The sequence below is a fragment of the Hemicordylus capensis genome, chromosome 1, assembly GCF_027244095.1.
Source record: "Hemicordylus capensis ecotype Gifberg chromosome 1, rHemCap1.1.pri, whole genome shotgun sequence".
In the NCBI taxonomy this organism is placed as follows: Eukaryota; Metazoa; Chordata; class Lepidosauria; order Squamata; family Cordylidae; genus Hemicordylus; species Hemicordylus capensis.
In genome coordinates, this window is record NC_069657.1 from 455,288,782 (window position 1) to 455,521,915 (window position 233,134).

Consider the following 233,134-nt stretch of genomic DNA (forward strand, 5'->3'; position numbering starts at 1 on the left):
TGACTGCTGCAGCGCTGCTGCACTGAGCAGGAAACATTTGTATTAACAAAAAATTAAAAAAAAAATTAAAAAATTGGTCATGGCGGCGCCCCCCACGTGACCAGAAAAGATGGCGCCCGGGGCATGTGCCCCCCCTGCCCCCCTATAGTTACGCCTCTGGCTCCCCGTCCCCAAAGGGTTCACATAAGGAACATAAGACAGACACCAGCAACAGCCACTGGAGGGATGCTGTGCTGGGAATGGAGAGGAGCCTGCTTATGAAATCCATCTGGGTAGCCGTGTTTGTGACGAGGGAGAGAACAGCGCGTTCCCTTTCCGCACGTGTCTCCTGGCCTCCTCTTTCTCTTTTAAACCAGATCTCTCTCTTGGTCAGTCATTAGCATTCCACAGAAGTTGAGTAAATTGAAAACACACACACACACACCACTCCAGCGCTGGGAAGGAAGCCGCTCTGCAGGCACTGAAGACCAGGCGTTCATCGGTGCCTCCTGCCCATCTGTCTGTGGTGCTTTCAGCTCACACAGACTTACTTAGTCCAGTGCCTGGTAGGAAAGGAATTTCAGAGCGGCTTTAGGAGAGGGTTTTAGGGCAGAAGAGTTTCAGAGTTCAAACTGCATGTTTTAATTTCACGGAGCTGTCTGTGGGGAAAGGCTGGATTTTACCCACTGCTGCTGGAGTTTTCACTGGCGCTTTGAGAAGGTATCGCCATGGTGAGTCAGAGACTTTTGGTTCACATGGTCAACTCTTAACTTTTTGGGAGTTCTAACAAATGGTTAAGAAAGGTTTACTTGGGTGTGTGTTGCTGCTTGGTGGGGTGGTGGTGGAGGGGATTCCCTCAGCCTTTTCGTGCCCTTGAATTATATATTTAGTAATGACTTTCACACTCTGTTTTCTGGGAAATCCCAGAATTCCTGAGAGTGAAGAAGCCTCAGAAACGTTGCCAGAACCCTTTGCATCCAGCAAGTACTTTGTAGCAGATATCCCAAAGTTTATTGGCAGGTAATTCAATTTTTTGGGGGGTGGGTGGGTGGGAAGTAGAAAATGCAAATACTGTTGGGGTTATGATTAAAAAACATAACCCACACACTTTCCTTCAGGAATAATTAATTCAGAATAAGTGTCACCTGTTGGTGCATGACTGACTCGAGGAGCTGCATTGCACATTTCCAGAAATGCTTCCCAGCGGGGGCATAGAAAGGTTGGAGTGGGCCCAGAGACAAGATTTTAAAATGCCCCCCCTCACTGAAGCTCAGCTCATGAAGTCAAGAAATCTTAAATGAGGTGGAATAGTGGTAACAAAAAGCAGAGTAAAATTTATTTGATAGATAGATAGATAGATAGATAGATATAGAACACCTATATGCCACAATAGAACATCATCCTAAATTATTTTTAAAAAGGTTTTGTAAATTGTGGCGATGCAAGTCATTGAATGGTACTAGAGAAAGACATGCTGTTCTGGTAACTCCAGGTCTTCACACTCACATCAGTTTGGGAGGAGGAATACAACTGAAGGAAGCCTGGGCAGGTGCGTGGCTGGGGGGAGTCAGTCATGTGACTTGCTTCTGGGGGAGCCCCCCAAGGCAGGGGGCCCCCAGACAACTGTCTACCTTTGCCCTGTTATAGTTACGCCCCTGCTTCCCAGAATCCCTTGTAGTGCTAGAAAAGATATCGGTACACATGTTTCAGATGGTGTCAGTACTTGCACAATGGTATCTTCACTGATGCTGCCGGGAACCACCCCCAGATGAGCCACTGCTGCTCCTGAGGTGTGGCTAAATTAGGTTATGGAAAGATGTAACGATGGCCTCTAGCTTAGATGGCTTTAAAAGGATAACATCATGGAGGAGGAAGAGAGGTCTGTCTCTGGCTGTCAGCCGTGACAGTTGTTGCCTCCAGGCCCTCCTTGTGGGCTTCCTGGAGGCGCCTGTTTGGCCACTGCAGAAAGCAGGATCCGAGACGAGATAGAATTGTGCTTTGATCCGGCAGAGCACTTCGCATGTTCTTGTCTTGCCGCTCCAAGGCCTGTATGTGCCCTTGCGCTGACCTCAGCTACTTGAGTCCTCCTCGCCATTGGGAATGCAAGCCGGACTCATAATTCTGCGCTTGGACTGAAAGAGAAAACATGATCGTAGCATGTTACAATAAACCACAAAGGCTGATCTGTGGGTTATGAAAGATCAGGGCATCAGGCATGCCCTGAAAGTTCACTGGCCACTCATAAATGTAGTGCATGCCATTTGGAAGGCCTCAATGCATTTCAGTGGTAATTCTCTGCCCTCCATTTTATTCCGTCCACTAGAGCCCACTCCAGATGCATGGCATGCGATCCTCAGTTGACGGGTATAAATTATACATTGGTGCAGAGAGAAAAGACAGCGGAGGTGGGGGATGGGAGGAGGAAACAATAAGGGTAAATGGCAATGAAATGCAAGTGGCACCACTTGTGACAATTCTCTGTAAATAAGAGATGCACGTTAACAGTTCACAACTGCAGAGTCCTTGCAGCATGGATGAAAGGCCAAAGCAGAAGGCCTGAGGATCAGGAAAGATCCTCAGAATGTTTACTCTTTCAACCTTGGACCAGAAGGAATCACAGGTTATTGGTGTGTGTGTGTGTGTGTGTGTGTGTGTGTGTGTGTGTGTGTGTGTGAGAAATGAAAAATCCAGAAATAAAAAGGAAAACTCAAATGCAACAAAAGTCTAAAAGGCCAAAAAAGGCTTCAATGGGTACTGAAAGGATGGCGAATGACTCCTTGGTGAGCCTCCTCCTGGGTACCACCGCTGACAAGACCTTACCTTGGGTCATCATCTGCCTCACCTCCAAGGGCAGGGGAGCTCAAAGAGGACATTTGGAGGGGAGATCTTAACATCCGGGTGGGAGGGTGGTTCATTATTGTAACAAAAGCAGAAAGCATCCTCCCTCCCATTTTGAAAGTACACATTTTTGGTGAGGAAATGTTCAGCTAGCAGCACCTCAAAAACCTTGGCAATCTGGTGGCTTTGAAAAGCTGAGACATTTCATCTCATCTCTAATACATGGTAGAAATAAGCCCCCCCCCCGGCCAGGAGCTGTTGCCTGGTTCTCACAAACTGCAGGTGGGGAGGTGAATTTTGGTCTTGGGAGCAGCACTAGGGGCAGTGAGAGTGGGAGGCGGACGGACCTCACATATGGGGTCTAATCCATGGAGCAGTTCTCTTGTGTGAGCTTCAGTGAAATGAGAAGGATCTGGTTAAGTTAGGTGAGTGTGTGAGAGAGAAATAAGGTTTTATCTCATACAGAGACATTTATTTATTTATTTATTTAATTTATATACTGCCCCATCCAAACGGCTCTGGGTGGTGCACAACAAAAATAAAACCCACAAATCCATCCTTTAAAAACAATCCTTACAGAACAATTTAAAAACAGCATAAACCCATTATCAATTTTTTAAAAATGTTAAGCAGTTTAAAAACCCTGGAAGGCCAAGCCAAACAGATAGCTTTTAAGGGCTCTCCTGAAGACAAGCCATGAACTCAAACTATGGATTTCTGCCGGGAGTGCAGAAATCCAATATTTGTTTGTTTGATTGTTTATTGAATTTCTATACCACCTAATCTAGAAATCTCTAGGCCGTGTACAGATTAAAAACATAATATAAAATATGAAACATTTAAATTCATACAACAGATACAAATCACAATAGATAAAAACACATTCAAAGTTTTAAAATTACGGTTTTCTTCCTTCCTTCCAATATACCTCGGAAAGAAGCCAGACCTTCTAGACAGGACTTTGGTCAGGGTACCAGCTGCAAGGAAGCAAGTAGCTTGCTCCATCTGCCTCCTCCTCACCAAGGACGCCTTCCAGGGGCAGCCCTTTCATGAGGCAAGGTGAGGAGATCGTCTCAGGTGGCAGATTACTGGAGCTCCAGCAGGGTGGTGACGAGGTGCCCTCCCTGCTGCCAATGGGTGTAGCTCTTTGGATTCTGATCCCACAGCCTACAAACTTGGTAAGGAGCACCTGAGCCTCTCCTCAATCTCCTTCCAAAGCTGGCAAGGAGCCAGAGGCGTAACTATAGGGGGGGCAGGGGGGGCACGTGCCCCGGGCGCCATCTTTTCTGGTCACGTGGGGGGCGCCGCCATGACAATTTTTTTTTTAATTTTTTGTTAATACAAATGTTTCCTGCTCAGTGCAGCAGTGCTGCAGCAGTCAAGGGAGCACGTAGGCGCCCCCTCCCCCACGAGCAGTCCCTTCCGCACCGCCCGCGGGCCCCCCCATTGCTTTGCTGGCACCTGGCGGCCAGTCAGTGGCCTGGCTTGGCAGCGGCGGCGGGCGCTTGTGAGGAAAAACCTAAGTATAATATAGTATGTTGGGGGGGCGCAGGCGCGGGGGGGGGCGCCATTTCAGTTCTTGCCCCGGGCGCTGTTTTCCCTAGTTACGCCTCTGCAAGAAGCACGAGGAGAGAGAGGAGAGGAGAGGAGGCTGCTGGCAACCTGCCCTTCTCCCTGCCCCTGTGCCATCTTCAAAGGTCGGTTTTGACAGACTCTACCAAGGGCGTAGGGAAACTGGCAGCATTTGGTGCCTCACCTCAAGTGCCAGAGTACCTAGAGCCAGCCGTGGTGTGTGCCTTCCGTCCCCTCTCTCCCAGTGGTTCTGAAGGTGCTCTCCATGACAGCCCCCCCCCCGGCCATGCCCACCTTGCCAGCCAGATTAGCTGAAAAGTACCGGCACTCCATCCCTGCTGCGTCCACACACCCACCTCCACCACACCCCTGCTCTCTCCCACACTCTCCAGCTCTGCCACCTTTCCTCGGCTTCTCCTCTCAGGCATTATGCATGGGCTCCTTACATGTGCAGATGCACCAGATGGCCCACACCTCGCCATTTCATAATATGATTTACAGACTTGGTGTTTTAGACTCTGTGTTTCTGATATTCCCTGTACAACGTGTTAGAGAGCGTGGAGGGGAGATTTCTTTCTCGACTCCAGCTGCAGCAGAAGAGCACAGATAAGAAGTGCACTGCTAAATAATATTGTCTGGAGACATGGAGTTAAAGTTCTCAATAAAGTGGTTTATTTAGGAAATCCATCGGGGAGATAGATTAAGGCCTACATGCCTTGCTGCTAGCTACATACAGGAAGAGGGGGAAGGGGGAAGTATCTCCAGGTAAGAGAATGAAACCTGGGACTACCTGTCTAACAAAGGGGGAGTAGAGGAGGCATACTCAGAGCAGGAATGCCCTTACTGGATGTCTCTGCCCCTGATGCCCCTAGTGGTCAATAGGGCTGCGTGTGAGTGCCAAGAGTCAATGCTGTCAGGAGCTGCGTCTCCAACACAGCAGACAATAAGCCCCTTTCAAAGCTGCTGGAGACTTGACCGCAGACAGCAGTTATGGGGTCACATGCTCAATCCTGGCTCTAAAATAGGACATTTTCTCCTGAAATGGGCACCAAATGTCTGGCCTGTATTTTGTTTTAGCATAACATTGTTATTAGCCATATACTATCGGGTTTCTGTGAACTTCCTTGTACTAGTCTGTTGGAATTCTTATTTCCCCCCCTACCTCATCTCTATAGAGAGCTTTGTTGTCTGTAGTAAAACAAAGAAATAAAAGTTTTGGAGGAACTCTGAGACTTTGAACTCCGATCTAGACGTAACCCTTCCCATGCCTGGCCTGTACCACTTCAGACTGAGGATGGAGTCTCACATCGCCGAATGCTTCTCCATACAAAAAGGATCCTTGCAGATGGAAAATTAACGTGTCAGGGAAAAAGCTTCTTGGCACGCTACTTTTCTATATGCAGGGGAAAGTAAGACTCGTCTTTCTCTGTGTGTGTGTGTGTGTGTGTGAAATTCAGATCATACTAAGTTTTCTACTAATTATGGAGAGAGCTCTCAAACGTTACATGAAAACTGGATCTTGAGGCACTACTGAACTCATCTATTGAGTTCACTGAGCAAAAGTCAGAAGCAGGGGTGTAGCTAAGGACCCCGTACCTATTATCAGGGGCACACCTAGCTAATTTTGGAGCACGTGCACAGAGGCCTGAAATGGGCTGAAAACGCCCATTTCACTCCACAATAAATTGGAGTTGCCAGATCCTGAGGGGTATACTCGTATGAAATAGGGGCCGTAACCCAGAACCTGAGGGGTATACTCGTGTGAAATAGGGGCCATAACCCAGAATTTGGCTTTTAAAAAGCCAAATCTGGCAACCACCTCCTGCAACTACCTAATTATTTCATATTATGCTCCTGGGCTGTATTTGTTAATACTGGATGTTCCTGGCACAACCATCTCTGACAATTTTTAAAAAGCACTTGAAAACCCACTTCTTCACCCCAGCTTTTTCAGCTTTTTAAAATTTTAAGTTTTAATCTGTGTTTGACTTTTAGATTGCATAAATTGTTTTAAGATTTTTGTGTGTGTTTTAACTTGTTTTATGTTATTGTTAACCACCCAGAGACGAAAGTTTGGGGCAGTGTACAAATTTGACTGACTGATTGATTGACTGATAAATAAATACACAAATAAATAAATGGTCTTGACTTCCCTCTCCTGAGTGCCCAAGTCTCCGCCACGTAGGGGTGCTTTAAAAAAAGTAAAAAATGAAAGATTTTACTTGCCCGGCAAGCATGAGGCAGTGGCGTGGCTCTGGGGAGGCCTCCCAGGAGACAGGAGGCCAGGGACCAAATCCCCCATCATCCATGACTAAGAGGGCCTCTGACTATGATCTGTATTCCAGACACAAATTTCATTTGCCATATGGGAACTTGACCTGGGCGACTGAGGTGTCTTCAAGGTCTATTGCCTGCTCTCTCTCCTCGGATGGTGAATCTACTTCAAAAAAACAAACACCTAAACCAGTCTGATACATGGCCGGTCATGGCTGGGCACTAAGAACGGAAGCAGCGGTGCTTAATTCCTAACATGAAAAATTATCATGTTGGCCTTCTGAAAATCAATTCACCCTTCCTTGGTGGAATCTCATACCCATAACCCTACATTTGGGTTGGTTGTGGTGAGAGAAGGGCATTCTGTACATGCTCAGAGGCATGGTCTCCATCACAGTTCTGTATCACTTAAAGAGCCTTGGCATTTACAGTGTTGCCAAGATGCAAAATGTTCAGCCCTGCAATACCCAGGATTGTGTATATGATGGTAAAACCAGGCGTCCATTTCTTGAGATGAACGACCTCGAAACGGTGGTACATTTGCTGTTAACCTCTAGGCTGGATTACTGCAATGCACTCTATCTGGGGCTGCCTTTGTACGTAGTGGGCCTTGTTGTGAGCCTTGCCTTGGGAGACTTCCATACTGGAGATGGGGGGGATAAAACATATATGTCCTCTCTCACACACTTCCTAGGGATAATCTAGGAGGAGCGCTGGGCGTGTGGTAGCCAGCATGAATTGTCCCCTTTGTTAAGATGGGTCTGTCCTGGTTTGCATTTGAATGGGAGACTACAGGCTCAGGTATGCAGTCTGGGGGTGACCGTGCTTCTGGATCCAAACCTCTCCCTGGTGTCCCAGGTTGAGGCAGTGGTGATTTTTGTCAGCTTTGGCTGATACGCCAGCTGCGTCCGTTTCTTGAGATGAACGACCTCAGAACTATCTCCAGGCTGGATTACTGCAATGCACTCTACAGTGTGTGGGGCTGTCTTTGTACATAGTCTGGAAACTGCAGTTGGTACAAAAAACAGTGGCCAGGTTGGTCTCTGGGTCATCTAGGAGAGACCATATTACTCCTGTGTTGAAAGAACTGCACTGGCTGCCGATACGTTTCTGGGCAAAAGACAAGGTGCTGGTCATTACCTATAAAGCTCTAAACAGCTTAGGCCCTGGGTCTTTAAGAGAACGTCTTCTTCACCATAGGCCCCACTGCCTATTAAGATCATCTGGAGAGATTCATCTGTGGGTGCTGCCAACTCATCTGGAGGCTACTCGGGGACGGGCCTTCTCCATTGCTGCCCCTGGACTTTGGAATGTGCTCCCTGTTGAAATAAGAGCCTCCCCATCTCCGGCAACTTTTAAAAAGGCCCTGAAGACACATTTATTCACCAAGGCTTTTAATTAGATTTATAGTTTTAATATTTTTAATATTAGGTTTTAAATGATTTTATTGTTAATTGATTTGATGTTTTAAATGATTTTAAGTGTAAACTGTCCAGAGATGCTAGAGAAGTCCAGAGAAGTGTAAACTGTCCAGAAGTTTTGGGTGGTATAGAAATATTTTAACCAAACAAACAAGCCCCTGCTAACTTGGCAAAGAGGCACCTTTTAACATGGTGAGTCTCTTTATTGAGCAGGGGGAGAGTAAGTGGCCCTATCCACCTCCAGCAGAGTACCTCCGGTGACTGTTGCTGGTGTATATCTGATGTTTCTTTTTAGATTGTGAGCCCTTCGTGTTGGAAATTCTCTGTGGTGAGAGAATCCCTTTCCCATTATAGCAGAGTGCACAGAGGCACAACATAGCGGATTTAGTTAGGCATGCGTGTATGCTGAGAGTAAAGTAACTTGGAGCCAATTCATAGTTTCAAATCAATATACAGTGGTCCCTCGACTTACGAACTACTCGACATAAGTATTTTTCGAGTTACAAATGGCAGTTTTAGATGCGGTTTTTTCGACTTACAAATTTTTAGATGGGGTTTCCTCGACTTACAAATTTTACATGCGGTTTCCTTGACTTGCCTGCCTGTTTACTGCCTGTTTATTCTTGAAAAGAAATGTTCCTGTGCAGTTTGCAAGCCTTACTGGGGGTCTGGGTCTTTTTTCTAGGCTCCGGAACGCATTAATCCGTTCCCAATGCATTCCTATGGGAAACCGCTTTTCGACTTACGAACTTTTCGACTTACAAATGTGCATTCGGAACGGATTAATTTCGTAAGTAGAGGGACCACTGTATAAGGCATTTATTAAGGAACTCCATTCTAGATAGGAAAGTGAGGAGTTAGGATCTCTAATCTATCTCTCTAGCTGGATGCAGATGGATCCTGCATCTTCTCTGCACACATGGTGCAGGGAGAGAGGCTTGCCATGTTGCAAGGTAGAAGGGCAGGTAGGGAAGAGAGAGAGAGGAAGTTGATCCCTGAGATTAGCAATCTATATATCAAAGGGATAGCATCAGAGCAGTGGAGAAGTGATGACAAATGTCTTGACCCTCTAGCCCTCTGACTTACTAGTCTGTCCTCCACTGTCTGAGGCAAAGAGACAACGCAAAGTCCTTTAACTTCCAACACCCCCTCTCGATGTCTCGTGACTCAGCTCACAAGATTCATTTTCTCTCTCAGCTTTTCAAAGCAGGGTCTTGGTAGTGGCTTAGTGAGTATGTCTGCAAGCATTTCATTTGTCGGGCAGTAGATCAGCTTGATTAGTCCATCTTTCTGCAGACTTCTCACTACATGGTACTTCACATCAATATGTTTGGTACGACTCTTTACATCTTCTTGTTTGGAGAGTTGAATGCAGCTTTGGTTGTCCTCATACACTGGTATGGGCTGTGGTACCTCTGTACCTAGGTCCTTCAGAAGTTGATACAGCCATTGTATCTCGTGACTGCCCTGTGCAGCCGATACATATTCCGCTTCAGTGGTTGATGATGCTACTATGTCTTGCTTTGTGCTTGACCAACTTATGGCTCCATCTCCATAGAAAATTATGTAACCACTGGTGGATTTCCTTTCTGTTAGGTCTCCACCCCAGTCTGCATCTACGTATGCTTCTAGTTTTGGTTGACTATTAGCTGGTAGCTTGAGCTTAAAGTGTGCAGTGCACATTAGGTACCTAACAAGTCTTTTAATTGCATTCCAGTCCTTGACTGTTGGTGATGCAGTCTTTCTGAATAGTAAGCCAACTGCTGTACTAATATCTGGCCTAGTGAGTGTACTAATGTATAAAAGCTTACCCAATGCTTCACGATATCTATGGTTGTCAGATAGTGGCTCAGTTTGATCTTCTTGCTTTATGTAGTTCATTTCCATTGGAGTTGGTGTAGGATTTGCATTTTCCAGTCTGAGCAGGTTTATCAAGTCTTTAATTTTCTGTTCGTGGTTGATGAGGAAACTTCCATCTTTCTCTCTTTGTACTTGAATGCCCAAGTAGTGTGCAATGTTGCCAAGTTGCTTGATTTCCACATCTCTGTTCAGATGATGCATTATTTCCTTGCTGTCATCTGGATTCTCATAGGCAAGAATCAAATCATCAACATACGCCAAAATGTAGGTCCACTTGCCATCTCTGCACCTCGTGTATAGACAGGGATCCACGTTGCTTCTCTTGAAGTTTGCTTGAAGCAGCATATCATTTAGTTTTAGGTTCCATGCTCTGGCAGCCTGTTTTAAACCGTAAATGCTCTTTTGCAGTTTGCATACATAGTCCTCTTTGCCTTTCTCTGAGAAACCTGGTGGTTGTTGCATGTAAATGTCCTCTTCTAATTCGCCATGCAAGAATGCAGTTTTCACATCTAGGTGTTCAACATGCATTCCTTTGCTAGCAGCAATACTTAACAGAGTCCTTACTGTGGTATGTTTAACCACTGGTGCAAAGGTTTCATCATAATCTTCTCCATATTTCTGTGAATATCCTTTTGCTACTAATCTGGCTTTGTAGCGCTGAATCTCACCATCAGCATCATGTTTGAGTTTGAAAACCCATTTGCAGCCTATAACTTTCCTTCCATGAGGTAAGTTAGCAAGAGTCCAGGTTTTGTTTTTCTGTAGAGCCTCAAGCTCTTCAATTGCAGCTTGTTTCCACTTCTGGGCTTCTGGTTGTGGTAGCTGGGATATTTCCTCCCATGATGAAGGTTCTGGTTGTTCCGCCATTCTTGCAAGGTAGGACAGTCTCAGAGCTGGAACACCTCTGTTTGAGTCCGTTGATCGCCTCACCTCACCCTCTGTGGTCCCTTCCATTACCTCGGATGCGTCTGGTGGATCGCTGGGGGTCTCTGTGTCGAGTGTGGTTGGATCTGGATCTGCTGTCTCCTCCTCCTCAATTCCTATGAGATCAGGAAGCATAATCCAGTCATCAGGGTGCTTGGTCTGGTTGCTTGCTTCGGTATACGCCCCCTCTGAAGGTGTAGCTCTTTCACTCTCATCAAAATACACCGCTCTGCTTATGGTTATCCTGTTGGTGTCAGGATCCAGAATTCTGTAGCCTTTGGACTGTGCTGAGTAGCCTACAAAAATCCCTTTTGTGGCCCTAGCCCCTAACTTAGTCCTTTTTTCCTTTGGGATATATGAGTAAGCCGTGCTTCCAAAGACACGCAGGTGCATCATGGACGGCTTATGACCATGCCAAAGTTCATATGGTGTTGTTCCTATAGGCTTTGTGTGCATTCTGTTTTGTATGTACAGTATGTAGCAGTCATGATGCCTTCTCCCCAGAATTTCTGTGGGAGGTGTGCTTGAGCAACCATGCATCTTACCATGTCCAGTAGACTTCTGTTCTTTCTTTCTGAGGTTCCATTTTGGGACGGGCAGTAAACTACCGTGGTTTGATGCACGATTCCATGTTCTCTCAGGAACTGCTGTGTGGCGTTGGACATATATTCTCCTCCATTGTCTGTGTGTAGGATCTTTGGCTTCCAGCCAAATTTGTTGCTTGCCATCGCCACATATTCTTTTAATTTCTCCAGTGTCTGTGATTTCTCCTTTAGTAGAAATATACACGTGTATCGTGAGAAATTATCTGTTATTGTTAGAAAATATTTTTTATTACCTATGGTTGCTGGTAGTGGTCCAGATATATCGCTGTGGATCAGCTCCAGGGGTCTTCCAGTCTTCCTTTCACTCTGCTTAGGAAATGGCTTGTTAACTGCTTTGGACTCAAGACAACAAACACAGTTAGTTAGAATGTCATATGGTACAAAATCAATGCCATTAGCTAATCCCTTTTCCTGCATGTTCTGGATTGACTCATAGCTCCTGTGTCCTAGGCGTCTATGCCACAGTTGCAAGCAGTTTTCATGCAGGCATGACTTAGCAAGGTTCACTTCATTAGGCTGGTATGCCTCAGGTTTGGACTGGGCTGGTCTTTCTCTGTCTGTAGATTGCTCCTCCACACTGTAAAGACCTTTGGATTTAGGGCCTACAAGGCAAACTTCTCCATTCTGGGTAACAACACATTGTCCATTTTTAATATACAGTTCACAGCCTTGTTTCTCTAGCTTGGATATTGAAATCAAGGAGCTTGAGAAGTCAGGGATATACAAAACATCTTTAAGAAAAAATGGTTTAACAGATCTATCCAGCAATTTGCAATACAAAATTCCTCCGCCTTTCTTCTTGGCTTTAATTGTAGTATTATTGCCCAAATAAACAGTCTCTTCAGGAATATCAAACAGTTCAGTATAGAAACCCAGATTATTTGGAATATGCACAGATGAACCAGAATCCAAATAAATGAACTTTTCATCGCTCTGCATCAAATTAATATTAAAATTCCTGTTTGAATATCTTTCTGTATTAAAATCCTTTGTCTGATTCTTGGGACAGTTCGCCACCTTGTGGCCAAATTGGTTACACAGAAAGCATCTAAAGGCATTAGTCTCAGTTGGCCTCATTTCAGGAGCAGTCTCTCTGCTGGTGGTCATGTGACCTCTCTCTCTGGACTGAGTTTCCTTGGCGGCAACGAAGCCAGATCTCTTTGTATGTAAATGTGGGGGCCCCATGCGGTTTCCTCTTGCAGCATTCCCTCCCCACCTTGGGTTTCCTCTGGAATGATCAATTGTTTCTTTAAGAGCAAAGTTACTTGCCAATTCACTTTCATAGTGAGAATTCAAAACTTTTCTCCTGCTTGCTTCTGAAGATAACGTTTGTACTGCTTTCTCAAAGCTTAGATTGGTGTGGGTTTCCAATTGGCCGATTATACTGCTATAGCTGGGGGGCATGCTTAGGAACAGAGCTTCCAGCTTCTGACTCTCTGTAAATTGTTCCCCTGCCTCTTTAAATTGAAAAAAGAAATCTTCCAAAAATCCCACAAATGTTGCAAAACAGTCCCCATCTTTATACTGGAGATCCTGCATATTCTTTCTCAAGTTAAAGGTGTATGCCCACCCCTTCTTGATATGCAAGGAATCTAGCTTGCTTAGCATTTTCTTTGAGGTTCCAAGATCACATATCGAATAAAGGAGATTTTTACTCACAGAAGCTGTGATCAACGCTTGAGATTTTGCATCCTTCATCAGCCAATTTTCTTTTGCAGTTTTCTCAGCAGTTGTGGTTCCATCTGCGGGGGGGGGGGTCCTCCTCAGTAACTTTTTGGAGTCCTCCTGCTTTCAGTGCAATCCTCAATCGAGTCTTCCATTCCAAATAATTGTCTGCATTCAGGATAGTCAGCCTGAGTTTTCCCTCTAGGTAAGTAGCCATCCTCACTGGCTCCAAAAGGCAGTTGCTGTAGATTAGCAATTCAAAGTGTCCACGCTAGATCTCACTGGATCTCCTGGAACAAACCTAACTCTCTAGTTGCAGTACACGCAGCTCAAAATACTGGGCTCTCATAACCTGTTGGAAATTCTCTGTGGTAAGAGAATCCCTTTCTCATTATAGCAGAGTGCACAGAGGCACAACACAGCGGATTTAGTTAGGCATGCGTGTATGCTGAGAGTAAAGTAACTTGGAGCCAATTCATAGTTTCAAATCAATATATAAGGCATTTATTAAGGAACTCCATTCTAGATAGGAATGGAGATAGGAAAGTGAGGAGTTAGGATCTCTAATCTATCTATCTAGCTGGATGCAGATGGATTCTGCATCTTCTCTGCACATATGGTGCAGGGAGAGAGGCTTGCCATGTTGCAAGGTAGAAGGGCAGGTAGGGAAGAGAGAGAGAGGAAGTTGATCCCTGAGATTAGCAATCTATATATCAAAGGGATAGCATCAGAGCAGTGGAGGAGTGATGACCAATGTCTTGACTCTCTAGCCCTCTGACTTACTTGTCTGTCCTCCACTGTCTGAGACAAAGAGACAGCGCAAAGTCCTTTAACTTCCAACACTTCAGGGACAGGAATCCATCTTATTTTTTTATTATTTCTCTGTGTAAACTGCCTGGAGCCATTTAAGAGCAAAAGTAGAAAAGTCAACAACAAATAGCAAGTGCCGCTTTTGTAAAGAAGCAGATGAAACAGTGGACCACCTAGTCAGCTGTTGTAGAAAGATCGCACAGACTGACTACAAACAAAGGCATGACAAGGTTGCGGGGGTGATACACTGGAACATCTGCAAAAAATCCCAGTGGTAATTGGCGCCCTGGGTGCAGTTCCAAAAGACCTTGAAGAGCACCTCAGCACCATCGGGGCCACAGGAGTCACCACCGGCCAATTACAAAAAGCAACTTTACTGGGAACAGCCTATATTCTGCAATGATATCTAGAATAATAACTGCAACAACACTGATAATAAAATTCAGCCATCCCAGGTCCTTGGGATGTCTGGATAAAACAAACCAGTCAATAACACCTGCCTGACTGTGTAAACAAGAAATAATAAATAATAAACATTTGCTGAAAGGCCTGTTTAGGGCATTTGATTTGACACATGCTACATTACAGTTTATTTGGTCCATAAGACCTTTCCACAAACAAAACAATAAGATAGAGAAAATTCATCTCTATTATCTCCATCCCAATTAATCTCTGAAATAGCATGGTTCGAGGAGGCTGATTTTAGCTTCTTCTCTTTGCTGCCTGAGCTGCCATCAGGCTCTGGAAACTGGCCTGACAGTGACTCAAGTGGAATGGGGTGGCGTGTGGGGGAGGCTGGAGGAAGAACAAAAGAACTCAGCCTCTGGAAAGCATCAACTACACAGCCTCTGGGGAGGCTGCCTGGGCTATTGAGCAGCTAGCAGGGCCCAGGAGTGGATGGACAGGTGGCTATTTCTGTGGTGCCACATAATTTAGAAGAGGCTGCCCAGGGACTCAGGGGGGAGTCTTGGAGGCAGAAGCTTGAAACAGAAGGGAAAGCGACATCATTTATTATTATTATTATTATTATTTTATTATTTATTCGATTTCTAGACCGTCCTTCCAAAAATGGCTCAGGGTGGTTTACACACAGAGAAATAATACATAAATAAGATGGACCCCTGTCCCCAAAGGGCTCACAATCTAAAAAGAAATATAAGATAGACACCAGCCACAGTCACTGGAGGTACTGGGCTGGGGGTGGAGAGGGCCAGTTACTGTCCCCCTGCTCAATAAAGAGAATCACCATGGTAAAAGTCTTCTCCGTTGGCACCACGTTAAAAAGTGCCTCTTTGCCAAGTTAGCAGAAAGACATTGTCCTTCCTTGGTGTTGTGCTCCTCTTGTGGTGGCCCTATTACTACTACTACTACATTCATTCATTCATTCATTCATTCATTCATTCATTCATTCATTCATGTGTCTTCCGCCCAATACCCAAGTCTAGGCAGTTTACAGTATAAAACAAACCAAGAATTTAATAGGTAAAACATATAAAAGATCAAATTAAAATACCCATAAAAGCACACCAACTAACGAAAACACTTGGCTGAAGAGATGCGTCTTTAGTCGTTTCCTAAAAGCCAACTGGAATGGAGCAGCCCTGATCTCGGCAGGAACGGAAGTGCCTTCCACAGTTCCGGGGCAACTACAGAAAAGGCTCGCCTTTGAATAATTGCCCTCAGATGAACCTCCTCTGAAGATCTTAAGAGGCGGTGGGGTTCCTAACGAAGAAGGCGTTCTCTGAAACACCATGGACCCAAGCCATGAAGGGTTTATAGGTAACAAGCTGAACCCTCACAGAGCACCTGTGCGCTAGTGCTAGTGTCAGTGCACTCAGCTTTTGCTGGGGCAACGGAAGGCTCCCTCACTCGGCCTCCCCTCCGGAGACTACGATCTGCCTTCGCCAGCAGTCCATTCCTCCCTCCCCACCCACCGCTCACCATCCGTCTGTCTGTCCGTTCCTCCCCCTTCTTTTGATTCAGGCATTTCTCATGCTGCCCCCAGCATCTCTCAACTGCCTGCCTGTAAAGAGCAGCCTGACTTTAGAAATAAAAGTTGGCCTTGCTTGGGGGTTTTTTGGGGGGCAGGGGGGTTGGTTGGTTTAAAGCCTTTAAAAGCATAGTCTCTGACTGCTGATAAAGAAGAGAGGTCCCTTTGAACTTCACAGTGGAGGGGGTGGTGGCATTTGTACTCCTGTGTTTATATGGCCCTTGGCCAATTGTTCATAGATGCCCTCTGATGATGCCTCTCTTCCCTGTTCAAAGCAACTCTGTAAACTCGTCGTCTGTCTGGCCCTCCTCCCTCTCATTCCTCCTTCCCCCACCCCCACTGGTTGCCACAACTGCCTGCAAACTCTCATGAGAGCTGCCGCACATGAGATTAGTGACGGGTACACCATAGATCGATCGATCGATCAATAGATAGATGACCAGCACTTTGTATTTTGCCCGGAAAAACCTATTGGTATCCAGCATAGATCTTTTAGAACTGGAGCAATATGCTCTATATGGGACGTCCCAGAGACCAATCTGGCAGCAGCATTCTGCATCCATCACAGCTTCTGGACTACATACAAAGGCAGCCCCACATAGAGTGCATTGCAGTAGTCAAGCCTGGAGGTCACCAGCATGTGAATGACTGTCTTAAGGTCACTCACTTCCAGGAAAGGGCGCAGTTGGTGAACTAGCCAGAGCTGATAGAAAGCACTCCTGGCCACCGCCTCCACCTGAGGTATCGGAGAAAGGGTTGGGTCCAGAAGTACTCCCAAACTGCCATCCTGTTCCTTCTGGGGGAGTGCGACCCCCTCCAGAACAGGCAGATCTATCCCATTTCCCGAACTGCAGCTTCCTACATTGAGCACCTCCTAAGGGGAGAGGAGGCAAGAGCATTCCCGCATAGGTGACATAGCAAGCCTAAGTCAGACCCTTTGCCCATCTGGCTCATTACTGTCTTCACTGATTGGCAGCAGTCTTCCAGGCAGATCTTTGCAGCCCTACCCAGAGATGCTGCCAGGGATAAAGAATATAGGAACGCCCTGCTGGATCAGGCCCCGGATCCATCCAGTCCAGCATCCTGTTTCTCACAGTGGCCCACCCTTCTACATGGAAAGCAAGCAGGGGCTCTTCTTCTGAGCTATGGTCCTTCCCCAATGATGCCAGAATGGCACACTTGAATTCAAAAGAAATTTTAAAAAACCAACAGCAGAATTTAAGTAAATAACTAGCACTGAATTTTACTTTAGTCTAGTAGTAGGCAGGTCCTTGGTTGAGAGAGCATTAGCCTCTGCAGCATCTTCCTTTCTGGACATCTGTTAGCAGATTTATTTATTTATTTATTTATTCGATTTCTATACCGCCCTTCCAAAAATGGCTCAGAGCGGTTCCATTTTTAATTTATTCATAAATGATCTAGAAGCAGGGGTAAGTAGCGAGGTGGCCAAATTTGCAGATGATACCAAACTCTTCCGGGTAGTGAAATCCGAAACAGATTATGAACAGCTCCAAAAGGATCTCTCCAAACTGGGGGAGTGGGCGACAAAATGGCAAATGCAGTTCAATGTTAGCAAGTGTAAAGTGATGCGTATTGGGACGAAAAACCCCAACTTCAAGTATATGCTGATGGGATCTGAGCTATCAGTGACTGACCAGGAAAGGGATCTTGGGGTCTTGGTGGACAGCTGGTTGAAAGTGTCGACTCAATGTGCGGCAGCTGTGAAAAAGGCCAATTCCATGCTAGGGATCATTAGGAAGGGGGTTGAAAATAAAATGGCTAATATTATAATGCCATTATACAGAGCAATGGTACGGCCACACTTGGGAGTACTACGTACAATTCTGGTCACCACATCTTAAAAAGGATATTGTAGAACTGGAAAAGGTGCAGAAGAGGGCAACCAAGATGATCAGGGGCCTAGAGCACCTTTCTTATGAGGCAAGACTACAACACCTGGGGCTTTTTAGCATAGAAAAAAGATGACTGCGGGGAGACCTGATAGAGGTCTATAAAATCATGCATGGTGTGGAGAAAGTGGAGAGAGAGAAATTTTTTTCCCTCTCACACAACACTAGAACCAGGGGTCACTCCATGAAATTGATTGCCAGGAGGTCTAGGACCAACAAATGGAAGTACTTTTTCACACAACGCGTGATCCACTTGTGGAACTCTCTGCCACAGGACGTAGTGACAGCCAGCAACCTGGATGGCTTTAAGAGGGGTTTGGATGACTTCATGGAGGAGAGGTCCATCAATGGCTACTAGTTGGAGGGCTGTGGGCCACCTCCAGTCTCAAAAGGCAGGATGGCTCTGAGAACCAGTTGCAGGGGAGTAACAGCAGGAGGGAGGGCATGCCCTCAACTCCTGCTTGTGGCTTCCAGCAGCATCTGGTGAGCCACTGTGAGAAATAGGATGCTGGACTAGATGGGCCTTGGGCCTGATCCAGCAGCGCTGTTCTTATGTTCATTTGGGAGCAGGTTCTCAGATGGGAAATGGTGAACCCTTGGCCAGACCCTAGCCCTCTGTTCTTACAGCCATTATGGAGGGAGAAAGCTGTCCTCCTCTCTTCCCAGGATAGACAGATTTTGGACCCAGTGAGAAGGCCTGGCACATTTCTAATGTCTGGATTTGAGATTTCTCCTCCAAATGTGATGTTCCTCCTCCTTAATGGACCAGAACGTATATGTCTAAAGTGTTGGGAATTCTCTCTGGTAAGAGAATCTCTTTTTCATTATAGCAGAGTGCGCAGAGGCACAACACAGCAGAATTTAGTTAGGCATGCGTGGATGCTGAGAGTAAAGTAACTTGGAGCCAGTTCATAGTTTCAAATCAATATAAATGGTATTTATTAGAGAACTCCATTCTGGATAGCAAAGTGAGGAGATAAGATCTCTAATCTATCTATCTAGCTGGATGCAGATGTATTCTGCATCTCTGCACGGTGCAGGGAGTGGAGCTTGCATGTTGCAAGGTAGAAGGAACAGGAAGAGAAGTCAGAGAGGAAGGAAGTGGCTGGAAGGAAGGAAGTCCCTAAGATTAGCAATCAACATTCCAAAGGGATAGTGTCAGAGCAGTAGAGAAGGGATGACCAATGTCTTGACCCTCTAGCCCAGGGATACTCAACGTGTGGGTCCCCGGATGTAATTGGACTTCAACTCCCATAATTCCCAACCAAAGGCCACTGGGGCTGGGGATTATGGGAGTTGAAGTCCAGTAACATCTGGGGACCCACACGTTGAGAAACCCTGCTGTAGCCCTCTGACTCACTAGTCTGTCCTTCTATGTCACTGAGACAAGAGACAGCGTAAAGTCCTTCCCTTCCAACATAAAAGTGAGTCTGGTTTGAGCTGGTCATCTATTGTGAAAAACGGTTGACAACTATAGATTGATGGCTCTGCCCTTCGATGACAGAAGCAGGGAGAGACAGTCCTCATTCAGTAACAAAAGGCAGGAATGCCCCCACTCGGGGTACTCAGGGTGGAGTGGAAGTATCAGGCATTCTTGAGCTAAGACGGAGATTGGTGTATTGTTGTCACAAGTGCATTGGATTTCCATAAACATAAAACCATAAACATCTGAAAACATCTCTGCAAAATATCAGGCTTATATCACTAATTGAATGACTCTGATGAGTTTTTTCAAAAATACTTTTTTTACATTTTCCATCACAACACCTCATTCATTCATTCACTCACTCACTTACTTATAGCCACCATATTGGACTTTTGGCTTGCAAAACCTTCATTTCTAAAAATAAAAAAAATCTGGCAATCTTTCTGCCAGATCTCATGCTTTTAGGATTACGTGAATGAATCCACTTATTTTGGGGACGTGGCTGTTCTGCTACAGGCACCAGCAAGTGGTGGTGGAGCGAGGAGTGCACATGTTCTTAGCTACTCTGCTGGTTAACTCTTAGCCACATTTTCTTAGCCAGTCTGCTGGTTAACAACCACGCTGCTGGTTAACTCCCTTGCTTGTCTCCAGGTGTTCTGCTCAGAGGAATGGTTCTTCCAGGGTCATGCTGATGCTCTGGTGATAAAGCAGAGATGGGGTCCAACCAGCCCAACCTGAGTTTGCCAAACTGCACTCCTTTGGACGGATTAGCAATTAAGACATTGTGCAGGCTGACAGCTGAAGGGAGAGCTGGCAGCTGTTTTAAGAAAATGGAGAGCTACTTCATGCTTGCCCTGCCTCTCCAGATTCCTACGGTTTGGCTCTTGTCTTCTCTTGTCCTCTTGTCTTCTCTTCTCTTCTCCCTTCCTCTTTATATTTACATATACCCATATATGTATGTATATCAGGCTGAAATCTTATACTCACTTACTGCAAGTCCCATGGAACTCAGTGGGGCCCAAAAATTGGCAAGCAGGGATTCTCAAACTTGGGTCCCCAGATGTTGTTGGACTACAACTTGCAGTCCAACCACATCTGGGGCGCAAGTTTGAGAATCCCAAACATACAAAGATCCAGTGAGGTTGGTATGGTGCACGAGCAGGCAGAAGACTGATTGAGATCCACTGACAGATCTTTGAGGGATTTGCAGTAGATTTGCAAGGGTTGCTGATGCCCAGGGGCATAACAATGGCCACTAAAACTGCAAATTAAATTGTTCTGTGCCATGGCTTATATGCAGGCTGCCCCCTCCAGTTCTCAGGGCGCAGTGGTTAACTGGCTCTGCTCCCAAGCCACTTCCCCTTGTTGACTGAGCAGAGGGAACTTCCAAAGTGGTGGTTCTCTTATATTTAGCAGGGGGAGAGCAACAGTCCCTGTTCAACTCAGGTCACATCCCTCCCAGTTGCTGCTGTTGGTGTCTACCTTCGTTTTAGATTGGGAGCACTTTCGAGACAGGGAACCACCTTATTTAATTTTTGCTTATTTTCCTCTGTAAACCACTTTGAGAACTGGTGTTGAAAAGCAGTAGAATAAATATCCATTGTAGCAGTCGTTGTAGCACCTGGCTCTGGTTGATGGACTTTGGGCTTCTGGTTAAAAATTAAGTAGATCCTGCAGATCTGCAAGCCAGAAGTCTGCCCACTTCTGGAATCATGGCTGAAGAAGCTCCAGCCAGCACAATTTCTTAGAGGGCCATATTGGGATGGTTCAGTGGTGGCGGTGCGTGTGTGGCCCAGTGGCCAGCGATCTCAGGGAGCAGAGCTGAGAAAGAGCCTCTGCCGGAGATCTTGGAGAGATGCTGCTGGTCGGAAGACATGAGACTGCCCTACAGGGGCCACATTTCTACAACAAACGAAGCTGCGTTGGGCTAAATCAGGTTATTGATCTATCTCGCTAAATCTTGAGGTCGTGCGCAGGACCGCGCCGGGGAAGGCAGGCGAGCTGCAGGGAACGTAAGATCTTGCCTGCCTTCCCCGACAGACAAAGAGCCGCCATCCTCCCCTCTCCTCTGCACCACGTGCCCACACAAGCTGTGGTGCGGCAGAGGGAGGTGCTGGGAGCTGGAGGATCGCCCCTCCTGCATCCCAGGGTGCCCCAGGGCATGGGCACGCCCACTCCTCCTTCCCCCCAAGCTTGCTGCCAGAAATGGTGGTGGGCCAGGGCTGGGGGGAGTTCTTGAATGCATCGGTGGTCACCCAGATGATAGGGATGTGCACAGAACCGCGGCGGGGCAGTTCAGAGGCGGCGGGGGTGCCGCATTAAGAGCGGGGGGAAGGTGCACTTACCCCCCCCTGCTGCTTTCCCCCCCACCGGCATCAGTTTTTTAAAAAGCCCATCGGGGCAGCAGCGTACCTCCCTGCTGCCCCGATGCCCTCGTCTTCCCCTCCGAACTGGATCTGTGCACATCCCTACCAGACGATTGCCAGCAAACCATAGGCTTGTGTCACCTCAGCTAAACGCTGGGTTAAAAACTTGGGCTTGGAGTGGGGGCAGTGCCAGGATCGGGCGGGATCCTAGTGCGTCACAGGCGCAGTCTAGCCCAGGCTGGGCAGCCCTAGCCGCGGTTAGGCTGTGCGTGTGGATATTATTCATTGATTTATTTTAGTTATTTGAGATATATATATATATATATATACCACCCTTCCAAAAATGGCTCAGAGCGGTTTACATCAACATACCCTTATTGTCTATTCAGATTGGCTGTGGCTCTCTGGGATTTTAGGCACAGACAGGTCTTTCCCTGTCTTCTCTTCCTCTTCCTCCTCCTCCTCCTCCTCCTCCTCCTTTTTTATATACTGCCTTTCAACAAAGAAGTTTTCAAAGGTGGTTTCCATCGGGGGGGGGGGAAGGATGAGAAGAGGGTTCCTTCCTTGGCTCCAATGGGCACAGAGTCTAAAAAGAAACACAAAGTTGTTTTTTTAGTATTTAATTTTTTTTAAGTAAACACAAAGTATTATTTAATAATAAATAATAAATATAAAGGGAGATACCAGCAACAGGGATGCTGGGGCTCAATACTAACAGTCGTCCTTCTTTCTGCTAAATATAAAGAGCATCACCACTCTGAAAGGTGCTTCTGTGCCCAGTTAGCACAGAACTTGTGGTATTAAGCCTGACTTGTCCCCTTAACTAAGCAGGATCTGCCCTGGTTGCATATGAATGGGAGACTAGAAGTGAGAGCTCTGTCAGATCTTCCCCTCAGGGGATGGAGCCACTCTGGGAAGAGCAGAAGGTTCCCAGTTCCCTCCCTGGCAGCATCTCCAAGACAGGGCTGAGAGAGATTCCTGCCTGCAACCTCGGAGAAGCCGCTGCCAGTCTGAGTAGACAATACTGAGCTAGATGGACCAATGGTCTGACTCAGTACAAGGCAGCTTCCTATGTTCCTATGATGTGTCCTTGGAGAGGAAGTACAACTCAGTGGCAGAGCATCTGCTTGGCTTGCAGAAGGTCCCAGGTCAGGGCCAATCCCTGATAGTATCTCCGGGGAGGACTGGGAATGATTCCTGCCTAAAACCTGGGAGGGCTGCTGCCAGTCAGTGTAGGGAACACTGAGCTAGATGGACCAATGGTGTGACTCAGTAGAAGGCAAGGCAGCCTCCTTTGTCACCCCCTGGGTATGTAGTTCAAAAGGGTGCATCCTGCTTTGTCCCTAAAAGCGGAAGAAACAAAAAGCTGTGCTTAAAAACCAGCCATCAAACAATGGTGGAGAGTCCCTTGATGCTGATGAATCGCTTTCTCCAGTTCTATCTGGTTTCATGGATTTAATTAATCTGGCTACCAGGAACTGCCTTGGAAGAGCTCTTCCAAAAAGCTGTGCTTAAAAACCAGCCATCAAACAATGGTGGAGAGCAGGGCAGGCTCCTTAGGAAGCCGTTCCAAGGCAGACAGTGCTCCAGAGGCCAGCCAGCCAGAGAGAAGAGCAAGTCCTCCGTCTCCTGGGATGAGCCACCATGAGGGTGAACTTTTGATGCCGTTGGAAAAGCAGAGCCCTGAGCGCAAGGCTCCTGGTCAGGAGCCCAACATGAGAAGTATTTCAACCTTCCTGGGATATAAGATTTGAGAGACTGCTGGGCTGAAGCAGCCACAGCCCTGCGGGGCCAGAGATGGCTGAGGGTGACTCGGAGATGGTTGCCAGGATAGTTTCTGCCCATGGAAGTGGGAATCGGACAACTATCATAGTAGTATTAGAGACATAACTGGGCGGGGCCAAGTTTCAGATTGGTCTGTGGTGATGTATGGGGGCGGAGCCAAAGTGGCAGTGATGTAATCTAGATGGTGTCACCTTTGTGGGAGGAGTCAGGGAGGGGGTGTGGTTTGGGGGATGATGTAACCATACTCTCCTGTTTGGAAATGGCTCTCCCCCTCCCGCAGAACACGACCACACATGTTCAGACACGCCCAGTGCAGGCACAGAACAGACCCAGAGTGGCCTGCCCTGATAGATTGTCCCCCAGACATACCTGGACAATAGGAATGGGTCCCACCTTCAGATCCTTCTGTATTGTTGAGTCACACAGTTTCTCATCTGTCTGCGGTGATGAGAAGTTACAGCCATCCAAGAGCGTAGAAGCAGAAGACAAAGAAGACGTTAATGAAATGTGGCAGGAGGTCCTGGTGGCCATTTCATCGGAGCCACAGTTAAATAGGTTTTACTGTGATGGCTGCAGTGTTCCCTCCAACAGGGATTCCCAGACATTGTTGACTACAACTCGCAGAATCCCCACACAAAAGCCCTTGCAGCTGGGGATTCTGGGAGCTGTAGCCAACTACTTCTGGGAATCCCTGTTGGAGGGAACACTGGGTGGCTGTATTATAGGTGCTGAGAGCCCAGACCAGTATACGGGTCTCTTAAAACTGTGCACTTTATTGTTTAGGAGACTGTTACAATCCAGGAGCCCTAGCTTGACACGCAGCCTCTAGCCCTGTGGAACCTAACAGAACCAGGAAACATGGACGTGTTAAGGGTTAGGGCTGAATCAGGGAGGAGGAGGGGGTTTTTTGGGTGGTGGTGGTGACATTATCATACACTCATGTTTGGAAATGGCCATACCCCACCCCAGCCCAGGCCCATGCTCTCTGGCCCATGCTCAGAGAGCAGGCACAGAACAGGCCCAGAGTAGCTTTTAAAATAAGATGTTCTTCAGATTAACTAAATAGGATCTGCTCTGGATCTGAAGTGCTCATATAGACATTCATGGTTTAACATGCTCACCAGCCTTTAAAAGAGCCCTTAAGACACTTTTTTTTAAAAGCCAGGCTTTTAGTAATCTTTGATTTTAAATTGTTTTAACAATTTTGTTTTTGTTGTGTTTATTTTTGTGAAACACCGAGCACCTTTGGAGTCAGGCGGTATATAAAACAAACAAACAAACAAATATGAATGAACGTTGTACTATGGTCAGAGGCGTATCTAGGGAAAATAGCACCTAGGGCAAACACTGAAATTGCGCCCCCTGTTCAAACATCCAACACCCAGCTTTCAGATAACTTTACCATAATATCAGCTGAAAAATACAAGTAAAGCTCATTAAACTTTTAAAATTTCAAAAACTATTTAGCAGCGGACGTAGCCAGACCAAAAATGCTGGGAAACTACAAATTTCAGTATGCTGGGGCTCATGAAATACCCAAATACTATGTGGAGGTGTACTTGGAAAACTAAACAGAAGTGCCTGTCTAATTCTCTACTGTGCATTGTAGCATCACTATTACATAAGTTTTAAAAATAAATGGAGAATTTGACTTTCCCCAGATACTCTGAAAATAATTAAAGGATATGCAGAGTAAAATGTGTCACTGCTTGGAATATATTCTAGTATTTCAGAAAGACAGTTAACATTAGAGAAAGAGAGCAAGAAACTCCCAGTGGCCTTAATATTAATTATTTCACACTGATTCAAAGACAAACTCAACATTAATGGCCATATTATTAAGACACCATATTTAACTCACTTATCACAAGAAGCAAAGTAAGAGCAAATGAATACAATCCTAGCTCATAAGCTTCAGCTCAGTATTCACAAGCCCTGATTCTCTGTACATAGTGCCAAACTGAATATGTTTACAGTGACTTATATTAATTTTAAAAAATATATTTTTACCTGTAGCCCCTTCGGGGGGCTTCCTAAAGGCGGGGGGGGGGATCTGCAAAGGTTCTCCCTCCCCCCGCTGGCCTCTTAATTTACCGCCGCAGCCCATCCCAGGCTGATTTTCGGGCCTGCAAAGATCGGTGTCATGGCCATTTTGGAGGCTGCCATGCATGCTCAAGTGGCCTCTGCGAAGCCTAGCAAGGCCTAGGGTCTCACAGGAACCATTTGAGCATGTGCGGTGGACATTTTTAAAAATAATTTTATTTTTAATAATGGCTGCTGAAAACAAAATGGCTGCTGTACATGCTCAAATTGCCTCTGCAAGGCCTGGAATGGCCTAGGGCCTCGCAGAGGCCATTTGAGCATGTGTGGCAGCCATTTTATTTTCGATGGCCATTTTAAAAAATTATTTTTTAAAAGGTGCGCCCCCTTCAAGTGGCACCCGGGGCTCATGCCCTGCCTGCCCTACCCTAGATACACCCCTGACTATGGATTTCTCCTTTTAAGACAACTGCGTAAAAAGTTGCCCTGATTAAGGCTGGGTCATATTTTCTTTGTCTCTGTGATAAAGCTAGCCTGGAGTTTTATGTTCTGAAATTCCACCCCACACCCCTGAAACATGGTGTGTGTGTGTGTGTGTGTGTGTGTGTGTGTGTGTGTGTGTGTGATGTATAAATAGGACAATTTTGGACATTCTGTCAAGGACAGCTTCTTAAAACACTAAAATCACAAGCTCTTTCGTTATGCGGGGACAATTGGTAATTTTTCAATTCTGTTCCACCTGGGAGTATTTTGAAGTTCATATTTTATAAATTTATATTCTGCATGGCAGATGACAAGAAATTGGACACATCATACTGTTTTCTGTATGTGTATGTGTGCACAGGCAGGCTGAAAGAACTTGGATGCATTACTAACCAAGACTAAGTCCTATTGAGGATAGAGGAAGAAAGAAACAAAGAAATAAGATTAAGAGCAGGTGCAAAACTGTGCCAGAGAAGGATTGGTGTTGTAATTGCATGTTGTAATTGCATTGGTGTTGTAATTGCATTGGTGTTGTAATTGTAATGTTGTTTTTTGTGTTGAGTTCTAGCATACAAGTTCCCTTGTGGTTGGGGTGTGTCTGTCAGTGTTTCAGCATGATAAGACCACTATAAGGTGGGGTGGGGAGCAAAAGGTGTGGCCACCCGATCAGAAAGTGCATCCAGCCCAACCCCAACAAGGCTTAAAGCCTTGGGGTACCCCAGAATTTTTTTCTCTCTGTGAAGACCACAAAAAATCAACAAGCTGTAAGTACAGGATTATTGTACTTACTTGTGGTTAGTAATTTAGATGCATTTAACTAGTGTGTGTGAGCTGATTGCTAAAGAACCAGAACTCTCCTTTCCAAGTGAATACATAAAATACAAACTTTCTCCAGAGCCCCAGTGTCAGATAAATACAAATTGCATCAATCTGTCAGCTTGTCTGTGCACACACTGATTGATTGATTAAGTGCCGTCAAGTCAGTGTTGACTCTTAGCGACCACATAGATAGATTCTCTCCAGGATGATCTGTCTTCAACTTGGCCTTTCAGGTCTCTCAGTGGTGCATTAATTGCTGTCGTCATCGAGTCCATCCACCTTGCTGCTGGTCGTCCTCTCCTTCTCTTTCCTTCCACTTTCCCCAGCATTATGGACTTCTCAAGGGAGCCAGGTCTTCGCATCATGTGTCCAAAGTATGATAGTTTGAGCCTCATCATTTGTGCCTCGAGTGAAGATTCTGGATTGATTTGTTCTATGCTCCATTTGTTTGTTTTCCTGGATGTCCATGGTCTCCTCAAAAGTCTTCTCCAGAACCAAAGTTCAAAAGCGTCAATGCTTTTTCTATCTTGCTTCTTCAAAGTCCAGCTTTCACATCCATAGAGTGTCACGGGGGAAACCATTGTCCGGACGATTCTAAATATTGTAGGTGTAGACACGTCACGGCATCGAAATATCCTTTCCAAGGCCTTCATTGCAACCCTACCAAGTGCTAGTCTGAGGCGTATTTCTTGACTGCTGGATCCTTTACTGTTGATGGTCGATCCTAAAAGGCAGAAGCTATCCACCACTTCAGTGTCTTCATTATCAATTCTAAGGTTGGTTGCTGTACCCGTTGCCATTAGTTTAGTCTTCTTTACATTTAGCCGTAGCCCCATTTTTTCACTGTGCTCCTTGACTTTCATTACTAGAGCTTGCTGATCATCCGCATTCTCAGCTATCAGAGTGGTGTCGTCAGCGTAGCGCAAGTTATTGATGTTTCTTCCTCCAACTTTAAAACCATGTCCACCTTCTTCCAATCCAGCTTCTCTCAGTATATGTTCAGGATATAAATGGAATAAAGAAGGAGAAAGTATATAGCCTTGTCTTACTCCTTTGCTGATCTGGAACCAGTCTGTTTCACCATGTTCCATCTGGACTGTGGTTTCCTGTCTTGTGCATAGGTCTCTCATGAGAACAATGAGGTGTTCTGGGATGCCCATTTTCCTAAGGATATTCGACAACTTGACATGGTCGACACAACTGAAGGCTTTTCTGCAGTCAATACTGACTTCTTTCTGGTATTCTTTGGCTTTCTCAATTATCCAGCGTGCATCAGCAATGTCTCCTGTTCCTCGGCCTTTCCTGAAACCAGCTTGGACATCCAGAATTTTTCTTTCCACGTAGGGCTCTAATCTGCATTAGGGGTGTGCATTTTGGAATTTTCTTGTTTCGATTTGTATCCGAATCGAAACACCCCCATTTTGTTTTGTACCCAAATTTTCTGAATCTGAATAGCCCTGTTTTGTTTTGTAGCCGAATTTTCCAAATCCGAATCGATTTGGATTTTTAAAAAGGGTACCAGGGCAAAAAGAGTGGGTGGTGCTGGTAGTGTCCAATGGGTGGAAGCTACCACCCAAATTTCAAAGGAATTAGGCAAAGGGCTGATTTTTTGTGAATTTTTTAAGTTTACACATCTTTAAGAATTTTCCCATAGGGAATAATGGGAATTCCAGCAAATGTATCACTTCAAATCAAAGGGAAAGGGATGACCCAGAGTGGAGTGTGGTAGGTGGTAGTGCCCAAAGGGGGCAAGGAAACTTCCAGAATTATCTCAAAAGAATTAGGAACATAGGAAACTGCCATATATTGAGTCAGACCATTGGTCTATCTAGCTCAGTATTGTCTTCACAGACTGGCAGCGGCTTCTCCAAGGTTGCAGGCAGGAATCTCTCTCAGCCCTATCTTGGAGAAGCCAGGGAGGAAACTTGAAACCTTCTGCTCTTCCCAGAGCGGCTTCATCCCCTGAGGGGAATATCTTGCAGTGCTCACACATCAAGTCGCCCATTCATATGCAACCAGGGCAGATCTTGCTTAGCTATGGAGACAAGTCATGCTCAACCACAAGACCAGTTCTCCTCTCCATTGGGCAAAGGGCTGATCTTTTGTGAATTGTTGAAGTTTACGTGTCTTTTAAGATTTCTCCCATAGGGAATAATGGAAGTTTCAGCAGCCCCATAATTCCACTTGGGGGGCACTGGGGTTTCCCAGAGTGAGGGGTTGTGTAGTGCACATAGGGTGCCAACCACCTCCATACCCACAAGCCCTTGGGGTACTGGGTTTTGTGTTTCTGAGGTGTTCATTGTAGATTCTCTGGTAGTATATGAGATTTTCAGTGAAAAACAAGAATCCACTCTCATATGCTACCAGAGAATCTATACTCAGAACACCACAGAAACAACATAACCCAGCACCCCATGGGTTAGCAACCCTTCCCCTGGCCAATTTTTAAAAGCCAGAAATACCATTTTTAAAAGCCAGAAATACCTTGAGATAAGCTAGAATTTGCAAGACAAAGCCTGATTTGTGTGTGTGGAGTGGGTCCAAGGATCTTGAAGGGACTTTGGGGTAGGTTTGACTGGTGTGTGAACATGCACACTATCTTCTGGAGGAGATTCGGGGTAGAAGTCCTGTCTGCAAAGCCTTCGGGAGCTTTCTTACACAGGGGCTGTATCCCATAGGAACATAGGAAGCTGCCATATACTGAGTCAGACCATTGGTCCATCTAGCTCAGTATTATCTACACAAACTGGCAGCGGCTTCTGCAAGGTTGCAGGCAGGAATCTCTCTCAGCCCTGTCTTGCAGAAGCCAGGGAGGGAACTTGAAAGCTTCTGCTGCTCTTCCCAAGTGGCGGCTCCATCCCCTGAGGGGAATGTCTTACAGTGATCACACTTCTGGTCTCCCATTCATATGCAACCAGGGCAGACCCTGCTTAGCTAAGGGGACAAGTCATGCTTGCTACCACAAGACCAGCTGTCTTCCCAAATCTCCTCTGGAAGGGATGGTGTTTGTTCTTATTGAATTCCTGCTGAAGTTTCCGGATTCCTGCTGAGGTCAGTTCGATCATGTCTTTGGAACCACAAATTGGGCTTTCTCTTCTGGATTTCACTTCATTCTGATTTATGTGCGAGTTTTAAAGAACCTGTTTTACCCTGGAGTTTTTGGAGATAAATTGAAGCAGGTGCTGACATAAGTCTTCACATTAACATAAGAGCAAGTCACACCTATGAAATGCAAGAACTGTAGGAAGCTGCCCAGAGGCAAACAGTGGATTTCTCTCTTTTCTGCTCTTTGAAAGTTTTTGGAGGGAGGGGAGAGAATTTGCAGTCTGCAGAGGGCTTTCCTTGCAGAAAAGGAGCATTTCCTTGCTACTGTAGAATCTCCTCAGTGAGACTGCAAGCTCTAAAAGGGAAGAAGGCTTCCTTCAGAAATCTGAAGTCCTGCCCCAGTGAAGAGAACAGAAAAAGGAACATCAACTCTGCCTAAGGAAATGCAAGGAGGAGACAAGAAGGAATGCAAAGTGAGAGTCTGAGGAGCAGACAGCTGGAAGCGGGGTGCCACGATGTGTGTCTGTGGTGGGGTCTTGGGGGGGCAGGGCTGTAACGATAGGGGGGCAGGCAGGGCACGTGCCCTGGGCGCCACTCTGGTGGGTCACATGGGGGGGCGCCAAAAAGTGGCATCCCCCCGACCCCCCCGGATCTCACGGCGGCGGCGGGCGGTGGCGGGAGAATGAACTGCGCATAGAATGAACTGCGCAGGCGTGCCTCGCAGTTGGGAAGCGAAGCCGAGCCAGAAGGCAGGCCTCGGCATTGCTCTGCTGCACTCGATCCGCTGCTGCCGCCCGCCACCCGCCACTGCCGCACTGGGCGATCCGCTGCCACCCGCCACCGCCGCACTGAGCGACGATCTGCTGCCGCCCACCACCGCCGCGCTCACTCGGGGCGGGGGGCGCACTCAGGTATGTGCGGGGGTGGGGGGCGCAATTTCAGGGGCAGAGCTTGCCCTGGGCGCCATTTCCCCCCGGTACACCACTGGGGGGTGGGGGTGGGGAGGTATAGAAAGCCAAGGCTGATGGCTAATGAAGCAGAAATGAGTGTGAGTGTGTTGACTTGGAGAGAGCCAGATCACAGAGGGTGTTTTAATTACAGTACGAAACCCTTGGGGGGAAAGCGAGGTGTGGTCATTGGCCACAAGCACAACATGGAGCCGAGCTGCGTGTGAACCTACACAAAAGAAAACGCGGAGCAGAGAGGGGAGGGGCTGCTTCCCTAATGCTAGTAGTGTGAGCCTCATTCCGAGCTGGGAGGCCTGTCCGTCGAGGCTCCTGGGGAAGACCTTTTTGTCCACCCCGGCCTTAGGGATTCTGGTTTTCAGATTTGATTTGATTTGATTATTAACTAACTTTAAAATGAGTTTTAAAACTGCTTTGTATGTATTTCATATTTTCTTTTCTCCCCTTTTGTCTGTTATGGTTTGAACAACCACAGTGTTGTGTGGTTTTATTGTATGTTTTAATCCTGTGTTGTGAACTGCTTAGAGAACAATTTGTTTGGGATGGCTAACAAATTAAGTTCTTTTTTATTATTATTTCTTGTTTACACAGTCAGACAGGTGTTATTGACTGGTTTGTTTTATCCAGACATCGAGTCCTTCCCAAGGACCTGGGATGGCTGAATTTTATTGTCAGTTATTGTTGTTGTTGTTGTTATTATTGCTTATGTGTATCCTTATGTGTGTACCCTCACCAACCACGGGTTTGCCAATCATGGATTTGAATATCCGCAACTGGCAAACTGCCTTCTCCCTCGCCAGCCGTGACTTGAGTATTCGCGGTTGGTGCCATTTAAAAAAATTTCAGACATTGAGGGGGGGCTGATTTCTGGGGTCACAGGGTCAGGGGGTCATTTATGGGGGTCAGGGCACTCGGTACTCGCAATTCCCCTAACCCCATTTTCCATTTATATCAATGCCTTGTCAATCGTGAATTCACCAACCGCAAGGGTTTCCAGGAACGGAACCCTCACGGTTGGCACGGGACAACTGTGTACAAAGATAACCCATGGAAATTCCTTTGTCCATTGTGGCTGAGGATGATGGGAGTTGTGGTCCAGCAACATCTGGGGAACCAAGGTTCAAAACTCCTGGCTTAGCTGGAGTGGGTTGGGTGGGGCGTTCTAGTCAAATGACCAGGTGGTGCTGTTTAGCTTACCCACCACAATTAGCATACCTATCATGATTAGCGTACCTCTCAAGTGAGCAATGGCGAGGCCAAACCAGACAATGATGATGACATCAGAGGTGTTGAAGACTGGCTTGGACCACTTGTTGTAGGCAGAGAACAGGTGCTTGAAGAGACGCTCTTCTGCTTGGGTCTGTGTCCAGCCCTGGACACGTGCTGAAGTGACAGGGAAGAGTCAGGCACAGGCCAGCTAGGCATAGGTGAAGGCTGATGACAACTTTCAGGGACTTTCCCACATTGCTACTTGAGATGTTTGGAGTGGAGATGCTGGGTATTAAAGCTGGGACTTTTTGCATGTCTGTGACGGGCAAATTGATGGAAAGCATACTTAGGGACAAAATGGTTAAACACAAAGAAGAACAGGCCTTGCTGAAGGAGAACCAGCATGGCTTCTGCAAGGGAAAGTCATGTGTGGATTGGTAACTGGTTGAAGGACAGGAAACAGAGCACAGGAATAAATTGACAGTTTTCGCAATGGAGGTAGGTAGGAAGTGGGGTTCCCCAGGGATCAGTACTGGGACCAGTGCTCTTTAACTTGTTCATAAATGATCTAGAAGTTGTGGTGACCAAATTTGCAGATGACACTAAACTATTTAGGGTAGTGAAATCCACAACAGATTGTGGGGAGCTCCAAAAGGACCTCTCCAAAGTAGGTGAGTGGGCAACGACAAAATGGCAAACGTGGTTCAATGTAAGCAAGTGTAAAGTGATTAATGTTGGGGCAAAAAAACCCAACTTCACATATACATTGATGGGGTTGGAGCTGTCGGTGACTGACCAGGAGAGAGATCTTGGGACCCTGGTGGGACAGCTTTTTGAAAGTGTTGACTTAGTATGCGGCAGCTGTGAAAAAGGCCAATTCCATGCTAGGGATCACGAGGAAGGGGATTGAAAAGAAAACTGCTAATTTTATAATGCTCTTGTACAAGTCTATGGTGTGGCCACATTTGGAGTACTGTGTTCAGTTCTGTCACCTTAACTTAAGAAGGACATTGTAGAACTGGAAAAGGTGCAGAAGAGGGCAACCAAGATGATCAGGGGCCTGGAGCACCTTCCTTAGGAGGCAAGGCTACAGCATCTGGGGCTTTTGGGTTGGAAAAGAGGGCATGCCTTCACCTCTTGCCTCTGGGTTTCCTGGTGGCACCTGGTGGGCCATTGTGTGAAACAGTGTGCTGGACCCCTTCCCTGTAAGCTTCTTGAAGGCATCTGGTGGACCAGTATGTGAAACAGGATGCTGGACTAGATGGGTCTTGGGCCTGATCCAGCAGGGCTGTTCTTATGATAGGTACTCAACCCGAGTCAACTGTTCCCAAGGTTGGGGCCCCAGATCTTGTTGGACTACAACTCCCATCATCCCCAACCACACTGGCCCAAATAATTTCAGTTGGTTCTCTTTGTATATGCCCATAAGGATGCTGAGCAAGCATTGGCCTCACAGGCCCAGCATAAGATGCATCAAAGGTTTAGAGGGAGAAAAGTCTTGAAAGAATGGAAGGAACTGAGAGTTGTCTAACTGTGCATGCTGTACAATATTTGCCAAGAGAAAACAGAACAATTCTTAATGCTCTAGTTCTGCTTCGGAAAGAGGAGCAATAAAGAACTCCAAGTTCCAGGGGGGAAATTCAGAGGAAGAGAATTTAAGAAGCGTCCCTATGCTTACCCCCCACTCCCCGCCCCACTCCAGCAGTTGTCAGGGGGGAGCCAGGATTGGAAAACACTCACCCCCAGATCTGAATTTGGGTGATCTAGCTGCCTACAAGCCCTCTAAAACTGCCCATACCTTTGTCTGGCCCAGACAGGCTCTAGAACAGCTATTGCTCTGAGAGTAACATGCATCTGCTTTCTTCTAGCTTGCAAGAAGGCAGCCCTGTTCCTGGAGTTTCATGCTAGGACTGTGTGTTTTCATGCCCTTCCACTTGGCTCAAACCAGGGGAAAGGAGATGGTGGAAGATGCTGCTGCAGAGCTTCGGCTGCACAATATGGAGCAAACTCCAGATGAAAATGGAGCTCCATCCCTGAACCCAAACTTCTGTGACTTCTCATTTCACATCCCTGGGTCTGTTAGCTTTTGCACGCCCAGTACCCAGGCGTCTCCACCAGCCACTCAGGAAGAGCTGGACCATCTCAAGATCTCGTTGGCGGACATTGGGAACATCCTCAAGACCCTTCAGGATGCTGCAGCTCTGGAGGATGGCAAGGCCAGGTACCAGGACATCATTTCTGAGGTGCTCCCGGGTGTCAGGGAGGCAAACGTGGAGTTCCAGGAGACCCTCGGGAAGTTCTTGAGGGAGTTGGAGGACCACATCCAAGAGGAGGACCATCCACATGTGGTGGACGAGAAAAAGAAGTAGGTGTCTTCGTGTGGGAATGCGGTTTGTGGAATTCAGTGTAGAAGGGGAACGTTAGGTGCTCCCATTAATGATTATGATGATAATTAATACTTAATAATAATTAATGAAGAATAATAATTAATAAAAATAAATAATAATAATTAATAATAAATAAATAATGATTAATAAAAATAAATAATAATAATAATCAATAAAATAAATAAATAATAATAATTAATAGAAATAAATAATACCAGTATATACCCAGATACAAGATGACTCTGAATTTAAGACAATCCCCTTAAAAATACAGGTTATATCCTTATTTACCCAAATGGAAGAGGACTCTGAATTTAAGATTAACCCAGTTTCTAACATCAAAAAACTGGGAAGAAACCTAGTCTTGGATTTACTGAAATCGATGAGAAATGGGAACTTATGAAGAATCTGCAGAAGGTTGGATGATGCACAGGGAAGCAGGAATTGTGCTTCTGAGGATGCATATTGAGGAGGGATTTATTTGTACACTGGCTTACATTATTTGCAAACTGCAAGAGGACAGGCCCCTGCCCTGAGGAGCTTACAATCTAAAAAATTGAGAAAGAGAAGATGGCAGAGTAATGGGGCAGGGGGGAGACAGAGGGGAAAGTAAACAAGAGAAGAAGATGCATTTGTTTCCACTACTTGGGCGTAGTTACAATAGAGCAGGTTCCATATGTGGTGGGAAGGACAGAGGTTTTGTCTGTTGAACTGAATGCCACTCAGTTCTGAACCCAAGTTCTAGAATTATTAAGTAGGGAATGGTACAGGGGTTTTCCGAAGCCATGGGGTGCAGGAGACCATGGATCAATGGGCAAAGGAGGAGGAGCAGTAGTCTTCTCTCTCCCTCTCCCCTCGGACGTGGCAACCCTCTCTCTCTCTCTCTTGCACACAGTTCGTGGCTGGGTTACACCAGCCAAATTCCTGCTCAGCAGTGAAATTGGACCGGAGCAATGTGATTTTCCCAGGAGAAGGCCTGAGAATCAGCAAAAATCCCACTCAGCTGATCCTGGCCACAGCACTGCAGGCTTAATGTACCATTTTCAATCCTCACAACACGTACAGTGGGTATAGGAAAGAATCACCCCCTTTGATAGACCTTAAATTCTGGTTCCCTTACATCCTGAAATGAAAACACAAAGAAAATTCCCTTCACCAGCTGTACTTATCCAATGCAACCTATAACATCCAACTGAAAAACATCACAATTACAGTCCAGAAAAAGTGTCAGAAATAAAAAACAAGAATTACTGAGATTGAAAAAGGATCACCCCCCCAATGTCAATATTTTGTTGAACCACCTTTTGCTTTAATAACAGCCTTGAGTCTGTTGGGATACTTCTCTATCAACCTTGCACATCTAGACGGAGCAATATTTGCCCACTCCTCCATACAGAACTGTTCAAGTTCGGTCACATTGGATGGTAGGTGTTGGTGGACTGCTATCTTCTGTATGGAGGAGTGGGCAAATATTGCTCCGTCTAGATGTGCAAGGTTGATAGATTTATGTCCAGGGGTTTAAAGATCCACTTTTTGCATCAGGTTTTGGTGATAACTTTGAGTTTGCTGTAAAGCCTTGCAGAAAACCTGCAGTAAAGCCTGCTGTGGGGAGAGCTCCCTGATGATAAACTCTAAAGAAAGGACAGGGAGGAGGCGCCTTGGAGGAGGGGTAGCACTGTATGTTAAAGAAGGGATAGAATCTAACAAGCTAGAAAACCTGGGTGGACTGGAGTCCTCCACAGAAACCCTGTGGGTGACCATACAAGGCCGGAAAGGGAATGTGCTACTGGGGACGTGCTATCGCCCTCCGGATCATAATGCCGACGGTGACTTGGGAGTTGCAGGAGGAAATCAGGGATGCGTCAAGGAGAAGCAGGGATGTAATAATGGGTGACTTCAATTACCCACACATAGACTGGGTAAGTTCACAGTCAGGTCAGGACAAAGAGGTCAAATTTCTAGATACGCTAAATGATGGTGCCCTAGAACAGTTGGTCATGGAACCAACCAGAGAGAAGGCGACCTTGGATCTAATTCTGAGTGACACCCAGGATCTGGTGTGGGATGTCAGTGTCATCCACCCTTTAGGGAACAGTGACCACAGTGCCATCAAATTCAGCATACATGCAGGGAGAGAATCACCAAGGAAGTCTAACACAGACATTTTGAATTTCAGAAGAGGAAACTTCTCCAAAATGAGGAGTATGGTGAAAAGAAAGCTGAAAGGGAAAATCAGGAAAGTCACTTCGCTCCAGAGTGCATGGCATTTACTCAAAACCACAATACTAGAAGCCCAGTTAGACTGTATACCCAAAAGGAGGAAATGTACCACTAAGTGCAGGAAGATGCCAGCATGGCTAACGGGTACCATCAAGGAAGCCATAAAAGGGAAGAAGACTTCCTTCTGAAATTGGAAGGCCTGTCCTCAAATGAAGAGAACAGAAAGGAACACAAACTCTGGCAAAAGAAATGCAAGGTGACAATAAGGGAGGCAAAAAGAGAGTTTGAGGAACATTTAGCCAAAAGTATCAAGAGGAATAACAAAAACTTCTTTAAGTACATCAGAAGCAGGAAACCTGCCAGGGAGGCAGTTGGACCATTAGACAATGAGGGAGTGGAAGAGATTATTAAGGAGGATATGGAGGTTGCAGAGAAGCTGAATGAGTTCTTTGCGTCTGTCTTCAAGGCAGAGGATACTGAGCATATACCTGTTCCTGAACCAGGCTTTTTAGGGATGGAGGCTAAAGAGCTGAGTCAGATAGAAGTGACAAGGGATGATGTTCTAAAAACTGAAACCTAACAAATCACCAGGGCCGGATGGCATCCATCCAAGAGTCCTCAAAGAACTCAAATGTGAAATTGCCAACCTCCTTGCTAAAATATTTAACTTATCCCTGCAATCGGGCTCTGTACCAGAGGACTGGAAAGTTGCAAATGTAACACCGATTTTCCAAAAGGGATCCAGGGGCGATCTGGGAAATTACAGGCCGGTTAGCCTAACGTCCGTTCCAGGCAAATTGATGGAAAGCATCCTCAAGGATAAAATTGTAAAGCACATAGAAGAACAGGCCCTGCTAGGAGTGAGCCAGCATGGCTTCCGCAAAGGTAAATCTTGCCTCACCAACCTTTTGGACTTCTTTGAGAGTGTCAACGAGTGTGTGGATCAAGGTGATCCAGTTGACATAGTCTACCTGGACTTCCAAAAAGCTTTTGACAAAGTTCCTCAGCAAAGACTCCTGAGGAAACTTAGCGGTCATGGGATAAGGGGACAAGTACATGTGTGGCTTGCTAACTGGTTGAAAGACAGGAAACAGAGCGTAGGTATAAATGGAGAGTTTTCACAATGGAGGGAAGTAAGAAGTGGGGTCCCCCAGGGATCTGTACTGGGACTGGTGCTTTTTAATTGATTCATAAATGATCTAGAAGCAGGGGTAAGCAGCGATGTGGCCAAATTTGCAGATGATACCAAACTCTTCCGAGTAGTGAAATCCAAAACGGATTGTGAGCAGCTCCAAAAGGATCTCTCCAAACTGGGGGAGTGGGCGACAAAATGGCAAATGGGGTTCAATGTTAGCAAGTGTAAAGTGATGCACATTGGGACGAAAAACCCCAACTTCAAGTATATGCTGATGGGATCCGAGCTGTCAGTGACGGACCAGGAGAGGGATCTTGGGGTCGTGGTGGACAGCTAGTTGAAAGTGTTGACTTTATGTGCGGCAGCTGTAAAAAAGGCCAGTTCCATGCTAGGGATCTTTAGGAAGGGGATTGAAAATAAAACGGCTTATATTATAATGCCATCATAGAAAAACAGTGGTGCAGCCACACTTGGAGTACTGCATACAATTCTGGTCACCACATCTTAAAAGGGACATTGTTGAACTGGAGAAGGTACAGAAGAGGGCAACCAAGATGATCAGGGGCGTAGAGCACCTTCCTTAGGAGGCAAGACTACAACAACTGGGGCTTTTTAGTTTAGAAAAAAGACGTCTGCGGGGATACATGATAGAGGTCTATAAAACCATGCATGGTATGGAGAAAGTGGAGAGAGAGAAATTCTTTTCCCTCTCACACAACACTAGAATCAGGGGTCACTCCATGAAATTGATTGCTAGGAGGTCTAGGACCAACAAACGGAAGTACTTTTTCACACAACGCGTGATCCACTTGTGGAACTCTCTGCCACAGGATGTGGTGACAGCCAACAACCTGGATGGCTTTAAGAGGGGTTTGGATAACTTCATGGAGGAGAGCTCCATCAATGGCTACTAGTCGGAGGGCTGTGGGCCACCTCCAGCCTCAAAGGCAGGATGCCTCTGAGTAGCAGTTGCAGGGGAGTAATGGCAGGAGAGAGGGCACGCCCTCACCTCCTGTCTGTGGCTTCCAGCAGCATCTGGTGGGCCACTCTGCGAAACAGGATGCTGGACTAGATGGGCTTCCTTGGGCCTGATCCAGCTGGGCTGTTCTTATGATATATTGAAAATCTGGACAAGGATTCACTCTTCATATTCAGTCATTTAAACTCTCCCGTCCACTCCTTCAGATTCCAACTCTTCTTCCCACTATTTTGACCACATCTATAATTGGGGATGTTGGAAACAAAACCATATTCAGAGACAAACGTTTATAATTCAGTGCGTATTAACAGACTGTTTTAGAACTTTCATTCTGACAGCCAGTGTCTGCTGCTGTCTTTTGCCCTTTTCTAAAGGCCCCCTAACGCTTCTCCCCTCTGTCCTGCGTAGGTTAAAGGAACACATGCGGAGCATGGAGCGCATGCTTCAGCGCACCGGCAGCCTTGCTGAACAGCTGGACCAAGTATCCGAACGCCTCCGGGTGATGCTGACCCAGCCCTTGGGGAAGGCGGCTTCCTTCGTGTATGGGAGTGCTCTGCAGCCTTCGTAGGCAGGAGGGCATTCTGTGGGGAAGGCATGCCAAAGATCTCAGCATGATGGACGCAGCTGCACAGCCATCACGAGCATTTCCAGGCCTGCCATTTGCTTGTGTCGCGGTAGCAATTTATCGTGCAAAGAAGCCTTGTTTATTTCCAAAGCGCTCTCTCGCTCTTTCGTTTTTGCGTATTGCAGAATTTCACCTGATATTCGGTCCCAGGCCAGACTCACGGCAGCTTAGAAGGAGGGTGAACGGAGGGCTTTGGGAAGTGTCAACGCTCCCCGCCATGTTCAGTGAATGTGGGAAGAGCAACAGCTGAAGGGGGGGGCGGGTGGTGGTCTCATGATCAACCCACTGCCCAACCAGGGCTGGATCAGGGCTGTTATTGTGAGGCCTTAGAAGCACCAGAATTTAGGCCAGGCAAGAGGACCAGGGGCATGGAGCCCACCTGTGTGACCTTTGTGAACCCCCAAACTCATTTTGCACCATGACTCACTCGCTGGGGAGGATGGAGCAGCCCCACATATGCACAAAGGCCTGCCTCTGGAACTGTTTTCTGTCCCTGGGGGAAAGGATGTAGCTATAATTGAGTGGCTGGGTTCAAAGAACATGAGCCCCCAGCTCCTGAAGGCCCCCCAGCTGGGGTTTTTTCTTCATTATCTCCCTCACTCCACATAGCCCCCCTCCCCCAGCTACGCCCCTGCCTGCGGGGGGGGGGGAGAAGGCAGGAGGGAAAGAGCTGAGGTCAGCTGAAAGAGCTGCATGTGTGTTTCAAAGCCCCTTTGGAATCCCTCGCCTATCCCTTTCAATCCCGCACAGAAAAACCAACCCCCTTTTCACACTTCTGAAAAATCAATTTTGGGGTTGTGGGTTTGCTCCCCCTAATTAATTCCCTGAGGACTCCGTGTATCATCTTTCCTTTCCAATTCATCGTACAGCCTCTCTTTGTGCTCCTGCAGAATGATAAAGATGAATCAATAACACCCAGCTTCAGAACATCAGGGGACGTCTGCACTCTCGCAGCCCTGAAGGGGATGTTTGGTTGGCTCCGGTGCCCCCTAGTGGCCACATTTTCTTGCTGGGCTGGCTTCTTCTAAATTTCTTTCTGTTTGCAGTAGTCAGAACAGCCTTTAAAACAGGGGGGTATCCAGCGCCCTGTGCCTTTTGTCCCTCACCCGTTGGTCTAAATCTCTTAACCTGGTGCTGGAATCCTAATGCAATAAAGTGAAGTGCTGACCATCCATGACCCGGTGTGTATGATCTGTCAGGAACTCTTCTTGCATGGAAAAACGGGGCAAAAGAATTAGGACTGGATGGGGCAAACTGGGGATTAAATTCACCTCTGCCTTGGGCTTGATAATACACAGCCATGTGTCAACCTCAGTTCACCTGTAAAATGGAACAAAAGGGTGGTCCGCCTTGCAGGGGTGTTTTGAGGCTGCACATGATAATTCAAAGCCCTTTGCAAATTAAAATTGTTCTCTAGCTGATCCAGGGCAGCAGCAGCAGTACGGAAAAGTTTGGACAAAAAGTTCCCAGCTCCTTGAATGCTGATTTAAACTAATCTCGCGGGTTGATATTTTTCCTTGTCCCTGCTCTTCTTTATACCTGGCTGGAGCTTTCCTCCTAGAACACCTTGATGCCCCCCTCCCTCCCCCTCCGGGTGTTCAAAGCTCCCCTTCCTCCCCCCACTAAGCTTTTGCTGTAAACCCTCAGTTGTCACCCCCAGCCACAATAAAAAAGTAAGCAGATGATGGACCTAGTTTCCAGTTCCCTGCTGCATCCCTTGTTACCTGGCCTCTCCCATCCCTCCACAGCAGATTGTGAATTCCTTGGGGCAGGAGCCTGTCTTTTGACCTTGTGCTATAAAGAGCCCATTGCTCCAAAACCACTGACTGTACCATTGTTGCATGTGTATACATACACACACACACATATACCCCACCACCACCACCACCACTCATCCTGCTAGGAGCACGAGCGCCATAAAGATAAGAAAGCAGCCTTCTGTACATGGAAGGAGGAGGAATAGCATTCCCATGGGATAGAAGGACCGCTAGCTAGCTGGGTGCTGCGCTTCCTTGAAAAGGGGCATGACAAAAGAGCCTGTGCGCTTCTGGGGAGTGGCCATAAGAGCGAGTCCAAGCACCCCTGTTCCTCTCCAAGGCAGATCTTGGGGGGCTGGCAGGCAGGAAAGGGAAGGGGCAGAGAGGGCACCATTTGCACGTCTGAAGCGGAAGTCAGCAGGGCATCATCACGGCACTCTGACTGGCTGCCTCACCTGACATCCCCAAGGAGGAACCTCCCCTCACAGGTCCTCCTCCCCGGAGCAGTTTTGCACTTTCTCAAAGTCCCTGCATTTGTTTTGTTGTGTTTGTTTATTTATTATTATTATTATTATTACATTTCTCTCCCGCTCTTCCTCCCAGGAGCCCAGAGCGGTGTGCTACACACTTGAGTTTCTCTCTCACAACAACCCTGTGAAGTAGGCTAGGCTGAGAGAGAAGTGACTGGCCCAGAGTCACCCAGCTAGTCTCATGGCTGAATGGGGAGTTGAACTCGGGTCTCCCCGGTCCTAGTCCAGCCCTCTAACCACGACACCACGCTGGCTTTTGAGGTGACCAAGGGAGGGAGGGAGGGAGGGGTGCATAAACGGATGTGTGGCCCTTTTAAATGTTGATATTTTTAAAAAGTGAACCGAAAGCAGAGGCAGAGCGGCAAGTAGGCCTGCCGACTTTGTGCTGGGGTTGCCGCTGGCCTGCAGGCCTGGGAAGCCGGGAGGAAGAAGCTGGCCACGACGGACGGCCACCCTGGTTCCCCCGCAGCCTGCAGGGCCAAGGCAGGGATGCCCCGGCCCGCCTCGGAGCTCGCTTGGGCCACCCCGCCCGCCCGCCGGCCTCCTGCTGATCTCTGCCCACGGAGAGCGCTTTTCAAGGGGCCGGATTCCTGACAGCCGGTGAATGCATCCTCCAAGGAAGCCTGCGAGGCCGGCCAGCCAGTCACGGCCCTGGGCGTCTCTTCCCCCGCCCGACCAAGCCGCCCCACACAGCAGCAGCAGCCGCCCCATAGGAGGGCCACCCGGGCTCCCTTCCAGACCCCGCTCCAGGAAGGCCCCCTCCTCTCAGGCTGCGCTCCTGCGCCCCCCCCGCCGCGCCCCTCACAAGGGGGGCAGTTTGTAGTGGAAAGCGACGTCTTCCAGCGCTGCCTGCCTGCTCCTTCCCCCTTGGGCGGGGAGGGGCGGCTGCTTTGGCCCCCGCGCGGCAGGCGCCAAGAGGTCTGCGAGATGACGTGCTTCTGGGGCGGGAGCGCAGCCCACGGCCAGCCCCCCCGGGCGCCCCGCGACCTGGGCATGGGGGGAGCGCCGCGGGCGGCCACCCCCCTGCCCTGCGAGAGAGGCTCCTTCTGTTGGGGGGGGCCCGAGGAAGGAAGCGTCTGCTCGGCAGCGGCGCAGCCCAGGCTACCCAAGGCGCCTGGCAGCAGCTCCCTGCAGCCCCCCCCCCCCCGCGGCTCCTTGCTCGTGGCCAGGCTGAGCTGCCTCCTCCCCTCCCTCCCCCCCGGAGCCTCGCGGGCTGCTGCTGCTGCTCCGCCTCCTCCTCTCGCGCAAGTTGCCGCGCTGCTGCTGCTGCTGCTTGGTGGAGCCCTTCGCTTTCCGCGCGGAAGGGACGGACAGAGGCGCCCGGCCGCTGCTGCTCACTTGGCAACTCCAGCCCAGCCCGCGGCCGGCAGCCAGCAGCAAGACAGAGCAGCCGCCGCCGGGGAAGGAGTGCAGAGCTCGCGGCGGCTGCCTTCCGGGCTGGCAGCTTTGCCTCGGAGGGCGTGCGCGCTCCTGGCCGGCCCCACGCCCGCGGAACTCCCTGCCACCAACGGCTCCAGGACAGGTCAGTGCCCGCACGCCTCTTCTTTCTGGCCCTTGCAGCTCCGCGTGGGCTGATCGAGAAGAAGAGCAGACGCGCGCGCTCAAGTTTGTGACTCCGGCCGGCGGGCGGGCGGGCGGGGCGCCACCGGGAAGCTGCAGCCGCCGCCGCCGCCGCCCCCGGGGAGATTTGGATGCCGCTTCCCCGCCAAAGTGCCCCAGGCGGCTTCCTCACCGAGAAGCCTGGACCAGCCGCCCGCTCCTCCCCTGCCCTGCCCCGAGGGCGATGCGCGAGGAGGGAGACCCCAGGCAGCCACCACCGCCCCGGCGCGGGAGGGACACGCCTGGCGGCTGCTGCTGCGGGAGCAGGGGGCCCGTTGCGCGCCTCCTCTCCCGCTAAAGGGGCCACTTTACTCGGATCGCCCTCGCAGCGGGGCAGAGTCGAGCTCCTCCGCAGCCGCACGTGGAGGGAGCAAACTTTCCCCGGCACGGTCCCTGGGAAGCCCGTTTGTAACGAATGGGAGCTCCGCTGGGCAAGAGCCTAGGCGCGTTGATCGCCGCACCGGGGTGAGGCGCTGCCTTTCACCGTGTCTCTGCACTGACTGGCAGCAGCTCTCCAAGGTTTCGGGCAGGAGATGCTGCCAGCAGGGAGCGAATCGGAGGAGACCTTCTGCATGCAAGGCAGGAGAACTTCCCAGGCTTGTGCTCCCTCTCAGTCATTTAAATAAGGAAGAAAATGCTTGTTGGTGCAGTGAGGGATAGGAGTTATTCCTGGTCAAGGAGCTGGAGGACTGGGACCCTCGGAAAACCACTGGAATGTGACCATCTTGGTGCCAATCGCCTCCCCCAGACTTTGCCTCACGCAAGTGCTATGCTGCTGCTTGTGTGAAAGCTTCTGTTGCCCAGATGTGTTCCTTCCAAGACAGCACCTCTGTTGCCCCTCCGTGGCATTTCCCCAGCATTTAAAATGCAATAAGCATGACCAATATTTCACCCTTTGAAGTGGCAACCAACTCTCGCTTCTGTTGGGCAGGAGGAGAGCAACTGGCCACCTCCAGCCCCAGCACAGCATCTCTCCCGGGGTCTCCCTCCTATTTCTCTCTCCAGGAGAGCTGGTCTTGTGGGAGCAAGCGTGACTTGTCCCCATAGCAAAGCAGGGTCTGCCCTGGTTGCATGTGAAAGGGAGACTAGACGTGTGAGCGCTGTGAGATATTCCCCTCAGGGGATGGAGCTGCTTTGGGAAGAGCAGAAGGTTCCGAGTTCCCTCCCTGGCAGCATCTCCAAGATAGGGCTGAGAGAGACTCCTGTCTGCAACCTTGGAGAAGCCGCTGCCAGTCTGTGAAGACAATACTGAGCTAGATAGACCAATGGTCTGACTCAGTAGATGGCAGTTTCCTATGTTCCTATGTTCTTTTTAAAGGGTGCCTCCTTTTGGAGCAGGGAAGGCATCTTATTTATTTATCCCTTTGTTTGCTTGTTTTTCATTTTTCTGCACTCTGGGATTTTTATCTTGATGTATTCATTTGGTTGAAAAGTGGTATATAAGCACCCCTTCTCTTCCTGAAATGCCATTTCTAAGCCTGGCAGGGTGGGAGTCTTGGGGGGGGGGAGGGTTAGGAGCTAGTCGCTGTGAGCGGGGCAAGTCTGTGGGAGCAGCGCCAGCACCAGCGGCAGCAGCAGCGGCAGCAGCATCGGCAGTGCTCCGGCTGCTGGCAAGCCACATGGCCCAGGTAGGCGGAGCTGCTTCCCTGAATGTGCTGCCAGTTTGCTCAACTTCTCCAGAAATGAGGATGCGGCGTATGCAGAGCACACCCTTAAAACGCTGCTCGTTGATAGATTATGCCCGTCGCACGGGGATGGAATCTGGAAAGGTCGCCTGAACCTGGCTCTGCCTGGAATCCCTCAGTTCCGTAAGTCAAGCCGTGGGTGCCCTGAGGGCTGGCCCCGCGATGGTGTACTTAGTGGGGCGGGCGGGCGGAGCGGCCTCTCTCAGGCGTGGGAAGCACGTGTGGCGTGGGCAGAAGGCCACCAGTTCGATTCTCCGTGTCTCGTCTCCCAGGACCATGGGCAGCAGCGAGGCCTGAGGGAAAGGCCCTGTTCAAGACCCTTGGGGGTGCCCCTTTTTGCTTTCTCCTGAAACACCGGGGGGTTAACCCCTGCCATTCAGCTGCCTGGGGGGGGGCGCAAAGCCCTGCGTGTGAGGAGTGTCTGGCCATGGAATCACAGAATGTCCGAGTTGGAAGGAACCTTAGAGGCTGTCTAGTCCACCCCCTGATCAGTGCAGGAAGTCGCTACAGCGTCCCTGACAGGTGGCCACTCACCTCTGTCTAAACATCTCTACAGAAGGAGATCCCAGGACTCAACGAAGCAGACTGTTCCACTGTCAAGCAGCCTTACTGTGAGGAAATTCTCCCTAACGTCTTGCCTAAATCTGCTTCTTCCTTCTAATTTCAGCCCCTTGGTTCTCGTCCTGCCCTCAGGAGCGAGCCACAGAGAACCAGCCCACTCCTCCTTCTGTGTGCCTCCTCCTATTAACAGAAGAAGGGCCTTCCACTAGGTGAGTTTCTGATCAGTTCTACTGCTTATCGGCTTATTGTGACAAATCCCTAGCTGCCGAACAGCAACAGAACATCAGAAGAGCTCTGTTCGATCAGACCCAAACGCCATCTAGTTCAACATCCTGTTGCCCACAGTGGCCAACCAGATGCCTCTAGGAAGCTCACAGGCAAGGCATTTCTCCCACTGTGTGTCTTCCAGCAACCAGTTCTCAGAGATAGACTGTCACTGATCATGGAGGTTCTGTCATGACTAATAGCCAGTGATAGGCTCCTCCTCCTCCTCCATCATCATTAATGTGTCTAATCCTCCTTTGAAGCCATCTAAGCCAGTGGGTCATCTCCACATCTTGTGGCATGGACTTCCATAGATGAACTGTGCATTTTGCAAAGGAGTGCTTTCTTTTGTCTGTCCTGAATTTACTGCCCATCAGCTCAGTTGGGTCACTCCCCAGTTCTGGGAAAGGGGAGAAAACCTCTCTATCCACTGTCCCCTCACCATAAATAATGTTATCACACACCCCGTTTTGTCCCCACTAGCTGCATTTATTCTAGACTCGAAAGCCCGAGGGGCTTTAAATTTCCTTGAAGTGAAGGCCCTTCATCCGCTTGGCCTTTGCTTCTCTAACGTCTAAAACCCTTCTCTTGTGAAAGACTTTGCAACTGTGCCTAAAGAGACGCAGCCGAAGCAGGCCACGTTCTGTGCTTACCTGACTCCCGGTATGCTTAGACTCTGCGTAGAGTTCTGCCCCACAGCTGGGGGTCTTTAACTGGCTTTCCAGTGTGAACTACAGCAGCGACTCCCTCTGGTCTCAGTGGCTGCCATCGACACTTTAAACAGCTCTGCAGTCAGCCATCAAATGTGTGAGTGCTTGTTGGGGTTTCTTGGCATTTGATACATGATCCCCATTCAAAATGAACACCAATAAATTGTCTTTACTTCAGGTGCTCATGCAGAGATCTATGCATTTTTTTTAAAAAAGGAATCATTTGGAAACTTCTGTTTTATTTGCAGGGAAAGGGCATCATATGGGAGCCATGTGGTCCTCGAAGGCTAGCGGAGGGTGGAGTGAAGATAAGCCAGTGGGGGGCAGCTGTGGTCCACAAGAGCCGGTCTTCTAGCTCAGCGGTTCCCAAACTTGGGTCCTGAGATGTTGTTGGACTACAACTCCCATCATCCCTAGCCACAATGGCCGAACGCCATGGGGAGTTATAGTTCAACAACGTCTGGGCACCCACGGTTGGGAACCCGTGTTCTAGGCATTCAGGCTAGTGAGCAGGGGTGGAGCTATAAGTGGGCAGATGGGTTCAAAGAACCCAGCCGCCAAGCTTCTAGAGGTGCTCTCACCTCTGGACTTCCAGGCCAAAGTTCAGGGCCTCCACGGCCCCTGGGGGCCCCCAAATCCTCTTTAGTCTGTCCCGCGTGGTGTGGTCACCCGGCCGAGCGTGACGATGCTTAATTTGCAGGGGAGGGTGCCCCTCCAAAGGCCTTGAGGTCCAGGCTGCAAAATTACCTGGGTGCACCTCTGTATTCCGGGAGCCACCTGTCTTGCTCCTTGCCCCTCCCCTGAGCTCTGGCTGGCTTCATTCCCAGCTGGCTTCCTTGTTGGTTGGGTATTTCCTTCATTTTCTCACTCAAGGTAGAGCATGACGAAAATACCCAGCTGAGAATGAAGCCGGTCCAGAAATTAGCTGCAGCCCTTCACGCCCCCTGAGTGTGGTGTCACATGCAGGGGGCGTGGCTGGTGTCCAGGAGGGGTCACGGGGAGAGGGGTGAACACAAGCCCACTTTTGCTAGTGGGAGACTAGTGAGCCTACTGGTCTCAGCGGATGGGTTTCAAGACAATAAGGCAACTCTCCATGAGGGTGAAGATGCTTCAGGAAGGTTGTTCTTTGTGTTACCTGTCTTCAACAGGTGCAGTGTGAGCCTAAGCATGCTCAGCTGGTTGTTCAGTGGGACTTGCTCCTTAGCAGGGGTGCTCAGGATTGCCAAACTCTGTTCATAATCAAATAATAAAGAATATACGCAGGGGCGTAACTAGGTTGGAGTGGGCCCTGAGACAAGATTCTTAAATGCCCCCCACAAGGAAATAGCGCCAGAAAAGGAGGAGAATTTTTTTAAAAATGACTTCAAAAGGAAGATCGGGTAGGAGCTGGGTGGGGAGAGCCTCTGAGGGGCCCCTCCAAGGGTGGACTCGCGGAGACAAACAACAAGGAAATAGCGCCAGAACAAGGAGGAGAAATTTTTTTTTAAATGACTTCAAAAGGAAGATCGGGTGGGGGAGAGCCTCTGAGGGCCCCCCCAAGGCGGGGGGCCCCGAGACAATGGCCTCCCCCTGCCTAATTGTAGTTACACCCCTGAATATACGAGCAGAGGAGAAATGGGGCAGCTAATCCTGAAAATGAGCCGTTCTATTGGACGCCCAGGGGGTGAGTCCTCTAGGTTTCTAGTGGTTCAAAAACTGCCTCTATTTTGGCAGGGGGTCTGGGCATCAAGAGGGCCGTTTGTGTTTTGCTGGCAAGGGGGACTGTTTTGCAGCAACCTCTGCAGATTTTTAGAAAATTTCAATGATTGCCCAACTCCAGGATTGGAGGAGTCTCTGGGCAAGAGCCTTTAACCCAGGGGTTCTCAGCCTTGGGTCCCCCTATGTTGCTGGACTACAACTCCCATTATCCTCATCGACAATGCCCAATGTCCTTTGTGGCTGAAGATGATGGGAGTTGTAGTCCAACAGCATCTGGGAGCCAAGGCTGGGAATCCCTGAAATGGGAAATGCGGCACGCAGAGTTCTGATCATCAGAAGAGGCCGTAACTGAGATGGCTTCTGTTTCATTTGGAGTCCAGGATCCAGGGGCTGCTCAAATTATGGGCTTGATCCTACATGAAGTTCTCCTGCACAAGCCCCATTTAAATGAACTGGGGGGGCATTGGGGGGGGTATCATCTTGCGCAGGAGTACCTCGTGCTCAGTTGTGGCCTGAGATGACAAAACAGAAGCAGAACCTTTTATCTCTGTCCAAGCCAGCCAAAAACTGCTGGGTGTGCCAAGAGGAAATATGCTGTCATTTCCCCATCCAGTGTCTGACGAGTGGCTACGTTTCCACGGGCAAAGGATTTATAGACTGGCAAGTGGGAGACCTGCATGCAAATGGTGTTTCTATGGCCTCGCCGCAGACGCTTGGATCAAATGACCCCATTTGAAAGGGAAACACTTTGTAGTGGAAAGCAGAGCCACTGAGGAGGGCTGCCGGCGTCTTCCTCCTGGTCTGAGGGCAGGGGCTGCTTTCCCCCAGAGGGTTCAGCTCTTAATGTCTGCAGGAAGATATGCGGGAGCTTGAACACACCCGACGCCATCCTGCCTTCACCTGCATCGGCACCTTGGTCCACCCAACCCAGGATGATCTGCTCTGACTGGCCGCAGATCTTGGGCAGAGGGTGGAGCTTTCCCAACATTGCTGCCTGAGACCCTTTAACTAGGACTCCCAGGGATCGAACCCGGGACCGTCTGTGTCCAAAGCATGTTTGCCAACAAATGGAAGTACTTTTTCACACAACACATAATCAACTTGTGGAATTCTCTGCCACAAGATGTGGTGTTGGCTACTAGTTTGGATGGCTTTAAGAGGGGTTTGGATAACTTCATGGAGGAGAGGTCTATCATCGGCTACTAGTCCGAGGGCTACAGGCCACCTCCAGCCCCAAAGGCAGGATGCCTCCGAGTACCAGTTGCAGGGGAGTAACAGCAGGAGGGAGGGCATGCCTCTTTCAGCTCCTGCCCGTGGCTTCCAGCAGCATCTGGTGGGCCACTGTGTGAAACAAGATAGTGGACTCGATGGGCTTCCTTGGGCCTGATCCAGCAGTGCCGTTCTTATGTTCTTAGGTTTCACTAGTGGCTCGTCATAACGAGTCGGGGGTGTGTCAAAAAGTCAGCTTGGGTTGCTCCTCTCACCCCCTGCCCCAACTGAGAGACATGCTGCCTGCAGGCTGATCATTCGTCAGGTAGAGCTGCATGGTTAACCACGCTGCTCTACTTGACAAATGGCCAGCCTACAAGTAGGGTGGCTATCAGGTGGAGCAGGAGGAGAGAGGAGCAACTGCCTCCGTTGGTGCCCCCCCACCCCCCATTTGATAGGATGAGCTGCGACTGGCCTGTGATCTAGTACTGAGTCATGGCTCCTTTCCCAGCATACCCAGAACTCTGCTCCACTGAGCCCAGATCTTTGGAGATGGGTTGTACAATGATGAGAAAAGGTGCAGAAGAGAGCAACCAAGATGATCAGGGGCCTGGAGCACCTTCCTTAGGAGGCAAGGCTACAACACCTGGGACCTTTTTAGTTTGAGGAAGTGGTGGCTGTAAGGGGTATACATGGGTTCAGGTATAGAACATAGGAAGCTGCCATATACTGAGTCAGACCATTGGTCTATCTTGTTCAATATTGTTTTCACAGACTGGCAGTGGCTTCTCCAAGGTTGCAGGCAGGAATCTCTCTCGGCCCTATCTTGGAGATGCTGCCAGGGAGGGAACTTGGAACCTTCTGATGCTCTTCCCAGAGCGGCTTCATCCCCTGAGGGGAATCTCTTGCAGTGCTCACACATCAAGTCTCCCATTCATATGCAACCAGTAAGGACCCTGCTTAGGTAAGGGGACCAGTCATGCTTGCTACCACCAGACCAGCACTCCTCTCGTCGGTGGAGAGAGAGGGCAACGGAGCATTCACTCTCTGGCCCTTCAGAAGCCAGGTGTGCACAGTGGAATGCACTGTGGTGTGTGTGTGTGTGTGGGGGGGGGGCAAATGTGTATGAACATGAGAGCGTATATGTACGTGCTTATTTTCTGCAAGGGTTCTCAAACTTGGGTCCCCAGATATTGTTGGACCAACTCTCATCATACATTCCCTATAACAGGGATTCCCAGATGATCCCCCGAACTCCCATAAACCCCCGCCAAAGGCCACTGCAGCTGGGGACGATGGGAACTGTAGTCAGCCCCATTTGGGAATTCCTGTTACAAGGAACAGTGATCTCGGAGCCCAGGTCTGAGGAGGACCCTGCTCTTCTGCATGAGTGTGTGCCTGCTGGTTCCAGGTGCTGGGTGCACAGCCACCTCTCTTCCCTACCCCAACCAGTGCAAAAGGTCATCACATCTGCCCTCCAGTCACGTCAGCCTTGCGCCCTTTATTGTGGGCTGCCGTCTCATTGTCTCGTTTTCTGCCGTCTTCTCTAGGGAGCATTCTCGTCGGGGCTCAAAAGCCTTGCCTTGCGGAGTAGCTCTGGGGACCTGCCCTGAACCGCAGCCACACATCTTCCTCACTTCCCATCAAATGTGCACCAGCGAGAGCGTGATCAGGATGAGTTGCAGCCGGAAGGGGTCCTGTTAGTGTACCAACTTCAGGACTGTGGACAGCTCCTTCAGCTGTGACTCAGACACCTTCCAGGAACCAACCAACTTGCTGCTGTTTTAATGCATTTCCCTGATGGAGATCACGGCCGGCAACTTTGTCCTGCCAAAGGGTGAACGCAAAGGTACATTCGGTGCCCACATTGCTGCTCTACAGAGACTTTGCAAAGGAAAAGGGGTGCTCGAGGGTCTTCGGCCTTTGGACAAATAATTTCGTGGGGGGAACAGAAGCAGCATCCTCTCGGAACATGGATCAGCTTCGGAGTGGATTCCCAGTCTTTAAGAACATCGTCACGTGTTATTTCCTTGTGTTCTGGTCAGGTAAGGGACAACTCTGCCCCCCCTCCCACCGATTCTAAAATTACTTGCCTCGTCCTTTAATTAAATTCAAGTACGCAAACCGATGTTAAAAATAATTAGTGTGTTTCTGCAAAGAGGTGCACAAACAAGAGTGGAAGGCTCAAGATGTCCCGGTAACTGTCAGTTAGGCAAAGGCAAGTCACTTCATGGAGGGGAGCCTGTTCTGAAAGGAGGCTGGGCTTCCAAGGGAATGGAATTTGCGACTGTGAAAGATTTCTGCCTTAGTTTGGACGGCTACCACCAGTAATTGCCTGTTAAGGTGTTGAAGCTCCTTTTTGGACTTGCTCAATGGGCTCTTTTCTCATTCGGCTGCCAGCACTGGTTTGGGGAATTAACCTTTTCTCTCTGCCTTGTGCCATTTGAGCGGGGCATTGTTTCTTGAATATGTGCTGCCAGCTTGGTGAAATGGCTTTTAAAAAGACCCCAGGCGCCTGTGTTGATTTTGCTTGGGGCTCCCGCTCCTGGCTCCAAGCACCTGGCCAGGGTCAGGTGGGACCCACTCTGTGGACAGTGTCAGCTGGGGAGTGTGACTGGGGCAGTACACCTGTCTGTGCCTTTAGCTGTCCTTTCTATCCCAAATGCCCACCAGCACTCCCCATGTATGCCCCCCCCAGTGGCTCCTACAACACTCACTTGCCTGAACAGTGAAGGGGCCGTATGATGCAGCTCAAAATCAGGGGCTTGTGGGTGTTTTTGGTTCTGATGGCTCCTGGAGTGGAGATCAGTGGGCCAGGCATCCGTGCCATCCGCTCCGTTGGCCAGCCCGTCCATCATGTGGCAATCCGTGTCTGACAGTGAGCCAGGATCCTCATGGTTTGGGGCTGGGTCTAGGGAGCTCCCTGGGAATTGGGTATAATGAAGCCTCAGAGTGCTCTTCAGCCACAGAAGGGAGTGGGTGTGTACCCCTCAGCCCTGAGACTGGCAGGCAGGATGAAGGAGGTGAGAAATTTCATTGGAAAAGTTCCAGATCAAATAAGGGTGTGTGGGGCAAAGGGTGGGTCAAAACTAGGACAATTTGGTGTGTGTGGGGGGGGAGCAGCATTGATTGTTTTTTGGGGGGGGGGATCTGGATTCATTGTGGCCAGAGCACCTCTTGATTGCAGATACTGGCCTGGCTCACACAGTCGTTCAAATCCAGGTTTAAGGTAGGGTACCAACATTAGCGGGATTGTGTGAACCCATGCCAAGGTGGGAATTTCGGGCTATAAACCTCCTTGGCATGGATTCACACAATCACACTAATGTTGGTAGCCTACCTTAAACCTGGATTTGAATGACTGTGTGAGCCAGGCCAACCCCTGATACCTCCAGTTAGGGCAACCCTGCCAGATACCCTGGAAAGCCACTGCCAGACAGTGCAGACATTTCTGAACTAGGTGGACTAACCACTTGACTTGGAGGAAGGCAGCTTCATATGTCATTGGCACAGTAAATGAAGGCATGGGTTTTGCCCTACCATGCACTGTCCACCAATTAAAAGGAAGAGGGTGGAGTCCAGAGACATCCAAGTGTGCGAGACTTCAATGGGATCTGAATTCACCCGAGACTTCACTTTCAGTGTGCACCTTGCCTGTTCTTTCTGCTGTGTCTGAGTTGTGACTCCAGACAGAGCCTGAGGAGGACTGGAGGCATTGAACTGGATCCATGTTTACCCCTTTGGGTTGGATCCATCCATTTGCGATGCCAGTGATGGTTCTGGTTATGACAGGATCTGAGTACTCTCTGCTCTAAGGAGATGCACCCCCATTCTCAGCAGCCTTTGGTGTTTAGAAGGGAGTTGAGTTTGACAGGATCACTACCTGATCTGGAAAGGCACCATAGAAATCAGACTTCTTCCCCCTTCTTTTCCCAGGATGTACGTTTCATTCTTGACTCTATAATTTCTGCCTTAGATGCCGGGAGCGGTTAGTAGAGAAAAACTTTGCAAAATCGTACGACTTCATGTCAATCTTTATGACTTCATGCCAAATCTCACACAGTGCTTTTGAGCTGAAGTTACAAAATTCTCTCCAACTTTAATTAAGACAGTAACTTTCTACTTCAGAGAAAGAGTGATGGGTGATTTGGGTATGTTGCAAAGGCACAGAAATGGTGACACAAATTAAAAACATGCAGCATTATGATTTAAAGTAAGCAGAGGTGCAGGCAAAGTGAAAACTGGAGGAGCAGAGCCTCACTTAAATTGGTGAGCAGGGGGAGTAAAGACACTTTGTGAGGGGGAGAAAAATATGTTTTAGGTGTTAAAGATATGGGTTATTGAGTTCAGTAAAATGGAGAGGAGTTTAGTAAAGTGAGAGGGGACTACTCAAAGGCTTAAGGGGGTGTAGTGATCAGCCACCCGTCCCCCTAAACCGGAAGTGAACACTATCTTGACTGACAGACTGGTGAACTCCAGGGCTCAGCCAATCAGTACACCAGGTGGGTGGGACCTAGAGAGCTGTTGGGAGGAAGAAGGCAATTCTTTGCTAGAGAAGGACATGTGGCCATGGAGGCTGGCTACAGGAAAATGACTTGGCGGATCCTTGAAAGATATGAGGGCAGGAAGCTTGAATTTTCCTCTGGAGTTTGGTGAGTTGAAGAAAAGGAAGCTTTGGCTTTGGCTTCGGAAGTTTAATCTAGGGGAAAGTTTGTTTAGTCAGACTTTGCATTAGAAGTTATATTCCTTCTGTGTGTGTGTTTTGCATATTCCTGATACTATTCTATTTCGTTTACCTACAACGTAATTGAAATAAGAAACACTAGCCTACACTCTATTCACCTAGGGCATAGCAAAATACGCTGTACACATTTAAGTGTGCTTTTGCATTTTCCTACATACTTTTTCTTTGCAACTGGGTAAACAAGATTTTTAAAGTGTGCTGCCCCAACATCATTCGGGGTGCTTTTAAAGTATTCTTGTAACCTACTGAGTATTTTTATCTGTAACTAAAAGTGGAGTACACCTCAGACAGAAGCAGTCTGTAGTACCTGAATAAAACTGTTTTTCTTTTTGTTCTTTTCTTTTACAAGCCATTCCAAGTTGGTTTTTAACTCAGGAAAGTGGAGCGGGGAGAGGGGGCTAAAGGGGGATTTCTCTAGTGCAAACACATCTCCTCAGGCATTCAGCAGCTATCGTTTTTCTCATCATGTGTAAGTTTGCACATGGAAGATTTTTATACTTGTCTAGTAGCAAAATAAAGAGAGTTTCCCCTTGGGAGTCTAACCCAAGCCCAGGGTGGTTCAACTCTGTAATAAAGAGGGGTGGTGGTGGCAGCCATTTTTTTGTACCAAAAATACTGCATTTCTTACCCTCACATGAACTTGCTCTGAGACAAAGGCTTGAATCCGCTACAGAGGGGGATCTGTTCTGTACCTCTGAAAGTAAGTATGAAAAAAGAGAAATGAAGAGTGAAGTGAACTCATCAATGTGGTGTCCTGGAAGTTACGGTTCTATTTAAAAGTGGAACTGGTTCACACATGCATGCCTAGCCACTAGACCAGGGGCGGCCAGCCCCAGAGGCACTGGAGGACTATTTCCTTCCTGCAGCTGGTGAATGGCAGCTGAATGTGTCAGCTGGCTCTATAGGAAAACATGGTTTGGATGCCAGAAGCAGTGGCGGTGGCTGTTTTGTTCAGACATGCAGTTGCCAGCACGAGTCTAGATGTTGGCCAATGTGTTTCTGGCCATGTGCCGTGCGCCAGGGAGGTGGGACAAGCTTCCTGCTCCCCATTCAGTCCAATCTGGCTCCTGCTGAGTTGAGTGAAAGGTGAGGGGAAGCAATGGCAGAGCAGAGTCTGGGCCGCTCAGCCTCCCACTCACTCCGTGTGAGCCGGAGCGTGTGCTTGCCAGGCAGCCCCGCTTAATCTGCTCCCTCCTCTTGGTGCCAAGAGGCTTCTTGGTGGGTGTGGTTTGGGGCAGAGCTGGCGGGGCAGGGGGCCAAATCCTCAAGCCCTGCCCCAGGTCTCAGCCCTGACATGTCCGTGCAGCGGCAAAGAGGCGTCTGCTGCCACGATACAAGTGACGCGAGAACAACGGCAGGCAGGCGGGCCACTCTTGCACACTGCAGGCAGCAAAGGTCACGTGAGAACGCTCCTGATTGAGCCCAAAGACAGATCCCCTCCCAGAGATGAAGTGCCGCGTCTGTTTACACGACAAATCCACTCATCAAACAGAGCTAATGAAAAGAAATGGAGTTGGCGCGTCTACTGTGTCCTTCAGGCGGTGAGAAGACCGACTCTCATTTGCACCGAGCATGATTGAAGGGCTCCAGGTGAGTGGAAGTGGCTGGCTTATTCCTCCCGCGGTTTGCTTCTGCCTTTGGTGCCTTCTTTGGCTGACTGTTTATTCTGTGGCATTTTCTCTATTTATTTATGCAAACTCGTTGCCGGCCCCATCTCAAAGGACCGGAGCAGATATGAAACAGAACACAAAGCAAACATAAGACGCCCTGATAGCATTCGATTCCTACATCGTCATCTGATTACCTTTTTATAGCCTCTCTAAAGAACCAGCTATACCGGCAGTCATACTATATAACTCCGCGGTAATAATAATGGATTGAACTGCTTTCTGATTTAGTCGTCATTACTATTCTTTCATTATATAGCACCACTGTGCCAGTGAACCTGGCAGAGAGCAACACAAGCAACAGACAGGTTCTTGCCCCAAGGAGCTTACTGTCACGCCCTTAATCCCAGACAGCGAGGAGGAAGGGGAAGCTGTCAACTTTTCGGCCGATGCCGGGGTGTCTGAGGGTCAGAGCTCGGCTGTCAGTTTCCAAGAAACAGCTGAGGCAGATCCGGCTGATGATTCAGAGCAGGCACAACAACCTGAGACAGCAGAAACCATGACGGACTCATCAGAAGAGGAGCTAGGCAAGCAACCTCCACTGATTCCACAACAGAGGCATGTTACAAGACGAAGAACACAGCTAGAGACTATCAGGAGGAGTAAACGCCTCTTGCAGAGGGCTGATAAGCCTTGAATTCCTGCCAGCTGGGAGCTCTCGGCTTGTGCTATAAATTACGTCACCAGCTTTCTATTCACTGCTGGAAAGCAACGTTTGTCAACTTTCGTGTTGACAGCTTGCAGCCAAGCCCGATAAAGAAGAACTGTTCTGAGCCGTCTCTTGTTCCTGCAGCTCCGTTTGGTACTGTGAACTTCCCTGCCAGGTGGCCAGATACTGACACTTACAGTCCTGTTTAAGAGGGTGGGGGTGAAGGGGGAGCGAGGTAATCAAGACCCTCAAGACTCACCTGTTCTTGCAGGCTTTGAATTAGAATTAATTTCAATAATTTGTTTTAATAACTGTTGAATAAGTCAATATGTCCAATTCAAGGTACTGGTTTTGACCTTTAAAGCCCTTAACGGTTCTGGCCCTGAATACCTGAGGGACTGCCCGCACCCAAGGTAGACCAGTTGCTACCCGCTTGATGAGGTCATCTGAGGGAGCTCTGCTCTGGGTGCCAATAATGAGGGAAGCTTGGCTGTTGCACACATGGGACAGGGCCTTCTCTGTGGCTGCCCCCAGACTCTGGAATGCTCTCCTGGTGGCTATTCGCTCCTTGGTCTCCATCACAGTTTTTGGAAAGCGTGTGAAATCTTGGCTTTTTATCCAGGCTTTTATGTGATTGTCCCTACTGCTGCTGCTTTGTATTTTATATAGTTATATTGTGCTTGTATTTTAAATCTTTTTAGCCAGATCTAATGGTTTTTATATTCTAGCTTAATATTTTAACTGTGTAATTTTTATAGTCTTGTTTTAATTTTTCTGTGTGAACCGCCTTGAGATTGTTCTAATGAAAGGCAGTAGACACATTTAAAAATAAAAATAAATAAATAAATGTTGGCAACGCAATGTGCATATTAACTCCAAACTCTCAACAAAAAGACCTTTTTATTGCACAAAGAAAAACCAAACGTTGGTAAACATAAGACATTTCGGTGTGACACACTATCCTCAGTTAAGTAAAACAAATGAGCACAGATGAGCCTAACCTCTAACAACTGGGGAACTGAAGTTTTCATTTGTGTTCATTTGCTTTACTTAACTGAGGATGGTGTGTCACACTGAAGCGTCTTATGTTTTTATGTTAAAAGGTCTTTTTGTTGAGAGTTTAATAACTGTTTTATGCTATCTATGTATTTATTTCTCCTAGGCGTACCCGTCGCTAATCCCATGCGTGGCAGCTCTCATGAGAGTTCATGAGCAGCTGCTGGACTAGCACTGGGGACGAAAATACGGATGAGGAGGCAGTGGTGGGCCAGCCTGGCTGGGTTGCTGGCAGCATGAGGAACGGGCGGGTGGGCGGGTGGGAGGAGGTGGCCAGAAAGCGCCGGATGAGGGGGGGGGGGGAGAAGAAGCAGGTTCCTTGAGCCAACCAATGGGAGCAGGCGGCAGCAGGCCAGCCCGGCCGCCGAGAATTGGCAGGCAGGTGGGTGGGAGGAGGTGGCCAGCCAGAAAGCACCAGGCGGGGGTGGGGGCAGAAACTGGGGGCGGGCAGGGAGAGGAGAAGAAGTGGACTGGTGGTGGGGAGTGGGCTTGGGGGGGGGAAGAAGTGGGCTGGCGGAGGTATAGATGCTCTGCGCCAGCCCAGCTAGCTGTTTTTATTGTGTTTTGTGTTGACTTTTTAATATTGTTTTAAATTTTGTACACCGACTAACTAACTAATGAATAATAGAAAGAGGAGAGGAAGGAGGAAGCAAGAGAGAAGCAGAGAGGCAGAGGAATGGGACAGGTAACTGGAGAAAGGGACAGACGGGAACAAATACATTGTGCGAAGTCAACCTTTGCTTCTGTGGCAGGATTGAAAAGCGAAAGACGGGAGCAACAGCCATGTCCTCTTACGCCTTGGCTGAAGAACAAAGCAGGGAGGCTGAGAGGGGTTGCATTTCGGCACGCCCTGAGATCCAGTGTTGGGTGTGTTGGGCACACTGCCAGCAGAAGAGCCCGGCTGGTTCAGATCCAAGGTCCCTCCAGTCCAGGGACTTGCAACGGAAGGTCCCCAGATATTGTTAGATTGCAACCCCATCCTGCCCAGTGGCCACAATTTGGTTCGCCACATTGCTTTCCAGCAGTGGCTGCAGGCTCTCTCTTCCTTTGCACAGTCAGCTGAAGAGGGCCAGAAACAGGAGTTTGGTCCAACATGGGCAGGAGTCATGTTGTTCCAGAGCAGCAAAGGATTGGAGAGGCTGGATGCAGATGCATCATCTAAGCAAGGTGCCAAGACTGGCCGGGCCTACTCAGTGCAAGCAGAGCTCGGGTGCCACAGCAATGAAGGTCCCAATTTGGGAGCTGCTCTGGCACCTGCCATAAATCCAGAACTGGGACCCCCAAGTTGAGAGAGAATGAACAGGGTGGGAAGACCCTATGACCCAGACCCCTGTGTCACTGGGACCACCCACGTCAGGAGAACCAGGGGAATCGGCACCAGCACTGCCACCGTGACTTGAGGACATAGCCCTGCCTTCATTTTTTGTCTCTCAAAGTCCCTCAAAGACCTGCCAGCCCAAGTAGTGGTCTTCCAGTGCTGTTGGAGCCAGTGCTTTGTCCCAGGGACCCTTTAAACAATGGTGCCTTCCCCAGGGAAGGAGCAGGGCCAGATGCTCTTCCTGAATAGCTGCCACAAACAGTGCTCCAAGTAGCCACTGGAGCAACATCTCTCTTATGCTGCTATTCCAGCTCTCCGGTGTTCCTGCTCAGAGCTGTCCAAGGTGCTGACCCCTTTCCCCTCAAAGCTGTCCAAGGTTGGTGCTCCTCCTGATCCCGCCTTGCTGGAGATCTTGACTCAACTTAGAACAGGATAACACTTTCCATCCATAACCTCCTGACTAGGGGCTGGTGCTACACTCAGAAGGTGGAGAACACTGTAAAACAACAAAGAGTGTAGACACTTGGCTGATAATGTGGAGAGCACGATTAGTGATGAGGACATCAGCGCAATGAGTTTGGAAAAAAAGGAGCTCCACCCTTGGTGCGCAGCTGAGCAAAGACCCATAAAATGTACATCCTGGAACAGCAGCAGGATTGGCGGAACATACATTTCATTTGCTAAATAGGTTCCTTCCATCCTCTACTGGCAGCTTCACCAGTTGCAGTTTGGCCCAGAACATTGGTCTTGAGTGGGTTTTGACTGCGGAATTGGCCTCTGGCTTCCTTTGCTGTGGGAGCATTAGTCCTACCCCATTGAGAGTATCTCTGATTTTGTCTTCCATTGCCAGAAGAATTGGCCACCAACCCACTTGATGCAGCAGGAATCTCCCAGTGTCTGCTAGTCCTTCCCAAACTTTGTCACACTGTGTGTGTGTGTGTCACACACACACTGATATGATCTGAGGAACTCATCCCCCTTGCTCTGTATATGGTACAGCCATATATCATGGCTTGCCAGGGGCATCACAAAACCAAGGAGTTTAATAAAGTGCCTGGTAGACTATGATACATAGCTGGTGTGTGCTGTACAACTGTCCTGTCCTGGTTGTCCATGTGCGGGGACAAAGGCAAGGCCAGGCCTTTAAATTTAACAATCAATCAATCAATCAATCAATCAATCAATCAATCAAGGCGAGCTCACTCTGCAGGGCATTGGACAGCTCCAGGGGAGCAAGTTGATTCAGTGCTGCTCAGAGGCAGACTGGAGTCCTTAAGTACCTCTGAGCCCAGACTGCCCTTCCTGAGCTCCACCTCTCTGGAGAGGGGAAGCTTGAAAGCAGTGGCCTTATGAACTTGGCTCCACAGTCCCTCCCACCTCATCTGCAGAGCCCTTTCCTCAATTCTGCCTCCAACCAATGCAACCAAAGGCTGGGAAACTGGGGACAGGGACACAGGTGCATGTGCATTTGTTTATTCGTTTTATTCCTTCATATCTCATCCTGCAACATAAAAGTCTGTCCAAGTCAGCACAAAGTGGCCAGGGTGGAAGAAGGTGGCTCATCAGGAAGCAGGATCCTAAACTATTCAGGGCTCTCTAGACTTTGTATAGCATTGTCAGTGCACACGGTGCTTTCTACAGCAGCAGCAGCACAAAGACAGGACCCTGCCCCAAGGAGCAGTGGACTATTAAAATATTACTACTTTATCGTTTATTATGTTTTAATTTTTAAACCTATTTTTTATTTATTTGTACTATTTTAAAAAAAACACAAACCTTTGTGTTTTTTTTCACTCTGCAAACCCCATTTCCCATCCTGTGTGCGTAAGAGTGGGAGTGAATAGGTTAGGTTCCAACTAGATCTATTTGTCACCAGAAATATCGGAAAGAGGCCTTGCCTCTTTCCTCCCAAAAGACCGCTGCCTCATGAGTCCATCATGACACACTCCCGACCATCAAGTCTGGGAGTCCTGACCAGAAATTTATTCTGAACTGCATTGAAATCTCCACCTAAAATAATATGCCCCGTTGCCTTTTCTTCCACCCGTGAGATTTCTGCTGAGAAGTATTCCTTTTGATTTTAATTTGATATTTATTAGGGTACCATCTGACTTGCTAAACACCCTAAAAGCACAAGATATCTCTCTTTATTATCCTCAGTTATTTCATGGACCTCCAGAAGTCCTGTTCTTCCTATAATTGCAACCCCACTCCTTTCAGATAAGCTGCTTGTGTCATAAACATCACCCAGTTTCAGTCACTCGAGTCTTATGCCCGACATGTGTTTGTTGTAGAAATACAGTTTTGGAGACAAAAATGTTCCTTTTGGAACAGAGAATCGTCTTATTGCTTTTTCTATCTAAATCATTTTAATAACTTTTTGTTGAAAAGTGGTATATCAATATCTGTAGTAGGAATAGGAGAAGTAATAGTAGTACCGTATTTTATGGACTATAAGACTCACTTTTTTCCTCGAAAGATATCCGCCAAAATTCAGGAGCGTCTTATATGTTTTAACAGTTTAATATGTTAAAACTCTGAAAAACTGGATTAAAATTAAGGTGCGTCTTATAGTCCGTAGCGTCTTATAGTCCGTAAAATACGGTAGTAGTTTGCTGCTCTCCCTAATAGCTTTGGAGAAAGATGATGACTCAAGAGCATGAAGCCCTAAGTTCTGACCCCCTCCTGAAAGTCATGGCCTCTGTGCTGGTGGTTTTCCCCAAGGAGTAGAACCCTTATCTGGGATCAGATCTGGTCATCAGCATGTGTTGGGGTGGTTTTTTTTTTTGGTTTTTTAAAAAGTTCAGACATTAACTTGAACAAGTGGCTTGGTAACCAATTAAGGCACATTCTAAACCAGATATAGATTTATCCAATATCCAGCTCTTGTGCCTGCACTGAAATTTGACAAAAATCAATACAATGACAACTATTGGTTTCGAAAGGAATACCATTTTCTGCAACTGTTCATTTTGGGATTTTTTTTTAAAGGGAGTTATAAACAAAATATATCCAAGCAGGATAAAGAACAGGAAAAATGAAACATAAATTATACTGTTGAAAGCTGAGTGATTGATTACTAAGTCACTAATGCTGAACCCGTTTCCATTTTGTGTGTGTTCCAAGAATTTGAGCCCAGCTCAGGTTCAAGACAACCAAAAGATTTTAGGTTCAGCTCATTCACTGAAAAACCCTCTCTGAAGCAGTTTTTCAGTTTGCATTGAGGTTTGGTTCAGCTCCCTTTGACAGTTCCCAGGTAGACGAGAAGCATCCGTGGAAAGAGAAGAGGAAGCAGCACAACACTCCCTGGCCTTCCGTTTGCTTATCTGGTTATCTGTGCGGGAGGTTGAAGAGTTAGAAGCAAGGTGGTGGTAAGAGGGCAAGTGCTCTAAAAGGGTTAGACTGTGCACAGGTGAACTCTGTGCAATTTAGGGCAGAGATGAGTTCAGGTAAGGCTTTGTGGCATCCCCGGGTGCTTTCAATATGATTCTAGGATAGAAAGGATGCTGGTCGTCCTGGACATTATAAGCCTGTATTGGACTGCATGGGAATGGGGCCATCTCAGGATTATTCATGATGAGCAAAATGCCTAACATTGTGACAGGTGTGCTTGAGGACAGCACGGAGGCAGACATAGACCTGCTCCTTGCCCCGCTGACCCCAGCGGTTGAGAATCAAGCCTGAGCTGATCAATGGTCTGTCCACAGGTCCATCAATGGCTACTAGTCCTAATGGCTACAGGCTGCCTCCAGCAGGCTTAGAGGCAGGATGCCACCGAATCTTGGTTGCAGGGCAGCAACAGCAGGAGAGAGGCTATGCCTTTATTTATCTTTTGCCTGAGAGTCACTTAAGGAAAGAGGATGTTGGGCTAGGAGGGACTTGGGCAGGGGTGAAACTATAATTGAGCAGATGGGTTCAAAGAACTCAGCCAGAGGTGCTCTTACTCATGGACTTTGGGGCCAAGGTCCAGGGCATCCACACCCCCTGGGGCCCCCCAGATCCTCTTTTGTCTGTTCTGGGTGGTGTGGTCACTGTGCCTAACTGCCAGCCCACACACTGTGCTGGGGTGGCTGAGTATGTTTGTGACCTGCGCCAGGTGCGTTAGAGTCAGAGGCGAGAGTGGGGAAAGAAATATGTGGGATGGGAATATGCTAATTTGCATCTTGAAATGTTTCTATTAATGCATATTTGCATACAATGAACTCACTCTTGTGAGTGCAGCAGCTGTTTGTGCCCTCAAGAAGCCATTTGTTAAAAATACTGTGAGGCGGGTCTCACCTGGGAAGGGTGAGTGGGGAGAGTGGGCTTAGCCCACTCTCCTCGCACACAAGCAGACACGATTGCTGGCACCATTACGGAGCCGGCGGGTGCTGTGGGGAGCGGGGGCTGATTGGCCCCCAGAAACTCCAGCATGCCCTGCGCAAGTGCACAGGGCATGCTGGAAAGACCCCTGGAGCCGGGAGACGGCTTTTGGCCTCCCCTCTGGGGGTCTACTAGGGATGTGCGAACTGGTTTGAATCCGAACCGGTTCGAATCTAAACCGGGGCAGTTCGGCGGTTCGGATCCGAACTGAACCAGTCATCAGGTTCAGGCTGCAGGTTCGAATTCGAACCGAACCGGGGGTGGTTCGATTCGGACCGGTTTGGACACCTAAAAATTGGTAGGATGGTAGCTGGCACCCAGGGGTACCTGTCACCCAAACCCCAAAGTGATTTTTTATGAATTTTTGAAAATTATTTATATTTTTTTCTCATAGGATATAATGGGACTCAAACCAGGCCATTATTGCTTATTGTGGAGCACCCATGGGTGCCAACAACCATGCAAACCCTGAAGCAATCAGACACCCCTATGATTTTTTATGAATATTTGAAATATTTTTAATTATTTTTCTCATAGAGTATAATGGGACCCGAACCAGTCCATATCCCCTATTGTGGAGCACCTAGGGGCACAAAAGCAGGGTGGGTGGTAGAAAGACAGGGGTGCCTACCACCCAAAAAATCCCAAGGCAATTGGACACGCCTCTGATTATTGGTGAATTGTTAAAGTATTTTTGAATTCCTCATAGAGAATAATTAGGGTTGCAGCAAATGTATAGCTTCATGTCGGGGGGAAAGGGGTGTCGTAGAGTGGAGTGTGGTGGCTGGTAGTTCCTAGGGTGGGCAAGGAAGCTATCAGAATTACTTGAAAGGAATTGGGCAAAGGGGTGATTTTTAAGTGATTTTTGAAGTTTACGCGTCTTTAAGGTTTTTCTCCATAAAGAAGCATGGAGGTGTCAGCAAATGTATAGCTTCACGTTGGGGGCAAAGGGGTGGCCTAGAGCAGTGTGGGGTTGGTGGTAGTGCCAGGTAGGGGCAAGGAAGCTACCTGAATTTTTTCAAAGGATTTGGGCAGAGGGCTGATTTTTGGTGAATTGTTGAAGTTTACGCATCTTTAAGGTTTTTCCTCATAATAAGTTATAGTGGAGCTTTCAGCAGCCCCATCAGGCGCGTAGCAATGATAGGGCAAGGGGAGACAGTTGTCTGGGGGCCCCACTGCCTGGAGGGGCACCCCAGAGGCACCTCACGTGACTCCCCCTTGCCCCCTGCCCAGCCCCATAGCCTCTCAGCCACTTGCCCTCTTCGCCGTCTCTCCTGCTTGTTCTGCTGGCCCGCAATCGAAGCAGCAGCCCAGCTGCCAAGAGCTCCTTTTCTCCCGCCTCTCAGCTGATCGGCAGGTGGGCAATGGGGCTTCCAGGGAGGCCTCCTCTGTGTAGGCCGCAGTGAAGCCTGAACTCGAGTAGGGCCCAAGCCAGCCAGCCAGGAAGGAGGAGGCAGCCAGAGTGTTCTCTGCAGCAGAAGACCCCTTGCTGCCCTGCTCAACCCAGACCAGCATTTGCCAGGTAGAGTGTGAACTCCTTTTTGTGGTTACCTTTCCCGCCCCCCCCCCCCTATATAGGGATCTGCTTGCCATAGGGCTTGGATATGGGGGGTGAGGAGGGACCGAGAAGTCTCTGAATATTTATTTTGAAACAGCTTGGAAAATTTGCTGACTTAAAAAAAACTATCTAAAAAGTCCTATAAGTGGCTTGTTTCATGGCAAAAAATTGCAAAAACTTCTGGAACAGTATTTTATTAATTTTATTCATTCATTCATTCATTCATTTATAAATGCACTTCTGTTCAAGTTGTTTTGCAACTCAGAAGGTCTGAGTGAGAACTGTGAAGCATGTGTGGTGCTTTTATTTTATTTTTCTTGTGTGTGAACTGCTCCCCAATAACTTGCAGGGACTTCAGGGTAAATCTGGCCAACATGTGAATGCAGCACCTCCATTCCAGAGGAGATGTGTCTTAAAGGGCTTTAAAAGCCTCCTGTGAAAAACCTCCTGCAATCCAATTTGACTGAATTTGTTCAGAATTCTGAGAAAACAAACAGAGGCTCACCCTGCACGGTTGAAAGTCTCCTTTGCTAATCTGCAGCGAGGGGCCCATTTTAATCATTCATCTTTCTCGTGTGTTCTAGGCATTAAAAGTAAAACAAATGTATAGTACTCAATGTATATCACTATATATTGTGACGTGTGTGTGTATTCAGTGAAATGTATTTGCAGGCAGCATACTTATTTTGGAATATCAGACTTAAATCCTTGGGGGCCTGGGGTGTGCGGAGGCCCTGGACTTTGGGGGGGGGCATTTTAAAATCTTGTCTCTGGGCCCACTCCAACCTTGCTACGCCCCTGAGCCCCATAAGTGCACTTGGGGGGTGCTGGGGTGGCCCAGAGCGAGTGGTGGTGTATGGCACATAGGGTGCCAACCACCCCCATGGGTTTCTAACACATGGGGTACAGGGTTCTGTTGTTTCTGAGGTATTCTGAGTGTGGATTCTATGATAGCAAATGAGATTTTCAATGAGACACCACGAATCCACTCACTCTCATTTAAAAATATTTCAAATATTCATAAGAAATCATAGGGGTGTCTGATTGCTTCAGGGTTTGCATGGTTTTTGGCACCCATGGGTGCTCCACAATAAGCAATAATGGCCTGGTTCGAGTCCCATTATATCCTATGAGAAAAAAATAAAAATAATTTTCAAAAATTCATTAAAAATCGCTTTGGGGTTTGGGTGACAGGTACCCCTGGGTGCCAGCTACCATCCTACCAATTTTGGGCATCCGAACCGGTCTGTACCGGATCCGAACCGAACTGGGCGAACCGGTTTTGTGCACATCCCTAGGGTCTACTCATGAGTAGCCATGGTGCGGATCCGTGCTGTGGCAACTCACCGTTGCTAAAACTGGGTTTGCGGAGCTCTCACTCCGCAAACCCGGTTTAAGCACCGGGCTACAGAAGCAGGTGACCCACTTAGGAACCACCGGGCTCGCAGCCCCTTAGGAACCCACTGGGCTTGTGTGAATGGCCCCTGTGTGTGTCATGGTGTGTCCGTGTGTGTAGGGGGATGATGTTTAACTTAAACCTTTAGGACCAGGCTCCAAAATTACCTAGGTGCACCTCTGCCTTCTGCTCCTGAGGGCCCCCCAACTCCACCCCTCCCTATTTTCTTCATTATCTCCCTCACTCTTAGGGGCCACTGGGGAGAGGGGGAAACATGCCCCCCCGCTCACCTAGCTATGCCCCTGGCCTTGGGCCTGATCCAGCAGGGCTCTTCTTAGGAGCCTGGCTCCAGACTCCCTCCCACTTCATCTGCAGAGCCCCTTCCTCAATACTGCCCCCAAACAGTGTGACCAAAGGCTGGGAACCGGGGGATGGGCACACATGTGTAGGTGCATTTATTTATCCGTGTCATCCCTGCATATCCCATCCTGCCACACAAAAGTCCTTCCAGGTCAGCACAAAATGGCCAAGGTGGGAGAAGACGGCCCATCAGGGGGTGGGGTCCTAACCCATGCAAGGCTCTCCAGACAAGCTCCCTAGACCTTCTGTAGTATTGTCAGTGCACATGGTGCTTTCTACAGCAGCAGAAGCAGCACAAAGACAGGGACCTGCCCCAAGGAGCAGTGGACTATTGAAATATTGATATTTTATAGTTTACTCTGTTTTAATTATTTTTTACTCATTAAAAAAAAAATACTTTACTATTATTCACTCCTAGAACCTCATTTCCCATCCCGGGCAAAATGATAGGAGTGTGAGTGAATGGGTTAGGTTCCAACGAAATCTATTTTTTACCAGAAATATCGGAAAGAGGCAAAGCCTCTTTCCGCCCAGAAGACCGCAGCCTCATGAGCCTGACATGGCAAACGTCCCGACCATCAGGTCTAGGACTCCCGACCCTAAGGTCTGGGAGTCCTGACCATTAGGTCTAGGAGCGTTTATTTCCTAGGGTTTTAACACCCTGGTTCCCAGGCCAGAGACCGCAGTCAGCTGGGGATGAGTTCTGGACAATTTTCCTGACCAGGGGCATCTAAGCGGCACCCTTGTAGATTACAGTTACTCTAGCCACCCAAACCCTTTTGCCATGGGCTGCGGGTTTCTAACGCCCGGAGATTCAACATCGCCACCCATTTCCCCCAGGTTGCTTCCTGATGACACCGGGACCACCAATCATCTCAAGTTACCTCCCCCAGAATGCATCACTTCCCTATTATTTCCATATTTCTATGTCAAAGGTTAGCTCTCCCAGAATGCATCTCTTCTTGATGTGCATAGTTCTGCCCAGAATGTTACATCTCCCAGAATGCATCACTTCCCCTTCATTTGCATAGGTCTGTTCTGAAGGTTACGTCTCCCAGAATGCATCACTTTCCTTCTTTTGACAAAGTTCCGTTTAACAGCAGTTGATATTTCACTGATACTATTGGTGAAATTGTATGTTGTTAAGGCAATATAGCCACCCTTTCTACCTTTGGATAAAAACAAAACAGCTTTACCCCTTTTGAATGGGTTTGTACGAATGTGTTTACTTGGTTTGCTATTGAAGCAGCCTTTGTGGGGACATGTCATACTTAGGGATGTGCACAAAATGGATTTTGCATTTTTTTTAGCTCAAACAGAACGCAAATTGCTGAAACATTTCGTCGAAAACAGTCGTGCTGACTGTGTCCATGGGGAACTCAGGTGAAATACGAAACACCCCATTGCTCCCCCTGGATAGCTCCTAGGGACACCAAAGTGTGTTGGGTAGTAGGACAAAATGGGTGCCACCTAGCACCCAACCCAGAAAAGAAAGGGGTAAGCAGGCAGTTTTAAACCATTTTTTAACCTTTTCCCCTAACCCCCCTAGAATGTTTTGGGGAAAGGTTAAAAAGGTGTTTAAATCACCTGCTTACCCATTTCTTTTGTGGGTTGGGTGGTAGGTAGCACCCATCATGCTCTACCACCAGTTTTACGTTGCATTTTGCAACAGTGCCTTGAAAAACACCTCAGCAGCACACAGTAAAAGGGAATCTGTCCCTCCCAACACAGAACACACTTTTCAAACACAGTCCAAAAATGAATCACTGACCCAGAATCCACTGCCAGCCACAGAGCCTGAGCTGCAGTAACATCACGGACACAAGTTGCTCTCGCACCCACAATTATAACTCCTTATGTTCCTGCCATTGCAACAGCTGCCACAGTAGCACCCTTCCTTAGCAGCAAGCATAGCCATAAGCTCAACTACAGCAACATAAGCTTAACTACAGACCACATTTTGACTGAGTACAGTCAATCTTGCAATTCAGATTGCAGAGTAGTGAATGAAGCCTATGTTGGTCTCTCAGGGCCAGACAAGGAGCTCATCACAGCAATCACCAAGAAACATTACACAGAGAGAGCTGCCCCTGTCCATTTCTCACCACAACACTATCTCACAAACAAAACAAACTACAACTCAAGAAAGAAAGGCACTCAAGTTCTGCGTCCTCTGTCAATCTGAGACCCAGCAAAAGCACATAGTTCTAGCAGCAATAGCACAGCACATTATACTCAGTGCTGGAAAAAAAAACCCCACAAAATCAAACCTACCTTCCTGCTCTCCTGATGTATCTTCTACTTCAAGGGAGGCAGACTACAAGGGCTGTCTCTGCCTCCCAATCCCTTTGAATAAATTTTGAAATTCCCTCCTTTTGTGTTTCCCGTCCCTCCTTCCTTCCCCCAGCCAGTCGGGGCACAGTTGCCCATGACAGCTCTTGACTGTAAGATAAGAAGCCTATCAAGAAGCAAGGAGATCACGAGCCAATCAGAAGCCAGTTCCAGAAAACCACAAAATCACAACATCAGCAAGGGAAAAACAGGCCCCCCAAATAACGTTCAAAACATGAATTGAAACTGGGCTGTTCTGCTCCAAGCTCAGAACAGGCCCTTTGTTTAAAGTGTGTTCTATTTTGAGCTCTAAACATTCAAAATGGCCCGTTTTGAGTCAAAGTGTTTCGATGTCTAAATGTTCTGTACATCCCTAGTCATTCTGGATTGCTTAAATCAGTGCTCCTCACTATTTTTGAGGGGGCCACCGCTGTGGAGGAGTCTTATTGTGTGGGAATGGGGGGGGGGAGATGGCAGTTTAGAGAGGGAGAGGGAGAGAGAACAGGCAAAAGGAGGGGGAGGAGGAGGAGGAAGGGAGAGAGATTGCATGGAGGGAGAGGAAGAATAATAAGGAATAATTATAATAATTCAATGGGGTTGCCTTTCTCTCTTATCTGGGTTTTGCTTAGGATCTAATCATGTTTTGAAGAAGAATTATGCCGACATACAGACCATCCCTGGGAGTTCACAAACATTTTCTCAGCACTGTGGTCAACAGCACCTGGGAATGAATCCCTGTTGTAGGGAACCTTGATGGTAAGGGGGATAGCACACGCCAACACCAGGTGAGGGACCTGGTTATAGGCCAATGCCTGAAGCCCCCGAGTCAAGATGCACCTCTGCCCCCTGCTCCTGAGGGCCCCCCAACTCCACCCCTCCCTATTTTCTTCATTATCACCCTCACTCTTAGGGGCCACTGGGGAGAGGGGGAAGCATGCCCCCCCCCGCTCACCTAGCTATGCCCCTGGCCTTGGGCCTGATCCAGCAGGGCTCTTCTTAGGAGCCTGGCTCCAGACTCCCCCCCACTTCATCTGCAGAGCCCCTTCCTCAGTACTGCCCCCAAACAGGGTGACCAAAAGGCTGGGAACCGGGGGATGGGCACATATGTGTATGGGCATTTATTTATCCGTGTCGTCCCTGCATACCCCATCCTGCCACACAAAAGTCCTTCCAGGTCAGCACAAAGTGGCACAAAAGTGGGAGAAGGTGGCCCATCAGGAGCCGGGAGTCCTAAACCATGCAGGGCAATCAAGACAAACCCTCTAGACTTTCTATAGCATTGTCAGTACACACGATGTTAGCAGCAGCAGCAGCAGCAGCAGCAAGAAGACAGGACCTTGGCCAAAGGAGCAGTTGCCTATTAAATTATTAATAATTTACAATTTACTATGTTTTATTTTTAACTTTTTATTTATTTTTACTATTTTCTTAAAAAGTTTATTTTTTATTATTCACTCCTCCAGCCCCATTTCCCATCCCTTGTGTTTGTGTGAGTAGATGGGTTAAGTTCTTACTAGCCAGCTAGAAGGTTCCAGATAGATCTATTTTTCATGAGAAATATGGGAAAGAGGCTTTGTCTCTTTGCCAACCCAAAGACCTCAGCCCCATGAGTCCATCATGGCAAATGTCCCGACCATAACGTCTAGGATTCCCAACTATAAGGTTTTTCTTAGCTTAGTTATGTTATGTTACAGATAAAACACAACAGAACAGTTGTAAGGATTTGCAAAGCACACAAAAGGAAAATATATTCCTGATGCGAACTAATTAGCAAACTGTTCCCTAGGCTAAACTTCCAGAAGCCAAAGACCCTGGCTTCCTTCCCCCTTGAACTCACCCCAAACTCCAGGAGAGAATTCAAGCTTCCTGCAATCCTGCCTCTCAAGGATCTGCAGATGTCCTTTCATGAGAGAATTCTCCAGTCTAGCCATTGACCATGAGGTAGCAAAACTCCATTGCTCCTCACTAAACCTTCTGCCCATCCTCTCTCTCCTCCAGCCTAGCTGCTTTGGCACAAAGACACTCTTCTCTTCCTGCCTCAAGGCCCTCAATATCCCACTCACCATGTGCTGAGTGGCTGATCCCTAGACTGTCAGTCAGGACAGGGTTCAATCTGTACAGGAAAGAAAAGGCTATTACTGCCAGATCGTTACAGCAACTAAAGGGAGACATGATAAAAGTATTTAAAATTATGCATGAAATAGAGTGGACAGAGAGAAACCTTTCTCCTTCTCTCACAACACTAGAACCAGGGGTCGTCCGATGAAACAGAAGGCTGAGAAATTTAGAATCAACGAAAGGAATTACTTTTTTTAAAAAACAAAAATTTAATCTTTCAGAGTTGTAACTATTCACTAAAAAGAAAGGGAAAAAGTTACAACTCTGAACTTAAAAGATAACAGTTAAAGTACAAGCATATTGATAACAAACGATTGTTATATCCAACCAGGCATATTTACCTAAATAAAAGATACCAGAAATACCAAATGAAAAAACTAAAAGCAAACCTTACCAAATAAAAAATCAGTCAGATTAAACCTGGGTCATAGTGGTTTATAATACTTTTGTATATCCAATTCATGTTCTACACTACAAGTTATTAAATAAGTAGTTCAAAACAAGTGAAAAATAACTATAGAAATGGAAAGATATTTACCATTTATCTATAACCAAACTAGAAGTAAAATAGAAAAGGGGGAAACTCCTAAAATATATATACAGTGGACCCTCGACTTACGAACTACTCGACATCCGATGTTTTCGACTTACGAACGACAAAAATGGCCGCATGCTTACGAATTTTTCGAGCTACGAACGGAAACCATTGGCGGTTTAGATGCGGTTTCCTCGACTTACGAATTTTTAGATGCGGCTTACTCGACACAAATTTTTTCAGACCTCCGTGGGTGCGCTTTTCGACTTACAAAATTTTCGACCTACGAACGTGCATTCGGAATGGATTAACTTTGTAAGTCGAGGGACCACTGTATAGTAATCCACACCACACATTATCTATGGAATTCTCTGACACAGGATATGGTGATGACCACCAGCTTGGATGGCTTTAAAAGGAGCTTAGACAAATTCATGGCGGACAGGTCTCTCAATGGCAGGATGTCTTGGCATGCCCTCACCTCTTGCCTCTGGGTTTCCCAGAGGCACCTGGTGGGCCACTGTGTGAAACAGGGTGCTGGACTAGATGGGCCTCCTTGGGCCTAATCCAGCAGGGCTGCTTTTATGTTAATTTTCTGTACTCATCCCAGAGGAAGAATGGCAAACAAAATACCATGCCTTATATTTCTATATGAAATAATAAATAACCAGCTCTCAACACAGGTAAGAATAATCAAACACATCTGTATAGCATGTAACAAAATACAATGACAAAATACCAAATGGAATACAAAATGCAATGGAAGAATGAGAAACCAGTATATCCAGGTGTCCAAACACACTCCGAGATGTCTTCAAAAAGAGAAATTGAAGAGTGCATACAGTACAGGTAATGAGTCCTCAAATCCAATTGGAGGAGCCCCTGATGAAGCCGTTGGCGAAACAGCTCCTTATCCCGGGGTGGCTGTTGTGATTTTTCCCTGGTGTGCCCTGTCTCTCATCGCCAATTATCATCAGTCATTACAGAGCAGGTTGCTTGCTTTCTTCATAGGCAGGATTCAAGATTTGAACTACATGCATTTACAACATCCTACTGAATACATTGTCTCCTCCAATTGGATTTGAGGACTCATTACCATCCCAATCTTGAGTCCCCAAACGTTGTTGGGTGACAAATCCCACCATCCCTTCAGCCATTTTTGCTGGGAATGATGGGAGCAGTAGTCCAGCAACATCTGTGGTCCCAAGGTTGAGAACTCCTGGTGTAGATGGAGGTAAAAATTGGTGTGCAGGAAACGGCGTGGGTGGGATGCATGGAAAACTGGACTGCTGCTGCATCAACAGAAGCAAAAGCCAAACTACAAGAACTTTGGCTGGAACTCCTGTTCCAGCCAATGCAAATTCCTCAGTTATTCCAAACAGCAGTATTTTGGCACGCTTTATCTCTCTCTCTCTCCCTCAGGGGAAATCAACATAAAGTCAACATAAATGCAAGAAAGCAAATCAACATAAATGCAAGAAATCAACAATGCAAATCAACAATGAAATCAACAAAGAAATGCAAATCAAATCAACAAAGAAATGCAAATCAAATCAACAATGAAATGCAAATCAAATTGCAAATGAATGCAAAATGCAAATACAAAATGGAAATGGAATGCAAATTAATTCAAAATGCAAATGAATGCAGTGCAAATGAATGCAAATGAAATGCAAGAAATGCAAATCAGCAAAGAAATGCAAATGTAAATCACCAATGAAATCAACAAAGAAATCAACAGTGCAAATGTAAATCAACATAAATGCAAGAAAGCAAATCAACATAAATGCAAGAAAGCCAAACTGATTTTCATCACTGCCTTTTAAGAATGTAATCAAGAGTTGAAACTATTTCATACCCCGAATTATTCTTGCCATCTTGGTGGGCATATAACATTGTTATAGACTAGGGATGTGCTCAGAACTGTTCAGAGCTCCATTTTAGGAGTGCCGAACCAGTTCTGTCAAAAGGCGTTTGAGCCAGTTCGGAGAGCAGGGGGCTTTCTTTAAGGGGTGGGGGAGGTGCTGCCGGTTTTGGTTTTGGCAATGTATTTTTAAAATACAACATTTTATTTGTTTGTTTGTTTGTTTGTTTGTTTGTTGCATTTCTAGCCTGCCCTATGCCCAAAGGTCTCGGAGCAGGTTACAATAAAACCAATATAAAACATAATTAAAATACAACATCATAAAATCAAAAATACAGTAAAAAAAAACCCCAGTGCCTGAGAGGGGAAGAACCACTCCATCTCTAGTCAAAGGCCGGGGTAAAGAGGTGCGTCTTCACCATTCTCCTGAATGTACACAATGTCAGAGCTTAGCAGACCTCAGAGGGGAGAGCAAAATACCTGGGCAAATTTATTTTAGATCCAAAATACTCTTCTGAAAAGTATTTTAGATACAAAATACAAAAGTATGTATGTATGTATGCATTTATTTATTTGTTTGTTTGTTTATTACATTTCTATACCGCCCCATCCAAACATCTCTGGGCGATGCACAACAAAAATAAAACCCACAAATCAATCTTGAAAATACTTATTTTAAATACTTGTATTTTAGAGACTGCCCATCTCTGCCATCTAGCGGAGTCTCCCTTACCATGGCACGTGTTGTAAAGCTGAAACAAAAGGGCAACTTACCAGCATTTTAAGTGCCGTTTGTCTTAACTCAGAGCATCTTAAGTTGAGGTTTGCCAGTTGTATACCTTAATGATAAGCAACCTTACTACAGCATGTAAACCAGGCCAGAATTCTGATCCCTATTATTTCATTTCTTTTGCTGTGTAAACTTCTTTGGAGATCTTGGCTTGCTGAAAAGTCGTTTATAAATGTTCTTAATACCGTATTTTATGGACTATAAGATGCTACGGACTATAAGACGCACCTTAATTTTAAACCAGTTTTTCAGAGTTTTAACATATTAAACTGTTATCAATAGTTTACAAAGCCAAACTAAAAAAAAAAACATTTGCCATTATTTATAAAACCAAACAGACCCTTAAAATCCCAGAAAACTTTCATCTGAACTTTCCTTCTCCTCCTCCCCTCCCACTTCTTCTTCGTCGTCGTCATCGTCGTCGTCCTCCTCTTCACTTCTCTGAACTTTCCTTCTCCTCTCGCTTCCATCTTCCCTCCAAGCCCTCCCACCGCGCCCCGCTCTGTCCTTTCCTTCCTTCTGCCATGGAGCAGAGCAGAGTTCCTTGTTTGCAGGGCCTTAGGCCCAGAATGGAGAAAGCGAGGGCGCAAACAGCGAAAGCGGACCACTCCGCTGCGAGCATGGCCGCCACCAAGCATGCCTCAGCCACGCCCAAGACCACCGTGTCTCCCCTGGGCAAAGGGCCATCCACTGCGGGAGCGGGCGACTCGAAGAAGGGCTGCTGCAGCGCGTGCAGGCACGCACAGCGACGGCCGCCATTTTGACTCGGCCTTTGAGGCCACTGCGGACCAGGCAAGGGCCCAGCAGCAGTGCAAGAGGGCCCAGGTGCTGGAAGATTTTGCGGTGGCACGATCCTCGGAGGCCACCAGCTCATCGGGGGAGGAGGAGGAGTCCACGGCCCAAGTGGCGGAGGGTTAGCTGGAGTGGCAGTCCCCAGGTGGCACAGGGTTAATAGAGGGTTGCCCCCAACCCCCTCCTTTAGCATCAGTACAGGCTTTGCCGGGGGATAGCCCCCCCCGAACCTGTTGGGCAGGCTTACGAGTATAAGACGCAGTTACGAGTATAAGATGCACCTGAATTTTGGCGGATATTTTTCGAGGAAAAAAGTGCGTCTTATAGTCCATAAAATACGGTAATAATGTTGCAGATGGAATAATATTGCATGCGCACACGCGTCGGTCAGTTGCGTCACAATGCTGACCGGGCTGCAGCCTCACGTGCCTGTTTTTTTGCGAGAGTGCTGGCAAGGGGAAAGCGGGGGGGGGGGGCTGGGGGCTGGCAGGTAGACAGCGCCTCCCCTGCTCCTTTACCCCCCACCCCCATCCTCCCCAGAATGCCCGGAACCAATTCCATGCACATCCCTAGCATAGACTGATGATTTCGCAAAATGTTCCGTATTGGCAAGCTGGTTGTGGCCAAGGATGTGATCTCTGTCAGCCTGGAGTACCTGGTTCAAATCTCGCAAGCTGGTAGGGGAATCATAAACAAGCCATCCTTTCTTGGAGTCCTCATCCGACCACCTTATCACTACACCACATTGGCTTATGGGGCAGTTAGACTCTTTATTTTCTTATTTGGAGGAGGTTATACAATAAATCCTTTTGATTTGTATACACACGAGAAGCTTTCTTTAGCTTTCAGGTTTAGGGGAATCCTTCTTAGTCACTCCTGTAAAACAACGCACCCCCCTTGCTCCCAGTGCTTCAAGAATAGCATATAGAGAGGAAAGGGGGGAGCGGATTGATTGGGGGGAAAGAATTGTTCTCCTCCCTATATGGTTTGACCATATGATGGATGCTTTCACCTTAAATACAGCTTGCTGTTCATTTGACTATGCCACATCTATAGTATTCCAGCCTTTGTCACGACTAACTTTCAGTTATTTCAGTGGGTCTGCTCTACACAGGATTAACATTGGATGCATCCTTTGTGTTTTGATTTCTATTGACATACTTTGTGTATGCCCCCCCCCCCAAAGCCTGCAGATGCCCATGGAAGGTGGTGAGAATGGAGAAATATAGCAAACAGCAAAAAGAAATAGGGTATTATGTTGTTTTGGAATTATTGATCTGATTGAGTCTTTAAAAAGCTGGAAATACTCCAATTTTTGCAGGACAAATCCAAGCACATTAGTATGCTGGATTCCCGTTGTCAGACGGCTATTTTTAAAAAATATAATACAAGTCTAACATCAAGTGGTCCCATAGAACAGTTATTTTCTTTTGCTGGAATGATTCACAGCCCAGAAGGCACAACTTGAGCAATTTAATCTCTGAAAAACTTGCATTGCTTAAAGGGACTGGAAACAAGTTCGGATAAATAACAAACATCTCAAATTTGTTTCCTTTTTTCAAGCATTGTATCTTGTATTTAAGATTTGTTTTAAAATACTGCTTTATATTTTTATTGGTTGTTTGCCAAGTATTTTGTTGACAATGGGTCTCCATTAAAAGGTTTCAATATAGCATACGAAAATGCTTAAATATTCTTCAATACAATATTCTTCAATACAATTTTATATACAGTTACTTGCTGTTTCATGATACAGCCAACAATAAATTCAACTGTAAAGGAAAACATTTTAGAAAACAATTCTGAGAAGTGCCTTAAAGTCTCCAGCTGGTGTAGACATCTAGCACTGTAAGTCTGGGAAGAGCTCATAGTGCTGGGCAGGGTTTACAATCTTGGCTCCCCAGATATGGTTGCAATACAACTCCCATCATCCACAGCCATAATGGCCAAAGCCATTGAAAAGGTTGGAAACCCCTTGGGTTTGGGTACCTATCCTGAATGCAGAAGGTCCCAGCAGGCACGTAAGAAGCCGGCGGCAGCATGGGTGCAACACGCCGGTGGCAGCCCCTAGGCTCCCTAGCCACGCCCCCTGTGTCTGACATCCACCACAGGGAGAGTGGCCATATGTGGAAACAGGGCCACATGGCCCTGTTCGCAAGGCTCTTCAGCCAGCGCTGGGTTCCCAGCCTGGCTGGGAGCACCTTTCCCTGTCTTGAGATGCGTTCCCAGCCAGACGGGGCCATGTCTACACAACTGTGACTGACCCACATGGTCTCGTTTGTGAGAAGCGCGCTGGCTGAAGTACCTTGCGAATGGGGCTGTGCAGCCCTGTTACCACATATGGCCACGCCCCCTGTGTCAGATGCGGGGGGCAGATGGGGTGGCTCCGCAGGGAGTGGCGGCCAGGTTCTTTGGACCTGTCCGCACAGCTCTGGCTCCACCCCTGGGTCCCAGGTTCAGTCCCCAACATCTCTACTCCAAACATCTTAAGTAGCAGTGTGGGAACGTCCCTGACAGCTGCTGCCATCCAGAACAAGCACGATTCTCCTAGCTAGACTAAGGGTCTGCTACAGTTTAAATAGCTGGTGAGAGTTCAGCATTTGCACTTTGCCTTCAGTCTCGGATTTCAGCCTTTGATTATACTTAATTGTCCAATGCATGTGGCCCTGGGTGGCCCTTGATAGTGGCCATGCCATTGGCCTTCGCCTGTGCCTAGCTGGCCCGTGTCTGACTCTTTCCTGTCGCTTCAGCATCTGTCCAGGGCCGGACGCAGACCCAGGCAGAAGAGCGTCTCTTCAAGCACCTGTTCTCTGCCTACAACAAGTGGTCCAGGCCAGTCCGCAACACCTCTGATGTCGTCATCGTCCGGTTTGGCCTCTCCATTGCTCAGCTGATTGATGTGGTAGGTATGCGAAGCAGTGTATTCAAAGTAAACCTGATGGTTTGACTAAGCTAACCTTGGGTCCCCAGATTTTGTGGGACTTAGCTCTCGTTGCCTGAAGGCCATTATGGCTGGGAATGATGGGGGTTGTAGTCTCACAACATGTGGGGTGTGTGTGTGCTCACGTGCCTCTCCCTTTTACAGAAAAATTTCAGCAGTCTCAAAAAGCACTTGTCTCCAGCTGTTGTGGGGGGCATTTCAGAAGAAGCACTTCTGGTGCTTCTCATAGAACCACTACCCACCTGGGACCAGGATTCCTCAAGAACTGGCTTGGCCAAATGGATTTTCCTGGACCTTGAAACTGACCTCAGGGACATCCCTCTCTGTCCCATCTAGGCTTGCCAACCCTGAAGGATTGGCCTGGAATCTCCCAGAATTGGATGTCTCCATGTGATGCTTAAAACCACCCTTGGAGATGTTAATGGCATGATCTGGTGAAAAATATTGGTTGGGAGGGGATGCAATTTCTCTGAGAGAACAGTGTTCTCTCAGGTGTTGTTGACTACAACTCCCAGCATACCAGCTGCAATGGCTTTTGCTTGGGAATTGTGGGACTTGTAGTCAACAACATCTGGGAATCCCTCTCAGAGGGAACACTGGATGGGAAGCTCTAGGAATAGCATCAGTCAGTTAGTAACCTTCGTTCCATCTCCATTAGAAGTTCCTTGGACAGCTGAAAGGGACAGTATGGTTGCTCACACAAACAACTTCCCCCGGCCTGGGGAGGGCTGAAAAAAAAAACTTCCGTTTGTTGGTTCCAGATTTCCTGTCAATCAATTTCATGGGATGACCCCTGGTTCTAGTGTCATGTGAGAGGGAGAAGGATTTCTCTCCATCCACTTTCTCCACACCATGCATGATTTTATAGACCTCTATCATGTCTCCCTGCAGTCGTCTTTTTTTCTAAACTAACAAGCCCCAGGTGTTGTAACCTTGCCTCATAAGGAAGGTGCTCTAGGCCCTGATCATCTTGGTTGCCCTCTTCTGCACCTTTCCCAGGTCTACAATGTCCTTTTTTAGATGTGGTGAACAGAATTGTATGCAGTACTCCAGGTGTGGCCGCACCCTAGTTTTGTATAAACGCATGATAATATGAGCCATTTTATTTTCAGTCTCCTTCCTAATGATCCCTAGCATGGAATTGGCCTTCTTCACAGAGGCCTCACATTGAGTCTATCCCTATCACTCCCCCGCCACAAGAGGGCTGTATGCAAGCTGACACACACCTGCATGCAAGCTCACACACAACAACAACAACAACTATTTAATGCAGGGGTTTTCGAACATGGGTCCCCAGATGGGCCACCTACAACTCCCATCATCCCCAGCGGCAGTAGCCTTATGCCCAGGGATGATGGGAGTTGTAGTCTATCAGCATCTGGGGACTCAAATTCAAGAACCCGTGGTTTAATTTAATGTGTATGTTGACCCTTAGATGAGTGTTGCATGTTTAAACTTCTGCTGTTTTGAGATTCTACTAGTCTGATGATGCTCCTTTATTATTTTAATGGTTGTTTTTCCTGTATGTTAATTGTGTTCATGGATTATTGCTCTTAATTTTTTTTTTTTTTTTGCTTCAGGCAGAATTATTTCCAGAAAAGCAGGCTGTAAACTGAATGCAGCATCACACTCTGTTCCCCCCTCTTTCCGGGGTGGGTTGCCTTGATGGGAATTGATGGTTTTTGTTTATTTCCGTGTCAGTAAACCCTTTCCATTCCTCCTCCTCCTCTTTCCAACACCCTCTGCTGACCAAGGATGAGAAGAACCAAATGATGACCACGAATGTTTGGCTGAAGCAGGTGAGGGGGAAGGATTCACTCTAGCAGAGGAGGCTCCTCATCTGGGGCAGAGAGGGCGTTGCCAGCTCCCCATTTTCTCACCAAACATACCATCCCTTCGTCTCTGTCTATCTCTCTTTGTGTCTCTCTTGCTTGAATGTGACTCTTGCATTTCCACTGCTTGCCAGTAGATGGCCCTGGCTGTTGGTCTTTTTCTAACTTCCTTTGTAAAGCCATTTCCTCCCTCTTAGGGTGTTCAGTGGGATCCGTTGCCCCCAAATGAAGTAATTACCATACTTAGTCACTACCCAAATTGCATATTAGTGCCTCAGCACCAATCAGGATGTGCTTTTCTTTTCTCCGCCCACCACAAGGGTGGGCAGGGGTTAGTCCAGCCCCTAACCAATCAGAAATCAGAATAGCATACAGGCACCTATTCTGACCAATAGCCAACAATCAAGGCCAGCCCAGTCATCTGATTTCCCAGGACCCTTCTAGGCAGGCTGAGCAGACTCTCTGGTGTGCAAAATGGGAGCTCTCAGTCTGCAAGCAAAGGGAGTTCAGAACTGGGAGGAGCCCTGGCTAGCTTTCTCCAGAGGGAAGCCAGCCCTTTTCTCCTCACTCAGCACCCTGATGAAGCCCTCAGGAGTCATTGGAGTCCTCCAGCATTTGCTGGGAGCTCTTTTTCTTTTTTCTTTTAAAAAATGCCACTGGCAAATCTTGGAAAAATTCAGAGATCTAGAGCATGAAGTGAGGGAGGTGAGGGAGAATGGTGGCCTGGCATTTCCTCTGGGTAGTTCTCTTACTCACAAGCAAGCAGCCACCCGCCTTCCCTCTTCTTCTGGGACTTGAAGCAAAGCCTCCTGCTAGCAACCTTCTCTTTCTCTTACTCTCTCTCCTCTCTCGAAGGTCAAAGAGAGGGAGGGGGGTGATGGCTTCCAGATAAAACCAGGCATTTTAACTGAAACTGGACAACTTCAAACTTCTCCTGTCTGAATTGTGTGTCTAAGGCAGAAATATTTCTTCTTATTTTTTAAGAATTCTGAGATTATTGCCTTCTCTTCATGGGTAACCAGGCCAGTCCCAAATCCAGGGGTGTATCTGGGGTGAGGCAGGCAGGGCATGTGCCCCAGGAGCCACTTGAAGGGGGGGCGGCGCCAATTTTTTAAAAAATTAAAAAAATTCCTCCCAAAAACAAAATGGCCACCGTGCATGGTCAAATGGCCTCCATGAGGCCCTAGGCAATCCCGGCCTCGCAGAGGCCATTTGACCATGCATGGTGGCCATTTTGTTTTCAGCGGCCATTTAAAAAAAAAAAATTAAAAATGGCCACCGTACGTGCTCAAATGATCCCTGCGAGGCCAGTGGGGGGAGGGAGAACCTTTGCAGACACACACACACCCCACGGCCTTTAGGAGGACCTCCGAAGGGACTACAGGTAAATTTCTTTTTATTTTAATTAATATAAGTCACTGTACACATATTCAGTTTGGCACTATGTACAGAGAATCAGGGCTTGTGAATACTGAGCTGAAGCTTATGAGCTAGGATTGTATTCATTTGCTCTTACTTTGCTTCTTGTGATAAGTGAGTTAAATGTGATGTCCTAATAATATGGCTATTAATGGTGAGTTTATCTTTGAATCAGTGTGAAATCCTTAGTACTAAGGCCCACTGGGAGTTTCTTGCTCTATTTCTCTCATTTTAATGGTCTTTCTGAAATAGTAGAATATACTCTAAGCAGTGACACAGTTTACTCTGCATATCCTTTAATTATTTTAGAGTATCTGGGAAAAGTCAAATTCTACACTTATTTTTAAAGCTTATGTAATAGTGATGCTACAATGCACAGTAGAGAATTAGACAGGCACTTCTGTTTAGTTTTCCAAGTACACCTCCACATAGTATTTGGGTATTTCATGAGCCCCAGAATACTGAAATTTGTAGTTTTCCAGCGTTTTTTGTTCTGGCTATGTCCGCTGCTAAATAGTTTTTGAAATATTAAAAGAGTAACGAGCTCGACCTGTATTTTTCAGCTGATATTATGGTAAAGTTATCTGAAAGATGGGTGTCGGATGTTTGGACAGGGGGCGTAATTTCAGTGCTTGCCCTAGGCGCTATTGTCCCTAGATGTGCCTCTGCCCAAATCGTCAAGGAGCTTCACCACTCTAGAGTCCTTGTGCCATTTTCTGTTTGCTGTTGGTTGGCTCTTCTATGTCCTGCTCCCTTTGTGGGTGATGGTAAGGTAAAGTGTGCCACCAAATCAATTTTGACTCCTGACGCCCACAGAGCCCTATGGCTTTCTTTGGTAGAATACAGGAGGGGTTGACCGTTGCCTCCTCCCACACAGTATGAGATGATGCCTTTCAGCATCTTCCTATATCGCTGCTGCCCGATATAGGTGTTTCCCATAGTCTGGGAAACAAACCAGCGGGGATTCAAACCAGCAACCTTCTGCTTGTTTGTCAAGCATTTCCCCACTGCTCCACTTAAGGTAGTAGTATTGAAAGGAGAGGTCCTCAGCATAAGTCCTTTGGACAGGTTTGTGATTTATATGGCTTAATTTTCAAATCTGAAAAAAACTGCAGCCAATTCTATACAGTTTATTCCAAGTAGAGCCTTAATGAACTCATTGGGGCTTACTCCCTGGGTGCATAGGATTGGAGCCCAAGGACATGTCCCAGAAATGTTTATATTGGCTCTCTTCCCTCCTCCCCCCTCTGCCCCCGTCTCCACACCCCCAGCAGCAGCCACCGCAGCCACTGCACTCTAGCAAGGCCTGGGGGTGGGAAGATCCCCCAGGAGGCCAGATGGCCAATTGCAATAGAGGTACAAGGCTCCTCTGCCTTTCACCGTGCCTCTGGATGTGCCTCCAAGAAGGAAAGGGCATTGCTTATCTTGGAAGGCAGCCTCCGTTGATGGGAAAGAAGCAAGCAGGTGACTATGAGTAAAGCACAGCCCCGCTCCCCTCGCCCCAATTTACTGGCTCAAGCAGCTATAGGTGATGGGCTGAGTGGTGTGCTCCAGAATCCTGGTGTTGCAAAACAGTCTGGGATTAGGCTCTGCTTCCGTGAGACCCATAAAAGTGTGGCTGCTGGTTGTATCCAGCACCCCCTGGATCCAACCCGGGATTTCTCCAAGTCCAGGGCTGAAGCTGGTTGATGGCTCCCAGTTCCTTATGCCACACAGAGTCACATTCAGAACTTGAGGTGCAGTTTGCATGCCTGTGCACCCCAACATTTAGGACAGACCCAGTCGACCAGGAGACTGCAGCCTTCTAGATCCTCCACCCTGGGCTCCAGCACAAAGTCCTGCTTTTGGGTAGTCCAACAGGTGATGGCATTCTTAGGAGGAAGGGAGTTGGGGTTTTGTACCCTGAAAACTGCCTCGAGTCTCCCCAGATGATACACTCCTGCTGCTGGGAAGCGGTCCCCTACCGTGGGTGTCGGCTGAAAGTAGGTCAGGAGGGACCCGTCGGTCTCAGAGTGATTTGGAGCTGATCAGCACGGAACCCACCTGTGTGCCCTGCTCTTCCATTGGCAGGGTGCTGTGCAGTAGGTCAGGTAATGGATATATACGTAAGGAAACGAGTCAGCTAAGGGTCCTTTTCTTGCCCTCAGGAGTGGAATGACTACAAACTGCAGTGGAACCCGGTGGATTTTGACAACGTCACTTCAATCCGGGTGCCCTCCGAGATGATCTGGATCCCGGACATTGTGCTGTATAACAAGTAGGTGGTTAAGCTGGTGTGAACATGTGAAGGGGAAGGGACTTGGGCTTTTCTTCTTACACTCTTTAAAACACAGGCCAGGAGGGGTGAATGCGCAGCAGTCCATCGGAGACAGGCCTCACCATCATCATTTGTCCAGCACCATTTTCAGTGTGAGACTGCTACCGGGAGCAGCTGTGTGGTTATTCTCTCTCTGTCACACACACACTCCTGCCAAGGGAATAACCACAAATAGCCCCAGGAGATCTGGGATCCGTGTGTGTGTGTGTGTGTGTGTGTGTGTGTGTGTGTGTGTGACCTTTCCCAAGAGACTGGGACTTTGGTGCTTCACAGCTGGAAAATGAGAGGCTGCATTTGAACTGGGGGTTTCTGACCATATGGACTGGAAGTGTTTTAGATGGAGTTTGCTAAGTGTACAGGGCTTTCTTGGAAGCAGACTTGAGCGTCCGCCCTTCTGGTGTACATTTTGTGCAGATTTTAGTTATGTGGGTGACGCCTACATAGTACTCAGAGGGCTACCCTGAACTGAGTCAGACCACTGGTCCATCCAGGTCAGTATTGTTTACTCTGACTGGCTGCAGCTAGCCTGGGATCTGTCCCAGCCCTATCTGGATTGGCTGCCAGGGATTGAAGCTGGGACCTTCTGCATGAAATGCAGATGCTCTGCCACTGAACTATCTTAGCTCTTAGCCCTTCACCCTAGCAATGGGGAGAAAGGATTCCTGCTGGCTTTATCAACGGTCATGGGAAGATGCTTGCTTCATGTGGCCCGTTGGTCCATCTTGGTCCATCTTGCCTCTTCTGACTGGTTGTGTCCATTCAGTTTCATACTGGGGTCTTTCCCAGCCTGACCTGGAAGCGCTGCCAGGAATTGAACCTCGGAACTCCTGGATGCAAAGCAGGGGCTGTGCCACTGAGCTACAGTCCTTCCCCACACCTGGGAGTCCTGAGAAGCAAATGTTGAGAAGCAGGATATGAGATTCGGAGGGCAAGTCATTGCCTCCGTGCCCTGCTTGGCAGCTTGCTGGAAGCATCTGGCCAGCAGCTGTTGGGGACCCCATTGCCTGACCCAGCAGGCCTGTTCTGGTGGCCTTGTGGTCTCGTTTGCCACGTAAATGTCACCAAAGTGGCCTTGAGCAATGGCTGTGGCTTTTTCTGTTAAAATGCTGGGTTCTGTGTTGGGTTTATTATTGAAAGTAGGGTGTGGCTTCAGAGAGGAGAGCTGGGGGAAATGCATGAAGCTTGGAAGGATGTCACGGGCAATGTCCAATAGGTGGCCATGCCTCTTATGCAATCACATTCAGCACAGCAATCACAGTAGTCGTCAATGATGTGCGTCCCAGTTTATGGGACAAAGGGCAATATTTCAGGTGCAATGTGGTGAACCGGGAGGAGGTTTCTGCCCCTTGACCTCCCCCGGGTTAATTTAAAAATCCTCCGGTGGAGCTGTTACCAGTCTCCTGTGAGATAAAACTAACACTAGAACCTTCCCTGTTCCATCTAGAACCAGGGTGACAGGGGTGTAGGGTCCGTCGGACAAGGGGGGACAATAATTTGCCAGTTGCCAGATTGGCTTTTTTAAAGCCAAAGTTTGGGTTATGGCCCATTTGACCCATGAGTATACCCCTTAGGTTCTGGCAAGACTTGGGGGCCCCCAAGGCCCCTCAGCCAGTCCCCCTTGTTTTGTTCACCCTCTCTCCTGCTTGCCCGGCACACTCAGCAGCCTGCAAGCTGCTACAGCTCCTTCCCTCGCCGCCTCTCAGCTGATCGGTGGGTGGGCAGGGATTCCAAAGAGACCTCCGTGTTGACCTCCTTGAAGTCTGAAGCTGTCCAGGCAGCCAGCCAGGAAGGGAAGGGAAGGGAAGGGAAGGGAAGGGAAGGGAAGGGAAGGAAGGAAGGAAGGAAGGAAGGAGAGTGTCCTGTGCTGGCTGCTTCCCTCCCCCCCGCCCCCAGCTCTCTGCAGACCTTCTGCCCAGGCCAGCCAGCCTAGCCTTCGCCAGTAATGGAGGTAGAATGTGAATTCCTTTTTGTGGTTACCCCCCCCACACACACACACTCCCCCAGGATATTTAGGGATCAGCTTGCCATAGGGCTTTGATGTGGCGGTGCGGGGGCAGATTGAGAAGTCTCTGAATATTTAATTTGAAACAGTTTGGAGAATTTGCTGGTATTAAATATTTTTTAATTTTTTAAAAAACAATCAAAAAAGCCCTGTAAGTGGCTTGTTTCATGGCAGAAAATTACAAAAACTTCTGGAACAAACAATATTATATTATATTATATTATATTATATTATATTATATTATATTATATTATATTATATTATATTATATTATATTAATTCATTCATTTATAAATGCACTATGTTCAAGTTGTTTTGCAACCCAGAAAGTCTGAGTGAGAACTGTGAAGCATGTGTTGTGCTTTAATTTTTTTCTTTAGAAATGCACTATATGGCCAAGTTGGTTGGACATGTCCAAAAACCTCACTCACACTTTTTACACTGTATGTCATCAGTCAGTATGATTCTGTAATTATATGAAATGTTAAGGAGGCCCGGCACATGCTGATTTGCCCCCCACCCCACTGGGGACCGCCCTGCTTCTGAGCACCTGCGGAGAGTAGTTTTTATCTCAGTACAGTGAGAGACCACAACCAGCCCTCCTTCCACATTGGGGATCAAGGAGAATGACTTTGAGGATGGAGGGTATAACTTCGGGAGCTCCTTGAGCCCCGACACGTCTCTTCTGTCTTGAAATTTTACCAAGAAGAGGCGGATTCCTCATTCTCCCCCTCATCCTTTCTCCTGAGGAATGGTGCTAATTCTTGTTCTTTTCTCTATTTCTCCCCACATACCTTCCTTGCTTCAGTCCGTGGGACTTACTGGTCTGCTACAGGGAGCAAAATATGCTGGTAGCACAAATTAGTTTGGTTTGCTTTACATCCCTGAGCATGTGCAATCCTATATGCACTTACCTACCAGGGAAGGATCTCAGACACTTGAATGCAATGGAGTTTATTTTTAAGTAGATGTGCTTTCCTTGCTAGTAAGTCCTTTAGGTGTCAGTGAAATGTACTTCCAGCTAAATGTGGTTAGATTTGCTACTTGAAGCTGCAATTCTCCACACACTAACCTGGGACTTTTACACACAGCAGGCTTTATTGCTAGTTTACTGGGGGGCTTTATTGCAAAACCGAAGTTGTCCCCCCAAACCCATGCAAATAGTGGATTTTTTTTTACCCCAGATATAAATCAGGCTACACTCTAACAAGCAGTGAAAAACCCGAATTGTGTGTGAACTGCTCCCCAATAACTTGCATGGACTTCGGGGTATGTGGCCGATATGTGAACACAGCACCTCCATTCCAAAGGAGATGTTTGTTAAAGGACTTTAAAAGCCCCGTGTGAAAAACTTCCTGGAAGTAAACTTTACTGAATTTGTTAGGAATTCTGAGGAAACATACATAGGCTCGCACTGCATGGTTGAAAGTCTCCTTTGCTAATCTGCAGAGAGGAGCCCATTTTAAAATCTTGTCCCCAGGCCCACTCCAACTTTTCTACGCCCCGGCAGGATGAACTCAAAATATGGCCAAAAGGCCTTAAAACTAGGGATGTGCGGACCGGTCCGGCGGTTCGGTCCGGGGGTTCGGGGTCAAACCGAACCAACCCCCCGGTCCCGTCGGACCGGAACCGGACCTACGTGAATTTTTTGTTTTTTATTTAATTTTTTAAGTTAATAAATTACCTTTAGCCCTTTCGGGGGGCTTGCTGAGGCCGAGGGGGGGGTCTGCGCGGGTTCCCTCTCCCCCCACTGGCCTTCATCACCACCGTGGCCAGGTAAGTAAATCCTTTTCGGCCCTCCCGGGCCACCGTAAGAGTGAACAGCTGCCATTTTGGCGGCCGCTGTGCATGTGCAAATGCCTCTGCGGGGGGGGGTTGATGGGGGGGCCGGACTGAACTGGCCCAGTTCCTTTCGAGGCCGGTCCGGCCTCGAACCAAACCGGACCAGACGGTTCCGTGCACACCCCTACTTAAGACCCCTTGAAAGAGTGTGTAGCCAGAATAGGCACATGGGGAGACAGAACAGCACGTTTCCAGTTGGATCAAGTTTAAAACAATCAAAAGCTAGTTTATTTAAGTAGATATCAAAAGCAGGCCAGTTTACAGCCAAGCAAAGCAAAATGGTTCAAATGCACAAGCAAGATACCTTTCTTCCTTTCAGTGTTAGAGACAGGAGGCTTAGGTCTTAAGTTGCAGTTCAGAACACAAAAGAGAGAAATATTTTAAATAAAACAAAACAAAACCTTGCATCATGGGGCGGTCTGCATGCTCCCAGGAGCCATGCAGCCTGGTCTCAGTTTAAAAAGCTAAAACTAACTCAAAAGAAACATGTTGGGAACAGCAACCTCAAGAGTCCCACTGATGACTGACCCCACCTAACTCCTTCAAAAACGGGCTGTTTCCTTTATAGGGAAAGTTTGCAAATTTAGCGTCTGGCTTGGGAAAGAGGTAACCAGCTGGTAATTACGGCCTTCCTCTTGGAGGTAGGCAAAACGTCCTAGGTTCTGATCACAGTTATTTCAAAAGCTTGATGTTTCTCCCTGGTAGTAGCAGTAGGAACAAACAGTAGGAACAACCATAGGCATGATGGGCCGGTACTTAAGCATACTTGGAGTCACCGGAGGGCCCAGGCTAGTGAGAAACACTAGCGGTCAGTGTGTTGGAGGGGTCAGTCCTTGTGTGTTGATAGAGTTACACTGGCTGCCAATAGGTTTCCGGGCAAAATACAAAGTGCTAGTGTTATAAAGCCCTAAATGGCTTAGGCCCTGGGTATCTAAGAGAACATCTTCTTCATTATGAGCCGCTCATTGAGGTCGTCTGGAGAGATCTGTCTCCAGTTGCCGCCAGCTCTGCTGGTGGCCACACGGAGACGGACTTTCTTGGTTGCTGCCCCGAGACTGTGGAACGCGCTCCCTACTGAGATACGATCCTCCCCATCTCTGACAATTTTTAGAAAGCATCTGAAAACCCACCTCTTCACCCAAGCTTTTTCCGTTCTTTAAAATTTTAAGGTTTTAATTCGTGGATGATTTTTACATTGTTAAAGTGTTCTGTTTTTATATGTTTTTAACTTGTTTTATGCTATTGTTAACCGCCCAGAGACGAAAGCTTGGGGCCGTGTACAAATTTGATAGATAGATAGATAGATAGATAGATAGATAGATAGATAAATAAATTAAACAAGAAATCCACAAAGGAACCACAGGCCAGGCCAAAATGGCTTTTGGAATTGAGGGAAGTTCTGATAAGGAACTTGAATGAGTTTTTAGGCTGAACAAAGACCCATTCTGTCACATGCAGCCTTGAAGGAAATGCCCAGGTGATGTGCAAGAAATAAATATCTAATCCCAGGCATTCCTTGTGTGATGACTGCCTTTCATTTCCTGATAGTGTGCTACCATCAAGTGGTACTTGAAGGTAATGAAGCTCTACCACAGTTCCTTTTTCTTAGCCGCGTCTGTTGACCTGAACTTTGTGGAATGTTTTTAGGGAGAAGTGGATCCCCACCCCCCATTCTGTTTCTTTATTGCTTCAGAATTTAACTCTAATTTTTTTTCATCTGTGTGCGGAATGAGTTTTGTTCTGGGTGGCAGTATCAAGGCAGTGTGTTCACACCTGCATTCAGAGTGGGGGGCCTTCCTGATTCAACCGGAGCGGGATCTAAAATGAACTGAGTGGACATCGAAAAACTTGTGAGCACACGCACATGCACACACCTTAGAGGGAACAGTGCCTTGAGGAGCCTATGTTGTTTGCTGCACTTTTCAGTTAATCTGCGCCATAACCACTCTCTGTTTTGTTGTTATGCATTGCACTGCACGTGACTAAAATACTACAAAAATTCACTGTTGACCCCTGCTAACTGAGCAAAGAGGCACCTTTTAAACGTGCTGATTCTCTTTATTTAGCATGGGGAGAGTAACTGGCCCTCTCCACCCCCAGCACAGTGTTGCTGGTGTCAATCTTACGTTTCCTTTTAGATTGTGAGCCCTTTGGGGACAGGGATCAATTTATTATTTCTCTGTGTAAACCGCTTTGAAAACTTTTGTTGAAAAGCGGTATATAAATATTTGTTGGTGTTGATGTGACTATGTCTGATGACATGGCATCAGTATTATTTGTGTGCTGTGTTTTGCTGATATGCGCACACACACACCTGAGCATTGGTAAAACATGGGCCTTGGAGGTCTTCTTGCCCACAGTCCCTCTGGAAGAAATGGGCTAATCCTGTGGTGTCCTGCGTCTACTGCCACTGCGGCTGTGTGGTTCAGATTCCCACCCTGCTGGGAGCTGTCCAGTAGGTCAGGGAGCAAGCAGGGGAGCTGTCCAGCTAAGAAGCCACATGGTAGGAAGGAGCTGATCCGGGCAAGGGGGTTGCATCAGCAGCTAGTGGGCACCAACTGAGCAACCCTATCAGGATGCTCAGGAGCACATGTTGGTTTGGGCCTCTTGGGTAGAGCCCAGGAATGGGGGGCCTAATGCTACCAGAGGGGCACCGTGCTTTTGGCTTTGGCTTTCTGCTCAGATGGAGGAGCAGAGCTGGTGTTGTGGGAGCCAGCATGAATTGTCCCCTTTGCTAAGCAGGGTCCACCCTGATATGCATTTAAATGGGAGACTACACGTGTGAGCACTGTAAGATATTCCCCTGAGGGGATGGGGCCGCTTTGGAAAGAGCACCTGCACACTTGCATGCAGAAGGTTCCAAGTTCCCGCCCTGGCAGCATCTCCAGGTAGGGCTCCTGCAGCCTTCTCCTTCCTGCAGCCTTGGAGAAGCCACTGCCAGTCTGTGTAGACAATACTGAGCTAGATGGACCAATGGTCTGACTCAGTATAAGGCAGCTTCCTATGTTCCTGTTTGTTGCCATCTCTGCTCCTGGGGTTCTTGGGTGACTTTGGTGGGTCTGGTGCTGGGGGACATCAGTCAAGGTGCAATGGGCTCCCTGAATCCACCCCCCACAAGTGGGTACCCATCTGAGGTCCTCTCTGGTCATCTCTTGTTTGTTGTGGGGGCCGGACTTTATGGGGCTGAGAGCCTTACAGTGGTTTCTAAAGCGGAATGGTCCTTTCCCCCTTCATCTTTGCCTCTCCTTGCTCTTTCCTGCAGTGCTGACGGGGAGTTTGCCGTGACGCACATGACCAAGGCCCACCTCTTCTCCAACGGCAGCGTGAAGTGGGTGCCGCCGGCCATCTACAAGAGCTCCTGCAGCATTGACGTCACCTTCTTCCCCTTTGACCAGCAGAACTGCAAAATGAAGTTTGGCTCCTGGACCTACGACAAGGCCAAGATCGACCTGGAGAGCATGGACCGCCACGTGGACCTGAAGGACTACTGGGAGAGCGGGGAGTGGGCCATCATCAACGCCGTGGGCACGTACAACACCAAGAAGTACGACTGCTGCACCGAGATCTACCCCGACATCACGTACAGCTTCATCATCCGCCGCCTGCCGCTCTTCTACACCATCAACCTCATCATCCCCTGCCTCCTCATTTCCTGCCTGACCGTGCTGGTCTTCTACCTGCCCTCCGACTGCGGCGAGAAGATCACCCTTTGCATCTCCGTCCTCCTCTCCCTCACCGTCTTCCTCCTCCTCATCACCGAGATCATCCCGTCGACCTCCCTGGTCATCCCGCTGATTGGCGAGTATTTGCTCTTCACCATGATCTTTGTCACCCTCTCCATCGTCATCACCGTCTTTGTCCTCAACGTCCATCACCGGTCGCCGAGCACCCACAAGATGCCGCGGTGGGTCCGCACCGTCTTCCTAGACTTCATCCCCCGCTGGCTTTTCATGAAGCGCCCTCCAGTGTTAGCTCCGGGGCTCAAGGTGGCCAGTGAGGAGGTGATTGGGCAGTACGACTCACCCCCTGCCAATCTTAGTACATCACGGTGCTGGCTGGAGACGGACATTGACGACAAGTGGACCGAAGAAGAGGACAGCAGTGAGGAGAGGGTGCACGCGGGCTGGCTGCCCCTCCAAGGCGCCTGCCGCCATCACTGCCTCCAGTACCGCTACACTTGCGCCCGCCACCTGGGAAGGGGCTTTGTGGAGCTGGTGCAGCGGCCAGCCAGCAAGCCAGAGGACGTCGTGTCGTCTGAGCAGGGGCTGCAGCTCTCTCCAAGCATCCTGAAGGCCCTGGAAGGAGTGCACTACATTGCCGACCACCTGCGGGCTGAGGATGCAGACTTCTCGGTGAGTTGCTAGATTAGAACCCAGGGCCGACCAGTCAGAATGATAATGCAGACATTAAATTATATGCGTGTTCAAGTATGCCTCGTCTGCTGAGGTATGGCCAGTGCCTCAGCAGAGGAGCAGTGAGAGTTGTGGTTAGATCCTCCAAGTCCGTTCACCCACGTGAGCCATGAAGGAAAACAGGCAGAAATTAAACCCTCGTAGTTATGCAGAATCTTCTCAGGTGCAGTTGCACACACAGACAGCATGATTTTTATTAGAGACACTAGCATCCAATGGCGATGCTAGTGAACGGTGACCAAACTCCACAGGACACCATGTGGGAAATGGTGACTCTGGTTGTGGGTATCCATGGTTTTTTTAGACCCGTTTCTTGTTGGAACTGCATTCTAAAAACGTAAGAGCAGCCCTGCTGGATCAGGCCCAAGGAGGCCCATCCAGTCCAGCATCCCGTTTCCCACCGTGGCCCACCAGATGCCCCTGAGAAGCCACAGGCAAAAGGTGAGGGCATGCCCTCCCTCCTGCTGTTGCTCCCCTGCAACTGGGACTCAGAGGCATCCTGCCTTTGAGGCTGTTGCTCCCCTGCATCTAGTATTTGAAGGCATCCTGCTGCCCCTGAGGCTGGAGGTGGCCACCAAACAATTCTAATTTGGTAGCACTTAAGAACATAAGAACATAAGAACAGCCCTGCTGGGTCAGGCCCAAGGAGGCCCATCTAGTCCAGCATCCTGTTTCACACAGTGGCCCACAAGATGCCGCTGGAAGCCACAGGCAGGAGTTGAGGGCATGCCCTCTCTCCTGCTGTGGCTCCCCTGCAACTGGGACTCAGAGGCAGAGGCACTTGTTTACGTTCTTTGTGATTGGTTTAATCCTACTGCCCCTTTCTTAAGATAGACCATTGGTGTATTTAGCTCAGTATTGTCTTCACAGACCGGCAGCGGCTTCTCCAGGGTTGCAGGCAGGAATCTTTCTCAGCCCTGTCTTGGAGATGCAGCCAAGGAGGGAGCTTAGAACCTCCTGCTCTTCCCAGAGCGGCTCCATCCCCAGAGGGGAATGTCTTCCAGTACTCACACATCAAGTCTCCCATTCATATGCAACCAGGGTGGACCCTGCTTAGCTTGGGGGACAAGTCATGCTTGCTACTACAAGACCAGCTCTCCTCTCCTTTAAAAGTCCTCCTGATTGGGTATCATCCTCCCCCACCCATCTGTTGGCGACATCTGTCTCTTGGGACTCACTCAGGCCCTTCCTCTTCATGTTAGCCCCCAGGTTGGCTTGGAATTGAGACACAGGTCTCAGCCCAGCATGAACCACTGCAGGAAGCAACCAGCCACAATGTCGTCACTTGCCTGCCATGACCCTCGTGTAGCCCTCTTCATTTGTCCCCCAATTCTCCATAACTCCATCCCACAGTTGTTCTTCTGCAGTTGACGGCACAATTCCTCCTTCACACAGAATGCTTGGGCTGGAAGGAGCCTGGGAAGTCTTCTAGTCAGTGCAGGAAGATCTGTAGCAGGGATTCTCAACGTGTGGGTCCCCAGATGTAATTGGACTTCAACTCCCATAATTCCCAGCCAAAGGCCACTGGAGCTGGGGATTATGGGAGTTGAAGTCCAATTACATCTGGGGACCCACACGTTGAGAAACCCTGATCTGTAGGAAGACCTACAGGCTGCACCCCGGACAGAGGCCTGCCCAGCCCCTGCGGGGAAACCTCCAGACCAGGAGAGCCCACCACTGCGTGACACAGCAGATCCCCCCACCCTCCTAGAGCTCTTTCAGCCAGGAAATCCTTCCAGATGCCCGTCCAGATTCCTTGCCTCACTGTTTTTAGAGACTTTCAGACAAGTTGAGGCAAGGCTAAAGGCACAACCTAGCAGGAGGAACAGGACTTGGAGCAGGAGGAGGAGGAGAGGGAGAGAAAGAGCAGGGAGGGATGCTAGTGCAAAGAGGAGGGAGCTCCCACAGCAGGGGAGGGAGGGAGGGAGGGGGAGGGCCCGCCCGTCCCTTCTGTGCCTTGCTGGTGAGCTGCCCTGCCCTGCTTGCCCATGAGGCAGAGGCGAACTGAGGCAGAGCGGGGGCACAGGCCAGGCCAGGCTGCTCTGCAGGACCTTGGAGAGAAGACCAAGTGAACACCTCTGGGAGGTGGACGGAGCCCTTAAGCATCTCTGAGCCAGGCTTCTGTGCCCCCGGGCTCCACCTCTATGCCTGCAGAGGGGAAGCCTTAACTAGGCCGCTCCCTGGAGCCTCCCCCCCCCCCCGCAGGTTCCAGTCTGGTGTCGCGATCCAGGACGGGGGCTAGTACTGGTCCTGCCTCCGAGTCGGAGTTGCTACGGTGAGTGGGCCCCCCCCCCCGTGCTAGGCTGGGCCATGACGCGAGCTCCCCAGAGCCCCCTGGCTAGCTGATGGTGGTCCGATTGAGCAAGACAACTCCTGGGAAGGCGCAAGGCCGCCTATCCGTGCTGGGCTGAGCAGGGCCGAGGGAAGTGCAGAGAACTGGTTCTGCGCACTCCCGGGAGGGCGGGGTGTGTCTGTTCCTTTAAGGGGCAGGGAGGGTGCCTCTTGCCCTGCTGCTTCCCCCCTGCCGGTGCTCTCCCAAAAAGCGTGGGCGCAGGGCGGCAGCATTCCTCCTTGCAGCCCTGTTCAGCCTGCGCATGCGCGGCGGCCATTTGCGTGGCGATGCTGAACAGGGCTGCAAGGAGGAACGCTGCCGCCCTGCGCCCACGCTTCTGGGGAGAGCACCAGCGGGGGGCAAGTGGCGGGGCAGGGATGGGCAGGTAGGAGGCACCCGCCCTGTCCCTCAAAGAAACCCCCCCCAGCCTCCGAACTGGCTCAGATGCCGGCATTTGGAATTGGGTCGGCGCTCTGGAAAAGGAGCACTGAACCGGTTCCGTGCGTCTCCCTAGCAGGGGGTCTCTGTTGAGGGTCACGCAGCACCCCCGGCTGGCCTGGGACAGCTCCAAGGGCCAGAACGTCAGTCAGCACCGAGCAGGATCAGAGGAGCTGGGCGGGGCTGGGCGGCGGGACTGTTGCTCTGACAGCCTCTTGGAGCAGCCGGTGGACTTTTCAGGCTGCTGCCCAGGGAGGGGGCCTTGCCCCCACCTTGCGTCTAGGGAAGGGGCCTTGTCTGGAACATAGGAAGTGCCTTGCGCTGACCATTGGTGCATCTAGCTCAGCATTGTCTACCCCAGGGATTCTCAACGCTTGGTCCCCAGACGGTGTTGGAATTCAGCTCCCATAATCCCCAACCAAAGGCCACTGGGGCAGGGGATTATGGGAGTTGAAGTCCAGTTATATCTGGGGACCCAACGTTGAGAATCCCTGGCCGACACTGGGGCTTCTCAAACTTGGGTCCCCAGATGTTGTTGGACTACAACTCCCATCATCTCCTTGTCACAATGGCCAAAGGCAGCACTCTAAAGTTTCAGGCAGGATTGAACCTGGGACCTTCTGCATGCCAAGCAGATGCTCTACCACTGAGCCATGACCCATCTTGAAGCCCATTGTGGCTAGGGGTAATGGGCATTGTAGTCCGACATCTGGGGAACCCCCACAATAACGAGATACTAAAAATGGCGATTTGAAACAGGAACGTCTCATCAAAATGCAGCTGTAAAAAACGACTTCCAGGGAAGCCGCATATACCGAATATACAACACCAAATATAACCTAGGAAGTCGAACACCAAATGCCTATTTAAATAAAAGTTCCCAGAGCTTGCCTGAAAGCAGGAAGTGAGGGAGCCTGTTGAAATGCTTGTGTGCAACGTTGTTTTAATTGTGTTGATGCCTTAATTGTGTGTTTAGATTGTGAACCACTCAGAGATTGGCATATGGGGCAGTATAGAAATGTGCTAAATAAATAAATGTGAACATTTCAGCAGGAATGCTAGCAAAGTGGATGCCTCTGTTTGAATTCTTGCAAGGGGATTTGAGATGAGCACAAGCCTATTCCAGCCGGCTTTGAGCAAACCTCTGAACACCTCAGCCCTGCAAGCCCCTTTTTCCTCCAGTCCAAAAGCAAAGAACGTACCTTTGGGGTTGGAGGTGGGAACGGGTGCTCCTAGGACCCCGACACAAAGTCCTTCCTTAGGAGAAGGGGAAGGTTTTCCCTTGCAATGGTCAGTACTTGACTTTGGGGACAGGGGAAGGGGACACTTGGTTAGAGCCTTTGAGCCTTTTTGCGAACAGTTGACCTGTATGCTCACAAAAGACTCGGGCCTTTGCTTAGAACACATTCAGCATAGGAAGCTGCCATATACTGAGACAGACCGTTGGTCTATCTAGATCGGTATTGTCTTCACAGACTGGCAGCGGCTTCTCCAAGGTGGCAGGCAGGAATCTCTCTCAGCCCTATCTTGGAGATGCTGCCAGCAAGGGAGGGAACTTGGAACCTAGATGCTCTTTCCAGAGCAGCTCCATTCCCTAAGGGGAATATCTTAGAGTTCTCCCATTCAAGTGCAGCCAGGGAGGACCCTGCTTAGCTAAAGGGACAAGTCCTGTTTGCTACCACCAGACCAGCTCTCCTCTCCTTAGCTCTCTTCAAGAGCCTTGCCTCTGCATCCCTAATCTCCTCCAGGAGGGAGTTTCTTAGGTGCAGCTCCTTCCAGGAGGGAGTTCCATAGGTGCAGCACCAAAGGCCCTGTTGCTGTTACCCGCCCATCAGAGATCTAGTTAAAGTTAAGCCAGAGAGACCATTGACGATTTCCCATGTGTTTGCAGGTGAAGGAAGACTGGAAGTACGTTGCCATGGTGATTGACCGCATCTTCCTCTGGATGTTCATCATTGTCTGCTTGCTGGGGACAATTGGTCTTTTCCTCCCACCTTTCCTGGCAGGCATGATCTAGCCTCTGTGCAGCTGAGTCGGGTGTGTGTGTGTGTGTGCGCACACTCCTCAAAGGTAGCCTAGTTGAGGCCTGTTGAAACACCACCACATAAACTCTTCCTTGCTTACCTGGTGGATCCAGCAAAGCGATTGTCACTGAGATTCAAAATGGCCCCAGATCAGAAGTACCTGTTCCCCAGGGATCCTTGAGTTAGATCCTTTCTCAGTTAGCAGAACCCGTTTTTACAAACTAGCGAGAGGAAGAGGGACTGGAGACTCGATTTTTCTTTCTAGATTAACTTTGCTGCAGCAGCTGGTTGGGGCATTGGGTGGGAGGTGCAGCCTGGCAGAGGGCCTTGGCTTGCTGAGAATGTCCTTCTAAACGGCTGCTGGTGGCTGCATTGAGTCACTTCTAGCAAAATGGCTGTCATGATTGCTGGCTGAGCATGTGCGTCCATGGAGGGGGAGGATGCTGTGTACATTGCAAGGGCGCTTGGAGTGTACAGTCAGAGATATTGCTGGACCGGGCTTTTCATCTCCTCCCCCGCCCCCCACCAGTGTTTCCTCCCAGGGAGGATCAAGTTTGCTCTAATGTGCTGGGCAGAACTGGCCTCCAACTCATTCTCTGGTGAGCTGTGGCCATGAGAAAATTCGCCTTCCCTGGTGCCAGTTCTGGGTCTGGAGCCCACTTGCTGAGCTCTGGTGTGCACCTGGTGTCCACAGCTGATGCTGTGCGAGCCCCATACTTGGGTGGGTGGGGACGTGAAGCATGCCAGAGTAGGCCACTGGCTGTCCTGTGCCAGCTGCTCTGAGCTTTGCAAGGAAGGATGATGCTTGGATGGTGCTCCTCTCTTGAGAGCTGAAGCCCTCTTCTGATTTGGCCAGGTGGTGCCTGCTCTGTCTTAAGCCTTTATCGGCATCTCTAGGGGCTAGAATACACTCTGAAATGTCGTAAAACCAATGGAGATTCTCATAATGCCAAATTCAGTCCAGGTGCTGAAATCTGAAAATATTTGTGCGCACGTGGAACGCATGCAGCTCTTAGTTATGGGAAACGAAAAAGATTCTAAAAGTCAGAGATACATTTCAAAGAGAGAGAAAGATTCCACGTCGAAGGGTGGGGGGAAATATTAAGATTTCCATCAATATGTTGGGGATGGGGGTGGGGGGAGGAAAGGAGGGGAAGCCCCTTCACTCTGGCGGGTTGTGTCGCTGGTCTCACTCCCGGCCCCCAAGCAGACACCGTTCCTCAGCCTGTGGGCCTTTCTGGCTCATCAGCAATCCCATAACCAGGGTGTTCACCGCCTGGGGAATGTAGACTGGGGAACAAGATTGCAGCTGAACGTGTGTCCATCATCTGAAATGACTCTGAGGTCGCTGAGCACAGAATTGGTTTGCAAACAGTGTACGCGTTCACCGCAATGCAACATGGGAGACGGAATACATTTCTAAAGCAGATGTGTAGGCTGTTGTTTCCGTAAAGCTGTAGAGGATCAATCTTTGTTCTTCCCACTAGCCTCCTCCTCCTGCCACCAGGGAACTGGCCATGGCAAAGCCCTCGTCTCGTGGTCACCCACTCAGCATCCTGATAAGAATGTAGGAAGCGGCCTCCTACTGAGTCAGACCATTGGTCCCTCCATCCCATAATAGCCTGCCCTGATGGGCTGAGAGCTCTCGGGGGCTCTCGGCCCACCCCCTGCTCCCGTGAGATGGAAGTGCTAGGGATGGAGCCTGGGAGCTTCTGCGTGCCAAGCAGGGGCTGTACCACTGAGGTCTAGCCCCCTTGTGCAAGCCCTTCTTCTGCTCCCAGTGACCACTTGGGGAGGGTGAAGCTTTTAGTGATGGGGGGAGTCCAAACATAGACCATCTCCCTGCTCCAGCCAAGCCCACTGGCAGTCCACACAGCTAGGCTGCAGAGGATGGAGATGACTCAAGGGTTGCCTTCACACCCGGCCCCCAACTCTAGAGCACGGATGAGCATATGTGTCTTTGCCTCACACTGATCCAGCACCTTGGTCCATCTCACTCCGCACTGGCCAGTCTGACCAGCAGCAACTTTCCAAGGCCTCACTTTTCCTAGTCCTGATACCTAAGATCAGCTGAGCTGGAAATGCCAGGCATTGGAACTGGACCTTCTGCAAAATGGAGCATGGGTTACTTACTGTGAAGGCTCCGTCTTGCTGCTGAGACCGAGGGCATCTCACGTGTGGGTTATGATGCCCATGTGACCCTAAAGGCAGGACTTTGTAAATGAGTTAGGCCTTTAAGGCTGGGGCCAGCATGACTCCCCCAGTTCTTTTCGTTCAAGAGGTGATATGCCCCTTCAGGAAGACAAAAAACTACCTCTCCTGGAGGTTTTTCACACATGCTGTATGCCTCAGGGTATCTGAAGAGCAATTCGAGCATTTTAATTTGAGGGATTAGATGGACCATTTGCATAGCCATCAACACCTCCATCAACACCTTGGAGCTTTCTTCAAAAGCTGGTAGAAATAGAGGATTTTTTTTACCCTGGACATAATTCGGGCTAAGCCAGAATTCTCAGCCTCTATTCGGGGAGAATCAAAGTCCTGTCTGTCCTGGCCCCTGATAGCCCGCAGGGAGGTCGGGTGAAATCCAGTGAATATGTGGACTGGCACACTCGAATCAGGAATGGTTTCGGGGGGAAAGCCTTGTCTGTAAAATCTCCTGGTAAATAACAGACCAAGAAACATGTTGGAGTAAACTAAACTGAACCTTAAACATTCTGTGGTGCTTGCTTCGGCAGAGCATGACGGAATAAGGCCAAAAAGGAAAATTGGAGCTCCAGAGCAGATTAAAGAAAAAAGGGGGGAAAGTAATCCCAAGGTCCCTGCAAAGTAGGCGCTGGTGTCGAAGGGTGGGTCGAGACCCCCCTGGACTCGGCAGCAAGAAGGAGCCTCTTCACGGTGAGTAACCAATGCTCCGTTCTCTGCTGCTGCAGTCCAAGGGTGCCACACGTGCGAGGACATACCCCACAGCCCAAAGTCCAACCAGGGAGGGTGCATTGCATCTACTCTGAAGGGAGAACCTGCTGGAGTACTTGCCTGCCAAATCCCCGCTGGTACTATATCGGGCAGCAGTTATATTGGAAGATGCTGAAAGGCATCATCTTTCAGCACGCGGGAGGAGGCAATGGTCAACCCCTCCTTTATTCCACCAAAAGAAAACCACAGGGCTCTGTGGGCGCCAGGAGTTGAAATCGACTTGGCGGCACACTTGACCTTGACCTTTAGCTGCTCTGGATGCCAAATGTAGGGAGTCAAGGGTAGTGTCAGAAATAAAGGCCTGTGCCCTGTGCAGTTTTAAGAGAGTTTGGCGCATCTTGACTGGGTCTGGGGGAGGTTCCTGATTCAAATCGTCCAGCCGAATTAGGGACACTCTAGCCACCATAGAGGCGGCTGCTGACGCTCTCATTGAACAAGATGAGGATTCGTGAGCACGTTTTAGGGCCCCCTCCATGCGTTATTCTGCGGAATCTTTAAGGGCAGACTCTCCATCTCTAGTCAGAATCGAACGAGAAATTAGTTGCCCGTCAGGGGCATCTGCAGGAGGTGTGGTGGAAATCTTCCCCCCCCCTTGCTGAAAAGCAGAGAACTTGTTTGCCCTTTTGGAAGATGTGGAAACTCTCCACTCGCTTCTTGCTGCTTCCACAAACTGCTTCGGAATTGGGAGAGTCCCGTCGCTGGGCTTAGACCCCAGGAACACGAGCGCACTATGATGGTAACAGGATTGAGTGGGGGCCTTGGTGGAGGTCTCTGGGGAGGGTCAGTAGGCAGATCCCCTTTGTCCCTGGGAACTGGGCTTCTGGGGTTGGGGGAGCCTGGTTCCAAGAGTTCAGAAGAGTGTACACTCCTTTCCCTCTGTTTTGATTTGGATCTCCCTTTTTTGGATTTCCTAGTATGTTTACGTTTTTTCTTAGCTTTTTGGGGGGGCCGAAGCCTTCAAAATGGAAGAGGCTGCACTTGAGGAGGAGGAAACCCGCTTGGTTCGCTTCCGTTGTTGTTTTTTTTAAATTTTAGCTGGTCATATCTTTCAAAGGACACCGCTAACAAGTCCTCAAACCATGTGCCCCAGGCTGGTGGCATGTCCCCCGGTGGCTGTGATAAGGCTTGGCCCCCTGTGGCGAAATGGGTCAGGCTAGATAATGCTGAGGGGCCCCGCAGGGGGAATGGGGGGGGGAGTCAGAAGGCCCGACTTGTGCCGATGGCACCGGGTCCGTAGATGCCGAGGAAGCTGAGCTTCGGGTCACCACTGTGCGAGGGGCTTTGGAGGCCCGGTTTTCTTCGAGGCCTTCTGACTGCTTGAAGATGCGATAGGCAGGGTAGTTGGGCCCTGCTGTTCCTCTGCACACCCTGGGAGGCCTCGGTGGGTGAGCAAGGGTAGCAGGGACACTGCTGCAGTTGGAGGGCAGCTTGGAGGGCTGGTTGGAAGCGGCAGAGAGGTCGATGCCTGGGCCGCTTCCACTCCCTCTCCACTCGCGGCTACAGTTTCCCCCCACTCCAGGAAGCCACCCAACAGCTGATCGGTGGAGGCTGAGTGTCCTGGAGCCCCCTGTAGTGAGGCTGAGCAAGCCACCGGTGAACGAAGCCTCAGGGCTGGGTTCCTGGCTGCTCTGATAGCCGCTGGGAGGCCTCGCTGATTTCCCCCCCTCGCTACTCCGGATGCACCCGAGTTGTGCTTTCCATGCAGCGAGGGGAGGAGGCGCAAAGTCGGAGGGAGGAAACAAAAGGTAGACTGAAGGAAAAGGAAGAAAAGGGAGGGGAAATCTGAAACGTAAGAGGTAGCGAGAGACAAGATTAGAGAGTTTCGAGAGCTGCCTTAGAGCCACACCGGACTAAAAAAACTGGGGGAGTCATGCTGACCCCAGCCTTAAAGGCCGAACTCATTGACATGGTCCTGCCTTTAGGGTCACATGGACATCATAACCCACACGTGAGACGCCCTTGGGCTGCAGTGGCAGAGAAGATGTGCTCAAGGTCACACGGTTGTGTAAAGAGCCTCTCTAACTCTTGACAAACAAACAAAAAACCAAGAAGGCCAACAGGAGAATTTTGTGCCTCCTTTATCTCAGGCAAAATAACAGCTTTGTTGGGATAAGTGTCAAAAGCCCAAAAGAGTACAGATTCCAGTTCCAAAATCACATATCAAACAGTTCAACACACAAGATAATGTTACAAAGAAGCTTGGATCAGCAGTGCTGACCTTGCCCTCCTCGGCCTTTTCTTCAAGAAAAGGAACACAACCCACTCGCCAGTTTCTTAGGCACACAAAAAGAGCACATGGATTTCAAATTTCAGAAAAATATTGCCACATTCAAGAGAGTGGGTTTTGCAAATACATAATGGCTTCTAGTCCTTCAAAACCTGGGGATTTTCAGCGAAACTTTGGAGTCAGTAGCAACCCTGGAGTTCCGAGGACACGAGGCATGTTTCGGAACCCATCAGGGAACGGAAAACTCATGTTTTAAAATCCGAATTCCTAGAGCCATAACCTGCTTGTGGGGCATTTCCCCCTCTCCGTGCTTTGCACTTGCATTTGCAATCTCAGGCGGAAATTTGTTTTGCTATATTCCACCCAGATCTGCTTCATTCAGGGACAGATTCATTTTCTGGACTGGTTCCAACATCATCCCCAGTTAAGATAAATCTGGGGAGTGAGTGATGGAAGTAAGGATTGTGGGGGGTGGCTGACGCACCGTTCATATGTGGCCATTAAATATCCCCCACCCACCCCTGTACAATATACAAAGACACAAACAGTCTCTCTCGAGAAACCAGCCTCCCCGTGGGAATGTCTCCAGTCAAAGTGACGAAGGATGGACTAGCAAAACTCTCCCCGCCCGCCCCCCGTGCTAGGCCTTAAAACCCTGTGGAACAGCCTTCTCCCCCCTTCTTTGGCTCATCCTGAGAACAACGTGGGCCGCTTCAGTCACCCCACCCACCCCTGCCTTTGGTACTTTCCACTAGAGAGACTCAACTGGGCCTCTCAAGGCCGTCGGTACTACCCAAGGAAGCGGAACGTATGCCGGAGCCCCCTTTCTGTGATGGCTCTCATGGTGCAGGGACGGAGTCCACTGGTGGCTCGTGCATACCGCCCCCCCCACGGGCCTGGGGTCCTTCCCCCTAGCAGCACACGGCACTGGAAGACAAGTCCCCGCGCTGCCCTGAGCACAGCTTCTCTCAGGAGCCGCCTCTGTTCGTAGAAGACAGACGGGACAAAATCAAAGACACGAGCATTTGGTGGGGGGGGGGGGTGCGGGGAAGCTGGGGGGGGGTCTCTGTCGTAAAAAGCCAGCCCTCCTCCAGGTCACTCGAACGAGACTTTCGCCAGGTTGGCTCGCAGCTTCGCCTGGTCCACCGCGTCCAGGAGATTCTTGGCGTCCACGGCCAGCGTGTGGGAAGCGGTCAGCATCTGGCGCTTGCACTCTTCGCTGAGCGAGGTCACGGCATTCTGCTGTGCCAGGCGCATCTTGTTGATCAGCTCAGCAAGGTCCTTGTTCAGGAGCTTCTGGGTACCCTCGATCTGGTGATGGGGGGACACGCACAGGGAGGACGCAGGGTCACTCACAAGACACATCAAGGCAAGCTTTCTGGGAAGATCTTGGGGAACTCTTCCTTCGATTGTTTTTATTGGTTCACATCAGAGGCAGATCTGCCACTGGGCAGCTGTGCGCAGAATCAATGGGCCACCCAGTGGTGCCAGGGTGGGGGTAGCCGCGTACCGCCTGCCCCCCGGAGTCCTACTTGGCTGCGCACTCACTGTCGCTGGCAAAGCACCGGCAGTGGTGCAGTCTAATGACGCCACTGCTCAGCACCATGTGCCAGGTTGACTGCGACTGTGCAAAGACCAGCAAAGGCAGCGAGGGCAGTAGTGAGTCGAGGGCCGAGAGGCGGCCACGGAGGGGCAGGCAGGCAGGGGGGCGAAATGGTAGCTCTAGCCACAGGCTGCTGCTAACGTGGCTGTCTTAGTGGCTTACACAACATGCAATTGCATTTGCACGACTTTCGGCCGGAGCGGAGCTGTTCTGGCACACAACTCTGTATCAGTGGCATTTCCATGTGCGCCGCAGCATGGGCGGGGCTCCAGCTGCCCTCCATGCATGGTGTGGTATGCACACCCTTGTTTATTGTTTTTATTATTCAAGTAAAAGGGATGAGGGAAAAATAAATGAAATGAAATGAAATGAATGAACACTTCATTTTCAGCCGGGCATATTTGCAACAATCAGCCCTCTGAGCACCAGTTCTGGTGAAACACTTTTGCACTGTGGGAATTAGAGATGTGTGAACAGGTTCGATGCTGAACAGTTTTGACATCGGACCTGTTCGGTCCAATGGTCCGATATCAAACTGAACCCACCCCACACAAGGTTCAGGATTGGACTGAAACCCAGCCCCTCCAACTGGCTATTTGAGCCAGTTGGGGGGAGGGGTTGGCGTCCACAAGTTAATTTTTCTCTCTCTTTAGTTTCAATTTCACTTACTGCCACCCAGTCCGGGGACTTCGATTTGGCCAGTGTGTGTGTATGTGTCTCTCAGAAGTTCCCCCCTCCAACCACCATTATGTGCCAAATCGCCCGGTTCAGGCAGTCTTCGGCCTGTTCGGGGCCTCAACCCCCCCCCCATGGTGGCAGCCATTTTGGAGGCCACTATGCATGCCCAATGGGCCTCTGCCTGGCCAGGTCATGAATCAAATTGAACTGGGTTCCCCCCCCAGAGGGTGGAAAAACCAAACATGCCCGGTCCGGTTCGAGTCCTGTTTGGATTCAAACCGAACTGGGCTACCCAGTTTTGTCCACACCCAGAGTGGGAATGATTTGGAATTGTTACCCAGTTCGGGTGACGGGCACTGTTGTCCAACAACATCTGGGGACCCTAACTCTAACCCAACAACATCTGGGGTCCCAAGTTGGAGAACCCCTGATCTACACGCATTATTAATGGACACCATTTCTTTCTGCGTGTAGCTCTCAGAGGAGATCATATTAGGAACTCTCCTGGCGTGCCTCAACATCATGCCATAAGGCAACTGAAGACATGGCTTTAGTTTTGTAGCCACATTTCCAGAGAGAGGACTTGCTGCTTCTGAGACCCACCTCAGTGCGTGAAGATGGAGGCAGAACTGGGAGGATGTCATCCACGCTTCCAACGAGTTTCCGGAGAGAGAGCCCCACATCCTGTCCAGAGAAAAGGCAAAGGGTGACGTTAAGACTCCTAGGTGAGTCTTGGTAACAGTCTTTATCTCTGGAACTCACAGGGACAGGAGGTACATTCTGGGAAATAATGGTCCTCGTTATCACCATCATGGGGCTTAAACAGCCTACTATAAAGCATCCAGGAGAGAATATTCTGGAGCACCCTAGAGTAGGAAATCCTCTAGCCGATGCATCCCAGAACTTCCCTTGGAGCTCCATAACATGGCCAGACACGGACACTCAAGTGGGCCATTCAAAATATTAAGACATGTCCTCCCTCTCTTGTTCCCGGAGACCCAACGATATCGCCAGCCTGGCCCCCTGATCACTTACTGAGTTCTACTAAACCCTGCCCCCCAAGCCATCACTCGCTGCTTCGTTCTCATTCTTCTGCCTGGTCTCTCAGCTGAGTCCAGGCTGCATAGAGACTTGGGTGCTTCATACACAAACAGTAACAACGCCCGAGTTCCCACAGGCTGCTTCATCACCCCACACGTATCCCCAAGTCCTAGGATTCTTCCTTCACCACTTCCTCTTACTCCCCTCTTGCATGGGGCCTTGGCTTCTCCCCGCAACCCCCGCACATCCCACTTCTTCCTTTGCCCCCTCTTGTTTCTACCCAAAGCAGAATTGTTTGCATCAAGGTGGTACTGAATAAAATCAGGATTGGAACAGAAAAGTGGAGAATGCTCATGGGAATCCACAGAGGGCGTCCCTCCTTCCAAGCGCCAGAGAGTGTCAATAATTAATTAATTAATTAATTAAATTAATTAACACCTTGCCTTTCTACAATCACAAATACACAATTAAAATGACACATTTAAAATAACTTCCTTCATACCTTGCCTTTCTACCAGGTTCCGAGTTCCCTCCCTGATAGCTTCTCCAAGCTAGGGCTGAGAGAGATTCCTGCCTGCATCCTTGGAGAAGCTGCTGCCAGTCTGTGAAGACAATACTGAGCTAGATGGACCAATGGTCTGACTCAGTATTGCGTGGGACAGGAGAGCTGGTCTTGCGGTAGCAAGCGTGACTTGTCCCCTTAGCTACGCAGGGTCTGCCCTGGTTGCATATGAAAGGGAGACTAGATGTGTGAGCCCTGGAAGAGAGTCCCCTCAGGGGATGGAGCCACTCTGGGAAGAGCATCTAGGTACCAAGTTCCCTCCCTGGCGGCATCTCCAAGATAGGGCTGAGAGAGATTCCTGCCTGTAACCTTGGAGAAGCCGCTGCCAGTCAATACTGAGCTAGATGGACCAAGGGTCTGACTCAGTAGATGGCAGCTTCCTATGTGACTAAATCATCATGAATAAAAATGTAAAATAACACATTTAAAATGAATTAATGTGCATCTTGCCCTTCTACAAGGCATTCAAGGTAGTTAACCTAAAAATATATACATTTAAAATTAAGTAATCTGTTTCTGACCTCTCTAGAAGGTAGGAGGTTCTGAAACTGTGGATCGGGGCCCGGGTTCCATGCAACAGGATTCCCAGATGTTGACACCAACTCCCGTAACCCCCAGTCTAAGAATCCCTCAAAATCCCTGTTACATGCAACACTGATCAGGAGCGCCCCCCCCTTCCACTTCCAGGGGGTCACAAGCAACATCAAAGGTGGTTGGGAGTCAGGAGGGAGCTATCCGGAGTCATGGGCCTTACCCAGAGCATCTGAGGTGGTGCTGGGAGAGATCAGGAGTGATGAGCTCGTCTCCCGATGGGGAACTCTCTTCCAGGCTGTTGGCCAAAGAAGCCCCATTGCTGTGCCTGCCCTTGGCTTTATGAGTGGTGGAGAGTGTGTTTGTGGGGTGATGTCAGCTGCATCTTCTCCCTCTCTGCTTCCCATTGCTCCTGACTGCCCCCCCGCCCACCGCTGAGACCCAGAGAAGGCCCCAGTCTCCTGCCAGCTCCCTCCTGACCTCTGACCCCTAAAAGTTGCTTGTGACATCCCCCCCCCACGAGGGAGGGATCCTGACCCACAGCCTGAGGACCGCCAATTTTAAGGGGTCGCAGAATCAAAAGGTTTGAGAACTCCTCCTATAAGGACTTCAAGGGGGCTAACTAAATAACAAAAGGAAAAAAAAATCAAAGCAAGACATTCATTTATGTGCCTCTTGCCTTTCCAGAAGACATCCAAGGTGTCTAACAATCACACATACAAAGGTAAGAGAACACAATTTCCAACATGCACAGTATAAAGAGACATTAAACCCAGCAAGCCGCAGCCTCCAACCAGGCACTAGGGAGGCAGGAGCAGAACCTCAGGTTTCCTTCCTTAAATCAGCTTCGGGGTGGGGGGTGGGGAGCAGACATGGCTCAGAGGCAGAGCACCAGCCCTTCGCCTGCCAGGGTCAGTCCCCGGCCCCTCCAGTGAAACGGGACCGGCCATCAGAGCTGCAGAAGACCCTTCTTTGAGGCTTTGAAGAATGGCTGCAAAGGGACTCCGGCTGACCATTGTATCTGTCGGCTTAGAAGGACTGCTGGCTCAGACCACCCAGTCCAGTGTTTATAATTTATTATTTATTGACAACATTTATATCCCACTCTTCCTCCAGCCTCCAAGGCAGGATGCCTCTGAGTACCAGTTGCAGGGGAGTAACAGTGGGAGACGAGAGGGCATGCCTTCAACTCCTGCTGTAGACTTCCAGGGGCATCTGGTGCGCCACTGTGCGAAACAGGATGCTGGACTAGATGGGCCTCCTTGGGCCTGATCCAGTAGGGCTGTTCTTATGTTATGTACCAATTGCAGGGGAGTAACAGCAGGAGGGAGGGCATGCCCTCAACTTCTGTCTGTGGGCTTCCAGTGGCATCTGGTGGGCCACTGTGCAAAAAGGGATGCTGGACTAGATGGGCCTCCTTGGGCCTGATCCAGAAGGGCTGTTCTTCTGTTCTCCAAGGAGACCAGAGTGGTGTACATGGTTATATTTATCCTCACAACAACCCTGTGAGGTAGTTTAGGCTGTCAGATAAGTGAATCCAGAGTCACCCAGGCGCTTTCTGGATTAGACCTTGCAACGGGGTCACAACGAATCTCTGAAGTGTGCTTCCACACTTCCTGTGTTGTGACACCACAGTCTCTACGCTGACAGCAGGGTGCCGTTCCGATTTCCAATGTCTTGCTTCGAATTTAATCGCTGCGATATAGTGCTATGACATCATATATCCGGGGTAAAGAAGCCCCCCCACCCTGCCCCTGCCAGGTTGTTAGTTTTTGCAAGACTGCTCCCCCTGCTGTTTACGTTTTGAAAGTGATTTGCCTGAATGGAAGCATTTTGCTGCTGTTGAGCGGCTAATGTGGAAAGCGCCCCAGTGGGTTTCATGGCTGACTGGGGATTTGAACTCAGGTCTCCCCAGTCCCAGTCCAACACTCTAACCACTACACCATCCTGGCGCTCAGTATTCTATCCCCAACAGCCAGAAGCTCCCAAGACACCCCATCCCGCTCATCCTCCTGATGTTGTACTTGGAAGCCATGCTCTCTCCCCATTGGTTCACTCCTCCCAGCCCCCAAGCAAATGAAACAGGAAGTGAGGAGTCACCTTAACGACCAGGATGTATCGCTCCGGTGGGTGGTTGCTGACCTCGTTCTTCAGCTTCAGAACGGCCTTCACCAGGTCCATGACGTTGACATACACAGCATCGTCCGTCCGGTCCAGGTTGGCCGTGGGAGATGGCTGAAGTGACATCTGGGAAGGAGGCGCAGGGTCAGTCTAGGGCAGGGGTTCCCAGCCTTGGACGGAAGTTGCAGTTCCACCACATCTGGGGACCCCAGGCTGAGAACCCTTTTGGGGCCATGTCTTTCTACAGCTGCCACTGCGCCTTATTTCTCCTGGCGCCCACATTTGAACTGGCCCAGTGCCTGGCTTTAGATCAGTGGGTGGGGCGGGGCGGGGCGGGGTGGGTGGGAGGACCAGCTACATACCTGGGGGGCTGCAAGTCTGGGCGGCTTCTTGGGGGGTGCTGTAAACTCAGCTAAGCCATCAATAAAATGAAACAAATAGTTTTTATTATTGCTATTGCTGTGACTGTTATTCACACAATATCACTGTCAGGGCTGCCACCCAATTAAAGTTTTATTTATTTATTTTGCACATCCCTCCCACCTCAGCAAGGACTCTAGTTGATGCCCTGGTCCCCCCCTCTCACCTCAACTCTGGCCATTTTCTCCCATCTGGTCTTCTGTTGTCTCACCTCAGTCCCCTCCGCTCTGTCTGGCATTCTGCTAGCAGAATCGCTCGTCTCTCTCATTGCTCTGGTCATATCTGCTTAGTATCGCAGAATCCCAGGATTTTAGAGCTGGACGGGACCCTTGGAGGTCTTCTAGTCCACCCCCCCTGCACAGTGCAGGAAACTGTTTCAGCATCCCTGACAGATCGCTGTCCAGCCTCTGTTTGGAAATCTCCCGTAAAGGAGAGCCCACCAGACTGTTCCACTCAGTCAAACAGCTCCTACAGGTAGGCAGTTCCTCCCGGTGTCTTGCCTGAATGTGCTTCCTTGTAATGGCAACCTCTTAGTTCTAGTCCTGCCTTCAGGAGCAGCAGAGAACAAGACCTCTCCTCCTCCTGTGAGGCAGCCCTTCAGAAATTTGAAGCCGCCTATCGTATTCCTGTCTGCTCCTGGATCCTCCCCAAGCTCCTTGTCCTTACCGTCAAAGCCGTCCATGGCCTGGATCCTTCTAGTCTCGTAGCTTTCATGCCGTGGCACATCCCATTCACATCCCCCAACAGCAACAAACACAGTTAAGATGGCAAAAGAACACCAGCAATGCAACTGCTGCACACAAGACATCAGCTATGGGAGAGATACTCACTGTAGCCAGACTCCTTTTCGGGGAGCTTCTAAAAAGGAAAAGGCAAGAAATCCAGTAAGAACAAAGGTTTCCACAACACTTAATGCAGAAAGGCAAGCAGGAACGGAGAAGGGGGCACACAGGCACAAGCTCCCAAGTGCTGCTGCAACAGCCAAGGGGTGGGACTTTCCTCCCCGGAGTCATTGAGGTGCACATGATTCTGCTAGTCAGGAACTGCCGAGGCTGTAGCGCCAGCGGTGGGCCTGATGCTGGAGAGAGGAGGTCAAGCAATAGGCAAAAGATCCCAGCAGCTAAGAGGGGGGAAGTGAAGTTCCAGGAGACTGCAGACACTTCTTGGGTCCTCAACTCGGAGGCAGAACAGGAAGGGACTAACCAGGGAACCTAGGAAGGTGTGGTGAAGGAGGGTGGCTGTGAGAATGGAGGGGCGGAGGCACGTGCTCAGGATCCGTGAAGAATGCAGAGGAGTTTTCCTGGGACATTCCTCTGTTCACACAGATGTTTGGGGTTTGGAGCCCCAGGTCCTGCAGGCTACCTGGGGTGCTGCTCTTTCTGCTCTCTCGCAGGGGGATGAGTGGGCGGGATTTGGGGAGTGGGCAATTCCCACCCAGGCTTGGCTTGGCTTTTTCTGAGCCCATCCAATGCAAGCTCAGGAGAAGTCAACCATCATGGCGGGTCTTCATTTCCCTGAAATGCACTCAGTTGCTGGCATGAGTCACCTGAACTTATTTGCTCCAGAGGTGCTTCTCTGCATGTGACACACGCTATGGTCCGGACTACATAGGCTGATCGGAGGGTGGAGCGGGGGAGAGCCCGGCTGTGGACTAAGGGCTGAAATGGACACAGCACAAGAAATCCAGGCTTACCGAGGCTTACCTAACCCTAACCCTAGAGATACTGCGAGTGACTGGATGTGGGACCTCCTCCTCCTCCAACTGCAAAAGTGGTTTACGGAACGGGGGGTGGGGAGAAGGAATTATGATTCCTTATCCCAAAAGGGCTCACAGTCCAAAGGTAGACACCAATAACAAGTGCTGCTGGACACTGTCTTGGGGTGGAAGTGGGGACAGCTGCTCTCCCCCTGCTAAACAGAAGAGAATTGCGAGGGTAAAAGGCACCTTTTTGCTCAACAGATGCTCTCTCTCTGAGGGGGTGGGGTGGGGGCTCTAATTTCGATCCAGACAGTGACACCCCCTTCACCATTTTCTGGACTGAAATCCTCTCCTGGAGCTGCTAGGGGCCTTCCAGCTGGGGGGGAAAACCGCATGGGGATAACAAGTATATTTTTCTTTCTTTCTTTCTTTCGGCCTCCGGGGCTCTGGGGAGCAACTGAGATCTGGAAAATGGCACAGGTGGAGAGCGAAACTCCCTCCTCCACTGTTTTGGTCAAAATGGTTTTGGTTCTGTGGTCAGAACCTTTGACCACAGATGATCGCCGGCATCGTGTCTAGTTTTGCCCTACGTGACCGTGTCGCAATCTCCTGTTATTATTTCTCTAACATTTTTTGAATCCTCAAGAGAAGAAAGAAAAGTTAAGATGTTAAAAAGGGAGCAGAGGGCAGTTTTGAGAGCCGTGAAGCGCTCCTTTGGGGAGACTTACTGGGGGGGAGGAGCTGTAGTTTGCAGAGGCCATGGGGTCCTGTGGTGGAGAAGAAGGGGGGGGATATCAGTGGAGATAAGAAACCAGCAAAACCCCCATGTTGGAATGGATGTGAACCTCCAATCCAAGTTTGCACACCATCTCTGTGAAAATCTGAATGTGTACCATTAAAGCCCTGGTGGCGCAGTGGTAAAACTGCCGCCCTGTAACCAGAAGGTTACAAGTTCGATCCTGACCAGGGGCTCAAGGTTGACTCAGCCTTCCATCCTTCCGAGGTCGGTAAAATGAGTACCCAGAATGTTGGGGGGCAATATGCTAAATCATTGTAAACCGCTTAGAGAGCTTCGGCTATAGAGCGGTATATAAATGTAAGTGCTATTGCTATTGCTATTGCTATTGATGCCGGGTGACTCCATCACCTGCAGGATTTCAGCTGCAGGTCCCAAAGGAGTGAAAAACTGAACCTTTCTCCCAGAAACCCACATTTTACTCCTGAAACGGGAAATGCATCAAACGGAAATGCTCTGGTCTGGCTAAGGCAGAGGTGGCCAACCTGAGGCTATCCAGCTGTTGGAGGACCCCTGCAGCTGGGGATGATGGGATGTATAGCCCATCAACAGCTGGAGGGTCTCAGCTTGGCCAGCCATGACCTAGGGGGTATTTTGAAAAAGGCTGTTCCAGCGGCTTCACATGAACACAGGGGTCTGATTCCCAGGACTGCAGGTCGCCGGTTCCTTTTCTTCACAGGTCTCCTCCATTTGCACCAGGAACTGACAAAACTGCCATGGGCGGGGGGGGGGGGGGAATCTTCCCTGCTGGGCCCATTTTGCTGAAATCCGTTCCCGCGGTCATGCTGAAGGAGGCCTTGGGAGGAAACGGAGCTTGGGTGCGCCATCTTCCCAGTGGTTTCCTGTCCTTGCTCACTCACCAGAGCTTTCTCTTCCTGCTTCAGCCACTGATAATCCTCCACCATCTGCTTTTGTTGGGTGTCGAGAAGTTGCCTCATCTTGGCCCGTTCGAACTCCCACAGCTTCTGGGCTTCTTCCCGGCTGCTGGGCCTGAGGAAATCTTCCTCCTTGCCGGCAAAAACAGAGATGGTGATCAGTGACTCAGGGTCTCTGTACATAATCCGGGACAACAATTCCCAGATTGTCAATGATTTTGACCGATTCAGGGAGTTAATCAGTGTTTACAGTGACCTGAGGGAATTCAACCTCCCTATTCCGAGGCAGGGCACCTTGAATTAACAGATTGGAGAGCCAGCCAACAGGCGATCTCCACCATGCCCTGCTTCTGTGTTTCCCATCTGGCTGTCCAGCACTGGAGGCTGGGCAATGGGCTAGGTCAGGAGCGGCCAACCTGAGACTCTCCAGCTGTTGCCGGATGACAACTTTCATCGTCCTCAGCCACGACTGCAGCTGGGAATGATGGGAACTGGAGTCCAACAGCAATCCTAGAGGGATGGCGAACCTACCCTTCCTGCCCCCGGGGAGCAAGCAAACCACGGAGGAGCCGTGAGCCAAAGCGGAGGGGCTTGGCTTTGGTCAGCCTCTTGGGCATGTCTCCCCCTTGGGACAGAAGAGAGAGCCAGGGAGTTGGGCCTGGAGGGGATGGACTTGCCTGCAGCTCTGGCCAGCCGGTTTCCAAGGTTGGCGGGAGCAGAGGAAGTGGCTGGAGAGCGGGCCTTGACGTTGCCAGGCAACCACCACCTCCTTCCTCCAGGACCCCCACCCTACCCCATTTCCCCAGACCCAGCACGAGGGCTGGCAGCCACCCATTATGCAGCAACTCCAAGAGGAAGGAGGAGCTGGAGGGAAGAGGACAGATCTTGGCACCCAAGGCCTGCTCAGTCCGGATCAACTCCGCCGAAACTGGGGAGTCAGAATCAAAATGGAGGGGACCTTTTCCTCAGAGTCCTGGAGCTTTTCTTTCCGCCTCACACAAAAACAAGACCAGGGAAGCACAGTAACGGTTCACTGAACAATTCCCAACGGGCTTTGAATAGCTGAGACCGGGGAAATGGTCCCGTGGCACTGTAGGTCTCCAAGCGCCTCGCTCTCTCCGTCTGCAGAGGAGCTGTGTGCCTCTCTCCAAGCACAGAGATTGGCAGCTGCTTAAAGGGGGAACCATTTCCCGTGACAAAGATACTCGGAACGCACTGGGGACTCTTGGTGAAGTTACGTGGCTGCTCCGAACCGGCATGCTCTGTTGCATTTCTCTTGCTCACTGGACTTGAGCCTCCCACACCTCCCTTAGAACCGTCTTCCTAGAAAGTGGTTTGAGAGCTTGAGCTGAGAAGAGGTTTGTGAACTGAGCAATAAGTGGGGAGATGCCATGTGGTGTTAGCCTGGGCCCACTGACCAAGAGCCTTCCATGTGTCACGTTCTACACCCCCTGCCCCTTGGATGAAGGGTATGGTTCACTGATTCATTTCATGCACAAAACCTTTGGGAACCTCATACACAGAAGGCTGCAAGAGAGAGAGAGCAAGAGGAGCAGTATGGAGCAGGGCTCATGGGCCAAGGGCAACAGGAGAGCCAGGGGCCAGGTAAGCAAGTTAGGGCAGGGCGTTTGCATTAGCAGCAGAAAATGCACGGCAGCACAGAGAACGAGGAGGGCTACACGACCCGAGCATTAATACCGCCTTCTACCCATGCGGCTTCTCCATCACATTGCCTCTAGTTAACAGATAAGACTGCACCTGCTGAATGGCAGCCTGCTCAAAAGCTCTTGGAAGGGCACAGGCCCTCTTCCCTATGAAATATTCCAGCCCTGCTAAGAAGCATAACTAAAGCTGTACCACTGACCAAAGATCATTAGAAGAGAACACAGTAGGTCAATTCACACATTATGTTCAACACTCGTACAATGAGTGTACAGTGTACACTGGTAGAGATCTGTACACGGGTGCAGTCATTCACGGGTTATGTTGAACGCAGGTACAGAAGTACACTTCCTCTCTGTAGCATGCATTCGAAGGGCTCACTTTTAAAATGAGCACAGGTACAGTCATTCACACAAACACATGTACAAGTGTACAGACATGTGTACACTCGTACAGCATAATGTCTGAACTGGGCTACAGTGCACCCCATTTCAGCCAGGCAACTCATAGATGGTAGTGCTCCAGGCTGTGTGTGTGGAAGGGGGTCACTTACATTGAGCAACAGAGGGGAAGAGAGCACCCCATTCTGTACAGCCACCACTGCGACAGGCAGAGCGGTGAGGCAGACACTGTGAGGAGGCCATCATGGGAGGACGCCATGCGTCAGGCTGCACATTGCCTGGCAACCCAGCAGGCCCAAAGCCTGGGGCTGCCATAGGCACTTAGAGGAAGACGGAAGTCCTCCCAGGAAGGACAAGCGCTCCCTCTCTCAGTGCCGCAGGGCTGGGAGGGAAGGTCTCTGTTTGCACCACACATGTGTGCAGGGCGAACACTTGGGATAAGGAGCAGGCCTGGGCCCTCTGGCTCCGACACACCAACCCCCATGTTCATCTGGAGGTCTGGGAGCTTACCTGAGGGCTTATGTGTCATAACGTCTGCTTAAATAATTGTTCAACCTTGCATATATTGAACCATCCAGAAAGTGAAAAGATTCAGAAACACACTATTTGGCCCCCCCCAGACTTGTCTAGTGAGCATTCTAAAACACCTGATTTGAGGTGTGGGGGCAACGGACAACTCTATGGGAGGAGAAGACACCTCTGGATGCCCCTTGGAGGTCCAGAAAGCTCACCGTGGTCACACACACACACACACACACACGCGCATCTCGCTAGCCACGGCAGGACCAGCCCTTCACGCAGCCGTGAGGTTGGGCGCCAGCCAGCCTGCCAGCCCCGTCTTACCCTCATGCTGTGGCGCTTGAAGACGTTGTGTCGGTTGAGCGGAGGGGTGTGCAGGGAGTTGACGGGTGACGGGTACTCGATGGGGCTGGTGAGAGTTGGCGAGCTGGCACACAGGCCCTCGGGCACCTGGGGAGGGGGGAAGCAAAAGGCAGCGGGCACAGAACTGGACACAGCATAGGCAGCAGACACACAGACACAGCAAACAAAGAGGACGCTTCGGAGGAAGGAGGCTTCTGCCACGGGGTGGCGGGCGGTGATAGGTGGAGGAACCTGCTTGTGTGAGCGGGCCATCGCTGGGCGTTTAGGAACGGGTGAGGCTGCAATGAGGCATGGAGATTAAGTGGTCTTTTTGTTGACTCAAAAGGTCCCTTAATTAATTGAGCAGGTTAAAAAATAACAACAAAACCAAAAATTACCGTAGAAATTACTAGAAGATGAGTCTGAATTTAAGAGGACTCACCTCAAATTAGAAGTTAAATGCAGGTTATACCTGTATTTACCCAAAAGGAACAGGACTCTGAATTTAAAATGTGTCCTGCACCCACCCCCAATCTCTAACGTCAAAGGACCTTGGGGAGAAACCTAGTCATTTTTACCTAGTCTCGGGTAAATATGGTAGGTATTTATAAACACTGCAGAGGGCAGGGACGGTCTCTTTTGGGATGATGCCAGGAGTTCTGGTCCGACGGCATCTGGGGAGCCCAGTCTGGGGGCTCCTGGACTAGTCAAGGGAGCAGTCCTCAAGCCTCCACCACAGCTCCCCTCTTTCCAGAGAGGCCCGGAGCTGAAGAGCACGTTTTCCAGGACGAAGTTCAGGTACGAAAGCCCAGCTCTCCAGCCTGATCATTGTTCAAGGACACCAACTGGACAGACAAAACAGGGATCTTGGAAACCTCCGTGCAAGAGGAGAAGCTTTGCTCTTCCTTGAAAAACAGCTGAAGTGAACATAAGTGTACATCCAGGTAAGGTGGGGGGCGGGAATCTAGCAAACGCCATTGCTAAGAGAAAAACCAGTGCATCTTCCCGTGAAAGGGAGGCCGATGAAACTTAAATTCTTCTTTTTTAAAAACGGTAAACATGCCTCCCCCGCCCCCACCAAACAAGTGAGTTATTCCATTTGAAAAGGTTCTTTCCTGGTGGGGCACTGAATGTCTTCACTGCATTTAAGAGGCTGCTTGGAAAGAAAGCATTCTCTGAGGAGAGAAGCTTTTAAAATAATTGCAAGTCCTAGAAATTGTGGAAAGCTGTACAGGCAGACCTCGCTACCCATGGATCCAATATCCGTGGTGACGCGTATCTGTGGTTGGGTAATTGATACCCGACCTCGGCATATGCGGGGGGGGGGGGGGACGGTTAAGAAAGGATTAAGTTTGCGTATCCGTGGTGGCTGGAAATTAGGGTTGCCATATTCTGGCTTTCCAAATCTGGGTGCCTAATTTGCATATTATGTAAATTGGTTTGAAAATAGTTTTTGAGCAGAATAGTGACTATTATAACAGAAACATAACAGAATAGTTATGGTTTTGCTCCCTAACTCCGCTTCTACAAGGGCTAGAGCTTAGATTTTTTTCAAAAATGAAAGCTGAAATCTGGGCAAATCTGGGTGGGCTGAACAATCTGGGTGAGATGCTTAAAATCCAGGTGAAACCTGGAATTTCAGGGGGGCATGGCAACTCTACTGGAAATGACCCAAGGCCATTTCCAGCCGCCATTTTGGGAGTGAGAGCCATTTTGTGGCTCTTTTAAAACAAAAAACATTTTTCCGTGATTTTTGGCAAACAAAGGCCCAATTTGGGATTTGGGGGTGGTGTGGGGGGCATTTCTGGAAGGCTGGAGACCCACAGAGCATGGTAGGGCAATTTCTTTCACAATTCCCCCCCACCCGGGTTTTGCCCATTTCCCCAGCCTCCAGAAACCTAGCCCCCCCATTCCCATCATGACCCATTATCCACGATCCAGTGGAGAATGGAACCCCAGAAGGAAACGGGGTTCACCTGTATTGTGTTGGGAGAGGAAAAGTGATCTTCCTTTTCAAGAGAAATGTTGCAAGCACAGTTTGATAGGTACCCCTGCCTATCAACCAACTTTCTTAGACACCTCAATCCTACCAATAACGGAGACACTTCCTGAGGCGAAGGGGACTGGATTGAAACAGTACTTGTACGTCCCAGGCTGAGGGCAGAGGAAATGGCAACAGAGGTATGGCTGGTGGGGGCGGGGGCTTCTTTACTGAAAATAAGAATGGTTTGTACCCAGCCTCAGAGAAGCACACACCGACAGAGGAGCACCCACCCTGGCTCTTTTGCAATGCACGCCAGGACTTCTTTGGAGGCATATTTAGGAGAGCCAAAACATCTGAACAAAACATATAATGCACAACACTATCACATCATTGCCAAGACACAGAGAATCCCAACAAGCGATTTAAGCGTTGCCTTGCAAAAGGACACTCAGAGCAGTAACAAGCCAGCTGCAGTACTTGACTTGGCCCTGAACCCCTTTAACTTCTCATTTCAATGTATTGTGAAGGAAGCACCAAGATTCTGACATGGTATTTTCAAGCCACAGAAAGATTTAAAGTACAGGGACGACTGGCTTTGGCTTTCACATACACCCAGAGCAGCAGTGTCAGGCAGCTGCTGCAAATTCAGTAAAGAAATAAATAAACGACCAGGCTGTCAGCAGAACTCCAGCTCAGAAGAAATGAATGCACACAGCATTGGCAGGAGTCTCTGGCAGAGGCGAGAAAGTGCCAGGGCATGATCAGAGCTGTGCCTGGGGCAAGGAGGAGGCCAGGCGGCAGCCTCTCTGGCCGTACCTGGGTGCCTCCAGGCCTTACCTGGAACTGCAGCTTAGGAGCCAAGAGGTTGGTCTGAGGGGGAGGCTTGTACTTCGGTCGGCTGGGCTGGAAGGAGAAGGGAGAGGGCTGGATGAGATGAGATGACTGGTGGTGGGGAACTGAAACGCAGGGAGTCCGGTACTGGGGGAGAACAAATATATTCCAATTCTATCCAAACAACCTAAAAGCAGGTTTGGATCAGCAGTTGTGGTTAAAGTGTTCTTGGATAGCACAGAATAATACCATTGCAGTTAATGATTACCACGTACCACGTCTCTTGTGGTGCAAGCAGCCTACTCTACAGCAGGATTAGAACATTATAACAGCAGCAAACAATGACTTCCGACTTCATTTGGGAGGGTAGAAGATGACGACCAAGAGGACTGCCAAGCAAACTGCCCAAACCACAGGAGCCGAAAGGGGGTTAGCCAGAAAGGTCACAGTCCCACCACTCTGAGCAATCAGTGCTGCTGAGACCAGACAGTTTCATGACAGAAAATGGGGCTGTTGTTCATTTTGGGTTTCCCTGGGTCATCTTTGTTCTGCATTCAGCCAGCAAAAGAAGCAGATCAACTCAAGAGTGAAATATATATATATATATATATATATATGCATGCTTCTGAAAAACTGGGATAAGAGCAAACCAAATGAACCCTGTGGGTGTCATATACACACACAAAATATGTGCTAAATAAACAAACAAACAATATTTACTTTAAAGGGAATTGGTAAAATGGAAATTTTTTTCTTCCCATAGCAAAAATGGTTACCATGAAAAGAGCAGGGTGCTGAGAAGCCCGTCTCTCCCTCCTGCAGGAACATTTCCTGTGAACCCTGCCCCCTGCAATGAAATGCCTCACCGCTCCCCTCCCTCCCAAGGCTTTCTTGCCCAAGGTGCAGACTCCTCTCACCTTTGGAGGGGGCTCCTGGAAAGATGTGGGCTCCATGATTTTGGGGGGCCGGTGGCGGTTGTTCCTCTCTTGTTCCCGGGCAATCTCCTTCTCCATCTGGTAAATGTCACTGCAGTCAAAAAACGAAGGGAAAGGAAGAGACTGAGTTGGCTTCGCAGGATGGCAACATCTGCTCCTGCTATGTTTTTATCCGGGCTGTACAGTCCAAAAGGGGATGTCGTTCATTCACAAGCTGTCCAGGTGCTGGGCAGAACCAAATGGAGTGGACCTCAAGTTCCAACAGAGGATTCCACAGGCACACTGGCCTCCTACCAAAGAACCCAACATCATCCAGGCAAAGAGAAGGAGCAGGGCTCAGGAAATCCACTAGTCTACTGGTCTGTGACAAGTGAAAAATGATGCCTGGTGAGTGAGAAAAAATCCTGACCGGTAGTTTACCAACATAGCTCAAGAAACCATCAGATGAGTAAAATACTTTGTCTGGCTGGTGAACTGAGCCAACCTTTCTTGAGCAGGAGCACTGCCAGGGGCAGAGCCACCACTGAGTGGATGGCTTCAAAGAACCCGGCCACGAGCCACGAGCCACAGAAGGGCCGTGCAAGTCCTCCAGAGTTCATTTCCAGCCAGCATTCTCCACTGGGAATGAGCTCTGGAGGGCTTGCACAGGCCGCACCCCTTTTGCGCGTGATATCACTTACACGTGGGCGTGGCCCAGTCTCCAGAGGGCCCACACGAACCCCCAGAGCTCATTCCCAGCTAGTGTTGGCTGGCTGGATCCATTTATTTACCTTCCTAAATAAACGCACCTAGCCAGCAAACACTGGATGGAAATGCGCCCCAGAGGGCTCATGCAGGCCCTCTGGTGATCGGGCCATGCCCATGTGCACATGGCGTCATAAGCAAGGGGTGTCACTGGTTGCGTGCACAGTGGGGCCGCCAGGGACGGGGCAGAACCCGTGCCTCTGTTCCCTGGCTCCACCACTGTGCACTGCAACTGATGTATTTGAATCCACAAAAGGTGAAAATTGTGTAAATGCTTAGCTAATGTGTTTACGTTAGTGGAAGTTTAGAGCTTTGTAAAGATAAAGTGATGTCTTAAGTTAGGAAACAGAAGTCTGTGGCTCATGTTGATAAGGCATGTCCTGTTTTCTCATTGTTGTGTGACAGATGTTTATTCGAGCTGTGTAAGCACTATGCTAAGGTATAAAGACCTATTGAGATTGTAATTCAGGGTCCTCAATTTTGGTGAGAACCATTGAGTACCACGCTGTCTGCAGTACTGCAAATATTAAAAGCCTTATAGAAGTTTCTCCTGTCTGGTTATTCTTAATAAAAGACCCCAGACAAGAACCCAGCAAGGTGCATTTAGGCACATCACAACAACATTCTGCAATGGTGCAGGCAAGCTGCAGTGAAGCCCCTGTCAAGCAGAGCAGGCAAACTGTGCGTGTGTAGCTTTAAGACCAAGGGTGGTTGGTTGCCACCCACCTCTCTCCACTCCTAATCTGGTTGGAACCAGTGCTGTGTGTGTGGTCAATGAGTAGAGGAGATCTGGGCTGGTGGTAGCAAGCAGGACCTGTCCCCTTAGCTAAGCAGGTCCACCCTGGTTGCATTTGAATGGGAGACTAGAAGTGTGAGCACAGTAAGATGTTCCCCTCAGGGGATGGAGCTGCTCTGGGAAGAGGAGAAGGTTCCAAGTTCCCTCCCTGGCTTCTCCAAGATGGGGCTGAGAGAGATTCCTGCCTGCAACCTTGGAGAAGCTGCTGCCAGTCTGTGAAGACAATACTGAGCTAGATAGACCAAGGGTCTGACTCAGTATATGGCAGCTTCCGATGTTCCTATGTGAGCAGTGTCATGTTCTACTAGGATAAGGAAGTTTGATTGTCCACCCTGCTGGACACTCCCGCTTTCTGGCTTTGGGGAAAGACGTCGCAAGGGACAAGCTCACCCCACTCACAGAAAAATATTACCACAAACAAGCTGGCAATGACATCCCAGATTGTCAAGGAACTCACTGGGGGGCCCTGAGCAAGTTCCTGAGCCTCCCTGCCCCTACTGATACAACCATGTGTGTGGCTTATTGCTTAATTGGTTTCAGGACAGGTCAAGGCTATTGCTGCATGAATTCTGCGATTGCATGGAAGGCAGAACAATGTGGAAAGTAACCATTGGGGAAGAATTCAGCTCTCGGGCAATTGCAGCATTCTTTTTTTGGAGGGTGGGGGAAGTCAACTTCCTAATTCTGATGTCCATGATGCTGTGCTCGAATGTACGTGGGCAATTCCTGCTGACATCCCAGAATCGTTCTGGGAAAGTCCCAACTGGAGTGGGGCTTTAGGACCCTACACAGCTCCCTGCCTCTACGGACGACAAGCAAAACCAGAACAGATTTATGCAAAAGGAGGAGGGATTCTGCAAAGCTCCTCACTCTACAGCATAGACACCAGTTGCAGGATGCAGCTTTTCTCGGCACTTGAGGTTTGGATTGTGAGGGCAAAGGCAATGAGGCCTGGTCCCCTGCAAAGGCTTCCGGGGTTTCAGAAAAGAGTCTTTTATTGTCTCTTACTGGAGATACACGAGGGGTTGAACCTGGGACCTCCTGCAGGCGGAGCAGGGCTGCTACTGCTGAACTGCAGCCTGGACATTTGCTCACCTTAAGCTGCAGACCAGCTCCTTGAACTTGGGCCTGTCGCTGGGGTCATAGTCCCAGCAGCGCGTCATCAGGGCATAGAGGATGGGTGGGCAGGCGTCGGGCTTGGGCAGGCGGTCCGCCTTCTCCAGCACCCCAATCACGTCTTTGTTCTCCAGCCAGAAGAAGGGCTGCTTGCCGTAGCTCAGGATCTCCCACATGCACACGGCTGCAGCAGGGAGGGCATCAGGGGAAAGGCACAGCACACCAGAGGTTGAGGGAGGGAGGGAGGGAGGGAGGGAGGGAGGGGGGAAGTTCATCCAACCGCAGAAAGCGACTCTTGGCTCCACGCGACGCGGGGGGGGGGGGCGGCAGCACCCATGAAGCCAGCCCCCCCTCCGGCCAGGGCCTGAAATTCTGCCCCCTCGCTATTGACAGCGCCCGGCTTTTCTCAGAACTCCAGGGGAAGGGGGTGCCCTGCAGGCAAGGCGCCCTACGCCCTTCTCTGCCATGCCCCCAAGGGCATCAGAGCTGCCCCCCACCCACCCACCCACTGCCCCCAGCCAGAGCTCAGGGCCACTCACCGAACATCCAGACGTCGCTGGCAGAGGTGAATCGGCGGAAGTTGATGGACTCCGGGGCCATCCACTTGATGGGCAGGCGGGTCACTGACGCTGCAGGGGGGAGAGAAGAGAGCACAGCACTTGGCAAGCCAGCCAGCATTAAATGGCATGCCAGCCTCCTCCCCAGCTCCAGGCCTGGGTCCCAGGCATCTCGGTTCAGGCCCCAGATCCCTGGCTGCCTCCGCATAGGAGGGGCTTCTACCGAGTCAGACCCTCCGTCCATTGAGTCCAGTGCTGGTTACTCGGGCTGGGGATGGGGCCGTAGCTGAGTGGCAGAGCATCTGCTTTGCACGCAGGAGGTGCTAGCCTCCGACCCTGGCAGCATCTCCCAGTAGGGCTGGGAGAGACTCCTGCCTTGACCCCTGGGGAAGCTGCTGCCAGTCAGAGCAGACAATACTGAGCTAGACGGACCGATGGCCTGACTCTTTTCCTATGGCCAGCAGCCATTCCCTGGCCATGGTCTCTCTCAGCTCTGCCGCCTTGGATCCCTTTACGTGGAGGTGAAAAGCACCTTCCTTTCTGCATGAGATGTGGGCCATTCCCCAAAGAAGCAACTCTGTGCATTTTTGAGCCAGGTTTCCCAATGCAGCTGAGCCGCATTGCAGAGTGAACATATGCAAAGACACGACTCTGCCTTCTGCTGAGCGAGACCTTTGGTCCTTCTTGGCACTTTCCAGACTAGCTGCTCATCAGCAGCAAAATGCGTCTGTTCAGGCAAGTCACACTGAAAATGTAAACAGCAGGGGGAGCCGTCTCGCGGAAACTGACAACCCGAAAAAACAGCAACTTTTTAACACTGGATATACGACATCTCAGCTCTATATTTTCAAGCACCTTGGGATTGTTTTAATGAAAGGCAGTATACAAATTTAACAATAGATAGATAGATAGATAGATAGATAGATAGATAGATAGATAGATAGATAGATAGATAGATCGCAGTGATTAAATTCGAGACAAGGCATTGGCAATATGAACGGCACCCTGCTGTCTGCGTAGGGACTGCAGTGTCACAACACAGGAAGTGTGAAAGCACCCTTCTGGGATCCGACATGACCCCGTTGCAGGGTCTAATCTGGAAAGCGCCCTTGTCCAGTACAGTTGCCTGACAGTGGCTCTCTGAAATCTCAGGGCGTCTTTTCCTAGCCAGCTCCCCATGATGCCATCCGCCTGAGATGCTAGCGGCTGGTGCATCCACGCAATTCAGACAGGAGTTCTGGATCCGCACATCTCCTTCCTTACCTTTGTAATACTCGTCGTCCTCAATGTACCTGGAGAGGCCAAAATCTCCCAGTTTGACACATTCAGGAGAAGCCACCAGGACGTTCCGGACCGCGATGTCCCTGCAGTGATTTTTTAAAAGTGAGCAGCTTGGTCACTCCTTTGGGAGGGGCAAGCAGGAAAGGGGGACTTGGAGACGTCTGGGGGCCAGGAACTCCGGTTGCCTATCGACTCATCCATCCAGAAGCTCATTTTCAGGACACCTGGCTCATGGACAGCACTGCCGCTTGATTATGGATTTTAGTCAATCCATCCATCCATCAGTCCATCAACCAATCACATTTGCATATGTAAAAGCAATATTTCTGAAGCAAGGGACATACTTCCAACTTTTACAGAAAGTGCAGGTGTGTGCTGCAGGAGGCATTACCTTGGAAGGGGGATTCTCTGCTGAATGCGAGAAGAGGTCGCATGCTTCTTCTAAGATGGGGCCTGCCGTATGAAGGGCCTGTATTAAAAATAATGGCCCATGGTTTCTGCAGCTGAAGGAAGGCAGAAGGAGGGCTGCGCCCTTGCAAGGCAGCTGCAGAGAAACTGTGAAGAAGCTTTCTTCTGCAGACAAATGTGCATAGAACAGGATGGGGGAGCTATTTTTGCTGCTCTCCCCTCCAAAAGTCCTTTTCGCTTCCAGGAATATGTCCTGGAGCCTTCGAGGTGTGCTCAGCAGCAAAAGAAGCCCTCTTCACGCCAGTCTCGGGGTATTGTTTTTTAATACAGGTACTTCAAAAAATCTCAGACGGCAGGTAGGTACAGAAGGCCTTAGAAGAGGCAGTCTGCCTTTCTCCACTCCCCCTCTCCCCCACCCACAAATAATCTGATGCCTGATTAATTGGGGCAACTTTTTATATGAACACAGTTTTTTAGTTGATTAATCTAGCCTAGGGGTTCTCAAACTTCAGCCCCCAAATGTTGCTGAACTACAGACCCCAGTATTGAAGTTGGCATCCCAGCAACATCTGGGGACCCACTCAAGTGTAAGAACCCCTGATCTAACCAATTAATTATGCACATGCTGCAACCCTTAGACACCCGTCAGGTAACTAGATATAGTAAACCGCCCAGAGACGAAAGTTTGGGGCAGTATACAAATTTGATAAATAAATAAATACATACATATGTACATACATACATACATACATACATACTCTGCCCAGGGCCGGATAACCATTTCAGGCCTAAATGCCTGCATCTGATGTCTAGATGCTGATCATTTCCCAGCGGTGAGGAAACGAAACGACCAAACAAGGGATACTTATATACCACTTTTCAACCAAAGTTCCCAAAGTGGTTGACATCAATATAAAGAAACAAAACGGCTCCCTGTCCCCAAAGGGCTCACAATCCAAAAAAAGAAATGTAAGACTAAACACCAGCAGCAGCCACTGGAGGGATGTTGTGCTGGGGATGGAGAGGGCCAGTTGCTCTCCTCCTGCTCACTGTAGAGAACCGCCACTTTTAAAAAGTGCCTCTTGGCTCAGTTAGCAAGTGGCCACAGAGCCCTGTAGAAGCTGCATGGTGCAGGTGCTCTGGAGGACACAGGCCTTGTGGGTGACATCCCACATTTGCCCTGGGAGGAGCTCTGCCTTGGCCCAGAGGCATCCGTGGGCAGGGGTCCTTGTGAGCATGCTTGGAGCTGCGGAAAGGAACCTCCGCAGACCACCTCTCCAGGGCCCCTGCTGCCCCAAGAGTACCTGTGCACGCAGCTGATGGCCTCCAGGTAAGCCATGGCCTTGCCAATCTGCAGGGTGTAGAGGATGAGGGTCTGAACCTTGAGGGTGCTCTTGTTCTGCTCGAGGTAGCGTCCCAGCTGCAGGGGAGAGAAGAGAGAGCTCAGCTGGGAAGGCTCCCTTGCCTTAGATGCTGCTCTCCATGGAAGCCCAGATCCAGGGGAACACGATCCCCTTCCTCAATCCACCCCTCCCCTGCCAATATCCACCAAACACCAAATTATTTGAAAACCCCCAACTCACCACCGCAAGAGGACCTGCGTGAGACCGAGATAAGCAAGTATCCAGTGCACTGAAAGTTTTCTCCCCGAGCCTTTCAGAGAACTATCTAAAGCAGGAGTTCTCAGCCTTGGGTCCCCAACCAAAGGCCACTGGGGCTGGGGATTATGGGAGTTGAAGACCAAGAATATCTGGGGACCCAACGTTGAGAATCCCTGATCTAAATAGTTGAACAGTCATTCCCTTTCCCCAGGGAACTCTGGGGTCTGTAGTTCTGTGAGAGGGACCTGGGATCTCCAACAGAGAATGGTCAGCATTGTCGTTAAACTACAAGCCCCAGGATTCTTTGGGAGGGAGCCATGATAATCCAATAGGTATAAAACCCAGCATAAATTAGTAATGAAGATGCCACATTCACCTCTGAGAAACAGATTTGACCGGCTGTTAGATTGCTCCAAAAACATGCACCACCTATTTGACCAGAGGGTTGAATGGTGTGTGTGTGTGTGTGTGAAAGAAATGTGTGCTTACTCCACATTTCTTTCAAAACACTTCCATCAGCTCTCTTAATGAGCACTGTCTCTCTGGCGGCAGTGAAGGGAAGAAGAGGAAGGACTGTCCTCCATGAACACAGACATGACAGGCCTGTGAACCCTCTGCTGTTGTGCTCCTGGGGTCAGAACCACTCCTTATATGTCGATATGTGCTTCCACAATGAGGGCTAGAAACACACATTATTTTTAAAAGAAAAATACTTCCCCAAGCCTAGCTATTGTGCTTGATTGTAGGTTGCCAGAACGAGTCCTTAATGTGCTTATTTAAATCCCAACACAACTTCCCACCAGCAAACTGACCCAAGCCTCACCTCTCCGTAAGGATACAGCTCCATCACAATCCAGGTCGGCTCCTCCTCAGTGATCCCAACGAGCTTCACAATGTGGGGATGGTCCATCTTCTTCATCAGCACTGTGGATATGTTGGGGAAACACACAGGCACTTTGAGGACCATTCTCACTGGGCTGAAGAGACAGCCAGCCTGGACTCTATGGGGCCTCATGGCAGACAGTCCACACTCCTGGCAGCAGCTCAGCCCCAGCACCCCTCTGTTGCGCTCCTGGGTGCTCCCAAACCCCCCAACATTTCACAGGTGAAAATAAGGACACCCTCAGGGGCACAGCCACCATTGTGCCAACGGGTTCAAAGAACCCAGGCCGCCAATGAAAAGGGCCACCGAAGCTCTGTGTCTTGGGCTCCAGAGCAGCCCAGAGCAAACTCTCCTTTGGTTATTTCAGGCAGTGCCGGCTGCCGATAGGATGTTTCCCCCTTTCTCTCCCTCTCTGGAGGGAGAGAAAGGGGAAAACGTCCTATCGGGCAGCTGGTGCTGCCTGAAATGATGAGCTAAGTGTTCGCTCGGGCTCTCGGTAGCCTGGGTGGGAGAGGGGAGTTCGCTCTGGGCTCCTCCGGAGCCAGAGCCACGCCCCTGTGCATGTGACATCACACACACACACACACACAGGCGTATCTGGAGGGGCCCCCTGAGCGGGGCCGGACCCAGGCCACCGTTTGGCTGGCTCCACAGCTGGACACCCTTGTAATACTTTGACTCAAAGACCACTGTGTGAGTGCGCCCGTCGCTGTATCACACATTGTAGAAGATTCCGGTTCACCTGCCAAGTTATTTACTCGACAATATTCACAAGCCACAAATGCAAAAACCAAGAGGGTGTTTGTTTCTTGTGTTAAAGACAGGCTTAGGAAATATCACGGGTAGTTCCAGCCACTCAGAAGAGACCTCAGCAGTTGCAGGGTGGGAAATGCCAGGCAGTGAGCTGAATGCTGCCTTGTCGTTAGTGTGCATGCCTTGACCTATGTGCAGTCGCGATGATGAGATGCACCCATTCCCCCCTCAGGGATCTGGCAGCTGGAGGCCCTGAAGGAAAGAGCTGAACCCAGAAGAACGACGGCAGCTCTAGCAAAGCACACTCACGGCATCTTAGCAAGGGGTCTCCCAAAGGGCAGACCAGGGGCCAAGCAGGGATACCTATTGCACATTAACACCAGCTTTTCTAGGGATCTAGACTGTGAGGACAGAGCCCCGTATACACACAGTTGTACAGGCACACACTCTCATGCAGACCTTCAGTGGGATATGGATAGACTGGGCGGCAGGGCGGTCCTGCTGTGATCCTCCACGCCCCATACGTGTGTTTGCTTACCCTCGATATAGCATGAGAAGAGGACGTATAGGAACGAGAGACAAAGGGGGCAAGGCCCAGGAGTGGGCAGAGAATTCAGAGGTCCAATTCTCTGTTTGTGGGATGAGCCACCTGCATCCCTCTCTAGTCCCCATCCACATGGCCCACACGTTTCCTGATCCTTCACTTCATGAGGGCCAGAATCCCGCTCTTTCTAAAAATATGAGCCTCCAGGTTGGGCGGCAGCTGAAGACTGCCCCCAGGGTTCACTCTTGCTGGAGTGGAGGAGCCATGGAGTTTGAGCCTGGGAAGGGGTCTTGGTGGTCTTCTAGTCCAGGGGTTCCCAATTTGGAACAGCCCCCAGATGCTGTTGGACTACTGCCCCCATCACCCCCAGCCACAATGGCTGCAGCCTTGCCCAGGTCACTGGCCATAGCTCTCTTCTGCCAGACCCATATCACTGTGCTGCCTGTGGGGCAGGCTGGCCAATTCGTCCCCCAGGTTCATCACCGACGTACTTGCTTCACTCATGAACTTCTCCTTGTTTTCAGCAGTGCAGTCCTTCTTGCAGGTCTTCACGGCTACACTGAGCTGCTCCCCGCTCTGGAAGAGGAAGAAGAAGCAGACCCAGAGAGGGGGGCTAAGCAGGGGCTAAGCAGGACAAGCTGGAAATCTTGCTGGTCTCCACGCAAATCCAGCACTATTCTGTAGGGTGCACGGAGACAGCAGGCCCGAAATGGCCACCCCCTCCAGCGCTGGAGAGGCTTGGCTACTGGAAGTTTTTCACGTGGGGCTTTGGAAGCCCTTTAACTCGCATCTCCTCCGGAATGGAGGAGTTACGTCCACATATCGGGCAGATTTACCCCAAAGTCCCTGCGAGTTATCGGGGAGCGCTTCACACACAATTCGGGTTTTTCACTGCACGTTAAGCGTGTAGCCCCATTTGTATCCGGGGTAAAAAAATCTACTTTTGTGTCAGTTTTTTGGGGACAACGTCAAGTCCACGGTAAAGCCTCCCCGTAAACTCGTGGCAAAACCTGCTGGGTGTAAAGGTCCCGGGAGATTTTCTTAACTGGAGATGCAAGCAGGGCCTGCTGCAGAGAAAGCATGTGGTATACCAATGAACAAGCGAGACAGACAGACTGAGGATCTCCATGAAATTGATTGCCAGGAGGTCTAGGACCAACAAACGTAAGTATTTTTTCCACACAACGCGTGATCCACTTGTGGAACTCTCTGCCACAGGATGTGGTGACAGCCAACAACCTGGATGGCTTTAAGAGGGGTTTGGACGACTTCATGGAGGAGAGGTCTATCAATGGCTACTAGTTGGAGGGCTGTGGGCCACCTCCAGCCTCAAAGGCAGGGTGCCTCTGAGTACCAGTTGCAGGGGAGCAATGGCAGGAGAGAGGGCACGCCCTCAACTCCTGTCTGTGGCTTCCAGCAGCATCTGGTGAGCCACTGTGTGAAACAGGATGATGGACTAGATGGGCCTTGGGCCTGATCCAGCAGGGCTGTTCTTAGGTTCTTATGTACTCTTTAAAAAACAAGTAGCAGGGGCTTCTTCTCTGGTAGGTCCAGTGGGTGGTCAGGTCACCCCTCCTGCACATACACACTCTGGCAGCCCTGCATTCTGAACAGCAAGAGCTCTCTTATATTCTGCAAGAGAAGAGCCATTATTTCCATCTACCTGGTGTCTCCCTTGTATTTCTTTTCAAATTGGGAAACCTCTTTATACACGTTTCCAGGCAAAACACAAGGTGCTGGTTATAACCTATAAAGCCCTAAATGGCTTGGGCCTGGATATTTAAGAGAACATCTTGTTTGTTATGAACCCCACCGCCCATTGAGATCATCAGGAGAGGTTTGTCTGCAGTTGCCACCGGCTTGTTTGGTGGTTACTCAGGGACGGGCCTTCTCCGCTGCTGCCCCGAGGCTTTGGAAAGTGGCCCCTGCTGAAATAAGAGCCTCCCCATCTCTGACAACTTTTTAAAAAGTCTTTAGAGACACATCTATTCACCCAGGCTTTTAACTAAATATTGTTTTAATAGTTTTAACATTGTCTAAAATGTTTTAAGGTTTGAATTGTTGTAGTGTTTTAACTTTTGCTGCATCATTTACTTTGTTTTAACTGGTGTTTTAATTTCTGTTGTCATTTACTTTAACTAATGTTTTAACTTGTTCTGTTTGTTTCTTTGCTTTGTTGTAAACCGCCCAGAGACATGGGTTTTGGGCAGTATAAAAATGTTAAATAAATTAATAATAATAAAATTATTTTTATGAATCTATATTTGAGAAAGGGAGTCATCCTCTCATCTTGCCTCTTTCTCACTTTCTCCATCCTTTTGCTGTGTAAATCGCTTTGAGGCCACCTCCAGCCTCAGAGCTGAGGCAAGATGACTCCGAATCCCAGTTGCAGGGAAACAACAAAAGCAGGAGAGAGGGCATGCCTGCACCTCTTGCCTGTGGGCTCCCCGGAGGCATCTGGTGGGCCACTGTGTAAAACAGGATGCTGGACTAGATGGGCTTCCTTGGGCCTGATCCAGCAGGGCTCTTCTCATGAAATTTTTTGGGGTGTGTGTGTTTGTGTGAAAAGTGATACCCAAGTATTCACGCGAAATACATAAAATAAATGTGCCTTCTTCCTTCCCGCATTACGGAAAGAGACACGGAGGCAAGCGCTGCTCTGGACTGACCTTGGTGGTGTAAACGCCCTCATAGACCTCCCCAAAGAAGCCTTCTCCCAAGATGCGGCCCAGAGTGACATCCTCCTGACAGATCCCGTACAGTTGAGCTGTGCAAGAAAAGAAGCCGGTGAGGGAAGAGCCACAGAGCAGCCACACCTCCCTCTCCGCTGCAGCTGGGCAGGGGGTGCCAACTGACTCCCCAGGGCCCCAATGCACGTGTAGTCGAGGCTTAAGAGCAAGAGACGCGAAGGAAAGAGTTCCAGTCTCACCTCTGCCTGGAGCTGACCAGGAGCATTCCCAGATGGGTGGATTAATGCAGCAGGAAGTGTCTAAAGTTCCACTGTTTTGAACACAGCACACAAGTGCTACTTTTTAAGGATGCATATAACGTGCAGTTAGTGCAAATCGTCAGGGGGAGAGCTGAATGCATTATCCAGCTTTCTCCATACGCGGGCCGTATGGACAGCACCTTCTGTCGCCGTCCTGACCTTGCTGTAAATGGTCCCCTCATATGAACTCCACACACAAGCGAAGCTGCATCAAACCACCATTTGGAAAAGTTCCAGTTGGGCTTATATGAGCTGCTTTCTTTTAGGACTGCAGCAGCCTATCTGCAATTTAGGGACACCAATGCCAACCAACAGCAGGGGTTCTCAACCTTGAGTCCCCAGATGTTGTTGGACTACAATTCCCATCATCCCTTTGGCCATTGTGGCTGAGAATGATGGGAACAATCTGTGAACCCAAGACTGGGAACCCCAGCCTTATGGGGTTGTTGTCAAGAATACAGAACCATCATGAATGGAAAGAAGTGTAAAGACTCAGAGGTCAGGCTGGCATTCCTGTCAAGGCGTGTGTACCTCAAGGCAGTGGCCTGAGTGCTTTCCAGATTAGCCACTCAACAGGGGCAAAATGCTTCCATACAGGCAAATTGCATTTGAAATGTAAATAGCAAAGTGTCCAGCAGGGGGAGCAGTCTCACAAAAACGAACAACCTGAAAAAACAGCAACTTTTTTACGCCCGATATAGGTTATAGCACTACATCGCAGCGATTAAATTCGAAACAAGGCATTGGGAATGTGAACGGCACCCTGCTGTCAGTGTAGGGACTGCAGTGTCACAAGACAGGAAGTGTGGAAGCACACTGCAGAGATATGACATGACCCTGTTGCAGGGTCTAATCTGCAAAGCACCTTGGCAGTTGAAAGAGTGCTGCTTTTGCTGAGAAAAGCAAAAAAGAAAAAGAAGCCAGTACTGATCTCAGAAAGCAGAAACCTAAGGAGCTTATAAGGGTCAAACGAGACATTAGTTTAAGCAAGGAGAGGAGGAGCTGGTCTTGTGGTAGCAAGCATGCATTGTCCCGTTTGCTAAGCAGGGGCCACCCTGGTTTACATATGAATGGGTGACTACAATGGGAGCCCCTGGTGGCGCAGTGGTAAAACTACCGCCCTGTAACCAGAAGGTTACAAGTTCGATCCTGACCAGGGGCTCAAGGTTGACTCAGCCTTCCATCCTTCCGAGGTCGGTAAAATGAGTACCCAGAATGTTGGGGGGCAATATGCTAAATCATTGTAAACCGCTTAGAGAGCTTCCAGCTATAGAGCGGTATATAAATGTAAGTGCTATTGCTATTGCTACATGTGTGCGCCCTCAGGGGATGGGGAGAAGAGCATCTGCAGGTTCCATGTTCCCTCCCTGGCAGCATCTCCAAGATAGGGCTGAGAGAGACTCCTGCCTGCAACCTTGGAGAAGCCGCTGCCAGTCTGGGTAGACAATACTGAGCTAGATGGACCAAGGGTCTGACTCAATATATGGCAGCTTCCTATGTTCCTAAGTAGACATTAGTTTAAGCACGGGATTGGGTCCACACTGTGCTTGTTGTTCACTCAGTAAACAGACCTCAATCGCAAACACACACACACCCCGCCACTATAGATCACGACAGTGGCATGTGGGGAGGGGGATTTAACCCCCTGTGCCCCTGCCACAGAGCCAATCTCCACCTATTATTTGTTCTGGGGAAAAAGCTTTGGGGGGACCATGGGCCATCCTGGGACCACGGGAGGGGGGCAGCATTAATCCCCCTCCATGCATGCCCCATCCCAATCCATGGAAGCGCGGCTGAGCTAGCTGCTGAATGTTTAAAAAGCAGCAAATGAGCTCCAGCCATGTCTTTAAAGCAGGGCAGCACAATTTTGGTCCCCCTACAGATGTTAGGCTACAACTCCCATCATTCCTGACTATGTACTACTTTGGCTGAGGATGATGGAAGTTGTAGTCCTACAACAGCTGGAGGGCTGAAGCTGAACATCCCTGCTCTAAGTCACGTCTAGTCTGACATCATTCTTCTGAACCCAAACTAGATTCTGTGTTTTTTGCACCAGGTTTCTTTTAATTTTAAACCAACCATTGGCATGATTTCTTAAATTTTACCTATGCCCATATTCATTTTCTGTTGCAGCTTCCTTCTGGATTCATGCAGCCACCATGCCACACACACATTCACAGCCTCACAACTGTCTTTGTAGAGAATCCAGGATAACCACATAGAAAGTTTCACAACTGTGTTGTAATGTGTGTTGCATGGCATATGTGGGTGTAATTACTGGACTCAACCCACTCAGCCAGCCAGTCCATTCTGAAATAATGAAACTGGGCAGGGACAGAACTATTTTAAGAGAGGACCAAGATCTGCACCTACCTCCAGATTTGGGTCTGGATGCTTCATCTGGAATCTCAGCATAAATATCAGAATCTGGAACAACAAAGACCATTTCAAACGCCCACAGAGTTTCACCAAGAACAGCTTTTGGTAGATCTTTCAGTGCCTTGACCCCATGCTATTATCTATCTATCTATCTATCTATCTATCTATCTATCTATCTATCTATCTATCTGTCTGTCATATTTATATACCACCCATGATATGCATGTCTCTAGGCTGTGTACACAACTGAAAATACAACAAATAAAACAGAGTAAGAACAATTAAGACTATTTCACAGAATCAAAACAGTTAAAACAATTCCATGGGATAAAAACAGTTTCAAATTAATTTCAATTAAAAGCCCCCCTAAAACAAGTGTATCTTGAGAGCCTTTTAAAAAAAACAATCAGAGAGGGAGCTGCTTTTATTTTGACAGGGGACATAATCCCCGGGGCAGCCACAGAGAAGCGATCACTGACTGTCTCAGAAGAATGCACACAGCTCCTTCACACACATCCCCCCCCCCCACAACATATACTGTGACAGATTGCCTTCAGCAAAGAACCTGGGGTTGCCTGAGAATATTCATTAGGACAGCCCATCCTTGCAACTCAAAAGCCCTTTCAGACATCACATTGCATGTGTGTACATATGCATGTGTTTTGTGTGAATGACTGCACACATGTGCTGCAGTTTGGAAGAGGCTGCACATTCATTAAAGCCAGTGAAGTGTAATGGTTAGTGCACTGGGCTGGGGCGATCTGAGTTCAAATCCCCACACAGCCATAAGGTTCCCCTTGGGTCAGCCACTTGCTCTGTCTAACCCAGCTCACAGGATTGTTAGGGTGATAAAATAAAATGCATGCGGCAGGGGGCAGGGGGCAAGAACCACACATGTCATCCCGCGCTCCACTCCTAAGAAGAGCACGATAGATGTGTTCTAGTCAATCAGTTAAAAAATGGTCTCTAGTCAAACGGGTTTTGTAGTGCTTCAAAAACCTGCGAAACCCGTTTGATTAGAGGTGATCGTGGGACAGCAGAGATCGGAGCACAATGTATTGGCAGCAATTACTCCATCAGGCAACCCGCTCTCTTAAAAACTATTCTCTGCCTCCAGCTCCAGCTGCTAAGAATGGTCAAAAGTGCAATATCTGTCCCCAGTTTGCAATTCATTTTTCTGATGTGGCCAGTCCCGATTCCTGCTGGTCCTTTCGCTGATTGGAGGGCAGGAAGGGAGAATGAGACTCACCCCCACTCATGCTCTCTCGTAGGGTGGCCCTCCTCTCCTCTATGTGCCTGAGGATGGAAAGACACACAGGCATCAGACAGACTCGCCCACCTCCTCCCATATTCCACAATGTATGTATTATCTCTTTAGGTGTTTCTGCCCCTCCTTGCCATGACAAATCACTCCCAAAGCCTAAAACAGACACAAATAAAAACGAAACCAAAAGCATTCTTCTCTCCCCGCTTAGTGACTGCTGAGGAACCTGAAAGTAATTCTCCAGAGTAGGTGGGTGAAGTTTGCTTCTAAAGAAGCAATTCTCTAGAAACAATCAGGCAATTTTGACAGAGATAGGCATATAAGACTTATGCCTCCTCTTTTAGCTTAAAAAAACCCCCAAAAACAACCTACGAAGAACTTTAGATTCTTCCAGTTCTGGTCACCATATATTAAGAAGGACACTGCAGAGCTAGAGAAGGTGCAGAAGAGGGCAACCAAGATGACCAGGGGCCTAGAGCACCTTTCTTTTGAGGCAAGGCTACAATACCTGGGGCTTTTTAGTTTAGAAAAAAAATGACTGCGGGGAGACATGATCGAGGTCTATAAAATCATGCACGGTGTGGAGAAAGTGGACAGAGAGAAATTCTTCTCCCTCTCCCATCACACTAGAACCAGGGGTCTTCCCATGAAATTGATTGCCAGGAAATTTAGGACCAGCAAACGGAGGTACTCTTTCACATAGTGCATAACCAACCTATGGAATTCTCTGCCATGGGATGTGGTGATGGCCACTAGCTTGGACAGATTTAAAAGGGGCTTAGACCTGTCCTCCATGACTTTGTCTATCAATGGCTACTAGGCGGAGGGCTACAGGCCACCTCCAGCCTCAGAGACACGATGCCTCTCAATGCCAGTTGCAGGGGAGCCACAGCAGGAGATAGGCATGCACACACCTCTTGCCTGTGGGCTCCCCAGAGGCATCTGATGGGCCACTGTGGGGAAGGATGCTAGACTAGATGGGCCTTCTTGGGCCTGATCCAGCAGGTCTGTCTTGTGGATTGGATTGGATCTGACCTTTTTATTGGCTGATACAAAAAAAAAAAAAAAACCCGTCAGAATCTATTGCTAGCTTTATTTTCTCTGCTGTAAAGACTCACAAAAGGACCACGGCAGGTTAAGTGAAGTACTCTGGGATTTCATTTTATGTCTTTTTATAATCTCCAATTGTTTAATATTGATTGGTTTTGTCCTATCTATGTATACATAGCTACTTAATTTTATCTTTCTTTAAAAAAAATTGGTCTGCTTTCTGTAATCCACCATTCGATGCTTTTGTGCCTTATTTGTATTTATAGTGACCGTTTAATAAACCTGACTGACCGAGTTCCTCCCATGAGGGGAAGGCTGAGACTAAGCAGTCTCTGCCACTGATGTGGAGGACAAGCATCAGCTAACAGTCCTGCTGAACGAAAGGCAGCCATTCTTCTGCCAATTGTATTTCCGGGGAATCAAAGGGCTGCCTCTGGTCTGAGTCAATTGGGGAACCCAGCTGGGGGTTTCTTGGCCAGCAGAAAAGCGCCTGTCTTGCTCCGACCCTCCCAGGCTCCCCTCTGGCCTCAACGCCAGGCACAGAGAGAGCTTCCTGCTGGGCTAAATCGGCACTACTTACTGCACTGGGATCTGGGGCAGGCTGATCCGCTTCTCAGTCTCTGTGGAGGAGGAAAAAGACACGTCAGGAGAGCACCAGGACAGTCACAGTTAGTCCCAAGAGGCGGCTGCTGCTGCAGCTGCTTTGACACCATCATTCGAACCCAGCCCGGGACCTTGTCCATTCCATTCTGCGGGTGATGCGATCCTTTGCTTATCTTCTGGTCCCTCCAAGTAACATCACTTCAAAATAATTATAATATAACAACAGGCTTTTCATCTGTTGACTCGGGAGTCTATGAAATGATCTTCCTTCTCGGTGTCAACAACGCCTCTTTTCTGGTGGCATTTCGGAGGGGGTGGAAATCTTACCTCTCTGGGTGGGCATTCGGTGCAGCAGTTAAGTTCATCTTTGCCATCGTTGTCACATTGTTTCCCAAAGCTGATTTGTTTGTTTTGCTCCTTTGGTTGATTTTGTCTTGTTTTATATGCTGCTTGAGGGCAGATAGGGAGGCTTATGCATGTTTAAATAATAAAAAAATAAATGAGGGATCCTTGGGCTTCTCTGGCTCCCTTCCACTCTGTGATTATTCCTGGAATTCACCTGGCCCATGTTCTCCTCTGCCTTTCTTCCAGTGGAGAATGTCTAATATTACTTTTGGAGCAGGTACAGGCACAGTTTGTTGCAAACTTGTTTTTCCCCACACCCTGCCTTAGCGCTGTGCACAAGAGTTTACAGGCACTGATGAAGCACAGAATGTGCAAATGCACATTCATCAAGGGTCCTTTCTGTGCATTGTTTTATCAGTATGCACAATCACTTGTGAGCATCCACAAGGTAGAGGAACAAATGAAAACAAACAACGAGTTTAAACTGGACACGAGTCGTCATTTCTGCAAAGGCTAGAAATCAAAAGGGGAGAACGGCAGGTTCCTAAGACACTGGAGCTGCTCTGAACACCACTGAATTTAGAACCCTCAAGTTCAGGAAGAAAGCAAATGAGGAGAACTTCTTTGGAGCCTCTACAAATAACTCCACCTCCCTGCTGTGGCTGAGCAGCAGAAGTACATATGTTTAGGATGGTAGAAGGAAAGGATGAGTCCCTGTCCCCATCCATCGTTGCAATAGGAAAACGGTTGCCCATGAAAAATGCCATCCTAGAGAGACACTCAGGATCATAAACTGGTAACAAGAGGTGAAACAGAACTCCACAAGGATTCAACATGTTTGTCAAATCTGAAAGGTTTGGGGATTTTAATTCTTTTCCAAAATTTAAAATTTGATATGGGAGAGAGATTTTACTAAATTTTGCCAATAGTCTTTGAAAATCTGGGCATGGCTCTCTCAATTGACACTTCTCTTCAAATTCACTTTTAATTGCAGTTAGCACTGAGTACGAACGAGTCAACAGTTGGTTCTTGGCACCCTCTTTGGCTAAAACTCCCAAACCCAACAGCATCTGTGAATTGGAAACACTGCATAAAAATTATGCAAATCTAAAGAATATTAATTCTGAACACCAGCAAACACACTGAAGAAATTGCTTAAAACCTTCCCACCCAAATGTATTTTGGCTGTAGTGGAAATGCTGGCTCCAGTTTCTGGCACAGAACCTTAAAGAACGTCAGACTGTGTTTGGAGTTTTATGGGCAAATGTCATCAGAAAGCGAAAAAATGCCTCCAGTTCTATGACTGAGAGTCCCCAGTATAAAATGATGGCAAGTGGCCTGCAGGTTCAGGGACTGGCACTCTCGTGATCAGGGCTTTCCTTGGCCTGGGAGTTATCCACACATGGCTTCATGCTGCGGGGTAAATGTTGAGCGAAGCCACTTGGAATCACACTCGCAGCACTGAGGGAAGCAGCCCCTCCCCTCTGCTTTTGGGTTTTCTTTTGGTGCAAGTTCACATGGCCTGCCTCCGTGTTTTCCTTCTTGCCAATGGGGGCGGGCGGGGGGGAGAGAGAATAATTACTTAAGAGCTATATCTGCATTTCTACAGAGAGTATCCCTCTTATTATGCTAATGATTCTACTGAAGTGCCTCTCCCTATTTGCTCTGGTGTTTTCAGAAAAAGTAGCTTAAAACCAGCGTTTTTAAAACCCGGAAATACCTCGAGATAAGCTAGAATTCGCAAGACAAAGCCCAACTTGTGTGTGGAGTGGGTCCAAGGATCTCAAAGGGACTTCAGGGTATGTTTGGCTAGTGTGTGAATGCACACACTCTCTCCCGAAGGAGATTCGGGGTAGAAGCCCTGTCAGTAAAGCCTCCCGGAGGTTTTACAGACAGGGCTATTCCCCCGAATCCACTCCTGACTGGAGTGTGCCACATACTCGCTGCATTTAACCCAACCTCCCTGTGGACGATCAGGGACCAGGACAGACAGGGCTTTCTTTTTCTCTGAAGGGAGGCTGTGAATTCTGGCTTAGCCTGAGTTATGTTCTGAGTTTTAAAAAAGTCCTCTATTTCCAGCAGCTTTTGAAAAAGACTCTGGGGCTTCTGCATTCTCCGAAGGTGTTGATGGAGGTGCTGATGGCTAATCCCTCGAATTAAGATGCCTCGAATCTGCTGCGGAGCAGATTCGCTCTTCAGATACCCCGAGGCATAGAGCCATGTGTGGAAAACCTCCTGGCGACGCCACAGAGCCAGGTCCAACCCCTGCTCAGACTGAAGGCTGCCTGCTTACCTCTGTTGGGGTGGATGATGAGAGACTCGTCCAAGCCACCCTGCAATCGGCAATAACCATCTATCAAGTCGGCCATGTTCTCCGCTTCGGCAAGAGAGGACGTTTTGAAGGTCAGGGACTGCCAAGCAAAAAAGCAGAAGCATGTGTGTCACTTTCTGTACTGAGAGACAGAAGAGCACAAGGGATCTGACCCGGCACTGGCAGTGATCTGGACCCGGTCTGTACAACATTTGGCTCATGTGGGGCACACCAGTCCGTATATTGCTCTCTCTCTCCCCAGCACACAACTCAATAAGCTCCCTGGCGCTGTGACCATAGGCTGGGGGAAAAATATCTGATGCAAGCCAAGCCTAGGAAGAAGCCAGACAAAGCCAAGCCTGTGCATTAGCTCTAACAGCCCTAACAGAACAAGGAATGAAAAAGGAAATATCAGAGAGAGTCTCCTTTCCTAGGGGAAGCTGTGAGGGGAGCAATAGCAAAGGAGAGGCCCTCTGCCCTGTTTGGGGGCTTCTCAGAAGTGTCTGGTGGGCCGCTGTGGGGAGCAGGCCTTTGGCCGGATCCGGCAGAACACTTGTTATGCTTTTGTTAGCCATAACAGATCAATGGAATCTCCAGGTTTAGAGGCAGCATACCTTGGACTACCAGCTTCTGGGAAGGAATAGTGAGAGAAGGCTGCTGTCTTCACGTCCCACTTTATCTTCCTGGACACTTTCCAGATTAGCTGCTCAAGAGCAGCAAAATGCCTCCGTTCAGCAAGTCACATTGAAAACGTAAACAGCAGGGGGAGCCGTCTCGTGGAAATTAACAACCCGAAAAAACAGCAACTTCCTTACACCGGATACACGATGTCCTAGCACTAAATTACAGCAATTAAATCCAAAACAAGGCATCGGCAATGTGAACGGCACCGGAACAGACAAGGATGTCCACTTTCCCCATTGCTTTTTATATTGGTCCTAGAAGTGCTTTGTAGAAGTATTAGAGAAGATAATAAAATATATGGCCCCAAAATTGGGAAACAGGACTACAAGTTTAGAGCCTTTGCGGATGATGTTGTCTTTTTTTTAGAAAATCCAATGGACAAGATTGGAGGACTCTTGGAAAAAATACAACAATTTGGACAGTTGGCTGGATTCTATATAAATAAAGCCAAAACTAAAGTTTTGACTAAAAATATGGATCAGAAATCTAAGGACGGATTTTCTGAAATAAGTGAGTTGAAAGTGGAGAAGAAAATCAAATACTTGGGGGTCTGGCTAACAAACAATAATTCTTTGATGTTTACAAATAATTATGTTAAAGTATGGAATACAGTGAAAATTGATTTACAAAGATGGTCTAAAATGAATTTGTCTTTAATGGGAAGAATTTCAGTGGTGAAAATGAATGTTCTGCCCAAATTGTTATTTCTTTTTCAGACTATTCCTATAATCAACACTTTAACCTGTTTTAAGCAATGGCAGAAGGATATAACTAAGTTTGTTTGGCAAGGGAAAAGACCAAGAATTAATTTTAAGAATGTAACAGATGCAAAGGAAAGAGGTGGTCTTACTTTGCCGGATTTAAGGTTGTATTTTGATGCTGTTTGTTTGACGTGGCTAAAAGAATGGATAACATTAAGAAACCCTAGAATACTTGATTTGGAAGGATTTGATAGAAGGTTTGGATGGCATTCATATCTGTGGTATGAAAAAAGCAAAATACATAAAGATTTTTTGAACCACTATGTGAGAAGGAGTTTAATGAGGGTGTGGCTAAAATATAAAAACTGGTTGGAACCTAAAACTCCGCTATGGGTATCCCCGATTGAAGCTTTATCACGTAAAGAAGTAAATATGCAAATGCATTGGGGTACCTATAGGGATTTGTTACATTTTCAGGAAAAGGATTGTAAGTTAAAAAGTTTAACTGAAATACAAAATTTGGTTAGAGATTGGTTTCACTATCATCAGTTAAATGAGATATATAAGAAAGATTTTAAAGTTGGATTTGAGGATCAGATTTCGAGCTTTGAGAAGGAATTATGTGAAAATGATGAAAAATTAGTTTCTAAAATGTATAAACTGTTACTTCTGGAGGAGACAAGAGAGGAAGTGGGTTCACGATGTGGGTCATGATAAAGTGGGCTCAAGATGTGGGTCATAATATAGAAATGGCAGCCTGGGAAAAACTATGGAAAACTGATTTAAAATTTACTGCATGTTATGCTTTAAAAGAAAATTATTACAAAATGATGTATAGATGGTATCTGACACCAAAAAAATTGGCATTAATGTATAAAAATGTTTCAAACAAATGTTGGAAGTGTGGACATTCTGAAGGCACTTTTTTCATATGTGGTGGACCTGTGGGAAGGCTAAAGCCTATTGGGATATGATATATAATGAGTTAAAGAAAATATTTAAAATGACATTTCCTAAGAAGCCAGAATCCTTCCTGCTGGGAATAACACAAGGTGCAAGTTCTACAACTAATTTAACATTTTTAATGTACGCTTCTACGGCGGCCAGAATTATATCTGCACAGAAATGGAAGAGTAATGAACTGCCTTCAAAAGAAGACTGGCTGATAAAAATCTTGGAATATGTGGAGATGGCAAAACTTACAACACTAATAAGAGACCAAAATTGGAATGTTTTAAAGAAGATTGGAAACCATTCTTGTTGTATCTAAAGAACTATTTTCCTACTATGGACTTTACAGCAGGGTTTGAAATTTAGTAAAAAACTGCAGGTTGGGTAGATCAGCTGTGTTTGTAAGGGTTTAAATTTATGTTCTGAATTATTATTATAGCAAGGGTAAACTTTATAGCTGATGATTCACGAAGAGATGTGTGCGGGAAGTCCACCTTTGTGTATTTGTAATGAATGACAATATTACTATTGTTAAAATCAATAAAAATTGAATTTGGGAAATGTGAACGGCCCCCTGCTGTCCACGTAGGGACTGCGGTGTCACAATGCAGGAAGTGTGGAAGCACACTCCCGAGATACGCAGTGACCCCGTTGCAGGGTCTAATCTGGAAACGGCCCTGGAGGAATCTTGCCCAATGTGGGAAGCAGGGTGCTGGAGCAGATGGACTTTGGTCTCCTCCAGCTCCTCCTTCTGTCATCGGGCTCTACTTATGTCCTTCATGTACAGTCATCACATGAGCCCAACAAGGCGTCACCTTCAACTGAATAGCGTTGGTTCTGCCTGGCAGCTGTGTTGCCATGCCTAGTTGCACCCCAGAGCAAACGTGGCCACGGCAGCTCTTCAGGGTCCTTCCTCGTCCTTCTACCTGATCCTTGAACCCTTGCCAGGGTGTCATCCTGGAACTTTCTGCTTGCAACATCTTTTCAGGGCCATCCCTTCCCTTAGTTTATTGACTGCAAGTCAGATGAGTAAGCGGCTGGACAGTTTTCACCTGGCCCTGGTCAAGAAACTCCTTGCTACGGCTCGCTTTCTGTGCACAGAAGAAGTACCAGAGTGGGAGACTGAGAGTCCTGGAGAAAGACGGGGCATTATCGTCGGGTCAGCAAGGCTTCCTCCTCACCTGGGGGTTCCCCGTCAATCCAAGCTGCAGCAGAGACCTGCCCTCCTCCGCAGGCACACACCTGATGGACTTGATCTGCTTGAACTCGGCCAGGCACGTGGGCTGCAGGGGACCAACCGGGAGATGTTTGTGATTAGTAGCAGAAGAAAGAGTTTCTCCCGGCAGCACACAGGGCCAAACGACATACTATGTTACGGGGAAACCCCAAGTGTCCAGTAAGCAGCCGGGGGTGGGGGGAGGGCAGGGGGGGGAGGGATGTAGACTGGACTATGGCACACAGAGTTGGGGGCTTAACATCCCCCCCCGTGCTGGGTTTCTGCCAGAAATTGTACCCTGGAGCAGGGTACAATTTGCTGCTAACAGTTGCTTTGGATTAGGGTTAGGGTTAGGGCTGCTTCAGGGAAGGCAATACAGAAGGGGAGATACGACAGCTGCCTTCACATTCCTGAAGGGCTGTCATTTAGAAAAGGGCCTGGGTTGGCTTGCTGTTGTTCCTGAGGTCTAGACTAGAACCTAGTCTAGTCTAGAACCTAGTCTAGTTTGAAATGACCAGGAAGCAGAACAGTCTGCCTCATGCAGTGGTGAGATGTTGAAACAAGGACTGGGCAGTCAATTGTCAGGGATGCTGCAGCACTTTCTTCCCCTGAGCAGAGGGCTGGACTAGATGACCTCCAAGGACCCTTCCAACTCAGACATTTTATGGTTCTGTGGCTTTTCAGTGGGAAAATGGCATGGGGGTGGGGGAGTGTTAACTCTCTCTCCCCATGCCCTGTATCCCTGACCTTCAACACACTCCAACTGTTTTTGTGGGGAAAGAGACAGCTGGTTTTAAGTCCATCTGAGATGGGCTTAATGTATGGTGTGTTCAAGAGATCTTGCCGCTTCTTGTACTCTTTCGGGATCCTGAGCACAGCAGAGAGTCAGCATCCTGAATCAGAGAAGATGGTGGCACTCCGCACAAAGGTAAAGCCTCTGTTATCATGAAAACCCCTCTCTGTCCACAAGGTGTTCTCGGACAAGAGAGAGGGAACCAACGTCAGGCCCATCCCAACATAGACACCAGGCAGACCCCTCTGTCTTGGATGTATTTATGGCATAGCCCCCTTCTTCAGGAATCTTCCTGGGCAGCATACCTTTGCTTCTTTACTTGACGTCTGCCGGATGCCCTTTGGACCGATCACCAGGTCCACGGTGATATTCCATCCTTGCTGAAATGGGAAGGAAGAGGAAACCATCTGTGACTGTGGTCAGGCCCAGAGCGGAAGCAAGCCTGAATGTCTACTCCCCTGATTTTATCCCTCCCCCGGCCCCAACACTGTTGTGCGGGATTTAGGAGTTTCAGAAGAAAAGAGCACGAGGCATTTTTGCAAAAGAAAAAGAAAAAGTATTAACACGATGGCCTTACCATTTTTCGACAAGACTCTCTATTTTTTTTTTTTAAAGGGCACCGCATGAATTTTAAAACGAAAACATCAGAATTTCAGGTTTGTAATGAAATCACCCAGTCACATATCTAAATAGACTGATCAGCATAGGTCTTGTCAGCGTTCCAGCCCATGATCTGGGCCTGTGGTCTTATGCTTTGCTTGAAAGATAGCATAAGGTAGGAGAGAACTGGAGAAATACGACCACTTGAAAGTCAAGGGGTGATGAGCACCTGCAGTTCGAGGCTGTGGCAGCTGGAAGGAGGCAGCCAGCCACAAATGCTGCCAAAGTTTAGAAAGGGGCTCACAAGACCTTTTAGTCGATCCTTATCGATAAGGATATATCTATCCTTACGTATCCTTTATATTATGTATAAGGCTATATACCGCCCAGAGATGTGAGTTTGGGGCGGTATAAAAATATGCTAAATAAATAAATAAAAATATAGAAGGACAATGGCATTCTAAGGGCTTTTAACGGGGCTCATTTGCAGAGCCAGGTGAAGAGTCTAGGGTGACCCGAGTCAGCGGCAGGGTGTGGTTTCCTTTCCCTTGGAGGGGGGCCCATTGGGAGCTCCGCCTGAGTCCAGAATAGAAATAGAGGCCGTGTTCACACAATTGTTTGAACTGGGCTCCTGACATTAGTACCGAGTTACATCGTCAGTGTGGGTTACCGACATTAGCATGATTGTGTGAACTCATTGGGGCTATTCCCACGATCAGGCAAAAGCAGGCTAGGGGAGCCTAGCCCGATTTTGGCTGATCGTGGGAGCCACTGGGCACACAGGCGAGCCCGGTGGCTTCCTGGCGGTTAACCCGCCAAACTACCCCTCCCCTTAAACCGGGTTTGCAGAGCGGGTGCTCCGCAAAGCCAGTTTTTAAAATCGCGAGTAGCCGCGGCACAGAGTGGCTACTTACAAGGGGACCCCCGGCCGGGAGGCTTAAAAGCCGCCTCCCGGCGCGGGGGTCTCTCCAGTATGCCCTGTACACTCACGCAGGGCATACTGGAGCTTCCAGGGGCCACGTGGGCCCTGATCCTCCCATCCCCTGCCGGCTCCGTCATGGAGCCGGCAGTCGTGAGGGTGGCTGACCTGGCCGCCCAGGGCTCCCGCCCTGCTCGTCTGCGGGGAGAGCCGGCTTAGTTCGCTCTCCCCGCTGACCTTCACGAAGCGGGTCTCCCTGATCGTGAGACCCGGCTCATTGTGTGAACTCAGGCCCAGGCGCTTTCCCAGACAGTGGGCCTTACCGTGGGTTTACTGCGAGTTCGAAGTTGCCCCACCAAAAAATCAACACAAAAAGTGGATTTTTAAATCCCAGATATAAATCGGGCTGCATTCGAAGGCACAATTAGAATTTTGAATTGTGTGTGAAGTGCTCCCCAATAGCTCGCAGGGACTTCGAGGTACATTTAGGCCGCTATGTGAACGCACCCCCTCCATTCTAGAGGTCATGTGAACTAAAAGACGGGTGTGAAAAGCTTCCAGGTGGTTTAGGGCCGAGATGAAGCTGAGATGAACATCTTGGGGTGGGTTCACATCATCACACTAATGCCAGTAACCCAGATTAAACCTAGATCTGGACAATTGTGTGAACCAGCCCATAATAAGGCTCCTCAAGGCGAGTGGGTCCCCCCCCCCAGAATCCTGGCCATCAATCTTGTATCCTAACATCTGGAATTGTCTCACTTTCTTTTTTCTGGGGACAGGCACTGAGAACACCTCTTAGGAACATAGGAAGCTGCCATATACTGAGTCAGACCCTTGGTCTATCTGGCTCAGTATTGACTTCACAGACTGGCAGCAGCTTCTCCGAGGTTGCAGGCAGGAGTCTCTCTCAGCCCTGTCTTGGAGAAGCTGCCAGGGAGGGAACTTGGAACCTAGATGCTCTTCCCAGAGTGGTGGCTCCATCCCCTGAGGGGAAGATCTTACAGTGCTCACACATGTAGTCTCCCTTTCATATGCAACCAGGGCAGACCCTGCTTAGCTAAGGGGACAAGTCATGCTTGCTACCACAAGACCAGCTCTCCTCATCTGCGGTGCAGATGCAGTTGGATGCTGCTGATGCCAGATGCCAGGCAAAGTGGTCAAGAGGCGAAACCTGGGGCCCACCCTCGGTGAGCTTTCATGGAGTGTAACTTGCTGCCCCTTTCATCATCCCAAGAAGAGTAGCTATAATTGAGCGGATGGGTTCAAAGAACCCGGGGCCCCCAGATCCTGAGGGCCCCCCAGTTCCACCCCTCCCTATTTTCTTCATTCTCTCCCTCATTCCGAGGGGCCTCCAGGGAGAGGGGTGGACACGAGCCCCCTCGCCCCCTAGCTACGCCCCTGGCCACCAGGGACCAGCCCGTCTCTCCAGCACTCACAATCAGTTCGCAGCGGTAGCTTTCCTGGTCGATGTTGGCGAAGGTGGAGAGGGTGCCCAGGAACTTCATGATGCACTCTTCCTCCCGCAGTTGGGCATACTGCTGGAAGGTCTGCTGGATCATCTTGCGGAATTGCTTGGGCTTGGTGGGGAGGAAGGCAAAAGGCAAAGGAAAGACTGAAGCCCCAAGTCCCATTGGAACAGGTGCAGGCAGGAGCCCAAGACAAAATAAAAACAAAATGACATCTGACTTGCCAAACCCCCCAGAATCATGCAGTGGGTAACCCAGGGCCTGGGTCTAGCCGAGAGAAGATCGACACCAGGGTTCCCTGTAAGGCGTGCGCGTATGCGCATGCTCACACGTTTTTCGATGTCCGCTCAGTTAATTTTAGATCCTGCTCAGGTTGAATCAGGAAGGTTCCACTCTTGATGCATGTGCAGAGTGAGACCTTCCTGATTCAACCTGAGCAGGATCTAAAATTCCATTTTAGAATTCACACCCTGCCAAGTTGATACCGCCACCCAGAGCAAAAGTCATTTCTGCACCCAGATGGAAAAAATTAGAGAGAGGACTGATCTACACATACAAATGGAATGAGGTGGCAGAATCCTCAGGTGGTGAAGCAGATCACTTCAGGTTGGGGGATGCTTTGTTGTTGTTGTTGTTGTTGTTGTTTAAACCTCCCTGTAAGTAAAACTCTAGCACATCAGGGAGGGAAGTTCTAGTCCAGCTCACTCCACGCTCTGCTACCTTTCTGCCTTCAGTGAGCTTTGTGCGTGTGAGAATGTTCCAAAGCATGATATCCTGCCTGCAGCCTGAAATGATGGAGCCTTTCCTTTCAGGATCGCACCACCCCAGACGGCTGCAAATACAGACCAAGCCTAAGACTCGGGGCCAACCTAAATGGCTGTGGGGAAGCATTAAGAGGCCGGTCCATTTCCCCTTTTCCCCTAAAGCACAGCCAAATCCTGACTGAGACTGCGGCATGTGGAGAGGGGAGGGATAACCCAGGGGTTCTCAGCCGTGGGTCCCCAGCGGTGGTTGGACTACAACTCCTATCATGGCTGAAGGCCATTGTGGCTGGGGATGATGGGAGTTGTAGTCCATCAGCTGGGGACCCAAGGTTGGGAACCGTGACAATTTCCCTGCTGAAAATAACCCCCAACGCTGAGATTTGCACCTGAAGTGGCTTCTTACAGCAAATAGCTACTTGGGGTGGGGTGGGGTGGATACCAAAGTCATCGGCAGCAACCCTCTCCCGAGTCAGCCCACCTAGCTCAGTACTGCCGTGCCTGCACTGACCGGCAGCAGCAGCTCTCTAGCACTTCAGACAGAGAAGGGTCTTTCCCAGCCCTACCGGGAGATGCTGCCAGGGACTCCCTTCTCCACGCCAAGCAGGGGCTCTGCCCCATGGCTCTGGCTCCATGCCCCATCGCAGGCCCTCCCCGGCGGCAGGGCTGCTTCTCTTCCCCAAGGAGAGCTAGGAGGCTCCCTGGCCCCTCCCATCCAATGGGCAGAAAGTGGAGCCGAGAGGCGCCCCCCCCCCCCCGCGCTCACCTTGAGATTCTCTTGCATCTGTCTTGGGAAGAACAAATCCAGCCCCACCTCCTTCCTGGAAGAGAAAGCAGCATCAGGACGACGACTGGGTCAGGACCGCACCGCAGGGCCAGCCCCGGGCCTTGGGCTGAGGGTCCCTGATGCAGCAGCCACCTTGCTGGAGCTAAGCAGGCCCAGGCCTGGCCAATGCCTGGATGGGCAGCTGCCCGGTCACCCCGCGGACGCCACCTTGACTTCCATGACAGAAGCAAGGCAGCGCAGACAGGCGACCAATAAATGAAACATGCGCCCATCCCTTTACTTCTGGGTGACCAGCAGCAACCGACCGTGTGAACCGGCTCTGTTGAGAAGGCCACACAGAATGCCTCACTTGTGGACACAGGAAGCGGCCTGAGTCAGGCCAGAAGCCGTGTCCTGCCTACTCGGGCTGGCAGCAGCTCTCCAAGGTCACAAAGCAACCGTGAAGGTCCTTCCCATCACTAGCTACCTGAGATTCTTTTTGCTGGAGGCTGGAAATTCAATCAGGATGGTGTGGAAGCCTAAATACGGGGGTGAGGGTGGGGGATGGTTCAGACACCAAATTCCAGGAGTGACTGGTTAGGGTTTCCATCCCGCCCCAGCGTTAATGAGAGCCGCCTTGCCTGCAGGCTAGCCATTCATCAGGTAGAGCTGTGTGGTTAACCACGAGCTCTACCTGATGAATGGCCGGCCTGCAGGTAAGGCGGCTCTCATTAACGCTGGGGCAGGATGGGAGAGAGAGGAGCAAACAGAGCTCCAGGAAGGAGAGGCAGCCGCGCTTCCTTTGATGCCCCCCTTCCCAGGTTGTTAGGACAAACTGCTTCCCTGACCCATAATGGTGGGTGTCGGCTTGCTGTAGAAATACCAAGGAATAGGTGGAAGTGGGGGCCAGGAATGACTGCTGCGATCCCTCCCCAGGCATTCAGGATAGCTGGCTTGGTCATACAAATGCGGCTGCATACACACATCCTAAGCAGTGTCCCCTCTCACAGGGATTCCCAGATATTGTTCACTACAACTCCCAGCATCCGCAGCTGCAATGGGCTTTGGCTGGGGATTCTGGGAGTTGTAGTCCACAACATCTGAGAATTCCTGTCATTCATTCATTCATTCATTTATTTATTTATTTATTTATCACACTTCTATACCGCCCAAAACTCATGACTCTGGGCGATTTACAACAAACAAACAACAAAAAGCTAAAACATTAGTATTTTAACTAATGTTTTAGCTTTTTGTTTGTTTGTTGTAAACTGCCTAGAGACATGAGTTTGGGGCGGTATTTATTTTAAAATGACAACCACCCCCACAAAAAAAACCCAACTTAAAATAGTAGTTAAAACAAAATAAATGACATAGTAAAAGTTAAAACGTTATAACAATTTAAATTTTTAAAACAACATTTTAATGATAAAACTATTAAAACAATATTTAATTAAAAGCCTGGGTGAATAGGTGCATCTCTAAAGACTTTTTAAAAGTTCTCAGAGATGGGGAGGCTCTTATTTCAGCAGGGAGTGCGTTCCAAAGCTCTGGGGAAGCAGCAGAGAAGGCCCGTCCCCAAGTAGCCACCAAATGCGCTGGTGGCAACTGCAGACGGACCTCTCCTGATGATCTCAATGGGCAGTGGGGTTCATGACAAAGAAGGCGTTCTTTTAAATACCCAGGGGCCAGGGGCCAAGCTGTTTAGGGCTTTATATGTTAGAGGGAACAGTGATGATCCTAAGGTGGGATCCAAGGAGAAACTGAGCAGCACAAGCAAGCACGTCGTCTACGTACTCTAGGAATTCGAAGTTGGACTTCTTGTCGAGGGCGTTGTGTGGCATGTCCTTGTAGAACCTCCTGCAAAAAATGTATGTATAAAATCTATGAGACAGAACAGAGCCTAGGCAGGAGAAGCGTGGGCATTCATGCCAAACATCAGACAAGCAATTAACACCAGATGCCGGATGCCAAGCCCCTACCCGAAGCATCGTCCACAATCTTGTATACACACATCTCCCCGTGATGACATCTGCAGTTTGGGAACTGAAATACAAGCCGACTCAGAATGCACATTCCAAATTCTGGGCTGAATTTTTAAGGGAGTTTGTGCAAATTTGAATTTGAAGGTTTGGGAGTGAGACACAGGAGATGTACCATGATTATGATGACAAAGCTCATACCTTGGCACCACAATAAACTGAGTTTCTGCAAAAAAGGGGTGAATCAATGTCAATTTTCAAAACTACCAAGTGGTACACCTGAACCCAGAGCGGCTTCCCAGCCTCGGGGGCCTAGATGTTTTGGACTACAGCTCCCAACACCCCCAGCCACGATAGCCTTTGGTCACTGTGTTGTAGTCAGATAAATCTGGGTATCTAAGGTCTGAAACCCCTGCTCTGACCCAAGAGTGACCCCTTCCTGGAACTTCCTTCACTGAGAATGTGGTTCTCCAGTGCTTGTGGAGGGGGAGAGGGGTGGTGGTCAACCTTCCTGAGACAGAAATCTCCACCAGAGTTCCCTCTCACAGGGATTCCCAGATGTGGCTGACTACAACTCCCAGAATCCCCAGCTGCAATGGCTTTTGCTTGGGGGTTATGGGAGTTGTAGTCAACAACATCTGGAAATCCTTGTGAAAGGGAATGCTGCTCTCCACATGTCTAGACATTTGCAAGGAATGTCCCGTTCATGTGCAAATGATGCATACTGGTGCTGCACACCCCGTTTTGAGTGCTCCTTGATAAGAGGCCATCTGTGACCCTTTAATCCATGAGGGGTGTGTGTGTGTGTAAGGCTGGGCAAACCTGGCCCTCCAGATGTTCCTGAACTACAACTGCCATCGTCCCCAGCCACAATAAATTGTGGTTGGGGATGATGGGAGTTGTAGTCCAGCACCATCTGGAGGGACAAGTTTGCCCAGTCCTGCTCTAGAGGCTTATGCACAAAGTTCGCAGGTTGGCTTCTCTCAGCTAGAAATCAGACACAACCAGACAGAAATGGGTTTGTGAACACTGCCTGCAGCAAAGGGATCATTACAGCTTATGAACGGCCTTCCCCTTGTCCTTCCTCAGTTTCTGGCTGTGTTTTTCTCTCCTTGGACTTGTGCGTACTCCTGGACATTCCTTAGATCCTTTGCTCCATCAGTCTTGCAGCTTAGCGACTTGCATTCCAACTTCAGGCAGACCCTTTTGCCCAAACCAGCGTTCATGATGCAAGCCAGCAGGCCCGGGCACATGGGTGCATTTCTCTTTCCCCTTCATGCGTCTTGCGCTGAACAGGCACGGCCTCCCACCCACCCAGTGTCCCAGCAAGCACATACCTGAGCTCCAGGCAGCCGAGCTGAAGGGCCATCCCCTCACTCACTTTGCTGGCGTAAAGTTGCATGTACTCACTCCGGAGCTGGAAAACCAGAAGTGGAGATCAGGAGATCCGTTACGTGGCCTCGGGACTTCTTACACTGTACTCATTCCCCCCTTGTTTTTCCAGGGGGCTTTCCAGTTTAGCTGCTCAACAGTGGCAAAATGCTTCCGTTCAGGCAAATTGCAATGTAAATAGCAAAGCGCCCAGCAGTCTCGCGAAAACTAACAAACCCCCCAAACCAGCAACTTCTTTACACGGGATATACGACTTTATAGCACTATATCGCAGTGATTAAATTCGCAACGAGGCGTTGGAAATATGAATAGCAGCACCCTGCTGTCAGCATAGGGACTGCGGTGTCAGAACACAGGAAGTGTGGAAGCACACACCGGAGATACGCCGTGACCCCGTTGCAGGGTCTAATCTGGAAAGCGCCCAGCCAAGGAATAGGCAGCCTTGGATGGAGCAATGTGAGTTGCACTGGACGAAGCAAAAGGCTGTCCTCAGGAAGCCGAAGTTGGCCACCCAAATTCTCTTTTTCACGGTTGGGTTGCAGGGCTTTGGCTTAATATTTAACCCTTTGGCAGCAGCAGGAATAGCTAGAGAAGCATGCAGATGAGACCAAGCCTCTGAAACATCTTCAAAGGCAGTCCCATGTAGTGTACATGGCACCAGACTAATAATGGGTATTGTTATCTGCTTTGAGTTTCCTAGGAAAGGGATTCAATTGGCAGGGTTTCAAGTCTGGGTCCCTAGATGTGGTTGGACTACAACTCCCATCATCCCCTGAAACAATGACCTCCAGCCTGAGGTGGGAGGTGATGGGAGCTGCAGTCCAACAACATCTGGAGGCCCAAGTTTGAAACCCTGTTAAATGAGTCATAAGATAGGCTACTCCACTCTTCTTTCCTGCAGAAATGGTGGAAGCCGAATGATGCCTGTGGCCTAAAAGCATTGCTTCTGTTGGACTAACTGGCCCAGAAGGCATTGCAAAATGAAGCCAGGCAATGGTCAGGAGGAAGGAGAGGAGAGCTGATCTGGAGAGGAGAGCTGGTCTTGTGGTAACAAGCATGACTTGTCCCTTTAGCTAAGCAGGGTCTACCCTGGTTGCATGTGAAAGGGAGACTAGAAGTGTGAGCACTGTGAGATCTTCCCCTCAGGGGCTGGAGCCGCTCTGGGAAGAGCAGAAGGTTCCGAGTTCCCTCCCTGGCAGCATCTCCAAGATCAGGCTGAGAGAGACTCCTGCCTGCAGCCTTGGAGAAGCCGCTGCCAGTCTGTGAAGACAATGCTGAGCTAGATGGACCAAGGGTCTGACTCAGTAGATGGCAGCTTCCTATGTTCCTATGAAGGAATGCTGGAGAGGACCCCTCTGACCTCCTGGGTCCCAGCAGCTCTTCACTAGACAAGCCACAGGTGGGACAGGCAACCTCGGACCTGCTGCACAGATAACTGGCTAAAATTTTCAGGTCATTGTGATGTGTTTAGAAAACCAAAGAAACTCCATGTTTGCCCAGTCAGTCTAACTTAAAGTAACCTGGCCCAGGTCAGGGACATCACTGCCTCTCATGATCGGCATTATTATCTTTCTCCAGCTAAAATGTATCTATGAAATTTGCTAAGACAGCTAAGCTTCCCAGGCCAGAAAACAGGATTTAACCAAATAAGGAGTACTCACCAGATGAACAATGAATCATTCGCATGCATACTAGATACTTAGACCACCATTTTATTGCCATGTATACTGGTGTCAGCATCATTAGATTGTCTGTATAAATGTAAGATGCACCTGTAACCAAACTGTAATCGGTTTGAGTTGAGCCTATTGATTATCTATTGCTGACTGCAGTAGCAATAAACCTCAATTAATAATTCCCAATCCTTGTGTCTGACAAATTGGCTAAGTGGACCCAGGAACGCGCCCTATCCACATCAATCGCACTTCCTTTGGTGGTGATGGAGGGAATAAGGGAGGCAAGAACTAGAACCCACCAGAGGCCCTCTTACCCCTGGACTTCGGGGCCAAAGTCTAGGGCCTCCACAGCCCCTAGGGACCCCCAAACCCTCTTGCGTCTGTCCTGGGTGGTGCAGTTGCCTGGCCGAGCATGCTGATGCTTAATTAATCAAAGGCCTTTAGGACCAGGCTCCAAAACTACCTAGGTGCACCTCTGGAGCCCACAATCACAGGCAGAGGGGGGTATGGGGAAAGCTTACACGTTTCAAGGCCCCCCAATGCAAACTCCGCATTCTCCTTGGCTCAGAGCCTGAGCGACGACTGAGTCTGGATCCAAGACTTGAAGAGGTCTGCTAAGCTTGGCCCACAAGCCCCAGGCGGCTGCCGCCGCTTCAACGGCCCTCATGGCTACCGCGGGCACGTTTTTGAAAGGCGCAGGCTGTCCTGCAGTAGCGGCTGGTGTGGGGGGGGCCGCTGGGGGGCGGGGCGACAGGATGCACCTTCAACTATCAATTCGTTGGTGCTGACCTCTCTCCTCCCGCCACACCTGAAAGCTGTTCAGAGCAGTCAGACGCCGCCCAGCACCTGCTGCGGTGGAGGATCGGGTCTGCCACTCAGCCGGCGGAGGCCGTTGGCATGGCCAGGGAATGGCCTCCACACCTGGGTGGAGGTCAACTGAGCGGCAGAGCTGATTCTCCACAGGAGGGGAGGGAAGCACCGAGGGATTTACCGTTGAAGGTGCCGCCCACCGCCCAGCAGCGCCTGCACCAGCTGCCTCTGCCGCCCTGCTGTTAAGCGACTTCAGGGGGCGGATTCCAAACATCCTTCCAGGCAGCGGGCGAGAGACACAAATCTCATTCCGAGGACCCGACCTCTCCCGCACAAGCTCCACGGAAATGAACAGGGGCTGTGCAAGAGTGCTGATTAACAAGGGACGTGAGCCAGCAGGAAGTACCCACCCCGTGGGCAAGCCTCACGGAAATCCTTGGGAGCTTCTCTTGCACAGGCCCCGTGCACGTCAAGGGGCTTACCCAGGAGAACTTCCCAAGGGATTGCGCCTCATCTAAATTGCCCGCCTCAGGCTCCAAAAGGTGTGTCTCATGTAGCATCTACGCCTTATAAATTCACAGAATAGATATGCATGCTTTTTATATTTAAAATAAATATCCTTAGACTACTCTAAATGGAGAAAGCGAATAAATAAATGCGATCTAGCTGGGCTCCTAAGCTTGCAGCAAAAGAAGGCTATCCTGGTGGCAGAAACCAGACCCCGTTCCCTGCCATGTGGAACACAGGAAAACAGGAAGCTGCCATATACTGAGTCAGACCATAGGTCCATCTAGCTCAGTATTAGCTTCACAGACTGGCAGCGGCTTCTGCAAGGTGGCAGGCAGGAGTCTCTCTCAGCCCTATCTTGGAGAAGCTGCCAGGGAGGGAACTTGGAACCTTCTGCTCTTCCCAGAACAGCTCCATCTCCTCAGGGGAATATCTTGCAGTGCTCACACATCAAGTCTCCCTTTCATAGGAAACATAGGAAACTGCCATATACTGAGTCAGACCCTTGGTCTATCTAGCTCAGTATTGTCTTCACAGACTGGCAGCGGCTTCTCCAAGGTTGCAGGTGGGAATCACTCTCAGCCCTATCTTGGAGAAGCTGCCAGGGAGGGAACTTGAAACCTTCTGCTCTTCCCAGAGCGGCTCTATCCCCTGAGGAGAATATCTTCCAGTGCTCACACAGCAAGTCTCCCATTCCTATGCAACCAGGGCAGACCCTGCTTAGCTATGGGGACAAGTCATGCTTGCTACCACAAGACCAGCTCTCCTCTCAGATGCAACCAGGGTGGACCCTGCTTAGATAAGGGGACAGGCCATGCTTGCTACCACCAGAACAGCTCTCCTGGTGTAGGAGGACACGATCCTGCACAACTCAGCGCAGCCACAGGCGGTTCTACTGGGGGTGAATCCTTTTGGGGGAGGGTCTTGTAAATGGAGGGCTGGGGGTTCCAACCTGCTGGTAGAAGTAGAGAAGCGTCGTCCGGTCTTCTTGGAAGCGCTCCACGTAGTCCTCAGGGAGGTAGCGGATCTGGAGGTCGTACCTTAAAGAATGCAGCCATTATTTGGGGCAGGTTTCTGACAATTATACGTTTGCCAGCATGGTGGAGTGGTTAGAATTTTGGACAAGGACTGGGGAGGCCCCAGTTCAAATCCCCACTCAGCGGAGATGAAAGTCACTGGCTGACTCTGGACCAGTCAGTGACTGATCTCCCAGCCTAACCTCCCTCACAGGGTTGTTGTGAGGATAAACATAACCATGCACACCACTCTGGGCTCCTTGGGGGAAGAGCGGGATATAAATGTGAAAAAGAAATAAAGAGAATTTGCAGTTTCCATCTTCATGGCTAGAGAGGGGCGATCTCTCCCAGGCTTCCTTCAGATTAACACGGATATTATCCGGGGGGAAACCAGAAGATCCCAACTGTTTCACGGAGCCAATCCTGCCACTGGGTGTGATGCAGCCAAGCTGCTCCACATCACTGAGCAGGGTGCGAATTCAGAGGCTTCAGGGGCAAGAGAGATGCGGGGGGGCAAGAAAGCCAATGCAGGACCCATTGCGGACTGGCTTCCCCCTGTAGGTTCTTGCACGGCAGCCTTGGAATTCACCCCCAATTTAACGCAATGGGGCATCAGGGTCTTCCTGAGTTGGAGCAGGGGGTCTTGGGCCCTGGGTAAGTCTGCCCCTTGTGGCAGGGGGCAGGTGGCAGGTGGCAGGCTCTGGACTAGCACCACCCACCATGGCTGCCCACTGGATCCACCCAGGAACTCTCAGCCTGTGTGGTCCTTCAACTCCCACCATCCCCAGCCACAATAAACTGCAGCTGGGGGGTGATGGGAGTTGTAGTTCAGCAACATCTGGAGTCCCACAGGTTGAGAAGCACCCCTGCTTTAGAGTAGCTCTTCAGCAGTCCTGCTGAGTAAGTTAGTCAGGATGTCAGTGGGCACTTTAACTCAGGGCTCCTTCTGAAACGGGTCCCCTGATGTTGCTGGTCTGTAGCTGGGGATGATGGGAGTTGTAGTCCAACAATATCTGGGGACCCAGGTTTCAGAATTAGGTTAGCAACCCCTGCTAACTGGGCAAAAGAGGCACCTTTTAACGTGGTGATTCTCTTGATTGAGCAGGGGGAGAGTAACTGGCCCGATCCACCCCCAGCACAGGACCTCCAGTGACTGTGGCTGGTGTCTGTCTTATGTTTCTTTTTAGATTGTGAGCCCTTCGGGGACAGGGAGCCATCTTATTTATTTGTTATATCTCTGTGTAAATTGCCCTGAGCCATTTTTGGAAGGGCAGTATAGAAATCAAACGAAGAAACAAATAAAACCCCTGACTTAAGTATCCAAGAAGCTTCAAACCACAGTCATTCCTACAGCAGCCCAGTCAGTCAAGACAGGTCAGTATTATCCTCCTCCTCCTCCCCATATCACAAATAGGGGTGGGGGGAGTGAGAGGGGGCTGCGTGGGGCCATACCTCCATTCGGCCTCAAGGTGCAGGCACTCGTATTTGTCTTGGACTTCGCCCACGGTGAGGTCTGGGTGGAGCCAGTGGATTTCGTCGGACTTCACATGCTTCAGGCGTAGCCCATAGCACTCCGCGAGCTGGATGTCTGGACCAATCCTCCCGCTCTGCAGGATCGATTTGATCACTTCCTGCAAAGCAAAATGGCAGCAGGATAGCAGGGGTGTGTTTGTGGCCGGGGGTGAGATGCAGGGGAGGCAACAGCAAGGACCAGACCGGTGTGTGAAACCTGGAGAAGGGATCCTGGAAAGGTGGTACACCATGCAGCTAATTCAATGAAATCACCTTTAGCCATTCAGATTCCCACCCACCCCCCTTGAGGTTAGATGGAGACTGAGACCACAGAACGGCGGATAGGACATGAGATCTCTTTAAAATCAGGAAACTGGAAAGATCCGTTGCTTGTTGGCACGGTAAGCAAAACAGGGTATCACTGACACAGATGCTCTGGGAATGTTCTGTCATGTTCGCCCTGCTGCAAGATGCTTTCAGATGCTCAAATGTGGCAGTGGGGACCATCTGTGAGTTCTCATGTATGCAAGCCACCCTGCAGTTCTTCCTGGGCTCCGGGGCGAAAGACGCTTGAGCAGCCATCGCACATGAATATGAGGCTTCTTTGCTCACAAGTTTTGGTTGTGTGGGAGGAGGGAGAAGTGATTGTGTGAAGAGAAGCTGGACAGGACAGTGCTGTCCTACCCAGCATTTGACCAAGGGAGGAGGAAAAGCTGTCCCACCCAGCTTTTCCTCCTACTCATCTCCCACACAATCACTTCTCCCTCCTCTTATCTAGCTGTTTGCTCCCACACAACTGAAAACTGGGAGCACACACAGCTCCCAAACCTGAGTCGGACACTTGTCCTACCCAGTTTTGGGTCATGCGAATGACCTCTATGTGTGAACAGGGCTACTGAGATTTTGGAAATGTATTGACATGTATACTGAGGCTTTCCATTCTGAGAATGCCCACCGCAGCAAACAACGTATTAAAACCAAGGTTCATACAACAGGAAGCAAAACTACTGGCAATATTTAAAATGGGCTACATGCAATGTGAAAGTCACAAAAGGGAACAGAAGAGAAGTCAAAGACTTCCCCTGACAAAAGAGGAGATCACAGACTGGCGTACTTGGGCAGGGAAGAGAAGCCGTGCAGTGACAAGCAGTTAGGTCTGGACAAGAAATAGGGGCACAGGTTTTGGGGTTGTTTTTAAAAATTGCTTCATAGGTAGCAACCTCCAGGGCTCAGAATCCGACTGAGGTTGTGGAAAGTGTAAATTAATGAGGCTAGAATGTGTTTTAACTTGATTTGGGCTGTGTATTGTGATGGATAGCCACCTTAAGTGGCGCAGTGGGGAAATTCTTGACTAACAAGCAGAAGGTTGCCAGTTCAAATCCCCGCTGGTACCTCTATTGGGCAGCAGCGATATAGGAAGGTGCTGAAAGGCATCATCTCAGACTGCGTGGGAGGAGGCAATGGCCAACTAAGGGCTCTGTGGGCACCAGGAGTTGACACCGACTCGAGGGCACACTTTACCTTTACCTTATTGTGATGGGTAGGAAAAAAGACAATGTAACACACACACCCCTTTTGTTTTTTAAAAGACAGAACAGGCTTTGCACCAGGTTCTCGGGTGGAATTCCCACTTATGGACAGGAAACTGTTTGCCATTGAATCCCCCTCTGCTGCGTTGAACCAAGTGCAGTTTCATTGAGAGGGAAATTGAAATAGGGGAATGAAACAGCCAGGGATGGGAATTTGCCCTCAGAAGGCTGGGGGTGGGTGGGGTGGGTTTTTTAATGGCTTTGCTGAATGGGACCACGAGTACATCTGGCCGAGCATTTGGTTTCCAAGAGCAGCCAGCTCGATCTCTCCGGAAAGTTTGCAAGCAGGGCGTCCACAACAGTCCTTCCCTAGAGCCAGGGCTTGGGGTGGGGGGGCATGCAATCGCCCCAGGCCTTACACATGAAGCACCCCCACCCTACACATCAAAAATAGGCTTCAGTATTTGAAGTGATCGGATCAGTCCTTTTCATCCAAGGCAGTAAAACTAATCACTTAAAATATAACCTCCTCAGGATCGAGAGTGATTTCAGGATTTGGGGTTATTATATTGACACAAGGTGCAGTGCCTGACATACTGTACTCACCCAAACAGAAGGTGATCCAGAATTTAAGACGATGCCTTAAAAGAGAGAGGCTAAATACAGGTTACACCTGTATTTGCAGGTGTAATACAGGTTAACACAGGTTACACCTGTATCTGCCCAAAAGAAAGAGGACTCTGAATTCAAGACGACATCGTCCCCAGCCCATATTTAACAGGAAAGAACTTGGGGGGAAACCTCATCTTGGATTCGGGTAAATATATCTAATGGCCACGCAGAGTAGGGTTGGCTTTCCCCTGCATCCGTGCCCACGGAATTCTCCGCTGAGACAGAGAGCCAAATCTCCCCCTCTCCAACACAATAAAGGTTTACTGATAACCAAACAGTCACCAAGGACAGTTTTGTAACCTGAATTTGAACACTTGTGTCAGGATTTGTGCTGCTGAAGTTTGTTTACGGACTGAAAATGGAAGGAGGCTGGGTTTGGGGCCAGCAGGCAGGCAAGGCTCAGCACCTCCTCTTCTGATCCCCAGCGAAAGCCCTGCCCGAGATGCAGGCTCTTTCTGAAACTGATTGGTGCCGCTTGAAGTTTTTTTTTAAGTGTGAGTTTGGGAAAAAGCCGAATTATTGGCAATGGCCCCTCCACACATTGCGGGAGAAGCGTCGGGGCATACCAGAAAGCTCGGATTCCCCCCCCCCAAGCCACCGCAAATAGAGGATCCCCCAGACCACCACCTGGACATAATTCGGGCAATGTGAGAATGCGCAGCAGTAATTCAGGGAAAAGCAGAACCGTGTGTGAACTGGTCCCTGATAGCCTGCTGTGACTTTGGGGTACATCCAGCTGATATGCGGATTCGCACACTCCATTCCAGAGAAGGGTGAACGAAAAGCCATGTGTGTAAAAGTCCCAGGCTTAGAGGAACTCGCTAGCGCAACAGCTTTGCATTAGCACAACATTCGTCAAGATGTCAGCCACGGAACCAGGAGGTTTTACCAGTAGTGGCTTGCCCTTATGAGCCAGATCGTGGGGGCCAGTGGGCGGCGGGGGGGGAGGAAGTGCTGCCGTTTCTGGTTCCCGGCATCTCTGGCTGCGCCTCTCTCCCGTCCTTATGACCATTTGTGTATGCTTTTATCATCGTCTTGTGACATTCTATAATTTTGTAGGATGTATTCATATGTGGATGGTTATTTCATACAATATTGTGCCTGTGGTTATACAGTAATTAAATAGTGCTGTTTTGGTTGGATATTTTGTCATCGGTTTTGGTCATATGGAAGATCTTGGTACACATTTTTCTGGTTTTGTTCTGCCTGCAGGCTGACCATTCATCAGGTAGAGCTGCCCTACCTGATGAACGGCCAGCCTGCAGGCAGTGCAGCTTTCCTTAATACTGGGGCAGGATGAGAGAGACAAGGAACAAACAGAGTTGCCAGGAATCAGAGGTAGCCGTGCCTCGTTTGTCACCCTCATTCGCCCCCCACCTCATTAGGATGAGCCACTGATGGGTTTCCCTGAATCCCCTAGTAAAGCCATCGTCACCCCTGTTGTGGCCATGCGTTCCAGATCTTCGTTTTGCATCAGCCTCAGCTCTCCAAGCCCAGCACAACGTTTCCTGGTCCCAAGCTGTACTCACCCGGATCTCTGTCATGACGGTACACTTCACCAGCTTGAAGTTCTTGCCCATGTTGAAGCTGTTGCTGTGGAAACAGACCTTGAGGATCCTGACTTCGTCCTTGTCGATGTCGATGGGCACCGCCACCATGGTGGACTCCGAGGGCCCCGCCAGGCTGAAGCAGCTGCGGAGCGAGTTGGCCCTCAGCCGGCTCAGGGCCTCCGGCAGTCCGGACATCATCATGAGCGAGGGGCCCCTAAAGCCTGAGCATCACTTCCTGGGGAGAGGAGAGGAGAGGAATGAGGCAAGGAGCCAGCCAAGAAGCACTCCCAGGAAACTCCGCCATGCATCTCTGCACTAAAACAAAACAAAACAAAACGGCAGGTTTCCCATCAAGGCCTTCAAATTCTGCGCCTAGAAAATTCTGCGCCTGGATTCTGCAATCTGTAAAAATCATGCAAATTGCCTACATGGGCGCTGACTAGCATAATTTTCTTTCTCAGCGGGGACAAGGAGATATCCAGGACATTGAAACTCTCCCGCTGACCCTTGGAAACCCTGTTGCGTCCCTTTGTGCTGGGACTGGATAGTTCCCCAGCCGTTTCCAGGTCCATTTCTCAAGTCAGGAGGCCTAGAAAGCTGTAGGGGAAAAGTTGAGATTCTCAGGAAACTGCATTCTGTATTCAGCATCACATCTTTCTGAGGGATTTTTTCCCCTAGCACTAACGCTGAATGCTGGAATGACACAGAAAGTTCTGACCACAGTCCACTCTTTGCCATACAGATTCAACGTTTATTTTATAAGATGGAGCTTCCATGTACAGAGGAAGTTTATCTGAGAATCAGATGCTGAGGACATACAACTGGGGCGATGGGACATCATCCCCAGACACAAGGCCACTGTGGCTGCAGGATGATAGGAGTTGTAGTCAAGTAACCTCAGAAGACCCAAGGGTGGGAAAGGAGAGGAGAGGAGAGGAGAGCTGGTCTGGTGGTAGCAAGCATGACTTGTCCCCTTAGCTAAGCAGGATCCACCCTGGTTGCAGATGAATGGGAGACTAGAAGTGTAAGAGATTCCCCTTAGGGGATGGAGCCGCTCTGGGAAGAGCATCTAGGTCCCAAGTCCCCTCCCTGGCAGCATCTCCAAGATTGGGCTGAGAGAGATTCCTGCCTGCAATTTTGGAGAAGCCGCTGCCAGTCTGTGCAGACAATACTGAGCGAGACAGACCAAGGGTCTGACTCAGTATATGGCAGCTTCCTATACTCCTATGTAACTCCAGACAAAAAGGGGCTTTTGGTCGGATGCAGTGCCTATTCAGTGCTTAGAAAAGGGAAACCACAGTCCAGTCACAGCCTAAGCACCCAGGTGGAAATGTTTCTTTTGTGGCTAGGCACTGCAGCAGAGGGGCTACAGGCCCTTCCTGTCTGAAAGAGGCACTCCGGTCTCAACACAGCTAGGCAAACTCCCCAGCCACCTCACTGCTGTGACGGCACATGAGAATTCACCTGAAGTGCCCCGGCAGGCACGGGATTCTTGCAGCAACCAAAGGAGGGCGTGAAAAACCTGCAAGCCGTTTCCATTTTTGGCCTTCCCCTAACCCCCAGGAAACCATTCTGGAAGGGGGGCCTCAGCGAGGCTCATTCTGCATGCCTGCAGAGCTGGGAGGAGGAGCCTGTCACTTTTCTGTCCCAGCAGGGAAATGACTTGAATAGCAAGCATGAGGTTGCCAGTTCGAATCCCCACTGGTATGTTTCCCAGACTATGCAGCGATCTAGGAAGATGCGGAAAGGCATCATGTCACACTGCGCGGGAGATGGCAATGGTCAACCCCTCCTGCATTCTACCAAAGACAAGCACAGGGCACTAGGAGTCAAAACTGACTGGATGGCACCCTTTACCTTTACCTTTTGGAGAGGCAAAGAGGCCTGCCCTCCCTTAGCTGCTTTGTGGGCATGCCTCCACACATTGCATTTCCCCCTCATTTGAATATTATTTTTTATTAATCATCATCATTATTATTATTTACAAAAGTTATATCCTGCCCCTCCAGTACAGTGCTGCTTGGGGTGGTTCACAACAGTAGGAAAGCAAAAGTAATTTAAAATCTAACACAATAACATAAAACACAGGGTAGAATAGATACAATGAAAACAATCCCAATTAAAATTAAAAACCCACCAGGCTATAATCAAACACGTTTTATGAAAAGTCTCTCTGAGTTTTAAGATCTTTTTTAAAAACCCACATGTTTTGCAAACACTTTCTCAGAAACCTTTACTATGCAAATATTTTATTTATTTATTTTTGTATTTATATACCGCCTTTCGTTAAAAAGATAATCCCAAGGCGGTTTACAAAAGTTAAAAACATACAATAAAAAGACAATATTCCTGATGCCCTAATAGATGACGATATATGATGCAAGGCGACTGCCTCCATAGGGTGGCCAGTGCAGGCATTGCACCCTGGCCCACACTGCTGGGGGGCTGCCTCACCTGGCCGCACCTTCCCAGAAGAGAGCTGGTCTTGTAGATAGCAGGACTGGTCCCCTTAGCTAAGCAGGGTCCAGCCTGGTTGCATATGAATGGGGAGACTACATGTGTGAGTGCTGTGTCAGATATTCCCCTAAAGGGATGGAGCCGCTCTGGGAAGAGCATCAGAAGGTTCCAAGTTCCCTCTCTGGATTCTCCTTGATAGCGCTGCGGGAAACTCCTGCCTGCAACCTTGGAGAAGCTGCTGCCAGTCTGTGTAGACAATACTGAGCTAGATGGGCCAAGGGTCTGACTCAGGATATGGCAGCTTCCTATGTTCCTCTGAACCTCTCCATATGATCTCAACGGGTGAAGGGGTTCATGGTGAAGAAGACGTTCTCTTCAATACCCAGGGCCTAAGCTGTTTAGGAGGACTTTATAGGTAATGACCAGCACCTTGTATTTTGCCCAGAAACATAAACCTGGGACCCTTTGAATGTAGAGCTGGAACTCTACAGTTTTTTCTTCAACGTGTCTGCATTCAATATTCTTACGTTTTAAAAAAGGAAACGGCAAGGGTCTGTTTAAGAGCCCGCTTGCTTCAGAAGCCAGAGAGGCAGCTGAAAGGAACAAATGCAGGACAGGCCCACCACAAAATGCCGCTGCATGCAGGGGTGTAGCTAGGGGAGGGGGGGCATCATGGTCACCCCTCTCTCCAGTGGCCCCTTGGAGTGAGGGAGATCATGAAGATAGGGAGGGGTGGAGCTGGGGCTGGGCGGGCTGGGCTGGGTTCTTTGCACCCGTGTCCGCTCAGCCATAGCTGCACCCCGGGCTGCGTGTCCCTGGGGTGGATGAGCAGAGCCAGCCAGGAGGTGGTGCTGGCAGCTGGTTAGAGTTGGGGGCTGGCTAGAAGGAGGGCTCCTGTTGGGACTCCTCTTTTGCACAACAAAGAAGTCTTTCCCCGAACGGCTGCTGGTCCTCTGAGCCCCCACCTGTGGCCCAACATGGTGAAAAAACAGAAGCTCACTGCAAGCATTGACACTTTGGACCTTTGTGCTGGAGAAGGCTTTGGAGGACCCCATGGACAGCCAGGGAAACAAACCAATGGATCATGGAACAAATCCATCCAGAATTTCCACTCGAGGCACCAATGGCCAGGCTCAAACTATCATCCTTCGGACACATGATGGGAAGACCCAGCTCCCTTGAGAAGTCCATAATGCTGGGGAAAGTGGAAGGAAAGAGAAGAAGAGGACGAGCAGCAGCAGCAAGGTGGATGGACTTGATGACAACAGCAATGAAGGCACCACGGAGAGACCTTAAAGATCAAGTTGGACCGATCATCCTGGAGAGAATCTATCGATGTGGTTGCTAAGAGTCAACATTGACTTGATGGCACTTAATCAATCAATCAACCAACCAACAGCAAGGATGGAGTCTTTGCTACAACTTGGGTCTTTAAAATTCAGAAGAATCCCCCCTGCCCCCTCTTCTGGTGGTGGGGTGGGGTGGGGGCCCTGGTGCTCACTCCCAGACCCGGCAGCTCTTTTTCTACCTGGTGTGAAGAGAAACCTCCCCCTCTTTTTGCCCCTCCTCACAAGAGGAGTTCCCTTAGCTCCGGCCACCTGCTTGTCTGTTAAGCGCCCGCCTCCGCGCAAACATTCCAGCCTGGGGGCAGGTGAGGTTCCAAGGGAGGAGAGGGCTGGCATCCCCGGAGGCCTTCGAGAGCGCCCTAAAGACCCACGGCTTCCGCTTGTCTTTTAACAATATTTGGCATTTAAGGGGTTTCAAAGGAGTGGCATGTTGATCTTTTTAAACGGTTTCATTTAAAGCACCCCAAGTCGTGTTTGGGTGGGCAGTCGAGCAATTAAACAAAGCCATGCTAAATTCTGCTCCGCTGAGTAACATGGGGAGAGTTGCATGGGGAAACTGGGGTGCTGGGGGGCTCCAAGGCTGAGTTTTAAGGGCAAAGCCCTCATGCTGTCTCCCCCGCCATCCCACACTCAGTCCGTGGGCGCCCGCGACTGTTTCCTGGGCTAGGGGAAGCTGCCCCTGTTGGGCTGCTGCCCGCGCGGAAACACCTTGCGAGGCGCGCGAGTGTTGAGCGGTGCGCCTGCTCCAAGCGGCCACTAGGGGGCGCCTGCTTCGCGTTAACCCGGCCCGGGTGCTGTTGCTGCTGCCGCCGCCGCCTCCTCAAAGCGCAGCGCGTTGCTGGGCCCGGGCTGGCAAGGAGGGCAACGCTGCTTCTCACGCCTGCGGGCGCTTCCTGAGAGAAGACGCGGGCTGGCAGCCTGCTGCCTGCCGGCTCCAACCTTCCTCCGTGTGGCAGCCCCGCTCGGCGCTTCTGCTCCCTGTTGTTGATCAGGCCTCCGGCATGCAAAGGGCGGCAGGAGCAGCAGCGCCTCTTCTTCCTCGCGCTCCGAGTCTGTACCGGGCCCGAATGCTTCTGCCTGCAGGCGGCAGCCCGGCAGGGCAAGCAGGCTTTGCGGGGAGTCGTCCAGACTGGCTGCCTAAATTGCCCAGGAGGGAATGTTGGCAGGTCCAGCTTCTCCCCTCTTCAGCAGTGAGAAAAGCTGCGCTGCCAAAGTTTTGGTTCGGGGTGGGGGGTGGGGGGCAGCTCGCTCCCCTCCTTCCCAGGCTGGAGCAGAGCAGTGGGGTGGGCAAGCCGCCCGGCGCTTGGAGCCCCGCGGACAGGGAAGGGAGGGGGCCGAGGCTGGCGGGGGGCAGAAAGAGTGGGCCACCGCAGCTTGACTTGCCTGCCCCCTTTCGCTCCTGCCCTACCTCGAGGGGCTGGGGCGGCAGCAGCAGCAGAACTGAACTCGCTCACCTGGATTATGCAAAATATTTGTGCCCCGCCCCTCCAGCGTGCTACTACTTGGGGCGGCTTACAACATTAAGACAATGGACATAATTTGGAAAAAATTAGAGAGAGAGAGAGAGAGAGAGAGAGAGAGAGAGCAGGCAAAAACCACAATCAAAATGATATATCACAAAAATTCTGAAATTAAAAGTGATCATTAAAAACTAAACACTAAGCAACCTACCAGATATAAGCAGCACATAGAATATTTAAAATATTTAAAAGTTGTTTCTTAAAAACCACTGAGGGAGGGAGCATGGCAAAGCTCTTCCTGGAAGGCATTCGAGGGGCCACAACCGAAAAGGCCCTGCCAGCTGGGTCTCCGTTAGTGGCGGGGCCGAGCAGGGCCTGAGATGCTGAACGGAGGGGCCCTGGCAGGTTCCTATGGTTTACCCACACAACAACCCTGCAAAGTAGGCTCAGGTGGTGGAGCAAGAGCAACTTGCCCACCGTCACCCAGGGAGCTTCCTGGCTGGGCAGAAGCTGGGACTCCGGTTTCCCTTAGTCCCAGTCCAACACTAGCCACTGCACCACACTGCCTCTCAGCATCCAGTACTACAGCAGACCAAATTCTGTTAACAGCCGCCCCCCTTTCAGTTTAATGTGTTGCGTTAAAGGCTTTCCACGTTCACTCAAACTCCAAAATGCCTCAACGGATGTGATATTTAGTCAGTGCAGAATGGCAGGGCACAGTTCCCTCGGCTGTGGTTAGCTCCAGCTTTCGCCATGGCCTCGGGGCTGAATATGAACAGAAGAGCAGCCCTGCTGGATCAGGCCCAAGGAGGCCCGTCTAGTCCAGCATCCTGTTTCCCCAAACTGGCCCACCAGATGCCTCTGGGGAGCCCACAGGCAAGAAGGATGTGCATGCCCTCTCTCCTGCTGCTGTGCCTCCCCTGCAACAGGTATTGAGAGGCATCTTGCCTCTGAGGCTGCAGGTGGCCTATAGCCACCAGACTAGTAGCCACGGATAGACCTGTCCTCCATGAATTTGTCTAAACCCCTTTTAAAGCCATCCAGGCTGGCTGCAGAGCTAATATGGTGGCCTCCTGGCTGGCTGACTGCCCCTGCTCTCCGCAGCCCTTGCAAACTCTGAAAGTGGTCCAGGGGGCAGGGAGGGGGGCCGGTTGCCAGCAGCCCCCTCTGCTCCTGCTTTGGAGGGAGTGGGAGGCTGAGGCTGGGGCACTCCTGCCAGGCTTGCAAAGGTCAGCTGATTCATTAAATCTCCATCCTGCCTCTTAGCAGCAGCGCCTTGTGGAGGTTTGCAAAGCAAACAATAAAACCAGCATTAAAAACAAGTTCAGAGTCAGAAAAACTTAAAACAGCAGAACAGCAACAAAAACCAGCTGGCAGCTGATCGCAGGCTCAGTGCAATAAATGCGTCTTGGGGGCCCTTTCAAAACCTGCCAGAGGTGGGGAGGCGACAGGGAGTCCGTCCCAAGGCCTCGGGGCGCTGGCTATAGGGAAGGCCTGGCCCTTTGCCGCCACCAGACAAGCTGGGGGACAACACAGGGAGACCTTCCCCAAAGACCTTAATCAGCGGTGGGGGTCCTGAAGGAGACGGAGCTCACCTAGGTGCCCTGGGCCCAAAGCCACTGAGGGCTCCCAGGGCTGCTCTGAGGGCAACGGGCGGGGGGGGGGGGGCGGATCTTGCTGCCCGGCCTGCTTTCTGAGTCAGGCCATTCCGCTTGGATGGGTCAGCCAAGCCCTCTGCCCTCTGTTGCCGCTGGGTGTCCTCCCCAAAGGCGTACACTGAGTTACGTGTCGAGAAGGTGAAGCCTGCAACTCTCAGCTCAGGAAAACTTGAAACTGAAACCGAGAAACTCAACGGAGGAAATAAAAGGAAGGAATATGGTGGCCCACAAGGCACGGCAGACCATTTAGAAGGAAAATCATTCACATTATACAGCCTACAGTAGGCCTTAAGTGGCTAATTTAGGAAAGGAGAGCTGGTCTTGTAGCAACATGACTTGTCCCCTGAGCTAAGCAGGGTCCGCCCTGGTTGCATATGAAAGGGAGACTAGAAGTGTGAGCACTGGAAGAGAGTCCCCTCGGGATGGAGCCGCTCTGGGAAGAGCAAAAAGGTTCCGAGTTCCCTCCCTGGCAGCATCTCCGAGATCGGGCTGAGAGACATTCCTGTCTGCAACCTTGGAGAAGCCGCTGCCAGTCTGTGAATTAGCTAGGTAGATCAATAGTCTGACTCTGTATAGGGCAGCTTCCTATGTTCCTAATTTATTCAGTGAACATTTAAAAAGAAATCAGCGGACCAATCTAACTCAAATGGCACACACACTTAATTGCTACCACCGTGGACTACCACCCTAACTCTTTAGAGCATTTTCAGCCATTTGTGGCTTTACAATTTTTTTTAACTGATTTTTTAAAAAATGTTTTTTAAAAATGGCTTTTAGAAAGCCGATTGTGGCTTTTGCCAGGGGACCGATCCACTTCAAACTGCACACAATTAATTATGTCGCTCTGGACTACAGCTATGAACATTTGATGACTTTCTGCCAAACTGTTCACAACATAGTTTGAAGGAGATTGGATTTGGGGCTGTTGCTCAGTGGTTGCACATCTGCATTGCAAGCTGAAGGTCCCAGGTTCAACCCCGGCAGGCAGCATCCCCAGGGAGGGCCTCAGTACCAGTTGCAGGGAGTAACAGCAGGAGAGAGGGCATGCCCTCAACTCCTGCCTGTGGCTTCCAGCGGCATCTGGTGGGCCACTGTGTGAAACAGGATGCTGGACTAGATGGGCCTCCTTGGGCCTGATCCAGCAGGGCTGTTCTTATGTTCTTATGGAAAAGATTCCTGCCTGAAACCATGGAGAGCCACTGCCAGTCAGTGTAGACAACACAGAGCTAGACAGAACAAGAGTATGACTTGATGATATAAGGCAGTTTCCTATATTTTTATGGTCCTTGCCATCACAGGGGCAATTGCCAATCATACAATTACTGTAGATGCTGCCAATCAGAGTCAAGCCACCTAAGTATGACCTATTCTGACAGGCAGCCTCTCACTGGGAGATTCAGAAGGAAGTAATGCATTCCACAGTGGCAGCATTAAGTACGTGCATTTTGACAGAGATTGGTCCACTGGTTTATTTTTAAATGTTGCACATTCTCTGATGAACTCCCTTCTCTTAATCGTTTGCTCGCTTAATTGTGCATTTATTTCAGGTATTCTCAAAATTATGCTCTGCAAGTTTTTGCTAAATATTCTCCAAATGGTCAATGAATTCTAAAGGTTGCCAACTGACTGGGGGGGAAATGGTCTGTCTTGCTTTTAATTATTCTGATTAAAATTGCTTTCTTGAAACTGCTAGTTGTCCTGAGTGGTAAAAACAGGCAGGAAAGAAGCAAGAGAGGTCCAAAATCAGCACAATCAAGGAGGGAGAAATGATATTGAAAGGAGTAACCCCATAACAGTCATTTTCGCTGATGGACATGATGGGGGAAATGTGAGGAACTCCCCCCACCAGTAACCTAGCACCTCAGCTACACCCCCCCCACAACACACACACAACTGCCCCCTCACTAACACACATGCACCAAGGGACCTGATTCACATAGTCATTCAAATCTAGGTTTAATGTGGGTTACTGACATTCATGTGATTGTGGGAACCCAAGGTGGTGTATAGCCCGAGATGAATCCGAGATTCCCACCTTGGCATGGGTTCACACAATCATGCTGATGTCGGCAACTCACATTAAACCTAGATTTGAACCATTGTGTGAAGCAGGCCCACATGTAGACTCCCCAGTCTCCAGGATGCACCTGCTGCAGGGGCATTGCCAAGCCTAACCGTGCCCCAGGCAACCCCCAAAACCAGACCCACCCATTTCCCCTCTAAATTTTAAATTGTTGTAATGTTTTAAACTTTCCATTTTTGTTTGAACTAATGTTTCACTTTCTGTTTTTATTTTGTTGTAAACCACCAGAGACGTAAATTTTGGGCAGTATAAAAATATGTTAATAGATAGATAGATAGATAGATAGATTAAAAAAAAAGACCCACCTTTTGTAGCTGAAGCTGTTGCTAGGCAACACTGTTTCTTACTGAGCATGTGCCACAACTGAACTTATCACCACTGTAGACTAAAATGGACCAATTAATCGGATTTTTTAAAAAATAAAATAAAATAAAAACAGCTAACACTACTACTAAGGCAAAGCACGTACTAGACTTTCTCCTTGACCTACCACAAAAGAAGTTTACCAAAAGAGAGTGTACAAACCCTGCTAACTGGGCAAAGAGGCACCTTTTACCGTGGTGATTCTCTTTATTTAGCAGGGGGAGAGTAACTGGCCCGATCCAACCCCAGCACAGGACCTCCAGAAGTTTCTTTTTAGATTGTGAGCCCTTCAGGGACAAGGTTCCATCTTATTTGTTTGTTATTTCTTTGTGTAAACCGCCCTGAGCCATTTCTGGAAGGGTGGTATAGAAATTGAATTATTATTATTATTCTCTTGTTTACACAGTCAGACAGGTGTTATTGATTGGTTTGTTTTATCCAGACATCGAGTCCTTCCCAAGGACCTGGGATGCCAGAATTTTATTGTCAATGTTGTTGCTGTTGTTATAGATATAGTCGCAGAATATAGGCTGTTCCCAGTAAAGCTGCTTTTTGTAATTGGCTGATGGTGATTTCTGTGGCCCCTATGGTGTTGAGGTGCTCTTCAAGGTCTTTTGGAACTGCACCCAGGGCGCCAATTACCACTGGGATGATTTTGGTCTTTTTCTGCCACAGTCTTTCAATTTCAATTTGTAGATCTTTGTATTTTGTGATTTTTTCTATTATTATTATTATCAACAACAATGGCTTAAGAATGGCAACTTGAAGAAAGAAACAGAGGCTGCACAATACTTAATACTGGGTGCACAAGAAAAAGCACTAAGAACAAATGCAATAAGAGCAAAAGTAGAAAAATCCACAACAAAGAGCAAGTGCCGCCTTTGTAAAGAAGCAGATGAAACAGTGGATCACCTAATCAGCTGTTGTCAAAAGATCGCACAGACTGACTACAAACAAAGGCATGACAAGGTAGCAGGGATGATACACTGGAACATCTGCAAAAAATACAAGCTACCTGTAGCCAAGAATTGGTGGGACCATAAAATTGAAAAAGTTGTAGAAAATGAAGATGCAAAAATATTATGGGACTTCTGACTACAAACAGACAAACATCTGCCACAGAATACACCAGATATAACTGTAGTTGAGAAGAAAGAAAAACAAGTTGAAATAATTGACATAGCAATACCAGGGGATAGCAGAATAGAAGAAAAAGAAATAGAAAAAAATCACAAAATACAAAGATCTACAAATTGAAATTGAAAGGCTGTGGCAGAAGAAGACCCAAATAATCCCAGTGGTCATTGGCACCCTGGGTGCAGTTCCAAAAGACCTTGAAGAGCACCTCAACACCATAGGGGCCACAGAAATCACCATCAGCCAGTTACAAAAAGCAGCTTTACTGGGAACAGCCTATATTCTGCGACGATATCTATCATAACAACAAGAACAATATTGATAATAAACTTCAGCCATCCCAGGTCCCTGGGAAGGACTCGATGTCTGGATAAAATAAACCAGTCAATAATACCTATCTGGCTGTGTAAACAAGAAATAATAATAAGATCTCATATAATAAAGTCCAACCTCAAAAAGGTCTACGAGGGGGGAAATGACAAAAGCCTGTCAAACCGCTGGATCCACCTGCCCAGCTTTTAAACACCTATAAATGAATAATTCCTTATCCTTTCTAAGCTTTCTAACCTTCAGGGATGGGGCTGTAGCTCATTGGTATAGCATCTGCTTGCATGCAGAAGGTCCCAGATGAAGGCGTGCCCTCTCTCCTGCTGTTGCTCCCCTGCAACTGGTATTCAGAGGCATCCTGCCTCTGAACATGATGAATACAAATATTTATACACAGCTTTTCAACCAAAGTTCCTAAAGTGGTTTACAAGAATATAAATAAAATGACTCCCTGTCCCCCAAAGGGCTCACAATCTAAAAAAGAAACATAAGAAAGACACCAGCAACAGCCACTGGAAGGATGCTGTGCTGGGGAGGGATAGGGCCAGTTGCTCTCCCCCTGCTCAGTAAAGAGAACCACTTTCAAAAGGTGCCACATTAGCAGGAGACTGCTCAATTAGCAGGGTTCGGAGATGGAAGTGGCCTATAGCCACCAGACTAGTAGCCATTTAAAGACCTGACCTCCACGAATTTGTCCAAGCCCCTTTTGAAGCCATCCAAGCTAGTGGCCATCCGCACATATCGTGGCAGTGAATTCCATAGGTTAATGATGCACTGTGTGAAAAGTTACTCCCTTTTGTCAGTCCAAATTTTCCTGGCCTTCAGTTTCATAGGATGACCCCTGGTTCTAGAGTTGTGAGAGGGAGAAAAGTCTCTCTCTACTCCATAAATAAATGTATATACCTCAGTCATACTTTTTATACACAGCCATCATACAGAGGAGAGCTAGAAGGACCAATGGTCTGACTTGTGGTAGCAAGCATGTCTTGTCCCCTTAGCTAAGCAGGGTCCACCCTGGTTGCATATGGAGACTTGATGTGTGAGCATTGTCAGATATTCCCCTCAGGGGATGGAGCTGCTCTGGGAAGAGCATCCAGGCTCCGAGTTCCTTCCCTGGCAGCATCTCCAACGAGATCGGGCTGGGAGAGAGACTCCTACCTGCAACCTTGGAGAAGCCGCTGCCAGTCTGGGTAGACAATACTGAGCTGGATGGACCAAGGGTCTGACTCAGTATATGGCAGGCAGCTTCCTATGTTGTTTCTATCATGTCTCCCCTTAGGAGCCCCAGATGCTGTAGCCTTTTCTCATAAGGAAGGTACTCCAGGCCCCTGATCCGCTTGGGAGTCTCTCTGGACACACACAGTTTGGGCTCTACTCCTGAGCTCTGTCTTCAGAGTAGCTGAGATCAGCACAGAGAGGAGCAGAGGTGGCTTGTGGGAACTGGGCCCCCTGAATCAGCATGTCTGATACACCCAGGAAACCTTATTGCATGACAGAAGGCCTGAAAGGGCTACATTCCATGTATCAACAATGGTTACCTTTGACCAGCACTCATTATAGGCCTCCAGTGGGCAGGACTAAATGTACTCTGCACTAAAACCAATCTGTCAAAATTCTTAGCTAAGGTCCCAAAATTCCGTTCCAAGAAATGCTGAATCCTGCATAAATCATGCGGATTTAGACATAAAAATGTGCTCATTTTACCTAATTTACTCCTTTGTCGTTGTTTTTAAACTCTGCTAGATAACTAACTTACTCAGGGGAAGGCACTGGGAACAGAAGCTGTGCGGGACATTGAACACTCTGCCTTCTGCCTGCTGGAAGCCATGTTCAGCCAACCCTCCGGCTTGCGACATTTCAAGCAGGCATTGCCAACACACTTCCACACCTATCTCCGCAGCCCAAGGGACTAGGAACTCATTTTGTTTTTAAAAGTGAAAGCTGACTTTCCTGTGCCACATTCTTCATTTCCCCCACTGAGCTGCTAGGGAACTGTGGCAGCCACACAGCTCTGCCTACAGATGTTCAGTTGCAAAGCTACCTCTAAAACGCAACTTATAGATAAGTCCTCCTGTCCCCCTTCTGAAAAACGACACTTGTGGCAAATTTGCATGGTGTGCCTAGCCTTTAAAAAGGTGAGAGAAAGCCAGCTGCAGCAAACTTGCATAAGTTCCAGAAACCAGTATCTGTGGTTTGCCGCTTCCCCCTGAGTCACTGATGAGATAAACACTGAAAGAGCAAATTATCCGTCATCTTGCCTACCTCAGATGAAACTGCCTGTAATCTGTGAGCCATCGGTGGAAGTACTCACCAAAAATGATGCTAAATTAGGCTACCCTTATTAAAACCATCTCCTGGTATTAGCCACACTGAAACCATAAGAACATAAGAACAGCCCTGCTGGATCAGGCCCAAGGAAGCCCATCTAATCCAGCATCCTGTTTTGCACAGTGGCCCACCAGATGCTGCTGGAAGCCGCAGGCAGGAGTTGAGGGCAATTTGATTATGCACTGTGGAATTCTCTGCCACAAGATGTGGTGACAGCCAAGAACCTGGGTGGCTTTAAGAGGGGTTTGGATAACTGCATGGAGGAGAGGTCTATCAACAGCTACTAGTCGGAGGGTTAGGGTGGCTGTGGGCCACCTCCAGGCTCAAAGGCAGGATGCCTCTGAGTACCAGTTGCAGGGGAGGAACAGCAGGAGGGAGGACATGTCCTCAACCCCTGCCTGTGGCTTCCAGCGGCACCTGGTGGGCCACTGTGCGAAACAGGAGGCTGGACTAGATAGGCTTCCTTGGGCCTGATCCAGCAGGGCTGTTCTGATGTTCTTATGGTTTCAGTATGGCTAATACCAGGAGATGGTTTTAATGAGAGTAATTTAGCATCATTTTGGTGAGTACAAGCAGGCATTACACACTCCCCCTAAAACACAAACCACCTTAAGTGGCGCAGTGGGGAAATGCTTGACTAACAAGCTGAAGGTTGCCAGTTCAAATCCCCACTGGTACTATATCGGGCAGCAGCAATATAGGAAGATGCTGAAAGGCATCATCTCATACTGTGCGGGAGGAGGCAATGGTCAACCCCTCCTGTGTTCTAGCAAGGAAACCCACAGGGCTCTGTGGGCGACAGGAGTCTAAATTGACTGGATGGCACACTTCACTTTTACTCAAACACTAAGTATGCAACTTGGGGGTGCTTCTGGACTAAATGCTGCCCTTGGAGGTGCAGAAGGGCCTTAGAGAAGTGTGATGAAGAGCACCTTCCTTAGGAGGCAAGGCTACAGCACCTGGGGCTTTTCGGTTTGGAAAAGAGGCGACTACAGGGAGACAAGCACGAGGTGCATAAAATTATGCGTGGGGTAGAGAGAGAGACATTTCTCTCCTCCTCTCACAACACTAGAACCAGGGGTCATCCCATGGACTGGATGGGCCTTGGGCCTGACCCAGCAGGGCTGTTCTTACGAGAGCAGAGCAGACTTGCTGGGTGTTCATCTAGCCCGGCTGAGGATTCCATTGAAACAATTCCTTCAGCATCTTCTTGCTGGTGAGTGAAGTTTGAAGAAAGAGTGACGAATAATGCAGTAGGGTCCACCCTCGCAGTTCCTCCCACAGAGACAGGGAGCTGGGCTGCCATCAGGCATACTGTGACAGATGAAGAGATGCAGCCTTTGTGGTTTTCAGTGGGGCACAGCGATGGCCTCTCTCTGAGATGGAAGCAGAAATCTGGAACCAAAGCATGACACGGGGATGCCCGACTGCAGCAGGAATCGCAAGGAATTGGAAGGGCAAGGATGGTGCCAACAAGATGCTGAAAAGGCAGTTGGGCTGTTCACATGACTGTTTGGAGATGGGTGGGAGCCCAGGTGAGACGGGTACCTACCCTACCCCACAGCACACCATCAACATCTCCACTGGGGCCTGCCAGCCCAGCAGCAACAACAAATATTTATATACCGCTTTTCAACAAAACTTTCCAGACCAGTTTACATATAGAAACAGCAAATAAACACACAAATAAATAAGATGGATCCCTGTCCCCAGAGGGCTCACCATCTAAAAAGAAACATAAGACAGACACCAGAAACAGTCACTGGAGAGGTTCTGTCCTGGGGGTGGATAGGGCCAGTTGTTCTCCTCCTGCTAAATAAAGAGAACCACCACTTTTAAAAGGTGCCTCTTTGCTCAGTTTAGCAGGGGTATTCCTCTCCTCTAAGGGTCACACTAGATTGTTTTTCCTTTTTAAGTAACTTGTAGAGGTGTACACAATCCAGACTGGGGACATGGTAGCAGGGGTGGGGGCCTTTAGCCCTTTGCCCCCACCAGAGTCCCAATTCAGATCAGGGGCGCCTGAGGCTGCTATTTGGCCAGGGAGAAAAGCTCCCATAAGAACAGAAGAAGAGCTCTGTTGGATCAGGCCCAAGGAAGTCCATCTAGTCCAGCACCCTGTTTCACACAGTGGACCACCAGATGCCTCTGGGGAGCCCACAGGAAAGAGGGCAGAGCATGCCCTCTCTCCTACTGTTACTCCCACTGGTCCCAACAAAGAAAAGCAAGTCCAAAGTTGCATATGGTGCCCTTGAAGAAATATGTTATTTGGCCCAAAGCTCAGAGCATGGGCGTAGCAAGGTTGGAGTGACCCCAGAGACAGGATTTTAAAATCCCACCACCCACCCTGCCCAGTGAAGCTCAGCTCATAAAGTAAAGAAATCTTAAATGAGGCTGAATAGTGGTAACAAAAAGCATAGTAAATTTTTTAAAAAGGTTTTGTAAATTATTATTATTATTATTACATTTATATCCTGCTCTTCCTCCAAGGAGCCCAGAGCGGTGTACTACATACTTGAATTTCTCTTTCACAACAACTCTGTGAAGTAGGTTAGGCTGAGGGAGAAGTGACTGGCCCAGAGTCACCCAGCTAGTTTCATGGCTGAATGGGGATTTGAACTCAGGTCTCCCTGGTCCTAGTCCAGCACTCTAACCACTACGCCACGCTGGCTCTCTTGTGGATGATGCATGTCATTTAAGGGTACTAGAAAAAGACATGCTGTTTTGGTAGCTCCAGGTCTTAACACTCCCATCGATTTCGGAGGATGCATACAACTGAAGGAAGCCCGGGTGGGTGCGCAGCTGGGGGAGCCAGTCATGTGACTTGCCTCTGGGCCCCCCCCCAGGCAGTGGGCCCCCAGACCACTGTCTGCCTTTGCCCTGTTATAGTTACACCCTTGGCTCAGAGGTCATCGCCAAAGCACCTGGAAAAATGGGCTCACACAGCATAACATGGAGCACTTTCTTTTGCCAGCCCTGGGCATCAAGTTCATTGAATAAATCCTAGGATGACGAGAGGAGGAGAAATGTACTTCTACTGCCTTCACTGCATCATTCATTTTTTAATACACTTCTGTCATCATGCTTCTCCACCCGACTAGTCATTCTTTTTGCCTAAACAAAAATGCTCCTGGCTCTTTAGCTTTTCCCTGAAGGGCAGAGGCTCCAATCCCTCCAAATGGGGGCAGTTTTAAAGAAGCAGCAAAGGTGTCTTCAAAAACCCCGTGTGTGTGTGTGGTCCTCAGGGCAATTTGGGACACAGGAAGGGCAGGCGGGGAATCGGTGAGCTACCCGGCCCTCCCCTGTTTTTTCTCTAATCCCAACTTCCCTCTCGAAGCTGCCTAACCCATTCCAAAAAGGCCACCGGGCTACCTTTAGGCACAGGCATGTGCAATAGGTATGTTGGCTTCCACCAGTGTGGTGGTTAGAACAAGCGGCCATGAACCTGGCTCAAACGGCAGCTTAGCCCGACACTTGCTGGGTGTCCTTGGGCAACCCACCATCTCTCACTCCCTGAAGGCAGAAGCTGCCTTATAGAGACGGTAATATTATATGGTAATCCTCTCTAATAAAACGCTTGGTGTCCGTCCGTTCGTGCCTGGCCTGTTCTGGGCATGCCCAGAACAGGGCAAGGGAGGCACGAACGGCAGGACCCAGCGGCCATGTTGGGGCCGGGAGAAGGAGAAGTGGCTGCCGCCTACGCCAGGAGGAGAGTGCGGGAGAGGCGGCGGCGCAGCCGTGGCCACGGCCAGAGGTGGCGGTGGCCGCGACGGGGCAACTGGCGGCGGGAGTGCGGGTGAGGCGGCGGCGGGGCCAGAAGCGGCCGCCGCAAATAAAGGAGAGAGGCGCCGGGGGAAGAGGCGGCGGGGAAGCTGGCCGAGGTGGCGGCGGAGCCGCTGCCGAGGCCTGGCGCCGCCAGTAAAGCCGGGCGGGGGGGGGGAAACCTTGGGGCCCGATCCCACCATTCCCGCCCCCCCGCCAAATTACTAAGGGCCAAATTGGCCCTGAAAAATGCCACCGCCGAACCACCCTCCCAGCTGCCCGATCCCACCATTTGTACAGGAACGAGGAGCTCGCCAGCAGAGCTCCTGTTTCTGCAAAAGCTCTTCTCAAACTGGCGCTTTGAGCGGAAAGGGCGTCCTTTCCGCTCAAAGCGCCAGTTTGAGAAGAGCCTTTGCAGAAAGAGGAGCTCTGCTGGCGAGCTCCTCTTTCCTGTACAAATGGTGGGAATGGGCAGCTGGGAGGGTGGTTCGGCGGCGGGGGCCGAAAGCATTACTAGTGCCCGTTTTTCAACGGGCTAAAATTCACTTGTGATACCATAATTCAGTCCCTTGGCTCCAGACTGTCAGCACAGACTGGCAGCAGCTCTCCAAGGTTATGGGCAGACGTCTCCCCCAGCCCTACCCGGAGATGCTGCCAGGGATGGAACCTGGGACCTGCTGCCTGCAGCTGCTCTCTGCCACTGACCTATGGCCCTCCCCTTCCCGTGCTCACACATTCAAATGCAAACCAGGGTGGACCCTGCTTGTCAAAGGGGACCATGCATGCTCACGACCACCAGTCCTCCCTCCCTTTCCTCCGCCCTGTCTTACATGACGGCTGCAAGGATTTCTAAGACAAGGAGGCTGTGCACACATGGAAGCCCTGCCTGGGTAGGGCTGCTTGTGCGCACCACCTGGGTCGATCCGGATCCCGGTGCTGCCCTTGCGGGTAGCCCCGCTTTCGACCCCGGCCTTTAGCCGGAGTTTTCCGGGCGTGAGTGCACCCTTGACCCCAGCGCTGGGGTCGTGTGTGTGCTTGGACTGCATGCAGCCGGAGCATACACAGAGTTGGGCCCCTAGAGGGAACATCCCAATGCACCAGGCTCGTCGCACACTGCATTGTGGGATTCCTGGAGGCCGGAGAAATGAGTCCCGGCCTCCAGAGATCTGTGCTGCATGGAGCAGCGTGGATTATGGGTGGCGGTGCACTGAAGAGGACGCCAGAGATGGTCTGGGAGGAAGGCCGGTCCATCCCTGCCTGCCCGCCCAGTCGTGTGGCTGGCCTTTCATGTGTGGCATTTAACTCTGGAACTACCTTCCCGAGGAAGAAGCATATGTGGATATGTTGAGCAGCTGAGCTCCTGGCCCTTGTGGCAGAGGACCATGGGAGTTGTAGTCCAAGCCGCATCTGAGAATCTGAAGTATGTACGAATGAGACAGCACAGCTAAAATTTCCCTAGCAACCAGCTAGTTCCACATTCAGCTGCTGCTTACCAAGTGAATGGCATATTTAGAACCAGCATCTCTCCCGCTGTTGTTTGACTACAACTCCCATCATCCCCAGCCATTGTGGCTAGGGATGATGGGAGCTGTAGTCCCAACAAGAGCTGCAGAGATACCAGTTGGCCAACCCTGATCTTTCCTATTCTTCTGTCATACTGTGGGGCATGCTTTGTTCATATGAAAGCTGGGACTCTCACAGTACGAAGAAACAAATATCAAGAAACTGAGCCCAGGAGAGGGGGTTAGGCAGTGGATGCTTCATAATGTGTTGCATGCATGGATTTTAAATATGGGCATTTCACCTTTCCCTCTAAAAACAGTAAGGCACTCAAGGAGGCAAGCCAAAACATGTAGACGGCAAAGCCTATTCAAATATTATGCCCAGCACTTGAACAATCTGCATACAAAAGTACACATGCACGGATCTGTATGCATGCTCAGTTATTTGCACATGACCTTGACTGCACATACAGCCATGCACTTCCTACGTACACCCTGCATTTGAGGGGATGTGTATCCAGGCTCACTTGTAAGATGTAGAGTCATTCACACGAAACAAGATTACATGTGTTTGGACACCTGTACACACATACAATATCATGTCTGAACAGGGCTCAAATATAAATACGCACTGAAAGCAATTGAGGGGAAACCCCCAGCATCAGTACTTAGCAGCATAAAATTCAGAGAGAGAGTTGAAGAGGTAGCCAAGCCATAGACATGCCTGGACAAAAATGCTTTTGCCTGGCTCCTGAAGCTCTTTAGGGAGGCAGCCAAGTGGCTCTCTTGGAGCAGGGAGTCCCGCAGCGCAGTGCCTCGATGGGGAAGGTTCTTCCCACGTCCCAGACCACCAAACCTCCAGTGGTGGTGGAGGATCCCAGAGCAGAGCTGACGGGACAGGCAGGACCATGTGGGGGGAGATGGGAAACTCCATCTCAAGAAAACTGGTCCCAAGCTCTCCGGGCCCTCGAAGGCTGGGAGTCAGACGCTCCCTGCTGCTGAAATGGCAGCCCGCATAAGCACCACAAAATGAATGAAGCGGTGACTCAACCATTCCTGAAAGCTCTCCCTAGACCCAGCTGGTCGGAAACATGGCAGGCTGCTTCCGGATGCTTTGCTGGGTTTTCTGCCCCTGCAGCAGCCAGGCTCTGGATGGGAACCCTGCAAGAGAGGGAGGGCAACGTGGCGGCTCCTGGATCTGGACCCCTCTCAGCCTGGCTGGCCGCCCGGAGCCTGCGGAAGTGCTTGAGGTGGGGATCCATCCTGGAAGGGGCGGGCACTGCTCAGCCGGGTTGCTTCTGCAGTGCATTCCACCCACCCCGGTTGGCCTCTGGCCGCCTCCCGCAGGAAGGGCTGGGGAAGGCGGCTTCTTCAGGCGGGGACGGCCTGCCCCACGGCTTGATCTCCAGCCCTGACCCTCGTCTTGATCCTTGTTGGCAATGAGGTCTGCATCCTGGCTCCAACTCAGCAGGGGCCAGTGCCTTGGAATTTAAGGGCTCCCGGAGGAGCAAGACCTTTCCCCTCCTCTTGGCTGCACCCCGGTCCACTTGCCCAGTTCTAATGACAGGCTCTGCTGGCCGGCTGGCTGCAGAAGAATCCCGAGCCCTCAGCATGGAGAGGCAGGCTGCCGGCAGGCTGCCGTTCCCCCCTCTGCTCCGCTCTGCTCCACCTGGCCTCAGCTGGGATGCCGGAAGGCTCTTCCTGCTTCATCGCTGCCTTGAAAGATGTATAATTATAGGGCTGGCCTCCGCACGCTCCTCTGTTCTCAAAAGCTCCCACGGGGCCCTGCTTTGCTGACAGAATCTGCCTTGAAGGCACGAGAAGGGCCAGGTCTGGAAAGGACCCGGGTCTGCGGCTCCAGCTGTCCCTAAATGCTTGAGGCACAAAGGCATGGAGGACAGGTCTGTCAATGGCTACTAGCCTGGTGGCTACCGGCCACCTCCCGCCTCGGAGGCAAGATGCCTCTCAATCCCAGTGGCAGGGGAGCAACAGCAGGAGAGGGAGAGAGAGGGCCTGCCCTCCCCTCCTGCCTGTGGCTTCCAGAGGCATCTGGTGGGCCACTGTGTGAAACAGGATGCCGGACTAGATGGGCCTCCATGGGCCTGATCCAGCAGGGCTGCTCTTCTGTGAATAACGATAACAATTCACTTTGTCAGCTACCCCATATCAAATTGTTCTCTGGGTGGTTCACAACACAGCATTAAAACCTACAATAAAAACACACAACACAAGGAGCAGTAATGCAGGGATTTCCAGGCAGGGCTACTGAGACCCGAGGGGTGCTCTGAAGCCTCGTGCGGGGTATGCACGGGACACGGAACCCTCCCGCTTCACCCGCATGGCTGGCCCCCTTTCCAGGAGGGGCAGGGGAAGAGTGTCAGGCAGCCTCCCTCCCAGCCAGAGAGGGAGATCCTGGCTGGCTCCCTGTCAGTGCTGCCCTTGCTGCCAAGCCTGTCAGTCAGGCTGAGTCTGAGCACCTAGCTAACCAGTCACTGGGAGAGGAGGAAGGAGAGGCGGGGCTAGGTCAGGGCTTTGCTGTGGGCCATGAGGCTCCAGAGGATGGGAAGAAGAATTCTATGCCTGGGAGGAAGAAATTTAGGACCGACAAAAGGAAGTACTTTTTTACACAATGCCTAGTCAGCCTACGGAACTCTCTGCCACAAGATATGGTGGCAGACAACAGCCTGGATGGAGGACACGTCTACCCATGGCTCCTACTCTGGTGGCTATTGGCCACCTCCAGCTTCAGAGGCAAGATGCCTCTCAAGACCAGTTGCAGGGGAGCAACAGCAAGAGAGAGGGCATGCCTTCAGCTCTGGCCTGTGGGCTCCCCAGAGGCATTTGGTGGGCCACTGTGGGAAACAGGATGGTGGACTAGATGGGCTTCCTTGGGCCTGATCCAGCAGCAGGGCTGTTCTTATGTTCCTCCAATGAAATGGACAGCATGACATTCAGGGCAGACATGAGGACATACTATTTTATGCAGCCAATGACTAATTGGAATTCACTGACACAATACATAGGAACCTAGGAAGCTGCCATATACTGAGTCAGGCCATAGGTCCATCAAGCTCAGTATTGTCTTCACAGACTGGCAGCGGCTTCTCCAAGGTTGCAGGCAGGAATCTCTCTCAGCCCTATCTTGGAGATGCTGCTGCCAGGGAGGGAACTTGGAACCTCGATGCTCTTCCCAGAGTGGCTCCATCCCCTGAGGGGAATATCTTGCAGTGCTCACACATCAAGTCTCCCATTCAGATGCAACCAGGGAGGACCCTGCTTAGCTAAGGGGGCAAGTCATGCTTGCTACCACAAGACCAGCTCTCCTCTCCTTAATGATAAGGTAATGATAGCTGCTAATCTAAATGGATATAAAGAAGGATTAAATAAATCCATGGAGGAAGAAAGGTCTGGCAATGGCCACTAGTGGAACCTCCATGTTCAAGGGCAGTCCACTTCTGAATACCAGCTGCTGAGGAGCAACAGTGGGAGAGGGCTTCCCAGAGGCATCTGGCTGGCCTCTGTTGGAAACAGGAGTGGAACTCAATGCACCTTCACTCTTATTCAGCAACTCTCTTCTTCCTCAGAGTCCTGTCCTTGATCAAGCACTGGCAGTAGAAAGGGAAATGCAGGCCAGGCAAGGCCAGGCAAGGCAAGAGCCCAAAAAGGGCCCAAAAGGCAGGCCAAGCAAAGAGCAGTGGCACAAACAATATTGCTGAGAGTGGTTTGACTTTGACCTGACGCAGAAAGAATTATATGATCTAAAACTCCTCAAGATCTATCAGACTCTGCAAGAGAAGCTGATGAACTGAAGATTTAGCCATTGCAAACCCGCTTGCAATGATCTGGGGAAGCCCTGGAGCTTTAGAAGCAATTGTCCTGACAAGAGCATCCCTAAGCAGAAGCAGAGTGCCTTTCCCTCCCCAGGGCATCCACCATTGCCTGCACCTGTTTGGGATTCGTGGGCAGCAGGGCTTCTAAGATGGCACGGTTTTCTTCCAGGCTGTATCTTGGCACGAGGCCTTTGCCCTCCTCTTTCCTAATCCCCAGTTAAGGTGGGGGCTGCAGCCCCACAGCCCATTTCCCGTGCTCAGGGTCAGGGGGTTAGGGTTAGGGTTAGGGACACGGTGCTCACCTTCAGTGTCTGGAGAGAGTGGTTCGCACTCATGGGCTTCACTGCGGCCACGCTCAACACATTCACAGCGCTGCCTGCAGAGACAAACCCTGTAAGGGTGAAGAGATCTTTCCCTGATCAGTAGGCTGGGCTGCCAGTCTTCTGATGACTGAAAGAATCTGTCCACACAGACAGTCCTTGTCTCTTCAGACATTCAAATGCTGTAAATGCATTCAGCTTGGGGCAGAGGCTTCTGGGAACATCAGCACCCGGGCAGGGCTTGTGGCTGCGCTCTCTGTACTCAAGGACAGCGTCCCCTTGCTTTGCAGGTCTGAAGAGGACATACTGTGGCATGTTATTGTGGGGCAGGGACGCAGTCCCGGTACTTTCCCCCCTCCAGGGTCTCAGCAGGGATGCAAAGCCCTTGGCTTTCGACATGGGAATAATGTGCTGCTCTTGCTACTCCAAGTGCTTATTGCTGTTCTTCCAGCCTTAGGAACAGAGAAAGCTGCCGTAACTGAGTCAGACCCTTGGTCCAGCTAGCTCAGGAGTGTTTGCACTGACTGGCAGCGGCTCTCCAAGATGCCAGGCAAGGGTCCTTCCCAGGCCTTCCTGGAGATGCTGCCAGGATTTGACTTGGGCAAGTCCTATGGTGGACCAGTGTCAGGACACCCTAAATCAAATGGCAGGGAATGTCCCCTGAACTGCGCTGGTCCTTTTCAAATGGCCAATGGCCATTGGGAAATTCCATGCATCCCTATGGCCGAAGGAAGCAGTGCATTTCAGTGGGCATCCCCCGTCATTCATTCTGGTACATTCCCTGGAGTCGGCATGCTCCTTGACTTGACTATGGCATGCTCCTTGACTAACCAGAAACACACACACACACACACACACACACCCCAATTATTGCATCTCTCTAATTGAGATGTGTGGCCATTGGGATGCGCATGGCTGTCAGGGTGGGGGAGGCTATGGGGCTGCCACGGAGACCGCCTGCCCTTCAGAATTGGTGATTAAATCACTGCTATTCCGCCACCTCCCGATTAGCCCTGATCACTGGGAGGGTTCCCATGAAGACATGGCTGGCATCCACAAAGAGCCTGGTGTGGACGGGACATAGGAAACATAGGAACATAGGAAGCCGCCATATACTGAGTCAGACCATTGGTCTATCTAACTCAGTATTGTCTTCACAGACTGGCAGCGGCTTCTCCAAGGTTGCAGGCAGGAGTCTCTCTCTCAGCCCAATCTTGGAGATGCCGCCAGGGAGGGAACTTGAAACCTTCTGCTCTTCCCAGAGCGGCTTCATCCTCTGAGGGGAAGATCTTGCAGTGCTCACACATCAAGTCTCCCATTCATAGGCAACCAGGGCAGACCCTGCTTAGCTGTGGGGACAAGTCCTGCTTGCTACCACAAGACCAGCTCTCCTCTAATCAAGACATTCTTCCTGTGAACGCATCCAAGGTTGCTTCCACCACCCTAGGGTTCTTCCGTGCTGCCGAGGTCTCTCCAGCGCCTGAGGTTTCTCGGGCCCTGAGCAGTACAACTGAGAGCAAAAGTCAGCCTGCAGCGGAGGAGACCGGCGAAAGGGCCAGGGCAGATCTAGCGGCCAGGGGCAGCGGCGCCAAGGTTTCCGACAGCAACACGCCTTGGCATTGTGTCTCTCTCTGAGCAGGGTGTTGGCATGCTGGGATTGCCTCCCCAGGGTTTGGAATTTGGATCATGTGCTCCTCTGGAGTTTTGCGCAACTCGGGAGTTGGAGAGGAGACAGAGGAGATGCCCCCACCCCGATTACTGGAAGTACACAAGAGCCAGCAGAGTTGGTGGGGTGCACACTCATAGGAACACAGTGATATACCCATGCAAATCATCCACGCTGGGAAGGCAGTCTAACCTCAAAACTCAGGAACCACAGCGCAGCCATCTGAATTCTCTCCCAACACTGGAGACTAAGGGGTAATTCCCCCAGCATCTTTCTGCATAGAGAAATAACTTTTGCCTCTTAAGGAGTAAATTTGCTGCAGCTGCTGGTATCTTACTCTTCCTCCTTTAGAGAAACCTAGATAAGAGGCAAGGGATGGGAAACAGAATAAGCTATGAATATCGGATGTTGGGAAACTGATATGAGTTAAGGGATTGTCCATTGTTTCATCCCAATGAAAGCAAAAGTGGATCTGTGCTGATGATAGGCTTTGCATTCCTTCTAAGACTGTTGTTACACCATGATAAGATGACTAAGCCACACTCTGTATAAATACTTACCTGTAACTGGGGGTCTTCGCTCTCGATTTGGGTGCGCCCCGAAAGCCTTACTTGCTAGCAGTAAACATCCCATAAGCTTTTCCCTGTGTGTGTGTATTATTTGGCGTCGTACACCACCCAGCAAGAACCGGCTTTCACGGTTATATCAATAGGAAGCTGCCATCTACTGAGTCAGACCATTGGTCCATCTAGCTCAGTATTGTCTACACAGACTGGCAGCGGCTTCTCCAAGGTTTCAGACAGGAATCTCTCTCTCAGCCCTAGCTTGGAGAAGCCGGGGAGGGAAGCTCACTCAGCTCACACTGGGCAGATTTCAGTCCCCATCAGAGGATGTACAAACAACGGATATTCATATGTCAGGTCTCACAGCCTGACATAAAGATCACCAGGAGGAAGAGGAAGACCTGAGGACGAGGAGCAGGAGTCAAAGGGGCCGGGCTATCCTCTGCTTTGGCTAGCAGCCCACTGGCCCTGCTGTGCCACCCCCGATCGATGAAGCTAGCCCCCTCCTTGCTCCCAAGAGCCCCTATCCAAGTATCAGGGGACTGGGCAGCTCTGCTGATCTGGAACATGCAATCCATGGACAGCTTCCTCACTGAGTGGGTGGGTGGGTGGTTGGGTCCCCTACCAGGTGTAGCATCCCACCAGGGACTGGAGGCCCTTTAGGGTCCCGGGCAAGGGAGCTGGGGAGGAGGGCACCTTGATCCTGTTCTCCAGCATGCTCTGCTACTCCAGAAGAAACGTCCAGAGACGTTTGTTCTCTCCAGATGTCTGGTTTCATGCAGCTGAAACTGGTGTGTGTGTGTGTCCAAGGGGGAAATCTGGCCACTCTGCTAAAGAAAGGGGCTAGTTCCTACAGGGAGAGGTGCTGGGGCAAATGTCACACACAGTCTGACCTGGAGGAGCCTGCCTGTTTATGTGCCCAGTTATGTGGGGATGGCCGCTGTGGCTGGGGATGATGGGAGTTGTAGTCCAACAACATCTGGGGAACCCCTTTTTAAAGGCCTGGGGACAGTAAACAGGTTGTGGGGCTGCAGCCCCCACCTTAACTGGGGATTGTAAAAGAGGAGGGCAAAGGCCTTGTGCCAAGATTTAGCCTGGAAGGAAACAGTGCCATCTTTGAAGCCCTGCCCACTGATCCCAAATAGGTGCAAGCGGTGGTGGCCATTGTGGCTATGCGCTGGGGAGGCAAAGCCACTCTGCTTATGCTCTGAAATGCTCTTGTCAGAGCAGTTGCTTCTAAAGTTCCAGGGCTTCCCCGGGTCATTGCAAACAGGTTTGCAATGGCTAAGCCTTGATCCAAATTAAACCTCAAGAGCGGGAGCTCAAGTTTCTTCATAAGGTGTGGAAGGAGTGGTGCAGATGATGGAAGCCAGGATAGAACTCTGCATTGCACTCTTTCCCCCAGAAAAAAGAGGGGGATCTGGGTATCTCAGTTGCGCAGAGCTTGCTCCAGATACAGAGAGGCAGCTGGTCGGAGCCCAAAATAAACAGAGCTGTGAAACTGAGCGAGAAAGAAAGGCCGCTCCCGCTCCCGCTCTCCTTCTCTGGCTCTTGCTGTTCCACCACCTCATCGTACTGCCTGGCACAGCGGATGGACGATGACGGTACCACCCACCCAATCATCACAATTCCCCGGGAGAGTCTGAGCCACAACTCTGCAAGGAAGAGTGTTTCTTGGGGCATCTCTCACAGACTTCAACGAGCTTAAGAGCAGGCAAGCAGCACCTGCCCTCCTTTTCCTTCAAGTTCCCAAGCCCACTTCCTACAAAGTACGCAGACCACTTCGGGCACATCCTCAGCCTGGAGCACCTTCCTTCGGAGGCAAGGCTAGAGCCTCTGAGGCTCCTTAGTGTGGAAAAGAGGTGACTATGGGGAGACAGGAACGGCGTGTATAAAATTATGCATGGAGTAGAGAGAGTGGGCAGAAAGAAAATCTCTTCCCTCTCTCACAACACTAGAACCAGGGGCTATTCCATGAAACTGAAGGTCAGGAAATTTAGGACTGACAAGAGGAAGTACTTCTTCACACAGCGCATAATTAACCTATGGAATTCTCTGCCACAGGATGTGGTGATGGCCGTTAGCACGGATGGCTTTAAAGGGGGCTTGGGCAAATGCATGGAGGAGAGGTCTACCAGTGGCTATTAGCCTGGTGGCTATAGGCCACCTCCAGCCTCAGAGGCACGATGCCTCTCAATACCAGTTGCAGGGGAGCAACAGCCGGAGAGAGGGCATGCACATCCCTCTTGGCTGCAGGCTTCTCAGAGGCATCTGGTGGACCCCTGTGGGAAGTAGGATGCTGGACTAGATAGGCAGTCTTGGGCCTGATCCAGCAGGGCTGATCTTATGTTAACTGTGGGTATAAATAGATTCACATGCACCTTACAGTGAGCATCTGGCATGTGACTACGGCTATTTCATGCAAGAATCTAGTTATTTATTTACATCCCACTCCGCCCTCACCAAGGCTCACACATCTCTTTCCCCAGCCCTTTATCCTTATAATAGTCCTGTGAGGTACGTTATTGATTTGATTATATTTGTACACCGCTCCAAACCTACGTCTCTGGATGGTTTACAACAACATAAAACCAATTAAAACAAAATTCAAAACATGAACACCATCTAAAACCACAATTTTAGTTTAAAAAAACCTGAGAGAATAAATGCTTCTTTAGAAACTTTTAAAAAGCCGTCAGAGATGGGGAGGCTCTTATTTCAGGTGGGACCGAGAAAGACTTGCCCAGTGAGCTTGGGGGCTTGTGGGGATTTGAACCCAGGCCGCCCTGGTCCTAGTCTGACTCTCTGGACACTGCACTACGATGGCATCCTGGACAAATGCGGTTCCACTGCCTGATGTTGCTGGCACTCCCACTCTGGCATCCCTGGCCAAGCCACACCCCTGGCCGGCCAGCCACCCTCTCTCCAAAATGGAGGCTGTAGAAAGTGAGGCGTACTGTTGCGTTTGGTAGGAGCAAGTATGGCTAGTGGGTGCTCGGGGCAAAAGACTCTTCCAGTCCAAAGAGTAGCAGAGGCTCTCCGGCTCCATCCGGCCCTTGAAGGGCCCACCACGACTAAAGGTAAATTGTGCTGTCGAGTTGGTTTCGCCGGCTCCTGGCGCCCACAGAGCCCTGTGGCTGTCCTTGGTAGAATACAGGAGGGGTTGACCATTACCATCTCCCATGCAGTATGAGACGATGCCTTTCAGCATCTTCCTATATTGCTGCTGCCCCATACAGGTACCAGCGGTGATTCAAACCAGCAACCCCTTGCTCCCTAGGCAAGTTAAGAACACAAGAACAGCCCTGCTGGATCAGGCCCAAGGAAGCTCATCTAGTCCAGCCTCCTGTTTCGCACAGTGGCCCACCAGATGCCGCTGGAAGCCGCAGGCAGGAGTTGAAAGGGGCATGCCCTCCCTCCTGCTGCTGTGGCTCCCCTGCAACTGGTACTCAGAGGCATCCTGCCTCTAAGGCTGGAGGTGGCCCACAGCCCTCCGACTAGTAGCCGTTGCTAGAGACTATCTAGAGTTACAATATGTTACCATAACCATAGTTATGATAGAGTTACTAGCAGGGAAGTTACTTCCCTGCTGTGCCATTAGGCGGCTTCTCCATGACTACACACCATGGCTACACCCCTCCCAAATAACAGCACCACTCATGTTCTCCTGGGCAGGGGTGTAGTGGAGGGGGATGTGCAGGGATGGAGCGCAGGTACTTCTCTGGCTGCTGCGGTGGGCAGGGGCAGGGGAGCTGTCACGGAGAGCGGCTGCTGCACTGCTGAACTGGCAGCTGCATCACTGCTCCTGGGCGTTGCAGTTTGTTTCCGAAATCCAGGCAGTGCTTCTGGGATAACAAATCAATGCCCTTAACCCGCTCGCGGCGTGGCGTATTCTTCGAGTCACGGCCTCCGGCACATTCCGCAGCCCTTCAAAAGTCTGGCGAACCAGGTCTCTTGGGCAGGCTGAGGCAGACTCCCCATCTCCTTCCGCCCCTTGCAGGCGCACGTTGGCTGCACACTGGCTTGGATAGCCATGCAGGGAGAAAACGGATTAACCACAAGGTAGGCTGCCATGTTGCTCCATTAGAACAAGCCCAAGCGGAAGCTGCAGCATAATGCCTTCCTTTTTCTCCCCGGCTAGCCCAATGGGTTGCTCCGTCTGTAAAATTGCTTACTTGTCTCAACCAAAATCTCCATCTTCCATACTAGCAGCTGGCTCTTCGGGGCTAAATTAGCCCCTTGGTTGGCCATGAGTAAAGGAATCCTGTGGAAAGTAGCAATCCTCCCCCCCACCCTCTTGTACTCATGTCCCTCCTTCCCCTCAGTTGCTCCATCCCTTCTTCTCTCAGCATTGACCCCATTTCTCCCCTCCTTAAGAACATAAGAACATCCCAGCTGGATCAGGCCCAAGGAAGCCCATCTAGTCCAGCATCCCGTTTCGCACAGTGGCCCACCAGGTGCCGCTGGAAGCCACAGGCAGGAGTTGAAAGGGGCATGTCCTCTCTCCTGCTGCTGTTACTCCCTCGCAACTGGTACCCAGAGGCACCCCGCCCCCGAGGCTGGAGGTGGCCTACAGACCTCCGACTAGTAGCCGTCGATAGACCTCTCCTCCATGAAGTTATCCAAACCCCTCTTAAAGCCATTCAGGTTGTTGGCTGTCACCACATCTCGTGGCAGAGAGTTCCACAAGTGGATCACACGTGGTGTGAAAAAGTACTTCCGTTTGTTGGTCCTAGACCTCCTGGCAATCCATTTCATGGGATGACCCCTGGTTCTAGTGTTATGGGAGAGGGAGCAGAATTTCTCTCTCCCCACTTTCTCCACTCCATGCATGATTTTATAGACCTCTATCATGTCTCCCCGCAGTCATCTTTTTTTCTAAACTAAAAAGCCCCAGGTGTTGTAACCTTGCCTCATAAGAAAGGAGCTCTAGCCCTTGATCATCTTGGTTGCCCTCTTCTGCACCTTCTCCAGTTCTACACTGTCCTTTTTTAGATGTGGTGACAATGCAATTTCTGCCTTTTCCTCCTCAGGGCCAGGCGAAGAGAATCAACCGAAGTGGGGGTGGGGGTGAGGTTTTGAATCTTGAGCGTCTATTTGCAGGTAGCACCCTCAAACATGTTTCATACAGCATGAAAATACCACAATGTATTTGGCCACGCACAGAGCCCACTAGTTTCCTTTCTTCTCACAAATATGGACATGTGTACTTAAAAAATAAAAAAGCAAAAGCAAACCTTATTTGCAATCCTATGCATACAGCAGAGACTTGGCAGTAAGCCCCAAGGAGTTTATTAAGGCTTTGCTTGGAATAAACTGTATAGAACTGACTGCAGTTCTATGTAGAATTTACTGGAGAGAATCCTTTATCAGATCTGAAAATAAAGCCATATAAGTCACAAACCTGTCCAGAGAACTTATGCCGAGGACCTCGCCTTTCAATCACTGTTCCCTCTAAGGTGCGCGCATGTGCGTGCGCTCACAAGTTTTCTGATGTCCACTCAGTTAATTTTAGATCCCATTCAGGTTGAATCAGGAAGGCCTGACTCTGAAAGCATGTGCACACACAGTGCCTTGATACTGCTGCCCAGAACAAAACTCATTCCACACAGAGATGAAAAAAACTAGAGGGACCACCACTGCTTTCAATACGACTACCACTCAACCCACCCCACTCGCACCCAAGGGTAAAACACAGAAGAACCAACCAACAGCAAACAAAAAATGGCGTAAGGACTCTGGAGTGGTGAAGCTCCTTGACGATTCAGGACTGGCCTGGTTTCCAAGCCGTGCCTGTAATCGGTTGCCCATGAAGAGAAGGCAAAAATCTCAGAATTCTTAAAAAATAAAAATAAATATTTCTGTATGAGACACAGAGACGTATCTAGGGAAAATAGCACCTAGGGCAAGCACTGAAATTACGCCCCCTGTCCAAGCATCTGACACCCATCTTTCAGATAACTTTACCATAATATCAGCTGAAAAATACAAGTCAGGCTCGTTAATCTTTTAATATTTCAAAAACTATTTAGCAGTGGACGTAGCCAGACCAAAAAATGCTGGGAAACGAGAAATGTCAGTATGCTGGGGCTCGTGAAATACCCAAATACCCAAATGTGGAGGTGTACTTGGAAAACTAAACAGAAGTGCCTGTCTAATTCTCTACTATGCACTGTAGCATCACTATTACATAAGTTTTAAAAATAAATGGAGAATTTGACTTTTCCCAGATAGTCTGAAAATAATTAAAGGATATGCAGAGTAAACTGTGTCACTGCTTGGAATATATTCCAGTATTTCTTGCTCTCTTTATCTCATTTTAACTATCTTTCTGAAACTCCCAGTGGGCCTTAATGCTAAGGATTTCACACTGATTCAAAGACAAACTCACCATTCCCCCTCCCCCTGCTGGCCTCTTCATTCACCGCCACAGCCCATCCCGGGCTGATTTTCGGGCCTATTTGGGACTGCAAAGATCAGCGTGGTGGCCATTTTGGAGGCTGCAACGCATGCTCAAATGGCCTCTGCGAGGCCTGGCATGGCCTAGGGCCTCACAGAGGCCACTTGAGTATGCGTGGTGGCCATTGTTTTTGGCAGCCATTTTTTAAAAAATTATTTTAAGAAATGGCGCCCCCCTTCAAGTGGCACCCAGGGTACGTGCCCTGCCTGCCCCACCCTAGATATGCCTCTGATGAGACACACATTTCAGACAGGAGAAGTTTGAAGTTGTCCAGTTTCAGTTAAAATGCCTTGTTTTATGCCTACCACACAGGCAGATTCCAGTTAGTGTTTCTTGGAGATTGCTCTTCTTCAAAATCTGAACTTGTATGGTGTCCCTCAGGGCTCCATATTGTCTCCAACGTTGTTTAATATCTACATGAAACCGCTAGGAGAGATCATCAGGAGATTTGGTGCGGGATGTTATCAATATGCTGATGACACACAAATCTATTTCTCCATGTCAACATCATTGGGAGGAGGCATAACCTCCCTAAATGCCTGCCTGGAGGCAGTAATGGGCTGGATGAGGGAAAACAAACTAAGGCTGAATCCAGATAAGACGGAGGTACTTATTGTGCCGGGTCGGAACTCGGGAGACGGTTTTGATCTGCCAGTTCTGGATGGGGTCATGCTTCCCTGGAAGGAACAGGTACGCAGTCTGGAGGTGCTTCTGGATCTGAACCTCTCCCTGGTGTCCCAGGTTGAGACGGTGGCCAGAGGTGCTTTTTATCGGCTTTGCATGATACACAGGGTCTGTCTGTTTCTTGAGATGAACAACCTCAAAATGGCGGTACATAAGCTAGTAACCTCTAGGCTGGATTACTGCAATGCGCTCTATGTGGGGCTGCCTTTGTATGTAGTCTGGAAACTGCAGTTGGTTCAGAACGCGGCAACCAGGTTGATCTCTGGGTCATCTAGGACAGACCATATTACTCCTATGTTGAAAAAACTACACTGGCTGCCGATATGTTTCTGGGCAAAATACAAGGTGCTGGTCATTACCCATAAAGCCCTAAACAGCTTAGGCCCTGGGTATTTAAGAGAACATCTTCTTCGCCATGGGCCCCACCGCCTATTAAGATCATCTGGAGAGGTTCGTCTGTGGTTGCCGCCAACACATATGGCGGCTACTCGGAAACAGGCCTTCTCCATTGCAGCCCTTGGACTTTGGAATGTGCTCCCTGTTGAAATAAGAGCCTCCCCATCTCTGGCATCTTTTAAAAAGGCACTGAAGACACACTTATTCACCCAGGCTTTTAATTAGATTTATAGTTTTAATATTTTTAATATTGAGTTTTAAATGTTTTAAATGATTGTAATTTAAATGATTGTAATTGTTAATTGATTTGATGCTTTAAATGATTTTAATTGTAAACCACCCAGAGACACAAGTTTTGGGTGATATAGAAATATTTTAAATGAATGAATGAATGAATGAATGAATGAATGAATGAAAGGGCTGGCTTCCCTCTGGAGAAAGGTAGTCAAGGCTCCTCCCAGTTCTGAACTCCCTTTGTTTGCCGACTGAGTGCTCCCGTTTTGCACACCAGAGAGTCTGCTCAGCCTGCCTAGAAGGGCCCTGGGAAATCAGATGACTGGGCTGGCCTTGATTGTTGGCTATTGGTCAGAATAGGTGCCTGTATGCTAATCTGATTTATGATTGGTAAAGGGCTGGGCTCGCCCCTGCCCACCCTTGGGGGAGGAGGGAGAAAAGAAAAGCACATCCTGATTGGTGCTGAGGCACTAAATATGCAATTTGGGTAGTGACTAAGTATGGTAATTACTTCATTTGGGAGCAACGGATCCCACTGAACACCCTAAGAGGGAGGAAATGGCTTTACAAAGGAAGTTAGAAAAAGACCAACAGCCAGGGCCATCTATCAGCAAGCAGTGGAAACGCAAGAGTCACATTCAAGCAAGAGAGATGAAGCTCAGCTGTCTTGCCCTGAGGCGGGGCCTTCTCTGTGATTGCCTCCAAGCTGCAGAACTTCCTCCCAGAGGAGAGTTGTTCCATGCCTTCCCTCCCAACATCGCAGAAGCCATTGAAGAGCTCAGGCTTTTGCCAGGGAGTGTGTGAAGATCTTGTTCTACGCCGGCTTTCTGTTTGATGCCTTAGTGACTGCTAATTAAGTTTTCCTTGCTTTTTAAAGCAGAACATTGGGAGCTGCCCTATACTGAGTCAGACCATTGGTCGATCTAGCTCAGTATTGCTCACCCCGATTGGCAGCGGCTTTCCAGGGTTTCAGACAGAGAGGGGTCTTTCTCAGTGGAGCGGCTGCCAGGGACTGAGCCTAGGGGACCTTCTGCATACTCCACCCCTGAGCCACAGCCCCATGACTAAGTATTTTTGGATACCGCCCTGGGGCCCTTGACAAAAGGCAGTTTTCCAATGGATGGGTAGCGGGATGGATCCAGTTCGCCCACTTTTGACAGCTTTGTGTGTGGGCCGCCCCACTCCTTTCATAGCAGCAAACTCCGACGTGCCATCAGGCACCCCACTCCTTTGGGAGCTGCAGCCCGTCCTGGCTTTGTGCTGAGCCCACTCCTACAGTCTACTGGCTTTGTTGCCCACCCATGACTTTTTTAAAGCTAGAGGCACGGCGGGGTGTGTGTGTGTGTGTGTGTGCTGGCGCAGTTTCGGTGCTGCAGGTGCCGTCGTCTCCGGCATTCCTCTCCCGACGGAGGATCCCGCCCAAGCCCTCACAGGGAAGCTGCCTCTTTGTAAGCATGTGCCACAGGGCTGCTGCTTCTCCGAGGGGAAGAGAAGAGGGAAGTGGATGAGGCAGCAGCCCTGTGAATCACACAGGCGCATCACGTCGTGTTGCCAACTTCCTCCCCCTCCTCTGGCACACTATGCAGCTCTCGGGGGGCTATCCGGGAGCATTCTCCCCTATGCCTCTTTGGAGAAGCCGCCGCCACCCCCACCCCCCTGCACCCCCCACCCCACCCACACCCCCGACTTTTATTCCTCTTTCTTCTCGCAGCACATGCAACTTTAGCAACCAGGATCCCGTTGCCTAGCGACCGTTGTGCCTAGCGACCAAAGTGCCTAGCGACCGATGAAGGACCTGTGGTCCCACCTCCTGTCGAGAGTTTTCTGCAGTACACTCCTGCCCCCAGCTCAAAAGCACTTCCCTTCCAGCAGGCTGGCATTCTTCGGGCTGATAAAGGTTACTGGGAAACACGCCCACACCTGGCTCCGGGGTGGGGAGGGGGCCCTTGTGGGGGAGGCTGCACGGCAGTTTGCCACTTATTGCCTTGTTTTGTTGGGTGGTTGAGGCTTTTATGCCTCTCCTGAAAGGGAAGCGGCACACAGCCGTGCAGGTTTGGGGAGCTGGCTGCGGAAAAAGGGCCCAGTCTTCTCTAGCAAACAGAAACGGATCGGAAGCACCGGCTCCAGAGGCCTCCCAGACTGGCAGTCGATTCAGGACAGACAAATGGGCTTCTTTATCCAATGCAGCATGGACTGGTGCAACTCACTGCCACAAGGTGTGGTGATGCCTATTGACTTAGATGGATTTAAAAGGGGGTTAAACAGATTCATGGCGTAGAGGGTGAATCAACAGCTATAGTTAAGGAGACCCTCCATGTTCGGAGGTAGTATATCTCCAATGCCACAGGCTGGGGACAAACAAGAGGAAAAGATCATTACTTTCATGCCTTGCTTGTCAGTCCATGTTCTTATTTTTTCCCCCTCTGGCTATTGCCTATCACCTGGAAGTGCCCCCTCTTCTCTTGAAGGGATGTCACAGAATACTCACAAACATTCTGAAAGCAGGAGTTCCCAAACATGGGTTCCCAGCAGTGTCCTCTCTCACAGGGATTCCCAGGTGTGGTTGACTACAGCTCCCAGCATCCCCAGCTGCAATGGCTTTGGCTTGGGGATCAGTGTTGCCTCTTACAGAAGATGCCAGATTCTGACTACAACTCCCAGCATCCTCAACCAAAGCCCACTGCACCTAGGGATTCTGGGAGCGGTGGTCAACAACATCTGGTATTCCCTCTTACAGGGAACACTGGTCCCCAGATGTGGTTGGACTACAGCTCGCATCATCCCCAGTCACAATGGCTAAGACATTGTGGCAGGGGGTGATGGGACTTGTAGTCCAACATCTGAGGACCCAAGTCTGACATGAATGGCCGGTAAAACGATGATGGGACCCTGACTCACAGTGACGCCTGTGCAAGGTGACTGAAAGGTCAGTTTAGAATGGGAGATATCCACAAGGCAAAAGAAAAGGGCAGGGGTGGAGATGCAGGTCGAGGCGGGAGACGGAAGGCAGCAAACTGGGTGGTGTCTGCCGATGCAGCACATCAGCCCCAAAGAAGTGACTTCCGGAGGGATGATGCGCAAGGAATGGTGTCCGGGGGTGGGAGCAGAGAGGATGCTTAATCCTTTCCCTCCCTGTCATGTCTCCCCTCCCAATAACCTCCCGAGCAACGTTTCCCCCTTGCAGAGTTCTAAATGCAGGCAAAGATTCCTTTACGCTCCCGCTTGCCATCTGTGGCAGGGTGCAATTACCGGACACATCTCTGCAGAACAGAGCAAATGGGAAAGAGAAACAGGGGGCCACTTCAGATGGCGCCGTGAGCTCTTCGGCTAATCGCGCACCAGCAGCTTCTCCTGCCCATCTCATGGGCAGGAGAACTTCTTGTTTTAGGATGTCCTGAAACTAGCCCAGCAGAGGACTTGCCTGCTGCCGGTTCCCAAGTTCCATCCCTGGCAGCATCTCCAGGAAGGGCTCCTGTCTGAGACCATCAAGAGCTGCTGCCAGTTAGTGTAGCCAGTACTGAGCTAGCCGGACTAGGGATGTGCACGAACCGGTTCGGAGGCCATTTTAGAGGCCTCCGAACTGGTTCGATGCTGGGGCCAGTTCCACATTCAAAGGTCCCGGAGTTGGCACTTTAAGGGTGGGGGAGGGTGCATGTATCCCTCCTGCCGCTTTCCCCCTGCCGGCGCTGTATTTTTCTAAAAACCTGGGGGGGGGCAGTGTAACCCCCTGCCGCTCCGTTGCCCTCATCAGCCAGAAGTATTGGGCGCACATGCGCCCGTTGCGTGAAATATGGTGGGAGGGGCATGTGCACCCTCCCCCTGCCCTTAAAGTGCCAACCCCGGGGCCTCTGAACCACCCTCTGACCTTTCAGAGGCTTCTCTGCCTCGGGGGGGGGGTTCTTTTCTTCTCCCCTCACTTTCCCCTTATTTCTAGGTAGCATACCATTGTGAACCCATTAGTTTATTTTTAAAAAGACACATGCCAGCAGCTCCTTAATGGTTGCCGATGAGTCACGGCCGCCTGCCGCTCTAACCCCTGGCGACGCTTTGTGCTAGAGAACATGGCAAGGCACACTCGACCAGCCCCATCGGCAGCAGCAGCAGGGGGAGTTCCTTTGACAGTTGCTTCAGCAATTGGCCCTGGTTGAAGCAGGTTTGGGAGGCGAGGAGGAAGGGAAGCAAGGCGGGTGCTCAACGCGGGTGCGGGCGGCCACTTCGATCCATTGAGAAGCTGCTCCCTTTAAGAGCCTGTTCTGATGTTCAGAACAAACAGTGAGGAGGAGAGAAACCAAAGCCAGAGACAGCCAAAAAAGAGACAGAAAAGAAACCGGGGGCTCTGCCCATCCTGAAATGCTGCCAGCCACAGCATTATCGGCTCTAAAAATACCTTCGTTTTAGGCCTTGCCTCCTAATTTTAAAAAATTATTTAAGTTGCACAGCTTTTAACTGGATCAATTGAAATAAACGCACAGGTTCTCAAAAGCACAATAGAGTTGCCTTTGGAAGGTGCTACTGGAAGCATGAAATGGCTTGCAAGGGAAAAGAACAAAAGGCCTCCCCCACGGATGGTCTTCTCATTGTTCCCGTCCTTTATCTGAGTGAAAAGAAGTATGGCCTGGAGCAAGGAGGAGGAGAGCTGGTCTTGCAGGAACCTGCATGAATGGCCCCCTTTGCTAAGCTGGGCCTGCAATGGTTTGGATTTGGATGGGCGACTCCATGCAAGCACTGCAAGAAGAGAGTCCCCTCTGGGGAGGGGGCTTATGCTGCTTTGCATGCAGAAGGTCCCAGGTTCACTTCCTGGCAGCATCTCCAAGTAGGCGGGGACGGACTCCTGCCTGCAACCTTGGAGAGCTGCTGCCAGTCAGTGTTGGCAGTACAGAGCTAGATGGACCAGCGGTCTGACTTGGTATAAAGCCCTTCCTTATATTCCTCTATAAATGTGGCCTTCCTGCGGATGTTGGCCTCCAGCTCTTGCCATCTGTGGCTACTGGCCATTACGAAGGGATGACGGGGGTCTTCGTCCAACAACCGCTGAAGGCTGCAGTCCGAGCCCCCAGCGTCCAGTCTCAGCCCCAGTGAGGCACATTAGTACGCCTAACAAAATGCAGCCCAAACAAGACCGTACGGGCCTCCTGAGAACCCAGGAAAGCCGCGCAAGGGGACAGGCTCACACAGACTCTGCCAGCGGTCCTTGGATGCTGACCTTGGTGAGCGAGCTGCTCTCCAAATTCAAGGGTGGATTTGGCCCGCGTGTATTTACATACATCAGCTTTCACGTCGTCAGACTCAACATGGGGCAGCCATGCATCCCAACAGGCATGTGGAAGGGAAAGCCGCTGCCAGAAGAACAGGTGTGCGGCGGGGGGGAAGCCGGCAGGCAAGGAAGGAAGCTGCCGGGCAGAGGGGGGCTCCCAAAAAGAAGACACTGCTGCTGCAGCAGCAAAAGCAGCAGCAGCTGGCTGGCAAGGCCGGTCCCCGCTGGGGAAGTGGCAAACTCCGTCTCACATGCTGACAATGGGAACAAGCCTCAATTCCGCGTGGAGTGCAGGCAGGGGTGTCCGCAGGATTTTTCCCCCAGGTGGGCGCAAAGCGAGCAATCCAATACCCTTCTCCCTGGGAGTATGCCCCATTAAATTCAATGGGGACTGGTTCAACCGGGGGGGGTGGGTTCTTGCCCACCCATGTGGACGCCCATGAGTGCAGGGCTTCTCAAACTTGGTTCCCCAGATGATGTGAGACTACAACTCCCGTCATCCCCAGTCACAATGGCCTTTGGGATGATGGGAGTTGTAGCCCCACATCATCTGGGGAACCAAGTTTGGGAACTCCTGCACTCATGGCCTGTTCCTAATCATACCAGCTTGCAAGCAAGCTCCCCTGATTTCAGCTGAGTTTGTTCATGTATTGGGTTTTGCTCCATCGGGACGGGTCGCCCCCGGCTCTGGTCAGACACAGTGAAAAACAGGGACAGGAAAGTTAGGGTGCTCCCGCCTGCGAGCTCCTTCAACTGGCATTTCCACCCTTTATTCACTTGCTTTATTACAAAGACCCCGACAACGTCACTGCCAGCCCATTCCAGGTTTTTTCTGTGGGGTCCTCTTTATGTTTTCCAGACCTGACTGATGGCAACTCATTCATTGATTACATGTATGTACCCCCTAATAAGGCTCTCTAGGCGACTTACAAACCAATTAAAGTAAACGAATTAAAACAGAACACAAAAACGAGAGAAAAAGCTCAAAACCACAATTAAAGTTAAAAATGCCTGGTTAAAAAGAAGTTTGTTTCTAGCTGTATAGGTCTCTTAAAGGCCAGCGGAGAGGGCAAACCTTGCATTCGTAGGTAATGACCAGCACTTTGTATTTCCCACGGAAGTGACCCAGAGGCTATGGCAATGCTTGCAGCCCAGGAGTAACAGGGTCTCTCCAAGCTGTCCCAGAGACCAACCTGGCTGCCGCATTCTGCACCAACGGAAGCTTCCGAACTATGTACAATGGCAGCCCTATGACGTAGATTGCATTACAGCAGTCAAGCCTGGAGCTTACCAGCATGCGTGCCACTGTTTTAAGGCCATTTGGGGCCCCAAAATGCACCAGCAGTGCCCAGCGTGAGCCGTATGTGTGAGGACTGGAGCCTTGGGAGGAGACTGGGCTTTTAATTAACACCTTGCGCCTTCTGCCTCTGTTATTGCCTCCTGTTCAGCCGAATGAAGCATTCCTGAATCCTGAACTAGTCAGTTCCAGTTTCCGCAGGCTGTGTGTGTGTGGGGGGGGGGGCTTCAGCTACGGGTTTCAGAAATTTTGTCCTTTTTAAATGGCAAAATAGCACTATTTCACAATGAGCAGGAGGAATTTCCTGACTGTAAGAGGTGCAGGGCAGTATGGAAAGCTCTGTCTCATGTAACAGTGGGCTCTCCTTTGTGGGAAATACAGGGAAATGCTGCAGCAGTTTCCAGCACTGAGCAAGGGGTTGGACTAGAGGATCTCTAAGGTCCCGACCCTTTCCACTCTATAATTCTTTGACAATGGCCATTAGGTCTAATCCACACATGACTAGTATGTAAATGACTAGCATATAAATGACCACACACAAAGCGATTATTTGTATTTACTGCCACACGATGTGGGAACAGAGGATAGATCGAGATAGCTAAATGGAGCCTCCATATTCAGAAGCAGTGTAGCTCTGAATCTCAGTTGCTGGGAAGCGACAACAGGGAGAGCTGTCTTGCTTGCAGGCTGCCCTGGAGCATCAGGTTAGCCACAGTTGGAATGGAAACAGAATGTGGGACTAGACGGCCGCTTGGTCTGACTCTCGAGGACTCGGCCTAAGCCCTCCTAAATAGGACGCGGCATTTCCCCAAGCGCCTCTCTCTCTGCCTTCTGCCATTTGCCACCATGGCAGCCGCCATCCGTAGCTGCCATGATTCACTCTGCCACAGATGGTCCCTGATTTGTCCTTTCACAGCCTCCAAATAAAAATGATTTCGCTGCTTCCAGTACAAGAAGTTCTGTTTCTCTTATTCCTGTTCTTTTTTCTTTTGCTTTCTCTTCTTTTTTTAGCCCTTCTGTCAAACAGCAAGTGAAACGCCAACTCCGCGAAGAAGTGGGTTAGGCAAGAAGCCACTCTTCCTCCTCTGCTCCCTAAGAAGCCTCCTGCCACTCACTTTTGCACAGGAGGGCATGCCTTTCCCGCAGGCAAAGCCCCTGGAAGTAAACAAGAGAAAGGGGACTGCCCAGGAGAACTGCCAGCAAGCCAGGCATTCCAGCCGTGGGCAGGGCAGGGCAAGAGGAGACCCCAGACCTGGAGCAAGACCCAAGGTGTGCTTGCTTGCTGAGAACCAGGAGGAACCAGATTTGGAAATCTTACACAGCCCAGCACTTAGCAACGGGGTGGGGACTGCAGCCTTGAAACATTTTTGTCAGTTAAGAGGATGTCCCTATTTAACTGGCCGGCATCGTTTTGGAGTTTTAAATTATTTTAATACAACTATTCATAAATAAGCTCCAAGACGTTACCACCGGTACGTCTGGTGGCGACTCGGAACTGGGCCTTTTCTGTAGCTGCATCTGGTCTCTGGAATGCCCGTCCATCAGATAGACGCAATTTAGCCTCACTGTCGGTCTTTAAGAGAATCCTGAAAACTTACTTGTTTGGTCTGGCCTTCCAAGGTCTTTAAATTGCTTTTTAAAGTATTTTTAATTAGTTTTAAATGGTTTTTAATTGTTTTCTCATTGTTTTTATATTGCTTTTAGCACTGTGTCTTAAATGGTGTGTGTTTTTATGTCTCTTTATGTTTGTCGTACACTGCCCAGAGCCTTTGGATGGGGCGACTTATAAATGTAACAAATAAATAAATAATCGATAAACAAACTTCGAAGAGGGAACTCCTGTGTGTGAGAGACGGGTGAATGGTTAATTTTAAATTGCTTGTTTTATATTGTAAAAATGTTTTAATCACTTTATCCTATTTTATATTTGTTGCATTTTAAATTATGTACACCGCCTAGGGATACACAGATCAAGCAGTATATAAATATGATAAATAAATGCCTCCTCCTGGGACTCAGGGTAGCATCGTTTACTGGTGAGAGATATTTTGCTGCAGAATGCTTGTTTTCACCCATATATAAATTTAATCAATTGACTCCTCAAAACTCATACAGTGAATCTGTTATTTAAACTGGTGATGACCATCGTCATTTTATTTTTCAGCTGTGGGGGCTGCTTGTGCTGTTTTATAGTGGCTTTCTACTGGGCTTCTATAGGAGTGGGTCTACCTACACTCTTAGCTATTTCAAGGTGCAGTTATTATGGGGGTGCCACCCAAAGCAAAGCAACAGAAGATGGCAGGATAAAAAAACAGGAGAGGAACAACCCTTTCCTCCAAAGCACCAGAAATATTGTTTAATAGGAGGTCTGATCAGGGGGCGGAGCAAGGTTGGAGTGGGCACTGGGACCGAAAATGAAGATGGGCTCCCCCTCACCCTTCTTTGGAGATGCAGGAGGGGGGAGATCAAATAGCAAGCTGCTGCTCAGGTGATGGGCTCTCTCTCTCTCTCTCTCTCTCCCAAGGGACTGGTGACATTCGTCCCCCACCCCCGCTTGTTCCATTCTGGCTGTGCTCCTGGGTCTGGCGCATTTTGAGGGGATATTCATCAGGTGCACCGAGCAAGAAAAGCAGCCTCTATATTATTTCACAGTCATGCCAACCACTGTGCCAGCAAGAAGCCCCAAAACAGGCTGCCCCAGGATCCCTGGCAGCATCACAGAAGGGACGGCCAATTACCATTTGGAGTACTGGGTAAACGGGAGTAGCAGAGTGAGAGCACCAAAGGAAGCTGCCAGTTTGTGAAGACAATACTGAGCTAGAGAGACCAATGGTCTGACTCAGTATATGGCAGCTGCCTAGGTTCCTAAGTGCAGCTGCTGCTTCTGCCTCCCAGCAGCCACTCGGGTTGCTTTTCTCCCTTTTCCCACCTCGCTCAAGAGCCACACTGCCTGCAGGCTGGCCATTTGCCAGGTAGAGCTGCACACTACCTGATGAATGCCCAGCCTGCAGACAGTGCAGCTCTCGGTCAGGGAGAGAGAGAGAGAGAGAGAGAGAGAGAGGGCGGGGGGAAGTAACCTCAGTCAGGAGCGGAGCAAGGCTGGCGGCAGCCCGTGTGTGTGACCTCCGTGGCCCCGTTCCCCACACCTGACATCAGATAGGGGGCCTGGCTAGCCACGCCCCCACACCTGACATCAGATGTGGGGGCGTGGTCTCCCTTCCAAAAGGGGCCGCTGTGTTGGCAGCACAGCCAATGTGTTCCAGCCACACAGCCAATGTAGCGCGGGCCAATCTCTCTCCTAAATGGGGCCGCACAGCCCCATTTGGGAGGGAGATCGATCGGCCCTGCTGCATTGGCAGTGAGCATGCAGCCCCGTTTGGGACTGAAATAACGCCCCCACGTCTGACGTCAGATGTGGGGGGGGGCGTGTCTGGGGCCACGATCGCGGCCCCTGATTGGTGGTGGCCAGGGTTCTTTGAACCCATTTGCCCAATGGTGGCTCCACCCCTGACCCCAGAAGCCTCCTTTAGCAACATGGTCTATCTAGCTCAGTATTGTCTGCCCAGACTGGCAGCGGCTTCTCCAAGGTTGCAGGCAGGAGTCTCTCTCAGCCCTATCTTGGAAATGCTGCCAGGGAGGGAACTTGGGACCTTTTGCTCTTCCCAGAGCGGCTCCATCCCCTGAGGGGAATCTCTCACACTTCTAGTCTCCCATACATATGCAACCAGGACAGACCCTGCTTAGCCAAGGGGACCAGTCCCGCTTGCTGCCACCAGACCAGCTCTCCTCCCCCTTTGGCACCGCCTGGCTCATTAGGATGAGTTGCTACTGGAAAGTGTTGCTTTCCCCCCATGCAAGAGGCCCTCCAGCTCGGGCCACGGAGGCCAGCAGGATTTCCTGGGCCTGATACAGCCATACTCGGCAAATCTCCACCCCAGATCCTTGGCCTGACCCCACGAATACCACTGCTGGAGGAAGTGCCGAGTCCAAGTTTAAAAACCCAGGAAAGAAAAGATGGAGGAAAGGAACCTCCCGCGATGGCCCTGGAGCCTACACAAGTCCCTTTCCCCAGGCCACAGCAATGACCCCCCCCCACACACACACACCATGACCAGCTCCTCCACAGATTTCTAGAAAGCCAAGAGTTGCCACGTGTGGAGTCAGCCCAGAGGTCCATCTCTCTCCCCTGCCCCAGAGCAGCAGGGAAGGGGGTCTCTCCCACGGATCCTTCCTCTGGCAGGAGAGGTCAGGCAGGGACTTGGACCTGGCCCCGTCCCAGCCTCAAGGTGGCTTGCAATCAAACAGACCAAGGCAGGGGCGTCAAAGGCAGCCCTCCTGCCGTGCAGATGTTGGCCTACAACGCCCATCACCCCTGCCGACTGGCCACGGTGACTGGGGATGATGGGAGTTGTAGTCCAGCAGCAGCTGGAGGGCCACAGTTTGTCACCCCGAACGAGGGCTTTCCAGCCTTGGGTCCCCAGATGCTGTTGGACAAAGGGGAGATGAAACCAGACGACCCCCAGGGGCTCACGATGGGAAGGCCTGAGACAAACATGGGGAACAAGGTGGGAGCCGCCTCCCCCCCCCCGAAGCCGAGTTTCTTATGCATCCTCCTCTCTGAAGGATGAGTTGAGGGAAAGAACCCTTCCCCACCCACAACTAGAAAACAGCAGCACATTTCTTGCACAATATGCTCAAGGAGAAAACGGCAACATGCAATGATGCGAGTGTGCATGCGCATGTCTAGAAGGGTGATAGAGAACCTCCAGCTTCAGAGACAGCATACCCCCCAAATACCAGCTGCTGAGGAGCATGGGCAAGAAAAGGCATAACCAACCTATGGAATTCTCTGCCACAAGATGTGGTGACAGCCAACAGCCGTGGTGGCTTTAAGAGAGACTTAGACAAATTCTCGGAGGACGGGTCTATCAATGGCTACTAGACTGGTGGCTATAGGCCGCCTCCAGCCTCAGAGGCAAGAAGATGCCCCCAAATACCAGCTGCAGGGGAGCAACAGCAGGAGAGTCAGCACACGCTCAGCTCTTGCCCGTGGGCTTCCCAGAGGCACCTGGAGGGGCCACTGTGGGAAACAGGAGGCTGGACTGGATAGGCATTGGGACTGATCCAGCAGGGATCTTCTGATGTTCTTCTTAAAAGGGGAGTCAGGTGAATTCATGGAGCATAGCGTCAACAGCTATTAGCAATGGTAGCTAAATGGAGCCTCCATGTGCAGTGGCAGTATAAGCTCTGGACATACTGCCTCTGGACATACTGGCTGGCAGAAGTAATGCTGGGAGTGGTCTGCTGTCTTTGTTCTTTGCTTGTGGGCTTCCTTGCCACTGTGGGGAACAAGATGTTGACCTGACGGTACCTTTGGCCTGATGATGATGATGATGATGATGATGACGATTTTCATTTTATATCCCGCTCTTCCTCCAAGGAGCCCAGAGCGGTGTACTACATACTTAGGTTTCTATTTCACAACAGCCCTGTGAAGTAGGCTAGGCTGAGAGAGAAGTGACTGGCCCAGAGTCACCCAGCTAGTCTCATGGCTGAATGGGGATTTGAACTCGAGTCTCCTCGGTCCTAGTCCAGCACTCTAACCACTACACCACGCTGAGCGAGACGTGGCCTTCTCATGTTCCTACCGAGTGGAGGATGAGGGGCGAGCTATCAAGTCGAATCCTCACCTCTCAAACTGGCCACCGTACTCTTCCTTGTACTCCCGGGGGGAAACTGAGGCACGGGCAGAGTCTGTGAGGCAACTTCACAATCCAGGGAGATCACCAGCCCACACACCAGGGTCACAACCAATTTCTTTCCCTCTTGAACAGAGAAGCCGAGATACCCCGAGAACAAAAATGGCACCCATGACTCTTGCTGGGCCCGGCCAACAGTTCTGGCCAAGTTCCTTCTGCCTCGACTTGAATGTTGCTGCTTTCGTTAATCACACCGGAAACTCTTTCTGGGAATTCTCACAGCTGCATCATCAGCATTTCCCCTCCTCCTGCTCTCCTCTCATGGTGACTAAATTGCAAGGCTGTGCCAGACTTCGAGCTTTGTGGCACAAGCAGTCAAATAATTCTCTGTTTGGACATGTCCACATGAGCTGTTATCGCCTGTACAACAAATACTTGTTTTCTTTCTCCCCGAGAGCCGTTTCACACATTAAGCAATGTCTTGGTTCTTCGACAAGCTGGTCTTGTGGTAGCAAGCGTGATTTGTCCCCTTTGCTAAGCAGGGTCCACCCTGGTTTGCTTTTGAATGGGAGACTACATGTGTGAACTCTGTGAAATATTCCCCTTAGGGGATGGGACCGGTCTGGGAATAGCACCTAACATGCTTGCATGCAGAAGGTTCCAAGTTCCCTCCCTGGCAGCATCTCCAAGATAGGACTGAGAGAGACTCCTGCCTGCAGCCTTGGAGAAGCTGCTGCTGCCAGTCGGGGTAGACAATCCTGAGCTAGATGGACCAATGGTCTGACTCAGTAGAAGGCAGCTTCCAAAATTCCTATTTATTTATTTACTGTTAGGTGTTTATACCACCTTTCATTAAAACAATCTCAAGGTGGTTTACAAAACATTTAAACACAATACAAAAATCTTAAACGGTTAAAACAATACAAAAATACAAATCTTATTAAGACTCTAAATAACACGCACAAAAACACGCACAAAAGACCACAGAACGCAGAGCAGCAGTGCCAAAAACGACACGCATATAAACACTCATACGCTACACTGTGACTGGGAATGATGGGAGTTGTAGTCCAACCACATCTGGAGACCCACGTCTGGAAACCCTTGCCCTAGAAGAGAGAAGGTTCCTCACACCGGGAAGAGACCTGTGCTTGCAGTGTGCTTTGTAAACGGAGGCGTCCTATTTTGCCTCGGCATGAGGCAGGGACGTGGTTGTGGGGAGCGGGTGTTTGCAAGGGCTTGCTTGGGAGTGTGTGGGTCGTGTTGCAAGAGGGTCCTCCTGGGGAGAAGCCAGCAGCCCCCTCGGGACCCTTCTGGAGCTGCCACCCCCATGCGCCTCTCCTCCCATCCGGCTAGCAGTGACAGCCGGCCCCAGACGCCTGCTTGTCTCAGGTCTCCGATCCACTTGACTGGAGAAGAAGCGTGGACATACCAGATCCAAGACGAGGCCCCTGCCACACCCGTTTTTGCCTGTTGAATATTGGGGGTGGGAGGGGTGTGTGTGTGTGTGTGTGTGTGTGTGTGTGTGTGTGTGTGTGTGTGTGTGCGTTTGGGGGGGGCATGTTTGAGATCCAGAGTCTTCTTTCTTTGGGGTAAATACAGGGATACGCTGCATTCCACCTCTCTCTTGCCAGGCCTCCTCTGGAGAGTGCACTCGGGACCTTCTGCACGGCCTCCGCCCCCAAGGGACCGCTCCTCGAGAGCAAGCACAGCCCGTGGTGTCGGCAGGGTGGCCACTGCAGGCTTAGCCACACAAGGGCCACGAAGGGGGAAGACCACAGCTCGGGGGGAGAGCCACCGCTCGGCACGCAGAAGGCCCCGCCGGCAGCTTCTCCGGGGAGGGCCGGAGCAGAAGAGAGACCCCCTGCCTGAAGCCCTGGGGAGCCAGTCAGGCAGCCCAAGGGCCTGCCTTGGCAGAAGGCGGCCAGCTCGGTCAATGCACTGGGGTGGGGCAGTTGCTGGGCACAGAGGAAGCTCATCCACCCCCAGCAGGGGATTTCATGTCGCTGCACATCTCCAGCTGCCAAGCAGAGCGCACGCCCCCCAGGCCTGCAAGCGGGCTCTCCAGAGGATGGCTGTTGTCGAGGCACTGGCAACCCTCTTTGACAGCCAAGGACCAGGCAGCCCTCTCCCTCCTGCCATTTCACGATTAAAAAGATGGAGACAATTTAGCTCTGAAAGCACCCAGGCGGCCCTTAGAGGGCTCAGGGCACACGTGGGAATAAAGGGGCTTCACTACAGCGGGGTTCTGCCCTCTTTAAAACACTTGTTTTTATGAGCGCTTTCCAGGGTTCTCAGCTTTGGGCCCCCAGATGCTGCTGGGCGACAACCCCCCGAATCCCCAGCCACAATGGCCTTTGTGGCTGGGGATGATGGGAGTTGGAGTCCAACCAACAACACTGAGGCCCCAAGCTTGTGAATGCCTGTGCTTTGCTGCTTCAACTGGCATTCTCATTTACTGTTTAGGAACGAAGGGAGGGAGGGAGGAAAAGCTGGAAGAAGTCCCCTGCTAACTGGGCAAAGAGGCATCTTTTAACGTGGTGATTCTCTTTATTTCGCAGGGGAGAGTAACTGGCCCTCTCCACCCCCAGCACAGCATCCCTCCAGGGACTGTTGCTGATGTCTGTCTTATGTTTCTTTTTAGATTGTGAGCCCTTTGGGGACAGGGAGCCATCTTATTTATTTGTTATATTTCTGTGAAAGCCACCCTGAGCCATTTTTGGAAGGGCGGTATAGAAATCGAATGAATGAATGAATGAAGAGTAGACATCATTAAAACAAGATTTTCAGAGAAACCGAGCTCAGGACAACCCCTGTCCGACCTCCTAGCTTCCCCACAATGCCCTGAAATGATGCTTGCTTTTTTGTTTTGTTTTTTTGAAAGGAAGGTATGTGAGCTGCTTGATGTTGAGAGGAGGGCTGGCAAAATGCATCCCGCCCCCAGGAGTGACAGGTGTCAGTGGTAGGGCCTCTGCCAGGGCTCTGGCGGCTGCCCAAGAGTCTAGGGGTTAGAACCACCCTGCGGGATCAGGCCCAAGGAAGCCCATCTAGTCCAGCCTCCTGTTTCACCCAGTAGCCCACCAGATGCCACTGGAAGCCTACAGGCAGGAGCTGAAAGGGGCAGGCCCTCCCCCCTGCTGTGGCTCCCCTGCAACTGGGACTCAGAGGCATCCTGCCTTGGAGGCTGGAGGTGGCCTATAGCTGAGGCTGCAAGAGAGGCACCATCCACTGGATCTCATGCAATGTACATACAGTGGGAGGCTCCAGCCTGAGGCCAGTTATGGATGCTCGATCACCGGGGAATTTGCATTGATCGGCAGCAGCAAAAGCCACTGGCTCCCACTGATATCAGCCCCCAAGGATAGCAGCAGTTCAGGAGGGGGAAATGTGCCCTTCTCTGACCCCCGCCCCTTTGCTCCTATAGTTAGGTTCATGGGTGGCGAAGGAACTCCGGGTGGAAAGGAAGAGGTAGGAGTTTCTCGGAAGAAAAGCAGGAACACGGTGCTCATTAGCAGCAGCTGTTCTGCTAGAACACTGCAGGGAGCTGAAGCCAACCCAGCATTCCCAGAACAAAAGATATTCAATATTCTTCTACGGACGATGCTACCCGACACGTAGGAACATCGGAAGCTGCCTTCTACCATGTCTGACCATCAGTGCATCTTGCTCAGTATTGTCTACACTGACTGGCAGCGGCTTCTCCATGCTTGCAGGCAGCAGTCTCTCTCAGCCCTACTTGGAGATGCCAGGGAGGGAACTTGATACCTTCTGCATAAAAAGCAGTTGCTCTTCCACTGAGCGATGGCCCCATCCTCCCAGGGGAATATCTTACAGTGCTCATATGTAGTCTCCCATTCAAATGCAAACCAAGGTGGACCCTACTTAGCAAAGAGGAAAATTCACGCTTGCTGCCACAAGCCCATCACAGGCCCCTTCCTTCACTTTTAGCTGAGCCTCAGGGGACTGTGCTTCTGTTAATTTCTTATAATCTGCCCAGTCTTTGTGGGGGGGGGAGAAAAAAAAATCAAAATTCTGTATCCAGCACAAAACCACACCAATATAGCAATAAATTATATGCAATTTAAATCAATTGGCACACAGGTGTCTGGTCTGCATCACTAATCCTGAGGATTGCTTCAAAACAGGGACCCTGTCTTTAGTGCTGATTGCTATTGCTCAAAACGTCTCTCTTTTGTATTATTAAAGACATAGCCACCATTATTTGATCATGCATTCTCTCTCCCCACAGAAAGAGGAAGCTGCCTTATCCCGAGTCAGACCCTTGGTCCATCTAGCTCAGCATTGCTTACCCAGACTGGCAGCGGCTTCTCCCAGGTTCCAGGCTGGAGTGCCTCTCAGCCCTACCTGGAGATGCTGCCAGGGAGGGAACTTGGAACCTTCTGCATGCATGCAAGCAGGCAGGCAGGTGCTCTAAAAGGGAATGTCCTAAAATGAATGACAGGGAATGCCCAACGAAAAGCCCTGGTTCCCTCCAAAGGGCCACAGGAATGCATGGAATTTCCGAAAGGCCAACAGCCTTTCCGTGCATTCCATGGTCATTTGGAGGGAGGAAGATAGTCGGGACCTGCTTTCTGCGGAATCTGACCCATCTGGTTCAGTACTGATATGCAAACCAGGGCGGACTCTGCTTAGCAAAGGGGACCATTCATGCTCACGATCACAAGAACGTGCAAGTATTTTTGTCTTCCACACATCCCTAGTTCTAAGTGCACATTGTACTTTCCCACACAAACATGCACATGTGTCTGCGCACACTGACGTCACACCTGTGCTTGTTTTCCTTCCTTTATGGCAAAGTCTCAGAAATCAATATCCACAGACTGTCTCTCTGTCGTGGCAATACACACACATAGGAAGATAGGAAGCGGCCATATATTGAGTCAGACCATAGGTCCATCTAGCTCAGGACTGTCTACCCAGATTGGCAGCGGCTTCTCCAAGGTTGCAGGCAGGAATCTCTCTCAGCCCTATCTTGGAGAAGCTGCCAGGGAGGGAACTTGGAACCGAGATGCTCTTCCCAGAGCGGCTCCATCCAGTGAGGGGAAGATCTTACAGTGCTCACACATCAAGTCTCCCTTTCATATTATTATTTTTTTATTTTTTTAAATATATGCAACCAGAGCAGACCCTGCTTAGCTAGGGGACACGTCCTGCTCGGTACCGCCAGACCAGCTCTCCTCCACACCTGCACCATATATGTGAAAAGACACGGAAGGATGAACACCCAGAGCTGTTCTTTTTGCAGGCCCTGCACCAAGAGTTCTGCACCGCCCAGGAGATCTGTTGCTACCCTCAAGGCACAGCAATGGCTTCCAAGCAGGAGAGATCCCCGAGGGCTTTGCAAGGGTTTCTGGTGGCCACTTGTCTAACAGCAGTGACAGCAAATGGGCTGCTTCTCCCCAAGTGCGGCTACTGACAGGAAGAAAGCCTGGCAGAGCAGAAGTGGCTTCTACGACCTGGGAGCTCCAGTTCTGAGATACTGAAAGCAAATTCCTGGCCTGAGCAGATGCTCAGAGGCACCACCCTGCTCCTTTACTCCAAGTCAGTGGTGGCCAACCTGAGGCTTTCCGGTTGCTGTTGGACTACAGCTAGGGCCGATGGGTGCTGCAGCTAGGGCCGATGGGTGCTGTAGTCCAACAACAGCTGGAAATCCCCAGGAGCTTTCCCAGACAGCAGGCTTGACTGTGGGTTGACTGAGGGTTTGAAATTGCCCCCAAAGAGGGATGCAGAAAGTGGATTCTTGTAACCCCGGATATAAATCAGGATCCACTCTAATGTGCAATTAAAACCCCGAATTGTGTGTGAAGTGCTCCCTGAGACCTCGCAGGGATTTGGCGGGGGGGGGGAATTGGGCTGATATGGGAACGCAACCCCTCCATCTCGGAGGAGATGCGCACTAAAAGCTGGGTGTGGAAAAATTCCAGGCTGCCTACCCCTGGCTCTCCTCATGAGAAGAGAGCTGGTCTTGTGGTAGCACGTGTTTGCTAAGCAGAGGCCACCCTGGTTTGCATTTGAATGGGAGAGCATAGTAAGACATTCCCCTCAGGGGATGGAGCCACTCTGGAGGAGCACCTGTCTGCTTGCATGCAGAAGGTTCCAAGTTCCCTCCCTGGCATCATCTCCAAGACAGGGTGGAGAGAGATTCTTGCCTGCAGCCTTGGAGAAGCTGCTGCCAGTCTGTGCAGGCAATACTGAGCTAGAGGGACCAAGGGTCTGACTCAGTATATGGCTGCTTTCGATGTCCCTGTATTCACCCCCGTTCTACGCAGATCTCCACCCCACTGAGCGACTTTTCGCACTTGGTTCTGGTAGGTGGGCCTCTAGGCAAAAACAGAGCAGTTCCCGCAAGCCAGCCGCCTGCTCCCCTCCCAGCTTCAAAGGGCCATCTTGCCCCACTAGACTTGCCCACCAGCTCAGATCTTCCCAGGCATGTCTCTGGGCGCCCCCCCCTCCTCTGGGTGCAAAAGGCAAGCAGGTGTGTTTTCCAGAGAGAGAGAGGCAGGCATGATTCAGTGGGGATGCCCAACATCTGAGACACCCTCCTTGGGCCTGGGCAACTGGCGCCATGCCGGCAAGGTCTAAGGGGGCCGGTGAAACCCACCCTGCTCTCGTGGGCCTGTCATGGCGGGTCTTCCCATCCAGCCTTCTGTTGGTTTCTACTGGGGGATTTCTTTGTGCCTGAGCTGCTGAGGAATGGAAGCTTTTTATCTGCAGTTGTGACCTAGGGTTGGCATTGCATTTTTAATTGTTTTACTGAGGGGGGAGATACCTAACAAACGAAGAAGAAAATACAGGAAGGAGGAACAGGAAAGTCCACCCAGTCCATCAGCAACTATTTATGATGGTGGCTAAATAGGAACATAGGAAGCTGCTTCATACTGAGTCAGAGCATTGGTCCCTCCAGCTCAGTACTGTCTACACTGACTGGCAGCAGCTCTCTATGAGTCTTTCCCAGCCCTACTGGAGATATCAGGAATTGAGCCTAGGACCTTTGGCATGCAAGTATGCAGATGATCTCCCGCTGAGCTACGGTCCAATCCCCTAAGGGGAATATCTCTCAGCGCTCACTTTTAGGCACCCATCCCATCCAAATGCAAACCAAGGAGGACTCTGCTTAGCCAAGGGGGACCATTCATGTTTCATACCACAAGACCAACTCTCCTCTGCTAGGCACGTTCCATTTAGTCCACCTAATGGAACTTCCACTTTGAGAGGCAGTCTACCTGTAAGTGCCAGATACCAAAGATAAAGGACAGGGGAGGGAGGACTTTTTCGTTTGGGAAAAAGGTGACTACAGGAAGACATGTTAGAGGTTTATAAAATTATGCATGGTGTGGAAAGAGTATATAGAGAGAAATTTTTCTCCCTCTCTCACAACACTAGAACCAGGGGTTATCCCATGAAACTGAAGGCCGGGAAACTTAGGACCAATATAGGAACATAGGAAGCTGCTGTATACTGAATCAGACCACTGGTTTATCTAGCTCAATATTGTCTACACAGACTGGCAGCGGCTTCTCCAAGGTTGCAGGCAGGAATCTCTCTCAGCCCTATCTTGGAGATGCCGCCAGGAGGGAACTTGGAACCTAGATGCTCTTCCCAGAGCAGCTCCATCCCCAGAGGGGAATACCTTACAGCGCTCACACTTCTAGTCTCCCATACAAATGCAACCAGGGTGGACCTTGATTAGCTATGGGGACAAGTCATGCTTGCTGACACCAGACCAGCTCTCCTTAATAGAAGGAAGTACTTTTTCACACAATGCATAATCAACTTGTGGAATTCCCTGCCACAAGATGTGGTGACAGCCAACAACCTGGATGGCTTTAAGAGGGGTTTGGATAACTTCATGGAGGAGAGGTCTATCAATGGCTGCTAGTCGGAGGGCTATAGGCCACCTCCAGCCTCAGCAGCAGGATGCCTCTGAGTACCAGTTGCAGGGGAGTAACAGCAGGAGAGAGGGCATGCCCTCACCTCTTGCGTGTGGGCTTCCCAGAGGCATCTGGTGGGCCACTGTGTGAAAAAGGATGCTGGACAGCAGCGCTGCTCTTATGTTCCTACCTCACAGGGTTGTTGTGAGGATAAACACAACCATGCACACTGTTCTGGGCTTCATGGAAGAAGTGTGGGACAAATGTAAAAATAAAATAAAATAAATAACAAAACCAGACCCATATATAGCAACTATTTTGTACACGGATGTGGCAGGAAGCTTGAAAACACAAGAAATGCCTGGAAGAAAAGCTGAAGGACTTTTCCTTCAAAAAAACAAAAACACCATTCAAAGCTGTGCAAAGACTCCGGGGGCTCTGTAAGGATGTATGCAAAAGAGGCAGCTCTATGGAAATATACTTATTTGAATAGTCTGTTCATGCTGCAGCATTCTTCCCAGCCTTTCTGTGAGCCAGACCCTGGGGAGGGGGAGGGTCAACTCCTGAATGCAGTTGGGGGACGGAAAGCATTTGGAGTCCACACTTCCTGCAAGACACTCATTTCTAGTGCAATTATCAAAAACGATCAGCAAAGATGCGGGGAGGCGATGCTTTCAAGATCCCTCCCTTTTCCAGGCTGTCGTTGGGTGAGCCGGCGGGGGGGGGGGTGGGGGGAGAGAGAAAAGGGCTCTGGGGCTCATAATCCAATGCACCCTCCGACATCAACCCTTGTAGGTACCTCCTTTTAAAATTGAAAGTAGCATTGCGCTGAACCTTTGCAAACAATGCAATTGTTCTGGGGGGGGGGGCGGGGAGGAAAAGAGGCTTGGAACTCTTTCACACATGTATGTGGATATGCCAAAGGGTGGGGGGTGTCTTTGCACAAAGATTGACACAAGAGGTTGGAGTAAGGGCAAGTCCTAAATCCCAACCTCCCCACTACTCCTACAATAAATCATCTCAGCTCCTGGGTGGGAAGAATTGCCATTCCAAGGTATCCAGAATCACAGTATCTGAATCAGGAGCAATTGGTTCTGATGAACGTAAGGACAGCCCTGCAGGATCAGGCCCAAAGAGGCCCATCTAGTCCAGCATCCTGTTTCACACAGTGGTCCACCAGATGTCTCTGGGGAGCCCACAGGCAAGAGGTAGTGTTTGGGGACGCCCAAGTGGGTACAGCTGCCTCTGCTTCCTGGAACTCCATTTGCTCCTCTCTCTCTCTCTTGCCCTGCGCTGCCTGCAGGTGGCCATTTGCCAGGTAGAGCTACACTGTTAACCACGCAGCTCTACCTGATGAATGGACAGCCTGCAGGCATGCATCCAAAGCAGCATCTTAACCATCTCCACAGCGCTCCTAGTTCCTCCAGGATGGGCCTGGAGCCCCCAGGAATGGGCATCAGTTTCCAGGTGATTCTTGGAAGCAACCCTGGGAATTTTAATGGCTTGATATTGTGAAATATATTGAGAAAACATTGAGGTTTGGTGCGGGGGGGACGGGGACCCTCCAGGGATTGATCCCGTCAGAGCTGGTGACCCCAGATCCTCTCCATGGTCCCACTTATGCATTCTGCCAGTCTCTACATTATGGACCTGATGATTACTCCTGTGTTGTACAGTTGTTTCTCCAATGTCATTCCTTATGGTTCTGTCTTGTTATGGCGTGCATATATTTCCCACAATAGATTTCTTGGACCAAGTTGTGTTTGTTCTCCATTCAGTTTGGTGGTGGGGGGGTCTTTTTTGTTTCTTGCGGGTGTGTTTTCATCGATCCCAGTAGTCTTTATTTACCTGCTCACCTGAGCTCAAGCAGGCTACAGACATTTTCAAGGTCAGGTATCGGCCCTGGAAAATGGCGTGCATGGATAAAGGGCAGTGCCCACACAGACAACCAACGCCCGGCATTTGGGAACAGGGTTCCCCAGACAGATGAAGCTGCCTTAGACACAGGCTGAGGCCACCGGCCCATCTAGCTCAGGACTGTTTACGCTGCACCAGCAAAGCTCCTCCGGTGTTTTAGTGAAGGGACTTTTCCAGCCCATCTGGAGATCCCACCTGAGACCTGGGCATACCAAGCAGATTCCCCGACCTTCCCCCAGAGAGCACAACGATGTCTGGTGATTTAAACCCCTGCACTTAAACACACACACACACACACACACACACACACACACACACACACACACAATCAAACACTGCCCTGCCGTCCCTCTTTCTACCTGACCTAGAGTTCCCTGGGTTATTATAAGGGCTCCATCTTTCTTTTCCAGTACCGACAGAGACAAAGAGAGCCAGATTTCTACGTTTTCCCAAACATCAGCGGAATCATATTTCTATTCCCTGCACAAGCAGAGGGATCTGCAAACACCAGCGCGCTGCCAAGTATACAGCATGCAATTAAGCACCATGAGCAACAGGTGGCCCATTCCAAAGGGGTGGTAGCCACAGGAGTCTGCGGCAGCCAAATCGAACAAGACTCTCATGTGGTCCGTGAGTCAGCCCTCAGATTTGGTCATTGGTACCATTTCAGGGGACAAAGGCTCCTAGTGATTTTGGGCAACGTCTAACCCCCAAGAGACAGAAAATAGGTGACAGCCTTGCTGCATTTACATCTTTCTCTGTGCTAGCAGCCCTGCTTTACCCCTACCCCCAAACCATTAGGGGGGAATTGCAGTCATTTTCTCAGAGGAAAGGATAAGGGTTGGGGTTAGGGTCACAATGAACAAATGGTTGTGCTCTCTCCATGGATTAATCTTGGATTAATCATTTCTGCCTATTTTCATTTCCATTCCTCTGACAACATCAATAACATTTTATAGGTGGTTTTGTGTTTAACCTTTTGAAAGCATCCCGGGCTCTGCTCATGGGCCCACCATTATCAGATTGGCAGGGACTAGAGGCAGGGCCTTTTCGGCTGTGGCCCCTTGACTTTGGGACGCTCTCTTGGAAGAGCTCCACCATGCTTCCTCCCTTCAGGTCTTTAAGGAATGGTTGAAGCCCCGTATTTTTAGAGAGGCATTTAATATTTTAGCTGCACAGTTATCCCTCGTCAGCTACTAGGGTTCCATTCTGGCAAACGTGCAAATTTGCCATTGGCAAATTTGTGGTTGGTGAGGCATTAGTCTATGGGAAACAGGGGGTTAGGGGGACCATGGCCACAAAAAGACCTAAACCTAAAGGGAAAAATATCAGAATAATTTGCTAAAAAAAATCACAAAAAATCCTGTAATATCGCCAAGAGTCACCCAAAAGAATGAGCAGATCAAACCTCTGGACATTTTGTGAACCCCCACAAAATCACTCAAAGGCATTTTAAACTGGCAAAGGACAGCAAGGTCCACCAAGAGGAATGAGCAGGTTGAACCTCTGACACCCCTCCCCGCAAATCGCTGGAAAAACACCACCCCCCCATCACTAAAAAACCTCACGGCTGGCAAGACCTGTCACACTTTCCTATTCGCATATACTCTAAACCACAGTTGGTAAAACTGTGGTTGGCAAGGGAGGACTGTCCCTGTATCTGGTAGGTGTTTATTTAACCTTTCAGCCTCTTAACATTCAAGGTGTTAACTTGGAATTTTAACACGGGTTCTATATCGTTTTACAGGGTATTGCTTTTATTGACTTGATCAGCCACGCTGAGCAGTAGTGTGCTAGAGGAGTGCGGCATAAACATTCCAGACAAATACATAAAATTAAAAGCTTTTAAAACACCACTGCAAATTTGGCTGCTGCAAAGCCAACAGTCAGAACAAACACACAACACAACACAACACAGGAGGCTGAGAGTACTGAAATGCTATACACTTTACCTTTATTTCCCATCTCTAGGGCTGTAGACCTGGTCAAAGATCCTTGCTCAGCCTGGCCCAGGACAACCAACAACCCCACACTATGTTCGTTTGCCTCTTTGGTGGTCCTCCTGAATTAATATTGATACTGAGACACATTCTGGTCAGAGGCGGCACCAGGGGAAAAAATGGGGGGGGAGGGGCAAAGTGCCCTTGGGCCTGATCCACAGAAGTCCAGCATGAGGATCTCCCCTCTTGCTAGTGCAGGCAGCTGAGCCCAGTGCAAGTTCAGGGAAACCTACACCGAAAACACAGGACTGGCACCTGGCCAGGAAATTCTGCAATTGCTCTGATCAGAAAACTCTCAATTCTGCCAACTCCATAAGCAATCCAGTCCATTCCAGCAGCTCCCACCGAACAATCAGACGCAACGCCTGAAAGCTAAACAAAAATGGGTGGTTTTGCACTCTTTGCTCCAGCGGCAGGATTTGGGATTCTTTCTGAAAGAGAAGCTTTCGGCATGTCTGCCCTTCCCTAGCTAACCTGAAGCTCACAATTCCCGTGAAAACCGGGGCTGATGCCACCTCTTTTCTGCCAACAGCGGCACAAGTTCTGCAAAAGCTGGTGGCATGACGTGAAACATCCCGGCCCGAGACGATACACTCCCGGCCCCAGCTCAGATTGGGGCAGCGAAAGCAAGGAGACAGGAGCGCCTGCCCTGAAATATGTGCCCTGTGGCGGCACGGAACTGGAGCGGCTTCCGCTCCCCGCCAAGGGCCAGCCAGCCACGACTCTAGAAGCAAACCCCGTCCTGCCTGTCGCTCAAGAGCCAGGCTTGGTCCGAGGGGGTGGCCGGCTTTCCCAGGGACCAGCACATCATCCTCACCCCACTCCTGAAAGAACCCCGCCACCGGGCTTGCTTCCTACCTTCCTTCCTTCCTGCCGGAGTGAAGGGCTGCCAGAGGGGCCCGACTGAGGAGACCCAGGCCCGGGGACCCTTCTGCTTTCTTTGGTGGGGCACAGGCCAAGCGGGGGGAAAGGGCAAGAGGTCACTCCGAGAGAGAGAGAGCGAGAGAGAGAGCGCCTCTCCCCTGCAGGCCTCTTCTGCGAAAGGCGCTCTTGCTCCCCCCCCCCCGGACTTCCTGGTTCCTCTGCTCTGCCTGCCTGCCGCTCTGGATGTGTCAGCAGCGGCAGCAGCAGCAGCCCAGGCTGAGCCCAGCCAAGGGGGACCTGTCTTGCCATGACAAGCGCGGCCACCGCTTGGCAGCATCTCAGGGCAAGGTCAGCGGGACTCACCTGAGAGAGGGATCCAGGCGGCCCTGGCTCGGAGGGAGGCTGCTGGCCGGCAGGGAACGGCTCTCTCTCTCTCTGCTGGGCTGCTCTTTCTCCGTCCCCTTCCGCAAGCCGAGCAGGTGGAGAGAACTTTGGAGCTGCCTGCCTCGCTGCTGCTGCTGCTCCTGCTGCCAGTGCCGGGAGTGGGAGGAGGGAGGGAGGAGTCGCGGGAGTGGAGGTTCTCCCCCTCGCCAGGATTGCTCTGTAGCCACTCCCCCGATTTCTGGCTACCCACTTCCTTAAAGAGACTGGGGGGGGGGGGAGGGAGGAGAGTCAGTGTGCGGAACTCAGACATGCCTATTCTGCAAGCAAGGAGGACTTCCGTCATAACTGCAGCCCAGGAAGCCAGCCAGAGCAAAAACTGAAACTGGTTCCAGACTCGTTTTTGCTGGGATGGCATAATGCGGGAACCGGTAGCGGGGGTCTCTTTCGTGAAAGCAGCTTCTACTGCCATAGGAGTGTGTAGGCTTTTGAGTTACACAGAAGTCTTCGACTGCCAGATGAAGAATTAGGCACAACACAGATGTTTGCGTATTCTAATGCCAACAGGGATCTTTTTCAGTACCACGTGTGAACATATTAAAGCCCATTGGCGAGGCGGGGTGGGGTGGGGAACCCCCAACAACAACATTCAAAGCAGTTAAAAAGAAAAGAGGTTGAAAGCTGAAAACAAGCAGAGGATGTCCGATGTGAAGGGCACGCACAGGAACCCAAGAGATGATCAATAGATGTGGAATACATGACAGAGAGAGAGAAGAGGGGGGAAATTACAAAGAGTTTTCAAAATGAGTCGAATACCAAAAGAAGCGTGCACTTCCTCCTTGAAGGCCTGGAACATTTAAAAGATGACAGATCCTTTAAAAAAACGAAGCAGCAACACTGTCACTCGGGGGGTGTGTGTGTGTGTGCGCGCACACACACACACACACACGCACATGCACACGTCTGTATGCTTGCATGGTGCATGAAGACCACCTGCTGGTGAACAGACAAAAGTATCTGGGAGCCTCAGATTTAGGAACACAGGAAGCCGCCTTGTACTGAGTCCAACTATTGGTCCGTCTAGCTCAGTATGGTCTACCCAGACTGGCAGCAGCTTCTCCAAGGTTGCGGGCAGGAGTCTCTCTCAGCCCTATCCTGCAGATGCTGCCATGGAGGGAACTGGGAACCTTCTGCATGCAAGCAGGCAGGGGGTCTTCCCAGAGCGTTCCTATTATCCCCCGGGGGGGGATTTCCTACAGTGCTCACACATGCAGTCCCCCATTCAAATGCAAACCAGGGTGGCTCCTGCTTGCTCAGCAAAGGGGACAGTTCATGCTTGCTACCACAAGACCAGCCTTCCTCCCATTTCTTCCTCCTCCTCCTCCTCATTTCTGTAAGAATGATGGTAAGCATCACTAGTCTGAAGTGTGGCATGTACCACATCCTGCCTGTTGAACGTAAGAACAGCCCTGCTGGATCAGGCCCAAGCCTCTCTAGTCCAGCATTCCCACAGTGGTCCACCAGATGCTTCTGGGAAGCCCACGAGCAGGAGATGAAGACACCCCCCCCTTGCTGTTGCTCCCCTGAAACTGGGATTTTGAGGCATCCTATCTCTGAACCTGGAGGTGGCCATTATTTGGCTTAGTTATTAGTAGAATTGATTGTTCAGGGGCATCTTGTCCCCGAACCCAGAGTTTCCACTATAGCTGACTAGCAACCGAGTACAGATGTACTCTTTGAATTTGTCTAACCTGCTCCTAAAGCCATCCAAGCCAGTGGACATCATTACCACATCTTGGGGCAGGGAGTTCCATAGGCCAATTCTGTGCTGTGTGGCGAAGAGCAGTGCTTTAAGAGGCTAGTGTGAGTATAGGCCTGTCTCTGTGTCAGACCCCTCACCCAGGTAGTGTACCAGTGTGTTGCTTTCCCCAGTTGGCACTCCCCAGCCAGCGCAGCCAGCCTGGAGGACAGCACCCCCTTCCATCTTGCAGTTTGGAGGTTCACAGTTAGAAGTGACAAGGGAGGCTGGGCTGAGATGGGGTAGGGAAGGGGGTCTCCAAAGAGCTAGGAGGATGGAGACACACACACACGGGGGCTCTTCCTTGCAGGTTTCGCAGCATTAAACTGGTCCAAAATGGGGCAGGGGCACAGATTCAAGCTCTCCTGAACTTCAGATGATCTTGCACCAGCCTGCCAAGCCACGATTGGCTGAATCCACTTTGGAGCAGGAAAGAACTTTAGAAACGAAAAATATTTTATTTTATTTTTATTTACTTATATTTATGGACTGCCCTTCGTCCTAAGACCCCAGGGCAGTTAGCAACAGGATAAAAACAACCCCATAAAAACAGAACATCTGAAAGTTTAAAAAGAGCAAAAGGACAGCTCATTGGCCAAAAGCCTGGGTAAAAAGGGCAGTCTTCGCTTTCTTCCTACAGGTCCGGAGAGAGGGAGACACGTGGGTCTCGGCGGAGGGCGGGTTCCACAGCCTGGGGGCAGCCACTGAGAAGACGGCTGGATAGACGGGCCCCATAGGTGTCAACAGGAGGGGCAGAGCCCTCCCAGCTCATTAGGTGGGCAGATCCAGCTGAGAGCAGCAGACAGCCCCCAACGTGCCTGGGAGTGATAGATAGTTCAGCAGCAGCTGGAGTCCATCCATGTGGTTTTCTTGGTAAAATACAGGAGTGGTTTCGTCCAGATAGTGGTTTTCCCCATGACACTCTGTGGATGCGAAAGATGGACTTTGAAGGAGCAGGACAGAAAATGTGTTGAGTCTTTTGGTGCGGGAGAAGACTTGTGAGGAGACCATGGACAGCCAGGAAAACAAACCAAGGCATCATGGAACGAATCCATCCAGAATTTCCACTGGAGGCACAAATGACCAGGCTGAAACTATCATCCTTCGGACACATCATGCGAAGACCCAGCTCCCTCGAGAAGTCCATAATGCTGGGGAAAGTGGAAGGAAAGAGAAGGAGAGGAGGACCAGTAGCAAGGTGGATGGACTCGATGACGACAGCAGTGAATGCACCGCTGAGAGACCTTCAAGGCCGAGTGGAAGACAGAGCATCCTGGGCGCTTTCAAGATGGCGAGCCCAACACTGCAAAAAGCAGTGTAAACTGCAATGTTTTGTGACACTGAATTCAAACCACATTAGAGATCTGTTGTAAGGGGGCAAGCCTCGTACAACGGGCAAATACAGATATATATATATATATATATATATATATATATATATATATATATATATATATGCAATGGACTTGCAACGTCATAGCACTATAACACACAGATAAAAGAAGGTGTTGGAAATATGAGCGGCACCTTCCTTACAACGTAGGGGCTGTGATGCCAAAACACAGGCAATCCGGAAGCACACTTCAGGGACCCTGTGAGAGCGTGCCATCTGGAAGCGCCCTGGAGAGAATCTATCTATGTGGTTGCTAAGAGTCGACACCCACTTGACGGCACGTAATCAATCAATCGACAGCTGGAGTATCCAAAGTTGGGAACCTGGGCTCCCAGGAGCCGGCTGACAGGCTCCTCTGTCTGTTTTTTTTTAAAAATCCTCATCGCAAAGCAGGCGAGAGATCTCCAAGCCAGCGGCACATAAGCTGCCTACTGAGAACAACACGCCACCACGCATCTCATGACACAAAGAAGACGGGAGTTCCCAACTTGAGGCCCCCAGATGTTGTGGGACGACTACAACTCCCATCATCCCCAGCCACAAACACCATTGTGGGTGGGGGTGATGGAGGTCTGCGCCAAAGACAGATCTGGGGGCCGAAGTTTGGAATCCGCGAAGTCAACTTTAGTCGTTCCCAAGCCAAAGCTTGTGCTCTCCTGCGAGTGGGGCAGTCTTGAGAGCGCCACCGGACTCCTCCTCGCGCGACTTTGACAAGCGCGCTGCCTCGCTTCCCTCGGCGGCAGAGACCTCTGGGCACCACCGGCGGGCCCCACTCGAGCCCGCCCCCAACCTCCTCCCTTGGTCTCCCCTCCAGCCCAGGACCTCGCCGAGCCACCCCGAAAAGCAAGGCAGCGCGCCGCTCCCCCCCCCCCCCCGAGAGCATGAAAACTGGGAAGGGGAGAAGACCGCCGCTCACTGCGGAAGAAGAAGAAGAAGGGCGTCCCCCTCCCCGCCCCACTTCCCATTTTTAACGAAAGATGCACCTCCTGTGCCCAGCGGGCTCGCCTTCGTCCCTCTGCCCGGGCAACAAGCGGTGAAAAGCCCGTCGAGAGAGAGGGGACGCTGCTGCTGCTGCTGCTGCCTGCGAGGAGGGGGCGCCGAAGAGGACGGACGGGCGGCTGCGGGCGGGGGGGGATGGACTCCACCCGCGCGAAAAGCCCCCGCCCCGGTTCTTGCGCCTCTGCTGCCCCCGTGTGGCCAGACCGGGAAGCCGCTGGGGAGGGAGACGCGCGTTGAGGCGAGGCGAGCCTCCTCGGGAGTCCGTTCTGCTGCGGAGGGAAGGCCACGGGCCGAGCCAGGACTCTCTGCCCTGCTGCGCCGCCGCCGCCGCCGCCGCCTCCTCCTCCTCACCTGGGCTCCGGCGGCACCTCTGACTGCAGACTGCCACGTCGGGGGACAAGCTCACACAGACGCTGCACTGCAGCGGTGCCCAAGCTGGGGGCCCCAGCTGTTGCTGAACTACAACTCCCATCATCCCCAGCAGCAGCAGCAGTCCATTGCAGCTGGGCATGGTAGGAGTTGTAGTTCAGCTAGAGCACCAAAGGCTGGGGGCCCTGCCCTGGCTCACAGGACTGAAAGGCCTTTCTCTCTCTTTCTCTCATCATCCTCATCTCGAAAAAGGAGAGGTACCTCCCTGCCGGTGGCCTAGCCCCTTCCGAGTGGGGGTGGGGCAGGTGGGTCATGGATCTCTGGGGCTTGCAGCTGCCCCCTCCTGCATGCAGCCCCGGGGCTCCAGCCACTCTCTGAGGTCACCAGACTGGCCCAGAGGAGCTGCCCGAATCCCATCGAGAACAAGCAGCCCCTTTACGGCAGGCCTCTTCTCACTGGCATCGGGCAGTGCGGCCGGGCCATCTCAGTGATATCCTCAGGCTGCGTTGGCATGGCCGGTATGATGATGGGGCTGAGTGCCAACAGGGAGGCACTGCTGTCTGGAGATGGCAGGCTGCGGGCAGCCCCCAGGCAGGCAGTCCAGCAGTAGGCCACAAAGGCAGGCGGTGGGGCAGGGGCACAGAGTGGCAGGCCCATTCTCAGATCTCGCCCCAGGCAGCCCTTAACCTTACTACGCCCCTGCTCCAAGTCCAAGAGGATGCCAACATGGCTAATGAGTGGAGTAAAGGGAACTCTGACCAGCAAGAAGCCTGCCTGTAGAAAATGGAAGTCCTGCTCAAATAAGGAGAACAAACAGGAACACAAACTCTGGCAGAAGAAATGAAAGCAGACAATACGGGGTGTGAAAGCAGAGTTTGAGGAACATCTAGCGGGAAAGCATGGTGAGGGGCGGGGGAATGAAAAAAATTATTTAAGTACATCAGAAGCAGGAATGCTGCCAGGCAGGCAGTTGGACCTTTAGATGACAAGGGAGTGAAAGGAACGCCTAAGGAGGATATAGAGATGGCTGTGGAGCTGAATGGGTTATTTGCATCTGTCTTCACTGCAGAAGATAGAGGGCAGAGTCCAGTCCATGGAATGATCTCCCCTCAGGAAAGGAGTCAAGCAGCGCAGGGGCACAGCTCTGATTGGGTGGGCGTGTTCTAAAAACATGAGCTGCCCATGGCCACCCTGAACATGGGGGCTGCCGAGGACTTCTCACTCGCCTGCTTGACCCCACGGCTTGCCCACCAGTTCATGCAGCAGTAAGGGGCTCAATGGGGAGCCACTGTGGGGGGAAGACACCCTATGTAAAAAATAATGCAGCATCACAGGCTCTGTGGAAAAATCCAAGGGGGGGGGATGTTCATTTATTTAACATGCCCCCCACCTTGTTTTGCCACTGAGACGGAGGTAACAAGAGATGATATTCTAGGACAAAGGTTCCCAACTTTGGGCCTCCAGATATTTTTGGACTGATTGATTGATTGATTAAGTGCCGTCAAGTCAGTGTCGACTTTTAGCGACCACATAGATAGATTCTCTCCAGGATGATCTGTCTTCAGCTTGGCCTTTAAGCTCTCTCAGTAGTGCATTCATGGCTATCGTCATCAAGTCCATCCACCTTGCTGCTGGTCGTCCTCTTCTCTTTCCTTCCACTTTCCCCACCATTATGGACTTCTCAAGGGAGCTAGGTCTTCGCATCATGTGTCCGAAGTATGATAGTTTGAGCCTCATCATTTGTGCCTCGAGTGAAAATTCAGGATTGATTTGTTCTATGGTCCATTCCCCCCACCCCAGCTGTCCATGGTGACTTTTGAGGATACCATGGACAGCTATGGTAACCTCAAAAAGTCTGGAGAAGACTTTTTTCTCCAGCACCAAAGTTCAAAAGCAACAATACTTTTTCTATCTCACTTCTTCAAATTCCAGCTTTTGCATCCATAGAGTGTCACGGGGGAAACCATGGTCCAAACAATTCTAATCTTTGTAGGTATAGACATGTCATGGCATCTAAATCTCCTCTCCAAGACCTTCATTGCAGCCCTACCAAGTGCTAGTCCGCAGCGTATTTCTTGACTGCTGGGTCCTTGACTGTTGATGGTCGATCCTCAAAGGCAGAAGCTATCCACCATTTCAGTGTCTTCATTGTCAATTCTGAGGCTGGTTGCTGTACCCGTTGTCATTAGTTTAGTCTTCTTGACATTTAGTCGTAGCCCCATTTTCTCACTGTGCTCCTTGACTTTCATTACTAGAGCTTGCAGATCATCCACATTCTCAGCTATCAGAGTGGCGTCATCAGCGTAGCACAGGTTATTGATGTTTCTTCCTCCAACTTTAAAACCACGTCCATCTTCTTCCAATCCAGCTTCTCTCAGTATATGTTCAGGATATAAATGGAATAAAGAAGGAGTAAGTATATAGCCTTGTCTTACTCCTTTGCCAGTCTGGAGCCTGGACCGTGCCTTCCTGTCCTGTGTATAGGTTTCTCATGAGAACAATGGACTACAGCTCCCTTTATTTATTTATTTATTTATTTATTTAATAATTTATTTAACATATTTTTATACCGCCCAAAACTTACGTCTCTGGGTGGTTTACAACAAAATAAAAACAGAAGTAAAACATTAGTTAAAACAAAAACAAAAAGTTTAAAACATTACAACAATTTAAAATTTGTAAAACAATATTTTAAAACAGCATTAAAACCATTAAAACAATCTATTTATATAATTCTCCTGGGTGTGCCTTTAGAACGTGCGTCCCGGCAGCCCAGCTGATTGGCTGGGCTGTGGAGGCGCCTGATTGGCTAAGGCGCACCCAGGAGAATTCAACCAGCAGCGGGCCAGGCTGTGGGTGGCCATGGTGGCCGCAGGCCCGTCCACGGAGCCAAGGCAGCGGGCCCGGGCGGGCGAGGCGGCGGCGGGCGAGGCCGGGCGAGGTGAGGCGAGGCGGCAGCCGGCCCGGGCGGAGCAGCGCGGTGGTGGCAGCGGCGGTGGTGGGCCTGGCCTGGTCCAGCCGCGGATACAAGGTGGTGGCGGCGGCCCGGCCATCCAAGGCGGCAGCTGGCGGGACCAGCCCAGCCACAGATGTGAGGTGGCGGGGGTGGGGGCGGCCGCGGCCCGGCAGCGCAGTGGTGGCATCGGCGGGCCCAGCCCAGCCCAGCCCGGCCGCAGGGCGAAGAGGTTGCGGCGGGCCGGGCCCAGCCATGGGGTGATGACACGGCGACAGGTCTGGCCGCGGCGGCAGTACTCGGCCCGGCCGCGGCACTCAGCCCGGCAGCCTGGGCTCGGCCCAGCAGCCTGGGCTTGGCACTTGGCCTGGCTGGAGACTGGGGCAGGAGGGGTAGGGGAGAGGTAGCCGGCCCCAAAGAGCGAACAGATGCTCTGTGCGGGGTCAGCTTGTATTAATTAAAAGCCTGGGTGAACAGATGCATCTTTAAAGACTTTTAAAAAGCTGTCAGAGATGGGGAGGCTCTTATTTCACTAGGGAGCGTATTTCAAGGCCTCGGGGCAGCAGCGGAGTAGGCCCATCCCCGAGTAGCCACCAGACGAGCTGGTGGCAAATGCAGACGGACCTCTCCTGATGATCTCAATGGGCGGTAGGGTTCATGCTGAAGAAGGTGTTCTCTTAAATACCCAGGGCCCAAGCCATTTAGGGCTTTATAGGTTATAACCAACACCTTGTATTTTGCCGGGAAACATATCGGCAGACAGTGTAGCTCCTTCGATACAGAAGTTATATGGTATCTCTGAGATGACCCAGAGACCAACTTGGCTGCCGCATTCTGGACCAACGGTAGTTTCTGGACTACGTACAAGGGCAGCCCCACAAAGAGCGCATTACAGTAATCCAGTCTGGAGATTATCAGCAAATATACCACTGTTTTGAGGTCGTTCATCTCAAGAAACAGATGCAGCTGGCATATCAGCTGAAGCAGATAGAAGGCACTTCTGGCCACCGCCTCAATCTGGGAGACCAGAAGCACCCCTAGACTGCATACCTGTTCCTTCTGGGGAAGTGTGACCCCATCCAGAACATGCAGATCAAAATAGTCTCTCGAGTTCTGACCCCGCACAATGAATACCTCTGTCTTATCTGGATTCAGTCTCAGTTTGTTATCCCTCATCCAGCCCCTCACCGATTCCAGGCAGGCATTTAGGGAGGTTATGCCCTCTCCTGATGGTGCTGACACGGAGAAATAGATCTGGGTGTTTTCAGCATACTGATAGCACCCTGCAAACAAATCATCCCCTGCCACAATGGCCAGCCATTCTTATTTCCAGCAATTCTCACAAGCAGTTCAGCACCTCTGAGCAGCAGCAGGAGAACAGTGGCCATGTGGAGGCCATCCTGATGTTTGGAGGTCCTGTGCCACCACATGGGTGGGTATACTGTACTTCCTCTGCTGGTTAGTCCATAGCCAGCCCATGTATGGAAGGGCCCAGGCTCTGTGATTCTGCTAAGACTTCCCGTGATTTCCACAGGGACGGCCAAGGCAGTCTTGTGCAGGGAGACCCACAAGGAAGCTCACCTGAGATGCACTTTGGGATATTGACCCAGCACTTCGGAGTCTGCGATTTTGCTCAGGGGAGGAGATGCTGGGTGCTGACCTCAAATGAACCACTGCAAGGGGGCAACGCTGGAGGGCAAAAAGTGGGCACCTGGCCCCGGGTGAGCAGCAGAGGGCAGGCTGTGCCACCACACGCCCACATGAGAAATCCCACACAGGTGTCTAAGAGCAGAGACCATTTATTGGTTTTCCCTTCTGGGGTTTCCTAGCAAGGGCAGCGCAAACATTTCAAGAAGAGAAGAGATAACTAGAAGTCTTTCTGGAGTGGTTGGGCGAAGATGTGTGGGTGGAGTGGTTGCTATTCAGGTGGAGCACCAAAACGAAAGGAACTCTCCTGTGCTGTCAGATTGAATTAACTACCTCGGAGCTGGAGGGCTTTTTGTCCTAGAGACCCCTCTGTTAGCTGCATTAAGCATGCAGAGTGCTTGGGGTGGGGGCCCATTTCCCATGTTGGCTGGCTGGCAACGCACTACGAATAACGAGATCCTTAGGAATGTAAAACCCACCCAGCTCACTGGCCAGCCAGTTGCCTCTGGGAAGCCCACCAAGCAGGAAACGAAGGCACCAGCCCGCCCTCCCCAGCAACTGGTAGACAGAGGTAGACTGCCTCTGAACACTGAGGTTCCACATACCTAAAATGGCTGATGGTCATTATTTGGCCTGTCCTTTGAAACGGGGGGGGGGGGGAACCTCACACTTATTCCAGATGTGGCTGCACCTTCAATTTGAAGAAGGGCCTTTCAGCACCGGCAATGTGCAAGTGTAAAGTGATGCTCACTCATTACTTTTATGTTTGGTCCCTTTCCTAGTTACCAGTGCAGATGCGAATTGGGGTTTTTTGCCCCAGTATTAGCCATGGATCTAGCCACCTCTCTGCTTACCCCAGCCTCTAGAGCAGAGGAGGCCCCCTTGGCTCTCCAGCTGGTGTTGAACTACAACTCCCATCATCCCCAGTCATTGTGGCTGGAGATGATGGGAGTTGTAGTTCCACCACAGCTGGAGAGCCAAGGGGGCCTGCCCCTGTTCCAGGTTGTGATCGGGGCCTGGACTAGCTGGGGCCGCGCCCCCAGAACCCAAGCTCACTACCGAGCCAGCTTCTCCTCCGAGGTCTGCACTAGGGGTGTGCAATTCGGATTTTCTGTGTTTCGATTTGTAACCGAATTGAAACAGCCCTGATTCGATTTGGATCTGAATCTGACCCATCGAAATCACCCCAAATTTGATTTGGATCCGAATTGCGGCTGATCCAAATCGAATCAATTCGGGTTTTGGAACTGTCCTATTAATTTCCCCATATTCCCAGCTTTCATTTTTTTAAAAAAGTTAAGCTCTAGCCCTTATAGAAGTGGAGTTATGGAGCAACATGTGTGGTCACTATTTTTTAAGTGTTTGGATTCTTTGGTGTAAAATAACTTTCACTCAATGAATCCTTATGAGGATTCATTACACACCTTCATTTCTTCTATTCATTTGCACTGAAGCAGAGGAAGAGTCCTGGACTCCAGAAGGCTGCCCCCTTCAGGCAGGGAGGACCGCCTGGGCTGAGACCTACTGAAAGGCTTCATCTGCCTCTCCAGTCTCTCAGGGATTGCCCAGGCGTTGCCTTGTGGGTCACCAGGACAGGGTGTGGCTTGCAAGGATAGCCATGCCATCCTAGGGGCCAGGACTGGCTGCGCTTGACCATAAAGGCAACCCTCTCGAGGAGCTGAGGCTCTGTAATTTGGAAGCACGTGGGCCCTGTCAACCTATCATATTTCATGGCACCCTTACAGATTGCACGTAGTATAATGCGGCGGGGGTGGGGGAGCATAACATTATAAAGTGTGGAATTATCCCTGGAGTTAAAACCACTCCACTTCCCCTAAGGAAAGTAAACTTATGAGACCACCCGGCATTCTGTGGGTCTGTGTCTCCTCAACCTCGCAGTGCCTGGACCAATGTGAACCAAACTGGGTACAGTTGCAGGGACTCGTGGTGACCCCTCAACGGCGTAGACATGTGATGATGTCATCCACCCTGATTCAAGATGGCGGATGCGTAAACATCTGAGGCACAAGTGGGCTAACTTGTGAACCGCCTAACTGGTTTGAACCAAATTTGCTACAGCTGTAGGGAGTGATACAGAGGGATACCTCAATGGCGTGGTTTGTGATGATGTCGTCCACCCCAATTCAAGATGGCAGACATGTGAATGTTTGAGGCTGAATCGGGCTAACTTGTGAAGATGGTAATTATCAGTTAAAGATTATAGTGAAAGGAAAATAGGCAGATTCGTTCTTACCAGAACAACTTGTTTACAACGTGCAAACATATTTGGTAGGGCACTAGAATTTTCCTGACACTCTTTTATTATAGTTTACCTGCAACACAACTGAAATAAGAAACACTAGCCTACACCCATCCTGGGTGTTGCAAAAGACTCTGTAAATATTTAAGGGTGCATTAAGACAACCTATTTTTGTCATCCTACTAAGTATTCTTAACTGTATCTAAAAGCTAGAAAGCCTCAGACAGAAGCAGTCTGCACTAATTGAATAAAACTGCGTTTTTTTTTCGTTCTTGTCTTTTTACAACTCTCTGACTTGGTTTTTAACTCAGGAAAAGCGGGGAGGGGAATTCTCTGGTGCAAGCACGTCCTCAGACGTTCAGCAGCTATCAGTTTTCTCGTCCCATGTAAGCTTACATGTGGAAGGTGTGTGTGTTTTTTTATTTGCCTGGAGGGACCTTGGATTACAGTACCCAATCCACTGGTCCGGTTCTCTGCAAGTTTAGGGTGCTTGGTGGCAGCAAGTTGAACCTACTGATAATTAGGTCGAGCTCAGTATTGTCGAGCTCAGTATTGGTTGAGCTCAGTATTGTCTTCACAGACTGGCAGCGGCTTCTCCAAGGTGGCAGGCAGGAATCCCTCTCAGCCTTATCTTGGAGAAGCCAGGAAGGGGACTTGAGGGCTTCTGCTCTTCCCAGAGTGGCTCCATCCCCGGAGGGGAATCTCTTCCATTGCTGACACTTCTAGTCTCCCATTCATCTGCAACCAGGGCAGACCCTGCCAGTGGCGGAGCCACCATTGGGCCAATGGGTTCAAAGAACCCGGGTCGTGGCCAATCAGGGGCCACACCTCGCGGCCCCGACACCCCCCCAGCCGCATCTGACATGGGGGTGTTGGTTTCGCTCCCGAGCTGGGGCCGTGTGGCCCCCGTTCAGGAGTTAAATGGCCGCTGTGTTCGAGCCGCTCCTGGCTGCGCACAAATGCAGCCCCAGCCCCACTCTGAAAGGGGATGCGCGGCCCCTTCGGGAGTTAAACGGCCGGTGCTAGAAATGCAGCCCCAGCCTGACTCCCAGCTCCCAAACAGAGCCGCAGGGCTCCATTTGGGAGCCAGACCACGCCCCCCCCCGCGTCTGACGTTGGATGCCGGGGGCGGGGCAAGCGGGGCTGCGGGCGCACACGGGCTGCTGGTGGTCAGGCTCCGCGCCTGGACCCTGCTTAGCTAAGAGGACAAGTCCTGCTTGCGACCACCAGACCAGCTCTCCTCCTCTCCAGTACCTTTCAAATCCAGGTGCAAACCACAGGGGAAGTCCATCGCCTTAATCCATGCATGGCCTTCTTGTCAGAGGCCTCGGCTTGCTTCCTTTGAAGAAATGGCTTTTGAGAGGGGGTGATCTCAGCTGGACCCTGTATTCCAAACGCAGAGCCCCGACACAGACACAGCAGTGGCATTATGAGAGCTGCAGTTTCATCTTCAGCCCCCTTCCTCGTCACAACGAGCCTGGAATTTGCCTCTGGCACAGATGCCACGGACGGGGCCAATGTCTTCAGTGCGCTCTCCACAAAGACACCTGGAGCTCTTTCCCAAACAGCTGCAGGCGGTTTGGACTATGAGTGTCTGGAGCAGGGTGGTGGTGGCGGCAAGCAGGGCAGTTCCTCCCCCGCCAGCAAGGCAGTGTCCCCCACCCTGCAATTGAACCAGTCCTACTGAATTCAATGGGGCTTACTCCCAGGTAAGTGGGTACAGGATTGCAGCCTTCTCCCCACTAGGGATGTGCATGGAACCGGTTCCGTTCACTCCTGGGAGGGTGGGGGGGTTTGCTTTAAGGCACGGGGAGGGTGTCCTTACCTCCCCAAATGCTTCCCCCCCACTGGCAATGCTGGCACGGGGCGGGTATATACCCTCTTGCTGCCCTGGTCAGCGTAATACTGGAAGTGGCCGGCGTGCATGTGCACACCCATGCGTTCACATGTGTTGCACATGCAACGCATGCACATGCGTTCCAGTATTACGCTGACCGGAACAGCAAGTGGGAATACAGCTGCCCTGCTCCAACAATTTTGACAGCAGTGCCGGTGGGGAAGGTAAGGACACCCTCCGTGTGCCTTAAAGCAACCCTCTCCCTGCCTCCGAACCGGCTCAAATGTGGGTTCGTGCACACCCCTACTCTCCACCCCCGGAAAAAGTCCTGTGGACAGACACCCATGGTTTGGACGTCATCAGCACAAATGTGAAGTTAGGACTTTATGCTCCAATGTATATCACTTCACATTTAGAGAGCCAGTGTGGTGTAGTGGTTAGAGTGCTGGACTAGGACGGGGGAGACACGAGTTCAAGTCCCCATTCAGCCATGAAACTAGCTGGGTGACTCTGGGCCGGTCACTTCTCCCTCAGCCTCACCTACTTCACAGGGTTGTTGTGAAAGAGAAACTCAAGTATGTAGTACACCGCTCTGGGCTCCTTGGAGGAAGAGCGGGATAGAAATGCAAAATAATAATAATAATAAAAATAATAATTTACTTGTACTTATCCTCATTTGCCATTTCGTATCGTTGGGCAAGGTCCCTGTAGGACCTTGGAGGAACAGCTGCCTATCCCTCCGCTTGCCACTACGTGGGGAGGATCTGCCCTGCTGATACCACAAGGCAAGGCTCTCCCTGATAATTTCCAGTTTAACAGCTGCCACCAAGCAGTCTTGTGTGCTCTAGGCTGAGTCTACCACAACAGCCTTTCAAACAAAAAGAAACTTTGGTAAAGTGGCATGGGGCGGAAAAAACGAAGCTAATTTTTTTCGACCAACAAGACATTTTACTTTGCAATTTGATTGATTGATTAAGTGCTGTCAAGTTGGTGTCGACTCTCAGCGACCACCTTGATAGATTCTCTCCAGGATGATCTGTCTTCAGCTTGGCCTTGAAGGTCTCTCAGTGGTGCCTTCATGGCTGTCGTGATTGAGTCCACCCACCTGGCTGCTGGTTTACAACAAGGGTAAAGTGTCCCAGCTTGACAGGATCGTATTGAAAATGACCCCCCAGAATCTTAAGCTCCTACAACGGGAAAATACAGCTACTTTTCTGCAACGGACTTGCAACGTTGTAGCAACTAGAACACAAAGATACAACCTGAAATAAGGCATCAGAAATGCGAATGGCACCAGGCACTCAGCATAGGGACTGCGGTGTGTCAACATCGGAAGTACAGAAGCACACTTGGCAGATCCGCAGCGACCCTCAATGGCAGATTACCGCGTAGGCAGCACAGGCTGCTGCCTATGGTGGCAAATCTTGGGGAGCGGCATTTTGGAGGGAAACTTAATTCTCTAAAGGCCATCCTTTAAAAATGCCGCTGTGTAGCAGCAAAGGCTACAAAGAAATCATCACAGGAGGTGAGGCTGGGCAGTGGAGGACGGTGGCAAAAGAGGTCCTCACTCAATGACACAGAGCGGGCGGTCTGAGGCCTCTGCGTGCATAGAGGCCCGAAACTGCCCGCTCTGTGTCCTTGGCGAGGAAGCCGGGCTGGAGTGTGGAGCTCTTTCGCCGCCGTCCTGCAGTGCCCAACCTCACCTCCTGTGATGGTTTCGGAGTCGGCCGGACTCGGAGCCTCCTCCTCCTCCTCCGCGGCATTTTTCAAGGTAGAAAACAGAATGAAGTTTCCCTCCCCCACAAGCCCTCTACTCTTGTCGGGGGCAAATCTTTGGCTGCCTGTGGGTGGCAAAAAGATTAATCCGCCCCTGGTGACCCTCTTTGTAGGGTGTGATTTGGAAAGCACCCTGGTCACTACAGGCCCTGGGTTCGATCCAGCCTGGCTCTTCTGTGACTTCAGCTCTTGCTACAGCCACAGCACTGATTCTCTCCGCCTGGGTGAGCTATTCTGCAGCTTTGACAGGCCTCGGCTCTTCCACTTGGACTGGCCTCCGTCCCTTCAGCTCTCCAGCGTTGACTTCTTGTCCTTCTGCCTCTTGACTTTCTCCAGGACTCCCCTCTCTGTGTCTGACTTCATCCAGGACTCTCCCTGCTCACTCCCTGAACCGCCCTTCTATAGACAAACGTTTCTCTTACTGTTTTTTTTTTTAAACAATCCAATC

At 50.0% G+C, this 233,134-nt stretch overlaps 3 protein-coding genes across 11 annotated transcripts; 2 read left to right on the plus strand and 1 right to left on the minus strand.

Moving 5' to 3' along the window:
• The first annotated feature begins 438 nt into the window (after positions 1-438).
• Positions 439-40,504, plus strand: LOC128340120 (uncharacterized). Of its 2 annotated transcripts, none has more exons than XM_053284900.1 (3): positions 439-710; positions 33,855-34,351; positions 39,116-40,504. In XM_053284900.1, the coding sequence occupies exons 1-3, from the start codon at positions 708-710 to the stop codon at positions 39,273-39,275; spliced, it is 660 nt and encodes a 219-aa protein (XP_053140875.1). In that variant the 5' UTR covers positions 439-707; the 3' UTR covers positions 39,276-40,504. The 2 variants fall into 2 exon arrangements, with proteins under 2 accessions (XP_053140875.1, XP_053140876.1); XM_053284901.1 differs by having other exon boundaries at positions 33,935-34,351.
• Positions 40,505-50,198: 9,694 nt separating this feature from the next.
• CHRNA2 (cholinergic receptor nicotinic alpha 2 subunit) lies at positions 50,199-98,411 on the plus strand. Its single transcript, XM_053249623.1, has 7 exons — positions 50,199-50,309; positions 50,896-51,390; positions 77,636-77,787; positions 79,581-79,625; positions 83,225-83,334; positions 90,501-91,590; positions 96,312-98,411. Exons 2-7 carry the CDS (start codon positions 51,318-51,320, stop codon positions 96,435-96,437), a joined length of 1,596 nt encoding a protein of 531 aa, XP_053105598.1. The 5' UTR covers positions 50,199-50,309; positions 50,896-51,317; the 3' UTR covers positions 96,438-98,411.
• A 3,071-nt stretch (positions 98,412-101,482) lies between these two features.
• PTK2B (protein tyrosine kinase 2 beta) lies at positions 101,483-217,828 on the minus strand. 8 transcript variants are annotated; one of them, XM_053249581.1, is made up of 31 exons: positions 217,637-217,828; positions 159,757-160,012; positions 155,967-156,145; positions 154,451-154,538; positions 150,451-150,530; positions 148,929-148,991; positions 147,132-147,186; positions 145,575-145,715; positions 142,922-142,996; positions 141,789-141,890; positions 138,254-138,371; positions 135,593-135,632; positions 133,948-133,994; positions 132,693-132,746; positions 130,000-130,097; positions 127,822-127,906; positions 125,974-126,074; positions 124,854-124,969; positions 123,124-123,224; positions 121,843-121,932; positions 121,283-121,487; positions 118,630-118,738; positions 117,719-117,784; positions 114,880-115,005; positions 111,959-112,105; positions 111,031-111,069; positions 109,434-109,461; positions 108,546-108,595; positions 108,163-108,309; positions 104,532-104,612; positions 101,483-102,958 (listed from the first exon to the last, which is right to left on the minus strand). In XM_053249581.1, the coding sequence occupies exons 2-31, from the start codon at positions 159,976-159,978 to the stop codon at positions 102,743-102,745; spliced, it is 3,069 nt and encodes a 1,022-aa protein (XP_053105556.1). In that variant the 5' UTR covers positions 159,979-160,012; positions 217,637-217,828; the 3' UTR covers positions 101,483-102,742. The 8 variants fall into 8 exon arrangements, with proteins under 8 accessions (XP_053105556.1, XP_053105531.1, XP_053105537.1 ...); XM_053249556.1 differs by having other exon boundaries at positions 108,546-108,604; XM_053249562.1 differs by lacking the exon at positions 217,637-217,828 and adding an exon at positions 217,268-217,442 and having other exon boundaries at positions 108,546-108,604.
• Positions 217,829-233,134: the final 15,306 nt, after the last annotated feature.

What these genes read in the sequence shown, in the direction of transcription:
- LOC128340120 (XM_053284900.1), top strand. An exon ending in GTGGTGGACGAGAAAAAGAA is followed by an intron (nt 34,352 to 39,115) that starts GTAGGTGTCTTC and finishes TGTCCTGCGTAG; the next exon opens with GTTAAAGGAACACATGCGGA.
- CHRNA2 (XM_053249623.1), top strand. Translation starts at nt 51,318, where the DNA reads ATGGATCAGCTTCGGAGTGGATTCCCAGTCTTTAAGAACATCGTCACG. An exon ending in TTTCCTTGTGTTCTGGTCAG is followed by an intron (nt 51,391 to 77,635) that starts GTAAGGGACAAC and finishes CTGTCGCTTCAG; the next exon opens with CATCTGTCCAGGGCCGGACG. An exon ending in TTGCTCAGCTGATTGATGTG is followed by an intron (nt 77,788 to 79,580) that starts GTAGGTATGCGA and finishes CTGCTGACCAAG; the next exon opens with GATGAGAAGAACCAAATGAT.
- PTK2B (XM_053249556.1), bottom strand. Translation starts at nt 159,978, where the DNA reads ATGATGATGTCCGGACTGCCGGAGGCCCTGAGCCGGCTGAGGGCCAAC. An exon ending in AGATGCAAGAGAATCTCAAG is followed by an intron (nt 145,716 to 147,131) that starts GTGAGCGCGGGG and finishes CTCCCCACCAAG; the next exon opens with CCCAAGCAATTCCGCAAGAT. An exon ending in CCAGACTTGCAGCCCCCCAG is followed by an intron (nt 108,310 to 108,545) that starts GTATGTAGCTGG and finishes CCTCCTTCCCAG; the next exon opens with ATGTCACTTCAGCCATCTCC.